Source organism: Brassica napus, chromosome C2 (assembly GCF_020379485.1).
Source record: "Brassica napus cultivar Da-Ae chromosome C2, Da-Ae, whole genome shotgun sequence".
NCBI classification, from domain to species: domain Eukaryota; kingdom Viridiplantae; phylum Streptophyta; class Magnoliopsida; order Brassicales; family Brassicaceae; genus Brassica; species Brassica napus.
In genome coordinates, this window is record NC_063445.1 from 45080687 (window position 1) to 45346976 (window position 266290).

Below are 266290 nucleotides of genomic sequence, written 5' to 3' on the forward strand. Positions count from 1 at the left end.
CAACGGAATTTTTTTTTTTATGAAAAATATATAAAATAATTCATTAATAAAAAATAATTTCATACTAAACAAATAAAATGTTAGAGTCAATAAATTAACATCAAAGAAGTTTTATAATATTTTTTTTATGAAATAAGTATATATCACATAGTTAATCAAATGAATTACAGAAATTTTATTAAAAATTCATACCAAAAGAGATTAAAAGAATAAAAAACTAAATTAAATAATATCTTATATAAAGTTTAAATTTAATATAAATAGAAATAATATAACTATATTGTTTTCAAATACACTAAAATTAAAATGTTAAGACACTACTTATCAAAATTTATGATAGTTATACCACCAATATTAAAATAAATAATTAAACAAACAATAACATTCAAAACTAAACATATGTTAACAACAAAACAAACCACAAAACAAAATAAAACAAAACAAAACACCATTAAAGATGAGAAGACACAAGAAGAAAGCAAAGAAGGGCATGTATGATGTTTATCATTAGAAACATATGAAATCACATATTCATATACATAAGCCCATAGAGAAAAAAAAAATCTAAAAATTGCATATGAAATATAATTCAAACGTAAACAACTCAAAACATAAAAATCAGAAAGAGACAAGAAGAAGAAACATGTGCATCTGAGATATGGTTGAGAGTCAAAGAGAAAGACATTAAGGTAGGAGTGGAAGATACTATTGATAAAAAAAAATTGTTTTTATTTTCAGAATTATTAGAATAAAAAAAAATTAAAATGTCTCCTTCGTCTTGAAACGTTTCCAAGATGTTTCCGGTCTCTGACCAAACTCCTCTCCGTTAAGTCATGCCGTCACGGGTTCACCTTATAAACTCAGTTTTTTCCTTGAAACCAATACACTTGAGCTTATGAGTAAAAGCCCAAAGATCTAAGTTGTACCAAGACCAAGACGGGGACAGAAAACTGGGACGGGAGCGGGGACAGGAGCGGGAACAGGAAATGTCAAACTTAAAATTTGTAGATATGGGTACGCCATAGAAGCGGCTATATATAATGTAAGAATACATATACATCAAAATATTAGAATCTCTCACATATGATTCAACAGTTTTATAAACAGGTAGAAAACAACATGATAAGCTAAACATCTACTACTTATACCACTGATATTAAAATAAACAATTAACCAAACAATAATATTCAAAACTAAACATACATTAACAACAAAACAAACCACAAAACAAAACACCATTAAAGATGGGAAGACACAAGAAGAAAGCAGAGAAAATGCATATATGTTATTTATCATCAGAAACACATGAAATCACATATTCGTATACAGAAACACATAGAGAGAAAAAAAATCTGAAAGTTGTATATGAAATATAATTGAAATGAAACAACTGAAAACATAAAAACTAGAAAGAGACAAGAAGAAGAAACATGCGCATGTGAGATATGGTTGAGAATCGAAGAGAAAGACATTAAGGTATGAGTGGAAGATACTATTGATAAATACCTTTTTTTATTTTCAAAATTATTAGAATAAAAAAAATTAAAAGCTAACGGATACGTCTCCTTTGTATTGAAACATTTCCGAGACGTCTCCGGTCTCTGACCAAACCCCTCTCCGTTAAGTCATGCCGTCATGGGTTCACCTTACAAACTCATACTTTTCGTTGAAACCAGTACTATTGTGCTTCTGAGCAAAAGCCCTAAGATCTAAGCTGCACCAAGACCAGGACGGAGACCAGAAACTGGGACGAGAGCAGGGACATGAAACGTCAAACTTAAAATTTGTAGATAATGGTACGGCATAGAAACGGCTATATGAAGAAAAAATTATTGCTAACAACATGAAGTATTGGCCATCACATGTTTAACCATGCAAACTAAACTAATGTATACTTAACCACACGAAGTATATGATATACATGACAACATCCCTTAACTTTATGAGGTTATGTAGTTAGCATCATGAGTATAATTTTATTCATCCAAAAACTGATGTGGATGTTAGAGATCGTTTAAATATCTTGTTTCAACAATTAAAATATGACCGACCCGATAATTTAACTAAAATTAGATTTTGACCCACATTTTAAAAGCGTAAGAATATTTTTAACAAAATCTATTTACAAAATCAATATGTTTTAACATTTTTTTATTAGTGTTTTAACATTTTTATTTTATTTTACTTTAAAACTATATAATTGTATTATTTTTATTTATATTAATCTGTTTTGTTATGAACTTTTATTATGTAATTTTTTAACATTTTTATTTTAGTGTTTTAACATTTTTATTTTAGTGTCTTTTAAAAATATATATCTCTATTATTAATCTGTTTTGTTTTTTTATTTAATTATTTTAATCTGTTTTGTTAAGAACTTTTAATAAAAAAATTGTAATTCGTCTGATTAGTTGTGTGATATATACTTCTTTGATAATTTTTAATTATAAAACTTAGTTGCTGTCAATTTATTAACAACATTTTATTTTCTTAAAACTTATTTGATGACAACTTAAACCAAATATAATCTTGTGTATATACTTATAAATTATATACTTTTAAAAATAAAAATAATAAAATAATAAGAATCTAATATGAAAGGTTTACTAAATTTAAATCAATGGAATTTTTTTAATTAAAAATATATATAAAATAATTCATTAACATAATAAATTTATTTCATACTAAACAAATAAAATGTTAGAGTTAATATATTGACATCAAAGAATTTTTATAATAATTATTTATGAATTAAGTATATATCACATAATTAATCAAATGAATTACAGAATTTTTTTTGAAAATTCAAACCAAAAGAGATTAAAAGAATTAAAAAACTAAATTAAATAATATCTTATATAAATTTTAAATTTAATATAAATAGAAATAATATAACTAAATTGTTTTCAAATACACTAAAATTAAAATGTTAAAACACTAATTATCAAAATTTACACTAGTTATACCACCAATATTAAAATAAACAATTAAACAAACGATAATATTCAAAACTAAACATCTGTTAACAACAAAACAAACCACAAAACAATATAAAACAAAACAAAACACCATTAAAGATGAGAAGACACAAGAAGAAAACAGAGAAAAGACATGTATGTTGTTTATCATTAGAAACATATGAAATCACATATTTGTATGCATAAACCTATAGAGAAAAAAAATTCTGAAAGTTGTATATGAAATATAATTCAAACGTAAACAACTGAAAACATAAAAATCAGAAAGAGACAAGAAGAAGAAACATGCGCATGTGAGATATGGTTGAGAGTTAAAGAGAAAGACATTAAGGTAGGAGTGGAAGATACTATTGATAAAAAACACTGTTATTTTCAGAATTATTAGAATAAAAAAAATTAAAACGGCTCCTTTTTCTTGAAACGTTTCTGAGATGTTTTCCGGTCTCTGACCAAACCCTTCTCTGTTAAGTCATGCCGTCACGGGTTCACATTATAAACTTAGACTTTTCCTTGAAACCAGTACTATTGAGCTTATGAGTAAAAGCTCTAAGATCTAAGCTGCACAAAGACCAAGATGGGGACAGGAAACTGGGACGGGAGCGGGGACAAGAAACGTCAAACTTAAAATTTGTAGATACGGGTACGACATAGAAACGACTATATATAATGTAAGAATACATATAAATCAAAATATTTGAATCTCTCACATATGATTCAACAGTTTTAAAAACAGTTAGAAAACAACATGATAAGCTAAACATCTACTAGTTATACCACCTATATTAAAATAAACAATTAAACAAACGATAATATTCAAAACTAAACATACATTAACATCAAAACAAAACCACAAAACAAAACACCATTAAAGATGGGAAGACACAAGAAGAAAGCAGAGAAAAAACATATATGTTGTTTATCATCAGAAACACATTAAATCACATATTCGTATACATAAACAAATAGAGAGAAAAAAATCTGAAAGTTGTATATGAAATATAATTCAAACGAAACAACCGAAAATATAAAATTCAGAAAGAGACAAAAAGAAGAAACATGCGCATGTGAGATATGGTTGAGAGTCAAAGAGAAAAACATTAAGGTAGAAATGAAATATACTATTGATATAGAACTTTTTTATTTTCAGAATTATTAGAATAAAAATATTAAATGAAAACAGATACGTCTCCTTTGTCTTGAAATATTTCCGAGACGTCTCCGGTGTCTGACCAAGCCCCTCTCAATTAAGTCATGCCGTCATGGATTCTCCTTACAAACTCAGGCTTTTCGTTGAAACCAGTACTATTGAGCTTCTGACCAAAAGCCCTAAGGTCTAAGCTGCACCAACACCAGGACGGGGACCGGAAACTGGGACGGGAGGGGGGACAGGAGCGGGGACATGAAACGTCAAAGTAAAAATTTGTAGATACGGGTACGGCATTAAAACGGCTATATATATAATGTAAGAATACAGATAAATAAAAATATTAGAATCTCTCACATATGATTCAACAGTTTTAAAAACAGTTTGAAAGCAACATGATAAGCTAAAGATCTACTAGTTATACCACCCATATTAAAATAAATAGTTAAACAAACGATAATATTCAAAACTAAACATACATTAACAACAAAACAAACCACAAAGCAAAACAAAACAAAACATCATTAAAGATGAGAAGACATAAGAAGAAAGTAGAGAAAATGCATATATGTTGTTTATCATCAGAAACACCTGAAATCACATATTCGTATACATAAACACATAAAAAAAACTGAAAGATGTATGAAATTTATTTCAAACGTAAACAACTGAAAACATAAAAATCAGAAAGAGACAAGAAGAAGAAACATGCATATGCGAGATATGGTTGAAAGTCAAAGAGAAAGACATTAAGTTAGGAGTGGAAGATACTATTGAGAATGAAATTTTTTATTTTCAGAATTATTAGAATAAAAAAAAATCAAACGGTTACGTCTCCTTTGCCTTGAAACGTTTCCGAGACGTCTCCGGTCTCTGACCAAACCCCTATCCGTTAAGTCATGCCGTCACGGGTTCACCTTATAAACTTAGACTTTTCGTTGAGACCAATACTATTGAGCTTCTGAGCAAAAGCCCTAAGATCTAAGCTGCACCAAGACCAGGATGGAGACCAGAAAGTGGGACGGGAGCGAGGACGTGAAACCTCAAACTTAAAATTTGTAGATACGGGTATGGCATAGAAACGACTATATATAATGTAAGAAAACATATAAATCAAAATATTATAATCTCTCACACATGATTCAACAGTTTTAAAAACAGTTAGAAATCAACATGATAAGCTAAACATCTACTAGTTATACCACCAATATTAAAATAAACAATTAAACAAACGATAATATTCAAAACTAAACATACATTAACAACAAAACAAATCACAAAATAAAGCATCATTAAAGATGAGAAGACACAAGCTAAAAGCAGAGAAAATGTATGTATGTTGTTTATCATCAGAAATACATGAAATCACATATTAGTATACAAAAACACATAGAGAAGGAAAAAATCTGAAAGTTGTATATGAAATATCATTCAAACGTAAACAACTGAAAACATAAAAATCAGAAAGAGACAAGAAGAAGAAATATACGTATGTGAGATATGGTTGAGAGTCAAAGAGAAATACATTAAGGTAAGAGTGGAAGATACTATTGATAAAGATATTATTTATTTTCAGAATTATTAGAATAGAAAAATTAAAAGCAAGCGGATACCTCTCCTTTGTCTTGAAACGTTTCCAAGACATCTCCGGTCTCTGACCAAACCCCTCTCCCTTAAGTCATGCCGTCACGGGTTCACCTTACAAACTCAGACTTTTCGTTGATACCAATACTATTGAACTTCTAAGCAAAAGCCCTAAGATCTAAGCTGCACAAAAACCAGGACGGGGATCGGAAAATGGAACGGGAGCGGAGACAGGAAACTTCAAAATTAAAATTTGTAGATACAGGTACATTGTAGAAACGGCTATATATAATGTAATAATACATATAAATCAAAATATTAGAATATCTCACATATGAGAGGCTGAGTTATTTTATAGCTGAGTTATTTTATAAAGATACGGCTGAATTAAACAAACACATTATGACTGGGTTATAGTACTTAATATACAAAAAATATGAATTTGACATGTTTACATTCAGGAACCGAAATTATCAGATTCAAAATACAGACAAGACATCACTTTCAGAAACCAAAATTGTCAGGACCAAACTCTTCAAACATGTGGACGAGATCACGCCAGACTCTTGTTAACATCCACGGAGGCTTGTCGCCTCCGATTGCCCAAGTTCTCTTCAAATAGCACATCTGGCAACGAAATAGCGTTCTGGCCACAAGATTAAAATGTGTCCAAACTGTCGAATTATGCCTTCGATCCCATGTGTTTTTGCGCTACAACAAAAAAAAATTACAAAACCGTTGAGAACACAACAGAAAAATAACTCAGCAACGCTATGCTGTCATTTTAAGAGGACAAACTGTTCTTACAGCGAGTTGAAGAAACCAGCGTTCCTTAAAATGATCGAGAATTGCGCGGTATGTCGACCAATCATGAACCCAGCCTTCTGCACGAATCGACGGGATGACGAGAGAGAGATCACTTAAAAATTTGAACCAGATAGTACTGGTTGTGTAAAGTAATTCACCCGGACCAGGGTATAGAAGAGGGAGGTTTTCACAATTTGCAGAGCTTAGTATCGCATTGACACTGTTCTCTATCATCGTCGAATAACCAGAAACAATCGTCATAACTTTTGATGGGGATAGAGAGTTTTTGTTTAGGTTTTTTTTAGAGAGAGAAAGGTGTAAGAGAGGAGACAATATATAGAGAGGTACATAACATCAAACGTCTCGAGTTAAAATTTCCCAAGAAGCAGTTATCTTTTTTCCGCCAAACGTCAGGATGAAGTTACACTTTACGGCTGAGTTACAGACCAAATTTACGGCTGACTGAGTAAATGGGGTTTAGGGTTTAGGGTTGCTTTTTTAGGGTTTAGGTTTGCTTTTTTGGGTTTTTAAGTTTGGGATTTGGATTTATGGTGCAAGAATAGTTATAAAAACACAAATTCATGATAAATAATACAATAATAGTTTATGAGTTTTGAATTATGCTCACACCTTATATGTATCAGTTAAGTTTATGAGTAATTGTAAGACGAACATATACCTAAAGATCATGATTGATTCTAAACTCGTAGATTCAATAAAGAAGACACATTCAGTTGATTATATATTCACTTCAGATATATAATTGGAGTTTCAATTTAACATTTTAAAGTATAAACATTTATTTTTCTTATTATAGGGTATGTTTGAGGTATGGCTGAGTTATAATATCGTAACGGCTGACTAATACTAATCGATACGGCTGAGTTATATAAACATGTTACGATTATAGGGTATATTTGGGGTAAGGCTGAGTTACGTATATACGACACAACAGGGATATAAAAACAATAAGACTGAGTCAAATACTTAATAACAACATAAGTCAAGTACAAAATAACAACATAAGTTCATCATAAAACAACAACAACATAAGTCAAGTACTTCATAACAACACATGTTCATTTAGCCATCATTTGGTCTGTCACAACATTTCCTCCTTCAGCGAGGATATCTGCTGCCATCTTCATCTATAAACCTTGAATATTTTGATCGTTTATCCCATCAAACGTAACACCAAGCGCTAGACTTTCTTCTGCTGCATCAGCTTCAGCCTCATTCTGTGTCTTAACTTTCTTCTGCTTCTTAGTGGGTGGCTCAGCTTCTGACGAAACTCCACCCTTCATTCTCTTCTTCTCATTCCCCTTCCCCTTTGTATTCCGCTGCACTTCCCACAAACCTTTCACAAATCTACCTGAATGTATGTCTGTTATCAACCTAACGAGTTGTGGGTCGTCATCTTCACCCGACCAAATAGGAAACATCTCTTCAATTGAGTCCTTCAAAACCATTCTCCTCACACGCACCTGCAACACCAGGTTATAACAAAACTCAGCCTCCAAACTAACACAAAACTCAACCATCAACTAAAATAATTCAGCCGTGATTTAACACATAACTCAGTCATCAACTAAAATAACTCAGCCGTAATTTAACACATAACTCAGCCATTAAGTAACTCTGAACTCAGCCATCAAATAAATTAAGTCAGCGTTAAACCTTACCACGCCATGCTTTTCTATTTCGGCAGACAGCAATTTATCAAAGCTTGCACGTGTACGCTTTCCACCCCATCGCAAAAGCGGAACGTCTTCGTTATTGATCACTCTCCCAAAACTCTCACCGAAGCATGTGACGGATTCATAAGCCCAAATCAATAACGCGTCCTTCATGCCGCTTATTGTGTATGAACCTCCATCTGGAGCCAACGTTTTAATAGAGTCAACTAGAACTTCGTATGCAGTCCGACCCCATGGATACGACCTCATGGCTTCTTCGTCGAATACCCTTATTGCACTTTGAAAGGGTATCCTTGAATTGTGATGCAAACAATAGATTCCCATGGCTTGAAGAAGTAGCAGCCCCAACCACTTGCGCTTTTCAAAACTCCAAAGCGGACAGAATGCTAATGCTGCCTTCAGTTCATCTAACTTTGGTCCCATCCCAAGCGGCACCTTCAACTCCCCCCAAAACTCGTTGTATTGACCAGGATCAAATTTTTCTGTTGGCAATGGACCTGTGTTTAGCCCAGTGATCTCACCAAACTCGAGCAAGCTAAACCTGATAGCCTCATCAGCCACGAGACACCATATCTCCTTCTTTATAACTCGCAGCTGTCTACACAGTAGATAGTGCACGGTCCTACCAGACCACATGCTTTCGCGTTCAGCTAGCCTAGCAACTACTCCAATGGGAGAGTTCACCAGCTCTTCCCACACATCAAGTCCTATTGTTTCTCTAACGTGGGGGAAATGCTCTGAATGGAAATTGTGATTAATAACTTTACCATCTAGGTTTGAAGACCCTTCAGGGTAAAGTCTTGGTGGGTAATCCCATGATTTAACTTCATCAGCAGCATCCATCTGATCATATAACCCAACAATAAAATCAGCCACAACAAAACAGTAACTCAGCCGCATCATAAGAGTAACACATTCATAACATAACATTAGGTTATTCACGACACAAATATAACTCAGCCATAACATAACCATAACTCAGCCGCAGCAAAACCCTAACTCAGACGCAACGAAACATCCAACAAAACAAAATCACAGCCGCAACACAACCCTATCTCAGTCGCAACAAAATATAAATCAGATGAAATATAATACATAACTAACCCACAAACTCAACAAAATACAATATATAACGTCGCGATATCCTACCGGAAAAGACGAACTCAGAGATAAGAATGCAGCAAAGACGGCGGCGAAGACGATTTCGTACAAACGAGTTCAGAATTTTGATTTCGGGCACGATGATAACAGAGAAAACAAAGTACAACGACAGAGAGCTATTTCGACGAAGAGGAAGTTAACACAGACAATGTCGATGACGGAGAGTGGGAGTATCCTCGTGGTTCCTTCTTCGACGGTTCTTCTTCGAGACGACAAAATGATGTTCTTAGTTAGTTTTTTTTTTTAAACTTCGATTTAGTTATGTTGGAGAAGAGACGGTTTGGTTTCTATTGTGGTGGTGATGTGTAATTTTAATTACTGATGTGGATTATATGTTTAAAAGTAATTTCAATTAAAAAAACTAACCAAAGGCCTTTAGAATCATTTACTATGGGTGTCCAAACATTCTAGTCATTTTAAAAAATGTTTAACACTCTAGTAATAAACCAACTTTTGTTATACATTCTAGTCATTTTCTCTAAAAATTTATTTATTATTCAGAGTGCTACCAACTTTGTTCTATAAATATTCAGCACTTCATGACCATTCAACACTCTACCAACCTTCTAATATCTCAATCACTCTCTTAATCATTCACAAATCACTTTTGAAGTTTTCACAGCATCATTTCTTTCTTTCGAAAGTCGAAATTCCTATCTTAATTTGAAGTCTTTGGAGGATTTTTGGTTAATTGTTTCCGTCATAAAACAGTCTCTTCTCTTTTTTTTTGTTCAGACAATGTTCTTGTCACACATAGAATGCAATTGACTTGATTTGCAATCTTTTCTTAACAACAAAACGTGCGTCGAGAAAAGTTTTTATTTCTGGATTTTCCAAATACCAACCGTTGTAACTTCGCCATCGTGTCTTAAAACATAATCTGAATTCTAAATACTCTTCTTGTGGGTCAAGATTTCGCAGTTTCTTGTGTATGAAGTCACTTAATGTCAGAGATATTGCAAATGGGAAGTTCATGTTTACCCCCAGGCTTCCGGTTTCATCCTACGGATGAAGAACTCATCGACTATTACCTAAAAAGAAAAGTTGAAGGTCTTGAGATCGAGCTTGAAGTCATTCCCGTTATTGATCTTTATAAATTTGATCATTGGGAGTTACCAGGTATTAATTGCCTTCAATTCAACATTATTCTCAACCTTTTTATTACTTTTCGAATTTTTAAACAAAAAAATGATATTTTGTAACTTTTAGACAAGTCTTTTCTTCCGAACCGGGGCATGGAATGGTTCTTCTTCTGTTCAAGGGACAAAAAATATCCTAATGGTTTTCGTACAAACCGAGGAACAAAGGCCGGTTATTGGAAAGCAACCGGAAAAGACCGGAAAATTACTAGTCGTTCATCTTCTACAGTCGGCTATAGAAAAACCCTAGTTTTCTACAAAGGTCGTGCCCCGTTAGGCGATAGAACCACTTGGCTCATGCATGAATATCGACTACGCGATGATGAGAGTTCATCACAAGGTTCACAAACTTACAAGGTAAGAACTTTACATATTCATCAAATTCTATAATGCTTTATTTGTTTCTAAGTGTGATAAATTACAGGGAGCTTATGTGTTATGCCGTGTGGCTAAGAAGAATGAGATCAAGACTAATTCGAAAATCCGAAGAAACCTAAGTGAACAAACACTTGGATCAGGAGAAATTTCTGGATATTCTAGTCGAGTGACTTCACCTAGTCGGGATGGAACGATGCCGTTTCACTCATTTGTCAATCCGGTTTCTACTGAAATAGACTCTTCCAACATTTGGATTTCACCTGATTTCATTCTTGATTCTTCAAAAGTATGTATTATACAATTCTAGTTTGACCAATAACTAAACCGGAACAAGGTATTGTTTATCTAATACTGGTTTGATTATGTTCTTGTAGGACTATCCTCAAATTCAAAATTTTGCATCTGAGTACTTTCAAGACTTTGATTTTCCGGTTATCGGTCAAGAAGTAAATTTTCCAGCGAGTATATTGCATACCGATGTAGATCAGAACATGGATGAATCTATGCAAACTGGTTATTGGACAAATTGTGGATACAATCAAATCAGTTTATTCGGTTACTCAGAGCTCTCCTAATCGGAGTCTCGTTTGAAGTCTCTTCTAAGACTAAACGGCTTTTATTGTTCGAGTCATCCCACTTGTAGCATTGGTCTATAGGATTTGTTTTATTAATGTACTAGGGTAGGCCCGCGCCTACGGGCGGGTAAATAAATGAACAAATAATATAAATTTATTTAAAATGTTTAACTTATTCTTAACTAAAATTAAAATTAATTTTCAGGTTTTTTTAAAACAATTTATCGATTTATTTGACAATTTATTTTAAAACTGTAAACTGTAAACTTTTTAATTATTTAGTTTATCTGTAGTAATAGTTAGAATTAGTTTTAAAAATTACTCGATGAGTTTACCAAAGTTATAAGTAATAAGTAGTGCGAAGTTTGATCCATTCTAACTGCATATATATTTAAGTTAGATAGACTACATAAAAATTTGATAGTGATCATTACTATTTGAAATTATACATTTTTTTTAGTCTTAAATACATTACTATTGTGTTTGAAAATAAAAATATCAGGTAATCTAAGAAACTCATGACTAGAATTTCTTTATAAATAAATGGTACTTGGCAATTAACATAGTATAATTTATGTGCATACTCAACGTAACAATATATCAGATAATGTAATTACCTTTTAGTTAGATGATACCTTCCATAGCATGACTTGCAGAGACGCCGATGTTTCCTCAGTTGATCTCAGTTCAAGTCTTTCAACATCGGATTCAATCGTGTGAAAAAGTTTTTGTGATATTATGATTGTGAGCAATGAAATTTTGAATTCATGGATGCAATCTAAGCCATTTATAATTGCAGATTCACTGTCTCGAAAAAAGGAGGATACAATGAATGTGAAAACGTGAAAGGAATGGAGACATGGAATTAATGACGGTGTTGCATCTGGATGTGTCTTAAATCTCCGTGCTCCGGTAAAAGTCCAGCATTCGTTGGGTTGGATTTTGAGGTACGGTAAATCTTATAGGATTAGAAAGATTTATTTTTTCTAGATAATTATGTATTTCTAAAAGGATAAAGAAATCGGATTTTGGAGCTGCTATAGATACAGATCTAAGGGTTGTAAAGTTATTCATTCACATAATAATAAAAAAAATCCTAAACGGATATTTGCCTTAATATGTTTTTGCTCTCTTTTGCTTTCTTCGAGCTGATTCGCGTTTGTTCACAACAGACGGTGAATCAATGCTACTTGTAATGGCTCCAGGGTGAAGAATAACTAACGAAACGACATAACATATAGCTTACTCACAAAGACTTGGCTCTACGCCCTCTCCGAGCCTTCATTGATGGCAAACATAATCAGAATTTGCAGGAGAGGATAAAACGTAGAATGTATTGCAGCTTCTCGTAGCGAAGGTGAAAGTAATTTTGTGGGCCAAAATTTTGTTGGGTTTCAGCATAAATCATGATATCAAAAGAATCCATACTTTATCCATTTGTGAGATCCCGTTAAACCAAACGAAAGAAATTAAAGTTCTACCAGAACATGATATGTGACACTTTTTCCTTTCACTGTTATGTCAGTCTGAGAAGTGAGTAAATATGTCTTTTATATAGTAAGATATATAACAACAACTTATATAATTTCAACGAAAAGAGTAATTGAAGTTTTCATACTGATTTTTGCTACATCTTTCCCGGAAAAGTACGCAGTTGCCCTCTATTTCTTTTTTGTTCAAAGATTTGTAAGAAATTCTTGTTGTTCAAAGATATTGGTAAGGAATAGTACTTTTATCGGTATATATAAAAAACAAATTCATAACCAATAATTTAAAATAGACTGATTTAACAAATAATCATTATAGTATATGTTTGACAAAAAAAAAAGTAAAAAAGTGTAGCCTGTTTTTGGGCTTCTCTCTTGAATTTGATGGTGACGATTTTTTTTTTTTTACAAAATTGGTCTTACATTTTGAAATAGGCTTTTTTGTTACATGGGCCTGTTGTTTAGGTTTTTTGTATGTTTGAAGTTTGAACTGTAGATTTTCTTACAGCCGTTTAACGTGTTGTGAGAGCAATTTCTGTCTTGTCTCTCGTCCCCACCACCTAAGCAAATGTCACCGCCACAGTCTCTTTGGATGGGAAGGAGAGGTTCTCAGGGTCTCTCGCTTATGTCTACGTCTTCTTCCAATTTCTATGTTCTCTCCGTCTCGTAATGTTTTATGTTTCTGTCTCTATCAAAGATCTCTGGAGTTTCGGTGTGTTATCGGAGTCCATCTTGCCATAGGAGTCGGAGATATAACTCGGGTCTTTAGATCTGGTGTCTGGTCTATAGATATGTAGATCGTGCCAAATATGGCGGTAGTCTTCTTTGGATTAATCCACCGACGGTTTCCAACATCTGGTGTAAGTGGCCTTCTTGGACCCAAGTTCTTGTTGTGGTAACAGCTCTGATTTGGTTGTGCGGTGGCTTGCTTCCTGTTAGCTTCTTTAAGCAGTTTCATTTATTCTTGCTACATACACAACTATTTTAGATAGAATAGTCAAACTTGAAATAATTTATAACTGATGTAAAGTTGTTTTATATTTGTTATATAAAATCAATCTAATATTTTTAAGTTTTTCTTTATTTGTTATAATTAATTTATATATAAATATTTTATAACAGTTTAAAAGGCAAAGGTTGATAAAAATTACACTTATTCTTTTCTTCTCTATATCACAAAACTGCTTTTGGAAGATAATGGTTTCTTCTCTCTTGATTTAATTGCATAATTTATTGTCAGTTTGTGTAGAGAATTTTCATATTGTTTTGACTGTGGAGATTTTGACATGGCAAACCAAAATTCAGAATTAAAATGCTACAAAAATTCTAAAAGCTTCATATACAAATGATGAGTCTTGTTCAATACGTTTAGCTGACTAATCTAAACAAATATCCCAAGTCAAGCTTTTAGGCTGCAAACATTTTATTATGTACTTCAAGTGAAACGCGACCACATGTGTGGTGGTCTGAACACGACAACTGAACATCCCTCTGGGTGAGACCAACCATCGAACAAAAGATTTAACGTTGGAAAATGTGGCTTGTGCTTGATGATATCAAACAGAGTAATGCCAAAAGCATTTTGATGTTAATATCGGTCAATTTCACAGGCATGAGCATATAAAAAAACTCCAAATTAACATTCCCGAGATTGCCAATTGAAAACCCGTGTGTTCATTTTTACTATAATTCACAACATCTCCGGAGGACTTCGAGACAGCGGATGTGATAGAAAAGTTCATGATCTCAGTGTCTTTTCAAGCCTCTCAAACACTGGTCTAAAACACATGAGATTTTTTTCATGAAGGAGGGTGTCACATGAATTGTTACTGACAGAGAGCAAAGATGGAGAGGCCGAGCTAAAAGTCTCATTAGATCAAGGTAGCCACCATTGGTTGCCACGTGAAACCCCATGTTTCCTTGGTTATTCGACCATATGGAGCAACTACCTGCATTATCGCCAACGATCCAAATGATGTTTCTCTTTACTCATGGTATTTAGAAAAATCAGTTATAAATAGTTAGTCGGAGATAGTTACATGAGCTTTCCCTTTTCCTGCGACCGCGTGATGGTTTGTGGAACCATATCTGTCCCTGAAAGCTTATACATCTTCAACAGAGTAATCACTCAGAAGTTATTGAGACTTACCATGTTGTCTCCTCTAAAAGCACAGGGAACAGCTCTATTCTTCATCTCCCTTATGTTAGCTGCCAAATCCTCTCTGCTCTAATGATCAAAACCAAAATTTTGGATATCCCAAAAGTTCATGAGGGCTAACTGCCTTCTGTTCCAAGTCCCGATTTATCTCAATTGTTGATAGTGTTAGGAACTTCAGGGTCATCTTCATAGGAAATCATCAGATTAGAAAAAGTTAACCATGTCTGAATATATCTTTACTTGACTATAAGAAACTTGTGATACACGTAAGCATCACAGTGAAAGAAGAAAAACATTTCAGACAAGTCTTGTAACACTTGCTCAGATATTAGGAAACACTTTCTTGTTCAAGGCTGAATCTTCATTATAACTCATTAAACAAAGGACGCTGCAAATAACTTTTCTAGGTAGACTTTTTCAGCAACGACCAACGATAAAGTAAACAAAGTAAAATAACTTGACGTTGAGAATGAACCATAAAACACAATGCGTTCCCGGATTATATCAGCATAATAAAAATCTTGCAGGTTGGATGTTAACCATAAACGTCGCATAGCATCATCACCTACTTCCTGCAATGTACAAATCACTGTGGTGTTAATGGATTATCACAAAAACCGACCATTTTCACTATAAAATACACTTTTGTCTAAACACTATCATAAGACAACTGCAGATTCTCCACAAGATCATGAAGTAGTCTAAGAAGCTATATGAGTGATCTAAATGAATAAAGCACTTAATTTTAAAAATAAAGAGAACACAATATAGGCTAATCTACTTTGTCTCGGACAACAATCTTAGATGCAGAAAAAGCATCATGTCTAATTGTAAATCTAGATTCCCAGAAGGAAAGTAGATTCTTTTAAGGATTATCGACTGAATCTTGCCTTGGTCATTAGGCCTTTGGAGACGAAACGATTGACGGAAGAGGAGATAGCTGTGGTGGCTCGAGAGAGTGCATTCCCATCAGCGTCCATGAGCCAAACGTCAAGGCCGTTGGTGGACAAGCACCCACTACTCCGATGCACTCTATCTCGGCCATTTTCTTCACCTATCCGCCAGCGACAGCAAGTTCTGGAAACTCCAAATGAAAGAGATAAGCTTTGCTTTCGTAATCTGGGTTTAGTCTCGGTCTCCGAATCCTCTGTTGACGTCACTATTTCTTCTGATGTGGAATTTGTGAAGAAGATGCTTCATCTTCGGCACCGTTCCTCAACGACAAACTGATATTTCTCTCTCAAATCTCTAGTTATATCTCCAGTTCGTCAAGGTGAAATCAACCAAGAAGAAAAGGTTAAGCATGAAGGAAGTGACGTGGAGAAACCAAATGTTTTTATTGATCATTCAACTTTTTTCAGTTAATGATATGTCAGTTCCTCAGACATTTTAAAATCTGATGTGTCATATGCCCTGTGTTATTATTGAGTTGATTTTAGTTTCACTAGGACTATGTTTTATTGTTCGGTTATATTTGTAACGTTCTCTGATTTCTTCTATAATGATTTACTGGACCACACTAAATAAAGAACCTTTTTCTTAACGTCACTAACCTTTAAAACAAACTTTTATGAAAAAAAAAAAAAAACAAACTTTATGGAAGTGGTAAGTTGATAACAACGATTCTGCATAAAATAATCTTTTATAAAAATAAATGATGGGACCATATACCTATATGCGTTATAAAAGGAACTGGAATTTTATTGTATCGCGGGAATTTAAATAAGGGCAAAATTTATACCCGTAGATTTTATAACACTGATAGAAAGTGTTTATTATAGAGAGAAGAGAAGAGTGAATGATAATTTATAAACGATCGAATCGATCGTTTATATAGAAGTAGAATTTACTGTGCAAATAGTGCAGTGGGCCCCACATCTTTTATATTTTTCAACGTTTTCGGCTGGCTGTTGGCTTTCTTAGCTGTCTTTCATAACACTCCCCCTTGGGGACCGGTGTCACTATCCACTCTCGCTTAACGTCTTTGTTGCCTCGTTAAAAACCTTTCCAGGAAAACCCAATGGGAAAAACCATAGTAAGGTAAAAAGAGTACAACCCCGTAAGCTCCCCCTCGAATAAGCAGTCATATATCCTTCTGATGGCGCATTCCAATGTTATGGATGTGTTTTCTGAATACCGAGGTAGGGAGTGATTTTGTGAAGAGGTCGGCTGCATTGTCGCATGATCGAACATATCTTACTTCAATCTCTTTATTCTTCTCGAGCTCTTGAGTGTATGAGAAGAACTTCGGAGGTATATGTTTGGTTCTATCGCTTTTGATATATCCTTCCTTCGTTTGAGCAACACATGCCGCGTTATCTTCATATAGAATAGTTGGCTCCGTATTTTCGTTAATCCCACTGCTTGAACAGATGTGTCGGCTTATTGATCTTAGCCATACACATTCTCTACTTGCTTCATGGAGTGCAATGATCTCAGCGTGATTTGAAGAAGTAGCAACAAGTGTCTGCTTCTGAGAACGCCAAGATATGGCGGTGCCTCCAATTGTAAAAACATATCCTGTCTGGGATCGAGCTTTGTGTGGATCTGACAAATAACCTGCATCTGCAAAACCAATCATTTGACCTTTTGAACTTTTAGGATAAAACAAGCCTAAATCAGTTGTTCCTTGAAGGTAACGAAAGACATGTTTAATTCCATTCCAATGTCTTCGCGTAGGAGACGAACTGAATCTCGCTAAAAGATTAACGGCAAAAGATATGTCAGGTCGAGTACAATTTGCAAGATACATAAGAGCTCCAATTGCACTTAAGTATGGAGTTTCAGGACCAAGTATTTCTTCATTTTCCTCAGATGGTCGAAACGGATCATTTTCAACATTAAGTGATCTAACGACCATCGGGGTGCTAAGAGGAGTTGCTTTATCCATGTTAAAGCGTTTCAATACTCGTTTGGTATATGTAGACTGGTGTACAAATATACCCTTTCGAGAATGCTCAATTTGTAATCCTAGACAATATTTTGTCTGGCCGAGATCTTTCATCTCAAATTCTCCTTTCAGATAGTTTGATGCCTTTTGGATTTCGTTTTGAGTTCCAATAATATTAAGATCATCAACGTACACCGCGATTATCACAAATCCGGATGTTGTTTTCTTTATGAAAACACAAGGGCATATAGGATCATTCGTGTATCCTTCTTTTGTTAAGTGTTCGCTGAGACGATTATACCACATTCGTCCAGATTGTTTTAACCCATATAATGATCTTTGCAATTTTATTGCACATAACTCTTTAGGTTTGGAACTTAACGTTTCTGGCATTTTAAATCCATCTGGGATTCTCATATAGATATCAGTATCTAATGATCCATATAAATATGCCGTAACGACATCCATGAGACGCATTTCTAAATTTTCATTGGCCGCTAGGCTCATCAGGAATCTAAATGTGATTGCGTCCATGACAGGAGAATAAGTTTCCTCATAATCAATTCCTGGCCTTTGAGAGAAACCTTGGGCTACGAGACGAGCTTTGTATCTTGTAATCTCGTTTTTCTCATTTCTTTTTCGGACAAACACCCATTTGTACCCAACTGGTTTTACATCTTTGGGTGTGAGCACAATAGGTCCGAATACATTTCGTTTGTTAAGCGAATCTAATTCGACTTGAATTGCATCTTTCCATTTTATCCAGTCATGTCTCTTTTGACATTCATATACAGACTTTGGTTCTGGATCTTCGTTTTCTTCATTTATTTCCTTTGCTAAAAGGTATGAGAAAACGTCATCAATATCATCCATCTCATTTCGTTTCCATATCTTTCCATTATGGATGTAATTGATAGAAATCTCATGATTTCCTTCAGATTCAAGATGCTTTATATTGTCATTAGATTCACAATTTTCTTCGTCCAAAATATTTTCTGTTATTTTGGGAGTATCATGCTTTTCACATTCCTTACGTTTTCTAGGAAGTTTATCCTTTGAACCAATAGGTCTACCGCGCTTTAAACGTGTTCCTGATTCACGTGTATCAACTGCCGTTCCACCATTTTGTGGTATTTCAATACGAGCAGGAGTATTTGCAGCGGGTATATGTGATTTAGTTACCATTTTGGTATCAGCAAATGCATCAGGTAGCTGATTTGCTATATTTTGTAAATGCATGATACGTCGAACTTCTAGTTCTGACTGTTTCGTAGGAGGATCAAGGTGTAATAACGATGGTACACTCCATTTGATCTCTTTTCCTACTTGTTTATTGTCTCCCCCTAGAGTTGGGAATTCTTTCTCATTGAAATGACAATCGGCAAATCGTGCCGTAAACACATCACCAGTTTGTGGTTCTAGGTATCTTATTATTGATGGAGAATCATAGCCAATATATATTCCCAACCGTCTTTGCGGTCCCATCTTTGTACGTTGTGGTGGTGCTATTGGAATATAAACCGCACAACCAAAGATTTTTAGATGAGAGATATTTGGTTCTTTTCCAAATGCTAACTGTAATGGGGAATATCTATGGTATGCACTTGGTCTTATCCGAATTAGTGCTTCTGCATGCAAAATAGCATGTCCCCATACAGAGGTTGGGAGTTTTGATCTCATGATCAATGGCCTTGCAATTAGTTGCAGCCGTTTAATTAATGATTCTGCCAAACCATTTTGTGTATGAACATGAGCAACAGAATGCTCTACTTCAATCCCTGATACCATACAATAATCATTAAAAGCTTGGGATGTGAATTCACCAGCGTTATCTAATCTAACTCTTTTAATTGGATAATCTGAGAACTGTGCTCTTAATTTGATTATCTGAGTTAGAAATCTCGCAAATGCCATATTTCGAGATGATAACAAACAAACATGTGACCATCTACTCGATGCATCGATTAATACCATAAAGTAGTAGAATGGTCCACACGGTGGATGTATTGGTCCACAAATATCACCTTGGATTCTTTCCAAAAACTTTGGTGATTCTTTGTCAACTTTGGTTGGTGATGGTCTTATGATTAATTTCCCAAGAGCACACGCATCACATGTCATTTTATTACTTTGGTATATATCTTGGGTTTTTATTGAATGACCATGTGAGCTTTCAATGATTTTTCGCATCATTGTAGTGCCTGGATGACCAAGGCGATCATGCCATAATGTAACATCTTCTGGATTTCTTTTTATCACAAGATGTGATTCTATAGCATCAATATAAGTGTGATGCAATCCAGAAGGAAGTTCTGGAAATTTTTCCAGTACAAGGCCTTTGCCTGATTTTTCAGAAGTTATATACAAATACTTCTTTCCATTCTCAGTTGCAGACTGAGTGTTATACCCTTGACGGTATATATCTTTGAAACTCAACAAATTTCTCTTAGAATTTGGAGAATATAAGGCATTATCTATGGAAAACTTTGTTCCATTAGGCAACATAAAGTTCGCCTTGCCAATTCCTTCGATCAGGTCTGTAGGACCTGATATTGTGTTTATAGTCATTTTTACTGACTTTAAAGTAGAGAAATATCTCTTATCCTTCAGTATAGTGTGCGTTGTGCCACTATCTGGTATGCAAACTTCTCTACCAATTTGCTTAGTTGTTGTTCCATTTGCTTTCTTATCCATTTCTGTAACACACAGTTAATATCAATAAAGAAAATAAACTTTCATAAGTAAACATATTATGCATCAATAACAAGTACACAATAATTATACATTAGATATTTTGAAATACAACATTATTCTGAAAGTGAAATACATAATATTTTATGGCATCACTAGGCATTATTAAGCTTGATCAGTACAAGCACTTCAATTATTTTGATGAGTGGCCTCGTCGAAATCTCCCATAAAGTCAGAGGATTCGAGGTATGTCGATGTTGTACCCACAAGGTGTTCATTGAGATTTACTTCCTTTGCCTTGCCTTTAATAGATTCTTGGTACAATTGGCATAGATGCCGAGGAGTTCGACATACTTGAGACCAGTGTCCCTTCGATCCACATCTGTAACAGACGTTCTCATTTTTATGAGTAGGGTTTTCTTGGGTTTCTTTTCCTTTTACCCGATCAGATCGATTCCATGTGTTGGATCCCCTTCCTCTTGGGTTGTTACTCCTTTCATGGTTGCGGTTAAATCGATAACCACGACCACGACCAAAACCACGATTGTGACCACGGCCACGACCACGCCCACGATAGGAATAATTTCCTTTTTCCGGATTTTTTATATCCGTTGCATTTACCTCAGGAAATGCTTTGGTTCCCGTGGGTCGGGCATTGTGGTTTTTAATGAGGAGTTCATTATTTCTCTCCGCTATTATAAGCGCCACAGCGAGTTCAGAGAACCTCGTATACCCACAATTTCTATATTGTTCTTGTAGAACATAATGATTTTTGTGGAACGTTTGGTAAGTTTTCTCGAGCATTTCTGCTTCCGAGACAGGCTTACCGTAATAATCTAATTGCGCCGCTACTCTCAATATAGCGGAATTGTACGTTTCCACTTTTTCAAAATCTTGAAATCGTAGATTTTTCCACTCATCGAGTGCATGGGGGAGAGTAATTTTCTTTTGGTATCAAACCTCTCCTTCAGAGCTTTCCAAAGATCTAAGGGATCTTTGGTTCTCGCATAATCATGCGTAAGATTTTCATCTAGATGCCTTCTCAGAAATATCACGGCCTTAGCCTTTTCATGAGAGGTTGATATATTGCCTTCTCTTATTGTTTCGAGTATTTTCTCGGAATCTAGATGAAGCTCCATGTTTGTGACCCATGCCGTGTAGTTTGTGCCAGTTACTTCCAATGCCGGAAACTGAAGTTTCTCGATTTTTGCCATTTGAATTTCTAAAGCACATAAATAAAAATTATTAGAATATTATTGATATTAAAAGGAACCGTTTACATTAATCATGCAAGCAATTACAAGGAGAAGCGATGTAAAGAAAATTAAACCGATATTCATCTTAAATTCACTCGGAGTAAATTCTCCAACGAATAAACCATAAATAGAAACACAAATAAAAATGGCACATAAAAACAAAAGTGCGCGAATCATCTTTCTTGAAATGAAAAATCGGAGGAGAGCGATTTGAATATATTTGAGAGAAGATGAAATGTTTTGGATGAGAAAATGGAGTGAAAATGAGTTGTATTTATAGATGAAAATTACTGTTCATGACCGTTGGAGAAAGGGGAAATTTTGAAAAAATTTCTTTGTGACCGTTGGGGTTAAATCGAGTACACTAAAAATCAGTCTGAAAATATCGTATTAAATGGTCAATCAAATCTATAAAATTTCATAAAAGAAAAAATTATGGCAATGAAATATTTATGTTATGACAACAAATCATGCGACGGCTCAGCCGATCAATGCAGAGTAAAAAATAAATTATACGGCGGCTCGGCCGACCAATTAATAATAAACAGAATATAAGGCGGCTCGGCCGACCAATAAATAATAAACAGAATATAAGGCGGCTCGGCCGACCAATAAATAATAAAGAGAATATAAGGCGGCTCGGCCGACCAATAAATAAATTAAATTGCTAGTAAATAATATAGGCGGTATTCCGGCCATTATAACATGATATAAATAATAGTAGAGGCGGTATACCGACCATTATAACAGTGTATAAATGATACAAATAAATTTTACCGAATCGCAGAGTGATCGTGCTGATAACGTGTTATAAAAGGAACTGGAATTTTATTGTATCGCGGGAATTTAAATAAGGGCAAAATTTATACCCGTAGATTTTATAACACGGATAGAAAGTGTTTATTATAGAGAGAAGAGAAGAGTGAATGATAATTTATAAACGATCGAATCGATCGTTTATATAGAAGTAGAATTTACTGTGCAAATAGTACAGTGGGCCCCACATCTTTTATATTTTTCAACGTTTTAGGCTGGCTACTGGCTTTCTTAGCTGTTTTTCGTAACAATATGGAAATTAATTTAGCTACGTAATGTGATTTTAAAATTTGCAAATGTGTTTTATCAAAATAAATGACCAGCAACTTGGTCGAATAGCTCAGTGGTAGGGCAATTGACTGCAGATCAATAGGCCACCGGTTCGCACCCGATTGGGCCCTATTATTTTTTACTCTTCTCAGTTCTTTTGTTAAGACCTGAGTTACGACTTGCCATAAATAACAAAAGAAAAAGGCAAACATGTCTTTTTTTGTATAAGTAAAGCCTCAGAAATTACAAACTCGTGTTACAAAATTCCGAGAAAAATAAGAAAGACGAAATCAATATCCCATTCATTATTCATCACAAAAAGAGAATCGAATCACATAGAAAATTGTACAAACCAAGCCGAACTATACCGGTCGGTTCAATCTCCAACCACTAGATCCACCGGTTTCTCAATTCGCACTTCCACATCCGTCCGATCAACAATCTTATCATACTCCTTGAAGCAGGAGATGCTTCCCAGCTCCTCCACCTCATCAATCACAGTACCAAGCCTTGCCACCATCTCCACAAGAAGAGACGCAAAGGCAGCAAACGGTAACGCCTCCGAAAACTCCAAACTTTTCATAACCGCGGCTTTACTCAACTGTTTTCTAAATCTCCTCTTCTCTCCAACCGGTCCCGGTTTATTCACCGACTTCCGGTGTGACGCCTGGCCCATAAAACTAGAGAGCGAAACAGTGCTGTTAAACCGAGCTTGTGATACGGTGACGTTTTGTGGCGTTGTCTGACTCAAAACATTGCCGTCGACGTTATTACTGTCGTTGTAATATGAAACATTGCGGTTTAGGTGTTTGTTGGTGATGTCACTGTGAAGGTTAGACCCCAAGAAGAGCTTAGGTTGTGACTTTATTGCTGCGTTGAGATCTTTTAACGCTACTTCTAGATTGTCGGAGAGAATCTCCGGCGAGCAGTGACGTTTGTTTAGAATGCTTTCAGAGAGTTCCGACAAAACTTTGCAGATTTCTCCGGCTAGTCTAACACAAGGATCTTTGAAGAGAGTACGAATAGACCTAGGAGTCTTTAAAATAAACATAAAGTATGGTTATATAAGACTATACGTTATGTAATTTTTATGTTGAAATAGAACGTTAAGTTTAATTTTACCTGAATCTCGGTTTGTAAGCATCCGTGAAGAGCAACAACAGTGTGACCAAACTTGCGAAGAACAGATCCAATTTTGATGTATTGTTGAGATGGAAATTTATTACAACGCAGTGTATGTCTCGGCTCCCAACTTGCATACATCGCCTAAATATATGTGTGTATATGTACACATGTCAATATGTTCATTATTCGCCAGCAAAATGTTTTAGAGTTTAAACACTTTTTAGTAACCGTTTATTACATATCAAAGCGTATACTAATCCCAAAGTATGAGAGAACTCAGAACTGTAACCCCTTAACTTATAGGTGAATCATTCAACTACTAGATCATCATCACAATTTTTTGTTATAAAACATATACATTAGTAGTAATAAATAAATATTTCAAAATTAGTATAGTAAAAATAATAATTAAAGAGTAAGAGAATATTTCAAAACTTGAGAACCTTTCCTATAGTTTTCAAAATGCTTTTATATTTTCATTTAGTTATTTTAATTTATTTTTAACTTATTTTAATACGTAGTGTAGTATATTCGGTATTCTTTTTTTTTGACGCTTAATCTCATTCATTCCAATATAGAGTTCATGACCAAAATGGTCGTACATAGATGCATAAACCAAGTACTGCAAACATACACCAGTACAAAGAAGGGAAAAAAACAGTAGCTATCGATGCCAGTAGGCACCAAAGTAAAAAACCTGATACCAGTAGGCACCAAAGTAATAAACCTTGAACCGTCAAGGTATAAAAACCAGCTGAAATGAGACTACCAGGGTATTAGTCTACCTTTTTCGTTCTTTCCTATCAACTAGTGGACTATGGAATTCTGCAAAGTCTTGTTAAAGAGCTCCCAATTTATTGAAGCTACGAGACCTAAGAACTCCTCAAAAGGGTAATGCTTGCAAGAGGTAAAGACTCGAGAACAAACCAATCATGGCAACTCAAACTTTAAAGTAAATGACTGGAGCCAAAATAAAACGACAAGAGTATTCGATATTCTGTATGTACGTTTTTTTGTAACGGTTAAGAGTTTAAAACCTAAAGAGAAGACTTGAACTCCAACCTCTCAAATTAAAAGGCGAATTATTCAACTACTAGAGCTTTAGACAATGGTCTCTAAGAAGGTTCTATCTCATGGTTCTATCTAATTACATGCTCAAAACTAAATCAAAAAGAGGAAAAATAGATAGATATGGTTCTAAAAATGGAACTTTTGAAACCAACTCTAAGTTAATACGTGTCACTTTTTCTGATTGGTTAGTATTTTTTTTTTAATTACACCCAATTTTTTTCTCTCTCATTTCACGGAAAAAAAATTGTTTGGCTCTCTCTCTCTCTCTTTTCTTGAATCTTGGTGGATTCGAAAAAAAATTGAGCTCAGTACTCAATCTGAGCCCTTTCGGTTGAACCCAAAATTGCAGAGAACCCCGCCTGTGTTTAAACCCTCCGACGAGCTCTCCGGCAGCCATGTACGGCGGAGGTGAGTTTCTTCTTCCAACCGCAAATTCACCGGAGCTCTGGTTTCTCCGACGAGAAGAAATGTCATCCTCTTCCCCTCTGGTCGCTCTCTAACGAGCAGGTGAACGGATCGGTTTCCGGATTGGGTTCTGTTTAGCTCGGCTGGATTGGGTGAAGATCAGAGTCAACCCACTGCTCCTAGGTTCGATTCCCCCCCCCCCCCTCTCCCTCCTTTATTGATTGAGTGATTGATGATATGTGGATTGTGGTTCTAAGCAGGAAATCTAATGTAGCAGCGGCTTTTCTGAAGGCGGGAATTAGACCGACCTCTCCGCTGCATAACAAATTCTCTGGGATGACCTTAGAGTCTTCTTCAACGGAAAGGAACGATGATGGGAGGTATTCGGAGTACCATCCTTTGCCTCTGCCGCTGGGATCTCCTATGAGCCCCTTTGTTGTGCTTCTGTGTTCTCCTTCGAGCCCTTCTTCGGGTGTGCAAGGGTCTTCGGTTGTGGGAGGGTCGGAGAAGGAGATTTCCAAGTGGAAGAAAGGGAGGTTTATTGGGAGTGGCACCTTTGGGAAATTTTATCAAGGCTTTAACAGGTGATCATCAAATTGGAATTTTGATTAGTTGCCTTAGTTTTTAGATGACAAGAAATGGATATGTTCTGGTAGATAGGGCATTTGATGCAAGGTTTCTCTTTAGGCTATGAATATTGATATATGTGTCAATTGCTCTCTTAAACCAGTAACCAGAGTTGCTTTGTGTGATGATGAGTTTGGCTGTATCCAAGGGTTTATTAAGTAATATGATGTTGGAAGTTTGTTTGTTTTTGATGGTTAGATCAAGATTGAAGGTTAATTTCACCTGCTATCTAGCTTACTTGATCAAAATTGATGGTTAATTTCACCCTTCACCATCTAGATTAAGGCAATAGAAAGCACAAGTTTCTATAATGCTAGCTCCGTTTACAAATACTAGGTTATATCACTTTGTCTCTGAGCTGTTTGCTACAATCATATAACTTTTTTTATGCGGTTCTTATGGTGAGGAAGGAATAATTTGTGCTATTAAAGAGGTCAAGGTCATTTCTGACGATAAAAACTCAAAGGAATGTCTGAAGCAACTAAATCAGGTTTGTTTTATATCACACCTTATCTTTTGTATATGTCTCAACACTCTTAATATTGGTCACACCTGTAACACTTTGTATATGTCTCAACACTCTTAATATTGGTCACACCTGTAGCCAGTTTATATGTCTAAGGGCGAGCTTTGACGAAGATAGGAAGCCATTATGGAAGCTAAATTGAGATTGCTGGTTGTCTGATTACAACCAATATAATATGTTGAAATTGGTTGTTAGATGTTAACTAGGTTAGCTTGGTCAGTCTACATAAAATTTACTTAAGTGATCAATGCTTATGCTTGGTAGAGTCTAGTATCTTGGTAGTTAGCTTTAATTAAGGTTGTCTAATCAAATGTACCAACCTAATGTGACCAATGCTTGGTTGTTTTTAGATTAGGTAAGACTTTATTGCTAACACCACACACTTGAAACACTTAAACACACTCACACTTGTTATAAATGAAAGCAACATGCTCACACTTTAAACACTCAACACACTTAAACACAACTCGTCATTCTTCATCTCTTTGTTTTTTCCATTGCTCATTCATTTTCTATCTCTTTCTTTATCTTTTGCTATGTCCTTTACCATTCTTCTGTTTTTCTCCTTTTCTTATTTTTCTGAAAAACTACTTCACTCTCTCCTTCTCCTTTCTCCACCAAAAAGTATGAATGGATTCTTCAAATCCATTTATTCAGTCTTCAGGTTTTCTGGATCTGTTAAGTAGCCAACAGTGTGATCCCGTCTCACAAAGCAGAGCACTTGGATCTTCAGAAGTTCCTCTTTTTAGTTTCCAGTGGACTAATGTTCCAACTCAAGCTGAAAAGACAGCTGAAGACAGAAGAGGCATAAGGAATTGATCATAGAAAGAAGATGTGGTGCTCATAAGTGCTTGGCTTAACACAAACAAAGATCCGGTCACAAGGAATGAGCAAAAGGATGGCTCCTTTTGGAAAATAGTTGAAGCTTACTTCAATGCAAGTCATCATCTTGTTGGTATGCCAAATAGAGAGGTTGGCAAAACTGTAAGCAAAGGTGGTCCAAGATCAGTGACCAAGTCTCCAAGTTTGTTGGCTCGTTACATGCTGCAACAAATCAGCAGTCAAGTGGGCAGAATGACAATGATGTAATGAAGCTTGCTAATGAAATATATCACCATGATTACAGTGCCAAGTTCACACTTGAGCATTGTTGGAGGGAGCTAAAAATGAACAGAAATGGCTGGCAACTTTTGGGACAGATAACAGCAAGTCAAAAAGAAGGAAGGGTGAAGATGGTTCTCAAGCTTCTGTCAAGTCATAAAGCCATGGAGATCAAGAAGAGACTCGCCCTGAAGGTGTGAAGAAGGCAAAGGCAAGGTTGAAGGCTCAAAGGGGTGCCAAAGAGATGGAAGCAATCAGCAGCAAGCCTGTGGAGAAGTTGCAAGAGATGTTTGAGATAAGGAAGCATGATCATGAATTGAAGAAGCAGGACTTTGAAATGAAGGAGAAGCTTAATAAGCAACATATGTTGAAGACTTTCCGTGAAAAAAAAGAGCCTCTTAGTGAGATTGAACTGGCTTTGAAGAACAAACTAATAAGTGATATGTTGTCATAAGCATCTATAATGTCTATAGAGGCAGTATGCTTCTGCTTATGTATTTGTTTATGGAGTCAGTTTGTTTATGTTTTTCAGGTCAGTTTGTTGTTGTTTGTTGAGTCAGTTTGCTTGTCTATGTTTTAATTGTGTCTTATGTTTTAAAAGTCGGATGAATGATGTATTTTCACTATCTATGAATTTGTTTTAGTAATGGTTTAAAACTGAATCATGAGAAGCTTTGGTTTAGTTCATAAGTTTGATTTTCTTTTCTTGGAAATTATTAAATGTTGTGTTGTATGGATAGGAGTTGTTTGTTCCTTTGCATTCCTCAAATTTATGCTTTTTTTTACAGGTTGTAAGAGATTTGATTGAGGGTTTTGTCTACCATGTGTTTGCAGGTCCTGAAAAGCATTTTTTAACAAGTTGATGACACTTGAGCTCGTATGTTCTGTTTTTTTGTGAATCTGATGGTGTATACTCAAGAAGAATCTAGTTAAGCTAATGGAGAAAGGATGTAATTGACATGGGAATTGTATTCATGCTACTTTAGCTTTGTATTCAGTTGCCTTCAGAATTGTATTCCATTTGATTTGGCACCACAAATTGTAATTTTTTTTAGTTCCATATTCTAGCATATTGGTTTTCATTATGTACCACCAATTTCTATTGTAAACACGTCAACATTTGTCTATATATTTCACATTGTATAGCACAAAGTTTATTACAAAACTGAGAATTCTCTCTATATCATCATCTTCTATTCTTTACTAAGAATTCTTTCTATATCATCTTCTTCTTCTATTCTTTACTAAGGAAAATGACATCTTCTTCCCGTGATATTTTCGAGGAAACGGTCGAAGAAACGTTCGAATCAACATTGTATGAAAGTATGGAAACAAACTTTCAATGAAGAATTCGAAAATCTTTCCGTTAATCGTTGATATCTTGCACATTTGCATTGTTTTAACTATTCATTCTTGCATGTTTTGATCATTTAGATTATGGATTATGCATTTTAGTTTCTTTTTTGCATTGCATAAGTCTTTATCAGGTGTTGGAGTGTCTTTTGGAGCTCTTGGAGGTACTTGGAAGCATTTGGGATCAAAAAGAGAGTGGAAAGTGTTGTTTGAGCGAGTAGAGCACCGGAGCGGGCAATGGGAGCGACCTACGACACCCGCTCCAGACTAAACGAAGGCAGTGCGGGGAGACGCAGCAGGGTTCGGCACCCACTCCGAACAATGCATCTTGGTTGACGAACTTTGAAGCTGGAGCGGGCAGTGGGAGCGACCTCAGTAACCCGCACGCCAAATGAAGTTGACACTTAGAGCGACGTCCCACAGCGGGGTGAGGCACCTGCTCCGAACTCAACTTCTCGCCGACAACTTTCGAGAAGTAGAGCGACCAAGACGGAGCGAGGTCCGCAGCCCACGCACGAAACGAAGAAACAAAGCAGGCAGCTGGAGCGACCCTCCATTGCGGGGTAACCAACCCGCTGCAATCCAGAGCGACCATCCGGAGCGGGATGACGAACCCGCTCGGCATTCCTTGGTGTCACGTACGACATCCAGAGCGACCTCATGGAGCGGGGTCTGGAAGCCGCTGCGAGATAGAGCGACCTGCTGGAGCGACTTGAGCAACCCTCTCGCCTTTTACCACTTACTCGAGTTTTTATGTTTTGTTGGGCTTTCTCAGACTTATTTTTGAGGCCCACTAGGTTTTTAGGAGTCCTATAAATACTCTCTAAACCTAAAATTAGGACTTATCTTGTTTTCAATCTAATCAAAAGCCACTTTTGGGTGAAAGATCTAATCTTGATCATAATTTCTTACCTTTGCTTGATTATCTTGCTCTCTAATCATGTTTAACCTTGAATCATCCATGGTTTTGGGGTTATTCATGTCTATTAGTGAGTAGACTAATATCGGATTCATGGGCTAGGGTGATTAAGGGTGATTATAGAAGATCTAGGGTGTTTAGTGCTAGATCAACTTGTTTCCTTGCTTATTGAGGGTTCTCAATGCTATTTTAGTCTTGATCATACTAAAATAGATCTCTAGGCATTTCCTGCCCACAAGGTGTATGATGAAATGCCTTAAAGAACTCTTCGATGCTTTTAGCTTGCTCTACCAAAGAGATTAGTTGCTAAAGGAGTTAAGATTGCTATTAGACTTGTTCTCCATGTTTGCTTTAGTAACATTCAACCTAAGAAATTTGATGCTTGAGTTGCTTTAGCAAAAGAACATTCATCTAGAGATAGAGCTTGTTTAGCTTAGTATCTAGGCATAAGGAAAGTGTTTGATTGATAGCTTGCCACCCTTAGATTGGATCTACATCACCCAAGATCAAATGCCTATCCCCATGAGTCCTCTTGCTTCATACTGAGAAAGAAAGATCATTACTTTATTGCATTAGCTTATTAGTTCTTAGTTCATACAATCTTTAAAACCGGATTGCACTTAGCTTAAGCATGAACTTGCATTCCCTTTGCTTTAGAATCACCTAGGATTAGTTCGACAATCTTTTATACTACAACATTTGACTAGGAGCTTTGAAAACTCCTAACATCAATCGTCAACAAGCAACCATCTATTTCGACGTCGGTTTAGAATGAACAAGCCTTGTTTATGCGTATTGTTACTCGACTCGCCAATGAAGTTCCATTCTTTCAATGAAGAAGAGATGCTACCAGAAGGTTCGGTCTCTCTGGACTACAGAAGGCCACAGCATCAATTCGTATGATGGCATATGGTTGTTTGGCTGATGCAGTTGACGAATACCTCCGTCTTGGTGAAAGTACTTCAATTTCATGCTTAGAAAAATTTGTTGAAGGAATCATATATTTGTTCGGAGATGAGTATCTCAGAAGACCGACACCACAAGATCTTCAACGACTACTCGATATTGGAGAGATGCGCGGTTTTCCCGGGATGATAGGAAGCATCGACTGTATGCATTGGGAGTGGAAGAATTACCCAACTGCTTGGAAAGGACAATATACACGTGGATCTGGAAAACCTACAATTGTGTTAGAGGAAGTAGCTTCACACGATCTTTGGATATGACACACGTTTTTTGGACCTCTAGGTACCTCAAACGATATCAATGTTCTTGATAAGTCACCTGTTTTTGATGATACATTAGAAGGTCAAGCTCCAAAAGTGAATTTCTTTGTCAACGGACACGAGTATCATTTGACTTACTATCTCACCGATGGTATTTATCTGAACTGGTCAACTTTAATCCAATCTATTTCACTTCCACAAACTCCGAAGCGTCCTTATTTGCTACACTACAAGAATCTGTCTGTAAAGATGTCGAGCGTGCTTTTGGAGTTTTGAAAGCTCGATTTGTCATTGTTAAAAAACTCAGCTCTTATTTGGGATAAGCCAAAAATCAGAAAGATTATGAGAGCATGTATCATATTGCACAATATGATAATGGAAGACGAACGAGATGGGTACACTCAACTGGTCAACTTTATCCGAACTGGTCAACTTTAATCCAATCTATTTCGCTTCCACAAACTCCGAAGCGTCCTTATTTGCTACACTACAAGAATCTGCCTGTAAAAATGTCGAGCGTGCTTTTGGAGTATTGCAAGCTCGATTTGTCATTGTTAAAAAACCCAGCTCTTATTTGGGATAAGCCAAAAATCGGAAAGATTATGAGAGCATGTATCATATTGCACAATATGATAATAGAAGACGAACGAGATGGATACACTCAATTTGATGTATCAGAATTCGCACAAGTATAATCAAACAGAAGTTCACATGTGGATTTCATGTATTCTAAAGATATGCCTTCAAATACTGGCAATTTGATGGCAATTCGAACTCGACTTCATGATCGCAACATACATGAACAATTGAAACATGATTTGGTTGAGCATATATAGCGTAAATTTGGTACAAGACAAAATGACTATTAATCGTTTAGTTTTGTTTACCATTTCTCAATCTATGTTATATGTTTTTATGTCAAGTTAATTTAAATTTTATGTAATTCAATAATTTTAAGTTTTTTTATCATAAAGTGTGATGCAAGTAATCTATTATTACAAGTTTTCAAATTTTTAAAATTTAGAACCTTTAATTGGTTCTATCATTGGAGGGGTTAAAACTAAATAAATATCTAAAATTTTTAATTTGATTATTTTTAATTAAAAAATTGATTTAGAACTCTGAAACCATATCTATTGCTATGGAGATTATTTAATAAGTTAGTGCGTTAGATTCCAATTGCGACAAGACTTCAATTCCCCATTTTAGTATGTATTTTTTGTCTTTTTAATATATGTGTAATCTTTTAGATTTTCTGTAAATAAATTATAATGTTAAGAAATAAATGTTAAGCGATGTCAATCAAGAATTTAGTCGGATTTCTAATAAAGATTTTACTTTAAGATGACTTACTAGTGCTTCATCAGAAGATTTAGAATCCAAAACAGTCTTATATCCTTTGTAGATTACGTCATCATCATCAGATTCTGAAACTGAATCTTCTTTGTCTTTCTCCTTCTCCTCGAAATACTTCTTTATACAGGCTATGTATAGGATAAAAATCACAAATATGTATAACTGATTAGGTTGCATATTTAGTTTATTTTTATTTTTATGTAAGAGATATGTACCTTCAATAGAGCGTGAGAGGCCTTGGAACTTAGTAACGGTTGACATGTGAAGGTCATCGCCAGACCATATTGGAAAAACCAAAAGGCTCATGAAAAGGCAAATGCCAATACCCATAGCAATGGTTAATAATCTCTGGTGTGCGATTTTAATCACAGTATCGATTCTGTAACTCGATACTGTGATAAGATTAAACGTCAAAAGAAATACCAGCATTCCGTAATCGTAGTTTTTCTTTACGTATGGAACAAATCTCATGTACGTTATCGTTGACCCTGTTACACATAGGAATATAAAATTTGATTATATATATAAATATATATATATAAATATATATATATATATATCTTTAAATTATGGTATTTTAATGCATTGTCAAAAGTTACATAAGATGTCGGCCATCTAAGTAACGTCTACCATATTCTAAATTTTCATTCCATTTTATTTAATCATGGAACTTTAGAATATTTGCCACATAATCGCTTCCGATATTTTAAAATCAGCTTTTAGATGTATTAAAAAATATCTTCTTCCACAAAGAAATTGGACTCAGGGTTGCTACCCCTAAACCACCACCTTTGGTTAGAATTTTATTCCAACGTTTTTAGGAAATTTAACATATCACAAGCTAACTACATATGTTTTATATATGTATAATGGTTTAACAAAATATAAATGTATGACCAGAGGAAGTGTATAACAGAATACGTACCGATGATGAATACAGCAGCGCCAATGAAGATACCTCCTAAAATTTTACCGGAATTAACAGCAACAAACTCAATAAGATATGCCAGAGATCCTGCTATTAGTGTCCCTAATCCTCTATTTAATCCCTTGCGTAATGTCGCGCCTGCAATTATATATAGCTAGCTAATATTACAAGTTACCATGGCCAGATATTTTGCAGTATGTAAACAACTATAAATTGAATTACCTAACATCAATTAAAAAATCCGCCATATTTCATTGGTGCCTCTCCAAACCCGCTCAACTAATCGATTGAGGAAAAAAAATCAATCAGAAAATGTTTTTTTTTCTGTTCTTCCTTTAATCATAAAACGTGCTACAATTTGAATCATAACTAAATTGTAGATATAACAGATCCTATTGAAACACAAGTCAGTAAGATTTTTTAACAGAAAAAGATAATTAAATAGAAAACTGTATAAAATACTTTGTGATATTTCTCAATTCTCACAATTTTTGTGCTTGGTAGTTATAAATGTATATTATACCAATTCAGCACGAGGTTACCAATCAAACTCAAGAAATTTGTAGCACTCAAACTTTGTTTTTAGAGAAATATGGAGATAAGATCACAAACAAACAAAATGTAAATAATTGATGATATAATTACCGGCAGAGAACTCGAGAACGACGACGACAGTCATGACTGCCCAAATTGCATTTTTGCCGATACCTTTGAAGAAAGGTTCCATGAGATATAACAAGGACACAAGTGTTAATGAAACTCCTACTTTCAAAGCATGTTTCAGTCTCCTCGTATCTTCTTTTCCGACATTCCATAGACTCTTTAGAATATTCTTCATCTTTTTGGGATGCTCTATCTTCTTCCTCGTCCTTCTAGAACCTTCATCTTCCATAGTAATTTCCATGCTTTTGTTCCACATTTCTTTTCTTTGATCGTCTATAGTTTGTTGTTAACTGAAAGATATACAATCTTTTTATATACCCTCGTGAAAACTATTTCAATGCGAAGCTTTTGGTTGTACTCTAGTTGCATCTCTATGTATGTTAAATAGTAGGTGAAGTAGGAGAGAGTCATCCCATTACTTTTTTTTTTTATTTAGATGATAATTAATGTCTATTTTTCAAAATATCGGTATAGTTTTCACAAAAATACGTAGACCATTTCCTTATATACACATAAGCAGGAAATTGAAATACACTACCTAGCTATGCACATTTTAAATTATGGAATTTGTCTACTATACTACAAAAAATGAATGAAACAATATCTTCTTTCCTCGTCCATATATCATTTATTTAAATTTCTTATTCCATTCATTCAATTCATTTTTACTGTTTACACCCTTATTTTTATATCGTCCATAGATTTTCATATGTGTCTCATTTTTTTGTATCTTAGAAGGAATCTGTATATTGATATATATATATATATTTCTACACAGATTTGTAAAGAATTTGAGCTAAATCCAAAACGTTTGAACCAAGAGCTCTTGGTCTAGTGATAATGGAACTCCAGCTGGAGTGTCCGCTCTGGGTTCGAGTCGCCTTGCCCACCTTTCTGCCTATAATCGTGCGTGTTCGGATGAAAGGCTTCGTGGGGATTAGTCTGGGTTTACCGTTTGAGATTCTCCACGGATATAAAAAAAAAAAAACAAAATCCAAAACCTTCGTGTAATTTTTTTTTTGGTGTGAAAACCTTCGTGTTATAATAGTAGGAGTATAAAAAATTTATACTTAACAAAATTACTATACTGTTTTAATCAATTTATAGATGTAAAAAAGATCGCAGTACATCAATATACCTTATTATGAAAACTAATTTGATCCTAATAAGATCTGGACGGTGCCTTCATTAGTCAAGTTCTCAATTTCTTTTTGGATGGAATCGGTGTTTAATTGATGACTAAGCAGTCGACAAGGAAAGTAATTTTAGGGACGTCAATTTGTCGCAAAATGTATCGACAATAGTGATGCTTTCATTTCTCTACCACGTAGATCAGTCTGAGAACAGTATTCAACATGTGATTTTTAATCCATCTTGTTGTAAAATCATAACATTTTATATAAAAATTGCCATTAAGATATTGATCAAATTCTATGTTTGCACGTTTTCCTATACAAAATGATTAAAAATATATTTAGAAAAGTCAAATATTTTATTTTTTTAATAATGTTTATGCAGAAACAACTTCTAAGTATAATATTTTGATATTCAATTAATCTACAAAGGCACAAAAGACAAAAAAAAAAATCTATAACCACCAAAACTAATCTCTTATGGGACAAATGAGTGTAAGTTATGATTATACCCTTAATGAAAGCTCAACATCAACCATTGGATCTGATTCTTCACGTTATAATCTGAGCCGTCCGATCTTTAAAGATGAAATATTTACAATAATGTCATTAATGAAACTTGTCTCTCAGCCGCTGGATCTTATGAGCCTGTTTTAATCTTAGCCATCAGATTTTGTCTGGGTCCCACTGAAATTTTAATCACTCTTCTTCTTCTCCATTTCTTCTTCAACCATACCCAACCACGAAAATTCATTTCCTTCACCAACCAAACCTCTATTCTTCAACTCTTCACCCACAAACCTTTACCTCTGTTTCTTAGGGTATTTTTACAGGTTATGACACCGTGAAACATCCCATTTGCGTTGTCCTTGGTTCTGAAATCTATTGGTAAGTGTAAACTCTCTTCCTCTCTCTTTTTTGTCTTTCTCTCTTATATTTTTATTGTTATTTGTTTCGGTTAAGTCATATAAAATACATGTTACCTATTAGTCAGATTATAAGGTTGGTTGATAGAATTTTGTTAGAGTATGAAACATAAAATTGCAAAAGAAATCGTTTTTGTGTATGGTACAACCGGTACAACTTGTAACACAAAATTTTTTAACAACTAGTTTCACTGGTACAACTGATGTAGTATTACTAACATTTTTATAGAAAATGTATCATTAGTAAATCTGGTACAACTAAGTGTAACACATTGAATAGGTGGTATTGATACACCTAATATAACTTGTAATAGTCATGTGCAAAATGAACGTCCGATAACTAGTATTACTTGTATAACTTATAACTAGTTTGATATGTAAACCCGTCAAAGTGATAATATAACAGATATTTTTTACAACCGTAAAACTCATATAACTTGTACAACTACTCAATAATATTGTTGTTTTTTACTCATTTCAGGAAGTATGGATAGCAATGGATCTGTGGTGATACACTTTGAACATGGTGTAGACCGACATATTTCTACTTTGGTGATGAAAGGAAGATATGAGGAGATTACTTATTCCCACTTGGTTGATAGAATAGGCAAAAAACTGAAGATTGATGTAGATGCCACCAAGCTTCAACTGAGTTACTTTCCGCTGGTCTTGAATAATAAAAATTCTTGTTATATCTTGAATGATGAAGATGTTTTAGGATATTTGATGATGGTAGATAAGAAGAACCGACGTTGTGTCTTGCATGTGGAACTTGCCAAAATCGTCTCAGAAAATCAGAGCAACGAGATGTTTTCTATGAATGAGGAAAATCTGAGTGATGCCAGAGCTAATGATGGCATAGTTGAAGTTGGAGAGTTGGAAATTGTTCCTCATATTCAGGAGGATGAGTTTGAGCATGAGAAAATCAGTGAAGAGGGTGATGAAATGGATGATAGGGAGGAGTTGCCGGCTGTTACAGCAGTTGAACCTCCTGTTGTCAATTCAGAATGGGATGATGGCATTGATATTAGTCTTCATCAAGAATTTGCGACTAGAGAAGAAGTGAGGGATTTAGTGGACAAAGGTGTGCATTCCAATTGTTTTGAGGTTGATATACAGAAGTCGAATCCTCGGGTTTACATATTGAAATGTCGTGGGGCTGGATGCATAAGGTATTTACGAGCTGCAAGGCTGAAGAACTCTGATTTTTTCTCTATCAGAACGTATTGAAAGATTCATACGTGCTCTCGTGGAGATGCAAGTGTCATGAAGAAGAAGAAAAGAGGCACGCCAAGCTTGGTCGCATCAGTGGTGCACTCTGATTATCCCGGCAAATACAAGACTCCGGATCCAAAGACTCTCATAGATTTGGTGCAGAACAAGCTGGGTGTTAAGGTTTCATATTCTACGGCTTTGAGAGGGAAAAATAAAGCTTTGAGTGATTTACGTGGTAACCCGGAGGAGAGTTTTGCTAGGCTGCCATCTTACTTGTACATGTTACAAAGGATGAATCCTGATACCATTACACGATTAGAAGTGGATGAGAAGAACCAGTTTAAGTATATGTTCTTTGCGCTCGGAGCTTGCATCGAAGGGTTCAAGGCGATGAGGCAAGTGATAATAATGGATGGAACTCACCTGAAGGGTGTGTACAAAGGAGTGCTTCTCATTGCCACTGCTCAAGATCCAGATCATCATCATTATCCCCTTGCTTTTGCAGTAGTAGATGGTGAGAAAAATGCAAGCTGGGAGTGGTTTTTAACTATATTAAAAACTTTGATACCAAATGATCCTCAGCTTGTATTTTGTACTGATAGAAACCAAAGCATCATCAAGAAAGTACACGAGGTATACCCATTGGCGATCCATGGATATTGCAATTATCACTTGTCTAATAATGTCAGCGGAGCTTGCAGCAATGTTAACAAGAAAGGGGTTGCCAAAAAATTTAGCAGTATTGCTGGTATTTACAGTGAGGTGGAGTTCATCAAATGCTACAACGATTTCAGGAAAATGTATCCTCAAGCGGCCGAGTATCTAGATGACAGTGTTCATGAGACAAAATGGGCAAGATGTAAATTTCCGGGAGAAAGGTACAACATAGACACAACCAACACTGTTGAATCTATCAATGGTGTTTTGAAGGAACCAAGGAAATATGCGTTGTTGCCAATGCTTGATGTGATCGTGGAAAAGATAACAGAATGGTTCAACAAATACCGTCTATTATCTCTACGCGTACCAGAGAGGCAGATACTAATCCCACATGTGCATGGGATATTGCATCACATATATCCTTCGGCTAAAAAGCTGAAGGTGACCGAGCTAAATACATTTGAAGGTCACTACAATGTGCTTGGCGAGGATGATCATGGTTATTTGGTTGATCTGAGCAACAAAACATGCTATTGTAGGTGTTTTGATATTGATCGGTATCCTTGTGTGCATGCACTTGCTGCCATCATGGCGCGTGGAGAAATGGCTGAACATTATTGTTCTAGGTATTACTGGATGGAGCAGTGGACTTTGGCATATTACAGGACAATATATCCAGTGCCTCATCATTCAACATGGGAAAGTTCTGAAATTCCTGAGGAAATCCGATATCAGGTTGTCCTCCCTCCGTATGTGGAGAAAAAAAAAAGGAAGACTACAAGTTACTAGATTCCCATCTGCCGGAGAATATCGGAGGAAGAGAAAGAAGAAGTTTCCACCATTGATTGGTGAAAACGAAGAAAGTGGCAGTGATGGCACTGACAGTGATAGCAGTGGTAGTGACAGCAGTGACAGCAGTGGAAATGAGAACGAATGAGGTGACAACGAAGGAAGTGGTAACGAAAAAAATGATGAATGAGTCTCATTTGTGTTGTAGAATTTATTTGTGTGCTGTGGAACTTATTTGTGTTGTAGAATTTATTTATGTGTTGTGAAACTTTATTTATGCATTATGTTGTTTCAATCAGGTAATACAGGTGCAACAAGGTAAAACTTGATAAAATATAACACTCATATATTTGTGTTGTCTTACTGGTACAACTCGTAAAACTCAAATAGGTTCGACTGGTAAATCTAGGACAACTATGTCTAATTTACTAAAATAGGATCTACTAGTATAACTAGTACAACTGTGCAGGTTGTAAAATTTAAATATTCTTTTGGGTGTTCCCTATTAAAAAACCAATCAAATAGTCTAATTTTTAAGTGTTTGGAAAGGTGTCTTTGTGTTTTGTATTGTGTTCTTTTTTTTTTTTTTAGATTTCTAACTCCATCACAAAAATTTGTTTGATCTACCTTATACTTTTAAGGTTTGTTAACTTGTTTGTCCACTTATTTTTTTCAAAACATACATGACAAGTATTTTCACAATAGTGATGATTTCATTGTATCCGGGCAAGCATATGTAAACATACAACAGTGGTACAACTAAGGTAATTGTATTTTTTATATGGTACAACTAATATTTTTTGATTTCACTGCCAAAGTATAACTATGTACAAACTGGTACAACTAATAAACTAGTACAACTATGTGAAACTACAACATTTTAAATGTGTATCACGTTTTAAATGTTCAACACATTTTAAATTTGCAACACGTTATTTTGAACTATGTAAAACTAATGTTATTACGTAGTTGTACTAGTTGTACCATTCTTAAATGTTATTGGATTGTCATACTTGTATTAGTGATTCCATAATACCTGTTTTAGCATAATACAACGGTCCTAATACAACAGAAACAGGAACAGAAACATATATCATAAGTTTTAACACAACATCCACATAAGTCATAAGTTTTAACACAAAAGAAACATAAGTCATAAGTTTTAGCATCAAAAGAAACATAAGTCATAAGTTTTAGTTGGAACATAAGTTTTAGTTCTTAAAAGCTATTCCAAAAAGCTATTAGTTTTTCTGATACGGAGACCTGAGCGGACGAGAAGGTTTATGGGTCCTCTTTGGCCTGGTCTCCTCCTCATCACCAACTTTTTCCTTATCACTAGCTGCCTTTTCAGCAGCAGCTAACTCATCACCAGCCTTCTCTGCAGCAGCCTTATCATCAACCTCTTTCTCGAGTTTCTCCGCAGCTTCTGCCATCACTTGAAGAGTAGATGGCGAGTCCTCCACATCTGTCTTGCCTTCCTCAGTTTCACCCTCCTTCTCAGCCTCTGTCTCGCCCTCCTTCTGACCTACTTCATCCTCATTGCCAGCGACCTCATAAGCCTCTTTCGCAGCCTCTTCCTCACCCTCAGCATCTACAACAAAACAAATTACAACAAAACCACCACACAGCAAAATTTATATCACTGAACCAAATCTAAACCGATAGCACATGAAAAAAAAAGCCAACAACAAATACCTTCAGGTGTTGTCCCAGCCTCTTTCGCGCCATCCTTCTCAGCCTCTTTCGCGCCATCCTTCTCAGCCTCTTCTTCGACCTGTTTCTCACCGTCCTTCTCAGCCACTGCCTCACCATCCTCATTGCCATTGCCCATATTATCTACAACATAATAAAAATGAATACCCCATCAAAACAATTCCAATGCAAATTTGACATCAAAACAAAACTAATTTTAAAATCAATTATCTCTTCCTTTGCCTCCTGAAGCCTCACATGTTTCATATTCACCAAATTGGAATGACCAATTTTCTCTTTGAATCCTGTCTTGTTCCAACTCCTTTACTCGTGCTGCCAAGAGACGAATTGTTTCGTCCCTCAATGCAAATCCGTCATCCATTCTCTTGTTCAATCTCAATTCCAACTCTTTTACACTCTCACGGCCTGCCTCGCCCCCTGCCTCGGGTTCCTCACATACCCTTTCTTCCTCCTGTCCTTCGAATATACCATGAGGCTCAGATTGTTGCTGTGTGGTAGGCCGGGTTCTCACATCCATCTCGAATAGATCCTCCCAAAATATTTTTCCTTCCGGTTCTATAAGGATCCGGTTCCAACCGTCAACGGCTATGTCTGCCTTATCTGAATCATCTTGCAGCTCCACGTCTTCCACACTCCCTTCATCCATGATTTCATACAAGAGGTCTAGTTCATCTCCCTGTGGTTTCAGCGTACTTGAAATCACCTGAAATATGACCAACAACATATCACACTTAAAATTAACTATGAATTTGAAGATAAAGATAGAACAATACTTAAAAATTAAAATCTTTTACCTTTGTGTTTCCAAGCGCCTTATAAATCTCTTCTAATACAAATCCTGTTGTCCCAGTCCTCTTGTACTTCCATTTGCACATTCTTGGGCAATCTGGGAGACAGTTTGGATCAGGATCTCTGAAACTTTCCCTAAGGACAGGAATACATTCAAAAGCCAATATCTGCACATCATTTCACACAATCATATTAGTTATATAATAATTAATTAGTTATATAATAACTAATATGCTTATGGAAAACATAATTCATATACCTCCAAAGGGATGACAAACCCAGGAAATGTCCACTGCATATTATTCTCTGGGAGCCCTTTAGCGAAATGATCCCTCAAGTGGAAAATCTCCTTCATGCAATCATCAAATGTGTAACGGCCCCATGGAAACTTGTTGCAAAAATCCAGATCATCTACTGCCTGGAGAATGAAAGGCTCAATGAAGTATGCATTTCTTGTCCTTCCTCTTATTACTCTGGTCAAAAAATAAAGAACCGCCATCTTCAGACGCTCATCACTACCATCATCAGCTTCCATCTTCTCAAGCTTCTCTAAGACATCCGCTTCTGTCACTCTCAGACCCTGTTTCTTCCTATTCTTCTCCTTAGTCTTCTTCTGCAAGTGCTTAAAATGCTTTGTTGCAAACTTCATCTTCCCTTTTCTCGGATAGTTTTCAGGGTATGATCCGCAGTATAAACCAGAGAGGAGGGCATGTTCCCTGATAGAGTATCTAATTGGAACACCGTTTACCCCAAACCAAGCTTGCCGCTCCTTTCCTGTATGCATACAACGAAGTAGCAACATCCACAATCCCTGAACCTTTCTTTTCTCGCAACAATCCATGTGGAATAAATGCTTGAACTGAGGGTGATTCTCAAACCAACTCTTCTCTGACTCCTTAAAGTCTTTAATCGTCTCCAGAAAATCGTGTTGGTGGCACCTTGAGGAGAGCTTGCAAGCCGTCCAATAATCACTCGGCTTGAAGAAAAAACCAACAGGTCTCATTGGTTCTACGGCCATATTCTCCTCCCCAGCCTGAAGACACAAATAAGAACACTAAATACACTGAATAAATATCCGAGTTACACAACACAAAATCACTTAGTTGTACCAGTTAAATTAGTTGTACTAAAAATAATATTACTAGTTGTACTAGTAAACCTAGTTATACGACATTTGTTAAACCAGTTATACATCAATAAAACCATATACTTAAACAATACTCAGTTTAATTAGTTAACCTAGTTATATTGTTAATAGTTGTATCACTTACCAGTTCCTCATTTTTCACTCTTTTAGTTATACTAATTATACGATACTCAGTTGTATAAGTTAAACTAGTTATACTTTTCATAGTTATACCAGTTATAAATTCCAGTGAATATGTTTTACAACATATTATTACCAGTTGAACTAGTTTCATTCTTTTATTTGTTAGTTCAACTCTATGATAAATATTTCTAAAATCATTTCAAGTTGACTTGTTTACCGTTCTTGGCGCGTCATTGTCAATGGTAGCAGATCCAATGGCGGCCTCAGGTGGGTTTGAATCACTGTTGTTAGATCCAATCTGCTCACGGTTCCTATGTGTTAGTTCAATATTATCATAAAAATTCCAAAACTATTTTAAATTGATTTGTTTACCGTTCTTTGCGCTTCATTGTTAATGGCAGCCTCTGGTGAGTGTGACTCTCTGTTGGGATCCTCTCTGTTGTTAGAAGTTATTGGAGCTTGCAGTGGATTCTCCGCCTCACTGGGTGTTTGAGTAGGTGCTTTTTGTGGCTCAATCGGAAATGATGGGCTTGGCGTACCCTCTCTATCATTCTGAGAAAGCAATTCCGCTGATGGTGCCGGGGAATGATCGGGATCGGAATGTTGTTCTGGTGAAGATGCGGTCCGACGCCGCTTGGTTGGATTGGATGAAGACTCCAACGAAGACGAGTCTTGCTTCCTCTTCTTTTCTGCGGTTTCAGTCTTCTTCTTTGCTGCATCTCTTTTTTTTTCACGGCTTCTCTCCTCCTCTTCACCGCCGCAGCTTTCTTCTTCTCCGCCGCAGACCTGTTCTTCTTCTTCTTCTCCGGCGCACCTTCCTTGTTTGTTTTTCCGGCGAAGCGAGTCTTAGGAGCCATAGTTTTTCAATGAGTGACACGAAACAGAGAAATAGATGAGATTCAAGGGACCAACTTCAAGATGATTGTTACAGAGTTTGATTAGTGAGGGGAGATTGAGGGAGATAGTGATTTGAGATTGTCGATTGTGTTTGGATTTGTGTTTCTTGGTTACGTCGAAGAAAAAAAAATTAGGGATTTAGGGGAAAACAGATGGGTCGGGTCAGGTTATTAGTAATTGGGTGGGTAGAGTGATTGGGTTTGTAAATATGTTGAAATTTTAGGTTTTTTGGTATTTTCAGCTGAATTTCTATTTATTATTAATTCATTAAAGAATTAGAAATAGAAGTGTCCTATTCCAGATTTTTGTGTGTCCATTTGGTCCATCTCAGCATTTGATTCAATCATCTGAGTATTCTGCTATTCTATTGTTATTGGTGAAGTTCATAATAGTTGAAGCGAAGTTTCATTAAAATAATAAATTAGGGGTGTATTTAGTTTATAATGTGAATGAATTTTATTTTTAATAAGTTGTTAGATGCTTTTAGATAAAATGAGAATTTATTATGATTTTTGTGAAACCTTTTTAAAATCTACGTAAAATTATGAGATTTGGATTTTTTTTTTTTTGTATCTAAAAACTCTTACTTAAACATTCTAAAAATGACTACTAGTTCATCAAACTACAAATTCAATGACACATGATTTTAAGAGATTTTTTTTAATTCATATTTGACTAACAGTAAATTTATCACTTTAATACATATAATCTCAACTGTTGATAATACACCCTTACAAGATTTACCTTTAAAGTATAAAATACTTGTAAATCTTGTAACTATATCACAGAACCAGTTGTCCACTATAAGTAAATTTTGAAACAATCTAGTGTTGGAATCATTGATTCACTTAACAAAAGGGGGACCATGTAACATGCTATATAATTTGTCGTTCCAAAATGAAATTATGTAAGATGGGCAAATGTGAAGCAGCAACTTGCTACAAATATCTAAGAAACCACCAAAAGGTCACATCTTTTTCATTAGTTGGATCAAAAGCTTATAGATTTCTGATATTTTATTCTCGCTACAATGCTGCGTTATTATATACGTGAATTCTTTTAATATGAAGTATTTATAAGCGTTGAGGAAATACCTTAAATTGGCACACAAAGCATTTGAGTGGACCAAAAGATGTCTAGTTGAGTAAGCCCTTTCTCAAAAAAAAAAATGTCTAGTTGTTTAAGTTTTGCAAATTCTGATAGTTTTAATTCTAATTTTACCAAAAATATTACTTTCAATTTATTTTTAATGGATGATGATTTTCATAAATTCTTTAAATTTGTGATGAAAAAACTAAACTAGCTCTCTGAAATCATTTATAAATGTTTAATCATTAATAAAGTTTATAAACTCAATCACACCCCGTAAAACTAAACTTTTAACAATAATCACTAAATCATAAATCTAAAGGTTAAAATATTTTTGAAAAATGGTTGTCAACTTATGGTATTTAAAGCAATTTGTTTTAACACTAACAAAGTCCAATAGCCATGACTTACCAAAAACAGGAATTTCACAAGGCAAAAAAAACTGCAAAAAGTTTTTATTATTTTCGCTTCCTGTTACAATTCCGAAAATAATCAACTAATCAAATTACATTCGCGACTGGTTCGATCTTGATGAATTTCTTCTTAATTAAAAAATAAGACAAATACAATATAATTTTTTGTCATCAACATAAACAAACTCAATATAAACATACAAATACAATAAATAAAAGAGAGAAAAATGTGAAAAATTAGAAAGAGATAATTTTTTTTGTGAGAAAACCTCAAAATAGAAATGTGAAGTTGCTTTGGCATATTCATTTGAGTTATTCTTAATGTTAAAATTTAGTTACAACATAAATTCATATTACTTTTATATACATGAGAGACTGTGATAGTGTATTTATGGATGATGATGGTCTCCACCTAAATAGTACACTCCTAAAATGAAAAGAGTCTTTAAGATAATCAGTTCGAAGTTGAGGTGGACACATATTAGATATTAAAAATTCTTAATGCATTGGTGATTCGATTTGTTTTGTCTCGATCAATAATTTTAAATTTTGATTTTCCATTATTAATATATTTATTATTGTATTAAGAAACTAGTCTTGCAAATATATATAAAAAATTAAAATGACATTTTTAATAATTTATTTTTATTTAAGCTTTAAAAGTCAAGTAGAATCTCTGACTTGTCTAGACAATCTAAGCACAAATCTTTCTTAATTTCATTTTATATAGAAAGAAAAGTAAGAAATCCAATTAATTTTTGTAAGAGAACAATAGTAAAACAGAAATATTTCTTTCAATTGAAAGGTTACGGGACTAGAATCCATAGGCATCGGATTGAGATATGAAATGAAGGATGAGTCTCAGCCTTTAGAAGAATTCTAAACACGCTACTTGCCCTAAATAAGAACCTTCACATTCTAATCAAACGTAAGATGCTAATTATACCAATAACTTCCAAAAAAGAAGGGTTTTTATTTAGGGTTTGATGGTAGAAATTGTGGCTTTTTTTTAAGAATATGTGCAGTAAATTTTTCTACTATAGCTGTAGATTTTTATTACTGTAGATATATATTAATAACTTTCAAAACACTAAATATATTATTTTCATCTTGTAGTGGTTCTGCGGGTGTTATTGGTTAATGATGTAGATGCCGCACCCACATCATTCTTGTACCTACTAGGTGTTTCGCCCGCCCGCATATGCGGGCATATTTTTATTATTTATTAGTTTATATTTTATTAGTTTAAAACCAACATTATAAATTATTATTAAAAACATTCACATATCAAAAAATATTTTGGAACATATCTTTATACAAATGTTTTTGCTTGATTATTTTTTTAATTATAAAATATTTTATATCTCAATTTTTAAAACTTAAATTACATATAATTATTTTCAGATAATAACACAGTATATCTAAAAATTATCTTACTTTCAAAATATATTTTTGATAATTTTTATATTAAATTATAATTAATTATCTAATATATCAGTAAGTTTAATATTATTAATATAAAATTCGTTTTTAATTATATAATAAACTATATACAAATTTATTAAGGATAATATCGATATTAGCCAGTTTAACTTTTAAAGTGAAAGCTCTGTTGCGAAAAATTACTTCGCAAATAATAGTATAGATAACACTAATTTGACATGAATAATTTGTAAACAATAAAAATCTAGTTCTAAATATGTATATATATGCTACTGTGGTAAAAAATGAGAGGTAAAGAAAACTAAACCTAACTCTAATTTTTTTATCAACGTTTACAACTTGCTTCCTGAGTATTTATATCAAATATTACAATTTCTCTATATACTAATAAATTATAAATTATAATAATAAAGTTTATTTTTTTATTTATTAATACGTTTTTAATATATGTATATAATATAATCTACATCTAATATAAACCAATCATGCCTTCAAAAAAAAAAAGCTTTTACAGCCAAAATTCTACAACACTTAGATATATAAATACATCAAAAAATTTAAATCAATAATCTTACCGCAAAAATATAAGCTACAACATTTACCAATCACATATTTTTAATATATTATCATTGTTTTATGTTATATATGACATATTTTATAAAAAAAAATCGCCATAACACGACCAAAAATCTAATATAAACACATGGCAAGTATGTGTGAACTAGAAGAAGTTTTAAAACTTGATTTTATAGTATGTAATGCAATAAATGCTCGATATAAGGTTTTGATTGGTTGATCATTAACATTAGCATTATGCTACGCATTATCCAATCAACAATTATTATAAAAGCATTTATTAAATGCTAATGATCTACAATTGCTCTTTAACCAAGGCTCTCATATTAAGCTTTTAGAAGAGCATTTTCATTTATAATTTATAAAATTAAGAAAAATATATAATTAATTCGTTTATTTTATTTAATAATATCATAAAATTATTTTTATATCTAAAAAATAAAATTTTAATTTCTAAAATTAATTTACAATAAAATTGTTTTTTTAAAGAAATAGTATTTCACATTTAAAATATAATTTAATTTATATAATTTAATTCATTTTAAATGTGAAATATTATTTTTTAAAATAGATATTTTAATTATAAATTTATTTTAATTATAAATTTATTTTAAAATAATATTTTTGATATAAACATAATTTTTAAATTATTAAATAAAAGAAATTAATTATATATCTTTTTTATTTTATATGTTAATATATTTAATATATATATCTGTATATATTAGAAATATATTCATTAAAAATAAATATATTATATATTATATACTAATTTTTATAATAATTTTAAATAGCATACTCATACTGTTATATCAATCCTCATATTAAACGGTTTAGCAAAAACATACAGCTTCTGCAACATACTACTTCTGCAACATACTACTTCTATAGTATATTGATACTGCTTTATCATCTACTATGCCATTCAAGGCCTAAGAACTATAGAATGTTTTATTTCGTTTAGAAGCCTTATGTAGTATGTACTGCACTTGTTGGATACAATTATTGATGACCAATTCCGATCAACTAATCAGAAGTTCAATTCACTATATAATAATTGAGAAACATTACAACTTTTTTTTGTAGCCATGTGTCATCACTAGGATGATTTTCAGAATCATTAGAGAAATAGTTTGGTTAATCTAATTATATAATAAACTTTTTATTAAATTAACTATAAATTCATTATAAATGTTATTTATTATTTCTTTAAATAAAAAGTATGAAATTACCTAATGTGGTAAAAATATATATGGCAATTAATGATTTTGAATAATAAAAATTTGATCAAAATTAATATATCTTCTATCATATTTGTTTAATTTTAAACTATTAAAATAAATTTAAAAACCGCAATAACCTATAATAAAATTTTAGATTTTTCTGTATATATTATATTTTGAATTTTTTAAAACAACTATAAATTACTAAACTGTTAAAAGTCTCACATTCAAATTTTGTGATCTATGGTTTAAAATTTTTATTATGACAAAATACAAATGATTACAAAATCATATAAGGAAAAAGTATAATTAATTAATTATTAAGATTAATATACATATATATCGTTTAAATTAACCTATAAACCATATAAAATACATAAATATATAACTTATTTTTTTTTTAATTATAAATTACTAAAACTATTAATCCCACAATGAATATCAGTAATTTAATTTTTTTTCTATAAAAGATACAATTGATCAAAAAAACATATGAGTAGAAAGTTTTATTTAATATACATTAATATTAAAAATATACTATCATCTAAATTTAATTACATATCCTATCAAATAAAAAAAAATTATTGTTTGGATTAATAAAAGGGAAAATTTGGATAAATGCACTTCAATAAGAATATAATATGAAAAATACACCCTTGTTTAAGATTTTTGAAAAATACACTTATTTATATATAAATTTACCAAATTGCTCAATCTTAATAGTTATCAATTCCAATTAAACAATTTTAAAAAAAATTATTTTTTAAAAAAATCGTTAGAGATAGGCAATTAATTGTGAATCCACTGTTCAGAATTTCTTCCAACTCTTTCATATACACATGAAAGTAATCTTTCGATAACACTTCAATACCAGCAACACCATATGTTTTCTGTGACTTTAAACTGTTGGTATGTGTTTGTTCTTCCTCTGCCTTTCTTTTTCCATTACTTCCTTTTTGAATCTTGTACTCCATCTCTATATAAACAACATAAATTAAAAAATTTGTAAGATACACGAATCAAATCATTGGCTCAAACAGATTTATTGGATTTTCATGACACGTGAAAAAAGAAGAACAAACCGATGAATAATAATCAGTGCAATTCTTTTTCATATTCAAAATATAAAAAAAAAACATATCCGAATACATCATATTAGCTAGAACTTACTTGGCTTCAGTAGAGAAGATGAAAATTTTGTAGAGACAAACGTGACTTGCTTTTCTTTTTTAACAACATGACTTGTTTATGTAAGTTGAAGAAAATAAAATAAAGGGAAATTTGTATAAACATCATGATAAAGTCAAAACAAGTCATAATTCACATGTTTATCTTTGTTATTGTAAAATTTAAATGGTAAAATAACATATTTATCTCATCACACATATTTATCTAATTTTAATAATATTATTTTATTAATTTCTATTTATATATTAATTTCGAATTATATCTTGGGTAAAAAGGTCAATTCATAATTGAGGAAATGTATTTTTCAAAAGTTAAAATAGAAAATGCAATTATCAAATTTCAAATCCTAAATAGGGTATTTTGCAAATTATCCCTTAATAAAATTAATTTATATATTTGCACCAATTTAATTATATATGTAATAGTTACTTAGTTTTAGTTATTCAATATATATTTATTATTTCATAATATGTAAAAACATATAATACATAAAATAATTTATATATATAATATTTATTTCGTGCGGATCTTAACCTAGTTATATTTGTTTCTCAACTAGTTATATTTGTTTCTCAAACTTCTTATCAACTCCTCTAACATAACCATCATTCCCGAGTATATAACTCACAAAATGAGAATATAAACAACTAAGAACATAATCTTTTAGCTAAATAAGAGGTCCTGTATACAACTTGTCGTGCTACACACCTCCAACAATTGCTCACACGTTTTCACACAATTCACTTGTCTATTTTCAAAAACAAAATTCACAGTTACAAAACATTTCAAGTTCTCAAGTATCAACAACCAGAATCTAATCGATTTTATATCGAGATTGAATTGCTAAATGAAAACCAGATTCTAACCTTTCTTTGATTCAATCACACACTAATCAGTAAATATTTATCCTTGGTGTTCACTGTTCAATGCATTAATGGCTGAAGTTTCCCATCAGAAGATATCACTAAACCTCTCACTTTTGCAGCTTTTGTTTTGCATTTTCTGGGCAAAGTCTTACAGTTATCATCTTCCAAGAACTCATCTGCAACATCTCCATCTTCATCAATCCTTAGCCGCATTGAGTACCATCGTAGTCCCTAATGGTAAAACTAAGTCGAGTCAATAACTATGCTGGGATGTTAGCTTATTGCCATCAACAAAAACTTGATTAAAAAAAAAACATATCAACGCGTTTGGACAATTGAATAGTCTTGGGGATGAATCAACCCCACTAGCTTCTTAAAGACTGGAATATAGTATTTCCCCAACAACAGAACCAATTAAGATTCCTAAACTCTATAGTAGCCTCATGACTCATGATAAATACCAAACCATAAAGACATGAGATCCATCATCATTTCTAAATTACTGGTTTTGTAGCAGAGTGAAACAAAAACTTCTTGCTTTAACCGCAACTAATCAAGCTAAAACATATGTCGTGTCCTGTCATAAACTTTCACTGCCACTCTTTAATTTGATATATAAAGATGAATAAACAGAGAATTTAAGATAGCAGTGAACTAAATATAATGAAGAAGACACCAAACTCAATAAAATCTTTTTAAGCGGAAACCGTGCAGAATGTAAAGCCGATCACAAGAAGAATATAAACTACTGTTTGTGAAACAAGAATCTACCACAGCCAAATCTGAGCCATACTACTAAAGAAAAACAAAGCAAGGACTGCGTAGAACAAAGATCCTATAATGTTAGGCTTAGAACAAAGATTCTATGGTCAACTGTTCATCAATGCTAAACTAACATAGCATGATCGGAACCAAACAAAAGGATTAACGATCCTGCAACAAGACAAGCACAAAACTGTAGTATCAAAAAACCAGCAAACCTCAAATTCTCATTAATTTCTTCAGTCCCTAGACTTCTACACAGTTAAAATCATAGACAAACCTGAACTCCACCGTCAGAAGCAGCACAAGGCTGAAGAATAGGAGCAGCATTAGACCGTTCAACGGCGACTTGAACCGGTACTCCAAAACCTCTCCTTGGAAGTCCGGTATCGCGGAACCTCGGCTGATTACCCTCCCGGCGTTTATCTCCGTCCTCAGAGACTGATCCAGTGTTATCCCCTCCACCATCTTCATCTCTCGCAGCTCCGTGCCCACCATCGTTGTGCCCGAACCCGAAAATCCCCGTTAACTTCTTTAAGAAACCCATCAGGTCGAAACCCAGAAGAGAAAAAATCAAACTTTGATTTCAAACTCTCACTGAATCAGAAAAAAGTTGGGGATACGATCGAAATTAGGGTTTCGAATATCCCTTCCCTTCCCTTCCCTTCTTCCACGATTGATTCTACTTTCTCTGCGATCGTGTCTTAATCAAATCAAACCCTAGAAATCACTGGTTTTAATATCCTGCAACAAATATAATTAAAAGAAATGAAAACTTTGGGATCAAAGAGGATCGAGTAAGATCGCTTTAAAATATAATATTGTTTTCCCTTATTTTAATACAATTTTTATATTTATTAGATATTGTATAACTAATTATACTTTACAGTTATATGATTAACTAAATTAAATTTATTTTATATATATCTAATAGTACTAATTTTAATATTTATTTTTATACCTTAAATAATTTATATTGTGAAAAAGACAAATCTCATAAATACTATTTTTAGTTTTTATCATAAAATAGTTTATAAAATCTCTAAAATACTATCTATTGACCAATAAAAAATTAAATTATCCTACATCCTCAATCCTAACTCTAATCTCATCCACTAAGTTCTAAACTCTAAATTTTTTTATCATTAACCCCAAATTTAAATTAAAAAAATATTTTAAATTTTATTTTTGCTGATCCCTTTTTATATGCCATTTTAATTAAAAAATATTTAGTGCTATTTAAGATTATTTTTATAAAAAAATATATTACTTAATTTAACTTCAATATATATAATAAATAATATCAGCAATATTTTGTCCTTTCTTCAAATGTAAAAAAAAAAACTATACACTTTCGATCATTACTTATCAGTCTTGAGAGCATTTGGATTTGGACAAAGTTTCAAGTTCTTTTTGCAAAATAAAAGTTCCAACAAATATTTTCATCCGAAATTTCCTAAATTATTTTTTTAAATAAAATTTATTTTAATATAATATTTAAATTAGTTAACTACTTTTTAACAAACGAAACTTACAATAGTATGTAATAATATTTTTAGGTCATTTATATAAAAATATAATAAGAATTAAAATTTGAAAAACGTTTTTAATAAGTTAATTATATGAAAAACGTTTTATAAATTTACAGAAAAAACCTTAAATATTTAAAGAGTTGAAAACATTTTAAAAAATTGAAAAATAATTTTTTACAATTTTTTAAAAAAACATTTCAAATTTGTATCCTAAATCGTTTAACATTCCTCTAGAATTTTCAGTATTTTGTCGACTATTTCAAATGAAAAATTGTCCGTCGAAAATTTCTTTAATATTTTTGATGAAATATTGATGAATAGCAAATATTATATTTCTCAGAATTTATTAGAAATCAACTAATATTTTTCCGTTGAAAATTCGGTATATGAATCTGTCAAGCTGGACGTGAGTGAGGAATATAGTGGTATCAGTTTTCATAAATTGGACTGGACAAGACTAATATTTGAGCCTCAGAAAATGGAACGAAAAATGCTTTTTAAACACTTCTCATTAGGTTTCCTAGAGGCTTTCCTTCTCAGTTGTTAAATATTTAGTATCTTTTCGAACTCAATCTTTCTATTTTCACAGATCACTTGTGTCATGTTTGGCTTCTAACTGGAACTTCTCGGCATTATATGTTCATTCTTCCTCTGTATACCTCTGTTCCAGCGAGCAACCTTGACAAGTTCATGACTTATTCAGAGATCTTAGGTTACTATATCCTTTGTTCAATAATATAACAACAATAGCTCTAAAACATCCGATACACTTTCCAAGCAGCTGCTCATGCGATTTGGTGGGAAAGAAATAGACGCAAACATGGTGAAAAGGAGCTTCCGTATACACTCTTGCTCAAAACCATTGACAAAAATGTCAAGAACAGACTTTCTACTTCTAGGAGACAAGGAGATCGTAAGATGGATGCAGGGCTTGGTGTATGGTTTGGCTCAAGAGGATGACTTTTAAGATAAAAGCATAGTCAAATTCTTTACATTTCAATCAAAACGTTACATTTTATGTACTACAGTTTTGGATAAATAAAATTTAACATTTATTCAAAAAAAAAAAATCATCAATGCATAGCATATATGCAACTATATGAATACGCATGATGATGTGATCATCACCATTTTTCTGATGTTCCACTCTCTTGGCATATTAAAACGTTTATGATTCTACTTTTTGTATGTATCTTGCTTTATGGGATCAATCGCACAAGATAAGCTGTGTTGTTGCACATCCGAACTTCTCTGTGTCCTGCTTTCACTTTAGTTCAAATGATAGTATTTGTCCCTGGCTTCTTTGCCAACATATCTTAATCCAGTATTCATCAGTGAAAACTGAGAGGCTATAATAAATTTGTGCCACATGCTCTCCTTGTCTACTGTAGTGATACCATCTTTCCATAACATGTTGAATCTATAGTGTCTGTATTTTTATTTTTCTTTTAATAATTAAATAATTATTTTTTAAAATGCACAACGTCATTGTTTTTACTAGTAGTACTGATCATTTTTTTACGTGATGAATAAATAATGAGATTGAAGGTTTTTTCGTGATACAAATGTTACTTAAATTATTTAGTAAATACACATTCTTTGATTCAAGATTTTTGCATGTTGACCTGTATATGAAAAATTGATGAGAAAATCAATATTAAAAGGTCTATTTTTTTTGTTTTTCTAAATAATTGTAGAAGAGATCTCATTTTTGATATTTTATGTATGATATAGAAAGCTAATAGTTGACTAAATCTGACGTGTATATATAAAAAGCTACTGTTGCCCAAGTTCAGATAAATTGACAATTTGAGTGATAATCCTTAAAAGTGAATATATTATGATTTTTAAAAAAAGTAAATCGAGCTTTTAATATGGAATATAATCTTTTTATTAAAACGGAAATATTTTTTTTTATCATAAGTTCATAACACACAAGAAAACAGGAAACAATGACATATAAGAAAAGATAATATATACCCCTTACGTCAGATATATATATATATATATCTCTACATCTATCTTATTAAAACTCAAGTACAAAATTGGAGTGTTTGGAGACTTGAATAGGACTATTAAAAAAATTTGGAGTGTTTGGAAACATGAATTGTAGTCTTTTAAAAAAATAATTTTGTTTGGAAACAAGGATAGTAGTATTAAGAAAAAAAATAATGAGCTTATGTTATTAAGAAAAAATAAAAGTCCATCATATTATAAGAAACTATCTATCTGGCCCAGATTTAAAATATACGAAAATAGGTCAATCTAATTGCCTAAAACTTTTTCTTTTCTAAACTAACCATAAAACAAAATTTAAAATTTATACATATATTTCAAATCAAAATAATAATTTAAATTTGATTTATATCAAAAATTGATTAAAAAATAATACATATATTCAAAAATTGATTTTTACTAAACTATTTTTCAATAACCATTATAAAAAAATGTTGTCAATATATATAATAAAAATACAATACAAAGCCCAATTTGAAATACCAACTCAAATTATGGTTTTTATATTTCATATTAAGTTTTAATAAGATAGATATATGTAATTATTTATATGATGGTACGTATAAAATACTATTAATTATATGATTACTTATATGATGGTACGTATAAAATACGATTAATTATATGATGACAGTATACGATATATAATAATAAATAGGGATGGGATTTCGGGCACCATTACGGGTTTGGTTCTAATCGGTTTGTGTTTAGGGTTTTCAGGGTCAAAGATTTAAGCCCTATTAGGATGTTTCTAAATTTTGGTTTGAGTTTGATACGGATCTTTGCGGGTTTGATTCGCGTTTGGATAACCCATTTAAATTATTTTTAAAGATTTAAATCATTATCTATTTTAAATTTCTCAAAATCTATAAATAAAAAAATATATTACCTATAAATTTGAATAACATATGTCAGAATACCTAAGCTTAACATATCAATTGGCTTGATTTAAAATTTTGGATACGAAATCAATAATTATTTTAAGTATTTTTGGTGATTTGAGTATACTTTAACTATTGCAGATATTTACTTTTGACTATATATATATATATTCAAGTATTTAAACCAATTTAAAAGTATCATTCTTAATGTTTTATATACGTTAAATCTAAAAATAATTAATATATATATAAGTATATAAATCTATTTTTAGATAAATTCGGGTACCCGAATACTTCGGTTCGGATCAGATTTGGTTTTCTAAATAAAAAAATTTCGAATAATTTAAATATTTAATCAATTTATGTTCGGGTTTGGTACTATATTTTCAGATCGGTATCGATTTTGTTCCTTGGATTCATTTTGTAAAACCCTAATAATTACATGAAAAACAAATATCAACATATTTTTCAAAATATACACCCGCGCGCCTGCTAACATTAAAGTTGAAGTTGAAGTACACATTGGGATTGTTTGGCAATATGAATATTAGCTAAAAAAATAGTACTATTTAGAAACATGGATAGCACTAAGTTAGAAAAAAAAATGGGCTTATACTACTAAAAAAATTGGAAGTCCATTATATTAAAAAGTAATGGGTCTATGTTACTTGATATATATATTTAAATCAAAATAATAATTTAAAATTAATTTATATAAAAAATTCATTCAAAAAAAAAAATATATATATATATATATTCAAAATTTGATTTTTACTAACATATTTTCCAATAACTATTATAAAAATGTTTTCAATATATATAATAAAAATACAATACAAAGTTCAACTTCAAACACAACCTTAAATTATGGTTTTTATATTTCACATTAAATTTTAAAATATAATATATGTGATTATTTATATGATTGTACGTATAAAATATTATTAATTATAAGAAAACTTATTTGATGGTACGTATAAAATACAATTAATTATATGATAACACATATTTTATAACCTATGATGACACATATAGGATATATAATAGTGATTAGGGGTGGGCGTTCGGGTTCGTTCTCGGGTATTTTTGGGATTTCGTATTCAGTTCAGATCTTTGAGGATTTGGTTCGGATTTGGATAACCAATTTAAATAAGTTTGGTTTAAATATTTGGATAGATAATTAATAATTATTTAAGTATTTTTTGAGTTTTTAGTATTTTTTTAACTATTTAAGATATTTACATTTAACTATTTGTAAATATTTTCAAGCATTTATGTGAACTTAAAAGTATCATATATATTCTGGATGTTTTTATACATATTAAATCTAAAAATAATTAATATATATAAGTATATAAATCTATTTTGGATACCCAAAATATTTCGGTTCGGATCGGATTAGGTTCCAGTTCTTCAAATACCAAAATTTTGAATAATTCGGATATTTAATCAATTATGGTTCAGATTTAGTACTACTTATTCGGATTGTGATCGGTTTGATTCTTCGAATTCGAGTTTTTTGCTCAACTCTAAATAGTGACATAAAAAGAAAATAGCATTATATTTTTTTTAAAAATACACCCGCACGAGCGTGCGGGTCAAAATCTAGTTCTACATTATAATAGGGCAGTTGCATCACTCCTGATACGACACGTCAGCGATATGTGAGTCTTACTTTTAAAATATGTGAAAAAATGGTCAAGTCTGTGACTCGAACCCGAGTTATTAAGATCTAAACAACAACATTTATAACATTGAGCTAAAGAATTCTTTGTACATTGATGACTGAAACAAATATATATTTATGAAGGTCGGAAACCTTTGCTTTTTCGATTTTCTCTGTGGAACCCACACTTATTTATTTTATCTAATGATTTAATAAATACTTTATAACTCACGTTTTGAAATGAGATTCGTTAAAAAAAAATCCCAATAAACCTCTTTGGTCTGTAAGCGTTCTCTTCAATGAAAGTTTAGGGCTTTCAATTTTTAATCATCGGTTCATGACTCATCTAAGAAACACAGATTGGCTCTTTGAGTTTCATGAATCAGTTTTTTTTCTTTAGTCTCTACATCCCCCCATCTTTAATAAATTCATCATCGGTTCTTTTATTTTGCCTGATAAATCATGATTGTGTGATTTTAATTTTCTTTGGTCATCCTTAGCTTGCCTTTGATCTAACCAAGAAGAAGAAGAAGACATTTGTCGTTCAGGATGTCATCAAGGACTCAACTGAGTCACACGGGAGACATACTATCCGTTGCCTGATTGTTCAAGAAGAGTTTATGTGATGTGAAACATATTTGTTTCTTTTCATCAGTTGTTTTGTTTAACTTTTTTTCCTGCAAATAATAATGGCTTTGACAGTTCATTCACGGAGCCAAGAAGTAAAAGAAGAAGAAGCCAGTGAGTGTTTGACATTTTCTGTCTTCCTGACTTTTTTTTCCATTCATTAAACTTGGATTTTGAAGATTATGTGCCTCACATTCTTTTTATTTTGATGGTTGTTAGGTTGAATGATGATCATTGAATACAGAAAATGTCGATGCTCCTGAAGATTTAGAGGGTACTTTATATTTCTTTCTCTGATAATTCTAGCGACATAAATTTGAACCTTACAGAGGGTATATTGCAGAGCATCCTAATGATGAGGAAGAGGTGGAGGGAATTGATCTGCACCAGGAACGTTACCCGTGGGAGGAAAGTGACATGGATTACTTATACGACGAGGTAAACATATCATTAGATGGTTTGCGGTCCATCTTTGAGAGCCGTCGATTGTAAGTGTCTATCGTTTTGAAGTTGTACGACACTAAGATGTAAAGAATTACTAATCACGATTACCTTACTAGCAGAGTTCTTTTGCACAACTATTGTCAATCGAATTAACACTGGAAATTGATGGTGCTATATTTCATGTTCCTAATGCTAACGCAAGCTCCAATGTTGATTCTCAGCTTTAACATGCCAAAATCACAATGCAGTGGGTGTTGTAAGGTAATTCAGTAGGCACAAATGTTCAGTTGAAAAAAATTATAAACTGTATTTATGCATCAAACTTATCATCCGTAACATAATAATATGCTTTTTCTGTGCTAGGAACCGTTTGTAAATAAATGTCTCGGATGTATATGACTGCTTAGTTTGTTGCTTTTGACAGTGAAATCACTAAGCTTGCAATGTGCCAGGACAGCAAAAGCATCTCAGCTGATGGTTAGCTTTACAATTTCGTTGGTTTCTTTTTCCTATTATGTTAGATGGATTATTTTAGCTAACAAATATCGCAACAGAGCGCTGGCAATAACTCTAATAGATTTATATATACATTTAGAATTGGAAGTTTGGTGAGAACAGGAACAAGTACTTCTGTCACACTATTGGATAGTTATACGCCATTTCAAGAGAATTGATTTCTTATATTTCCCATAATCAGTAAGATTTTAACTGTTTTGTCTACTTTGCATTCATACCTCATTCTCCATCTAACTTCTCGGTGCTACTATATAATGATCAAGTCACTTTCTGCACAAATAAGCAAGTGGAGATGTTACGTTGGGTGCTTGGTTTATTGGGCTTGGCTATACAAAGTCTGTTATGACTCTAAAACTTTTACCTCATTTAACATTGATTCTGTTTCTTGGGAGAATTACATATTGTGAATGAAAGGCACAAGCAGGGAACATATGTGTAGCTGCGTTCGACTCGACATGTAGCAGTATCTGCAGATCCGCTGATCCCATTGTGGAGGTTAACATGCAATGTGTTGACCTGGAAATCATTATTTGGAAGCTACATTTCGAGGCATTTCCTCAACATATAAATAGACCATAGACAGAGTTTGATATTTATAATACTCAGTGATCATAGAGTATGCAAAAAACAGTCCTTTTGCATATTCTATATGGAACCAAGAGATATGTCCTTTGTTTGATGATTGTATTATGATAGATACTAACATAGGAGATGACTAGAGAAAGAGAAATGAGTATGAAACTCTTATATGAGTAGCTTTTGTAAACACATTTGGGTTTATTAACAGTTGTGACAAACAATTATGTTTATAGTAAAGGAAACCCGCCGCAGCGTCAATAACAAATGCACCTGTTTTTTTGTTGTTTAGGATTAAAATAGCTTATGAGTTTTCTAAATTAATATAATTGATTTGACTAAAGCTATCTTGGATGAAAAAAAGAAGGATTGCAAGTTTAATAACTTCTACTTTATACTTTAATTTCAACTAAATTATAATCAGTCTTTTATTCATATCATCTTAGTTATAATCGTAAGAATTTATTAGAATAAATAAACAGTTTCAACAATATTTAATATGTGATTTAATAAACAAAAGAACATGTAGGATTTTTAGGATTTAAAGAGTTTGGAGACAATAATTAATGAATATGAAAAGAATACGAAGCAGATGATGAAAAATGATTCGAACAAATTAGTGGCAACACAGAGCTAACCGAGATAAAAATATCAATCAATAAAGAATGAAAGAAGAATGAGCAGGGTTAAGTTATTACACAAGCCAAAACTAAGACAAATCAAACGACAAAACGTGAAAACAAATGTAAACAAGACAAGAGGAGATGGTGAAGATAAAATGCATTGAAAAACTGAATGCTAGATTAGTAAGCAAGAGACAAAAAAAGATTAAAATGCAAAAACCATGCGCCTTGGCGCGGGTAACGATGCCTAGTATATATAACAGCCTCGTGAATCACAAAGTTAATATCATATTCATCTCTTCTTATCTCTCACAAAGAAAACAAAAGCATGAAGTTCTTCGTTTCAGTTGTAATGTTCTTTCTCCTCTTAAACTGTTTCACAGCCGCGCAAACCTTGATTCGAGATTCTTGCAAAACAGCTGCAGCAAAAGACCCTAATCTCAAATATGATCTTTGCGTCCAATCATTTGAACAAGATCCGCAAAGCAAAAGTGCAACTAGTCTATCAGGATTGGTCTTAGCGTCAACGAATAACGCTGCGTCCAAAACAATTAACGTGAAAGGGATAGTTGAGACTATTCTCAAGAGCAAAAAATATGCACCGGGTACTGAATCCACGATACGCACTTGCGTAAAGCTTTATGACGATGCTAATGATTCTTTAAAAGAAGCTTTGACGAACGTTAAATCCGGTGATTACAGAAGTGCTAATGTGCATCTGAGTGCTGCTTTGGATGAACCGGGCACTTGTGAAGATGGTTTCAAAGAGAAGCACGTGAAATCTCCCGTTACAAACGAGAACAATGTTTTGTTTCAGAAGATTTTGATTCCTTTAGCTTTTACAAATATGTTTTGATGAAATTACCATAAGTTTTTTTGTATTATGTAATATGGATTTTTCGTTTACCTAATAATAAATTTAAGAGCAAAGGAACATTTTTTCATTGGAAATTTTTGCTACTATTTGAATTTTTTATTTTTTAAAAAGTAAAAATAATATCTGCAAAAAAAAAATTTTAATACTCCACTGTCTTAGCGGAAAAAATCAACACAGTATGTTATTATAATTATATAGCTATGATTTAGGAATAGTAAACGTTATTTTATTGAAATGCTTAAATTATGCTATTGTTATGATTAAGAGGTCAGTAATCATCAATGCATAGCATATATACTATATGAATACGCATGATGATGTGATCATCACCATTTTGTTTTTATGTTCCACTCTCTCGGCAAATGGAAACATTTATGATTCTACTTTTTGTAAGTTACACAAGGTAAACTATATTGTTGCACATCCGAACTTCTCTGTGTTCTACTTTCACTTAAGATCAAATGATAGTAGTATATGTCCCGGGCTTCTTTACCAACATATCTCAATCCAGTATTCATCAATGAAAGCTGAGAGGCTGATACCATCTTTCATAACATGTTGAATCTATCAAAATTGTTCACTTTGGGACATTTTCTGATTGTACCGTATGGACTTGCTCTGCCTTTAGGGAGTAATGATGTTGAACTACAGGAGATTGACACTGAGCATAGGACTCTGTCAAGTTGGACGTGACCTGAGGAATATAGTGGTTTGAGTTTTCATAATCTGGACTAGACAAGACTAATAGCTGAGCCCTCAAGAACACTTCTCATGAGGTTCCTCAGTTGTTATTTTATCTGTGTATTTTTTTAATAAATTCATCTTCCTATCTTCATGGATTACTTCTGTCATGTTTTGTTTCTAACCGGAACTTATCTGCATTAGATGTTCATTCTTCCTCTGTATACCTCTGTTCCAATGAGCAAACTCAACAAATTCATGACTTATCCAAAGACCTTAAGGTTAACTATTATAGCCTTTGTTCAATAGTATAACTACAATAGCTTCGCACACATTTTATAGGTTTGAATACCAATCCCATTTAGTTTTAAGTGTGTAATTGGACATTTATTCTGAAAGTCTTTTACATGCGATTTCCAGGGAGGAATATGAGTGTGTTAGGCTTATGGTTAACTATATAATGAGTTGAAGAATAGTGTGAACTTCTTCTCATTTTGAACTATGTCAAGTGGAGTGATACGTGGACACCAAGTAAGTCATTCGATAACAAACACCAAAACAAAGACACAGTCACACATAATTGTCCAAACTTAAAACACAAAAGACTTATTAGTAGCCAACTAAAAGTTCTCCCAAAATAAAACAAGACAACACATGTGAAATGAAGTAGAGAGATGAAACCGTGTGAACTACTACTCCCTGTTGGTGTTACTGCTACCAGGAGGTGTGATACGGACCGTGAGAACACCAAACTCAGCATCCCAAGCGATGTCGTGGCTCAAAAGGGGAACTCCAGGAGCACAAACGCTAGAACGGGTGATGGCTCCCATGAAGATACGGCAACTATCATCGTGCTCATAGACCTCCTTGTTCTCACCATAGAACTTGACTTCATTCTCATTAGGATGCACCAATATATCATCACTACAAACACCTGGCAAGTCGAATGAAACGCAAAAACCTCCTCCATCACCTCTTCGTCTCCTACTGGTTCAAAGCTTACAACCTTTCACCACAAATGGATTGGGCTCAGCCGCTTTAAACATCTTAAACAAAGGTTCATATGTATTGTAACTTCCAGATTTACCTATAAACAAACTATATAAGCATTTAATGGATAATGCAAAAAAAAAGGTGTGATCTTTATTTGAGTGGCTTCGAACCTGTGTTGGGTAGGGAGAAAGTGCGTACACTTGTTGTCATGGTCTTTGATTTTGACCCTTGACACAATCATCCTCAACACTCCATCTTTCATCTTCGCATCCACCCCGGTTATCTCGCAGCAGTCACACCCTAAACCGGCTGTCCCGGAGTACTCGCGAACGTCGTCGTCAACCTTATCGCCGTCGCCGCCGAGAGTTTCTTCACCGGAGAAAAATACAACCTTTTGTCTCACGGAGTCGACTCTGTGGCGGACACCGTCGTCGGGAACACCGGGCAAGTCGGCACGGACGTAAAGGTTGTCGTTTTCGAGGATCTTGATCTCCATGAAACCCTTTGGACCGTATCTCTGGTACAGGTTGTTGGTAGCGTGTATCCTCCCTGTGTTGGGTTATAACATAAACAGAAAACTCATAAAGGAGAAACCTTTATTGTGTTTTGCACCAAAGTAAAGTAAGGGAGAGTAATGGAAGAGAAAGATAGAGAGACCTGGGATGAATGGAACACTCTCGACATGTCAAGTAATCTTGCCTCAGCCATCTCCTCCTCTCTCTCTCTCGTTCGTCTGGGTCTTGGCTTGCGCTTATGTCGCTTACCTTTGTGTAAATGTTTTTTCAACCGAGTAAAAAAAGAAGCTCTTTATCTATGGTAAAACACTCATGAGCTGTCATTTTTTTCTACTCTCCCTCTCTCTCTCTCTCTCTTTAGTTTCACATAACGACAAAGAGGGGAGGTGATAAATCGAACCAATGTCACTAAAACAATCAAAGATGTAACGGAACAGAATCGAATTAAAATAGGCCCATTTATAAATTACCGGCCCATTATAATAGTCGAACACTTCCGTATTCTCACCTGTTCGTCGTCCTCATTTCTGATTCCTTCCGTAAGCGAGATCTCGTCGAATTCATCTCAAATCTCCGGAGACCAGCTCTTCTCTTCGATCCGTGCAAAAGAATCACTCGGATCGAAGATGCCGGTGGCAGCTTCGGCCATCTACTTTCTGAATCTCCGTGGCGATGTACTCATCAATCGCACTTACCGAGACGACGTCGGGTAAGCGAGCTTCTCTTTTGGAATTCTGATGGATTCGAGCTGTTCTCTGAATCTGATTTGATCATTAGAGGAAACATGGTGGATGCATTTAGAACGCATATAATGCAAACCAAGGAGCTAGGGAACTGTCCTGTGCGTCAGATTGGTGGCTGCTCCTTCGTCTACATGCGAATCAGCAATGTCTACATTGTGATTGTTGTCAGTAGCAACGCTAATGTAGCTTGTGGATTCAAATTCGTTGTTGAGGTAACACTTTGATTCTAGTCCAAGCTGAAGAGGTTAAAAGATTGATTTTTTTTTTTTTACAAATCTGACTGCTTTTAGGCTGTTGCTTTGTTCAAATCGTACTTTGGTGGAGCTTTTGATGAAGACGCTATTAGGAATAACTTTGTTCTCATTTATGAGTTGTTGGACGGTAAGTAAGCATGATAGTGTGCTTTCTTTAACTAGTAACTACTGTTATGTTTCGAGGAAATTTAATCATAACCATTTTGTATGGAATTTGCAGAGATTATGGATTTTGGCTATCCACAGAATCTCTCTCCTGAAATTTTGAAGCTTTATATTACTCAGGAAGGTGTACGCTCACCATTTTCATCCAAGGTAAAGGCATATCTATGCATATGTGCTTGCCAGTGAAGCAGTATTTTCTGCAGACCGAGATTATGTTGCTTTTTTTTTTTTACTTCATAAGTTTTAAATTAGTAAGCCTCTTGTCTTTACAGCCCAAGGACAAACCTGTTCCAAATGCAACGTTACAAGTTACCGGTGCTGTTGGTTGGAGGAGAGAGGGCCTTTCTTATAAAAAGAATGAGGTAAGAATTGATTTTATTTTTTGACTCTGTATGTCAGTTGTTAGGTTCTGCGAGAGTGCTGATATTATGCATTCTCACTGATGCAGGTGTTTCTGGATATTGTGGAAAGTGTAAACCTTCTGATGTCCTCTAAAGGTAAATACTTTCATTTTTGAAGGTTTATTTCTTCCTGATTCTCTTCTGTATGACTGTTTTTTTTTTTTGGCAACTGTTAGGTAATGTTCTTCGTTGTGATGTGACGGGGAAAGTTTTAATGAAATGTTTCCTTTCGGGAATGCCTGATTTGAAGTTGGGGTTGAATGATAAGCTTGGTCTTGAGAAGGAATCTGAAATGAAATCTCGTCCAGCTAAGAGGTAAGTTTTGTTAAAGCAGTGACTCACACTAGCTACACCGATTTTTCTTTCTCCTCACCTGGCTCACTCTTGTTGTGCAGTGGTAAAACCATTGAGCTTGATGATGTCACATTTCACCAGTGTGTGAACCTGACTAGATTCAACTCCGAGAAGACCGTTAGCTTTGTACCCCCGGATGGTGAATTTGAACTGATGAAGTAAGAAGTACTGGAATTTTCACTATTGCCTATTGTTCGAATGTCAAACAAAGTGTATTGACTTGATGATATCTCAGGTATCGAATAACAGAGGGTGTGAATCTGCCTTTCCGCGTATTACCAACAATCAAAGAACTTGGTCGTACACGCATGGAAGTAAATGTCAAGGTAAGTAGCTTTACTTCAAAAACATCAAGTAGACAAACCCAGCTTGATATTTGCTTTCTTACAATCTTCTCTCGTGTTTTGTATTTTCAGGTCAAAAGTGTGTTTGGCGCTAAAATGTTTGCCCTCGGAGTCGTAGTTAAAATTCCAGTGCCAAAACAAACAGCAAAGACTAACTTCCAAGTGACAACTGGTCGCGCTAAGTACAATCCATCAATCGATTGCTTGGTTTGGAAGTCAGTTTTCTATACTCTCTTAAGAACAATCCCTTAACTCGATTGGTTGGTGTTTTATCAATAGTTTGCCTTCTCTCTTCACTATTCAGGATAAGAAAATTTCCAGGACAAACTGAGTCCACACTAAGTGCGGAGATTGAGTTGATCTCAACGATGGGAGAAAAGAAATCTTGGACAAGGCCACCAATCCAGATGGAGTTTCAGGTCAATCTTCTTCTCTTGTTGGCACTGTTAAATAGAACCAGATTGCTTAATATGATTGTCAGTTAACCGTCTCAGCTTCGTTTTAATTTCAGGTGCCAATGTTCACAGCATCTGGTTTGCGAGTTCGTTTCCTCAAGGTACGTTTTAATTTCTATGCCTTTTGAAGACCAAGAATGTGATGCCTAAGTATATGAATCATTATGATCTTTATGTTATTTGTATTTGCTTCTGGTCTAAAAATGATCACTACAATGGTTAGCTCGTAAACTTCACTCTTTCCGTGGATTTGACCAGTAACTGGATTGCTTTGTAGGTGTGGGAGAAGAGCGGTTACAACACGGTTGAGTGGGTTAGATACATAACCAAAGCGGGATCGTATGAGATCAGATGCTGAACTTAAGATCACAGTTCAGGTTCAATGACATCAGTCTTAAGGCTCATGGCTTCTAGCTTTTGTTCCTTATGCAGAACAAGAAACAAAAAGTTGAATATATTTTATATTTCGTTTGTTTGTTTTTTTTTTTTCGTTAAGAGATATTCTTGTGTTAATATGATTTCTTATGTCTTGGTATTGGATTTGTTTTCATTTATTTGTTTGTGGGTTATCTTCGAGTTATAGTTTTGATTAATTTGGTGTCATCGAACGCTAGTCTTTGCGAAACAGTTGGATTTTTATTTTTATCATTATTTTAGACGACGATAGATGGTCGTTTTACGTACTTTTAACCATATAAGAGTATATTTAATTATCATAAAAATTGTTAACCAATTTTCAAACATACTAAGTAGTATATCAAACTTGTATAAAATGTCCTTCGCGTTTTTCTTATGTACAGTTTTATATAAATTTTTAATTCGTAATATAAAGGCTGACCGGTTTCTTTCTCAACACGCAGTGCGAGTAAAAAGATAAGGTACTTTAGAGTACCTCAAATCTTAAAGAAGGCTTCTTGTTCATCATCATCATCATCAACTGCTGTCGGCTCTCATCGAACTCTGGCCTCGTGAATCGTGATAACACTCACAAGAAGCTCAGACCACGAGACTATAGAGACGACCGCAGCACTATAACTATTATCAAATTTATAGTCTCGTAGCTGTTGTGGACATTTGTTTTGATTTACACATTTATTTGTGTTACAACTTATAATCATTTTTAAAAATAGGTAACGATTGATACTAATTATTAAATTAGGTAATTCAAATCTCTGACAAGAGCCATTTTCTATTCGAATAAATAATTAATGTCATTTTTCTATAGCTATTATGTTTACAACATAATGGATTTCGCTACTTATGCATTTACTTTTAGTTTCGATTATTTATTCAGAAATTCTAAATTAATGTTATAAATAAAAAAGAGAAGAGAGGAATTGGTGTGTCTTATTCCATGAATAATGAACTCCTTATATAGTGATACAATATGAGGGTTTAGCTTGGAGACCAAGTACATGTAAATCTTGGTAAGCAAGACTTTCTATAATCGACATCACAATATTCCTAACACTTCCCCTTGATGTCCATTATACCAAAGTACTTTCAAAACGCCGTAGATGTTGCCTCGTTAAAAACCTCACCAGAAAAACCCAATGGAAAAAATCAGGGTTAAGAGAAAAAGAATGCAACGCGTAATGACTTCCCCTCATGTGCACATATGTCTAGATCTTCGAAACGACGTAGTCCGATTAGATGAACTAACTTCTTGAAAGTAGCAGTGGTTAGCGCCTTGGTGAATAAGTCAACAGAATGTCACTTGAACGAACTTGTAGGATACGTACATTGCCATTCTTCTGTAGTGCATGAGTCTTGATATGACTCATGTTGAGTTTTGCTAAGACTCATGTTGATTTTTGCTAAGACTCATGATCTCAAAGGATACATGATGATGATAGACTTTCAGTTTTGAAATGATAACATTCTCTTTGAGTGTCTATCATTTGTGTGTTCTATGTTGCCTCGTTAAAACCTTGTCATGGAAAAATCCAGTAAGATAAAAAACCATAATAAGGAAAAAGAGTACAACCACACATATTTTCATACTTTTTCCCGTGGAAGCAATATCTTCAGGATATGCATTCTAATCAAATAAATCTCTTTTGAAATTGAGATCATAATAAACTCTTTCCATTAGAGTATTCAATATCTATGGACTTCTGATCCTCAATTCTCATTTGATATAGATAATAATTTCTTAGTCTATTTGGGCTTCAAGCCAAATTTCTTACATATATTCTTCTAGACATTCGCTTCGTACATAAGAGTTATTCATTCATAACTATAAAGGTTACTATTATGACTTTCTTTCTTGTCATATGAAATTATATCTTTCAGTTATGAAAGAGATTAGTAACTTTCTCAAATAACACTCTTAAGTATGGTACTTCAGGACCAAACATATATGAACATCTTAAATGAAATCCTTTAAGGATCTTTATGATAACATCTCAGTTTTAGATCTCCAGTTTAGAATACATAAAGACAATATGGTATTGTCAATAGTTTTCTTCCAAAATACAATTTTTCTATAACTCTTCAGGAGTTTTGATTATATTCAAATCAATAATTCTATTGATCTATAAGCTCTAAATAAATACAAATATGTATTGATTAACTTCAAATATTTCATATATCTCATAAAACATATTTCGATCGAATAGCTAGAGTTCCCGGGAACATGATTTTGATATCAACAATCCTTTAGGGATTATCAGTTTCCAGTGGGTTGTATAATTCAAGTTCTTCTTTTATTGCCAGACTAATAAGGAACATGAAAGTAGTTGCATCTTCTACATGAGACTATGTCTCTTCACAATCAATTCCATATTGATCTTTATTTGGTGCAACGACTCAATTCTATCCCACTTGTTTTACACCTTCTAGTGTATGGACTACTGGTCCAAATACCTCTCTCTTTTAGAAGAGTTTTTATCTATGTCTATTGCTTCTTTTTGATTTGGCCAATCATCTCTTTGCGTACACTTTTCAATAGAATTTATTTCATGTTCCTATTTCTCATTCATCATATCAAATGCTACTTTATAGGCATAAATATCATCGACGTCGATTGCTTATCGGTTCCATTTTGTTTCATACATGACATAACTTATTGAGATCTCTTCATTGTTTCAGGTACCTGCATTTCTTTCAGTCATGTTTAATGTCTCTTCTAGAGATCATTCAAAACTATATTGCCTCGTTTTGACCATTATCAATATACGCTCCTTTTCATTTACGAGAATTTTTATCGTTGGAACCAATATATCTACCACATTGCAGGCGTGACTAGCAGTTTGATATTGTTCTTGTAGAACATTTATTCTTACTGGAGCATTTACAGCTGGTATATGTGACTTGATCACTCTATCTATATGGGTCAGAAAATGTGTCTATCAACTACTTTACTAAGCTCTACAACTGAATTATCTTTTGGACTTCTATTTCACATTCTTTTTAGTCTGAGGATCATTGATAATTAATTTCAACTTATTTTATTTTCCAGCTGTTTATTTTTCTCCCCTTTATGTTGGAAATACTAATTCACTTTTAGCATTCATATCGAGCCTTACTTATATCCTTCAGGGATGGCTCTAGATTCTTAAGTATCAATGAAGATTTATATCCAACATATAATTTCAACCTCATTTGAAAATCCATCTTAATTAAAGCTCTATGGTGGAGCAATTGGAATGTATATCACACATCCAACATTCTTCGATGGAAAATGGTTGGTTTCTGACCCGATACCAATGACGGGGAGAACCAGTGATTACTTGTTGGCTTGATGCGAATTAGTGTTGCTCAAAATGTTTAACACTTATCCCAGTGATTTTTTCTATAGTCGTCAAAGACTTTAAGAAGTGGATTCACCAATATTATAAAGATGCATAGTGGGTGATCAGTCCACTACCATCTCCTTTATTCATGCCAATAACTTCATTTGGCTGGTGAAAACCGTATTACCATTTTATCTTATGAGCAAGCAACATATGTGAAATCATTCGCAAGAATCTTGTTGTTCTTCAATGAATATTCACCTAAATCTTTATGTATCTTTTCACATCATTACTGAACCAAAATGGTCTAACTGGTTCATGCCAAATATTTTATAAACTTCTGGTTTATTATATATTTATTTCCATTACACTAATCTTTGTATAGTACAATATATAAGAGGATCCAAGCACTTTCACAACTATACTTTTATTGTCTAGAAATATTTCTGATTTGAAATGAATTTAACATTTCTTTCGCTTAGTGTCTCAACATAAGTGTCTCAAAATCCCACATATTTACTTTGAGAATGATTCATCAATTTTAGTTTTAGTGCAAACATAATCTTCTGGATATTAAACTTATCATAAAATGTGAGATTTTTTAACTCTTCCCCTCGAGATGATATTACTATAGGTTTATCAATCTCGAATGAATCTCATTTTTGAATCAATAACATACTCTACATGGGTCATGTATTCTTTCTTAAATCCTTTTAACTTTTGAGACTTATAAGAGTACGATGCAATAAGGATTTTAAATTGCATTCTTATGTGCAATAATATTATGTACTCTTCTGGAGCATTATATATATATATTCTCTTCTTGAACATTCTATAAGGTTTTATTACCTTGTATTGTACTCACAATAATTTTGTTTCATCTTTGGATGATTGAATCATATCTCTTCTTTATTATCATCTTTATTTTCTCAACTTCAAGTGAGAGAATGAGTTCTAAATAGAAACTCTTGGGTCTTTCTTTATTACTATCTTTATTTTTCAACTTCCAGTGAGAGAATGAGTTCTAAATAGAAACTCTTGGGTATTTCTTTATTACCATCTTTAATTCTCAACTTCAAGTGGGAGTATGAGTTCTAAAAAGAAACTCTTTAGATCTTGACTTTGACCATAACCATATATATATATATCCACATTCACGTCTACAACAACTTTTATTTTCACTTTCTTTACCAATATTATTTGTGTGGGGTTTTTTTTTTCAACCAAGTGTCTGCTGGACAACTTTTCACTATATATGCATCATTAAAATTTTCTTCGAGAAAAATTATTTTTAAACTTAACATCCAACATAGTTGGTTACAGACTTCAAGTCTTATAATCTTTACAAGCAAAATACATAATGAGCTTTAGGTAATCACTTCAGGTGATAATACATTTCTTTAGATTATTCTTCAAGACTTATGGATCTTTTAAGGTCAAGCTTTAAATTTAAAACCCTCATATATATAATGGTACTAAAACATAATGATAAAATTAATTCAAACTATATAAAGATATGTATTATAATATGACCTTGTTATTAGAAGAAATATATAAGATTTCTGTAGTAATTATTATATGGACTAGATCTTTATTTTCATGCTATTTAACAAGGTTCTTACCCAATCAATCAATTTACTAGAAAAATCTTATATCACATGTATGAATTTTCATGTAAATTATTATCCTGAAAAATAAAATACTTATCTAGGTAAGAAAAATTGCAACTGAGATAAGAATTCTAATTGCTCATGTTTCTTGGTTGGATATAATCTCACATGATCTCTTCTCTTTTAATGAGAATAAATAATCCTGAAATATTCAAAATTTGCTCATATGAATATGGCCATATTTTAGTGAACATCAATAATAACATTACCAATATCACTATTAGCAATATATAAACAGTTCAAAAACGATTATATACCAAACATGTATCTCTATAGTCAAACAACTAGGTCATCTCGACAGTTTGAAATTAACGAATAATACATCATATAACAATTAGATCTTGTACTCACATCTGACTCGAATAACCATAATTTAAACTAATGATTTCTCACGGCTATCAATCATATATATAATATGGTATAATATATTTTAATATAATCTGCAAATCATGGTAAATAAATCAGATCGCTAATACTACTTGCATATTACACAATCGCAAAATCAGTAATACAGTCAAACCAATGTAAAACCAACCAAACAAACCAACAAACGTCATCTATTAACAGACGGACAACCATTAATCATGTTCATATATTATCTTGTATAGTATAGTTGATTGTTTTCTATATAAACCAATTGGTGATGTAATCACCTATCGTTCTAGTAATCATTTTTTTTATTTTACCAAATAATGAGACTAACCATTACGGTGTAAACTGATCTACAAAAAGACAAACATGACAATGACACTTTGCTATCAGTGGTGAACCAAACAAACGAACGATTTTTCTTTAACCAAAATTAAAGCTATAAAACAGTAATAGATAAATATACTGAACAAAAGGATCAAATCAACCAGAATAATTGATATCATGACAACACATCAAAAATCCTCAAATCACTTGTTAATTGATTGCATAACAAACGATTTTATAAAGTAATACATCAGTCATTCAATTATAAAGCATTAAGCATGAGGTTACTTATCTCTCGATAGCATGGCTTGGTGATTGAGAATATTTTACGAAGGAAACACCATCGGCTCAACGGCTACGATAACAGGGTTGGTTTTGTTTAAGTAACTAGGGTTTTGGGTTTTGTTCAACGGCTAGGGTTTCGGGCTGATAACGTATTATAAATAAAAAAGAGAAGAGAGGAATTGGTGTGTCTTATTCCATGAATAATGAACTCCTTATATAGTGATACAATATGAGGGTTTAGCTTGGAGACCAAGTACATGTAAATTTTGGTAAGCAAGACTTTCTATAATCGACATCACAATATTCCTAACAATTAAGAGTTTTTATCTGAAACCAAAATACTAAGAAGTATCCCCCTATACATTAAAAGAGAAGTCATTTTAGTGATTTTTGCTGACGTGGCAATCACATAAATCTTCTCAGGAAAATTCTTATAATTCTATTGGTTGAATTTTTTGAATTTTTCTTTTTCTTTTTTTATTCACTCGCCTCCGCGGAGTGGAAAACGCCGTCGTATCTCATGAAGTTTCTTCTTCTTCTTTTTTTCAATCGCGTATCAATTGAAGGGGGATATGGTTTGAAACCGATGAAGACAATCTGACCAGATGAGTTTGCTTCTCGACACTCTGAAGACTCAATCAGATCCATCGCGTCAAGAAGCGACGACCAGATGAGTTTCCTTCTCTCCACCATCGATCAGATCGACGAGGTGAAGTTTGTCTATACTCTCGGAATATACATATTTTTTGGTTTCTCTGATTGGATTCGACTTTTAAGCTATGAGGCGAAGATTTTTTGGTTTCTCTGATTGGATTCGACTTTTAAGCTATGATACAAAGATTTTTTGGTTTCTCTGATTGGATTCGACATATGTTAAGCTATAAACTACGATCTGCTTATTAACATTTATAATCTTTGTATCTAATTGATTGATTAACCTTCAGAGATTGAAAGGTTGAAGAAGCTACATACATAATCGTTAAACAACTTCGTTGACCATGTATTATTAACTTCTTGAAGTTTTTCTACCTATCTGTTTCTTGCTGTTGAGGTATTGATTCTCTTAAACAATAACATGAAGCTTGAGCATCGAACTAATTGCCACGTCCAGAGAAGTATTTCGCGGACTGTCTACTGATGGAACAAGAAGAGACAACTGACATTTACAACAAACTTGGATTCGACTTCAGTCTCTGAAGAAGGACTGTAAGATTATCTTCTCCTTAATAACTCAACAAGCATTTAGACAGTCCTCTCTTGAGATTTTCAAGTTTGGTTTTCGGTTTCATTAGAACGATTTAGAGCTTCACATTACGTATTTAGTCAGTCTGTTGCATCGCTAATTGCATGACACTTTATATTCTTTGCACTGGTTATAAATAGCCAGGCGCTTGAAGATTCTGTATGTAGCTTCGGTACCGACATTTTCACTAGCTGAGTTGAAGCTGAGAATGAGGTAATATTTGGGTCCTATCTTCTTAATTAGCTTTAATTATCTTAGGAGAGCAAAAATGTCTTTAGCCTATTTAGAAAAGCCCAAATATATTGTTGATTTAGTTAAGCCCATATATATATTCGCGTGGGGGATAATAATTAGATATTTAGTTTAGACTTGTGCAAGATTGTTAACTAATATAAATATTAATAACTTTCCTTATTATTCAAACCAATTTCTTGCGCCGGTTGATATCATATTTATTACATTACTTGCACAAGTTAAAATCATAGCATATGCAAATCACTTTTTGACAATACACATTTAATATCTTTCTTTAAACGATTTCATTCTTTATTAGGGGTCATTAATATGATAAATAAATCGCCTTTATATATATAGGAGACACCCGAATGCTTAAAATACAAACATTCAGCTCTTACAAGAACAATGGCAATGGTGCGAGCATCCAAAAACATTGTTTCTTATGTTAGAGAATTAAAACCCCGTAAAGATACGTCGCGTATTGAAGTTAGGATTGTTCGCTTGTGGAGAAACTATAACAAAGAATCAGGAAACACCATTGAAATGGTTTTTGTTGATAAAGAAGTAAGTATAAATCACACAAAATGCATTTTTTTGGAAGCATCGTTTATGATTCATTTCGAGATATATACTTATTCTACGTTTATAAAACTCTTATAATTTTTGTGACCAGGGGACAAGAATTCATGCTTCAGTTGGTGAACAACTCATCAAAAAATTCGATGACAAGCTACGCGAGGGAGATGCGATTGTCGTCCAGTTGTTCAAAGTGTACGATGCTATTGGTGAATACCGTACAACGCCACATCCGTACAAAATTGGCTTCTTTCAAACAACATTTGTTGGTAAAGCTGATGATTTTCCAAGTGCAGTTCTCAAAAAGTATTTCGCGGACTTCTCTGATATTCTTGGTGGAAATCTTGATCATAGTTGTTTGGTTGGTGAGTTAGTTTCTTACACAGTTAAAGAGTCTTTCACTTTTGTTATACTTGTTCCTTATTTGACGCTTGTTTTTGTTATGTAGATGTGGTTGGCCAAATAGTTAACTTCGGGTCTCTGGAAAACAAAATAATAAAAGGAAAAGATAACATGAGGCTCTTGATTGAGTTGCGTGACCCAAAGTAAGACTAAGTTTTTAATCGTAATAATAATTTTGCTAGCTAAACATCTATAATCTGTATTTAACTTAAGTTTATATTATACAGTAATGTGAAGATGATGTGTACTCTGTGGGGTTGTTATGCTAAACAAGTATACAATTACAGTAGGAGTAACATGTCCACCATGATTATTTGTGTTATCAGATTCTCTTCTGTTAAAGAGTGGAAAGGTATATAATATTGTTTCAATTTGTGGAAAACTATTACTCGCATAACATATTAATAAGATCAAAATACTTTGTAGGTGCTTACTCCATATCTAGCGGGTATAATTCAATCCATATTTTGCTCAACCCAACACTTGAATTTATTTAGGAGTTCAAAGCAAGGTACGTCTCCTGCGTCTTACGTTCCAGACCTATTGAGGACTTCAATACATCTAGATTTTTATTTTAATTTTTGAATGTCATTTTTAACTGAAACATTTTTAAATTATGTGTGATTATTTGATTTGGCAGTCTCCCTGATGATTCACTTGCTCTTACAAAGAACGATAGTAGCCAATGGTCTGTTGGTACTGCTACATCTATTTGTGCCAGGTTTTTTGTTCTTAATGAGAGGCTAACCATAAGAGAGATCATTGATAGTACTCTGGTATATGGACTACACCCTTCACTTTTTTAATTTTTTATACATGAGTATACTCCATGTGTTATCAATGCTTTTAACATATTGTCATTGACGAATAGGTTGGCACTTTTGTCACTCTGGAGTCTATTGAAACAATTGATACTGAACGTGGCTGGCAATGTTTAAGTTGCAAATACCACAACAAAAAAGTGATGCCTACAACCAATGTTGATGACAATGATTGATGACAATGACCGGCCCTTGTTCTTCTGCAATACATGTGATAAAGAACACAGTGATGTCATTTCCAGGTATTGTGCGGGTTAGATATACACACATTTTAGTTAGGTAGTTCGTCATGGAAATATTCTGTGATGTTTATTTATTTTTGTTTTCAGGTTCAAATTAATTGCTCATGTTAAGGACGACAGCGGTGAGGCTAATTTTCTTTTGTTTGATGCTAATACTCAACAAATTGTGCGTCATTCTGCCGCTGAACTCTATGACGAGGTACTTTTAGTAATTCCTATTTACATTAATTAACACCATAAATTCTTTTATTGCGTTATCTCTATGTAATTGTAGAATGAAGATGAAGACTTCTTACCAGAAGCAGTTAGCGATCTCTTTGGTAAGAGAGTCCTTTTTGAGATTTCAGTTGATGTTGATAACATCAAAAGAAAGAGCTCTCAGTATGTTGTTCGATTGGCTACTGATGACCGTGAAATGGTTGAGGAATTTGCTGATTTGCCTCCTAAACCGGTATTACACTGCTTATAATTGCGAATAATTTGATTGTTACATTAGCATAATATTGATTCGATTAAATCTGTCTCTTGCAGGTCCTAATGTTGGAGTCCGCAGATGATATTTCCTCTGGTTCTGGTGGTTTTACAGCAACTCCTTTGTCCAAAAGAAAAAGCGAATAAGATGAAGACAGTTGCCTTGAGGATCAACACTCTGTTAACGAGAAACTCTCTCAAAAGAAACTCAAGGGCGAGTGATCTGTCCCTTTTTTAAAAAACTGTCATTTCTATTGTTATGGCTGTGTTTTTGCATCATTTTTTTTAATTTGGTCTAAGTACCTTTGTCTTTGGTTTTGTTTAAGATTTGGTCTAAGTACCTTTATTTTTTGCTTTTGTTTGGATTAAAACTTTTAAAAGTTCCAATCTAAACCAGATCCCAATTTCTTTGGTTGGCTCTGACATTTTAAGATTGTATTTATGCCAATCGGCAACGTTTAGGAATCATTACATTCGTAAAATGATTATCGAACCGATACCCCTTTGTTAGGCTTTTATTGGCATAAATACAATCTCAGCCCATTTGAAATACCGAATAACAAAAAAAATGTAACCAAAGTTTTACTAATCTTAAAATGATTATCGAACCGATCCCCCTTATTAGGCTTTTATTGGTAGTAATACAATCTCAGCCCATTTGTAATACCCAACTAAAACAAATTATGCCCAAATATTATTTAAGCCCATATATTTGTCTATTATTATTATTTTGACTTTGCAGCTGATTTTCTCCTTAATAACTAATACTATTTAGACGATTCTTTGTAATAGCAAGGATTAGACTATTATACGTAATAACTACTACTTTTTAGAATTTTTTTGATTATTTAAGCAAACATTAATCTTAAAAAGGTTATGCAATTAGATCATAGATATAAAAACAAACACGCAAACTATGGGCTCTTTGTACCGGAAGTGAAAATCGTAAATTATTTAAAACATGTTTTACATGCAACATAAATCGATTTTGGAGGGGAACTATATAAAAACACACACACAAAATATGATTATGTCGGTAAATAAAACTATTAATTGCAAAGGTAAATACAATTAACATATTTTTAATTTATGTATTTCGATAAGTAATGTGAAAAGACACGACTCATCGAAAGTCCGCGATGACATTATAAAGACAGCACTGAAGAATTGTGACCAAAACCTTTCATCTCTCTTCTTCTCCAATTGAGTCTCTCCAACTTTCGGTAAGTTAATTTTCTTTCTCCTTAGTTTTTCCTTTTCAATATGTTGCATGTAGATCCATCCGTTTTCTGTATATTTTGTTACCAATTGAATCAAGATTTTTTAGGTTTTGTATCCGTCATGCATCTTTTTGTTCAAAAACCAGTCCATGATCTTGGTACGCTTATAATAACTTAGATTCAATGAACTAATCACTTTTAGTTCAATTTTTTAGATTGTTATGTGTAAAAATCAATGAGAATTTAGGAGATCTTATGTGTACAAATGCTTATTATTGATCATTCTAAAAATTATTTCCGCTTAGATAATATAAATTTTATAACCAATACTGTTTATAATAACAGTAAGACCAAGATCTCGCGATGGCATTCAACAAGGACCTTAAACGCAAGTCTCCGATGACTGATGATTACGGTACTTCTCTAGAAGAGGCATTCAAAAATAATATGGAGGGGACGACTGCGCATTACCAAGCCATTCTCTTTATGTACAAGCAATTACATGATGCGGTCATCAAAAAACATGCTCAAGAACTTGAAGTCGCTCGCATACAAGGTAAACTAGAACTCTTTCACGAACTCTTCAACATGTCTGCAATGAGCGAAGAGAAAGAGAAGCTAGAGTCGGAACTTGTGCTTGCAGAGGCCAAGGCGTCTGATGTGAAGGTTCCTTACATCGATTGGTACAAGTTGAATGAGCCACAAATGTTTGATTAACCTTGTCAATTTCTTGTTTACTTCAAGTTTAAAACGTTTAATGTTTTTTGATATTATGGTTATGTCTTTCGGAACATATTTTCTGGTTTTTAAAACCAGTTTTCCTTTAAATTTGGTCTGTTATTAAACTAAACTAATTTTGTTATATTATATTATGCCTTTTTATTAGCCTATCTCATTTTTTTTCTTATTGTTATAGCTTATAATTGGCTTTCATGTTTTGGTTACACATTCGTTTGATTTAGTTGCTTTAGTTACAAAATATCTATTTCTGTATATAAGACTTTGGTAGTGGAAGTAGGTTATACGTATAGTGGTGGGATAAGTGGTTTGATAGATTTGGCTAAATCACATTCTTCAAGGTGGCGTCATTATGTGATAGACAATATCGAATCAAGTTTGGATTTTTGAGATCTTACAATATTAGAGGAAACTGATTTACTACATTCAATTTTTGAAATGGCCTGACTAAATAATTATTACGAAGAGTTTGTGTCTATAATTTAACAAAACGTCTTTTCGTATCGGATTGGTTAAGTTAAATATTCTATCGAGGTATAGAAATGATGATCTTTCTTGAAATCTTTATAACTTAATTTATTGACATGAGTGAAAGATTATAAATATATAACCACATAAATATCTAATAAATCGGCATGATATATCTAATAAATTTTTCTACTATTCGAAAAGGAAGGCAATATTTTAAATTCCTGTTACGATGCAATCCATATAGTAGTTCAAAATCTATTACTTTCTGTTTGTTTTCGGACAATATCTATATATAAGGAAATATATATATGTTGGAAACCTTTATAGTTTCAAACATATAAAGGTTTTATAAATATTGTATTCGAATCTAATTGGATGACCATTTATAGGGCAATTGGAAAGGCATTTTTCTAGAACACATCTTTCTATATAAACTGTAGGAGGTTGCCTATCTTGTCAAACCTAATATCAGTCTTCTTCGCCGACATTGTCTCTACAATTCTCTCCTAATCTCAAACAGAAATCCTTTGTAAGCTTTCATTTTCTTTTTTTCTTAGCAACACATGTATATCATTACTCAGTTATTTGATTATCGAATCACGGTTTCTTAATTCAATATTTCGTTATATAATCTGGGTATTGAACAATACATGTCGATCATATTTCTAGGGATATATATATAAGATCTCTATAGTATCATGTATTGTTTAATTTTGAGGATCTAACTAAATAGATATATTTCACTGTTAGTCGCTTTGTCTCTATGTTTGATCTGAATTATCAATAGTATAATTATTTTTCTAATTGTGTTGCTTATATAATCGTTGTATATGTTAATCAATATTTTTTTTGTTCACATGCAAGACAAGATCTCGCGATGGCATTCAACAGAGATCTAAAGCTCAAAAAACCGATCGTTGATGATTACGGTTATTCTCTCGAAGAGGCTTTCAACAATGGAAAGAATGCGACTAGGGAGCGCTACCGAGCCATGCTCTTGATGTACCAGAACCAATTGGAAGCCATCACAGCCAAGCATGATGAAGAGCATGAAGTCTATCGCGTGCGAGGTAATTTAGAGTTACTCAAGGAACTCTTCAAGAAAGACGCAAGGAGGAAGGAGAAGAATAAACTAAAGACTGAACTTGTGCTCGCAAAGGAGAAGATGGATGGGGTCAAGATTCCTTACGTTGATTGGTTCAAGATGGGTGAGCCACAAGTGTTTGACTGACGTCTTTGTTTTAACAATCTCTCCAAGTTTGAAATGTTTTAGTTTTTGTGTTGTTTCGGCTACCAATATCGGAATTTATCTTCTGGTTTTGTAAACCAGTTTTCAAATATGTTATTTTCAATAGTTTCAACTTATTGTATTCAATTGATGAACTGCTTTTATATTTGCATGGATCATTGCAATATATGATATTTTGATTGTTGAACAATGCGTTTCAATGATTTATAAACAGTCCTTGCTGATCTTGTGTGTTCAGTCAGTGTAGTTTCGATGTACTTAAAGAGTATTTTGTGATATTAATTAGCACTTATTTGTGGTGTTAGTGAAAAAAAGTTATGATTTTGTTCATCATTTGGCCTTCACTTAGCTAATATATCACAAAAACCTTTTAAATATAAAAGCAGTTCACTGACTTAAAAAACCTTTTAAATACATCAAAGTTTTTGAATGAAAATACAAAATTATATTTAGATTTTCGTAATTAGAAAATGAAACATACTAAATATTACTTTAAAGATACTATTTACCGAGCACGTTTTACAGATATTGGGTTTAATTGATTTTTACGCAGGCCCATATGTAAAATTCCCCTATATTCAACCGAAAGTTTTCAAATGTTTCCTTCATGCTAATTTTGTTAAATACTTGGGTTTTGGTTTAGGGTTTACGGTTTCGGTTTTAAGTCTAAGATTTGGGTTTATTGTATATGATTTGGAATTAGGGTTTAGGATTTAGACCAGTATATATACACATTTGGATTTAAAATTAACGGTTTCGGTTTAGGGTATAGAATTTGGATTCAAAGTATACGGTTTGGATTTACGGTATAGGACTTGGGTTTAGGGTATAGGGTTTGGATTTAAGGTTTAGAGTTAAGGATCTAGGGATATATATTTTGGATTTAAAGTATACGGTTTGGATTTAGGGTATAGGACTTCAGTTTTGGGTAAAGGGTTTCATCAGTTAGAATTTTGAAATATTTGAATTTCTTTATTTCCATCATTATTTTGTGAAATAAGCTGCCATGAACATAAGAAATGCAAATTAACTATTTCGTATCACCGAGATAGCACAAACATCAAATGTGCAAAACCGATAATAAAAATACCATTGATTTATACATGTAATTATACAATATGACATTGAGTCATGATATATATACACCCAAAACCAACTATTATCCAAATGAAACCGAACTTTTGTTAAGAAATATTACATTCTTAAAATCATAATCCAACCGATCCCCCTTATTAGGCTTTTATATGCATTAATACAATCACAGCCCATTTAAGTTATCTATCTGAAAACATAGTTATGCCCAAATATAAAGAAGACGGCCTTCAAAACTCGAAACCCTAAATTGATCTTATTGTTTAGTAGCACTCTATAAATCTGCCACCAAAAATTACAAGCCTACCGTCCTAAAATTCTTGGCTTAAAATGAAGCCGGACAAATATAGTTGGTCAATTCCTACCCAGGTATTAGCGAATTCGAGAACCAAATATTTTTGCAATACCAATTTGTTCATCATAAAGGACTATTTTTTGTGATCCTATAGGAATTATGCACATTTGATCATGATAAAACTTCATTGTCTTCCTATGGCTATGTAAGTTTTTTTATCTTATAAAATATTTAGTTTCTATTATACGTTTGGAGTACTTACAAGTCATAAACTGTCGTACAATATGTGACAGATTTACGAAAAAGTTGACAATCATATAGAGAATAAAGTCAATCAGAGGCATCAATATCACAATATGATGAGCTTTACACACGGAGATCAACATTCAGCCAATATCCACGATGACCAAGATAAATCCAAGTTTATGGATTGGATGGAGACTAACAAACAAATACCTCAAGGAGTTTGTAATAGTTCCTTGAACTTGTTGTGCTTAGTGAGCATTTCGAAAGGTTCGGCAGCAAAATATGACAAGGAAATGTTTCTGAAATAGTTGGTGGGATCGGAGTTGGAGTGGTCGTCGTTTGAATTAGAGGAATCACCGATGTAGTTGGTGTCATAATTGTTCACCGATTTTTCTTCTCCCATCTTCACTTAAGTGTCTGGATTTCGCTTGATAATTTTTTGGTGTTTTGAGTTTTTTTACTCTCAGTCGATGCTGAGAATGCGGATACGTAATGTTGGATGTTGTAGGACGATAGTTATAATGATGGTTGTGGGAAAACGAGGTGATTGTACATGATGAAAATGCTGTGTAAGTGCTACAAGTATGTGCTAAAAAGGACAAGGGACGACACATGCATTGTAAAAAGGTTGTGGTTCACCGGTGTTGTCACTTACTCAGAAAAGTTGATCGTTGCTTTTTTTGCATGCTTATTGATATTACCAATCGAAGTGACAATTTGACATATTGAAACTGGATTCTTATGCTTTCTTAATAAAAAATTATAAAAGTAAAACATTAACTTGACCAACTTTTATTTCCTTATTATTATGTATTTGAATAGGATAGTTTCTCAAACAATCAACCACTTAAATTAATGGTAATAATATATCCGATATTTTTTAGTTTAGGAAATGCATTAAAGCATTTGAATAAGTTCATCCGAGATTTCTTTCTTCATAAAAGATAATAAAAATTAGAAATTTACTTGACCACTACTCATGTCCTTATTCATACGAATAAGAATATTTTGTTGCTCAAACAAGAATAAAAAAATCCAATTTATTTAAGTGGTTGGATTTTCTGATTTGACGCTAGGTTTTTCATATGCTCTTATAAATAAAACTAAGCATTACTCGACATTCTATAGATCATATTGAGTACAAAGAGGTTACAATCTCTACTCTCTATCTTCTCTATTATTATGTTGTTACTATGTTATACAAATCGATCATGAAGTTTGATATAGGTCTTTGTCAAAACACAGTATTGTTGAAGCAATGTTAACCATGAAGAGAACAATTTCTGAAATTATTAAAGCAAAAACGGTAAATATTTTGGCAGTTTTCATTTACCCAAGCGTTATTTTTTGTTTTAACTAATTCAAATAGGATTTTACTACAAATTTATTGTCATTTAAATGCTTCAAAATAGGCTGGAAATTATATGGTTGTTGCTAAAATTGAGGCCATTGATTTGAACAAACCATGGTACTACACTGCCTGCAATTTTTGCAAAAGAAAAATGGCCAGACAAGGAGATGGTTTTGAGGGAAACGTTCAACATCTTCAACATAACCCTATATACAACTGCAAAACATGCAACAAGGATTTTGAACATGCTATTCACTGGTATGACTGTTTATAAAGATTAATCTTGCTACCTTTGTAATACATCAGTATTATATGTTCATATACTAATTAAAATAGTGGGTTTTTTTAGTTACTACTTGGTTGTACGTGTCTCTGATGACTCAAAGGGAGAAGCCAAGTTTTTGCTTTTCAACAATATTGCGGAGATGCTCATTAGGAGACCTGCGTTTGAGTTAGTCCAAGAGGCTGCTCAGGTATTTCCTTCATTTTTAATTTAGGAAGAATTAAGAAAAAATCATTTCTATATATTCTTTGAAAGATGTATATTTGTTTTACAGGAAATTCCACATTTTCTACCTCAATCTCTAACTGATTTGATTGGGAGAAAACTTCTATTTAAGATCACTATCGGAACTTATGGTCAACAAGAACAGAATTCAGCATATGTTGTTGATTTAGTGATTGACGATGCAGACATAATTCAACACTTTGATCCACATGTAATATTTAAAATAGTGATAACTCAAAATTAATTTTACCCAGTATAAGTTCTAACGAATTTTGTTTTTGTGCAGCCGTATTTTGTGAATTTTAATGATTATGAGTCGGAAGAGGACTGATGCTAATCCAAAATTAAGGAACAAAGTTGAAGTCCAATATGCCCGTGAAAGTGCAAGAGTTTAAGAATAAATTTGTTTTTGTCTTCTTCAAATTTCATAATGTTTTCCGTTGTCTCTCTTTTAGGTTTTATAGTTATGAGAATGAATTATGAGGTGTTATTTGGTTCGTTATATAGAACAACTCCTTTAATCTATTTTTTTGTCCACATTATAGCAAAATTATTGTTTAAAACTTTAAATGTTTAAACTTATCACTAGAAGATAGTATAGAATTATATATCTAAATTGCTAAAATAAGGTTATTATATATACGCTAAAGTTCCAAAAAATCATAATTAATAAAGGAACAATGTAAAAGAAGGTAATATTGAATTATATTGTCATAAAGTGTTTTCCAATAAATATCATATTCACTTGCGCAAGGAATAGATACATGGTAAGAATTTGATAAGGAAACTTTATTTGGCAACAAAGGATTATACGTATATTTTGAAAATGATATAACATAATGGTCATGGATCGATCTCTATTATATTTTTCTGAAGAGGTCGGCTTCTGAACTCTATATCTTCGACTTTCTTTCAAATTATATAAGTTTATTCAAGCCTTTATTCTAATTGCATATGATTCAATCTATACGTAGTGTTTTGGTCTTACTGAAAACACAAGCATTCGATTTTGAGTGGGAAGCATGAAGAGAAGTAATCCAGTGTCTACAGACACGGGGAATAAACCACAGAAGAAAAAAAAACAGTGTATGTTCTACTGAAAATAAATAAAAACCTTTATAAATTATGAATTTTCGTACTACTGAATACAAAGAATGATACATAATCGTTCTAATGAAATCAAGGCAAGTGATAGTTGGTTAATTTTTCACAGACTTATTATGTTGACGCAGGTACCAATGACAAAGAGAATACTCCAATGGGGAATATAACACTAAACTCATCTATCAAAAACGTTTCACCTCTGCCCAGTATAAATCTTTTTAGGACGCCCTTTCAGAATGTTACGAATCAAGTATTATGACCCATTATTCCACGACCATCAGAGTCTAATCCGTCAAAAATTGTTGAAAATACATCGACACATACTATCCCATTAAGTTGTGTTTTTCAAAGTTTTAAAGATGGACTAACACATCAAGCTAGAGCTGCGCGAAAGGAAATACTGAATAACAAAAGAACAATAGGGCTTACTACCTCAAATAGAGGTTAGTCTCCTAACGCTTTCATTTTCCCCACGTTTATTCTTATTAATCTATTGAGAAAAAAACATTTCTGAAAAATTCATTTTCATTACATTCCACGGTACCAGGATTTTCAAGCCAACCAAGGCATCAGTTGTACCACCTCCAGGTATAAGTTTCTTTTCAAAGCAAGAGTTACAAGGCTTTTTAAAGAATTACTGGAAGAACCCTTTGTGAAAATTAGCTTACTTATTTCTCTGTTCATTGTACTTATGTCTGTAGGTCCCTATAATTCAACGCAAAGTTCACCTACTCTTGCAAAATTGAGTGGTTCTGGAATCAACATGCACCCATCGAGTAATAGCATTGTTTACTAATTACAGCATATTATATAAGTAGCGCTTATATAGTATGATCGTATACAAATAGTAAAGAAAATAGTAATTAATTTATAGGTCAGCACAAGTTTCGTATAACAAAAAAAATGTCATCCGTTTAGGTACAATTGGTAATCAAGAAACTATATCCCGGAGTACCAGCATTTCCTTGAGGAAACGAAAGACACTTGGATCACCTCCATCGGTGAATTCAAAGACAAGACAAAAGGAAGGTAACAACGGGTTTTAAATAATGTTTTTCGTTTGAGGTGTTCTATGCTACTATTTCAAAAGTGCGACTAAACTTAAACAAATTTTAACAGCAAGACAAGGTCCCAACATGACACGACAAACAAATCCGACTCTTCCAGCAGTGTGTATAGCAGATGCACCTCCTAAAGGTAATTTTTTAGATATTTTTAATCGTACTAATATGATGTCTACTGAAAGGTAAAAATTAATATTATACCTATTTCATGAATTTATTTGCGCTAGACCTTTGTTTATATGTGTAAATTAATCTTTTTCAGCTACTCAAAGTCCATTACAACAAACCAAAACTAATGAATTCATTCCTCCACCAAGGTTCATCGTCGAGGACCATCCTGAAGGTAAAATGTCTATTCCATCTATACATAGACAATAAATTATATTCATGGATCATATATTTTGACTTTGTAGTACACTTTTTCACGCAGCTTACAATAATCGATATGAAATGGAAAGTGAGTCTGAAAATGAAAATGAAGATGAGGAGAATCAGACTTACACTACCTATCCAGCTGGAGAGTCTTTGATTAACCCATCACCACAACATATCCCACAACAAACTAATAATACAGTTACTTCGCCTATTATCATCGGGATACAAAAAAACGGTGATGACCTGAAAATTACTACAATGTTTCTTACAAAAAAATAACCACATATTAGTTTGTTTTTTTTTTAATGAAGATATTTTCTTACACAGGTTACTACGACGACGGAGATCCAGGTTGGAATTGTACGTTTTGTCAAGCATATATGTGGTATGGTGAAAGAATTGGAAAACGCCGGCGTAGTTCCAATCCTGTCTTCACAATGTGTTGTAAACGTGGTAAAGTTGTACTTCCTTGGCTCGCGAATCCTCAAATGGAGTTAATGACTTTGTTATGCAAAGGAGACGAGTTAAGCAAACATTATCGAGAGTTCATACGAGCTTACAATATAATGTTCTCTTTCACATCTCTTGGGGGAAAGATAGATCATTCTATTAACAATGGTCGTGGACCATTTGTTTTCCAAATGTCCGGTGAGAACTATCATCGCAGTGGTGATATAGTTCCCGAGCCTGGACAAGCTCCGAAATTTTCCCAGCTCTATATCATTGATACTTTAAATGAGATCAAAAATAGACTTGATGCTTATGCCGGGTAATTTTCTTCATTATATGAACTTACTATGATTATATTGTACAGACTGTAGTATGGTCGACGTTTTGTTAACTTATATTAAAAATTAAAAAAAACTTTGCAGGTCTGACAGAGCTGCTGCTAAGAAACTAAGAGAACCACTTGTTCTTCTTCTGAAGAATATGTTAGATCAGTGTAACCCTCATGTCAAGGCTTTTAGGTCTGCAAGAGAAAGATTCGACGTGGAAGGATCAACAGGTTATAGGATGAGATTGATTGAAAGTCGACAATCTGATGGACGGACCCATAATCTGCCGACTGCAAATGAAGTGGCTGCTTTGATACCTGGAGATTTTGTTTTAAATATGGAGACACGAGATATTGTTCTAGAGAGTACAAGTGGAAAGTTGCAAAGGATAAGTGAATTACATCCGGCGTATTTGCCTCTGCAATATCCACTATTGTTTCCATTTGGAGAGGATGGCTTTCGATTAAATATTCCTATTGGTTTTGAAGACAGCACTGCGAGAAAACGCAAGAATGTAACTATGCGTGAGTACTTTGCATTTCGGATTTTAGAGAGGAGGTGGGAAGCACCTACAATTACAAGATCAGGCAGATTGTTTCATCAGTTCCTTGTGGACGCTTACACAATGATAGAATCAAGTAGACTGCGTTACTTATGGATGAATCAGAAAAAGCTTCGGTCAAGTAGTTACGCTGCAATCCAGAAAGCAGCTACAAGAGCTGGAGCTAAGATGGCTGAGCAAGGGACCCGAATTTTCATTCCAGCAACTTTCAACGGGGGAAAAAGGTATATGAAGCAGCACTACTATGATGCCATGGCTCTGTGCAAATACCATGGATTTCCCGATATTTTCATCACTTTTACGTGCAATCCAAAATGGCCTGAAGTTAAAAGGAATCTGCAAAAATATAACCTGACCACCGAAGACAGAGCAGAAATATTGTATAGAGTTTTCAAGATGAAACTCGATAATCTTATCGGCGAGTTGACTAAAAAGAACGGCTCCTTATTTGGGCATGTTGCTGCAGGTAAATCTCCTTTACATGTTGCTTATATTAATTGTTTAAGCAAAACAACTAATTTAGATAGTATTTTGTTTGTAAAAGTTTTCTAAATATTTTATTTTTTATTTTGTTAGTAATGTACACGATTGAGTTTCAGAAAAGAGGAATGCCACACGCTCATATTCTTGTCTTCATGGAAAAAGGATAAAAATTTCCAACAGCCGATGATATAGATAAGATTATTTCCGCTGAAATACCAGACAAGACAGTAGATCCAGACCTGTATGTAATCGTTGGGGATTGTATGATGCATGGTCCTTGCGGTGCAGCAAAGAAGGATAATGTATGTATGGTTAACGGTAAATGTTCTAAGATGTTTCCGAAACCTCTCAACATCAGGACATCGATTGACGCAAATGGATTTCCAGTTTACATGCGTCGGATTGATGGTAGGTTCATTGAGAAAAATGGAATCAGATTAGACAATGAATTTGTTGTACCATACAACAGAGACCTCATGCTTCGTTATCGCGCGCATATGAATGTCGAGTGGTGCGTCCAAACACGAGCTGTTAAGTATCTTTTCAAATATATCCATAAGGGACCTGATTATGCCTCAGCTGCAATGGATAAAGAAGATGAAGATGGCGTCATTGACGAAATCAAAACATATTACGACTGCAGGTATTATTATATTTAAACCAATTCGTGTTAGTATCTACAAATTACTAAATTCTATAAATTTACAACAATATATTAAAAATTCAGTAGAAACTCTATAAGCAATTCATCAATCATAGAAGATCAATAAATTAATACTAATTAGAATATTGAACTTTATACATTAACTTCATTTCTCCAATCCAAGTTTGGGCAAATGTAAAATATCAGATAATACGAAAAAAATAATAAGATAATAAAGGAAAGTCGTCAAGTTAGTTAAATATATGGTCACACTGAAGTTCTAAGTCAATAATATCATATACTATCTTCGTTGGACGTTATAATATACAAATTTTTCCACAATTTTTACTATATGTGGACCGTATATATCATATTTATTATCATTTATAATTTATTAATAATAGATATAAAACAAAATTTGTATTCTACGCTATGTCTTTGCAAAGGAAACGAAAATACATCAATAATCTATTACTATTAGTACAAATATATATGTATAAGCTTTAAAAAATATATAATATTATAAATGAAATTTATATAACTCATTTGTTTACAATAAAATAAATACATTATTAACAAATAGAGTTTATCTGTCTTTTACATTTTAAGGTCTACGTTCATCTTTACTAATTTATGTTTTCGTATTTCTTAATTAGATATATTACTGCATGCGAGTCGTCGTGACGGATTCTTGCTTTTCCTACACATTTTCGTACTACTTCTGTAGAGAAACTTGGCTTTCATATTTCGGATCAGGAACTGGTATTTTTTTTATAAAAACGAACCTATTGAGAGTATTCTCAACAAAAAGACTGTCAACCAATCCATGTTTTTGGCCTGGTTCATAGCAAACAGAAAATACGCAGAGGCAAGAGAGTTGACATATGCCAAATTTCCAACAATTTTTTTTTGGAAATCAGGTACGAGAGAATGGGTACCACGGAAACGAGGCTTTGCGATAGGGAGGATTGCGCATATTCAGCCATCAGGTGATGAGCTATATTTCTTAAGAGTATTGCTAAATTGGGTAAGAGGGCCGACATCATACGAGGATATAAGAACAGTTGATGGTGTTTTATATCCTACATACGAAGATGCTTGCTATGCGTTGGGATTGATGGATGATGACAAAGAATTCATAGAAGCTATCAAAGATGCCAGTGATTGTAGTTCTGCCACGTATGCCATGAAGCTTTTTGCGAGAATGTTGGTTTCCAAATCTTTTTCTCAGCCTCATGTTGTGTGGGAAGCTACTTGGGAGTATCTTACCGACGATATTCTTTACAAGAAGCGGCGAGAAAATGGACAACCTGGTGAGTTTTGTCTAGTTAAATTTTTTTATTGTAAGAATGTCTATGTTAATTTCATAAAATTATCAAACTTGCAGATATGAACTTGACCATAGAGAAGATCAAAAATATTGCTCTTACTGAGATCGAAAATCATTTGCTCAGCAATGGTTGTAGCCTCAAGAAATGGCCCCACATGCCAAAGCCAGAAGATTTTGGCTCTTACAACGGCAATCGCCTTATAGATGATGATCTTAAATATGTTGTGGAAGATCAGCTAAAGGAAAATGAAAGACTTATGGCGATGATAACAGATGAGCAAAGAGGGGTATACGAACAGATTCTGGATGCAGTTTTAAATGATAGCGGTGGAGTGTTCTTTCTTTATGGTTATGGAGGCACAGGAAAAACCTTCGTATACAGAGCACTCTCATCAGCGATCCGATCTAGAGGTATGATTGTTCTAAATACCGCATCAAGTGGAATTGCAGCATTGTTGTTGGAAGGAGGTAGAACCGCACATTCCAGATTTGGTATTCCGATAGATGCAGACGAATTCAGTACTTGCAAGAAAATGGAGCCAGGATCAGATCGTGCAGAATTAGTTAAAGCGGCAAAGTTAATTGTCTGGGATGAGGTGCCTATGATGAGCAGACACTGTTTCGAGACGTTGGATCGCACAATGCGTGATATTATAAGATCTTCTGAAAACAAACCTTTTGGGGGTAAAGTTATTGTTTTTGGTGGAGATTTCAGACAGATTTTACCGGTTATACCTGGAGGTGGTAGAGCAGAGACTGTTTTGGCGGTTCTGAATTCGTCATATCTTTGGGAGCACTGCAAAGTTTTGAAGCTAACAAAAAACATGAGATTGCTGGCTGGTCTTACTGATGATGCAGCAAAAGAGCTTCAATCCTTCTCAAACTGGATTTTGGATATTGGAGATGGAAAAATAAATTTGCCTAACGACGGTCAAGTTGAGATTGACATCCCTTCTGATTTGCTGATACAAAATAGTGGAGAACATCCTATTGAGACTATGGCAAAAGAGGTTTATGGACAAGATTTTCAAACCTCGACAGATAAGGATTTGTATAGACATCGAGCCATTCTTACTCCCACAAATGATGAAGTGGATAAAATAAATGATTTCATGCTTATGCAGTTGCCAGGTAACATGTTTTATCATTTATTCTTATGTTCAACTAACTTTTTACATATCACTAAACAAAAGGATTTACATATGCTTTCAGGAGAAGAGAAGGTTTACCTTAGCTCTGACAGTATTATCCCATCCGATGTTGACATAGACGAAAATGTAGTATATCCTGCAGAGTTTTTGAACAGTGTTAAAGTGGCTGGACTGCCTAGACATTGTTTGAAGCTCAAGGTTGGTGCTCCTATCATGTGTCTTCGTAACATGGATGTTGCAGATGGCTTATGTAATGGTACTAGGCTAATTGTTACTCAGTTACTGCCCCATGTGATAGAAGGTAGAATTATAACCGGAAACAAAATTGCTGGACATCCGGTTTGGATCCCTAGAATGTTTGTCACACCACCTGACACAAAGTTTCCCTTCAGAATGCGTCGAAGACGGTTTCCAGTTACTTTGGCTTTCGCGATGACCATCAACAAAAGTCAAGGTCCAACACTGGAAAGTGTTGGGTTGTTTCTGCCTAGTCCAGTGTTCTCTCATGGTCAGCTCTACGTTGCACTTTCAAGAGTTAAGTCAAGATCTGGATTAAAAATTCTAATAACTGGTAAAGAAGGGAAAACGCAAACAAAAACATTGAATGTTGTCTACAAACAAGTTTTTCAGAATATTCCGTAGTCACGGTACGTAATTTTAATCTACTTTCTTTTCAAATACAAAATTTTAAGTATATAAACTGTTACAACTATTTATTTTTTGTATTTCCCAGATGGGTAGTGATGAGTTAGGAGACCGATTGTATTCAGGAGCATCCCGTTTTCTGACTACTTCGTGTCATGACGGTATGTCAATTTAATATTATTTCATGTTAATTTTTATTTAGAAACTTATAAATCTGTCAAATAATGTTAACCCGTCAAATTGCTTACAAAATTTATTTAATTTTTTTCAGGTTTCTAATTGATTTTGCTTTATTTTTCTGACAATTGTACTTCATAATTTATATTGTTTATGGATAATATTTTGATTTTTATTTTTATTATATTTTCTTTTATACATTGCATAGTTTTAGAAGTATCAGATTTACTGAAATTTTTTTTTCAGGTTTCTAATTGATTTTGCTTTATTTTTCGACAATTGTACTTCATAATTTATATTGTTTATGGATAATATTTTTATTTTGATTTTTATTATATTTTCTTTTAATATGTCTACATAAATGTTTTTTTAATATTAATGGAAAAATAATATTATTCACCAACATTAAAGAATTACGACACATATACAATACATTTCTAATTAATGATAATATAAAATCTGATACTTCTAAAATTATACACTATTTATTCCATATTTTGAATGAAAGTTTTTTCGTAAACACACAAATTATTTTGGGACGTTGCAATTATACATACACACAATATCTACCTCTTCATACTGAAGTTACTTTGTTCCCTTTCGTCCATCTCAAATATTGAGTATCAGCTTTTTTCCATGGTTGATGAATTCTCCCAAAGACGGTGATATTATATTATAAAATCCGTTACTTGTAAAACTATATAAGATTTAGTCCATATTTTGAATTTTTTTATGCCCGCACATGCGGTTACCTAGTCGCACGTTAAATGCATGGTTAGTAAACAACTATTTAGAGCCTAGTAACACTCTCAATTATCGGATTGGATGGGTCCACGTGTCTATAGAGAAAACAATGTGAAAGCATGAGAGAAACAAAATTTTGAACGTTATAAATTATTAGTTATTTCCTAAACATAAATAAATTATTTATGAAGTAATTTTTAAGTTTATTTATGTATCATAATCACATCGATTTGAAAGAAAAAATAATAACATGATTTCGATCATTTCTAAAATATTTTGCTGTTTTTTTAAAAAAATACGAGAACTATATGAGATCTATATATATAAAGTACATTTTTCTCTCTTCTTATGGCATGTGGAAGGAGAGTTTGTTGACATGTGTCCACTTTTTTGTTTTTTTACATTTTAGATCATTCTTTTTTAGATTATTGCAATTTGGTTCACTATTTTCTAATTATACACTATCTAATCCTTCTCACACTAACCATCATCATTTGAAGTTTGATAATCTATTTTAATCTATTTTATTGTTCAAAAAATTCCAAAACGAATAAAGAAATAAGTAAAAAAATATAAATGTATTTTAAATATTTAATTTATTCACAGCTAAAAATAACATAAACTTTCGCGATTGTATTATTTTTTATTATTTTCTACTATTTCATTTACAACTATATATTTATCTTAATATTAACCAAACTAAAGTATAACATAATCTAAACATAAAACCTCACAGAGAAAAAAATGTCAAAGTAATACTAACTCAATAAAGGTCCAGAACTCAAAGGCGATCAAGAACGAAAACTAACTTAGCCCACTTTATCATAGAGTGTCTTGGCCAGAACAATCAAAAGTCAGTAAAATGTAAAAAGATAATCTTGAGATAAAACAATCTCTCAAACACAAATGAGCGTGATCAAGGACCAATGCAAAGAATCAAGAAAGCAGGTTGGAGGAAGAATAATCAACAGAAGGCCAAAATCACCACGAAGCAGGAAGAGACATACATAACGAACGATAAGCACAACCACCAGCTAAGAGGTAAGAAGCACCTCACAAACTAAACAAGCACAAACAAGACGCCTATGCCGGTGAAGAACCACAAATCTCGGGATAGAAGGGACCAAAGCTCCAAGAGACTAATACCGCACACTTATACTAAGGGGAGCAAAGGAAGAAGAGAACAACATGAGTGAGGGAGAACGAAAGCCAACCCCGAGAAACATGAGCCCAGACTTGAGACCAGAAACAATCTTCCAAATCTACAGAGCATACTCGGAGGAGAACATTATCCAAACCTGGAGTGGAAAACCTGGCGAAAGAGAGAGTCACAGAGACGCAAGCAACGATGAAAGCTGCAACGAGATGAGGGAACATAAATGGAAGGGTAGACAAAACAAAATCACCGTGGAGCCGTCCTCGAGCTATAGAAGTCAAATCATCAAAAACCATATCTTAAAAACCAAGACGACAAGGGAGTATCAACGGTAAGCTAACGACGAGTAAAACAACTTTAAAGACGACTAAACTCTGACCCAACCCAAAGAGATGCAGTTCATAACATCAGCTAAAATCTAAGGAAGAAGAGGAAAATCTTATATTGAATGGAGCAGCCTAAAACAACGCTAGAAACAACCGCACAACTGGGAACTTCTAAACCCGATTTACAACAAATACCAGAAATCTCAAGGTGAAGAAGGCGATAAAGAACAATAGCATGAGGTGAGTCTTTTTCGGTGATGATGAGAAACACCGCATACCAGAAAAGTAAACAAAATACATAGATGTTGAAGGCTCAATATCAAAATATGGGAAAAAGACAAAAACATCTTGAAAGTTATAATGTTCAAAAATATGAAAAAAATAAAAAATAATTTTGATGCTGAAACCGTTAATCTTAGAATCAACAAATGCATAAATGCAAATTTAAGTTATTGAAATTCAATATATTTTTACATTAGATGCTCGTTTCACTACTATAATGAAAAAAATGCATTATTGAAAAAACAAAGACAAAATATATTAACATATCACTATTACTACTAAATAACACAATAAAAACTTCTTAACAAATAAAAGTGATCATCTAATTACATTATCCAAAAAATTATACTTTTAACAACAATAAAACAATATTCCGCGCGAACACCCCTCTAACATGTTATATAACCAAGGCCGGATCAAGACACAAGTGGTTGAAACATTTGTCCAAGTCTCCAAAAATTTTAGAGATTTTTTTATATGGCATAAGCTCCCAAATTATGAAAATAAAAATTCTTGTAAAAGTTTTTAAACAAATGTTTCAAGTCCCATAAGATCCGGCCGTAGTTCTAATGGATTCTTTTAAATATAAAGTAAAATAGATAAATGATATTTCTTATAAAAGAGAAAAAAAAAAAGATAATCTCCATTATTATTTCAGAACCATTTTACATTTGTATTCTCTTTTGGATTCTTTATGTTTTCGTTAATTCCGAAATCTTTATTTATTTTTTTTCCATATCTATCAAAATCCGTGATCCTCACGTTTCCATGCTACAAAACCACTTAAAAGCCGTACCTTTCCCACCACTCATGGACAAAAATGGTTCATGGATTAATGAAAACCTCCACGAAGCTACTAAACATCTGCATCGATTCCCTCTGCAAATCTCGAAACTTGCAGAAAGCAGAATCATTACTCATAGACGGAATCAGAGTAGGTGTCTTCCCCAACGTCATCACTTACAACACCTTAATCAACGGCTACTCTCGTTTCGTCGGCATCGACGAAGCTTACGCCGTAACACATCGTATGAGAGAAGCCGGAATCAAACCAGACGTCTCTACATACAATTCCCTCATCTCTGGAGCTGCGAAACAGCTATTGCTAACTCGCGCCCACCAACTGTTCGACGAAATGCTTCGCTCAGGTTTATCTCCAGATATGCGGAGTTACAACACTTTCATGTCTCTCTACTTCAAGCTAGGGAGACACGGAGACGCGTTTCGGATTCTGAACGAGGATGTTCACCTCGCTGGGCTGTCTCCACGTGTTGACACTTACAACATTCTTCTCGACGCGCTTTGCAAGAGTGGGCATATAGATAATGCTGTTGAGCTCTTTAAGTACATAAAGAACCGGGTTAAACCTGAGCTCATGACTTATAACATTCTCATCAACGGGCTTTGTAAATCAAGAAGAGTTAGCTCCGCGAATTGGATGCTGAGGGAGCTCGAGAGAGCAGGGTACGCTCCGAATGCTGTTACATACACAACAATGCTAAAAATGTATTTTAAGAGCAAGATGGTTGAGAAAGGGCTTAAGCTTTTCTTGAAAATGAAGAACGAAGGGTATACCTTTGACGGGTACGCGAGCTGTGCAGTTGTTAGTGCTTTGATTAAGACAGGGAGAGCAGAGGAGGCATATCAATGTATGCATGAGCTGGTGAGAAGCGGTAGACGAAGTGGGGACATTGTTTCTTACAACACATTGTTGAATCTTTATTTTAAAGATGGGAACTTAGATGCAGTGGATGATCTGTTGGAAGAGATTGAGCGGAAAGGATTGAAGCCTGATGACTACACGCACACGATTATCGTCAATGGTTTGTTGAGTATAGGACATACTGGAGGAGCTGAGAAGCATTTGGCCTGTTTGGGAGAGATGGGGATGCAGCCTAGTGTCGTCACTTGTAACTGTTTGATCGATGGGTTGTGCAAAGCAGGTCATGTAGACCGTGCCATGAGGTTGTTTGCCTCGATGGAGATTAGAGATGAGTATACTTATACTTCTGTTGTGCATAATCTATGCAAAGATGGGCGGCTTGTATGCGCTTCGAAGCTGCTATTGTTGTGTTACAATAAAGGAATGAAGATTCCGTCATCGGCTAGACGAGCTGTGTTGTCGGGTTTGCGGATGACGGTATCTTACCAGGCAGCGAGGAAGACGCATCACAAATTTAAAGCGGCTATAAAGAGCAATGCAATAGCGGATCCTTAAGACACTGAAAGGTACTATAGAGATTAGAGGAAAGTTCTTGATCTATTTATACTAGATTCTAGTTGAGATTTGAGAAGTCACTCTTGGAGCTAGAGAGTCTTCTTTCGTCTGCATCAATGGAGTCCTATCTTCAGACATCTCAAGTTATAGTGTAAACGTCTGATTAATTAGTCTTTTCATATCAACATGTGGTGAAAAGTATGTAAAGATTCTTGTGTCGTCCTTACGTAAAGATTCTTGTTTTTTCTCTCTTGTAAATATAACTATTGGGTGGATTTTGGCTGGAGAGATGTATTAGCTTAGGATTGGTTTGATTGAAAGAGATAGCTTCTGTACAAGATTCTAGCTATGAACAGTTCATAAACTCTATGTAGGTTCAGCAACATATATATATATATATATAATGACTTTTGAGATCAGTTGACTTCTGAGAAACAATCTCTTATAGCTTATTTTGGTGGAATATATTCCCCAGTATTTAGTTCCACAGATCAGAAATCTTCACTTTTAAATTCTGATAGATGTCAAGTAATCTGTTCAAAAACTTAGACGATGCACATTAGATATGTGACACCAGCTCTATTTAGGAAGCGGGTGTTAATGGTCGAAGGACTTCTAAAGACTTCCACGTCCAAGAAGATTGCTTGCTCTCGTCCAATGTCCAGAAATTTCCACCTTTGATTTTGTAAGGCTTAACCTATTCCACCCAAAGAGGTTTACTATTCACATATATCAGCCAGATTAACCGGAGAAAAAGAGTTTTGTCCCACATTAAATCGAGGCTGTAGCCAAGACTAGTCTTGAGATGTCTATGGTTCATCTTGGTTCAGTTCTGCACTAAAGAAATTGATAAACAATTATATAATATGTATTTTAAAAATTCATGTACCCATTTAGTTCTCGGTTCGATTTCAATTTTTAGGTTCTAGAAATATATGATCTACTCGGTTATTTATGAAATTCAGTTCAATTTTTTTTTTTTGTAAACTGTTCAGTTCAATTTGGTTTTGTTTTTTTTCTTTCAGTTTGATACGATTTAGTTCGCGGTTCCGGATAAATGTGACTATACCTATACACTATCTTATACAAAATTCATTTATTTAATTTTAAGAATAAATCTGCGCTTGGAGCGGTTTAAAATCTAATATCTAGATTATAGTCTATGTACTTAGGGTATAAATGGTGACCAAGGAACGGAGAGGAATTATCTATTCCTTAATGTTCCTGAAAAAAATCACCATTCACAAGGAATAGTTTTTCCTTCTCATTTCCTACCATTCTTTTTTTTAGAGAAATAAAGAACAAAATTGTTCCTTCTTAAATTTGAGAAGGAACAACTATTTCCTTTCATTCCTGCAATTTTATTCCTCTACGTTCCTTTCCTATTTGTTCTTCTTATTTCCAGAATGGTCACCAGTCGAATCCTTAGACTGTGTACAATATATTTTGTATTCAGTTTCTTTATAAACTTTTAACATTATGTATCATCTTTTATACTTTTTCATCTAATAGCTAACACACATTCAATTTTATCTACAATAATTTTAATAAAATTCAACATTTTACTCTTCTATTTTTATTGCATAATTTTTTTTTTACAAATATTTTTAATTGCATATTAATGAAAATGATTGATTATAAAAATACTTTATGTCTAAATCAAATAGAATAAACATCTATTTACAAAATATAAATAATAAATTTTAAAACTGAAGTTAAAATTATTTTTATTATAAAGTAATTTAATCTTGAATAATTATATTTACTAATATTTTAAATCAATTTTTAAGATTTAAGTAACTAATATAAACATGAAATTACTCAATGGAAACTAACATACTTGTGGGGTTAGCTTTTTGTCGTTTTATAGTTTGCCATATGGTGTTATTGGTTCCGATTTTTTTATTCAGCTGATTAAACAAAAAAAGTTGACAATAGATTAAACAAATTTAATTGTTCAAAAAAAGATTAACAAATTTAACTGTGTTTTTCTTTGATAACTACGGTTTATCCAATACATCCATTGTAAATGGTTTGATAAGAGATTACGTAATCTGTGTGTTTGCCTTTTCATCAATGCGCGTTTTTACAGTTTATAACAATGAATTAATCGTGTAATGTAACACCAAAAAATAGATATTGCTTACGCATTGTCGTGAAGTATAAAATGTACTTTTCCAAATTCAAGCAAGTGCAGATGTCCACTCAAGCATGCATCCATAAAAGAATACTAAATATAGTCATATAGATGTTGTTGTTTTTTTTCTGTTAGTAAAGAAAGTCAATTTTCAGCAATTGCATTGCATTCAGAAACAGATATGATATTTGCTTATTTGGAGATTTTTATTGTTATTAGCAAATTAGGAACTGGCTTTATATATTTCTTGTTACGTTTTTATTATACTTCTAAGTTTATTATTTTATGTTAAAATGGTGTGTTAATTTAATATCACTAACAACTTTTATCAAACATCTTATACAAACTGTAAGGAAAAGTTAATTCATTATTGTAAAGACACTCAAGAATGAAGATCATCAGTTTTGCACCAAATTCTGGCAAAAGATCTATCATTTTCTAAAAGCACAAACATGATCAGAAGGGTGAGCAGGACTTAATGACCTGTAGATATGTTTTCAAGGGAAAAGTTGTTATTTAAAATAACTTATTTCATAATTTTGCTTAAATCACTAAAAGGAAAGATCATATGTTACTCACCTTAAATATAAGTAAGATAAGAATATTAAATAAGATTTGTCATCAACTTATATTCTTATATATGGCTTCACTGAAATCATATATAAGATTTTTAATTTTTTGAAAATATATACTAATTCTGATGATTATATTCAAACATGTAATAAATATGTTTTGATTTCTTTCTCTTGTGAGAAAAGATAAAGTCAGAATAGCTGATGTAAGTAAATAATTCCACCTTCTTTTTCTTCTTTTCAAATAGTTACGTTATCCCATTGATATACAATACATTTCACCTCCGAGTTATTATCATCCTCTAAAACTAACAAAAACATTGTACATAACACTATTCACCTCTCTCTTGCTCTTGAGCCGTTGTGCTATTTATTTGAACTCTCTCACTCTAAGTTATTACGTTCATCCTGTATCTGTTTCTCAAACCAAACAAACAAAAAAACATGCCTTTGAGAAACAATATAATCGGTTGCATAAACTTCATCGCCGTCCTCCTCTCAATTCCGGTCATCGGTGCCGGGATCTGGCTCACCACCGGAACTGTAAACTCCTGCGTCATGCTTCTTCAGTGGCCAGTAATAATACTCGGAATCTTTATACTTCTTGTGGGTCTTGCTGGTCTCATAGGAGGGTTCTGGAGGATCACTTGGCTCCTCGTTGTTTACTTAATTGCCATGCTTGCTCTCGTCGTACTTTTAGGTGTTCTTGTCGGATTTATTTACATGGTTACCCTCAGAGGCTCTGGTCGTCCACAACCAAGCAGAGCTATCTTGAGTATAGTCTTGAAGATTTTTCTGGTTTCTTACGTCGACGAGTTCAGAGATCTTATAAATGGGAAAGGATCCGTGCTTGTTTGAGTACTACTAGTATTTGTCCTGACTTAAACCAGAGGTTCAGTTTGGCTCAAGATTTCTTCAATGCTTATCTTAGTCCCATTCAAGTAAGTGTATTTTAGAGACTTCCATTGAACATGCTCTTACATGCTTGTCCTAACAAAAACTAGAAAAAGACAATTTACTAAAAAAATAATTAGAAAATATTAAAGAAATTTGGAAGTTTTTATCTATTTATACAAAACTCTTAAAATATTTCAAAACTAATAATTCATTTATTTATTATGTTCAGGACCGGCTAATAAGTCACCCGAACAACTTTTTCCCACATTTTAATTTTATTTAAATCTAACCCGTTTGTTTATTTTTCAGTCTGGTTGCTGCAAGCCCCCAACAAAATGTGGCTACACGTTCGTGAACGCTACATACTGGATAAGTCCTATATCATTGCATGTAGATATGGATTGTCTACAGTGGAGCAATGATCAAAACACTTTGTGCTACAGTTGTAATTCCTGCAAAGCTGGTTTGCTCGCAAATCTCAAGATAGATTGGTTAGAAGCAGATATTTTTCTCCTTGTGGCGCTTATCGGGTTGATAATCGTTTATATAATTGGTTGCTGTGTGTTACGAAACTCGAGAACTGAGGATATATTCAGAAAGTATAAGCAGGGTTATACATGATACGGATGGGAAGTTAAGTTGCAAAACCATTATGTTCCTAATTTAGTGTCTTTACGTTTTGACCCATGTAGTCTTTTTTAATTTTATATATATATATGCACTACCAGAACATTTTGTGTAACTGGAAGAATCTTTTGTAAACATCTTTGGTTTGGGTTTGCAAAACTTCGCATTTGTTAATTAATATGATTATATTTGACATAATAATAAAAAATGGGAATGTGAGAGCGTAAACCTCTCAGCCTTTTATGCTGTGTCTTGTTTACTCCTTGTCTAGCCTCATTTGCATCATCACATTGAGATATCATATATATAACACTTACTAATTAGATGACTACGAACCTAAGGCCCTCCTTTGGAGTAAGACCAATGTTAAAACCATTTATGTTGTGTCTTGTATTGAGCTACTATCTCTTTTGAGGATGTCTAATATATAACAATTAACCTTGATATGTAACACAACCTTCTTCGTCATTGCGATCTAACCTCATTGCAGTGGAGATCGTTGAGGGATACCCTTTCTTGGTCTTTTTCTCAAAGAAGTAGAAGTAGAAGTAGGAAGTTGTGGTGTTGATGCGTTTACACTCTGTGGCTTTGGAATGTCATCATCCTCTACTCCTGAAATGTTGCTCGAATTCTCTGATTCCATTACTGTATGCTCCCGTCCCTTCTCAAAGCTTCTAGAAGTTCCTGCTACCTATTAATAAATGCCACAATAAAGAAGACCCAAATCAAAAGTCTCACACTTTTCTCTGTAAATTAACAAGAAATCACGAAAACAGAGGATTTCAACTCAAAGATTAGTCCTTTTTATCACAAAAAGAAAAAAAGAACAAGAATGATGATTGGGTAATGTTGTACCTTGCAGCCAAGAGAGCAAAAGCAAAAGCAATCGTCAACAAGGCCACGAGAACAGACATCGCAGGCATTAGTAACTCTAACTCCTCTAACGCGCTCAAGCTGAGGCCTTTCATTCAAAAACACAACCTTTGCGCTGTTGTTCACATAAGTCTGAACGCTCAAGATATCTAAATGCATCTGAATCTCGTTGACCCTTATAACATGGTGATACGACAATCTCCTTATCTGCATGCGCAAATCAAGAACAGTAACATTCAAAATCAGAATTGCGCCAAATGCTATCTATCTATGTATGAGAACTTCTGGATCCTCCTTGAAACGCAACGCACCTGGATGGTACGATGATCCTTGTGGTGTTCAAGACAGAGAGAGCAAAGCGAGCCATTGGTGCAGTCCAAACAATACATGTTGCATTCGTTTTTAGGTGAGTGTCCATGAAAGTTGCATAGAACAAAGAAGTTTTCTTTCAGTAATGGTTTCAGCCATGGAGGCCACTGGTTCTCTTCTTCCTCTGGTCCACCACCTCCCTGAGAGAAAAAAACCATTAACAAGATCACTCGTTAGTCTAACAGAAACACCATTGCTTCCACGTATCAAAACAGAGCATTGAATGTTGACGTTCTTTTATACACAAAACAGAGCATTTTCAGTAGAAACTGGAATTTGAAAATCTGAAAGAATTTTTGGAAAGACCAAAACTTTTCTTGTTGCCAGTAGAAATTTCAATTCAATAGTAAGAACCCAAATCTTAGAATCGATAATGGATTCAGTAGAATTCGAAGAGGAAAACAGAGTCAAGAATGTAATGATATTGAACGTACAATGATTCTTCTGCTCTTAGGCTTGATTTCTTGATTTGGGTTCCTGTTGTCTTCAATCGCCATTTTTGGAATTTGGAATGCGGTAAAGGATCTGGCTTTTCAGAATCAATCCCAGAACTTTTGTAGAAATAGGTTAAAAGGAATGTAGAGAGAGAATGTGAGAAAGGACAAGGGTTTAAGAAAGCGAGAGAGTAGAGAGAGATGGGGGGTCCTTTGCAGAGTGGGTTTAGAGAGAAGAAGCCAAGAGAAAAGAGGAGTCCTTCGAACTTCTCTAATCCTCCCAATGTTGAATAACCGAACCTAAAATTGCGTTATTAAAATAAAAACCGAACCTATTTACCAACCTTAAGTCCGAGGCTAAGATACGTTGGTTCAACCTTCTCATTGGCCTTTTCTTGGAATTTTCATTTGATTATTAAACTATCTCTCTGTAGTTTGTTGGTTTGGTCAAAGTTTCTTGATCTTATTATTTAATGTTTTTCCTCCAAAAATAAAAATGAATCTAGTCTAATTTTATTCCTTTTTAGATTTTCCAAAAAATAATATATATATAATAATGTATTTGTTATATAGTCATCACATTTATTGGTTGTTAGAGTATAATGCTATTTTAAAGTTATGATTTTTTTAAAACAGAAAGAATACCGTTGAGATGAGCTTTTTCTCTTCTTATCCTCTCTACCTCGAAACACCGTTACAGCAAACTGAGCTTCAGCTCGGGCGTCCGATGAGCGTGAGCGCGACGGCCGGCGCCGGAGGCGTCACGTTTTCTTTATTTCCTTTCGTATGTTGTTGTTCTTCGTTTTCCTTCTTCGTTTCGACGAATCTGGGTTGGGTTTCTAACCAGTGAGCCTCTTGTGCACAAGGATGTCTTTACCGGGAACGGTGCTGCTACCTCTGGCTTCGCGGTGAGGTTATGGAAGTGGAGAATCGCGGAGCAGTTGGCTTTTTGAGTGGGAGGCTATCAATTTTCAATCTTTGATTGTTTCCGGTCTTTTTCCGTCGCTATTGAGAAGCTTCGGGATGGTTCTTCGGTTCGACTGGGAGGTGAATCTGGCGCAGCGCACGAAGGGGTGAACGGTCGATCTAAGAATTTAGGGTTCTTCGAGACATGTTCATGGATCGAACAAGAGTTTCTTTCGATAGCTTCTTGAGACCAACTTCCTGTTTTGATGAATATAATCGAATCTAAACAAGATATAAAGCAAAACTCTTTCTATTAAATCAAACGTATCTAAAACAAGACGACTAGAGTCGTTTATATAGCTACTCCCTTCGACAAACCCTAAAGGAATAGGAAACTTAAGACTAAAGCAATAAGGAAATAAAGCATCATTATCGTTTAAAAGAAATAAAACGTAAAACCAAAACCCTTAACGTCATAAGATTCGAATGCGTTGAGACTGTTATGTCGGCGCCATAACTAAGGATGCCGCTGCATCAGGATTTCTGCTTTTCACGGCCGGATAATCTTTCTTCAGTAGGGTGTTGGATCTTCGGTCCTGTTTCGGCGTCGAAGCGGACCTGTCTCTTCTTCCCGATGGTTAGGTGAGCTCTTATGGTCCTGTCTGAACCCCGGAGGCGTTAGGTGAATTCGAGCGTGCAGGAGGGTTGGTGCTTGCCTCTGTTCCGTTTCGTGTGGGTGTCGCCTGTTGTTATACCCGCTTTCCGGCGGGTCCCAGTGGTCGTCTATGGCCGGCGGAGACTGCTTGCCTCGCTACCTCACTTCGAGCTTCTCATTATGGCAGCCTTTCAGTTTCAACCGAGTTTTAAGACGGCGGCTTTAACTTGGTTTCGAGTCTCTCGATTATTCTTGTCACAATTCTCAACCTTTTGACATGGGTTTGAGGTTCTTACATGCTCAGTCATTGACTTCCGGTTCTCGGGAGGTCTCAAATGTGGAGGCAGTTCTCGAGGGTCATTTATTGCCTTCATGTCAAACATTTGGTCTTTTTCACATCCCGGTGCCGTAAGCTTCACTTGATCCTTTGCGGTAGTGTGTTGACTGTATGTGCAGGTTTGGAGACATACTGATATGGTTGTGGCAATAAAATCAACTCGCTTTCTGCATTGTCCGTGGCGGAATAGTGGTGTGTACAGCTTGGTCTCGTGTTGCTCTTCTCGGTAAGGGTTTCTTGAAACCATCACTTCTATTGCCTGTCTAGATCTTCATCGACATAGAGGGTTATAAGCCATGAGGAGTTCATCAGAAGCTAGCTACGCCAACGGCGACTCGGGAATTTCCGGCATCCGAGGTAACGAGGAGAACCTCACATTCTCGGGATCATCGCCAATGGTTGAGAACATTGTCTGATTCTTAAGGATGTTTAGAGCTGATTAGTGGAACATGTCAGGTTTAGTGGGTGGACGAAACTAAGGTTTAATAGGCTGAATTGGGAAATTTTGTTCAAATCGTACTTGTAACCGGATCTGAATTCCCGATTCTCGGGTTGAATAAAAATTTCAATTTAAAAAAAAAGGTATTGCTCCATTATTGTACTTTGATTTAAATCTAACTGTTTGTTTATTTTTCGGTGGGGTTGCTACAAACCCCCCAACAAAATGTGGTTACATGTGAACGCTACTTACTGGATAAGTCCCATAGCTTTGTGTGTAGATATGGATTGTTCTACAGTGGAGCAATGTCAAAACACTTTGTGCTACAGTTGTGATTCCTGCAAAGCAGGTTTGCTTACAAATCTCAAGCTATATTGGTTAAAAACTGTTATTTTTCTTCTTTGTGGCGCATATCAGGTTGATAATCGTTTATATAATCACTTGCTGCACATTACGAAACGCGAAAACAGAGAATATTTTTAAAGTATAAGCAAGGTTACATGATGGAATGGGAAGGAAAGCGACAAAACTGAGGAGAATATTCTAAAATTATTTGTTCTTTTTTTTTGACCAAAAAACTATTTCTTCTTTAAAAAGTTATTAGGCTGCAGTAGAGGCTCTAATGAAGGGTTCTAAGAAAAAAAAGCAAAAAAAAAAATCAAAAATGAAATGAAAGAAGAAAATCGATGTTTAATACTCCCTCTGTTCCTGAAAGTAAGATTTTCTAAAGTATGCACGCTTATTAAGAATTTAATAAATGTTTATAATTTAATTTATTTTTTACTTTCTTATACACTTTCCAATAACTTTCCACCAATAAAATTTAATCAATTCAAATATTCTCAATTAATGTTTCTCAAAAGTATAAAAAAATACCTTAACAATATAGAAAATCTATCTTTGTGGAACAAGAAAAAAATCTAAAACATCTTACTTTCGGGAACGGAGGTAGTATAACACTTCAGGCTGGGTGTCGAAGGTGCGGGATCGAGTGGCTCGTCTTCTCCAAGCGGTCGCTTCGTCAGGTTCGAGATGAATGGTGGGAGCTTTGAACCGAGCGCGAGCGAGCTGGAGAACGTGGATGTCAAGTTCCGGATGGAAGGTGGGAACTTTGAACCGAGAGCATCAGGTCGAGCGAGCATGAGACCATGGATCCAGAGTTTCGCTTCTTCGTGAGAACAAGATCCATCTTTTGCATATTTGTGCAACAGGTCCCTGAGATTTGTGATTTTCGGTTTGACCCCGAAACTTTCAAATAGACATATTAACCCTCTATTTTTAAGAACTTACCATTGGACCTTCTTATATTACAATAGGCTCTGAACTTTATAAATTTCAAAATTTACAATTAAAATAGTAATTAGAACCCATCAAAGATTCTTACCAATGGACATGGTCTTAGGTTCTTGTATTATGGTTTCCTTACGTTTTCGCCTTTATATTTTTATATGCACCACCAAGACTTTGCTTTGCAACTGAAAGAATATTTTGTTTAAAAAAAAAATTGTTCTTTTTTGGTAAATGTTTTTTAAATCTACTTTTTGTTTCATTTAGTTTGGATTTGCAGAACTTTGCTTCTATCTAATTAATATTAACTTACAAAAATATATTAAGAGAAAATTACATAGAAAAACTCTAATTTATCTATTAATTACTAGAATAACTCTCTCATTTATACACGCTATAATGATGAATAAAGACCAGAAAGTCATCATAATTAATAGTTTTTTCGTGCTCATGCATATATTCACAAAATAAAAATCATAATAATTGATTAATATTTTTCTTTCAATTGTTTATAAGTTTCAAATCATTTGATAATTTATGTATAAAATTGTAGATTGTTTTAAATATTTCTATTAAATGTTGAATTTATTAAACCATAATTGGATTACATCAATCCGTTGAATTGTACCGTAATGTTTTAGTTCCAAACAAGGTAAGACATTATTTAAATTTGTTAGTTGCATATATTTAAGTTATCTTAGATCTGTAAATATATTATTTAAATTATGTATAATTTGGTATATGTTGTTTTGTGAGATAGAGAGGAAAAAAATACTAATGTTGCTCAATTTAGAGTTATATTAAGAAACATTTCGATACATGCATTTTACGAAAAATATAAATCATATTAATATTTCATTATTATTTATTTTTAAAATTTGAGTTATTTTGCAGTTTATATGTATAAAATAAATAAAATATTGTTATAAATAATAATATGTTGCATTTAAGTTAGACTTTTGATTTTAGATACAAGAATTTAGACTGGTCTACTTACTCATTTTGTGAATATCTTCATTGAACCACAATTTTATTTATTGTAGTTAGGTTAAATCAAAACAGTTTTGTTTTGTTGTATTTAACTTGGTTCTTCAACTAAGATGTGTAAATAGATTTTGTTAAACTATGATATATATTATTTTTTAAAAATATAAAAACTAAAATGATGTTGGTTTATAGTTGCATAAAAAATAAAATGAACTAAATTAATAATCTTTTAAAACCTCATGCGCATATATCATTTAACAGATGGAAAAAATCATGATAATTGGTAAAATTTTATTTCCATTTTTATTTGGCAATTTTTTTTAATAATGATTTTTAACAAAAATCATTTTATGCATACAACTAAATAAAATATCTTAACTAATGTTGTTTAAATAATTTTGTATTTTTTATTTGATAAAAATAATTTCATCGCAATACTTTATTTTCTTTTAAGATTGATTATGTTGTTTAAGAGTACTTGTAAAAGGAAAATAAAATTTAAGATATCAAGAAGAAGTTTTGTGAACTTTCCTTTTATTAAATTTATTTTTTATATTAATATCGCATTTTTAATTTTTAAAATTATTTCCTTTTTATTATATATGTGATTTAGAAAAGGGGAATTGCCACTAATACCACTTTCCTAATACCACTTTTCAACTTTACACTTTTCAATTTTACCATTAAAATTTTAATGGCTAAAGTACCATTATACCCTTATTTAATCAAACATAAGAATATGCCTTCTCCACCAAGAATTTTCAAATTCAAATTCCCCAAATTGATCGACGGTTCCGGCGAGAGAGGTTCGATCCGGCGAGAGATTCGACGATTCCGGAAGAGATTCGACGGTTCCGGCGAGAGATTCGACGATTCCGGCGTGAGATTCGACGATTCCGGCGTGAGATTAGACGATTCCGGCGTGAGATTAGACGATTCCGGCGTGAGATACGACGATTCCGGCGTGAGATTCGACGATTCCGGCGTGAGATTCGACGATTCTGGCGAGAGATTCGATGACTTCGGCGATTTCCCCGGCGAGATTTGATTATTCAAATGACGTTGACGTCCGACAAGATTTGGCGAAGACTACAAACTCAAACGAATTGAACAATCTCTCTTCACGAACGCGTAACAAAGGTCAGAGGATAATAGATAGTGATTTTCGTATCTTTTCTGTAATTTTTGCTTGGTTTCTCAAAATCGATTGGTTTCTGGGAAAGAGACGAAGTTTTTCTCATGAAGTTTTCAAATCTCAGATTTATAAAACCTTATAAATTTTTATCTATGGGGAACATAGTGTTATGTATTTTTCTTTTTGATATATCTTGTTGATCATTCCTTCTCTAATCCCCATGTTCTTATAATCAGGTTATGATGATCGAAATATGTTATATATGTGGAGAATGGAAACTAATAAATGGAATTCACTCGGATTTCATAGTGGATGATCAATGAGGATCTTCTATTAGTATGATTCATGAAGATATCAGCTACAATGATTTGATTGTGGCTGTTTTAGAAGATTTTGGAATTGATGGCAACAGAGACAGTGTAAATCTTAGCTATGTCTCACCTTCAAAATTAAACTTTGGTACAAAAGAGCTTCCTCCAACATTTATTAGGAATGATCGTCAAGTAACATCTTATCTGAACAAACTTAAAGAGAATGGAGACCTTCATCTATGTGTAACCATTAAGGTAACTGCATGAAACTCTTTTGCTAACTTGTTTGTTTATTAGAATTATCAGTTATTTTATAAGGTAGTTTGTAGTACTAATGATTTACTCATTGCTTGAGGAAGTATGCCATAGCAGTATCTATTACAACTTTTACATTTATAAGACTTTATAATAATAATTGTGCATTTTGGAGGATCATTACCACATATACTTTAACTATTAGCTTTTATGTTTTTTTTAATGTTTCAGAGAAGAACTCAATTATCATCAATGATTGTGTCAAATATGATCCATTCACGGGGTGAAGCTTTAATTAATCATGATTTGCCTATTGCTGGAAATAGTAATCCGCTTGAGTTATTTATTACAACTCTTATATTTATAAGGCCTTATAAAAACATTATAAATGATTCTATATTTATCTTTATCTTTTTATGTTTCAGAGGAAAACACAAATATCACCAATGATTGTGTCAAATATGGTTCAGACACAGGATGAAGTGTTAATTACTAATGATTTGCCTATTGCTGGTAGTAGAAATTTCTATCAGGTATTTATGTCACCTTTAAAGTTTATAAGAACCTTATAAAATACAAGGTACAAGATTTATTACCAGCTTTATGTTTTTATGTTTCAGAGAGGAACACAAAAATCACCATTGATTATGTCAAACATGATGCAGACACAAGATGAAATTTCAAGTACTCATGATTCGCCTATTGCTGGAAGTAGTAATGTATTTGAGGTACTTTTTAAAACTCTTACCTTAACATTCATAATTATAAGGTTCTATAAATTGTTTTAGAAATTAGGCTTTATGGAGTTCTATAATAATATCGTTACTTTTGGCAGTATTGGCTCTTATTGAGCTATTATTGGTTGTGACGTACTTATTAAAACTTTGTAAATAAGTTTTTATTTTATAATGTCTTATAAAGGTAATATATACATGTTTATTTTTCTAGAGAGGAACAAAAACACACCCGGAGACTGAATGGAACATCATTCAGAGAGTTGACGAAGTCTCTGGTATACAACATACTCGTATTAGAGACAATCCTATTTCTCCTTCAAGTGGTCTTGTTAGCAATAAGGTACATATAACTTCAATTGCTGCTGCAAAGGCTGGAAACAAGCATGAAAATGATTATGTCGATGAGTTTTTCTCCAATGAAAGGTGTGTTCTCTCAGTCATTGTCGTAATACATTACCACGTTTATAAATGTTTATATAATTGATCGAATTTATAAGGTTTTATAAACATTGTTCTACAACACTTCTTTTTCATTTTCTTTCTTGGTTGTACTTTTATCTAATTCTCTTAATTTTCTTATTAGGTTTAAACTAGCATGTTCAGAGAGTGTATATCATGTTGGCGATAAAGCATATTGGGATATTCCTCCCCATGTAGCTTCGTTTTTCTGTCGCCCTCCATCTACACGCTTTCCTAGTGGCAGGAGGAAAAAAAGAGGATTCCAAGTTCGTGGGAGTATGGAAAATATCGGCCCGTATCCAAACCATCACCCAAGTCTTAGAAATGTAGCAGATGTGGACAGAAAGGTCACAACAAAGGTAGTTGTGTAGTGCATATTTGATAACAGAGTAATATAAAAACTTGTGTGCAACTGATTATTTTTATATGATGTTATAAGAGAGAATTGGAATCTCATAGCTTTTGGGAAACTTTTTATTATTACATTTATCATTTTATAGTGCTTTACAAAGTTTACAGGTGTAATAGAAATTATGTTACTTATTACGAAATGTGTGGTTACATTAACCACCCTTTATAAAACATTAGGATTCAGATTAATTGCAGAAATTATATGTTCTTTTGATATCTTAGCTTACCTGCATGAACATAAATAAAATACGTTTCCTTATCAAAGGATTAAGGTACAAACCAAAAGATATTTTCCTCATCATGGAGGATTAGGGCACAAGCCAAAAGATGTTTCTCATTGAAGACATCAGCAAAAGATAACACTAAAACTTAAAAAGTTTCATTGATATTAGTTAAAAGCAATAAAAAACTGAAAGATCTTCATTTCTTCAAATTTCAAATGCTTCTAATCGGCTTTTTTCAGATCTTCCCATACACGTCCTATCGCATCAGCAGCTGAATCTTCTTGTTTCTTTTGTCTTTTTGATTTGGAGGTGTCAACGTTAGGTTCCTTTATAAGCATAACAATTAAGAAAATCAGAAATGATAATTGGATATAGTCAATGAAATTTGAAAGAACATTTTATAAACCATTATACACAGAGAGATATTTACCTTAGTTACTCTTCCACGTTTCTTTGTAAACTTCACGTGCTTTTTAGATGCATCTTCATTCACTTCTCCATCCTTCAATTTTAATGACACAATAAGTGAAGTTACATAGAGTATATTAAATATTTAAAAAGTTAATCAGTTTATAAATACTTATAAATCAGCTTACTTCATTGGTTTTTGGATTTTCACTTTCTTTAGCATCGACTTCTGCATCATCTTTTACTTGTTGTTGTACTTCACGTGGGGGTGTTACACCTTTCTTCATTCCCTAATATTACAAGACAAAAAAACAACTTATCAATTTCGAATTTAATAATGGCTTTGGTAAATCAGAAATGATAATCAGAAAAAACATTTTATAAACCATTATCCGAAGAGAGATATTTACCTTAGTGCCTCTTCCACGTTTCTTTGTACCCTTCACGGGATTTTTAGATGCATCCTCATTTACTTCTCCATCCTTCAGTTTTGATGACACAATAAGAAAAGTTACGGAGTGTATTAAACCTTTAAAAAGTCAATCAGTTTATAAAGATTCATAAATATGTTTACTTCATTGGTTTCTGGATTTTCAATTTCTTTAGCACCGGCGTCCACTTCTGCATCATCTTCTACTTGTTGTTGTACTTCACGTGGGGGTGTTGCACCTTTTTTCATTTTCTAATATTACAAGACAAAAAAATAACTTAGCAATTTCGAATTTAATAACAGCCTTTGTAAATCAGAAATGATAATCAGAAAGAACATTTTATAAACCATTATACATAGAGAGATATTTACCTTAGTTCCTCTTTAACGTTTCTTTGTACCCTTCACGGGCTTTTTAGATGCATCCTCATTTACCTCTCCATCCTTCAGTTTTGATGACACAATAAGAAAAGTTACAGAGCATATTAAGTCAATCAGTTTATAAAGATTTATAAATTAGCTTACTTCATTGGTTTCTGGATTTTCAATTTCTTTAGCACCGACGTCCACTTCTGCATCATCCTCTACTTGTTGTTGTACTTCACGTGGGGGTGTTACACCTTTCTTCATTCCCTAAGATTACAAGACAAAAAAAATAACTTAGCAATTTCGAATTTAATAACAGCCTTTGTAAATCAGAAATGATAATCAGAAATAACATTTTATAAACCATTATAAACAGAGAGATATTTACCTTAGTCCCCCTTCCACGTTTCTTTGTACCCTTCACGAGCTTTTTAGATGCATCCTCATTTACTTCTCCATCCTTCAGTTTTGATGACACAATAAAAAAAGTTATGGAGTGTATTAAACATTTAAAAAGTCAATCAGTTTATAAAGATTTATAAATCATCTTACTTCACTGGTTTCTGGATTTTCAATTAATTTCTTTAGCACCGACGTCCACTTCTGCATCATCTTCTACTTGTTGTTTTATTTCACGTGGGGGTGTTGCACCTTTTTCATTCCCTAATATTACAAGACAAAAATATAACTTAGCAATTTCGAATTTAATAACAGCCTTTGTAAATCAGAAATGATAATTATAAAGAACATTTTATAAACCATTATACACAGAGAGATATTTACCTTAGTTCCTCTTCCACGTTTCTTTGTACCCTTCACGGGATTTTTAGATGCATCATCATTTACTTCTCCATCCTTCAGTTTTGATTACACAATAAGAAAAGTTACAGAGCATATTAAGTCAATCAGTTTATAAAGATTTATAAATCAGCTTACTTCATTGGTTTCTGGATTTTCAATTTCTTTAGCACCGACGTCCACTTCTGCATCATCCTCTACTTGTTGTTGTACTTCACGTGGGGGTGTTACACCTTTCTTCATTCCCTAATATTACAAGACAAAAAATAACTTAGCAATTTCGAATTTAATAACAGCCTTTGTAAATCAGAAATGATGATCAGAAAGAACATTTTATAAACCATTATACACAGAGAGATATTCACCTTAGTTCCTCTTCCACGTTTCTTTGTACCCTTCACGGACTTTTTAGATGCATCCTCATTTACTTCTCCATCCTTCAATTTTGATGACACAATAAAAAAAGTTACAGAGTATATTAAACATTTAAAAAGTCAATCAGTTTATAAAGACTTATAAATCAGCTTACTTCATTGGTTTTTGGATTTTCACTTTCTTTAGCACCGACGCCCACATCTGCATTGACTTCTGTGTCATCCTCTTGTTGTTGTTCCTCTTCCTCTTGTGTGTGTCCCTATTTCAATAAAAGGATTACATATTTATAATGATTTATAAATTTAAAACGATTGTTCAGTTTATTAAGATTTATAAATCAGCTTACTTCATTGGTTTCTGAATTTTCACTCTCTTTATCACCGTCGTCCACATCGACTTCTTGTTCCTCTTCTTCTTGTGGCTGTTCCTATTTTAAAAAAAAAAGATTACATATTTTTTAATGATTTATAATTCTAAAACGGTTATTCAATTTATAAAGGGTTATAAATAAGCTTACATCATTGACTTTTGATGTGTCCCTTTCTTTATCCCCGTGTTCGACTTCTGTATCATCTTCTTCTAGATGGTCTACTTCACGTGGAGGTCTTACGCCATTCTTCTTTCCCTAATATTACAAGACAAAAAAATAGCTTAGAAATTTCGAATTTTATAATAGTCTTATAAAATATAAAAAACACAATAACCTTAGCGATTTTCTGTCTTTTGGCATCTATATAATTTTGTAAAACTTCTGTTTCATCAAGTTCATAATCGGCATTCTGTCCATTTACCTGGAAAATTATATGTGAGCACACACGCATTGTATTAAGAATATGGAGACGTTATAGATAACAAACATTGGTTTTTGTGGCGGCTTCAGTTTCTTTTGACTTCTCAGTTTCCTGTTACAAGTTAGAAGCATATGAATCTTTCTTTTCATTTACAACACGAAACAAATATAGAAAATAGTTTACCTTCACTGTTTCTCCACGAATGTTCAAAAGAACTTCAAGGTACTACACTTTTTCTTCAAGAGACACTACCTTCTTAGTGAGGAATTCAATATTTTCTTGATAAGTTGCATCAATCCCAGGAACATAATTATTTTCGTCCACTTCAGCTTCAGCAACGGCAATGTCGACACTTACATTGAGCCAATATTGTCTTTTCAAACGATATCCTCTTTTGACAAGATCAACAACTCTTCCAAATTCACAGTCAACATCTTCAACCAAGTCGCTATGCAATTCGGGATCTCCAAGGATACATTTGACATCAACCTGACAAGTGTTTACATATGATCAAACAATCGATAAAAGAAGAATGCAAAGACTAAAACAGTTTTATAAAACTTTATAAACGGTTACCTTCTCCATTTGGTCGAATCTGTTAACCTCCTCAATAGAAAGCGATTTCGTTTCTTTCCAATGCAAGCACAAGGGAAATTGAAATTCATCATGCCTAATACCAAAGAACGTGCCTAGTTGATTCACAGAAGATAACGCTCATAGCTGAATTGGATATATAAAGCCACAAATCGCATATTGATCTTTCTCCGTCAACTTTTTATAGGTAAAGCTCTCCACTTATTTCCGTAAATAATCAAAGGCCAAATTCCCCCAGGGATACTTGCAAAACTCTATGAAATTTCTAGCTCTAAGCAGACGTTCTTCTGGTATACTTGTCACCGGATTGCTTGCCATTAATATCCCTTCCACAAGGATTGTAGCTCCCAATCTTAATCTCTGATCAGCAGTAAGCTCTGTACTCTTTTCCACAAGTAGTTTAAGCAAGGTGTTTAGAGTTTGATTCTTGTTCATCCATGAATCTTTCTTCTTTTTTTTTGTTGCTGAAGTCTCCACTTCCTCTTCATCTTTATCAACAACACAAGGCAGACCCGTTGCCAAGTGGAATTCTCTTAGAGAAAACCTCATTAGTTGTTCTCCAAAAGAAAACCACAAACCCTTCTTGCCTATATCAATTCTCCTTACGAGTAAGTGATGAATCAAATGCCTTGAAAACGCCATATGCTTCTGCCTCCTTCCCATCTTAATTACCGGAGCCAAGAATGAATCTTCAAGCTTCTTGAATTCTTTTCCCAAAACGTTTTCAACTTTACCAACCAACTTCAGATTGGAGCGCTTGTTAATTCTTTTCAATACGACTCCTTCGATACCAGTTTCGGAGATTCTTTTTGGCAAAGCAATCGTATCATTAGATTTACTCATCGTTTCACGTGAAACAATTCAAAATGGTAATGTCAAAGATATGTTTTATAATGACTTATAAAAGTTTTGTTTATCAACACTTGTAAATCATAATAGATCAATCTAAAATTGATTAACCACATCAAAAACGAAAGAACTAGCAATGAAATATATCGCAAATGACAAAAAAAACCCTAATCTACTCTATTCCAAGTTACGACATACTAAACCTAAAGGCCATAACCTCTAACAAAATTAGTCAAATATAACACTAATATCAATCACACATCTATTATAGACAGAGCGAGAAGAAGAATCGCCAAGAAGAACCAATAACATTACCGGAGTTAAGAGAAATCGATGGTAATTGAAAACCACCAGTGAAAAGTAGGTTTTTATAAACAAAGAAATGGAGAACGGTGGAATATAAAAACAGATGAAAAGATGCGGTTGTAGATTTGTATCGGAACAGACGCGAACGAAAGAAGACGATGAAAGGTCCCGTCATTTTACCCTTAATTTTGACGGTTTTATTTTTAAGGCCCAATTTTGATTATCAATGTTTAAGGCTCAGTTATATATATGGTTTAATGCTTAGAAAACAATACTATGGTTTTGTAAACTATTATAGATTTACAAGCTCTTGTAAAGTATTTATACGCTCTTATAAATTATTTATTGGGCTTTATAAATTATCATATATAGATTCATAAGTCTTTATAAATTAATTATTGGAAAAATTTGTAAATCATTTTATACACATTTATAAATATTTTTAAATTATTTATAGGCATTTATATATTACCTTATAACTTATTTCATAAACCTTCATAAATCATTATAAAATAATTGTCAAATTTTTAATATAGATTTAGAAGCTCTTGTAAACTATTTATATGCTCTTATAAATTATTTACTCAACTTTATAAATTATAATATATAGATTCGTAAGTCTTCATAAATTATTTATAGGCTTTTATAAATCCTAATTTACATTTTACCTTGTGGTATCTCTTGAGGGTCTATGATCGGAGTAGCTACATCATCCATCATATCATCTGATTCTTGAGGTAATGGTAACTTCACTCCCTACACATTATTCATTAGTAAAAACATATACTTTAACGATAAGAAAAAGAAGCCTATGACAACACACAAGGGGGTGATAGTTTAAAACTTACATCTACGGGTTCATGGTTTTGTGTTTCAGTCTCAGTGGCTTCTAAAAAAGAAGTGTTACGGTGGCTCTCTCGAGAGGATTTGATTTCGGTGGCAACATCATTCACCTTATCATCTTCATCGGATTCTAAAACAAGTGTGTTACTAGGGCTCTCTTAAGCTGGTCTGATTGGTGTGGCAGCATTATTTTCAAATTCTCTCCGAAAAAATGATGTAGGAAGATTTTAAATTACACCAAAAATGAATACAACTTATGTGTGAGAAAATACCTCATGTGCTTTGATCCAACTACCACCACCTAGCCACTCCATTGACAGCCTAATCTCAGTATAATTAAAAATCGCATCCTCTTTTGTGGCAGCGAAATACACTTTGTACTTGTTTTCAAGGAGAATTTCCGTCACTCGACCTTTGCGCCACCCATGTGTAACAACCACTTCAACATAGTCGTTCAGACTGTACTCTGCACAAAGATCTCGAGGAGGAGATGGCCTGATTTTGCAAATATCAACTATTAAATGTTTTCCTTCCGCTAAATCACTCGAATTTTGTGAGATTGTACATCTTTTGATCAGAAATTTTCTTCTGTCATCTCCTTGTGATCGAATCTCTGTAATTACTAATGCTCGGATCCAAATTTTTTCCTTTTCACGGGTCATTTCCACCAACTTTCCTGTTCTAAACATGTGTTGACTAAATACCATCAATTCAAAAACAATCATACATAAGCTAAAGCCCTCAACAATTCAAAATTTTAGAACTTAAAACATTAAAAGAAAACAATACCTTGTTTTTTATTTTGACCCATTCGGAGCCGATCCAATCAGCTTGAGGTCTCAGTTGGCTTCTGATGAATCTCATTATGTCTGGTGGATCATCAAAGTAAACCAAAAAACTACCATTTGGCCTTTCAACTACGATAAGACCAGTCCACCAACCATTATTAAAATAAGCATCCACCACCGACCCTTCCTTGAATACGACACCCTCATTCAGCCATTCTGGCGGGACCGGCCGAATAAAACTTCATTCAATAGTTTCCGTGCAAGGATTTACACCGTCTTCATTGAACAAATTTTTGTAACAAACCCGAAGCTTTTTTCCTTTTACTCTCGTCGGATTTTGCTCGAGGATAGCTCTAAACCAAGAACCTTTGAACCCATCTTCTTGAAGAGATACTTCTACTTCACAATCTTTGGCAATAGACAAAAGTTTTCCTTTTTTATTCAAATTATTCTTCACTGGTTACTCCTGAAAAGGAATTAGAAATGCAGAGTACAAAAAAAAAATCAAGAAAAGAAAGAAAGAAAGTGAATAAAGATTAAATGAACGAAACTGAAACAAATTGAGATTTTAGATAAATCAATTAGGTTCCATACAAAAATTCAATTCGATTTTGGAGTGTATATACAAAAACAAATAGAAATTTCAATTTGATCCAAATTGAATATAAAAAGTCAAAAGAGAATACATAGAATGTTCTTGAATTAACTTTTGCTAAAATCGATTCAAGTTGAATTTGAACTGAAACTGAAACATATTGAGATTTTAAGTCAATCAATTAGGTTTCAAACAAAAATTCAATTCAATTTAGATTGTTGATTCAAAATTGAAGATGAAACTCAATTACCTTTGCCACGATAATGATTCAAAATGGGGAAGATCGTTGTGTTGATTCTTCTTCTTGGAATTTACGGACATAGAAAAGGATGAAGAAAGGATAGAAAACAAGAAAGCAAAACAAACATGTCGTAGTGGAGAGGATGAAGATGTGGCGTGAGAAGAGTTAAATTTACTGTTTTGCCATCCTTTTGGTAAATGATAAAAAACAGATAAATTGTTGAGGTCCTGGGTCGAACCCGTATTCCGTCTAAACTGAAATTTATAGTAACCTCAACTTACCACTAGACCATATCACATACTCGTTACGGTTAGCACGTTTTCTAGTATTGGTGTTTACATATCATTATTTTGGTATATAAATATTGTAAACTGATTTATAAGCCTTTATAAATTAATTTGTATAAATTTATAAGTCTTTATAACTTTTAAATACGTCTTTATATATTCTAAACTCGATTGATTTTACAAGAGGTAAAAAACCAGTTTTATTTTTTTATCTTATATAAATTTATATGCCGTTGTAAATTATTTTATACAGATTTATAAATCATTTTGGTTGTTTATACGACTTTATAAACCTTAATTCTTTTTTGTTTTATGAACTGATGAGCTCTTGAAAAACGATTTATAAGCCTTTCTATATTAGTTATAGACCTTTATAAATTAATTTTCACAGATTTATAAATCTTTATAACTTTTAAATACTCCTTTATATATCTTAAACTCATTTGATTTTACAAGAGGTAAAAAACGAGTTTTAATAAGGTCTTATAAAGCTACTAAGATATAAATTTTGTAAAAAACCATTTTGTTTTGATTTTACAAGAGGTAAAAAACATGTTTTAATAAGGTCTTATAAAGCTACTAAGATATAAATTTTGTAACTTTTAAATACTCCTTTATATATCTTAAACTCATTTGGTTTTATAAACCATTGTAATAAACCATTTAACTTTCTAAATTAAAGCAAAGCCATAAATCGAAGTCATAAACTCTTAGTATTCATAATACTCAGAATTCTACAAACAAAGATTACCAAACACGCATAAAACAGATACTTTTTCACACATAACTATAAGCAAGTGATATAGTTTTTGTTCATTCTCACATTAGTACTCATTGTAATTTCGAGAAGATATCAACCGCCAACTTTTCTCGGATGATTGCAATTTTTTCTTCACTCAGCTTTGTCAAGTCCACTATACGCATTGCATGGCACTCTATCAGCTTCAATGCATAAACTCTACTTTCTTCTATTTTAAGAACCTGAAACAAAAATGTTTTAGTAATATATTAAGCTTAAGAACATAGCAGATAAATTATAATGTAAGTTATTTGATCTATGATACAAATCTAACATGAAGATTTAATAGCAGTTATAAAGATGTTACATGTGGGAAACCTTCAGATACATTTTTTATCGAGAACTTGCTTGTATCCATGCTGACATCTTTGAAGAAGTTGCGAATCATGAATGGGAAAGCCATTGCATATGCATTAACGTAAGGGACCAAACTCGCATCTGTGAACTTCATTGCTGCACAATTGAATGCTGTGATACTTCTCTTCTCCAAGTTGACTACAACTCCAAGCCAATACTTCTCAGCTACTGCAATAACCGAATAGAGGAAGTTGATATTCTTCTCTATGTTGTACTTGTCAAAGCCTGTTCCAAATTGGAAACCTTTCTTGTCATCTAAAAACTCACCATAAAGCTCATTTATTTCTTCAAGAAACTTCACTCCAACAACTAAGGCAGTTTTATTCAGAAACAAATCTGGATTGTTTATCTGTCTCAGTTTCAGCAATTCAAAACCTGCTTCAATATGCTGAGACAAAAATAATAAATACTCAGAAAAGCGATCATATAGTAAGAAGATTAATATAAATTTATAAGGGATTATAAAGAATTTTTGTTCACATATATTCTAACCATTTTTGAAAAAAAAATTCCCGGAGTTTCAATATCCGAAAACCACTTTGCGGTTACTATCTCTTGATTGATTCTCAGTTTCCTACATTGGACACTCATACTTTTTATGTAGGTATCTATTTTCACTTCATGAAATATATAGTTTCTAATAAAACAAAACTTACTTTTTTTTGTTTGACATTTTCCATTCTCTCATCTTTTCTTTTCTTGTTTTATCAACTGGCTCAAAGGGATGAAGAATCGGATGTTTCTTCCTTGCTCCTGTAAACGGTGGTTGTGTATGAATGGATGGTATTTGACCTCTTTCACTTCTTCTTATTGGAACATTATCTGTATCAGCTTTAAACTTCTTTTGAAGTGGAGGCTCAACATCTTCGTTTACCTACAGACAAAAAAAAATAGTTTTTACAAAGGGTTATTATGTCTATAAAATAAATCAATACTTATAAAGTTTAGAAAACAAACCTGGCTGTCTTGTTGTACCAATATCTTTTTAATTTTCTTTAGAGGTTGGAAAACAGGAATCTCACAAACATCTCTCATAAGAACCTGATTCATGCAAATTGTTTTTATAAAATTGTTTAAGAGACCTTATCGATCATGAAATAGTTTATAAAGCTTTATAAAATACCTCATTTTTACCCTTTCCACTATGACTTTCTTGGGAAAGGAGATCAAACTTAGGAGACGTAAATGTTGGAGTAGGCGATGAAACCTTCAAACAAAAAAATTGAAAATTAGATGTTTATGCTATATACATTAAACATTTACAAGGCCTTATAAAATATATTAATTTTGTACCCTTGTATCAAAGTTTGGAGTATTGAATGTTGGAGTAGGCGACGTAACCTACAAAAGAAATACAAAATTCAATTTGCCAAGCACTAAATCAAAAAATTTATAAACCTTTATATCCTATTTTAGATTCATACATGCGACGTTTGTTTCAAGCAACTTTCTGATTCAAGTTTTTATGTGTCTTCGTCTTGAGTGATTTTTTGTAAAGTAAACCAGAGATCCTCTCCTTGCATCAATACTCTTCGCAGCATTAGAAAATGGAGCAACTCTTCTGAAAATTTAACCCTATTCCTTTTAACCACCTTCTATCAACGAGAACTCTGCTTGTCCTAATATATCTTCTACCTTCTCGACATAATCAATCTTTGAGTGATGGATTATCGCTTTGGGATTATCTGGTGTTTCTACAGCTTCATAAACCCTCCCAGGCAATCTCAAGGTTGTGCAAAACTCGTTGCTATCCAACTGCAATACAAGACAACACTTCTTGAGTTCACGCATCTTATAATTACTTGAAACCCACATTTATAAAGGCTTATAATTTTTCAAAAAAACTCAATGTTCACTATCGATACTCTTTCTCTTAGATCTAACTAGGAACATGACAATCCTCAACCAATCATCTTCTATTTTCTTATAACAGAAATAACAAATTCAAAAAATGACTTGAAACAAACAAAAAGATACCCAAATTTAGGAACTTACTTGTAGAGAATCGTGAAGATAAGAATCATGAAGAGGAGAATCGTGAAGAGGAGAATCGTGAAGAGGAGAATCGTTAGGAGAAGACGACATTTTTTTAGATGAAATTTTGAATCGTGTAGTGTGATTGTTATTCGTCGTCACCAGATGCTCTTTCCAGAGAGACGTCGTGACTAGTGAGAGAGAAGACCTTTTCTCGTCGTCTTCGTGAGAGTGGCCGCCGTGAGTGTCGCCGTTGTTAGAATCGTCATCGTCCTAAAACTTAGTTTATAAAGAGTTATAAATTTTCAAAAACTTAATGATCACTATCGGAAATATTTCTCTTAGATCCGACTATTAATAGATAACTCTTTCTCTTAGATTGAAACAACAAAATCTGAGAAAATTACTTACAATTTGTGATCCTTGCTCGATCTCGCCGTCGTCACTCGATCTCGTCTGCTTCGTGCATGAGAGAGGATACACTCGATCTCGCCGTTGTCGCTCGATCTCGCGCTGTCGTCACTCGATCTCGTCGCCGTCGTCGCTCGATCTCGTCGCCGTCGTCGATCGATCTCGTCGCCGTCGTCGATCGATCTCGTCGCCGTCGTCGATCGATCTCGTCGCCGTCGTCGCTCAATCTCGTCGCCGTCGTCGATCGATCTCGTCGAGAGTGAGAGATATGAAATTAGGTTAGAATTGTGAGAGAGTTATTTTTGTCTTTTGCTTATTAATGATTTAGGTATTTCTGAAAATGTCCTCCTTCTAAGTGTATATTTGAATAGTAGTACTAAACAAAGTGTAAAAGTAAAATTTCCCCTTTAGAAAATTAAAAAAGGAAAATATTTTTTTGATATCAAAAATATTTTTTGTGAACTTTCTTTTTAGTAAAATCTCTTTTATGCGTTATAATAACATTTTATTTTTAATTATTTCCTTTTTATTAAATATGAGATTTCAAAATACAAAAAAAATATTAAATTCAAAATTTAATTAAATTTTATAAAACAAAATGTAAAATAAACAAAATAAATAAAAAAAGGGAAATCAAATAACATCTTAGTACATTGATATTATAATTATATTGTTTATTTAATAATTATATTAATTAAACATGTGACTAATTAATTTATTTTTAATTATTTAATTTATTAAGTAAATTATCAACTTTGTCGCATAAAAATAGATAATTTCAATAACAATAATTAAAATCATTTATTTCATTAAAGGTATCAATGTAATAAATTATGTGAGAGTTAACGTGAATGCGACATATAAAATTTTGACTTCCGAAATAATATTATAGAACTCACATACTGCAGTTATAATTAAATTAAATAAAAATTAATAATCCGAAAAATAAAACAAAATTGTCCCGTTCTAAAACACAAAGATGTTGTGAAACTAGAGAATATAATATATATTTCTGTATATTATTAATAAATAAGTGTTCCCTTTATATAGGGGTTACAAGAGAGATAAAAAAAAATACAATAATAGGAAAGATTACAAATTATAAACATAAACAAATTAGGAAATATGCAAGTTGTAGCCGCCTCTCTCTCCTCTCCAAGTCTCGCGGCCGCCTCTCTCTCTCTAGGGTTGGGCCGTCTCTCTCTCTAAGTGTTTAGGACGGTTATGGACCGGACCGGTTATGGACATCCACCAATTGATTTATAACACTCCTCCTTGGATGTCATAACCATACAGAGATTGTAATACGCTTAATGTTGTCTCATTAAAACCTTATCAGGAAAACCCAGCAGGACAAAACCATGATGAAGGAAAAAGAGTACAACACGTACTACTCCCCCTAATGTGAACCTCAGTGGAGGTCCTTCAGCCTACGCATCCCAATCTGATCCGTGAGCTTCCTGAACGTGCAGGTAGGAAGTGCCTTGGTGAATATGTCAGCTGAATTGTCACTGGATCGTACTTGGACGACCAGGACCTCACCGGCTTTCTAAAGCTCGTGAGTAAAGAAGAACTTAGGCAATATGTGCTTCGTCCTATCACCTTTTATGTAACCGTCCTTGAGCTGAGCAATGCACGCAGCATTGTCCTCATACATCACGGTTGGCTTTTTGCACTCGGCCATCCCGCAATTAGCTCGGACGTGTTGGGTTATCGATCTCAACCAAACACACTCGCGGCTGGCCTCATGTATGGCCAAGATTTCCGAGTGATTAGATGAAGTGGCCACGATGGTTTGTTTCATGGAACGCCATGATATGGTCGTACCTCCATGTGTAAAGACATATCCTGTCTGAGATCGAGCTTTATGTAGATCTGATAAATAACTAGCATCAGGAAAGCCAACTAAACCATTTTTGTTATGGTTAGTATAATATAAACCCACGTCTTTCGTTCCTTGCAGGTAACGAAGAACATGTTTGATCTCATTCCGATGCCTCTGGGTCGGACAGGAGCTAAACCTAGATAGTAGGTTCACGGCAAAGCTTATATCAGGCCGTGTGTGAGTTGCCAAGTACATTAAAGCTCCTATGGCACTGAGATATGGCATTTCGGGACCTAGGTCATCTTCATCGTCCACCTTGGGACGGAATGGGTCAGTGTCCATGCCGAGAGACTCACGACCATAGGACTGGTCAGAGAATGGCAATCGGCCATGTTGAACCTCTTGAGTACCTTTTCAGTGTATGCCATCTGATGCACAAGGATCCCATCATTTATGTACTCAAGTTGTAATCCCAAACAGAATTTTGTTTTCCCAATATCTTTCATCTCGAATTCTTTCTTAAGGTATTCAACCGTTTGGGAAATTGTATCCAGAGGTTCCTAGGATATTCAGATCATATATTTCGTTGATTATCAATATTGTTCTCGAGAACTTGCTGTACATTCAGCTCAATACCCTCTAGTACTTTCATTATCCAGTGGACCATATAAATATACAGTCACTACATCAGTTTGCTGCAAGTCTAATTTTCTCTCTTATATAGCCAGACTTATGAGAAATCTTAAAAGTAGTTGCATCCACCACAAGGGAGTATATTTCCTCATAATCTATTACTGATCTTTGTGAGAATCCTTGTGCAGCATTAGCTTTATATCTCACGATGTTTATTCCTCACAAGACCCATTTATATCCACTGGTTTAAACATTATGGAGTTTTAATCATATGGCCAAATACGCCTTTCTTCTTTAAACTATTTAACCCCACGTTTCCATTCAATCTGTTCTACGAGTGCACACTCTTATATTGACGTGGGTTCATGATCCTCGCTTATATTCATAAATTCAAGTGCTACCTTGTATCATCTTATGTCGACATTCCTTACTGTGTTCTATTATGTTCCAGACATGATATAATCGATTGAGATTCATTCTTATCAGGACCTTTTATACTTTGCAGCTTGGCGTCCCAAGCTACATTGTTTGGTAAATGTACCTTAGAGCCGGCCGGCCTTATCTCTATGTCTGGGATGGTTTCCTTGACCTCGGATTTGTTTTATCATTTTATGCACCTTTCTCTTTTGTTTCCGAGGATTCTTATCTTTGGAACTCATTGGTCTATCTTGTATAGACTCTGTAGCAACTTGACTGTGTCTCTCTTGGACATCAATTTAGTTGGTGCTTTACAAACTGGTTTATATATGACTTAGTCATTCTTTTTCGGGTCAGCAAATGTGTCTTGCATTTGATTAGCTAGCTTTGTAAATGTATAATCTTTGGACGTCTATTTCACATTCTTTAGTCTGAGGATTTTGCCAAGACAATGATGGTCGATGTCATTATGTTTCTCTTACCAGCTTATTATTTTCTCCCCCTAATGTTGGATAGTCGGATCCATTAAACTTTGCAATCCGTGTTCTTGGCCACTAAATAGATCACCCATATTTGGCTCAAGGTACTTCATTATTTGTGGGAGATTCATATCCAACACATATCCCCATCCTCATTCTCTTCTAAGGATCCATCTTAGACGGCACATATATTTGTGGTGGCTTATTCAAATATCTCAAGATGTTATATGTTTAGCTCATGACCCGTAGTAAATTTGAGATGAGAATATTTATGCTCACTAATGGTCTGATGCTTATTAGTTAAGATGCATGTAAATTCGTGTGTCCCCAAGCCTTGGACTGAGAATTTGGACCTATGGGTAATGGCCAATACAGATTTATAAAAGGATTCAGCCAAGCTATATATAGTATGGAAGTGCTTTGGGACATCATGGCCTAATGAGTTTCCCTTGTGTTCATGCTACACACGTGAGATTCTATGGGATAACTCTTTGTGTCCTTTCCAATATCAATTTCGCATCATGTTTTGGACCAGGATGGCCAATCCGGTCATACCATAAAGTGTATAATTTCGTGGGTAAACCATTCTGGTTACCATGACTATTGCCTCTATCATACTAATCTTGGCATAGTCTAGATCAATAGAGAATGCAGGTATAGTTTTTTTTTTTTTTAGACAATCTGAAGTTTCATAATCCATAAGATCGTCCTTCTCATGATTGAAGTCATTTTCATCATCTTGGTAAGTCATATGGGCTTCAGGATTCATCCCTTTCAGACTCTCTCGATAGAGGTCAACAAGATGCTTGGGAGTCCTACAAGTCTTAGCCCAATGATTGCTCATTCAACATCTATGGCACACATATTTCTCTGATTTAGTCGAGTGTTGGGGTTTGAAAGAAGATCCATGGCCACGACCATGGCCTCGTCCAAATGAGCCACGTTCCCGTCCATGGTCTCGACCATTTCCTCGCTCGCGGCCAAAGTATCTTCGACCGCGGCCACGTCCGTTCGATTTGTCTCGACTACGGCCATGCTGGTCGTTTCCTTGGACGTGATTGGGCTCTTTATTGTCCTCTGTAGCGTGTGCATCAGTTATTGTCCTCTGTAGCGTGTGCATCAGGTAGTGGAGCTGATCCAAGCGGTCTCATCTGACTGTTTCTCATTAGTAATTCATTGTTCTGCTCAGCGAGCAAGAGACAAGAAATAAGATTAGCATAGGTTTTGAAACCTTTCTCTCGATACTGTTGTTGTAACAGCACATTGCTTGCATGGAAAGTGGAAAAGGTTTTCTCAAGCGTATCCTGTTCCGTAATACTTTCACCACACAGTTTCATTTTAGAAACAATCTTAAACAGTGCAGAGTTATATTCATCCACCGACTTATAGTCTTGGATCCTCAGATTCATCCAATCAAACCGAGCTTTTGGTAAGATCACCGTTCTCTGGTGATCATATCTCGATTTCAATTCAGTCCAAAGATCTAGTGGATTCTCAATGGTTAGATATTGGTCCTTGAGACTCTCAGCTAGATGATGACGAATGATCAAGATGGCTCTATAACGATCCTTTTCATTGGCATTATTGTTTTTGGTGATACATTCACCGAGACCCTTGGATTTCAAGATGTTCTTAGCATCGAGCGCCCATTGAAGGTAATTATCTCCAGATAGATTTAGGGCAGTGAAATCAAGGTTGTTGATTTTCGACATCTGAAGTTATAGATTAATATTTTTAGATCTTTTAGGAATAGTTTTTAATGTTTAAACGATTAGGGTTTTGTGTTCAAACAATCAAACAAGCCTTCACAGCCAAGATCTATGCCTCATGGCCAATGAGCAAGCCGCACGGCCATGGATGCAAACTAGTTCGTTTTTATGCATTTAGTGTGTCGTGTAATTGCAATCCTAACATGGTTTGTTTCTATCAGTTCATGATGCAATCAAAACAAGCAAACCTATCGGCCAAGCAAAGATCAAGCCACCATTCCTAGAATAAGTTCTAAGTGTAATTACAATCAATCAATGTGATTAAGTTATGGTATGAATGCAACAAGGCCACACGGCCACGAGTATGATCAAGTCTAGAACAGTTTAACCTAATATGTAGTTTCAGATTTCGATTTTAAAATAATCTAAACTAGGTCATTAGTTTAAACAAGCTAAACAATTAGATTCGAGTTTGAACAATCCTAACAATAGTTCTAGGTGATCAAATCAACCAATCAATGTTCAATTTCAAACAATCAAAGTTGATTTTCAGAATTAGGGTTTTAGTGTTTCGATTTTATTAACAAGCAACTTCAATTTCAGGATGATCAAATTCAATCTCAATCAATCAATCAATCAGTTTTAATTAATCAATAGCTTTCGAATTAGGGTTTAGGGATTTCAAAATTTTGATCTTAGTTCAAAGGGATTTGATTTGAGATTCAAAACCTTTAAGGTTCTGATTTTAATTGATCAATGGATCAATCTCGATTTTTAGGGTTTGGGGATCGAACTTATAGAGTTTCGATTTACTCGCTTAGGGATTGATCTATTATCCTATGGCTTTCATCTTAGAGATTATATTTTAGGGTTTCATTCTTTACAATCAACCAAATTCGATTCTTTATGTTCTTAGAATTCGAAATACCTTTAGTTTAGTTGTTTGTAGAAACCGGACCACCAAGAATGAACCTCGAGCTTAGACACGATCGGGACGCGAGCTGGCTGGGACGCGAGCTGCTTCTATCGGATCGCGAGCGGCTCTGATGCGAACGAGAGTTGTTGCTGTCAGATCGCGAGCTGTCCTTGATGTAGGATGGAGCTGAGTTCGTCTAGGATCAGGAACGCCTTGGGGCTGGAGCTGATCAGGTGGACACGAGAGTCGCGAACGGATTAGGGTTCGTCGGTATCGTCGGGTTCGGATTAGGGTTCCAAAGCAAATCGGCGCGCACTGTATCTGTGCGTGAGGGCGCGTCGGTGGTCAGATCGACAAACGGTTTGCACTGACTGATTTGTCTTGGCCAGGGCTTCGATTTGATATCTTGATCGTTTTCTGGGTCCTCACGGTTTGGGAGAACGGCCTCTTCGAAGTTCCGAGGCAGATTCCTTTTCATTTAGGGTTTTAGGGTTTTAGCGATTTGGTTTTAGGCTCAGGGTGTTAGAGGTTATCGTGCTGATAACGTGTTGTGAAACTAGAGAATAGAATCTATGTTTCTGTATATTATTAATGAATAAGTGTTCCCTTTATATAGGGGTTACAAGAGAGATAAATGGAAATACAATAATATGAAAGATTACAAATCATAAACATAAACGAATTAGGAAATAGGCAAGTTGTAGCCGCCTCTCTCTCCTCTCCAAGTCTCGCGGTCGCCTCTCTCTCTCCAAGGTTGGGCCGTCTCTCTCTAAATATATGAGCCGTTTATGGATTGGACCAGTTATGGACATCCACCAATTGATTTATAAGAAAAGAAAAAAAATTTTCTTCCAAAATCAAATTTAAGTGTTTATCATGCTGACGACACAAACGATTGCCAACAATTTGGTTAAATGATTTATAATATGTGTGAAAGTCTTGACAAATAATAAAATAATATATATTAGTTTATCACATCGCAAGACACCAAAAATCTAATTTTTCAAACAAAAATTATTTAAAAGCTTTGTACACGTGTATTAAATTTAACATATTTGTAAAAAAAATCAGAAACATAAAATTTTTATGCATGTTATAAAGGAAAATAAATAGATATTTCCTTGAACTCAACGCATCTTAGGCATGGACTTGAGGTTTGGAGCTAGGTTCGGTTTAATAACAAACGCAATCTTAGGCTTGGAATCTATGTTGGTTTAGTCGAAACTGAGGATAAGAACGACTCTTTCTCTCTGCTCTTCTCAACTTCTTCTCTGCAAGAAACTCATCTCTCTCGCTTTCTTAAACCCCTTTTCAATATTTCTCACATTCTCTCTCTACAACTCTTTAACCTATTTCTACAAAAGTTCTGGGGCTGACTCTGAAAAGCCACGTCGCTTAACTTACTGCATTCTCAAAAATGGCGATCGAAAATCACGAGAACCCAAATCAAGAGATCAAGCCTAAGAGCAGAAGAAGCATGGTACGTTCAAGATCATGACATTCTTGACTCTGTTTTCCATTGTTCACTCTGTTTTTCAATGTCTACTCGCAATGCATTATCGATTCTAAGATTTGGGTTCTTACTATTGATCACTGAAGTTTCTACGGGAAAAAAAGTTTTGGTCTTTCCCTGATTTCTTTTCATATTGTCAAATTTTTCAAATTTCAGTTTCTGCTGAAAATGCTCTGTTTTGTGTATAAATAACGTGAAGGAGCCAGTCAAGAGTCTCTTTAACTCCATAAAGGAGAAGACTTCGATATGTGGAAGCAATGGTGTTTCTGTTAGATAAACGAGTGATCTTGTTTATCTCAGGGTGTAGGTGGACCAGAGGAAGAAGAGAATCAATGGCCTCCATGGCTGAAACCATTACTGAAAGAAGAACACTTCTTTGTTCAATGCGACTCTCATGGAGACTCACCTAAAAACAAATGCAACATGTATTGTTTGGACTGCACTAATGGCTCCTTTTGCCCTCTCTGTCTTGAACATCATAAGGATCATCGTACCATCCAGGTTCGTTGCGTTTCAAGGAGGATCCAGAAGTTCTCATGCATATATAGATAGCATTTGGCGAAATTCTGATATTAAATGTTACTGTTCTTGATTTGCGCATGCAGATAAGGAGATTGTCGTATCACCATGTTATAAGGGTCAACGAGATTCAGATGCATTTAGACATCTTGAGCGTTCAGCCGTATGTGATCGACAGCGCAAAGGCTGTGTTTTTGAATGAAAGGCCTCAGCATGGGCGTCTAAAGCGCGTTAAAGGAGTTAGAGTTACTACCTGCGATGTCTGTTCTCGTGGCCTTGTTGACGATTGCTTTTGCTTCTGCTCTCTTGGCTGCAAGGTACATTACCAATCATTCTTGTTCTGTTTTTTTTTTTGTGATAAAAAGAACGAAACTTTGGTGTTAGCTGGGTTAAAATAGCTAATTTATGAGTTGAATTCCTCTGTTTTTGTGATTTCTTGTTTATTTACAGAGAAAAGTGTGAGACTTTTGATTTGGGTCTTCTTTATTGTGGCACCTATTAATAGGTAGCAGGAACTTCTAGAAGCTTTGAGAAGGGACGGGAGCATACAGTAATGGAAGCAGAGAATTCGAGCAACATTTCAGCAGTAGAGGATGACATTCCAAAGCCACAGAGTGTAAACGCATCAACACCACAACTTCCTACTTCTACTTCTACTTCTACTTCTTTGAGAAAAAGACCAAGAAAGGGTATCCCTCAACGATCTCCACTGCAATGAGGTTAGATCGCAATGACGAAGAAGGTTGTGTTACATATCAAGGTTAATTGTTATATATTAGACATCCTCAAAAGAGTTGGTAAATAGCTCAATACACAATGTAAAAGGTTTTAACTTTGTTTGATAACTAGTAAGTGTAAATATATGATATCTTCTTGTATATAATGAGGATAGACAGGTAAAAGTCAGAATTAAGACAAGATACTGAGGTTTTTTACGTAGTTGGATTTTTCACAAAGTCCTTGTGTGAAAATTTGGCTTTGGTGAATTATATTGAAAAATATCAGGATAGCAATAAAAAAAGTTTTTGTCACAAATATAGATTTTAAGGATCAAAATGACCAAAATATTTCATTAAAGAGATAAATATACACTTATATCCATAGGGTTAACTAATCAGTTAAAGGACGGAGATTTGGGATTGAAATTTAAAATTTTATAAAATAAAAAATAAATGTTAAAATTTTGAAAATAAAAATTTTAAAAATAGTTTCAGAAAGTATTTTTGATTTACAAAAAAAAAAATTGACAAAAAAAAAGTTTCAAAAAATAAATTTAAAAAAAATAAATAAGTTTATAAAAAAATTTGAATTTGAAAACATATAATCTAAAACTATAAAAAAATTATTTTTTTTATTTTTTTTATTTTTATTTTATTTTTTTATATATCTAGGGTATTAAAGTCTTTTTACCTATTAAATGAAACATTTTGGTCATTTTCCTCTTTGTGGTCTATTTTTGTGATCAAAATTTGAAAATTGTCTATTTAGGAGAATTGCCAAATTATATAACAATGACATATACCTTTTACATTCTTTTTTTAATGTATTATAGAAATCCGAAGTTATGTTATGGATATTTCACATTTGTATATAAAGAATATTTTCATGGGCAGTTTTCTAAAATATCCATTTTTTAAGCTTTTGTCACAAAAATAGCTTTTAAAAAAAAGAAAATGACCAAAATAGCATTTTTTTGTTTTGAAAATTTTAATATTTATTTTTAAAAATTTGAAACTCTATCCCCAAAACCCACTCCTTAACTTTAAACTCTAAGTCAAGATTAGCTAACCCTAGGGTAAAAATATATTTTTACTCTTTAATAAAACTTATTTTAGTCATTTTCTTCGTTGATAGCTAAATTTGTGACAAAAACTTAAAAATGGCTATCCAAGGGAATTTCTCTATTTCCATCCTAGATTACTTAAACTCTTGTATAAATCTTTGTAAAGTCTTGGACAATACCAAACATATATACAAACCTTTCACGAATTCTCTTAACAATTTAATAAACCAATTTTTTAGACAGTCTAAAGAACAACTAACCAGCGCATTCTTCTCGTTGGCATACCTTGGATAACGCTGTGGCCACATCCATCACAAATATGCCGAGTCCTTTCTATTGTTGCAAAAAGAACTTTCACCTTGTGATAGATGTGATCAAATGTGAAAGCGGGTTTCATGTAAATGATGGAATATGTAATCAATGTGGATAGTAATACAACTTTTGTTGCATGTGTAGAACCATTTTGTTGAATCAAGTTGTTTCTCACATATGTCACACCAATGTTTTATATCCACGTTTTCCTAGCAGCAAAGGAAGAAATGATGCTCATCGTGTTTGCAGCATACCTGATTAGAAAGAAAATGTAGCACATCAATAACAAATTGAATATGCATGTAGCACACTGTAGGTGGGATCCCTGACAATGATTCTTGTAACCTTTGCAGATGTTCCCTTTGAATCGGAGGTTCCAATATGAAAAACAATATAAGGGATTAAATGACTTTATGGGTGAAATAATCAGAAAAAAGAAATATAGAAAACATCTAGTAGATTTTGTAGGAACTTTACTTTATTACAATACGGACAACTAATATTTGAAATAATAATAAAAACATAAATCAAAATTACTACTAAAATAAACTGATAAAGATGCAGAGATGAATTTCATCTCTTTTTTTTAATATTTAAACACTCCATAGTAAAGTATGACGGTTTTATAACGCTCAGATTTGCAAGATACAATCGCAAGATATAATTGCACATCTACATTCCACGTTACTCATAACAGAAGCTAAAGAACTTTTTCTTTAGTTGTACTCCTATGACAACAAAAAATAAAAAAATATAGAAAATTAAAAAAAAAAGATTATAGAGATTATTGTTTCTTGCTTATGTTTTTTAAATGAGAGAATAGATTATAGTCAAAGATATTGTGGAGTCTTATTTCTCAATTTAATTTGACATTGAGAAAAGGAGTTACAAAATTTCTCATCACTTTTTGAACTGAATAAAAAATCTTATTCTTTGACTTTGAATTAATATTGATCAGATATTTAAACATAACCCAAAATAAAAAATAAAGATTATTGGACCGATGTCCATATACCCGAATCCACACTCAAAACTGAACCTAAGCCAGAGTCCATATTAGCTCGGCTTGGCGCGCGCATAGTTTAGTTTGGGTTCAGTCTTTCTACAATTGTCCCAAGGTTTCTACTTTTTCGGGCAACTCAACAATTCGTCATTTCCATTTTGTGCATGTCAAACAACAAACATAGACCAAGCATTTCTCATTCAAACAAACTCTAATTTATCATAAAGTTGCCCGATAAAGTTGCCTGAAAAAATATCGGCGCATTATGTCTTAAAACTGAGTTCCAGCAGATATATATTTATTTTGAGCAACCCTTTTATGTGCGCTTGTACATGATGCCACTGAACTTTTGAACACAATTCAACTAACTTATGTCATCATGGTCGTTTAGCGGAGAGAGATCTTGAACAAGTTTGTGATTATGCAAAACATGATCTAGGTTAATAAGGAAGATTAACACATCCCTTGTGGAGAGAAAATAACATTGTATACAAAGTAGACATCACACGCTTAAGTGATGCACTGCACATACACCTACAAAGTGGCATTGACTGTATACATCTGCAGCATTTTGTAATTCACGCGTCAAGTGATTTTCATGACAAAAATGTTTGATAAAATCAGATCATACCTTGGCGCAACACTTTCACTATCATCTCGTTTTTCGAACTCCCCTTCAAGTTCCCTCATTCAACACTCGTGGAAAATTCGTTTTAACCAGAAAACTTGAATCTGGCGAAAAAATTCAATTTTATGTTTTAGCAGAAAAACTCAATTTTCATTTTTGATGGGAAAACTTGTTTTGTCGGAAAAAAAAAACATTTTGCTGTTTTTTGGGAAAAAAATTGGTTTCATATAATCGTAATTTTTAAATATTTATTTAAATATTATTGGTGTGAAACAAAATCAATGAGTTAAAAACTCAATCTACAAAGCTCATGAGCTAATTATGTTTAACCATATTTGAGCTTTGTCTCAAAAGGAAGGGTTATGACTAAAAAATTTGATACATGGTTTGGGCTAACCCTGTTAGGTTGCCTCATTTTAGTTTTTGGGTGCTTTCAAGTTCCATTTCTTTATACTACTACATTTTGTATATGGTCGATCTCACATTTGGAGTTGTGATGAATATAAGAAACAAAGAGAAATGTTAGAGGAGACTCCAACAACAATGTCGTAAGAGTTTTCAAAAGAGTGTTCATCCAAAGTACAGATGCAAATCAATCTTATGTACTCAATTCTTTGAGTTTATAAACTCTTATAAATCTTATTTGATTTATAAACCCTTATAAAAAGTTATGAGATAATTATGTTTCTTCTTGTCACAATTTAACCAATTGTAGTTTGATAGAGGCTTGCCTAAGCAATCTCCTAAGACAGAATTTCGCCCCTACAATGGTGTGTGTAGTTACGTAGGCATCTATCTTGAGGATACAACTATCAATCTCCGTACAACACACCCTTACCGAAACCCTAGCAAACTTTACTTTAAGTTTTCCTTCAGAAACTTGTTATGGGAAAGAAGAAGATTAAATCCACTTGATTCTCAGAAATCTTATATCTTCTTCTCTTTCTTTCTCCTATTGCACTTGATCACTTTATATAATGACTCAAGTGGTGCCTTTAATCAACGCATACGTTAACTCAAGCGATGCCTTTTAATCAACACATATGTTGACTCATAACCGATACGTTTTGTCTGAAATGTTGCTTCCTTTAATTAATTAAAGTCCAACAATACCCCCACAATTTCTATTCAAACTCAACAATACCCCACATTTGAATAGAAAATAAATTCAAATATTTCTGAGAAAGTAGAATCAATATGCATCAAAAAATGTGTCTTTTGGAATTGAACATTTCCTAGTAACAACTTATCGGATTTACTTTGTGGGTAATGAACTACAGTCTTGAATTAACCACATTTTATAGTAAACCAAGACAATAAGTGAAACACATATCTTATCAGCTAATTTCTAGTTTATACGGTTGTGTTCATTTTGGTCCTGAACATATCCTGACTTTGTGAGAGCTCTAGAGAATTTAGCCATATCAATTCTCATAGGTGCGACCCGACACCACTCCCATATAGGTAACGTTAGTTAAAGATAGTCCACTCTATCTCTATTCTACAAAAGATACTAACATTTTTAAGAATAAATTATTAATCTCCAATATAGGTACCGTTAGTTAATATTTCATAGGAATGAGAAATGTGTAAAACGTCTTGAGTCTTCCCCAACTAGTTTGGCTATTGAACCTAGACCATGTAATCTCCAATGTTGCTAGGTTAGGTTTCCATCAAGTGATGACTCATTATGTTGGCTTGAGACTCATTCCCATCGAAATGAAAACAACTTTCTTTTTAGATAGGCTTTTGGTCAAAGTATCAACCAAGTTATCCTTTGATCTAATGTAATCCAATGCTATCACCCCATTGGAAAGCAATTTTCATGCATGTCCACGTCTATACGTCTTGACTTGCCATTGTAATTATTTTTTCTTTTACCAATAATGAGAATGAGTAAGTGAATAACGTACCATCTGACTCTTGTTTAACTCTAATTTCAAGAATTATAACAGCCAATCTCATATCTTTCATGAACAATGACTCATTAGAATTTCTTCCACTGGTTTCACCACAGAAACAGTGTCACTTATCGTAAAGTTTAAGAATTTTCCCACAATGAATGTCTTAACGCTTGCAACTTCAGACTTGTATTTCTTCTCTAATGATCCCTACAACTATTTTGAAGTTTGGAATATATGACAAACATCGTAGAGAGAATTGTCCAAAGTGTTAAGAATATATATTTATTGCACAAAAAATCGTTGTGCGTCCATGCCTCTGAAGCTTTAACGATTTCATCAGGAATATTACCTTCTACAGGTAACTCTGGTCCTTCAGAAGTCAAGCACTGTGCCAGATTCAGTGTCGAGATAAAACAACATCTTTTGTTGCCAGCTTTTGAAATCCACTCCTCGGAAAACAAAAGGTTTCTCTATATGACATTTCACAATTGCAGTAGATTGATCCATCTTGCTTTCTTTGAAAAGAACAAAGGAAATTTCTATCTTAGATTGTTATTTAAAGCACATATGCAATCAATCTTACATACTCCATACGTTTGAGTTTATAAACTCTTATAAATCTTACTTGATTTATAAACCCTTATAAAAAGTTACGAGATGATTATGTTTCTTCTTCACAACTTAACCATTTGTGGTTTGATAGAGGCTTGCCTAAGCAATCTCCTAAGACAGAATTGCTACCCTACAATGGTGTGTGTAGTTACGTAGGCGTCTATCTTGAGGATACAACTATCGATCTCCGAAACCCTAGCAAACTTTACTTTGAATTTTCCTTCAGAAACTTGTTATGAAAAAAAAGAAGATTAAATCCAATTGATTTTCAGCAATTTTCTCTCTTCTCTCCTTCTTCTCTTTCTTTCTCGTATTGCACTTGATCACTTTATATAATGACTCAAGTGGTGCATTTAATCAATGCATACATTAACCCAAGCGATGCCTTTTAATCAACACATATGTTGACTCATAACCATCACGTTTTGTCTGAAATGTTGCTTTCTTTAATTAATTAAAGTCAAACAAAGAGGAGAAGAGTCTTCAAAAGCAAGATCATCAATAGAGAAGAGGAGTCTTCAAAAATAATATATTTGGTGTACGTTGGGATCGAGCTGAGAATAGGGATCATCAGTTCCTTTTGGAATCATGCTGAGAAATGACTTTGGTTGTGCTCAAAGTGTCATCGGAAGATTATATTAGCTACGGTTATCGATCATAGTATTTAGCATTAAGATTTTTTTAGTTTTAATTCTAATGTGTGTTCTTTAAAAAATATTCTTGTTGGATTTTACAGAATTTGTATCAGTCTCATTTTTGTTAATAAACATTTAAATTTTATCAAAAAAGAAACAAAGAAAAACAAATGTTAAAGAATTGATTAAACAACAATTACAAGAATCAGTGATCTCCATTACTTGTAATATAGTTCTTCGTTTAATATTAAGTTTCGTTGTAGACTTTAAAGATATGTTTTATTATAAATGTCGTTTTATATTTTCAATGCATATGTTTAATAGTTTTTCCACGTTTATCCATATTTTTATTTCATTAATTAACAAAAATAAAATAAACAATGTATTAATTAGGAGTACTAAAAAATTTAATACTATTTTTAATGTGTTAAGAAACATTAAACAACATATAAAATGAAACTGATGAAATATTATTATTTTCCCTTAAATGAGATCAAGATGAATGTCCACATTCAATAATTGCAATGAATGAATGCTCAAACGGTCAAACCTTAGAGCATGTTTATCAGTGTGTCTTAGGGGGGTTGTTTAGCTAAATAGGCAATTAAAACAAAAGGAAAAAAGACAATTAAGCAAAGCACGTCTCCTAATTTGGGTCTTGAAGGCACGTTGCTTAGGGGGTACATGGCACAATCAGATTGGGTGGAGGAGCGGTCCGTCTCATTTCTTCTTTCTTTCTCTCTTTTTGTTTTTCGTTTATCTTCTCTCGGTGGCGAAACCGTGAATCCTCGACACCTCGACGACTCCTCGACGAAACGGCGAGGCCTCTTTCGGTGGCTCTCGGCGAGGAAGGAAAACAACGCACTGTCTATCGGTGGCTCCCCTCCAACAAGGAAAACGGCGACATATCTCTCTCTATCGGTGTCTCTTTGAGGCGTCATCTCTCTCTATCGGTGGCTGATTGCGGCGAAGATAAACGGCGACTGTTGCGGCTTTGGCGAATCGATAGGTTGTATATCTCATTCTGCATGTTTTGATTCTGATTTATTAGATTAATTTGATCTGTTTTGATTGATTTGATTAATTTGATCTAATTTGATCTGTTTTGATTGATTTGATTAATTTGATCTGGTTTGATTTATTTGATCTGTTGTGATTTCTTTATTCATCGTGGGTTTTTGTGGGAGAATATTGATCAAAATCGTTTCTTTTGGTTTTTCGATCAGGGAAGTTTCTGTGGCAGAGGATTACGAAGCTGGTGGAGGTTTGGTTGATCATGAAGATAATGATGGTTGCGTTGCTACTCATGGAAGGTCTAAAGGTTAACTTTTAAACCATTTTAATCTGCAAAATTATCTTAAAATATAAATCTTTGTAATGGTTTTGATATGCTTCTGTCTTTTGTCTTGAGGTTGTTTGATGAAGATGGTCTTAAGGTTGTTTGATCATAGTGAGACAAAGGCCTACGATCGTTGACACAGGTAAACCCCTCTCTTTGCTCTGCGCAATTAGATAAAGCATTGAATCAGGTTGAAATGAATTAACGTGTGGTCAGTGTTTGGTTTGATAATAAATTGATGTTTAAGTGGTTAGATAGAAAGGAGATTATGGTTGGCTTAGGTAATAAATACTTTTGTATGGTTAGATAGAAATGAATGGATTACATTTATGAATGTGTTGGATAAATGTCTAATCGGGCTTCTCTTCAATGCGTTGAAGCTTCTCTTCCATCTATTAAACTCTGTCCATCTCCTCTGTGTTGAATACATTTCTCACCGATGGTCTTTCCTTCCCACTTTCTCATCTCTGTTATTTTCTTTTCTCTTCCTTGAGCTTGCTTCCGAAATGGATTCTTATCCATCTTCCCATTCCTCAAAATTTGTTGACTTACTTAATAGCCAACAAAACATTTCATTTGGTAACTAAGAAGAGAGTGTCTCACTATCTTCATCACAAGCTGTTGGAACCGAAGATGGTGGAGAGACTGGTACACAGCGTAGAGAAAGGCGGAAATGGGCGACTGCGGATGATATTCTGCTGATTAGCTCGTGGCTTAACACAAGAAAAGATCCAGTGATTAGCAACGAGCAAAGATCAGGCACTTTCTGGTCAAGGGTAGCAACTTATTTTGCGGCAAGTCGTCAAGATGGTGTCTGCGAGAGAGAGAGGCTATGCATTGCAAGCAACGTTGGCACAAGATCAATGATCTTGTGTGCAAGTTCTGTGGAGCCTACGAAGCTGCAAGCAGGGAGAAGACCAGCGGTCAAAACGAGAATGATGTGCTCAAACTAGCACATCAAATATTCTACACCAACCATAAGAAGAAATTCCTCTTGGAACATGCTTGGAAAGAGCTTAGGAACGACCAGAAGTGGTGTGAGGCATTGTCTGCTAAAAACGAAGGAAGTTCTAAAAAAAGAAAGTGTGAAGACGGTAAAGATTCTTCAAGCTCTCAAGCAAATGACATGAAGCGGCCACCGGGTGTAAAGGCGTCAAAGGCCCGTGGTAAGTAGACAATGGGTGAGGAGAAATAGTTGAAGGAGTTTGAGACGATGTGGTCTATAAGACAATAAGAACTCGGCATGAAAGAACGCTTGTCTAAGATGAGACTACTCGACAGTCTGATTGCCCAAAAATAACCTCTCGTTGAGTATGAAGAGCCCTCAATAAGAAGCTGATCAATGAGCTGTTGTTGTCTTAGTTTAAGTTCCTTTGTTGTGTTCTCTTGAAGTTTAATGTTCTGTTCTCTTGAAGTTTCATGTTTATGTGGTTCTTGTTTATGATAAAAATGTATCGGATAAGTGCTTGTTAATGGTAAAAATTTGTTTTTAAAATGTGCTTGTTTATAGTTTCTTGTTCTCTGTTAAATGTGCTTGTTTATGGTTTCTGTTCTCTTATAAATGTTCTTCTTCATCTTGCAGGCTGCTTATATCTTTGGAGCAAAGAAGACAGAGGTCACGGGTTGTAAAAGCTAGAAGACAGAGGTCACGGGTTGTTGTTGTTTGTTGTCATTGTAAAGGCTAGAAGACAAAGTTATAAGTCACGGGGATGAGAGTGTGTAAAGTACACGGGTTGTTGTTGTTTGTTTGCTTGTTTCAATTTTGCATCATACACACGATTATAAATTGGTTTGTAACCAAGAATCTCAAACAATTATATCTCTTCTTTCTATCTTTAAGAAATCTAAACTCTCAAACTCTCAAACTTTCTATCTTCTTTCATTTTATATCGTAACCAAAACTCTCAAACTCTCAAACTTTCATTTTATATCGTAACCAAGAATCTCAAACAAATCAATCTGTTCTTTCTTCTCCTAACCAAAACAAAAACAATTTTCTATCTTGTAACCAAAACTCCACAACTCTCAAACTAAAACAATCATCTCATGGCATCTTCATCTGAAAACCCTTTCGAGGATTTTTTTGATGAAACTTTCGATCAATATTTTGATCAACGTTTCGATCAAGCATTTGAAAATTTGTGCAATACTCATGATCATCAAGAAGACCAAAGGAGAACAAGAAAAAAAACAGGAATTTATTGAAAGAAACCGTGAAGAAAGCAATCTTCGGTTATGGAATGATTATTTCAGTGACGCTCCTACATATCCTGAAATCTATTCCACCGACGATTTAGAATGAACAAGCCATTGTTCATGTGTATTGTTGATCGCCTCTCCAATGAAGTTCAATTCTTTCGTCAAAAGCAATACTTACCGGAAGACTTGGTCTCTCTATACTTCAAAAGTGTACAGCAGCTATTCGTGTGTTGGCATATGGTTTTGCGCTTGATGCGATCGACGAATACCTCCGGTTCGGTGCAACCACTGCTCGGTTATGTGTGGAAAATTTCGTGGAAGCAATAATAAATTTGTTCGGCGATGAGTACCTAAGAAGACCAACACCGGCTGATCTTCAGCGTCTACTTCATATTGGAGAGCTTCGTGGATTTCCCGAGATGATAGGAAGCATCGATTGTATGCATTGGGAGTGGAAGAATTGTCCGATCGCTTGGAAAGGCCAATATTCTCGTGGTTCGGGAAAACCCACAATTGTTTTAGAGGCGGTTGTTTCATATGATCTCTGGATATGACATGCGTTTTTGTGACCTCCAGGCACCTTAAATGATATTAATGTTCTTGACCGCTCACCTGTTTTTGATGACATAATAAATGGTCGAGCCCCGCAAGTGAATTTATCGGTCAACGGAACAGAGTACCATTTGACTTACTATCTCACCGATGGTGTTTATCCATTATGGACAACTTTTATCCAATCTATTCCAATTCCCCAAGGGCCGAAAGCAGTTTTAATTGCGGAACGTAAAGAAGCTGTCCGAAAAGATGTCGAGCTTGCTTTCGGAGTTTTGCAAGCTCGATTTGCCATTGTCAAAAATCCCGCCCTTTCTTGGGATAAATTCAAGATTGGAAAGATTATGAAAGCATGTATCATACTCCATAATATGATAGTAGATGACGAAAGAGATGAATACACTCAATAATATATATCTCAGATTTCCAACAAGGAGAAGGGAGCGGAAGTTCACATGTCGATCCCACCTATTCTACAGATATCCCAACTAATATCACCAATCAGATTGGTGTTCGAACAAGAATTCGTGATAGACAAGCGTATCAGCAACTGAAAAGTGATTTGGTTGAACATATATGGCGTAAATTTGGAAGTGATCAAGACAACAACTGAGCTTCGATGCCTCTTTGAAATTGTTATCGCTTATTTTACTAATATTTATTTTTACGTTTTCATGTTTCTATTTTAAAAGCTATGTTTAAAATGTTATGTTTGACTTTGTTTTATTTAATAAATAAATTTAATCATTGTTTAATATTTTATGTTTACGAAAATTTTAATATTTTTAAATTGTTATGAACCTTAATTAAGAAACCACCAATAAATCACTATAATTAAGTGTCTCTTAACAAAGTTTCTTATCTTAATTTTAACTAGAGCTGGACCAGCCCGATCGGGTGGGTGTTTTTCTTGTTTACGTAATGTAACTAAATATTTTTTACACCATTACATAATCTATAAAAAAATTATAGTAAAATGGTGACAAAAATGCATCACATAATACATATATTGCTGTTACATAATTCCACTAATAGTAAAAGTAAAATAATTAATATAGCTGTAAATGTAAATATCACGCGAATATTTTTTTTTAATTAATCGATATCATTTTTATTTACCCGATATCGAATTGGCTAGTGGTAAAGAAAATGCTAGTAGCCTTTCATTGGTCGGGTTTGATACGCGTTGGAATGAATTATTTACAACATTTGGGTTTCCAGTAAAAAAAACAACTTTTAAATTTTTTAGGAATATACTTTTGTTTTCTATAAATAATATAATATATATTTATTTTTCACGTATTTTGTATTTTTTATTATGACATTACGCATAATAATTAAAATATATATTTTTAGTTTGTTTTTAGTTTATGTGTGTGTTTTCCATAAACTAACATATATATGCGAAAATAATATTTGAGATGTTTTGATAGGTTTTTGGTCATAAATGATAACTATATTTAAATTTTCAACCCGTTATATAAGTAGTCTTAATTTTTAATTTCTCAGCCCGATATATAAATATTCGTCATGCATTTTTAGTAAAATATTTGTATTATACTTATTAAAATGAGTAATTTGTTAGAATGAATAATTGCATTTCTTGTATTTATATTATTATCAAATTAATTTTATTTTAACTTATTGACTTTAACATTTTATTATATGTAGGATTTTTATATTATTTGAACTTGTTTTTCTTTTTTTTAGAACATTTTTATCTTGTCTAAATTTTTTTCTTTACATACAAAACTTGAAGAATATTCTTTTGAAACTTTCCCTATTACAATTTTCTAATAAGAAAAATCTTAGGTGTTTTTAATTTTTTTTAATAATAATACTTAAATGTACATGTTATTAACAAATCTAATATTTCAAATCCTTACTAAAGAAAAATAATTTAAGGTAAAATTCAATTGAACGTATGTAATATCATACATAATTTAAAAATAATTTTCTAATATTATTTTAGTTATATATATCTAAAACAATATCGTCAATTAAATAGATTAGTCAAATTGGTTATTTGAAAATTTTAATTAGGTACAAATTTAGAATTATCAAGTAAAATTGATCTTTTTATATATGTTCTCATTATTAAGTTGTTATTCCTAAATACAACATATCCTTTAATTTTTTTAAATATTGTTAACTGATTTCATTAACAATAAAATTTTGAAAAATGTGATAAACATTATTTAATAGAGGATAATACCCACGAGTTTATGGAAAGAGGTGTTCTACTTTACATATTAAAGTTTATAGTATTAATGTGCATTAAGTGTAATATTTATCATGAATTTGTTGTGGAATAGATTTAGGAAAAAATTAATTTATATTTAATTTTATTAATTATTTCATTGGCATTGTATTGTCATTAAGTTGTAAGTTTTAGGGTTATTTCTTATTTGTACTTCTATTTTAATAAAGTAGATAATAAAAAAGTCATTAAAAACCAGTTAAGAGACATTTAAGGGTTTTACCAATAAACATGCTCTTAGATACAAGAAATCTATATTAACATTTCAAGATCTACAATCACAACTCGTAATGAAAAACCATTGTTCTACTAACAGGTAATATAAATTAAAGAAAGACTAAAAGGGGGCAAATGTAAAACAAAGGAATCCAAATCTGCGCAAAAGACTTTGAACATGTTAAGGAAAAAGCTTTTGTTTGCAAATCCTTCCTTTAAGTACTTGATTTAGACAGTCTAAAGAACATGAAGCAAGCTTATACCTGCGCCAATAGACTTTGTAGTACACATGAGCCGGGCAACGCTGCTCACATCCATCACAAATAGGCCGAGTGCTGCTAGTGTTTCCAAGAACTCTCACCATTAGACCATTGTAACCGAATGTGAAACCAGGCTTCATACGGACAAAGAACCCAAACATGCAATCGAGGTGTATAGTGACACAACATGTGTTGCATGTGTAGAACCATTTAGTTGAATCTAGTTCTTTCTCACGAATCTCACACCAATACTTGGCATCCACGGTTTCTCCATAGCAAAGAGTGAGAGGATGCTCATCGTGTTTGTAGCGTACCTCGCTAGGATATGTAGCGCATTGATAACACAAATCGAAGTCGCATGTGGTACAATGCAGATGAGATGGCCAACCACCTTTCTTACAAGCGTTGCATCTGACCTTGTTGCGGCGGAGCTCACATATGGGCAAACATAAGGGATGTTTGTTGTATGAATCCGACAAACACACCATTTTCGGTTCAAACATGAAGAATTTAAAAAATAGATTTCCTAAATTCTTGAGGTTAAAGAGAAATCAACATAGAAATCAAATGGAAAATGAACATCAAAAAGAGTTTATTGATCAAAGATTGTATTACATGTATGATAACAAGTGTAAACTAAATCTAAGAATTCATAAACTCTTTGTGAGAAGTGTTCTAGGTATTCCATGGAGAAGAGGAGATCTTTTCTCATAAGGAGGAGCTCCTTATTTATAGAAAAATATGTCTAGGGTTTTCTAGCCAAATGGGCCTAGTACATTGTCTAATGGGCCTTGAGGGAGGATGTAAATCCACCCCCAACAGTAAGTCCCCCCAAGTTCGTTGAGAGAGATGGAATCGATCTCTGCGAAGTTTGCGAATAGGGTTTATTAGACAATGAACTAGACACATTCATGCCTATGACGGTTTAGGCGAGTTTATTTCGAACTTGTGTCTACTAAGAAGCGAGTTTGCTTTAAACTCGTGCTTAGAGAAAGACGAGTTTACTTGACTCATGCTAAGACAGAGGCGAGTTTACTGAGAGCTCGTGCCTAGTGGAAGGAGAGCTTCTGTAAACTCATGCCTAGCCAAAGACGAGTTTTTGTAAACTCGTGTCTAACAATAAGCGAGTCTAATGCAAATTCGTGCCTAATAAAAAGCAAATTCAATTTAAACTCGTGCCCAAAATACAAGTTTACCGAACTATTGCCGACTCGAAGTCTCGTGTTGAGATCGTGAGTGCCGAGCAAGTTGTTGGCTTGTATGTTCGTCAGGCTGTGATGACGTTTGAGAAACTTTCTGTTTGTTGTTAAGAGAAACATGGCGTGTCCAGGATCAGAGTGACCGGCAAGGGCATCGTCTCGTAGAGCAGCGTCTCGTAGAGCAGCGTCTCTGGCAAGAGTGGCGGTTAACACGAGCAGCAACGCTCTGTCTTACAGAAAACATGATGATGATCAGATTAAGATTCACCAAAAGAAATAATCAAGTTTTGTGTAATCAATAAGCAAGTGGCAAAACTTGTTTTACTCAAAGCTTCACAAGTTGCATATAGTAGTAATTTATTTACAACTAAACAGTTTGCACAGGTTGCAAGCAATGAAGCAATCAAGGTTATAGAGCACTTATCTTTGATTGATGAGTGGTCAGTGGTCACGGGGTGAGAAGCTTGTGCCACTTATGGCCAATTTGTCTCGAGAGCTTGAGTGAAGAAGCAAGGTGTTGACGTCGCTGAATTTTTCCTTGAAGAAAAAAGAGCTTGATGTGAACTCGTTGGTGAGCATGAGACAACTTGCCGAACTCAAACGAACTTGCGGAGTTAAGTGGGACCACATAAGAGCAGTTCGCTCTGTGATTGGCATGTTGCCGTGATCGTTGACTTCGATCTTCAACGTATACGCATATTCTGGAGCTATGTAGCCGTAAGATCCAGCGATTGCAGACATACATTCACAAGTACCCGAGTCTTGTAAGAACTTGGCGAGACCAAAGTCAGCGACATGAGCTTCGAAGTTTGAATCGAGAAGGATGTTGTTTGACTTAACATCTCTATGAACAATCAGCGGAGAACAATCATGATGGAGATAACAGAGTCCCTTCGAAGCCTCAAGAGCGATCTTGTAACGCGTATCCCAATGCAAGTGTCCTCCTTTCTTACCGTGCAACACCTCACCGAGACTACCGTTAGGCATGTACTCATACACAAGCAGATTCGTCTCGTGGTTAGAGCAGAAACCGAGCAGCCTCACGATGTGTCTGTGTCTTATCCTCCCCAAGGTCTGAATCTCCGCGTTGAAGCCGTGATCGTGGGAAGACCCGCGGGACATCGCAGCGAGTCTTTTCACCGCGACTTGATCACCGTTAGGCATGGCGCCTTTGTAGACGATCCCAGCTTGATGATGTCTTGACGGTTATCCCATAGAGAATCTCGTCTGTGTATTCAAGAACAAGAAGAAGCTGACCGTCGTTGTGATTGCCATGTGAGAGCTCGTTTGGTGGTGATGTTTCTTCGTGGCATCTCTCCATGAGATTAGTTCACTTCAGTTCTCGTCACAGGTGATGTCGAGATGCATTCATACCACAAACTTGGTCTCAGGTTGAAGTGGTTGCAGGTAGTGCCGTGATGAAACCAAAGTAGCAAGCTTTACGAGACTCATCTTCTCCCTATCGTGGCCGGTGAGCTTCTTCGCCTCAAGTGTGGAATCCGTAACATGAGGTTTGCGAGGAGTAACAAACCGAGTAAAGACTTGATCTTGGTCGCAGAAACAAACTGCGCAGGTGATGTTAGAAGCTCTCTGAGTCAATTCGTCGAACAAGACGCGTGCTTGATTCCAAATCGAGAACTCTCACGGCGTCTCTCTTCATCTCCTTCAACATGTTCAGAAAAGCTCCTGAGGAATCTCAGAGCTGTTGATCTGTCTATCAATGGCGTCCAAGCGGTTTTGTTGGTGAGAGGAGAGGGGAGATTGTATGAAGCCGAGATCAAGCATGGGCTGAGTTCGGGGAGTGATTAGATTCGAGACGTGGCGGTGGAGACTGAAGCTGGCCCGACAAACTCGAATCGAGGTCAAACTCGTGAATGGAATAGATGTCCCCAACTAGAGGATGTCGAGGTCTTCTCTTTTATCGGATGATGAACTCGCGTGGAGGAGAAAGCTTCATCTTTTTTTTTTTTTTTCCAAGTCTAGTTTTTTCCAAGTTTGATATGCTATGAAGATTGTTCTCTTTGGCCCCCTCCTTCTAGCGCCAACTGTTTGAACCGAAAATGGTGTGTTTGTCGGATTCATACAATGAAGAATTTAAAAAATAGATTTCCTAAATTCTTGAGGTTAAAGAGAAATCAACATAGAAATCAAATGGAAAATGAACATCAAAAAGAGTTTATTGATCAAAGATTGTATTACATGTATGATAACAAGTGTAAACTAAATCTAAGAATTCATAAACTCTTTGTGAGAAGTGTTCTAGGTATTCCATGGAGAAGAGTAGATCTTTTCTCATAAGGAGGAGCTCCTTATTTATAGAAAAATATGTCTAGGGTTTTCTAGCCAAATGGGCCTAGTACATTGTCTAATGGGCCTTGAGTGAGGATGTAAATCCACCCCCAACATTTGTGACTTTTATGGGTGAAATAATCAGAAAGAGAAATACATCGAACATCTATTCGATATGCACCGCTAAACATACAAACGCAATCTTTTTCTATGCACTTGTACCAGAAACCACTGAACTTTCGAAGACAAACTGAACATATCACGTCATCATAAATTTCTTGAGACGTGTCTAAGATAAGCGAATGTTTATGCAAAGCATGGTCCAATTTTCGAGGAAGGTTGGCACATACCTCGTGGAGAGAAAAATCACATTGCATACAATTGTAGAAGTCACGTGAGTCAATAGGAAGAACACACGCCTGACATGTCTTGTCCGCATGATCTTTGTACTTCTCTAGATGATGTTCATGACAAAAATGTTCTATCAAACCAACACCGATCTTCTTGAATGGTGCAACGTTTTCACTATCGTCTGGTTCTTCAGGCTCCCATTCAACTTCTTTCTCGTTCCACACTTCTAAATGAGTCGCACATTTCGAGTGAGCTACATAAGAACAACCTTCATGGTTGCATGAATACTGAGCATACTTGTTTTCAACAGTCTTGTGGCATATCCGGCATATGACCAAATTGCATGGGAGAGGAAAGGAGTATAAGAAAGACGATGCTGATGACGTGTGATCTTAATGACTCGTGGTAAATTGATACAAGATTCATGGACAATGTAACTGCATTGAAAACAAACGTAGCTTGGATCCGATTGATTGATCAACCCACAAGCATCACATGGGACTAATAGGGGACGTGGAAAAAGAGAGAGAGAATGGTGATGGCTTTTAGGATCTGAGATAGTAAGAGAGGGGAAGTTTGAGGAGCAAGAAATATCCAGACAAAAGCTACAAATGGGACAACGATAGTAAAAGCTGGTGATGTTTGAACCACACCAAGAGCATTTATCAGTTTGGGTTTTATTATTTTTATCTATGAAAACGAGAGGATGTTGAAGATGATACGGGTGTATGAGCTTCTTTGGTTGCATGTAACAGTTCATGTGAAACTCCACATCACAGGTGGTGCAGCAGAAATAAAAATCATCTCTCCACGTAAACAATTTTCTGCAACACACAAAACAAACAGACTTAGGTTGGTCTTCAATGGTTCGAGAAGAGAGGGTGTGAGGGTTAGTCGGATGAGAGAGACGACATATAGGGCTTAGATTTTTTTTAGCATCCATTTCTTGGCAGCTTTGGTTATGATTAATGTGTTATGAGGCTCTCAAGTCACATTCCTGCATTAGTCAAAAAAAAAAAAAAAGTCACATTCCTGCATGAAGTTGATAAATATAAGAAGCAACTAATTAATGTTCTATTTTAGCAACAAAAAGAAAACTAATTAATGTTCTAAATTATACAGTGGCTTGGCTGTATCCAGCTCCACTATGATCTGTATGGTTGTATCGAGATTTTTTTTTATCAGGTTGTATCGAGATTATACAATAAATAATCGAACAATCAAAGTCAAAACCGTACACAAGAAATCTAAATAGTCATTCGAGTTACATTGTTTTTTGAAAAAAAAAAAAAAATCCACTCAAAAATCATTCGAATTACATTGTTTCGAGTTACATTGTTATAAAGTAAAATATGACTTTACCGACAATTTAACACTAAAAAATTCACTGTTTTTGTAAAGACCTTAGGGGCCAATTGTCATGCTCCCGGGTTCGACGCCAGGCGGAGAGGAACTGCCCATCCTGTCATCAAATGCGGTACTGGGTGTTGGGCCTTGTCCTCAGCCCAGGTTTAAGCCTTTCCGGGTGAAGTGGACCGCTGTCTAACCGGGCCCAGGGAATGATCCACGTAAGTGGGGAACCCTGAATTATCAAAAAAAAAAAATCCACTGTTTTCGAAATAAATAACGTTGTGTTAAGTTTTGAGCTTAACAGTAAAAATACGAGTTGACAAAAAAATTAAGTTTTGAGCTTAACAGTAAAAATAAGAGTTGACAAAAAAAAACAGTAAAAATACGAAATAAAATTGTTTAAACCATCAAAAAATCGTTTCAAGATGAATGATAAACCACGGGGTGGACGTTCGAGTATCCATTTGAATTCGGTTCAGATCTATTTGGGTTTCGGGTTTTTGGAGTTAAAGATTTTAACCACATTTGGGTATTTCTAAATTGCGGTTCGGGTTCGGTTCGGATCTTTGCAGGTTCGGTTCGGGTTCGGATAACCCATTTAAATGATTTTTAAAATTTTAAAATTCAATATATACTTTAAGTTTCTCAAATATATTAATAAAATATCACATATAAATTTGAATAACATATGTTAAAATACCTAAACTTAACATATAAATTGGTTTGGTTTCAATATTTTGATAGAGAATCAATAGATATTTCAAGTATTTTTGGTGTTTTGAGTATATTTTAGCTATTTTAGACATTTATTTTTCACTATTTGTATATATTTTCAAATATTTTAGACAATTGAAAAGTATCTTATATATTTTGGATGTTTTTATTATACATTAAATCTAAAAATAATTAATATATTTAGGTATATAAATCTATTTCAGATATATTCGGGTACCCGAAATACTTCGGTTCAGGTCGGGTTCGGATTCAGTTATTTAAATATCAAAATTTTGAACCCGTTAGAATATTTAATCAATTTCGATTCGAATTCAGTACTACTTTTTCGGATCGGATCGGTTCAGTTCTTCGGATTCAGTTTTTTTGCCGAAGCCTTATATAAACCCATAAATAAATAAAGTTGCAAGTTCTACAAATTGCATGTGAGAACAATACGACAGCTTTCAGATCTGACAACAGCTATCACGATGATTATTAATCATATAGAGAGTAATAATTATAAAAATGTTTACCCTTGTTTATTTTAGCCGGCCTCGATCTGACAATGAATATAATAGAAAAATAAATCATACGATAATCTCTTTAGACTCTAGAGATTAAGGCACATAATCTTTGTGACAAAAAAAAAAAGCCCCATAATCTAATAATTTCAACATATCCATGTATTATTAAAAGAGAAGCAATTTTTAAGATTAACCTTACATTGGTAAATTAATAACAATTTTGTCATTTTGGCTGATGTGGCAAGCTCACAGCCTTCCTCAATCATCTTAATTGTTAGACCTTTAAGTACTAGAGGATTTACAATAATTGCCATTGGTACTTTATATTACATATTTTGTTACTACATTATAACATAAGCCAATTAATAGTTGGTAATCGTTTCTTAGAAAAGCTTGATTGCAAAACAAGGTGCTCATGTCGTAGCCATCAACTTTTCACAAACCTTTAACATTTTTCAGAGAACAGAAAAATAGAACTTTTTCTCTTTATTATTTTCTGAAAAAAAAAAATAAATCATTATACGTTTCTTCTGGCTCTAAGAACTAATGTGGATGTCTTGCCACGGATTGATGTTGTTCGTTGCTGTCTTCCTCATCCTGCTTTAGTCACCAAGTTCTCTGATTAGTTCTCCTAGTCAGAGGTGTGCTATTGAAAAAGGCATTCTCTTTAGGCACCCGATTAATATGAACTTTTTAGGGTCCCAAATTTTAAAATAGTATTTAATCTAGTGGTTTAAACTTATTTTTTTAAAAAACCCTTTCCACTTAGTAGACTAACTAACCTTCTGAATTCATGTATTTTTTTCCTATATGACATAATATAGCATAAACTTATTTTTTTACATTGTTAAACTTGTGTATTTGGTGAAAATGATATATCATATTGCAAAATTGTTTTCATTATAGTTGTAAATAAGTTTATTTTTAAAATTTATCTTAGGGCCTTAAAACTCTTCTCACGGCACTGCTCCCAGTTATGTCATCAACCCTTCCAAAGTCAAGACAAGTTTCTTCAAAACCCAGGTTTGATTTTCCTCAATCCTCAAGTAAATCTAGAAACTTTGAGCTTCATCAACTTATAAATCGGAGAAAGTGCGTGTTTTATATGTAGGAATTTTGGTATAACATTCAGGGCATCATAGAAATTTAATCTTTTTTATATTCAGGGCATTTTCTACGTCTTTGCAGTGCTTGAATAATACTGAGCACAAAGTTTACGAAAGACACTGTTTTGAAGCCTTCAACGAAAATGAACTTTCCTAACATATCACATCTTCAACACAAAAATGGCAAGAACAAATCAAGAACAAGAAGACTCTGGAACGCCTCAGGACGATCAGAAACTCGAGATTCAAAAAGCTTAACCTTACATTGGTAAAAGAGAAGCAATTTTTAAGATTAACCTTACATTGGTAAATTAATAACAATTTTGCCATTTTGGCTGATGTGGCAAGCTCACAGCCTTCCTCAATCATCTTAATTGTTAGACCTTTAAGTACTAGAGGATTTTCAATAATTGCCATTGGTACTTTATATTACATATTTTGTTAATACATTATAACATAAGCCAATTAATAGTTGGTAATCGTTTCTTAGAAAAGCTTGATTGCAAAACAAGGTGCTCATGTCGTAGCCATCAATTTTTCACGAACCTTTAACATTTTTCAGAGAACAGAAAAATAGAACTTTTCCTCTTTATTATTTTCTGAAAAAAAAAAGTAAATCATTATACGTTTCTTCTGGCTCTAAGAACTAATGTGGATGTCTTGCCACGGATTGATGTTGTTCGTTGCTGTCTTCCTCATCCTGCTTTAGTCACCAAGTTCTCTGATTAGTTCTCCCAGTCAGAGGCGTGCTATTGAAAAAGGCAATCTCTTTAGGCACCCGATTAATATGAACTTTTTAGGGTCCCAAAATTTAAAATAGTATTTAATCTAGTGGTTTAAACTTATTTTTTTTTAAAACCCTTTCCACTTAGTAGACTAACTAACCTTCTGAATTCATGTATTTTTTTCCTATATGACATAATATAGCATAAACTTATTTTTTTACATTGTTAAACTTGTGTATTTGGTGAAAATGATATATCATATTGCAAAATTGTTTTCATTATAGTTGTAAATAAGTTTATTTTTAAAATTTATCTTAGGGCCTTAAAACTCTTCTCACGGCACTGCTCCCAGTTATGTCATCAACCCTTCCAAAGTCAAGACAAGTTTCTTCAAAACCCAGGTTTGATTTTCCTCAATCCTCAAGTAAATCTAGAAACTTTGAGCTTCCTCAACTTATAAATCGGAGAAAGTGCGTGTTTTATATGTAGGAATTTTGGTATAACATTCAGGGCATCATAGAAATTTAATCTTTTTTATATTCAGGGCATTTTCTACGTCTTTGCAGTGCTTGAATAATACTGAGCACAAAGTTTACGAAAGACACTGTTTTGAAGCCTTCAACGAAAATGAACTTTCCTAACATATCACATCTTCAACACAAAAATGGCAAGAACAAATCAAGAACAAGAAGACTCTGGAACGCCTCAGGACGATCAGAAACTCGAGATTCAAAAAGCTTAACCTTACATTGGTAAAAGAGAAGCAATTTTTAAGATTAACCTTACATTGGTAAATTAATAACAATTTTGCCACTTAGGCTGATGTGGCAAGCTCACAGCCTTCCTCAATCATCTTAATTGTTAGACCTTTAAGTACTAGAGGATTTACAATAATTGCCATTGGTACTTTATATTACATATTTTGTTACTACATTATAACATAAGCCAATTAATAGTTGGTAATCGTTTCTTAGAAAAGCTTGATTGCAAAACAAGGTGCTCATGTCGTAGCCATCAACTTTTCACGAACCTTTAACATTTTTCAGAGAACAGAAAAATAGAACTTTTCCTCTTTATTATTTTCTGAAAAAAAAAAAGTAAATCATTATACGTTTCTTCTGGCTCTAAGAACTAATGTGGATGTCTTTACACGGATTGATGTTGTTCGTTGCTGTCTTCCTCATCCTGCTTTAGTCACCAAGTTCTTTGATTAGTTCTCCCAGTCAGAGGCGTGCTATTGAAAAAGGCATTCTCTTTAGGCACCCGATTAATATGAACTTTTTAGGGTCCCAAAATTTAAAGTAGTATTTAATCTAGTGGTTTAAACTTATTTTTTTTTTAAACCCTTTCCACTTAGTAGACTAACTAACCTTCTGAATTCATGTATTTTTTTCCTATATGACATAATATAGCATAAACTTATTTTTTTACATTGTTAAACTTGTGTATTTGGTGAAAATGATATATCATATTGCAAAATTGTTTTCATTATAGTTGTAAATAAGTTTATTTTTAAAATTTATCTTAGGGCCTTAAAACTCTTCTCACGGGACTGCTCCCAATTATGTCATCAACCCTTCCAAAGTCAAGACAAGTTTCTTCAAAACCCAGGTTTGATTTTCCTCAATCCTCAAGTAAATCTAGAAACTTAGAGCTTCATCAGCTTATAAATCGGAGAAAGTGTGTGTTTTATATGTAGGAATTTTGGTATAACATTCAGGGCATCATAGAAATTTAATCTTTTTTTTATTCAGGGCATTCTCTACGTCTTTGCAGTGCTTGAATAATACTGAGCACAAAGTTTACGAAAGACACTGTTTTGAAGCCTTCAACGAAAATGAACTTTCCTAACATATCACATCTTCAACACAAAAATGGCAAGAACAAATCAAGAACAAGAAGACTCTGGAACGCCTCAGGACGATCAGAAACTCGAGATTCACAAAGCTTTCCCCGATTTTTGTATACGCACATGAATCTGTCCATCTTTATGTGTCACTTCAGATTCTTCCAAACTGTAACATATTTGTGTACAGAGAGCCATTTCGAGACACTGAAAAGCTTTGTCCATCTTCTGCTGTGTACCTTACCAAACACAACATTCTTCTCTGACATGAACCCGTCAAGCGCACTCTGCAAATCAGATTGCGGTTCTTCCAAGCCAAGAAACTGAGAGCAGTTCCAGAGATTGAAGACGTCATATAAACCTTGTGGAGTAACTTCCATGACACAAAATCATAACCCTCCAAGCTTGCCAAACTCAAACCGGAGTAATCAATCCCAACACTGCGTTGAGAAGACAGGACATTGAGAAAAAGCCTCATCATGGAAAGACTTTTTTTTTGTTCAAAAAGACTCATCATCATACGAGATTACTTCAGTAAGGCGACTCAATGCAGCAATTACTATCTCAAAGCCTTGAGCCTAAATAAGTAAAAAAAAATCAAAACTTACGAAAACCTCAACAGTATTCAAGTGAAATCTGTAAAGAGAGACAAAGAGAGGGGATCTCTGTACCTTTTCAGTGTCGGATAACTTCTCAGCATGAATATACTGAAAGTCCACGAGCGGAACTGCACTTGAGCTACGACATTGAAGACCACAGCAGTTTCCTTCTGAAATCCATGAGGTTGGTACACATGTCTATTATTAAGAACACACGATCGAGCATGGTCCAAAGTGAATTCCCACTTCCTTTCTCTAATTCTCTCAATCTTTATTTCTTTCGCTACAGTCAATTTGAATTTGGTGTAAGCATTACCTCTTTCCCTGCAATCATAAACACTTCAAAATGTAAACAATATGTATTATGCTATTTATTTTGTCACATTTTCTATTCTATATGCTAATGTAGAATGGAAATAGATCTTATTGGCATTTCAGATTTGGATTTAGTTTATGGAAGATTGGGGTTGACATTCGATTAGGGTTTATATTTCTATGTAGGGCTTAGAGATAAATGGCAAGGGTTTAGTTTATGAAAGATTGAAGTTGACATTGAGTTAGGGTATATACTTCCATGTAGGGTTTAGTAAATTAAGATTGAGATGGGATTAGGGTTATATTTTCGTGTAGGGTTTAGTGATTACCTTCTTCCCTGTAATCATAGATACCTCAAAATTTGAACAAAATATATGTAATGTGCTATATCGTTTGTTACATTTTCTATTATATATGATCATATAGAATGGAAATGCATGTTACTTACATTTCGAAATTTGGATTTAGTTTATGAAAGATTGAGGTTGATATTGGATTAATGTTTATATTTCCATGTAGGGTTTGTGATTAGTGGCTAGGGGTTAGTTTATGAAAGATTGGAGTTGACATTGGATTAGGATTTATATTCCCGCATAGGGTTTAGTGAATAGTTGATAGGGTTTAATTTATGTATGATTGTGGTTGACATTTAGTTAGGGTATATGGAAGATTGGGGTTGACATTCGATTAGGGTTTATATTTCTATGTAGGGCTTAGAGATAAGTGGCTACGGTTTAGTTTATGAAAGATTAGGGTTGACAATGAGTTAGGGTATATACTTCCATGTAGGGTTTAGTAAATTAAGATTGAGATGAGATTAGAGTTATATTTCCGTGTAGGGTTTAGTGAATAGTTGATAGGGTTTAATTTATGTAAGATTGTGGTTGACATTTAGTTAGGGTATACGGAAGATTGGTTCTATTATCAATTATTTTGTTCTATTATCAATTGCTCTGATACCAGTTTTATTTATTTTCTTTTTGTTGATTTGTTTACAAAGTTCTCAATTTATTTTGACTTTATTTATTTGCTGGATTAAAAACAAACTTATGATGACAAGGTTGTGATTAATACTTACTTTTATTGATCTTGATGTTACAATCTTTGGTTACAAAGTTACTGATAGAACTTAGAATTTTACAAAATTTATAGAGAGAAGGGAGAGCGATTTTTAGAGTGAGAAAGAGCTTGGCGAAAATTGCTCCTCCTTCGTTCTTCCTCATGGGTTCCTTTTATAGGCGAAGGTTGTGTATTGATTGGTTGCCACATGTCATCTTCTGATTGTGCCGACACTCTGCTTGTTACGTGTCGTCTTTTGATTGTGCCGACACTTTGTTGCTACGTGTCAAGTCTTGGTTGACTGATGGGGTCAGGTGGGTCCCCTGCTTATCTCATGTGGGTCCCTTGATGGTGATGTCTTGGATGTTTATACAGATATACTCTGTATAATTATTTTGCACCTGTTACAAATATAGAAAGTTGAAAAGAAAATAATTTACAGAGTCTACTATGATATTTTTTAGAACAAAATTCAAAATTTAGGCTATGGACATATTACTAGATTTTTTTTTTTTTTTTGATCATTCTTCGAAGGGGTCTTGTGCTAGAGGTCCGCCGAACGGGTCGTTGGTATCGTTGTTAGTGTCCTCTTCTTCGGAGCTTGAGCCCATCAATTGATCGATGAGTTGTGCCAGTTTTTCTTTCTTTGATTGCGTAGATCTTTTTTGGCTTGAAGAAGATGTAGTTGAAGTAGCAGGACTTGATTTCTTCTAAGAAGGTTGTTGTATCTGACTTGGTAAGAGTAGGGGAACTGTTTTTGAAACCGATTGGACAACTTGTTTTGCTTGCTTGATGGTGTCAAAGTATTTCTGGATATTTAAATAGCTACATCGGTCTTGATTATATTTTTCCCACCATTTTACCCTAAATTCTCTGACAAGAGAATAGGGCATATCTTGAAGATGTAGGGCTAGTTGGAAGTGCCATGAGCATATCCAGGGAATGCCCATATCGATGTGAAAGAAAATCTTGTTTAAGGGTCCGATTGGTTGATCTGGAATATGCTTCTTGTAAACCTCGAAAGAGGTCTTGAGTAAGTTGGTTGGGTAAATTGCGTCTGATGGTCCAAACCAGTACCACCATTCTGCAAACCACCCGGGTATTGCTTTTGAACAATTTTGGTCAAAGCTGAAGAACCAGGAGTGGTCGTAGGGTCTGATGAAGAATGCCCTGAAAAAGGCATTTTGATAGTCGGTATAGGTATATCCTTGAATATGAAAACCTGGGGTAACAAAGGGTTTTGTTGTGTGATGGTGGATAAACCCTAGGTCTTTGGATTGGTGAATGTTGAGGATTTTACATGTTGAGTAGGCAATGGTATTTTTGTCTTTTTGGTCTGGGTAATGGGTTACTTCGATAGATCTAGAGTCTACTAGGATAAACTCATAGAAGGTGTGGTTTTTGGTTATATTATCGGTTGGATAAGGACAGTCTGGGTAAAAGGTTCTGTTTACAAAGGCTTTTAGTTGAGGTAAGGTTATTGGTTTGGTGAATTGAGTAGTCATCAGGTGCTGTTTTTGGGGTTTGACATAATAGGTCGATTTGGTAGGGGTTTCGGGCTCTTTGGTTGTTGGGACAGTCGCTTTTGAGGTAGATCCTTCTGTGGCTGATTTTGTATAAGATAGCGGTGGATATTCCGCTAATGCTGAATATGGATTTGGTGTAAGTGTTTGCCCTTGCAAATGTGGTTGATTCTTGACATAATCTGATGTCGTCATCGGATTTTTGTTTTTTTGTTCAGCCATCTTGATTAGTTTTTCCCTGCAAGTATTCTCTTGTTAAGAAATCAGGTAAAGAGTTGTTTTCTACTTTGATATATTGTATATCAAAGTCAAAGGCGGATAATATAGCTTGCCATCTTGCGAAGATTTGTTTGGATACGAGATTCTTTACATCTTTTTGTAATATTTCTTTTGCCAATTTGCAATCGACTCTTAGTAAGAATTTTTTATTAATTAAATCGTCTTGGAATTTAGATATACAGTTGACTATGGCGAGGACTTATTTTTTAACAGTTGAATAATGTTTTTGAGGTCCTAACCAGATTCCTGAATGGAATCGGATTATTGACTTTGTTTTAGCTGCAGGTAATTTTAGCTTGAGTATTCCTCCATATCCTATTTCTGATGCGTCAGTTTCGACGATCATATCTGCCTCAGGATTTGGAAGTGCCAAACAAGGAAGAGTTTTGACTTTTTCTTTTACTTGTTTACGAGTAAAGTATGTTGATTAGTCCAAGGTTTTGGATTCTTTTGAAGTCTTTGAAATAAAGGTTGAATAGATTTTCTTAGATCTGGTAGGAAGTCTGAAACATAGTTTAGACATCCTAAAAATCTTTGTAATTGAGTTTTTTCCCTTAATTCGTCAGAGAATTTATTTGCAAATTCAATGGATCTTGCTATTGGTGTAATAGTTCCTTGGTATATAGTATGTCCTAGAAATTTTATTTTTGTTTGGAATAATGACATTTTCTTAGCAGATACTACTAATCCATGTTTTTTTATTATATTGAGAAACGTGTTGATATGGCTTATGTGTTGGTCTATTGATGTTGAATATACTAGAACATCATCTATATATACTATTGTGAATTTAGAATAATCATTGAATATGTTATTCATTATATTTTGGAATTCACTTGGTGCATTTTTAAGACCAAATGGCATTACGTTCCATTCGTAATGACCAAAGGGTACAGTGAATGTTGTTTTATACTTATCTTTTTCTGAAATTTGGATTTGCCAAAATCCACTTTTCATATCGAATTTTGAATAGATTTTTGCATTATATAGTCTTTTTAATAAATCTCTTTTATTGGGTATTGGATATCTGATCCATTGTAGTACACCGTTTAGCGGTTTATAATTGATTACTAATCGTGGTACTTCACGTTCTATTTCTGCTTGGTTGTTTACATAAAAGGCTGCGCAACTCCAAGGGGATTTGGAAGGCGTTATCAATTTTTTATCTAATAATTCTTTTATTTCCTTTTTACAGGTTTCTAATAAATCTTTATTCATCTGGATAGGTCTCGCTTTTGTTGGTATATTTCTTTCGTTGAATTCTTTTATATATGGTAGTTCTACCATGTGTTGTTTTCTTTGCCAAAAGGCATTTGGTAGCTCAAAGCATACTTGTTTTATCAAGTTGTTTTTTATTTCTTTTATTTTACTTATTGTGTATGCATTTTGAGTTGTTCCTCTATTTTTTTGTATGTTATTTCTTCTTGTAAGTATTGAATATGATTTTGTTTATCTTTGATTAAATTGATCATTTTTCCTATTGTATTTTTTTGTAGGTTCAATATTTCTTTTGTTTTCATAGGTGATAAAAATTCGAACGTTAATTTGGTTCCCATTATTTTCGTTGTTACTCCTATCTCATTTACTTTAAATGGATATATTTGCGTAAAAAATGGAGTTCCAAGAATTAACTCTTGTGATACGTTTTTAACCATTATGAATTGATTTTTAAAACAATAGCCTTGATTACATATTTTAGCGCTTGGTAATTTATATTGAACTTTTAAGTTGGTGCCGTTAGCTCCACTTAGACGTTCAGTTGTTTTTTCATAATATTTAGTTGGTATAATTCCTTCTCGGATGCAGTTATAGTCTGCTCCTGTGTCCATTAAAGCTATTACATTTATTTTGAAGTTGTTATTGATATGTAAAGTTATTTTTGTATACCATTTTTGGTAATTTATTTTCTTGATCATTTGTATATATTCTGTGTCATCTTCGTTTGGTTCGCTTATTACTATTCCCTTTAGTTTGTCTAAAGATGTATTTTGATTACTTGTGGATGGTTCAATATTAGTGTCGTTTGGTTTATTGTAATTATTTTCTATTATTGCCAGTCTTGCATCCATATGAAATTGACTTAGTTCTTGTCGGTTAACTATTATTTGTAATTCTTTTATTTGACTTTTTATTTTTTTAACCTCGGTTTGTAATTCTCCTGTTGTTACTTGTCTAAACAAACTTTGGGTTGAATATTTTTCGAATATTTTGTTTAAAGTATAAGTATCTGGGGTTAGTAATTCACTTTCTCTACAAATTATTTCTTTCAGTTTTATTAAATAATCTCTTTTGATATCAGGGTTGTCAATTTTATCGATTATTTCTAATAAGAATTGTTTATCGTTGTCCTTTGTAATGACATTAATTAACTTGCAGTTGCATAAGTTGTCAGATAACTCTGGTGGTTCTTCTGAAGAATTGCTTATGTTGTCTATCTCATTTTCTGAGGTTTCGTTACTTGATTCGTTGGACGATTCTGATTCTGATATTAATAATTTCATTAATTTTTCTTGAATATCAGGTTGATCCTGAAATATTTCGTTGATTTTTCTTTTCATTTTGCATTCTGAGGACTTGTGTCCTGGCCTTTTACAATTCCAACATAAAATTTTTCGTTTATCGTTTGGTTTATAAGATTTTTTATTTTTCGAATAATATTGATCATTAGGTTTTTTATTGAATTTATTTTGATTATTATATTTTTTATAATATCTTCTATATTTTCCTTGATTATTTTTATATTTAATCCTTTTAATTCTTGATGGGGGATTGAGTTGATTATATCCATATTGTTCACAAAATGATCTCATATTACTTTTAAATTGGAATTTTTCATTTCTCCTTTTATCTTTGTGTTCTTGACATATTGTTAATCCTTCTTTTTTGATAAATGCGAATGATTGTCCATAAGTTATTGAATTCCAGGGGAGTGGCTGTCCTCCTGAGTATTCTTTTAATTTATTTGTTACTCTTTCTGCGAAATATGTTGGTAATCCTGCTATAAATCTTTCTTTCCAAAAGGCTTGAGTACAGTCATTTCTTTGAAATATGTTTGTTACAAATACATCTTTATACCATTTGAAATCTCCCAATGTCGGACATCTCAAATTAGTTAAGATTATTTTTTTACTTTCTAATTCTTCTTTTGGATTTTCTATAAAGTGCATAGTTATAGTATGAATTAATACTTCTACCGCGTTTTGTGTTTCTACTTGTTCTAAATTTCCTTCAGGATTTTCTATTGTTCTTGTTTCAGTATGATTGATAATTGATTCTCGGGTAACGCTGTCTAGTGAGTTATCCCACCAGTATCTCAGTGCTCCGTTGAATCCTACTACTAATAGGACACATGATTGCTTATCATCATTTCCCTTTGCTTTATAGGCCATAGCGGTAATTCTCATTTCTTGTAATAAATTCATTATTTCGTATTCTGATCTTCCATCAATATTCCATTCATATATCCCGACTCCGGAATACATATTTGCGGAGTATTTATGGTGTTCTTCGAATAATAGGTCTGGTGGAGTATGTCTCTTATAATATGGTTTTGTTGATTTATTATTTTTTATTCGATTGATTACAAGTTCGTCTTCGGTTATTATAGTTGAAGTTGACTCGTTGTCTCCTTCATCTATAATATTTATATTCTTGCCCCTGTCTAATTTGTCTAGTCTAGCTGCGATTGTCGTTAAAATAGGATTGTCTGGTAATTTTACTTGCATGCCCATTGGTTTAAATATTGGTGGAGTTATGGATGAAAAGGGATGTTGATCTTGTTTATTGGTCTCGTTATTATTTATTGTTATATCTATTTCATTTATTTGTATAGATATTGTGTGTAATATCTGGCTTTGATAATTGTTTTGCTGATATGTAGATTTTATATCTTGCATATGAACTGGATCTTTATCATCTTTATTTGCTCCGGTCTTAAACGGGGTTGCAATAACTTGTCTATTTGCAGTGTTTATTTTCAAATCCTTTAGAGGTGAATGGATTGATCTTATTTTGTTTCCATCCGTTTGTTCCCAAACTTGGCTTAGTGTTGAATTTACATTAATTGATTTGAATGGATAATTTAATTTATTTGTGTTTGCATAATCTTCAAACCATTTAAAAAATGGAATGTCCGTTTCTTTAGATTTCATAAAATTGTACCAATTTTCTCGATATAATATAGTTTCTTCCTTAGGAAAGGTATTAAAATATCATTTCCTTTTTTCCTCATTTTGTTTTGAATAAAAGTCTTCTTTTATGTATTGTTTATTTATTTCGTATGGTTTGGTTATAACGTTTATTGATTTAAAGTCTGATAAAGTTGGTGAAGTTGGATACATATCTTGATGAGGCTCGGCTATTGGAGCTTTGAATTTAATTGGTTCTTCTTGCCTAACATTTTGATTTACGCTTTCTGTTTCTGAGTTTGTACTGGATTGACCAGTGCGATATTCAGAAAATGAAGCTCTCGAGTGGTATGGACTTATTCTGGGTGGTAACGGATCTCTATAAGATCTGAATTGTAACAATATTTTTCCGTCTCTTTGTTCAATTATTTTTGATATATTTTTATGTTCAATGTTTCTGGGAGGTTGCGTAATTTCAATTTTCCATTGATCTGGTATAGTTATTTTATCCCAGTTCAGTTGTTTAGGTGTGTATGTAGCCGTTGGAGTGTCTTTGCTATGAACGGCCAAAATTGTTGTTTCACCTTTATTGTCTTGTAGTAAACATCTTGGGTTGAATTCTGAAATTGATTGTTTAAAATATACTCTATAGAGTAATAAATATCCATGTCTTTCGTTTTGAAATTTAATTTCAGGTAAATGAACATTTAAGGTCAGAGTGTTGAGTATAGTTGGGTCGTGTAGACTAACTTGAAAATTAGGAGCGCAATTAAAATATACGGCTCCATTGCATAGATTTGATTGGACTGCTCCAAGGAGTGAATCTTCGAATTTTAATAAAATCTTGTCTCTTAATAACATAAGGATGGGTGAATCAATTCATGTTCTTAATAATGGTTTTATAGCTACTTGAATTAATCCGAAATGAATGTAGTTGAATCCTTTTTGTTTATATTTCTCCAAAGCTAATGAGGATAATAATTTGATTTCTTCAAACTCGTTTTGTAAAGACAAAGTTTGTTCATGTTCTTTTATTGAATATAAGCCGTTTTGAAATCAAACGTTCCTATTTGATATATATTCTCAGGGTTAATATGCGGTAATTGATTCTTTGATATTTCTTGATTAAAGGTCGTTGTCTTAGTCATTATTTCTCTGGAATTAATAGTTGAATAAGACGCTGAGGTCGACGCGGTTCTTGGTTTAAAGAATTTTCTAATCGAAGATGCCATGATTTGAATCCGATTTTAAACTCATAAAATTTTACTAACCGTGTAATTCGACTCAACTGCTGGCTTGCCAACGGTCTTACTGCCTTCTTTGGACTTGCTGCCAGGAACACCTACAGTGACAGAGTTTTACTTAGACGGTGAGGTCGTTTTAACGGGTTTAAAATAGATTAAAGTCAGATATCCTGATGGTCAAATTCTTTAGACCATTTTGCATCGTTTTAGCATCTGATACCAGTTTTATTTACTTTCTTTTTGTTGATTTGTTTACAAAGTTCTCAATTTATTTTGATTTTATTTATTTGCTGGATTAAAAACAAACTTATGATGACAAGGTTGTGATTAATACTTACTTTTATTGATCTTGATGTTACAATCTTTGGTTACAAAGTTGCTGATAGAACTTAGAATTTTACAAAATTTCTAGAGAGAAGGGAGAGCGATTTTTAGAGTGAGAAAGAGCTTGGCGAAAATTGCTCCTCCTTCATTCTTCCTCATGGGTTCTTTTTATAGGCGAAGGTTGCGTATTGATTGGTTGCCACGTGTCGTCTTCTGATTGTGCTGACACTATGCTTGTTACGTGTCGTCTTCTGATTGTGCCGACACTTTGTTGCTATGTGTCAAGTCTTGGTTGACTGATGGGGTCAGGTGGGTCCCATGCTTGTCTCATGTGGGTCCCTTGATGGTGATGTCTTGGATGTTTATACATATATACTCTGTATAATTATTTTGCACTTGTTACAAATATATAAAGTTGAAAAGAAAATAATTTACAGAGTCTACTAGGATATTTTTTAGAACAAAATTCAAAATTTAGGCTATGGACATATTAATAGATTTTTTTTTTTTTAATCATTCTTCGAATCAATAGATATTTCAAGTATTTTTGGTGTTTTGAGTATATTTTAACTATTTTAGACATTTACTTTTCACTATTTGTATATATTTTCAAATATTTTAGACAATTTAAAAGTATCTTATATATTTTGGATGTTTTTATTATACATTAAATCTAAAAATAATTAATATATTTAGGTATATAAATCTTTTTCGGATATATTCGGGTACTCGAAATACTTCGGTTCAGGTCGGGTTCGGATTCAGTTCTTTAAATAACAAAATTTTGAACCCGTTCGAATATTTAATCAATTTCGATTCGAATTCAGTACTACTTTTTCGGATCGGATCGGTTCGGTTCTTCGGATTCAGTTTTTTTGCCCAAGCCTTATATAAACCCATAAATAAATAAAAGTTGCAAGTTCTACATATTGCATGTGAGAACAATACGACAGCTTTCAGATCTGACAACAGCTATCACGATGATTATTAATCATATAGAGAGTAATAATTATAAAAATGCTTACCCTTGTTTATTTTAGCCGGCCTCGATCTGACAATGAATATAATAGAAAAATAAATCATACGATAATCTCTTTAGACTTTAGAGATTAAGGCCCATAATCTTTGTGACAAAAAAAAGAGGCCCATAATCTAATAATTTCAACATATCCATGTCCTTGTATTATTAAAAGAGAAGCAATTTTTAAGATTAACCTTACATTGGTAAATTAATAACAATTTTGCCATTTTGGCTGATGTGGCAAGCTCACAGCTTTCCTCAATCATCTTAATTGTTAGACCTTTAAGTACTAGAGGATTTACAATAATTGCTATTGGTACTTTATATTACATATTTTGTTAATACATTATAACATAAGCCAATTAATAGTTGGTAATCGTTTCTTAGAAAAGCTTGATTGCAAAACAATGTGCTCATGTCGTAGTCATCAACTTTTCACGAACCTTTAACATTTTTCAGAGAACAGAAAAATAGAACTTTTCCTCTTCATTATTTTCTGAAAAAAAAGGTAAATCATTATACGTTTCTTCTGGCTCTAAGAACTAATGTGGATGTCTTGCCGCGGATTGATGTTGTTCGTTGCTGTCTTCCTCATCCTGCTTTAGTCGCCAAGTTCTCTGATTAGTTCTCCCAGTCAGAGGCGTGCTATTGAAAAAGGCATTTTCTTTAGGCACCCGATTGATATGAACTTTTTAGGGTCCCAAAATTTAAAGTAGTATTTAATCTAGTAGTTTAAACTTTTTTTTTTTAACCCTTTCCACTTAGTAGACTAACTAACCTTCTGAATTCATGTATTTTTTTCCAATATGACATAATATAGCATAAACTTATTTTTTTACATTGTTAAACTTGTGTATTTGGTGAAAATGATATATCATATTGCAAAATTGTTTTCATTATAGTTGTAAATAAGTTTATTTTTAAAATTTATCTTAGGGCCTTAAAACTCTTCTCACGGCACTGCTCCCAGTTATGTCATCAACCCTTCCAAAGTCAAGACAAGTTTCTTCAAAACCCAGGTTTGATTTTCCTCAATCCTCAAGTAAATCTAGAAACTTTGAGCTTCATCAACTTATAAATCGGAGAAAGTGCGTGTTTTATATGTAGGAATTTTGGTATAACATTCAGGGCATCATAGAAATTTAATCTTTTTTTATATTCAGGGCATTCTCTACGTCTTTGCAGTGTGAATAATACTGAGCACAAAGTTTACGAAAGACACTGTTTTGAAGCCTTCAACGAAAATGAACTTTCCTAACATATCACATCTTCAACACAAAAATGGCAAGAACAAATCAAGAACAAGAAGACTCTGGAACGCCTCAGGACGATCAGAAACTCGAGATTCACAAAGCTTAACCTTACATTGGTAAAAGAGAAGCAATTTTTAAGATTAACCTTACATTGGTAAATTAATAACAATTTTGCCATTTTGGCTGATGTGGCAAGCTCACAGCCTTCCTCAATCATCCTAATTGTTAGACCTTTAAGTACTAGAGGATTTACAATAATTGCCATTGATACTTTATATTACATATTTTGTTAATACATTATAACATAAGCCAATTAATAGTTGGTAATCGTTTCTTAGAAAAGCTTGATTGCAAAACAAGGTGCTCATGTCGTAGCCATCAACTTTTCACGAACCTTTAACATTTTTCAGAGAACAGAAAAATAGAACTTTTCCTCTTTATTATTTTCTGAAAAAAAAAGTAAATCATTATACGTTTCTTCTGGCTCTAAGAACTAATGTGGATGTCTTGCCGCGGATTGATGTTGTTCGTTGTTGTCTTCCTCATCCTGCTTTAGTCACCAAGTTCTCTGATTAGTTCTCCCAGTCAGAGGCGTGCTATTGAAAAAGGCATTCTCTTTAGGCACCCGATTAATATGAACTTTTTAGGGTCCCAAAATTTAAAATAGTATTTAATCTAGTGGTTTAAACTTATTTTTTTTTAAAACCCTTTCCACTTAGTAGACTAACTAACCTTCTGAATTCATGTATTTTTTTCCTATATGACATAATATAGCATAAACTTATTTTTTTACATTGTTAAACTTGTGTATTTGGTGAAAATGAAATATCATATTGCAAAATTGTTTTCATTATAGTTGTAAATAAGTTTATTTTAAAAAATTTATCTTAGGGCCTTAAAACTCTTCTCACGGCACTGCTCCCAGTTATGTCATCAACCCTTCCAAAGTCAAGACAAGTTTCTTCAAAACCCAGGTTTGATTTTCCTCAATCCTTAAGTAAATCTAGAAACTTTGAGCTTCATCATCTTATAAATCGGAGAAAGTGTGTGTTTTATATGTAGGAATTTTGGTATAACATTCAGGGCATCATAGAAATTTAATCTTTTTTATATTCAGGGCATTCTCTACGTCTTTGCAGTGCTTGAATAATACTGAGCACAAAGTTTACGAAAGACATTGTTTTGAAGCCTTCAACGAAAATGAACTTTCCTAACATATCACATCTTCAACACAAAAATGGCAAGAACAAATCAAGAACAAGAAGACTCTGGAACGCCTCAGGACGATCAGAAACTCGAGATTCACAAAGCTTTCCCCGATTTTTGTATACGCACATGAATCTGTCCATCTTTATGTGTCACTTCAGATTCTTCCAAACTGTAACATATTTGTGTACAGAGAGCCATTTCGAGACACTGAAAAGCTTTGTCCATCTTCTGCTGTGTACCTTACCAAACACAACATTCTTCTCTGACATGAACCCGTCAAGCGCACTCTGCAAATCAGATTGCGGTTCTTCCAAGCCAAGAAACTGAGAGCAGTTCCAGAGATTGAAGACGTCATATAAACCTTGTGGAGTAACTTCCATGACACAAAATCATAACCCTCCAAGCTGGCCAAACTCAAACCGGAGTAATCAATCCCAACACTGCGTTGAGAAGACAGGACATTGAGAAAAAGCCTCATCATGGAAAGACTTTTTTTTTTGTTCAAAAAGACTCATCATCATACGAGATTACTTCAGTAAGGCGACTCAATGCAGCAATTACTATCTCAAAGGCTTGAGCCTAAATAAGTAAAAAAAAAAATCAAAACTTACGAAAACCTCAACAGTATTCAAGTGAAATCTGTAAAGAGAGACAGAGAGAGGGGATCTCTGTACCTTTTCAGTGTCGGATAACTTCTCAGCATGAATATACTGAAAGTCCACGAGCGGAACTGCACTTGAGCTACGACATTGAAGACCACAGCAGTTTCCTTCTGAAATCCATGAGGTTGGTACACATGTCTATTATTAAGAACACACGATCGAGCATGGTCCAAAGTGAATTCCCACATCCTTGAAGACATACCCATACCAAGAATCTACCATAAAATTAAATATCCTTAGGGATTTACCTTAAAACTGTGTGAATGAATTACAAATAATCTTTACTGGTCAAACAAACGATTCACGTCCATAAAAGTTAAGATTATTTTATATATGGAAGCTTCATTGCAAAACAAAAGAAGCATGCAGAGAAGCCTTAGTCACATTACCACATATCGTTTATAGGAAGGACTCTGCTATTGCCTCTCTAACATTGACAAATTCAAATTGATCCACTATTCACACCCAGAGAGAAAGAATTGGGTGTTTTATAGTTGGGCATTCAAGTTGGGTGTTGCTTTATACGTCTTTTGACAAAAATAAAAAGAGATAAAATTTGACCATTCCAGAACGGGTACCTATTCGGGTTCAGATCAAATTTATTTGGACTTCGGGGGGTTTCGGGTGTTCACGGTTAAAGATTTCAGTCACATTCAATTATTTATAAATTTTGGTTCAGGTTCAGTTTGGATCTTTGCGAGTTCGGTTCGGATTCGGATAATCAGTTTAAATTATTTTTTTAATTTTAAATTTCATATATACTTTAAACTTCTCAAAATCTAAAAATAAAACAATATATTACATATAAATTTAATGTATGTCAATAAAAATTGGTTCAAGTTGAATATTTAGGTAGATAATCAATAGATATTTGATATTTCAAGTAATGGTGGTGTTTTGAATATTGTTTATCTATTTTAGACATTTATGTTTGACTCTTTATATATAGTTTCAAACATTTTGGAGAACTTCAAACTATCTTATATATTTTGGATATTATTTTCTATATTAAATCTAAAAATAATTAATACTTTAAGTTTATAAATCTGATCGGATATATTCAGAATATCCAAAATATTTTGGTTCGGGTCGGATTCGGTTTTGGTTCTCTAGATACCAAAATTTTAAACATATTCGGATTTTTAACCGATTTCGGTTTGGATTTGGGGTTTTTACCTAGCTTTATGTCAAATCAAATAATAGTGAGTGAGAGAGAGGAGAAAAGCTTGAAAGGTTTTGAGGTGTCTCAAGACTCTAAGACCATAGCTTTTGTGAGTAACGAAGGTTATATCTTAATTGTGTCCACAAAAACGGAAGAGCTGACGAGAACCTTGAAGATGAATGGTTCAGTCAGGTCCTTAGCATTCATGATGTGAAGCAGCTGTTGAGCTCAGGAGGCGATGGGCAAGTCTATATTTGGGATCTGAGAACAAGGAAGTGCTTATACAAGACTTAGATGAAGGCAACACATGCCGCACTTTGCTTTGCAGTTCATTTAACGGAGCAGATTGTTTGATTTTTTGAATATAGAGGGATGTGGAAATCATGAATTAAAATGTATAGTAAATTTAATTATTTTTCTAATACTCTTACCTAGTTTTATATCTACTCTATTAAAATAGCAGTGTGACCCATTGATAAAAGTATGGTCCAAGTATTATTTTTTTTATCTTTATCATTATTTAGAATATTATTTATTATGCTTTATGCCATTAGACCTATATTTAAATTACCAATTGAAAAGATCTAAAAAAATGTAAAACAAAAAGTATAAAAAGGCGGTTCAGAATCTAGTTATATTTTAAAATAAATAGTGTTAGCCATTAATCTCCGGGTAACAGCATATTTGGATGGAGATCACGTGCCACATTTTGGACCAGTCTATAAGAGTGCGGACCGATATACTAATTTTTTGTAGTTAGGTTTAGTATCATGACAACTTTTTAAGTTTTCCAGCTTAGAACTAATTATTGACGGTAACTAGATTGACTCAAATCCTTTATACATTAGTCACGTCTCATCAAAATGTCTCATGTTAAAGTTTACATTTTCATATACTCTTAAGAGTTTAAGGTCCATAACCTAATAATCTTTACATAATCCCAATAAATATCTAATGCTTAAATTACCAATTGAAAAGACCTAAAAAAATGTAAAACAAAAAATATAAAAAGGCGGGTCAGAATCTAGTTATATTTTAAAATAAATAGTGTTAGCCATTAATCTCCGCGTAACAGCATATTTGGATGGAGATCACGTGCCACATTTTGGACCAGTCTATAAGAGTGCGGACCGATATACTAATTTTTTGTAGTTAGGTTTAGTATCATGACAACTTTTTAAGTTTTCCAGCTTAGAACTAATTATTGACGGTAACTAGATTGACTCAAATCCTTTATACATTAGTCACGTCTCATCAAAATGTCTCATGTTAAAGTTTACATTTTCATATACTCTTAAGAGTTTAAGGTCCATAACCTAATAATCTTTACATAATCCCAATAAATATCTAATGCTTAAATTACCAATTGAAAAAACCTAAAAAAATGTAAAACAAAAAATATAAAAAGGCGGGTCAGAATCTAGTTATATTTTAAAATAAATAGTGTTAGCCATTAATCTCCGCGTAACAGCATATTTGGATGGAGATCACGTGCCACATTTTGGACCAGTCTATAAGAGTGCGGACCGATATACTAATTTTTTGTAGTTAGGTTTAGTATCATGACAACTTTTTAAGTTTTCCAGATTAGAACTAATTATTGACGGTAACTAGATCGACTCAAATCCTTTATACATTAGTCACGTCTCATCAAAATGTCTCATGTTAAAGTTTACATTTTCATATACTCTTAAGAGTTTAAGGTCCATAACCTAATAATCTTTACATAATCCCAATAAATATCTAATGCCGTGCGAAGAGTTTTAGGGATCTAAGGCAAATTTTAAAAATAAACTTATTTACAACTATAATGAAAACAATTTTGCAATATGATATATCACTTTCACCAAATACACAAGTTTAACACTGTAAAAAAATTAGTTTATGCTATATTATGTCATATAGGAAAAAAATACATGAATTCAGAAGGTTAGTTAGTCTACTATGTGGAAAGGGTTTTTCTAAAAAATAAGTTTAAACCACTAGATTAGAAACTATTTTAAATTTTGGGACCCTAAAAAGTTCATATTAAGCGGGGGCCTAATGCGAATGCCTTTTTCAATACACTGTAGACATGCCTCTGTAAATATCTATATGAAAAGTTTATATATTTATATTTTATAATTTTTAAAAAGGTTGAAGAGTATTTCGAATTTCTCCTGGATACTTCATATTCTTATAAGAAATTTTTTGTATCCGATGATAAAGCTAAACGAAAAATATCATATAACTTTGAGTTGAAATTCTTTTTAAAACCATTTTCAATAGTACTTTATTTTAAAAGAAAACATCAAAAAACTGAAAAAGGAACATTTTCCAATAGCATATCATTTTGAGAGAAAATGAATTTATAAATAGTATTTCTTCAAATTCAAGAGAACATTATTCATTTTAGTGATCTTTTTTATTTACAAATTGATCCTCAATTTTTTTTTATGATTTTGTTTTATATCTAAAGGATTTAAAGTTTTTGTTATTATTAACTGCATGCGATTTTTTCTGTTACTATTTGAAACCTTAATATGACTTCCAAACAGCCAATATAACAAAGATCTGTAAAATAAAATAGTACGCAAACTAAATGAATATCAATTGAATGAAGCTTGTATTTTCAAGTTTAATGAAATTATATGGCTGCAGATGTTTTCGTGATGCAGTCTTATATATGAAAATTCCTGGTTTACGGAACTTGTTATCAAACTCAAACCAGCCGGTTAAGAAAACCAGCGGCTGCCGGCGAAAGGTATTACCAGCGCGTAAGACCACCCACAATGGGAGTGTCGAAATTTGATTTCAACTGTGAATACCTTGTAATAAGATTGTTAAAATGTTATAATTTATCTAGGTGGATTCAACAAGGTTTGTAAGAGCAACCTCGTTAGTGAACTTATGGGGGTTCACACAGATTCCAAAACAAAAAAAATATTAAAATAATGAATAGTGAAGAATTTGTCTCTCTCCACCTCTTCCCAGTGAACCTGTGTCTGGCGGGTTCATCACTGTAGCGCGGGTCCCACGGCACTGATCCGATTAACTAATTTTTTTTTTTTAAACAAAAATCAAACAGGAAAAAAAATAATAAAAAAATACTTTGTTAACCTTTTTCTTGGGGTTCACTAATGGGGGTGCTCTAAGTTTTATGCGGAATTTGTTTTTGTGGGCCAATGAAGCCACGTGGCAGAAATTAGTTGGGTTACTTGTTTGCTTTTTTAAAAAAAAATCTGAATTTAAATGATGTGTTTTCATTGGTCACGCAAATTTTCTTTTATTTTTATCTCACCCAATAGTTTGGACTTATTTATTACTTCTTCCGTTTCTAAATAAGTGTCGCTTTTACATTTTTCACACAGGTTGAGAAAGTGACGTAAATATATGTAAGTTGTTATTAATTATATCTCTTTGACCAATAATATTTGAGATAAATAAAATTATTTATAAAATCAATGCAATTTTTAATTAATTTTCAGCTGAAATTAAGTATAATTTGCATTTGAATTGTAAAGTGACACTTTTTTGTAACAAGAAAAATGGCTAAAATGACACTTATTATGAAACAGATAGAATATATAATAAAACTTTTTCAAAAAAAAAAAATTATATCAAAATTCGTATTTTTTTATGATCTATAAATAGAAACTACTCTAATTTTATTTGGAGACATAAAAAACGTCATTTTCATTATAATCAACTATTTTAGTGTCTTAAACCTTGTTTTTGTTAAATAGATACTAATAATAATCCTTTTAACTTTTAAGTTAATTACAACTAAATTATATAAATGAAGACAAATTATTAAAAGTTAAGTTATAAATTAAAATTTAGGTATATAAATAAAATAAAAATTATAAAAGTTATGTTATTTTAGATTTTAAGTTAATTACAATCAAAATATGAATATGGAGTTATTATATTGTAAAAAATAAATATAAATTAAAAATAGTGGGATAGGGTGTTGAACTTTTTAAAACAAACTATTGTAAATGTTAAAAATAAAAGTGGGTGTTGAATAAATTAGGTAGAAGATAAAGAAGATATGTGAAATGTTAAAAAAGAAAAAAATATGTTGAAAATGAAATGGAAGTTAAAACCATTGTACATGGTTTAAAATGCCAATGCTAGATCATTTTAAGCGGTGCAATTCAACCAAAACTTGATGTATCATTATTTTAAAATAGTGTTCGAAAGTATGTCACTCATTCCATCAAATAGAATATAGACCTATTGTTTACGGTTTATTCTGAATATTTTTTTTAAACAAAACTAAGTAAACTGTATTTTCCTTAAAATCTAATTTGAATTATTCCATAGTTTAGGAAACCCTTAAAGTAGCTAAGTTACATCAATATTCTAACACCCTCATCACCCCCGCATGTCATTGTCAAGTTTAAAGAGAGGATGAGTAAGCTTTGTTTTTACATTATAAATAGAAGTGTGTACGTGAAAATAATGCAAGCAAGAGTGAGATCAGAAACAAGTCACAATTATCTTTATTGTCTATGGCTCCGAATGGTAACTGTAGATTGAATGGTACGAAATAAGTTGTTCAACTGCGGTTCGTTTCTTACGGTTATAAAAACGTATAGATATATAATATATGTAGAGATTTTTGTTACTGTTATTACGGGGTTGTCTGACACACACACACAAAACCTCTCTCCCGCTCATCTCTCTTTGTTTCCATCGATCAACATATTATAAATAATAGATATAAAATCAGTTTCCTCAGTTATTCACAACTGTTTCTAAATTATGTAAAAGGGGCGGCGTTTTATATGTTAGGCCTAGGGATAGGCAAATGTTTAGCTCTGTTCTTGATCACATTGAAACTTTTGCATCTTCTACAATTCAATGGTCACTGCACTTCCAAAAATGATGTAGCTCCAAATTGAAGATCTCTCTAGTGTAATTGATTGATTGTTTTCGATAATTGTTATTATGTTTAGCTCTGATCTTGATGTCCCATGAAGAAACAAAATGAAGATATAACCAAAAAGAAAGCTGGAAATAAAAGATGATTTGTGGAGGCAAAAAGGTATACAAATTTACATGCCTTGAAACATTTTGTTTTCATCATTAAACGTTGTATTTCCTAATAATTGAATATTTTTAATGATTTTGCAACTGGAAAAAAAAACATTAATCTTTATATAGAATTTTGGTTGGAGCTTTACAAAATTTGATGAAAGTGATATACACAAGAAAACCCCAAACAAAACTAAAGAAAAACTCTTCATATCAAATAAAGAAAGATGAACAGAGTAGCTTTTATCCCAAACTTCAATTTGATGGCCGTTCAGAGAGATTCCTGTGAAGATTCGATCTTCTGATGTTAGAGATATTCTTCTTTTTGACCTCAACACCTATAGCTGCAGCAAGCATTCGAGAGCGAGACGAAGGGATGTTCCTGAGATATTGAATAGCATGTTCTTTCTCCTTAACATCTGCTACAGAAGCAGCAGCAACGGTGCTTCTAATCGGCTTTGTTTCATGAGTTTCTTCCTTCTTCTTATTTTGCAAATGCTCTCGTTGAATCTGAAATGATCCTGCTTACAGAAATGCACACACACTCAGACTCATGATCTTTCAATATTTCTCCTATCTTACTTAGTATCTCTTTTCCACATATTTTACTTGAGAGTAAAGCTAACAAAACACATAGTAGACCTATAGTACCTTGTCGTTTTGAAAAAGAGTTTGGTTTTTGAATCTTGTGCTTAGGCAGATAAGCTTCTTCACCAATGGTAGCTCTCTCAGCAGCTGTACATCGAATCACACAAAACACAGCATAAGAGCTACGTCTCAACTGCAATTTACCTATCCTCCACAGATGGAATTACTAAACACACAAAATAGTAAAAGATGGCACCTTTTCGTTTTGGAGATGGGTCTTTTTCTTGAGTCTTGATCTCAGGCACAGAAGCGTCAATGGTAGTAGCTCTGTTGCCAGCTGGATACAAAGTAGCCTCTTTTTGGTGAAAGGTCTCAGCAGACGGTTTCCCAGATTCATCAGCCTTTGGTGGTGACTTAAAGGCGAAAGATACGTCATAACTGATAGGCTCTGCCGAATAAAACACTTCATCTTGTGGCTCATCACAACGGTAATCTGAGTAACTTCCACTCGGGATAGATACTCCAACCGAGCCATTACAAGCTTTGTTGGCATTACACTCTTCTCTGCAGGTGGTCTCAAGCACAGACGTGGGAGAGAAACTTATCAGAGTAGCTTCATATAATGTCTTCAGCTCTTCAAAAGCACTAGAGAACCAAGGAGTTCCTTCTCTTGCATAAAACAACATATAAGCATTCTTTGATAGAACACATTCTTCGCTGATTCTCCTGACCTGCCAAAGGTAAAAGTTGCATTCATTGAAACCCCTCTAGAGAAATCTACAAAGAACTAAATCAAATGAAATCACTGATCATCTTATATTACCTTTGCGTCATCAAAATGGTGCCATGTCCCAGGAGCTGACCTCACATACGATGAGTAGTGACCAAAATGTACTCCACTCCCTTGATGCTCCACCATGGCATAGAGATAGTATTTTGTTGAAACCTGAATAAACAAAACAAGAACACAATCAGATGTTACGACGAAGACATGATAATCTCAGGGTGTCAGTTAAGTTTCACTTACTTGAGGATTTTCGTTACTGCTCATGTAAGGAAGCATATCCAACTCCAAAGGGAACTTGACATCTTTAAAAATCTTCTCCATATAGACTCCATCATTCTTAAACCTCTTCAAATGGAACGTAGCAACAAGAGGCAGCTTATCGAAGTTAAGTTGCTTCTCCTTTGAGACTTTCTCTTTACAATCATCGCACGTAAGCTGGTCCTCGAGTTTTTCAACGCACGTAAAAGACTCTAGAGCGCTCAAAAGATCTTCCACATCGTCTATTTCAAGACTCCATCCAACAGACGGTTCAAAAGTCTCTGAAATGGAGTTGCAGTTGCAGCAACGAAGCTGAAAACGAAAAGAAAAATACATATAAATGAAACTCTGCTTTCAACAGTAGAGATAATCAGTATGTTAATGAGTTAAACTTTGGTTACCTTACTAACGAGACGCCCACCAAAGACATTGTCAACAATGTTAACACCTTGAGAAGAGACAACAGTTCCAGGAGTATTTCTACTAGTAAGATCCAAAGAACATCTCTCTAACTTATCCAAAAACGACTGCAGAAACTCATGAGCGTCTTCTTGGTTGTTTATCTGGAAGTCAGACGAGAAATCTATAGTGGTTTCAGGATTAAAACCGTTCGTTCATATAAAGAAACCTCAAAACACAAAGCTATATGCAAATTTAGAGTGGGGAAAGTTACAATTAAGGTTATCACGAAACCGATGGATCTGTAGATCATATCCTGAAGACCTCAGAGCAAGCTCGATATGATCCCTGAGAGACTTCAGAACACAGAAATTCTCATTGCCACCTGAAAACAAAAACCCAAATGAGCAATCAAGACACTTAACTAAAACCAGATAATAAAACACAAACGTCTTACAGTTGCAAGGATCTTGATACTTGTAAGAACGAAGAGCGTCGAGAAGAGGCACAGTATGAGTGAAGCACTGCAACACAGAAGCTATGAAACAAGTGTTGCCTGAGTTATACAATCCAGCACCCTGAAAGAAAACAATCGAATTGATTTAACCGTTTTGGGATTGAAACTAAAATTAGATTATAAGGAAGGGATACATACAACACCAGTGGGTTCGTTCTTCAGATACGACCATGAGAAGGGCTCTGCAGGTTCCATCTTGTGATCATCGTCGTCGTCGCTAAGATACTCAAAACTAGGCATGTAACTCCCTGGTGAGCGAGAGTTGTCGTCAGGCGGAATCTGAGAAGCTCTGTACTCGTTATCGGCTGAAGAAGGCGTGAATATGGTTTTGTTAGAGGGAGAAGATGAAGTTTCATCTGGGTTTTGGATCTGGCGAATTGGTGAGGAGAGCGCGAGGGAGTGAGTAACGAGGGCTCGAATCGGAGCGGTGGGGGAAGACTCGTCGTCTAGGGTTTTGACTGGGTTTTCGATTTTAGGAGACGGCGGTGGATCACTCGACGCCATTAGCAACAAACCCAGATCGAATTTTCTGAGGAAAGCGAGGGAAATGGAGGAGAAGAAGTAGAAGAGGAAGCTAGGGTTTAGTTTTGGGGGAAATCGTCTACCTCGAGATCGATTCGAAGGTAATTGAAGGAGAAATTTTTGAAATTGGCTCCAAAAATTGGTGAAAGTTTCGAAATTTAGGAGGAATATTCCGAAAAGGGGGAGGATTTGGGAAAGGATTTGGAGGGAAGAAGGTGGGATTGAGTCCATAATAAAAATGCTTTGAATTTGGAGGGAAATTTATGCCGCCATTTTTTTCAGGGATTATTTTTACTGTAAACTCGAATTAATATACTTTTGATTTGTTTAGTTTCTACGTATGATTTATATATTTTCCTGAGTCAAGCATGCTTGGTTCGCATTGAAGACTCTTTTGGCCTTTTCGGGGAAGGTCAACCTTTATTTTCCCTTTTTACAAAATACTACTATTATTTATCATTGGTAAATCCTCATTTCTAAAATATTACAACCTTAACTTTTTGAACTATGACATATATCATTAATACTATATTTTAAAAGGTCTATAATCATAAATACAGAAATATATTTTTTTTCTTCCTTAAATAAAATATACATAATCTATATTAATAAAAGAGAACAAAATATCTTCTCATTGTGCCAACTTATCACCTGTGAAACTAGAAATTGACACATAAGCGTTCGTTTCGTTAGTGTGTTTTCATCCGCTACTGCCTATTGGATACGATACTATTTGATCATGGGCTATAATTCTAAATGCAAATAAAAAATTGAATCGATTTAGAATAAAAAAAAATTATGATTGAATTTGAAGAAGTCAGTGCAATCTAATACCTAAGTAATAACCAAACCGACTAAATATTATATATTCACAATGAGATGTCTAATTGAAAAATATAATATTATTAATATATCTATATAGAAATGATTAAATAAGGTAAAATTGAAAATAAAGTATTAATAGCTATTATAATATATTTTATAAATATTCATACTCGTGCACGGAAGATTCACCTAGTTAAAAGTATATATATATATAATAATACTGTTTAAACAAAATTATATACCATATAAAAATAAATATTTTGGTTCTTAAATTTTCATTTAAAAATTTTGAAAACTTAATATTTTTTAAAAAAATAATTTGCACTGAATTTTTAAATAAACTTATAAATTACAAATGACCATAAAATCATATGAGTATGAAGTCTTATTTAATATATAACCATATTAAAAGTACTATATATGTATGTTAACATCACTTAAATTTAACTATATACCATAGAAAATATATGATTGTTTTTATTTATTTATCATTAAAAATTGTAAATAAAAAAGTAATTATTTTGATTTTTTGTCAATTTAATTATATATTTAATAGTTACAATTTATTATTTTTATAAACAACGTATGCATTAAGATATTTTTGGCAGAATATATTAATAGCAACAAAATCATTATGTATCGCTTAATTAGGTAATGTATAATGTACGACTTTATTAATCAATTTTAGCCACGAAATCAGTTTGTATAGCATCTATAATTTCCTAAATTACTGGTAGATATAAATAGTTTCCTAAATTGTAGGTAAATATTAGCATTAACAATTGAAAGTAAAAATATTATATTAAATGATAATGGCACGCGTATCTTATATATTAAAACAGAAGTCACAACTTTGATTCATATGTGATTTTTTTTTAAAATGGACCTAATGGACATATTCCTAGAAAATCATGTTACATTTAATTTCTAATCTTATTATTTAAATTTTGGGCTTACCAGAAATTTTTATTGGGCTATCAATAATCGGATTTAAACAATAAATGATGATCCATTGGATTTATAGATACTGTTGTAATACTATATTTTTATATGTTAATTATTTAAATATTTGTCGATGTTAAATTTTAAAATTATGAACATTTTTTAAAATAAAAATAATAATATTATCTAACAATGATTAATTTTTACTACATTAAACTAATGAAAACAAATTTAAACTATATATTTATTTTAAAAATTAAAAAAAAAACTAAATGTTTAATTATTTACTCGATAATATAAATCTGTGAAGCGGAAAGTTTAATTTTTTTAAACTTTCTAAATTTGTAAAATGTTACAATATTTTTGAATATGACAATAAAACAATATTTTACTAATCTTTATATATATAGTTATGATTTTAATGAAATAATAATCCGAAAATATATATGTAGAAGAAGATACAAATACATGTGAAAGTTTGAAACAATTTATTCAATGAAAAAAATATACCATAAACTTATTATGTTTTAAAAATTGATAGACACATATATATTATAATATATACCAATTTAGAATTGAAAACAAAATGTTTATATAAAAATAAATGAAAACAAAAAACCGCGCGGATGCGCGGATCGAGATCTAGTAAATACTTTTAAAAATCAAGGGAACCTCAAAAAAAAGTTTTGTGTTTTAATAGTATATTCATATACTTTTTGTTAAGTAAAAGTTTATTATTTGATTAAATTTCAAATCCCAGTTACAAATTTTGAAATGATATCTTCTATAAAAGTTATATTTGTTATAAAAGATTCATTTTGAATCTAATAATATTTAAAAATTAATTTTGAATATATATATTATAATTTCCCTAAACTTGTTTGTTTAAATTTATAAATTATAATTTAATAAAAGTTTATAAATTAACGCAACGACCAAAGGCGTAAACTTTCTCAAAACTACAATTTAAGTTGTTAATTAACGTGTGAGTGAGATGATGTAAGCATGCCCGGCCCTGGTCTAAAGCTAATAAAGCATGGGCTTTAGGCGCCAGAGTTTATATATATTTTATGGGCGCCAAAATACAACCAAGTCTCTTTAGTATAATGGTTTTTTAACTTTTCCTTTGGCCCTTCAAGTGGGATGTTCGAACACTGCTTTCACCCCCTTCCCTTATAGTTTTCCTTCTCATACAAGGAAATGAGATGTCATCGCTTTCTAAAAAATACGATTGCTTTCTAAAATAACCTTGGTTTCCTTTTATTGATGTACAAAATAAATAATAAACAAAAAAAACTTTATTATTTATTGTTTTCTCCTGCATTTGATCCATGTAACTGTGCAAGTCTTAACTTATCTATTTTTCATCATTACATAATCTTTAGGAATTTCTGGAATCTTAAACAAAGATAAAACTATTATAATTTAGATTATGCACTCTCTGGAATTCTTTAAAAATAAAAATCTAAAATTAAGATTAATGCTAACCGGCCGATTTGACTAAATTATCATTGTTTTTCATTTAGAGAAAATATAAAGATAGTTGAAATATTATTTATGGTACGTGATAAAAAGTTGTCTACATTTGACTATAAACATCAACTGATAAAACAATTATCTCAACTTTTTATTTGTTCAGTTGCTGTTTTTCTGAAGTGAAACTTATAAAATGTCAAGTCTACATTTAACTGTGTTATCAACAGAACTCTAACTTTATAAAATATTCGAATATTTAAAGTTGACGAACAATTTTGTAAGAAAAAAAATGAAAAACTGATATCATATAACCTTATTGTTTAAAAAAAATTGAAATTCTAATATGTTTTGTATTATTCTGATTAAATATTTTAAAATTCAACAAAAAAATTAAATATATGTAAAGGGCATTATTTTTCAAATTTGCTTTAGGCGCCGGTTAGAGCCGGACCGGCACTCGATGTAAGTATGTTAAATTTACGTTATCGAAAATTCAAATTTACAAATATACATTCTTGGCCAAATTTAGATTAGTCTTTTGTTAGTCTTTACTAAAATAAAAACTACGTACTAACCAAATAAAACTAACTCTCTCTTTCATATTCCACATCTCTCTTTCTCTCATTTTTGGTCTCCGTTGACGTAAGGAGATCAAGAAAAGCCATGAGTCTAAATTGTCTATCATGCCAAGCTCTTCCACGAACCGATTCAAACAAAGAATTTGATCTCTCTGGTCCCGGACCATCAACGGTCAAAAGTAACCCCGTCTTAGGTAAAAGTAAAACTTATTGTGCTGATCAGGTTGGTGGGAGAAATTGGTCAGGTAATTTGAATGCTAGGATCTCTGAGAAAATTGGAAGATCAGGATCGTCTTTAGCGCAGAGAATGAAGAAGGTGAAAAAGACTCCTCATATTAGGCTGAGTGGTACGGTTGGTTCTAACTCTGGCAATGGATTGCTTAGAACCGAACAGCCAACGCTTGTGAGAAGTAGTGGAATGAGAAGGAATTGGAGTTTTGAGAATTTGAGAGATCAAGGGTTGATAGAAGAGAAGAGCAAGGCTAACATATGATCATCAATGATTTATTATGATTCTGAGATTTTATGGAAGATAAATGAAACTGGTTATATGTAGTTTTGAATCCAGATTCATGGTTATATAAATCATGATAGAATATGTGAGATATAAAATAGTATTATTTTGATGAAAATCATGTGTGTTTGTTTATTATTTATGTTCTCTTTCAATATTATATTATTCTGTTGTAATATATTTTTGAATAAAAAATCGTTTTCCATTTTACTGCGTGTGTGTGTGTTTAATCTATTTCATATGATCACGATGCGTATGTATGCTACCGATTGTGTTAGATACTATGTCACAGTCCAGATATAAATCTGCATGTTCCACATTATTGACAAAAAATATACTTCATAATTGACATATATGAACAAACATAAAAATCTTTGCCGTTACGAAACAATTCATAAATCTCTATTTGCCTTACGTATAACATTTATTACAACTAATTCATGTGTGCTATTAATATTGTATTTTTATATAATAATAATAAATTTCATCGTCAAATAATAATAATAATAAATTTATTGTTATAAATCATTAAGTGGGTGACCCATAACCAATGACCAAGACAAGACCCAAGCCGTGGCCAATAGAGGAGAGAGAGGCGGTCGTCCGAGGAGAGAGAGGCGGTCGGCTTTAGACCGTCTTAGACTTATGACGTTTTCCTTTTCTCCGTTTTAGATATTTTTCTATTTCATGTTCTATTAGGTTTTGGATAATTTCATTTTTCCTATACTTTGTAATCCTTATATAAGGAACCTCTATTGTTCATTAATAATACACAGACAATTCCCCCATTCTTTTACAACACGTTATCAGCACGATCGTCTCTAGATCCCTGAGACAAAATCGAAACCTCTCAACCCTAAAAGCCAAAACCGGCGACCACACCTAAAACCCTAGACACGTTCTTAGTTCATCCAAAAACTCAGAAGATCCCTCTTGAATCCTTGACGTTCTCAGATCACGTTCCAGCTCAGAAGAACCCGTCCAGCTCGCATCCACACCCGAGACGCGATCGCACTCGACACAACCCGCGTCCGAGAGACTCGCACCCGAGACAGCCCGCGATCGTCCTCAGCTCGCGTCTGCTCCCATCCGCGGCCCGATTGCATCCGTTCGTTCTCTCTCTCTCTATCTAAAGGTGGTCTGGTTCTAAACCCCTACAAAGCAAAGGTATAACTTAATCTAAGAACCTAGATTGATCAGAAACCCTAATCCATTATTATGGAAACTTTGATCTTGATCAAAACCCTAAAACCTACAAGATTAAAATCGACAATCTCTTAAACTAGAAATATTGAAATCGATTCCTTAGAACTTAAATTGATTGTTCCTGATTTGATTTTGAGAAACCCTAAGTTTTGGAATCGAAGCCCTAAACCCTAAAGGACTCAATTCGATTTTAATTGATTGAATTGTTTGTTGATTTGAGGTTTTAGGATTGTTAGATTGATTGAAGTAATTTGATATAGAACTTGAATCCTAAAGGCCTTGAAACCTTAATTAAAACCGGCAGCCTTGGTTTTAAAGATGAAATCCTAAATTCATAAATCAAATTGCTAAGGTTGTTTGCATTACATATAAATCTGAATTGAATTGCATTCATACTGTTTAATGAAATCGACCAGCATGTAAAAACATATGAATTTGAATCTGATTGCATTAAAAATTCATATGGCCGTGTGGCCTTAATCCCTCTAGCACATGTAGAATCATACATTAGGATTGTTCGCACCATGGTCAAATAGATTTACAAGTCCGATCCTATTGCTTGACTACATGGCCGTGCGGCTTGATTGTTCGCACCATGGTCGATTAGATTGATTGTTTTCCATAGATGCGTAAGACAAGTTTGTGGCCGAGCTTGTTAATATACCATGCGGCCACATGATCACATTGTGAACCTAAATTGAAATGATGATGTGATTCAGATGTCAAAAATCTCAAATAGAGACTATGCAGCCCTTAATCTCTCCGGAGATAACTACTTGCAGTGGGCGCTAGATACAAAGATCAACTTAAGGTCAAAAGGACTTGGTGATACAATCATCAAGGGCAACAATGAGACCGATAAGAATCGGTATAGGGCTATAAGTATTATACGCCATCACCTCATTGAAGGTCTAAAAGATCAGTACATTACGATGGAAAATCCATTAGAGCTTTGGGATGCTTTACAGCATAGATATGATCACCAGAAAACGGTGTTACTCCCAAAGGCTAGAAATGACTGGAAGAATCTAAGATTCATGGATTATAAGTCAGTGAATGAGTACAATTCGGTCTTGTTTAAGACGGTATCGATGCTGAGACTTTGTGGTGAAGTAGTAACCGAAGAAGAGTTACTTGAGAAAACATTCTCTACGTTTCATTCCTCAAAATCCTGCAGCAGCAGTACCGAATGAAAGGCTTCGCCACATACACTGATCTGATCTCGTGCCTGCTACTGGCCGAGGCAAATAATGAGCTCCTGATGAAGAACAGTGAAGCTAGGCCTGTTGGAACAGCCCCATTACCAGAGGCAAATAAAGTTGAAAAGAAAAATCCCAACGAGTGCAATTACATCCAGAATGATAAGAGATCACACGGCAAAGGCCGAGGTGGATACAGAAACCGTGACAATTACTCGAACGGCCGAGGTAGATACTTAGCCGGCCGGAAAGGAAACCACAATAACCGTGGTCGTGGTTCCATTCCCGACCGTGGCCGAGGCGGTTATGGCCGAGGTCGAGGTGGTATATCCAAACCGTCTTACTCGACCAAATCCGTTTGTCACAGATGTGGGATGAGCAACCATTGGACCAAGAATTGTAGAACTCCTAAGCACTTATGTGAGCTCTACCAAGAAAGTATTAAGGACAAGAACCCGGAGGCTCATATGGTTCATGATTCCGGATATGAGGCTGATAAAGAATCCGATGTTGCAAATGACGACCTGATGGACTTTGAGACTTCTGATTGTCTCAAAGACTAAAATTTTCGATACGACTTGTTTTATTGCTTTATGTTTGTTTTATGATTGCTTTGGTGTTTTTAATTTCGGTGTTCTGCAACTTTAAATAAATGAAAGTTTTGAAGTCTCTGAGAAATGAAATCTTATTTATAGAAATGAATGATGAGATGAGCATACTCGTTGTGGATAGTGGCACAAGTCATACAATACTTAGAGATAAAAGATATTTTTTAAATCTCACAATGCAAAGTGCAAACGTACACACCATTGCAGGTGTAGCCGGCCTGATTGAAGGTCACGGCCAGGCTTATGTATTGATGCCTAAGGGCACTCATCTAGAGATCAAAAATGCCTTGTATTCTCCAAGCTCTAAAAGGAGCCTATTGAGTTTCAAAGACATAAGATTGAACAGTTTCCATCTTAAAACATGGGAAGAAGGAAATAAAGAATTCCTTAACATAATTTCGATCACCAAAGGCTATAAAAGGATCCTAGAAACCTTACCTGCAATGTCTACTGCCTATACTATGCAAAGGTCAGTATGATCGAGGCTAATGCCTGCGACAATTTCACTTTATGGCATAACCGGCTTGGCCATCCCGGTACTAACATGATGCGAAAGTTGATGATAAACTCACAAGGGCACACGTTCAAAGGAGTTGTCCTATACAATCTCACATGTGCAGCATGTGCACAAGGGAAACTCATAACCAGGCCGTCACCAGCCAAAGTTAATAAAGAGATCATAAATTTTCTGGAAAGGATTCAGGGAGACATATGCGGACCAATACACCCACCTAGTGGGACGTTTCAGTATTTCATGGTCCTGATTGATGCATCGACCAGATGGTCGCATGTCTGTCTACTGTCCACTCGGAACTTGGCATTTGCACGCCTGCTTGCTCATATAATAAGACTGAGAGCACACTTTCCAGACTTCCCTTTAAAACTATACGTCTAGACAATGCTGGTGAGTTTACGTCCCAGACGTTTAATGACTATTGTATGTCCATGGGGGTAAGTGTAGAACACTCCGTGGCACATGTACATACACAGAACAGCTTGGCCGAATCATTCATTAAACATATCCAGCTGATAGCCAGACCATTGCTCATGCGGTCACAGCTCCCGGTATCAGCGTGGGGACATGCCGTACTACATGCAGCAGAACTGATTCGCATCAGGCCATCTAGTGAGCATAGATATTCGCCATCCCAGTTACTCACGGGTCATGAGCCAGACGTGTCCCACATCAAAACATTTGGATGTGCCGTCTACGTTCCAATTGCTCAACCACAGAGAACTAAAATGGGACCACAAAGGAGGATGGGAATATACGTAGGATATGACTCCCCAAGTATTATAAAGTATCTTGAGCCAACAACCGGTGATTTGTTTAAGGCCAGATACGCAGACACACAGTTTGATGAGTCCACATATCTGACCTTAGGGGGAGATAACGGCCGGTTTAGCAAATAAATCGAATGGTCTCGACCATCAATATCTTGGCAAGATCCTCGGACTAAAGAATGTGATATGGAAGTCCAAAAGATTATACATCTTCAAAAGCTAGCTAATCAACTGCCATATTCATTTGCTGACCCAAATCGAGTGACAAAATCGTATATCCCGGCTTGTAATGCACCAATACGAATAAATGTCCAGAAGGGACAAGGTCAAGTGGCTACAGAGTCTAAACAATGTATCAAACGTGGTAGACCTATTGGTTCCAAAGATAAACAGCCTCAGAAGTCCAAGAGAGGTGCGGATCCGAGAGCATCAAGGAAACCGTCCAGAACATTCATGAACCGGCTGAGCTGACCCAGACGGTCGAGCCAAGTGAGCCGGTCATGCCAAATGATCCGACCGTTCCAAATGATGGGGTTCGGGACGCCGAACTTCATGGGACACAAGGGCCGGACAATCAAGAGATCTCTATAAACTATATGATGTCTGGAACAAAATGGAACAGAAATGATATCGACGTCGATGATATATTTGCTTATAAGGTAGCACTTGAGATCATGGAAAAAGATGAGGATCTAGAACCCACGTCCATATATGAATGCATGCAAAGATCAGATTGGATCAAATGGAAAGAAGCTATAAACGTGGAGTTAGAATCATTAAAGAAAAAAGACGTTTTTGGCCCTATAACCGTGACACCTAGAGATGTCAAACCAGTGGGATACAAATGGGTCTTTGTGAGAAAGAGAAATGAGAAAGGAGAAGTAGTGAGATACAAAGCACGGCTTGTAGCACAAGGATTCTCACAAAGACCAGGAATAGATTATGAGGAAACTTATTCCCCTGTGGTGGACGCAACTACATTACGATACTTGATCAGTCTGGCCGTGAAAGAAAAGCTTGATCTGCGCCTAATGGATGTAGTAACTGCGTATCTGTACGGTCCACTGGATAATGAAATTCATATGAGAGTTCCAGAGGGTATTGAGCTCAAAGATAAGAAAGGTTCTCGAGAACAGCATTGCATTAAGCTGAATAAAGCCTTGTACGGTTTGAAACAATCAGGTCGAATGTGGTACAACAAATTATCAGAGTACCTAATGAAAGAAGGTTATAAGAACGATCCAATAAGTCCATGTATTTTTATAAAGAGATTTGACAGCAAGGGCTTCGTGATTATGTCTGTCTATGTGGACGACCTGAATGTGATTGGAACCCCTGGAGAGATTTCCCAAACGGTCGAATGTCTAAAGAAAGAATTTGAAATGAAAGACTTAGGAAAAACTAAGTTTTGTTTGGGACTGCAATTTGAGTATGTGAAAAATGGAATCCTTGTGCATCAAAAGACATATACATAAAAGATACTCAAGCAGTTCAATATGGACAAGGCCCATTCCTTGTCGAGTCCTATGGTCGTGAGGTCCTTAGACGTTGAAAAGGACCCATTCGAACCGAAGAAGCCGGACGAGGAAATGCTCGGGCCGGAAATGTCTTACCTAAGTGCTATTGGAGCCTTAATGTATTTGGCTAGTCATACTAGACCAGACATTAGTTTTGCCGTGAGTTTACTGTCTAGATTCAGTTCATTTCCAACACTTAGGCACTGGAAGGGAATAAAACATCTGTTCAAATATCTACAAGGAACAACCGACCTCGGATTGTTCTATACCGATCGGCCAAGAGAAAACATGGCCGGATATGCAGATGCTGGGTACTTATCTGACCCACACAATGCTAGATCTCAGACAGGTTATGTGTTTGTACACGGTGGGGCTGCAGTAAGATGGCGGTCCACAAAAAAAACCTTAGTGGCAACATCATCTAATCATGCCGAGATCATAGCCATGTATGAAGCAAGCCGAGAGCTTGTATGGTTGAGGAACATGACCGGCCATATCCTAAGGGAAAGTGGCCTGGCCGTGGGAAAGGAAAAGGAAGAACCAACGATCATCTATGAGGACAATGCAGCTTGTATAGCTCAACTCAAAGATGGATACGTTAAGGGAGATAGAACGAAACACATCTTGCCTAAGTTCTTCTTCACCCACGATCTGCAGAAAGCTAAAGAAGTTGAAGTGGTTCAGGTTCGGTCCAGTGACAATTCGACCGATCTGTTCACCAAGTCTCTGCCGACCTCAACGTTCAAGAAGCTGGTTCATCAGATAGGAATGCGCCAGTTGAAGGATCTTCAGTGATGCCTTCATCAGGGGGAGTGTCATGTGTTGTACTCTTTTTCCTGTCAACGGTTTCCATTTTTTTCCCACCTTGGGTTTTTGGTTTTCCTAGAGAGGTTTTAATGAGGCAACGTCGTGCATGATACAAACTCATATGGTTATGGCATCCAAGGGGGAGTGTTATAAATCATGAAGTGGATGGCCCATAACCAATGACCAAGACAAGGCCCAAGCCGTGGTCAACGAAGGAGAGAGAGGCGGTCGTCCGAGGAGAGAGAGGCGGTCGGCTTTAGACCGTTTTAGACTTAGGACGTTTTCATTTTCTCTGTTTTAGATCTTTTACTATTTCATGTTATATTAGGTTTTGGATAATTTCCTTTTTTCTATACTTTGTAATCCTTATATAAGGAACCTCTATTGTTCATTAATAATACACAGACAATTCCCCATTCTTTTACAACATTATGAATTATTAACTGATTGTATAATAATTGTGACAATTTTATTTTGAATATTCCCGACCATGTTTACAATCCATACTCTACAACTATTTGTGTTCTCTTTCTAGCTTTCGCATCTCTCTAGCTCTTTTCAAATCCCAAGTGTGTTTCCTCCGCCATCGTGTGCTCTCGCTGGTAGGCAGAGCCTCTCTTCCCTCTATCTTTTGTTTTCTTCTGTTTGCTCCTCTGCTTCTCGAGTTATGTGGGTCGATATATCTTAGTTATGAATCTCTACGACAAAATCTTTGCTCATATCTGCTGCTGGTGGTTCTTGAAGTCAGTTGAAGTCTCTATATCTGGAAGGAGGGTGAAGTTTATAGGCCGGGTATTTACAGTGGACGGCGTTTAGGAGCTTGCAGGCTTCAATCGGTGATTTTCCTTTCCCTCTGGTCAGCTTGTAAGCGGTGAAGGCGCGTGTGTCGGTTTTGGAAGTTGATCTTCTAGATATTTCAGTTTTGGGCTTCATAGTGGATGGATCTGTCCTTTCCGCCCTCGTCTTCTCCGACTTCCTCCGTGGAGTTTCCGATGAGTATGCGGCTTTTGAGCTCATCTTAATCGTCTCTTGTGGCTCTTTGACCAGCGGGGTTTCAAATCGTCTGGAGGTTGAAGCAACATCTTTTGGTTCTCGATGGGTGCACGTTTCCGGAATGCTGGTGGGGTCGTCTGGTCAACGTCTCACTCTCTCCCGGTTGGCGGGGCGTTTGGAGTGGACTCTGCGCAGCTGCGGCACCGATCCACTCTGGTCGTTTCCGGTAGGGGTCTATCTTGTTTGCTTTTTCTGATGCTCTTGCTGAAGTTGCTGAGTAGACTTTTGCCAGGTTCCGATTTCTTGCTTAATTCTAAGGACGTGACCATCAAGGCTCCGGTGGAGTCATGGTTAATCTATGGCGAAAGGCTGTTGTGACACCCGTCACCTCCTATATGGAGGACAGCGTGTCACCCCCGACGCGTCATCATACAACAATGTGACACCCGTCTCCCTGACACTAAGGACGACGGGCCACCAATAATATCCCGTAATATAAAAGCCCATAAACCCGACAACTCTCACCCATGCCCAAATAAAATCCGAAAGAAAAGTCCAGTAGCACCAAGTCCGTCCAAATATCACATACTTGTTTGTCTCACCTGAAAAAGGGAAGAGTGAGGGGTGAGCGACAGGGGAATCGCTCAGTGAGGTATGGGATGCCACCCCGAAGTCCATGGACCCGGACATAGCACTCCGAATAAATATAATTTAATTATAATGCATGTCAAACACAGTACCTAAAGTACCCAAACAACAAACAATGGTCCTAGCGAGGTGCACACTCGCCGCCCACTAACAGGCCAAAACACTACCGAAAAGGTGCTCGGTTCATACACACACCGAAAAAGTGCTCGGTAACACACACCCGTAGACGATTTATCGACACTTCCAGTCTACGGCTCAACCGGTCGACTAAAGTTGGCCGTGACCTCCATACAATCCGGCATACAGCAGTCCGACTCTGTATCCGTCTCCAAACAAAAACAATCCTAGCTAAGAATTTGTGAAACAATCAATGTTGAATCCTCTAACCCCCTAGTTCCGGTTTATGCAAAGAACCTAAAACTAAATAAGCAATGACAGACTCGATTTCACACAGACGGAACACATTAGAAATAAATTATACTTATTCGAGGTCCTAAGCCGAATAAGAGGAGTTCGGGAATAGACCCTCACCTTAGCAATAGAAAAGTGTTGTCTATGAACTCCAGCTGCTCAAATAGACTCCATATCTGAAATCAGATCGAAATTCTGAGTCAGAACGCCTTTCGAACGGTCGAAAACGGAACTGGTCAAGGTTTTCGAAAAAGTCAACCCGCTGGTCAAAGTCAACCCGGTCAAGCTTTGACCAGAAATCGATTTGACTAAACCGACCGGTTTACCCTAACCGAACCAAAAATCAATTTAAACCGGCTAACCGATCGGTTAACCGAGTCAACCGAGTTGACTCACTGAGTTGACTCGGCCGAGTTGACCGAGTCGCCGGTGAGTCACCGGTGTCGGTCACCGGCGGCGACGGCGGAGCTGCGGCGGCGGCTTACCGGAAAGTTGGCCGGCGGCGACGGCGGAGCTGCGGCGGCGGACGGTGGTCCGGCGGCGGAGCTGCGGTGGCGACGATTTCCGGCGGCGGCGCGTGCGTTTCACGCGCGCGCAAAGGGCGGTTTTCTGGAGGCGCGTACGGCTTCGTCCGGGCTCCGTTTGAGGCGTGCTTGGTGTCTACGGCTTCGTCTCGACGAGAGGAACACGATGATGGGCTTGGATGCACGAGATTCGCAACGGTTAAGAAGTTATGGTCGATTTACTAAAATGGCCGAAACTAAACTCAAAAATATGGTGGTTTCCGGTTACCTTTGGTTGCGGATGATGGTGGTGGCGAGCTCAACGGTCTGGCGTGTGGTGGCTCCGGCGACGAGCTCAGGTGAGCTTTCTCCCTTCTTCTTCTTCTTCTCTCTCTCTTCTCTCTCTCTCTCTCTCTCTCTCTCTCTCTCTCTCTCTTTCTCTTTCTTAATTTTAAAGAAGATGGAGGTGGTGGGGAAGAAGGTGGAGATGGTGGAGAAGAAGTTGGAAGTGGTGGGGTTGGAGAAAGAAGTGGAGATGGTGGGAGTGGTGGGTCATTACAATTCTCCCCCACTTATAAGGAATTCGTCCCCGTATTCATGTCATAAGCTGACGTGCCCAATGTCATCATAGCAAAACCTCGAATACTAATCTTCGCTCGACCTTTCAGGTCTCCTCCTGGGTCTTATCTCCCTCCCAATGAACTCGGACAAACACAGTCGATATTCCCCGAACTGTCTTCTCATGATGATCCAAAATCTCCAATAGATGATAAGGTTCATAAAATCTTTATGAACTCACTTGATGTCTACTGCAAAATAGTTATAGCACCTTCTCAACTTTTGCAATGCTGTCATATGAACCAAGTACTAGAAGGCTGATATACTGCTGATAAAGTAACTGCAAGCAATTAATCCAATCCACTCCAGCGAAGGATACAATTCCATGTGTCTCGGTTTAAGCTCATTTATCTTCTGAGTCTTAGGTCCCTCCTGAAATGTCCTTATTTTCAGGTATATTAGGTGCTCATATGTAGCTCTAAATCCTTACGGTGCTTAGCTGCATAAATGCTCTGACGTCATGGGCTTCCGAAAGCCAATCCTTGAGCATGTCCTCTGCTCTACCGTCTCTTAAACCATTAATAGTTCTAACTCATATTACTACCCCACTTTGGTCCAACAAAGTGGTATACTATAGGGTCTACCATAAATAACCCTCGTATAGTAATTTTTTTTTTTTTTTTTTTTAATACTCAAAAGATAGTTGTCGATGTAGGCAAACTCTGGTAAAGGTAGATGCTTTCCGAAATTCCATCCCACGCAATCTCTGAACATATCATTTAAGTTCTCAGTAGTCCTCTCTAACTGACAATATGTCAACGGGTGATAAGATGTACTCATATGATCTTTGTCCCAAGTGCCTTCCGAAAGGCTCTCTGAAATGTAGATGTGAACTTCGATTCCCAATCCGATACAATGTTGACATCCATGAAACTTCCCAAACTCAATAATGTAGGTTTGCTCCAATTGATTAGCCCTGATTATCTTCTTAATTACTGAGGAAATGGGCTGACTTGGTAAGTCTATCCATGACTACCCATGTGGCATCCTTTCCACATATGGTGATTTAAAATCCAATAACAATGTCCATAATCACCATGCCTCATTTCTACTCCGGGAAAAGCAAGCTCAAAAATAACATAATAGATAACTGATCCTCTGTCATTGCCATATAACACGTCTGGCACCGCGACGTAATGTAGTTACAAACATCTTCATACTACACCAATTATAGTTAACTCTTCATATCTTTGTACCCTTTGGTCTTCCCGATGGGTAGAGAAACACGAGTGATATGTTTGTTGTAAGATTCCTTTTCTTAACAACTTATCGTCCAACACACAAACTCGGTTTCAGTACAAGTATATCCTGCTCAAAGCTGTATGATATCCAATACTCCCAATCTCGATCTGTTCAACCAATCCAGAATGCTAACTTGTGCTTGTGTATCCTCCATAGCAAAACTGCCTGCTCCAAAGTCCCAAGGACATCTGTCTCTCCATTGATAGTAATGGCACCCAACCTGAGACTAGCAAATCTCCAACTCATGAACCTTCTTGGTTCCTGAGATACAGCTCATACGCCTATCCAAGGCATTTATCACCTGGTTGTCCTTACCAGATAATATGCGATATCCAGACTATAGCCTGCTACAAACTCAATCCAACTGCACTGTCCAAGTACAAGTTTTTAATAAATGAAGATAAATTTCACATTCTAATAATCTCAGAGAATCTGAACTTCCTTCCCGTACAATTACGATCTCCAAAACGATAACGCAAATACCACTACAGAATCTCTGGTGTCATGCATATGAATGACTTAATCCTCATACCTTAATTTAAATCCAATCCAGTATCTGACACATCACAGTAAGCCTCAGCCTCAGTAGAACCCAAAACTGGTGTCTTCATTAGTTGTGCTTCAATTCAGTGAAAATCCTCGAACAAAAATCTATCCAACCACACTTAACGTCTTTACATGTAGACCGCGTCTTTAACATTACTATACCGGTGAAACCCTTGATGAACTTCCAGTAGTACCCTATTAACCCAAAAAGAACGGCAGATCTTTGTAGCGCTCTTAGGTTTCGACCTTCCCGAAACGGTATTAATCTTCTTTGAATCCATCAAAATTCTGCTTCCAAAACCATGTTATCCAAAAATACAACATTCCTCTGCCAGAAGCTACACTTCCTCAACTTAGCGAACAACTGATGCTCTCCAGGCTTATCCAATGCAATCCGCAAAGTGCTCACAAATCTCCTTTCTACTCCAAAATAAATCAGGATGTCATCGATGAATACAATCGCACACCTATCCAAATGTTCACGAAAACGTCATTCATATCTTCATGAATGCAACGATGCCTTTGTCGAGCCAAATGGTATCACTGCGTCCCATAATATCCATAATGTATACAAAAATTCACATTCAGTAGATACTCTTCAAATATAGTAATCTGATGGTGTTCTGATGCCATGTCAACCTTCAAGAACTATAAACTTCCTATAAATAATCCAATAATTCATCAACGCGCGGAAGCAATACTTATCTTTAATGGTCACTTTGTTCAGACCTTTGCAGTCGATACAAAATTGAAACTCCCACCTTTCTTGTTTACAACAACAATGATGATATTCCCCACGGTAAAGTACCCGGTCTGATAAAACCCTTGTCTGATGAATCTTCAACATGCTCTTTCAGCTTTTTCATCTCTGTTGATGCTAATCGGTATAAAACTTGTGAAACTTGTGTTGTTTGCTCCAAACAAATCGCAAGAGTTTCTCATGTGTCATGTGGTGACCGTTCCAAAGGTCACAAATATATCCTCATACTCTGCAATAACCGGAAGATCCTGCAGCTCATGTTGGCCATCAGCCTTAACCATCGAGATGGTAGTCAAAAATCTCTATGTCCTTGTATCCCATAACTCCTCAGTATGTAGCATGCATGCACTAACAACTTCCATCTGCTCCAGCAATTGGAACTCTTGCCCTCAGGCAATCCAACACTACTTGATGCAGTGACAGTCAATCCATCCCAAGGATAACATCGTAAAAACGTAGCTCCATCTCTGATCAATATCCGAACAAATCGGCCCTCCAAGCATAACTGGTACACTGCGATGGATATAAATAGCTCCCAATGTCCTATGTCAGTTGTCCAAACTGACACATCTCTGAAACGATCAACACTGCCAAAATTGGTAAACATACCAAAGTGTAACTCCAACACCCACACAACGCAAGCTGCTGCACCCCAATTCAAAAGCGATCTCCACGAGTTCACAAAAAAAATATATCTCCAAAATAGTCAATATACTCGTACACACAACAACACATGCCAACCAATGGCTCATACCACACACCACATAATCTCCAGTAACAAAACTCGTGGAACGATTGCTTGAAGTGGGCTGGTGGCAGAAATGTCACATATCCACTCCTGGATAGCCTCGAAATCATGACCGAAGAAACTGATAACTCCCGAGAAAACTGACGAACTTGGACTTCACGCAACTGCTGAACATCTGTCGAGAACCTTGATAGTCGAAGGACGAATGACGATGATTTTACTCATCGTCATAGAAAGAGACATTTGAGTTAGTAATTACAGGACAGAATGGTGCTAAAAGAATTTCAAAATGTATAAATAAATATATAGTTTTTTTTTTTTTTTTTTTTAAGTTGAAAACCGATGAAAACCGAATCCCCTGACCGCCATCCCGGACGGAACCGGGATGGAACCCGCTCTGATACCAAATTGTGACACCCGTCACCTCCTATATGGAGGACAGCGTGTCACCCCCGACGCGTCATCATACAACAATGTGACACCCGTCTCCCTGACACTAAGGACGACGGGCCACCAATAATATCCCGTAATATAAAAGCCCATAAACCCGACAACTCTCACCCATGCCCAAATAAAATCCGAAAGAAAAGTCCAGTAGCACCAAGTCCGTCCAAATATCACATACTTGTTTGTCTCACCTGAAAAAGGGAAGAGTGAGGGGTGAGCGACAAGGGAATCGCTCAGTGAGGTATGGGATGCCACCCCGAAGTCCATGGACCCGGACATAGCACTCCGAATAAATATAATTTAATTATAATGCATGTCAAACACAGTACCTAAAGTACCCAAACAACAAACAATGGTCCTAGCGAGGTGCACACTCGCCGCCCACTAACAGGCCAAAACACTACCGAAAAGGTGCTCGGTTCATACACACACCGAAAAAGTGCTCGGTAACACACGCCCGTAGACGATTTATCGACACTTCCAGTCTACGGCTCAACCGGTCGACTAAAGTTGGCCGTGACCTCCATACAATCCGGCATACAGCAGTCCGACTCTGTATCCGTCTCCAAACAAAAACAATCCTAGCTAAGAATTTACATTAAGTGAAACAATCAATGTTGAATCCTCTAACCCCCTAGTTCCGGTTTATGCAAAGAACCTAAAACTAAACAAGCAATGACAGACTCGATTTCACACAGACGGAACACATTAGAAATAAATTATACTTATTCGAGGTCCTAAGCCGAATAAGAGGAGTTCGGGAATAGACCCTCACCTTAGCAATAGAAAAGTGTTGTCTATGAACTCCAGCTGCTCAAATAGACTCCATATCTGAAATCAGATCGAAATTCTGAGTCAGAACGCCTTTCGAACGGTCGAAAACGGAACTGGTCAAGGTTTTCGAAAAAGTCAACCCGCTGGTCAAAGTCAACCCGGTCAAGCTTTGACCAGAAATCGATTTGACTAAACCGACCGGTTTACCCTAACCGAACCAAAAATCAATTTAAACCGGCTAACCGATCGGTTAACCGAGTCAACCGAGTTGACTCACTGAGTTGACTCGGCCGAGTTGACCGAGTCGCCGGTGAGTCACCGGTGTCGGTCACCGGCGGCGACGGCGGAGCTGCGGCGGCGGCTTACCGGAAAGTTGGCCGGCGGCGACGGCGGAGCTGCGGCGGCGACGATTTCCGGCGGCGGCGCGTGCGTTTCACGCGCGCGCGAAGGGCGGTTTTCTGGAGGCGCGTACGGCTTCGTCCGGGCTTCGTTTGAGGCGTGCTTGGTGTCTACGGCTTCGTCTCGACGAGAGGAACACGATGATGGGCTTGGATGCACGAGATTCGCAACGGTTAAGAAGTTATGGTCGATTTACTAAAACGGCCGAAACTAAACTCAAAAATATGGCGGTTTCCGGTTACCTTTGGTTGCGGATGATGGTGGTGGCGAGCTCAACGGTCTGGCGTGTGGTGGCTCCGGCGACGAGCTCAGGTGAGCTTTCTCCCTTCTTCTTCTTCTTCTCTCTCTCTTTCTCTCTCTCTCTCTCTTTCTCTTTCTTAATTTTAAAGAAGATGGAGGTGGTGGGGAAGAAGGTGTACATGGTGGAGAAGAAGTTGGAAGTGGTGGGGTTGGAGAAAGAAGTGGAGATGGTGGGAGTGGTGGGTCATTACAGCTGTATTACGAGCTACTGCATGGGTGGTCGTGACGGTTTTGTAAACCATGGGCTCGGGATCAGTTTGCAAATGATTTTGACATGTGCCTTGTAATCTTCTTTCTCTCCCGAATAAATGTTCGGTTCGTTGAGGCGGGTTCTTTACCTCGGGCGTGGCTGGCTGTTCGTGTTGGTGGATGCTAACGTCATCTTATGCAAGCTATTCTTAGTCGGGCAAGATCTTTAAGAGTTGACCATCACAGAGGCCAAAATTACCAAGTTTTCTCTCTATATTTAATTTTGGCCCTTCTTTTTGCATCGAGCAGCTGTGCGGTTTAGTTGAGGCCTCTGTTTATCGACTATTGTGTTGTTGCGTTTGTCCCTGCTTTGACTAAATTCGATTTGATGTTTAGTTTTTTTTCTGCTTCTTATTCTCATTGTATTTCTGTCAAAATTTTGAAAATTGCTAATAATATTTTTACATGTTTACCAAAAAAAATATTGATGATAAATTATGAATAGATATATAGACGACTGCTATTATCTTAACATTAGCCCTTGACTTGTATATACTTGGATCAACTTGCTGGTTAGTGAATAAGAAACTTGTTTTAAACTATGTATTTTTTTCCAACACAATTAAACTACGACTATTCAAATTTCTAAAAGAAATATGTAAAGGGATGAGAGCAAGAGAGTCAACAAAATCAAACTTTCCTTCGTTTTATCTTTAAAGCATCTTCTTGTTTTGTTCTTCTCCTCCTCCTCTTCTTTTTTCCAAGTCTTAATTACTCTGGTCAACATCAGAAAACGTGTAAGCTCGTTCTCTTTCTCGTTAAAAGAGTTTAAAACCGTTTGATTTTAGCTTGCTTTGTGGTGTCTTGGCTGATTTCTTCCAAAGAATACTTTGCATCTGTTTTTGTTTGTTTGTTTCAGGCTTAGTGATGGATGACCAGAGAAATAGTGATAATCATCATCATCATCTAGGTGTGAATAAGATTGGGAAAAACATCCGTAAAGATCCATCAAACCAGCAAAATCAACAACAGAATCCTCAAGCTTTGTTTTATAACATTAACAAAACCGATTTTAGATCCATTGTTCAACAGTTAACCGGACTCGGTTCAGCTTCTTCAGTAAATCCTCCACAGTCAACAAACCCACCAAAACCTCCAAATTCAAGGTTGGTTAAAGTTAGACCGGCTCCTTTGACTCAAGTCAACCACCATCCACCTCCACATCCGGTTCAATCAGATCCAATAGCCGCTGAAACGGTTGAGCGTAATAACCAATTATCGGTTAACCCGGCCGAATCTCCTATCTCTGCTTATATGCGTTACCTAATCGAATCAAGCCCTGTTGGAAACCGACCTCAGCTACAAAACCAAAATCCGGCTCAGCCATCACCCGGTTTGTTTCCTTCACATCAACCCGGTCCAAGTCCAATGTTATTCCAGTCTCCAGCGTCACAGTTTGTTTTGTCGCCGCCGCCTAGATCACCGTTTCCGATATTATCACCCAATTTCTTTACGTTTTCACCGCGGTTTATAGCCGGCGGTAACGAATCGCTACCTCCGCCGTCACCGGGCTTTTTCTTCCCTTTGCTCAGTCCATTATGGAAAAATCAATAGCTTTATAGTTAGTGTATTGATAATCTTTTAGTTAATGGATAAAACAGTGCAACTTGTAAGCATAATGTAACATGTTATATGAAGACAATTGCTCATTTCCTTTTATGTATTAGCGTTTAATCGGCCTTATTATTGTCCCTAAATGTTTCTGTATTTAAATTGTGATTGTTGATGAACTTCTAGTTCTGAACCAAAGGGGAGACAAATGTGTTTAGTAGAATCATGAATTTATGTTACGAATCCCCTGTATATTAATTAAGAAACATTCGAAAAGATGTAACCTCAATTTTGTATTAATTAAAATAGACCCCAATGCATAGGTGGCACTCAATTAGGTAGTCAATTACATTCAATTGAAAAATAAGTAGGTCCACAATCGATTTTTATATGTTGTTAGATACATAAGTTTGTCAAACTATATGATATAATGATATGATATGTTATTTTCTTTTCTTAAATAAAACTTACGGAATTACCATAAATGACTAATATATATATGACAATTAATGATTTTAATAATAAAGATTTGATAACAATTTATATCTCCTCCATCATTTTTTGTTTAATTTTATATTATTAAAATAAATTAAACAATCAAATTAGCTATAAAAGTAAAATTTAGATTTTTTCGTATATGTTATATTTTGAATTTTTAAAAACGACAATAAATGACTAAAACTATTAAAATTATCATGTTAAAAATTAATGATCAATGGTTTGACATTTTTATTATAAGAAGATACACATGATTTTAAAACCATATGAGTAAAAAATATCATTTAATAATAAAATAAATATATATATATATATATATATAGATTAAACACTATATACCATAAGATTACATAAATATTTTAATATTAAAACTTTCAATGAATTTTCAAGAACATTTATAAATTATAAACTTATTAAAGATTTCAGATTGAAAATTTTGTTATCGATGATTTAAATATTTTGTTATAAAATGATATGAATGATCATAGAACCGTATGATTATAAATTATTATTTAATAAATAACTATATAAAATATACTATTCTTAGAAAAATAGGTTGGTCCATCTTAATTTATATTACACTTTTTATTAAACTAACTATCGAATCGATAAATAATGTACCAAAAAATGTTTTGCACTTTCCTTATATAAAAGCTACGAAATTACATAATATGATTAACATATATGTGAAAATTAATTATTATGAATAATAAATATTTGATAACAATTTTTGTATCTTAGTTCTTTTTTAAAATTTTATATTATTAAAAGATATTAAAAATCACATTAAATATATAATAAAAAACATTTATATTTTTTTTATATGTTATATTTTGAATTTTTCAAAACGTCTATAAATTATTAGAAATTTGAAGATCCCCACTCTTAAAATTTTGTGATCAATAGATTATTTTTTTTTGTCATAATAAGTTACAAATGATCATAAAATTGTATTAATATGAACTTTTATTTAATATTATAAGAAGATACACATGATTTTAAAACCATATGAGTAAAAAATATCATTTAATAATAAAACATATATATATATATAGATTAAACTATATACCATAAGATTACATAAATATTTTAATATTAAAACTTTCAATGAATTTTCAAAAACATTTATAAATTATAAACTTATTAAAGATTTCACATTGAAAATTTTGTTATCGATGATTTAAATATTCAGTTATAAAACGATATGAATGATCATAGAACTGTATGATTATAAATTCTCATTTAATAAATGACTATATAAAATATACTATTCTTAAAAAATAGGTTGGTCCATCTTAACTTACATTATATTTTTTATTAAACTAACTATCGAATATTCGAATTGATAAATAATCTACCAAATTTTGTTTTTGCACTTTCCTTAATTAGAAGCTACGAAATTACCTAATATGATTAACGTATATATGAAAATTAATTATTATGAATAATAAATATTTAATAACAATTTTGGTATCTTAGTTCTTTTTTTAAATTTTATATTATTAAAAGATATTAAAAAATCACATTAAATATATAATAAAAACATTTATATTTTTTTCTTATATGTTATATTTTGAATTTTTCAAAACGTCTATATATTATTAGAAATTTGAAAGATTCTCACTCTGAAAATTTTGTGATCAATAGATTATTTTTTTTGTTATAATAAGTTACAAATGATCATAAAATATAACACATATGAATTTTTATTTAATAAATATTCAAACTAAATAATATATATATATATATATATATATATACTAATGATTTAAAGCAACAAGATTGACTGATCAATTTAGTTGTGCAGTTGAAATCTTTCAAAAGTATGTGAAAGATTAAAGTCAAAGTAAATATGGATTTAGAATAGTAGTTATATTTTACTAACCAAAATACCGAAAAAAACCGAACCGAACCGAAACCAATCCGATATCTGGATTGAACACCCATAATCCAAATGAAGCCAAACTATTGTTTTATTCTCCAAAATATAATAAAAATAATGACTTAATTCCGCGCAAGGCGCGGATCTTATCCTAGTTTTATTATTAAATATCAAAAACTTATATTAAACAAAACTAATAAAATAAAACATACTATTGAAGATAATTAATTATCGATGGATTTTCAAACTGTTAAATCATTAAAGTCGTGGTTGCTAGAAAATTATGTCTTTTAATAGGTTCACCATCATTAAAGTCCGGACCTTTGATTTTCATTTTTTCAGTTTTCATTATTATTGTCCAATCACATAAAATTCAATTTTCACTTTCTGACTTTCTTCAATTAACCAAGTTGGCAACTTGCAGTGCCTGCTAGATTTGTCCTTATATTCTCTAAGATCGTCTCCAATGATACAAAAAAATTTACTGGAATTTTTTCAAAACTAACTCATATTTTCAAACCAAACTCAAAACCTATTTCTTGTCATTACTATTCATCAATGAATTTTCTTATATTATCCCTATATTTTTGAATTATTTACAAAATTATCATTATTTTTTTTTTAATTTCGAAATTCACAAAAAACCAAATACACCCACACCATTTCTTCTTATTTACAATAACACCATTATAATCAATTTTTTCAACCATCATGAATCACCATTTTTGAGCTCTTAAAGCTCTAGAATTTAATTTTCAACCATTTTTTTCTCATTCTAAACCAACAAATCTTCTTTTCTTCTCATTTCCTCTATATTTACATCTAAAAACTCTCATAACTTTCATAAAAACAAATTTGATATTTTTGAGTTTCTTCATTAGTGAATCATTAAAGGCGGTTCTTTTTGTTCATATTTGGAGTTTGGACGGTTGAGAAGGTTGGAAACGAACTTTACATCAGAAAAAGATAACTATTTACATGGTTTTCATCATTTTTCAGATCTGTGTCGAGATATTAGACTGTTTTGTATGTCTAAGCCTATATGCAGATGTACGATGCAATCTACTTGTCAACGCACATGTCAATTTTGCATTTGACCAAACGAATTTTTTTTGTACCGCAGACTTCCCCAGCAGTCGTCGTCTTTATCTTCAACAACAAAAACAAAAATTTAGGTAGACTTACTAAGACGTCTACGTAAAAGAGGTTAGTTTTGCATTTGACCAAACTTTTGACTTTTTATTGTAGACTTCAACGGAAGTCTATGAAGTGTAGACTGCCTGAGAAGTTTGCAAAAGGTCAGTTTTGCATTTGATAAAAACTTTGACTTTGTTGAATAGGTTACTTTTGCGTTTGACTAAAAAGTTTAAAAATTAATTGAAATTTTATTAAATTGTAGACTTCATATGCAATATTCTTATCTTAGAAAAAAGGTAGACTACATGTGAAGTCTACTATTTTATTTTGGTCAAATGCAAAACTAACCCGTTGAATTTGACAGTAGACTTCAAACGAAGTCTAAAAATATGTAGATGTTCGTTTCCATTTACTCGTAGAAAGTCAAACATGGTCAGTTGCAAAACTAACCTCTTTAAAAAAAAATTCAAAAATATTGACTGCATATGAAATCTACTTCCGGAAGTCAAATCATGGGTGAATTTTGGTCAATTGAAAAAACTAACCATTTTGAAGTGTAGACTGAAATGAAAGTCTACATGTATAAAATCACAACTTTTTTTCAAATATAGAAAGTAACCTGTAAAATTTTCATTGCAAAAACTAACCCAAAGAGTAGACCTATTTGATAGTCTAAATTTGTAAACTGAAAAGAACGTCTACATCTTCGTTGATTGAATATGGAATATACATAGAAAAATATATTAAAAGTGAATTTTTTTATTATTCGTTAAGTTTTTTCAAGATTTTTTTGTTTGACAGTGTGTATTAGTTAATCCTAACGGGTTCGAGTGATTTTGAAAAGAAAATCTGTTATAATTATGAAAGTATAATACTTTTTGATTTGACTATGTTGTTAGGTAATAATTGTAGACATATTTGTAAGTCTACCTTTCAAGTTTTATGAAACATGAAATATTTCTCCGCTAATTATGTAAACTGTATTTTTCCGGAAATAGCTCTATTATACGGAGAATGGGTGGTGAAAGACTCTTTGTGAGAGTTTGTGGTCAATAATCGGAAAGGAGAAAGAATGTTCCTTGTGCATGATGGCTGTACACATGGTGAACTTCTTGAAATGGCACAAGAAGATTATGATCTGGACAAGAAAATCGAGAAGATGGTGCTAACATATTCCTTACCAGACGTCATTTTACAACAAATGATTACGAATAGGCGAATACTCCTCTTATGCCTGTCACGAATGATCGACAAGTGCATAACTTGATCGAGTTATCTAAGACACACTTTGTACGTCTTTGTGTATCAAACCAGCGCCAAGTACACTAGAAATTTCTGGATTGACTATATGTTAGATAATAAGTGTAGACGTCTTTGTAAATCTACAAATGTAGACTGTAGTTGAAGTCTACATCGTAAATTCTATTAAAGTGCATTTGTGTATTATTCATCATATTTTATTCACTATGTAATTATTTTACAGTGTATGTTAGTAAAATTTTAATGGTCTTGGATGAATTTCAAAAGTTAATGTGTTATAATTATACACATGAAACTTATTGCAAAAATTTGTGATTTGTTTTACTCTTGAAACTTCTTAGGAATTTTGTATAGATTTTGTTCTTCTCACATGTGTGTTAGTTATTATTTTAGCTTAAGGTGGTTTTACTTATTTGGTTGATTAGATCTTGTGAAAAATTGATATCTACCAAAAAAATTAATAATATCATACAAGTGAAACACGACTAAAAATGAATACAATGTTTATAGATTATGCATTAAACAATTATTTAAAAATTAATATTTTATTATGAGAAACTATTATAGAGAAATATATTAAAAAGTATTCTTGAGTGTGTTTGATTTTTAATAATCTTGATGCCTCAAATAAAATCTTGGAAAAGAGTACCTGCAAAATAAGATAAATTTATGAGAAAAACATAAGATAAAAATTAAATCATATTTTAGTAGAACTTTTATTAAGTCTACGTAAATTTATTGTTTAGTAGACTTTAGTTGAAGTCTACACTAACGGAAAATTTTCATATATAAAAGTGTACATTTAGAAGATTTGAAAATACTTTGTTCTCGAAAATATTTCAAAATAGTTTTTTTATCAACCTTGTAACAAAGCAAAAACATAAAGTATGAATCTATAAATTTAGTTCAATATAAACACAAAAATATCTTATAATGAATATAAGTAAAACTTACATTTTTTGGAAGATGATTTGAAAATTCTGAAAGAGAATACCTGCAAAATAAAATTAAATTATGAAAAATAAGATAAAAATTAAAATCATATTTGAGTAAACTTCTAATGAAATATTCTTAAACGTCGAGGCTAGTAGACTTCAAGTGAAGTCTACCAGCCCTAACTTTTAAGTAGACTTCATTTGAAGTCTACTCTATCAAAAAGAAACTAGATCTGAAAATATATACATTGAAAATATGAAATAAGTTTAAATTCTAAAAACTTTTAAAAATATAATTTAATAGACAAAATATTAACAAATTAAAGACATAAAGTTTGAATATGTAACTTTATTTAAATAAAAATACTAGAACACGTATTTAAAATCTATAGATGTAAACCTTACATTTTGGGAGGAGAAGAGAACAACAATTGAAGAAAATACCTGCAAAATAAGATAAAATTATTAAAAAAACATAGAAAATAAAATTAAAGTCATATTTTTGTAGACTGCTTAAACTTTGTGGGTTTAGTAAACTTCATATGAAGTCTACTAGGAGTCGCTTGTGACATAGGGTCACTTCAAGTTTTTAATTGGCCAAGTGGGTCGCTGCAAGTTTTTATTGTCGAAACGGGCCGCTAGGGGGGAGAGAAATAAATCGGTGACGGATTTGGCCTTTTGACCCATAAACTTATAGATTCTGACTCGACAACTTGTGAAATGTGGAAGCAAAAATGACCCAAAGAGTTAAACTCTAAAACTTGTTTACACGTGCGTGACCTACCTCAATCTTTACTCTGTTTTTTTTTTGTTTATGAGCAAACATCAATCTTTACTCATCACCATGAATTGAGATAATTTGTCTCTTTTTATTACAGAGACAAAGCTGAAATCTGACTCTGCTGGGTGGAATTAGACTCGCAAACTCCATTCTTGACCCGACAATCTCTGCATTTTGCAAAGTAAGAGTCTTGAGTCCCAGTTGATTTAAAACTCGAATATTGTGAAGAAATCTCACCAAATCGATTGTATAGAAATCCCAGTCCCAATACAGCAGACTCATCTCCAAACCGGAACTTGACGGAGCTCATGCTGGACCGGAGCTTGAACGAACCAGAGCTTTACCAAACTAGAGCTTTACCGAAGAACCGGAGCTTTACTGAGCTTATGCCGGTATACGAGAGCGACAACAATCGGACCACGATCTCCTGTAAGCCTACTACACAAAGCTCCACTCGTCGTCTTGTTCTCCAGCCAGTGCACCGGAAATTGAAGTCGTCGTCATCTCCAAGCTTGGATCCAATCTGGAACCAGTTTAATCCTTATTGCAATTTAAGTCCCTTGGATGTTGATTTATCACAATTTGGCTCAATAACTTTCAGATTTGCAACCCTTATTATGTTAATTTGTTTTTATAAAAACAATTGAAGTCTTCGTCGTCGTTTCTTATGTCGACTTCAATCATGCTCCTTTACAACCCTTATTATATGCAAATATATGTGCATAAATAATATAAACACTTAAATGCAAAACAATGTGAAAAATAAATATTTTAAATAAAACAAAGCTGTTAAAACTAATAAACAAATAATAAAAGAGACGATTTATTATTTAAGAATAATCATCTTAAACATTATTTTATTATATATATAAATATTATAAATTTACATAAAAGGAATGATTTATTGTTATTATTTAAAGAAATCTAAATGGATTCTTAAAGTTACATTTTATATTCTAATATTATTAATTTACATAGTTTTTTTTTGAAACTCTGTTTACATAGTATATTGTTCGTATTTTCTATTAATATAAATAAACACTTATTTTATACATATTATTTTTATATATACGGACGTCGAAATCGTAAACTCTAAATCTAAACCATAATCACTATAATTCAAATCTTAAATCCTAAACATAAACTTTGAAATTCTAAAATCACTAAACTCTAACCCTAGATATTATATTCAAAACCAAAAACTAAACCTTATACCTTAACGTAAATCCCATACCTTGGATAATATACTCAAAACCATAAAACCATACACTAAACCCTCAACCATGATCTTTAAAAAAACTTGAAATCCTTAACCATAAACCATATATTCAAGATCATAAACTCAAAACCTAAAGTAATTTAAAGTAAGTCTTAAATCCTAAACTTAAGACTGTAAACCTTAAACTCAAAACTTTATACCCTAAATCAAAAGAATAATAAAAACAATATGAAAAAATAAATAAAACAATAATAGCTAGGACCCTTTAAATAAAAACCCTATACTTATATCATGAGCTTTATGTCTTATAATAAAAAATCAAGCAATATAACCTAAACTTTACATCATCAATTCCAGTGTACACTAGAGCCTCTACTTGTGTGCATCTGAGCGTACATCTTACATCCTAATGCATATCAGAGTGTACACTGGTGTCCACAGGAGCGTACACTTAGTGTACACCAACGTATATCTAGTGTACACCAGAGCGTACACTAGAGTGTCTGATGAATTTTTGGTTTTCTTAAAAAATAAATAATTATAAAGTATCTTTAAAACAAAGATAATAAACAAAAACTTAAAAATTAAGATAAAGGTTGGATATATATTTGTATATGGAACCATTATTCTAACATTGATATTACATTCTTTTGTTATCAGTTTCACTTTATATGAACCTACAAAATATGTTATTGACAATGGTTTTGACAAATTAGTTTGAATTTTATTTAGGAACATTTCCTTATTTATTTATTATATTAAAGTAAAGGAAAAGCTAAGGTAAAACGTAACATACATCAAAGAGAGTACACTGAGAAGCGTACACCGGAAGTATACACCGAAAGTGTACACCGGAGGTGTACATGCGAGTGACATATCGGAGAGTACATTGGCATACACAGGAGTGCGACAACGTGCATCCTCCTCGCCGTCCTCAGCTCTTGTGGTCGTACCTCATATCGAAGTGTACACCGGAAGTGTACAACTTAGGTGTAGATGCGAGTTATGCATATCGGAGCTTACACTGGTGTAGACACTCAGCTCTCGTCGGAGCTTACATTGAAGTACATATTTGGTCTTTATTGAAGTACATATTTGGTCTTTATTGAAGATATTGAAGTACATATATATCCAATAAAGATATTGAAGTACATATTTGGTCTTTATTTGTTTTGCTTCTTTTCATTTTGGCCCTAGAATCTTATAGTGTACACATTTCTTTAGATTTTTGATCCAAGCCCTTAAAATGTGTCATCTAACCCATATTAATGAACATATATGTACAATAAAGATATTTAAATGCATCCAAATAGATTAAAATGAATCAAGTGCAATATTAAATATAGCATCTCATTTAGTTCATTTTTAATCACTTTAGATTGCATTTATGTGTCCACATTGTATATATTTGTTCAATTATGTGCATTAGGGTATGGAGTGCACAATTGAAATGTTTGGGGTCAATTTGAAAGGATACACTACCAATCTGAAACCTTTAGGGCCACAGCAAAAGAAGACAAGAATTCAGGGACCAAGGTTGCAGTTTTGGAATATTCGCTTGGGTTAAGGCTTCGAATGTTACGAACCCACCCGCCCCGCACCGCAGTTAACACCGGAAGTGTACACTGGTGTACACAGGAGCCCGACATTGGTGTACACTTCTAGAAGTGTACATCTAGAAGTGTACACCGGAAGTGTACATCTAGAAGTGTACACCGGAAGTGTACACTGATGCATATCGGAGCGTACATTGGTGTACACAGGAGCGCGACATTGTGCGTCTTTCTCGCCGTCCTCAGCTCTCGTCGCCGTGCCTCATATCGGAAGGTCAATAACAACAATGGCCAAGTTTCTCATAATTGCATATTTGGTCTTTATTTGTTTTGCTTCTTTTCATTTTGGCCCTAGAATCTTATAGTGTACACATTTCTTTAGATTTTTGATCCAAACCCTTAAAATGTGTCATCTAACCCATATTAATGAACATATATGTACAATAAAGATATTTAAAATGCATCCAAAAAAATTAAATTGAATCAAATGCAATATTAAATATAAGTCATATATTCAACCTTATAACATATAATTTATAGACAATAAACACTATATACTATCTCATAAATCCTAAGCTAAATATTAAATTGTGTAAACATAAATATAACTTTTCTTTTAATTGCAACAGAAAAATTCTTATAAAAAATATAAACTGTGTTTTTTGTAAAACTCATTGTTTTTGTGTGTACCCTAAATTTTGCTTTCGCATACCGTTTTCAACTCTTTGAACCATAGATGTACATCCTAGCGTACACACCGGGGTGTACACTACACACCGGGGTGTACACTCTAGCATACACTACACACCGGAGTGTACACCTTACCGTACACTGGGTTGTACACCCTAGCGTACATCGTAATGTATACCGGAGTATACACCGTAAATTATACTGGGGTGTACACCGTAGAGTATACTGGGAGTGTATACCGTAGTGTATACCGAGGTGTATACCGTATTGCATATCGGAGGTGTACACCGGTGTGTATATCGGGTGTATACCGTTGTGTTTACCTAGCGTACACTACACACCGGGGTGTACATCCTAGCATACACTACACACCGGAGTGTACACCTTAGCGTACACCAGGGTGTACACCCTAGCGTACACCGTAATGTATACCGGAGTGTACACCATAAATTATACTGGGGTGTACACCGTAGAGTATACTGGGAGTGTACACCGTAGTGTATACCGTATTGCATATTGGAGGTGTACACCGGTGTGTATATCGGGTGTATACCGTTGTGTTTACCTAGGGTATGCAATAACAAATTTGTTTTTTAATTTACCTATATAATATAATTTTCCATATTTAATTCTTATAGCACTTGTATTTTTATATAATACAAAATTTAATTATAGAATTTATTAAAAAAATAGTATACAATTTTTTTTTCTTGTTTCATAATAAAATTTTAGTTAACATTGTGTTATAACAATTATATTATTGATTACAAAAGTAATAAATATGTTATTTTATACAAATGTTTATAATTTTTGATAATATTTTAATTTTGTAATACTTAAAAATAAAATTCAAATTTATAGTTGGTTTATTATTAATGTAAATAATCAAATATGTCATATTAACTAATTCTTTAATTGGTCTTATGTGGTAGATAAAAATTAAGTTTTTGAATTAATAGATTAGATAACTGTTTATGTGTAATTAATCATATTTAGCATCTCATTTAGTTCATTTTTAATCACTTAAGATTGCATTTAGGTGTCCACATTGTATATATTTGTTCAATTATATGCATTAGGGTATGGAGTGCACAATTGAAATGTTTGGTGTCAATTTGAAAGGATACACTACCAATCTGAAACCTTTAGGGCCACAGCGAAAGAATACAAGAATTCAGGGACCAAGGTTGCAGTTTTGGAATATTCGCTTGGGTTAAGGTTCGAGTGAACCTTTCTGCAAATTTAATAGTTTTTGGGTCAATGAGTAAATAGCCAAAAAAGCAAGGACCAGATGTGCAAAATGGCCAAAAGTGGCCATTGTTGTCTCCGAGCTTCAAACTGGACGACTCCGCGGCGAGCTTCGAACTGGAAGCTCGGAAGAGGGCCGCGGCGGCGAGAGCTTTGAACTGGACGACTCCGGAGCTTCAAGACGCTCTATCGATGGGATTGCTACGAGGATTGGAGCTTGATGAGACAGTGATTTCGTGGAGAAAGGAAGGTCACAACGAGGAGATGGAGACCTGAGGCCATGGAAGAAACTTGGTCGTGGTGAACCTCCGAAATGATGCAAGCTTCGTCTCTACCGAGTTATTAAACGGTTGATGAATCCAGTGGAGAAAATTGGAGAAGAGAGAAAGAAATAATAATAGGGAAAAAGACTTTCTCACGTGCGAAAACAATTCAAGGGAGACAATGGCAAATTGGTGAATATGTTATTTGGACAGAGTGTATTACGTATTTTCTAAGAGACTTGTATAAGGTCAAATAGTACCGCGACCCATTTTGCAAATAAAAACTTTGCCTGGCTCAAACCCCAAATTAAACACTCGAAAGTGACCCACTTTGCCAATAAATTCAGTTTACTGGCTTTAGTTTATAAGCACACTTCTTTAGAAGTCTACACTGTCTCATAATTTTCAGATCTGAAAAAATATATACTTTTTGAAATGTGAAAATAATTTTAAATCTGAAAATACTTTACAATATAGAATTTATAAGATAAAATAGTAGCATGTTAATGCACAGAGCTTGATCTATAAATTTATTTGAATATAAACACATAAATACATATTTAAAATTTATTAATCTAAATCTTATTTTTTTAGAGGAGAAGATGAAATTCATGAGTGATAATACCTACAAAAAAGATAATATTGTGAGAAATAAATAACATAAAAATACACGTTTAAAATCTATAGATCTAAACTTACTTTTTTTAAAGGAGAAGATGAAAATCATGAATCATAATACCTAAAATGACAAGATAATATTGTGAGAAAGACTTGAGAAAATTTTAGAGAGAAATAAGAGAAATGAGAGAGTTTTAGAGAGAATGGAGAATTTTAGAGAGAAGAGAGAGAGTTTTAGAGAGAAGTGAGAGAGTTAAAAAAAACTTGTGCAACTACTTTAGAGAGAGAGTGTATAAATTTTATTTATATATGGAGACAAAAATGTAACTAGATTAAAATTTACGATACTTACAGTAGATTTTACTGTAACATTGTAGACCTTTTTTGAAAGTCTATTATAATAATTTTAGTATTGTTGTTTATTCTTTATTATTTTAATAATTTTAATACATGATTTACTAAAAAATTTTTTTAATAGTTATAGTATATGATTTCAGTTTTTTACTCTTAAGGAACTCAACTAATTAGTTTAAATATAATGATTTTTGTAAAAAAAAGTTGACAAATGTAGACTGAAAAAGACGCCACAAGCTAAATAGACTTTACTGTAGGTCTACGAAACCCTAAACCACAAATCTCAAACCCTAAATGTTTTGCTTTATAATAAAAAGTCTTAATTATTGTATCAAATATCATATACAAAATATAAACTACTAGACATTAATATAAAAATTTAAGTCAATAAAAAATAAAATCTAAATCTAAATCTAACCCTAAGAAGTCTACCACTAGAATACATGACATGTTATAACCTTTTGTTTCTAAACCATATTGTCTAACACATGGTTATCAAATTCGAGTATATTCTTTAAAAAATTTCAGTTATATAAAATTTTAATTTATTTACTTCATATTGATCATTATATTGATGATTAATTAACAATATCACAATAATTATTTTTATACATTTTTAAAATTTAAATTATTAGATCAAATTGCGATGTAGACTTCTTTCTATTACGTGTAGACTTACTAAGGACATAATTGTAAAATACATTTCTGTTTTTTTGTTCGGTCATAAGGGTTACATAGTATTTTTACTACCCCTTTAGGTTGGTTTTGCGTTTGACTGAAAGTGGGGTATCTTTTTAGGTTTGACATGAATATTTTGGTTGGTTTTAGCAATTCTCCCAAAATTTACTCTATATTTCACACTAAAATAGAGTATCTATTATAGAGTTAGATTTATTACAATGGTTCACTCTATAATAGAGTGAAATATAGAGTAATGTTATTTTTTCACTCCAAATATAGAGTAAAAAAACAACATTACTCTATATTTCAATCTATTATAGAGTAACTCTATTATATAGTGAAATATATAGTAATTTTTTTGTGTTCTATTGGAGATGCCCTAACGGAAGTAACTTAAGAAGCATCTCAGATTCTCACTTTTGCTTCCAGTTATCTATAGCACCTCTGCTAGAAGTATTCATAATGGAGTTATCGACCTAAATTAAAGTGTATGTAGAGTAATATTTAAACATGGATATCTCAAAATCATGAAGAACTTAATTCAAAATTTCTCAATGAGATTTTAACACTTAATTTTGAGATACCCAACATAATATTTATATTACATAAATGTTTGAGAATTCTTTATGAAATACCCTCAATAAGACTGCTCTTAGATTACACATTTACACTACGTTAATAAAAACACATTCCTTTCAGTTTAAAATGAGAAAGTTTTTCTTTGGCTGGTCACGAAAATATGAGAAACTTAATCACATAATCCGACTCCAACTTTGTAATATCACCTATCGGTGAATGAGTTTATTTTAACTTTCAAATTCAAAGCCTTTCGCCTTGACTTTAAAAGCTTAATTAAAATAAATAATGTACCCAAATTTAAATAAAATTATACAAAGCTTAAATACATAAATTATGAATACAAATATTATTTTTATTAAAAAAATTGTAAATAAAAATAATATTCCGTTTTGAAAGTGTGAATCAAAATCTAGTACACTTTATATTTAAAGAATCCACTGACCAAGTTCTAATGAATATACGCATAAGAATATTTTTAAAAGTGGTGCAACATAGAGTTATACATATATATACAGCCACATTTTTTATATTTTGGTGTAGTTGTTTATAGTACATCCTAAAAGGTATAGTACATATTGCTGGAGTTTTGATAAATAAGCATATATATACCTTCACGAATCAGTTTATATAAATCAGTTTATTGATATAGTACATTTTCTAACGACTAATTTAGCACTAGGAATTACAAATCTATATAAACTAGCATAGATTTGTAATTCCTAATGCTAAATTAGTCGTTAGAAAAACTGCATTAGGGAAGGTGCAATATTAGATAATCATGTTTGCTAAATATGTTAAGCAAAAGCTGATTAGTCCTAAGTTTGATGGATAAAGTAGCACAGATTTGTTAAGAAGGAAAACTTAGATTTAAACGAAATATGAAATACTGCATAGTCCAAGCAACAAAAGAAATCAACTTAGCAACCCAATAAGTTAAATCGACACCATTTCTTGGGAGATTTTGTCTTTTTGTTTGGTTTGCAAGTTTCATTAGCAACCTTCTTCTTATTCTTCTTCTCCAGTAATGGTTTCTCAGTATTTATCTCTGCCTCTTCCTCTTCCTCTTCCTCTTCTTCAATCTTCTCTTCTGCTTCCTACATATTATAATAAAATATGTTTAATCAGCAAAAAAATATAGTTCTTAACTGATAGCAATTCACCACAATAGGAAAGAAAAGTGACAGGTCCAATCTGTTAAATTCCTAAAAACGAAAATATACAAGACAATCAATATAGTTAGTGACGGTATAAGATAGCATATATTGTATAGTCGTTGATGATCCTGTTACCATATGATTGTTGTTTTTTTCCCTGTAATATGCTATTCAGAAGTAAGCTACTTTATACATATGTAAAATCAATGAACATAGAATAATCATAAATTTATATACATGAGTATCATGCGGAGGTTGTAAGGGGATATGAAAAGGATTAACGTTGCTAGTGAAAATGGGTAATGTCTTTGTCAAATCTCTCTTAATCCTTTGGTTTGATGTTTCACCGGACCCTCCAGTTGAAGTGGAAGACGCACTGCCCGATTCCAACTCCAAACATATCTTTTTAACATTATAGAAAAACCATTAAACGTACATTGTACAGAAACCTTAATACATTAGTCTCATTTGAAAATAACTTTGGTCTAAACCATACCTGAAAAAGTCTGGTCTCCAAAGCTGCGATTCGATCTAATAAGGATCCTTTGAAATATGCTTCTCTAACCGCAGTGCCTCTATCGATTAATCCGCGTGTGGTAGATGTGTTTTCGTCTTTCCATTTAGAAAGGTTTTGTTGTCTTTCTAGATTCTTTATCTACATTCATGAAACAAAACATAATGTAGTCGAATCAATATAATGAAAAGTATATTCATTACGACGTAATCAATCTTTTATAAGGTAAGAGAACGATTTACAACGAAATCTAAATGCTCAAGCCTAGAGAGCATAGGCAAAGAAGAGAGTGAATGTCTTTGTTGCTCCATCGTCTCCATTAGACTTGTAATTTTTTTTTTCTTCTCGAATTATGATATGCTATTTTGGTATTTATAGTCAAAAAATTATATAATTAACAAAAAAATATATGAAGAATAAGGATAATTCTGTTAAGTTCCCTCCTTTTTTGCTGTTGACACCCTACTGAGCGAGCACTAGTCATACGCTAGTTTGTTATCGGCCACGTGACGTGACATATTTACAATGGGCCTATCTGTTATGGCCCAGCCCATATTCAAATAAACCGTTATTAAGCTGTCTGGCTTGGTGTACTTGGGTTTTTTACCGAATGAATATCATACCGAAAATATTGAATCCCGAGTAACATGGTGACTGGAAAACAATTTCAATTTTTTTTTTTGGAAAAAGGCTGAATTAATTGTATATAAAAATTAATATAAAATTTAGGCTCAGAAACATTACTTTTAGAAGTTGGAGTTCAATTTTTTTTGTTATTTATTCTTAAAAAAACTAGTTTTAGGATATACTATTATTTACCATTTGAAGCTTCTTATTTATATTTTATGATAATTTGTTAAATAAAATTTACGTTGTTTTTAAAATTTATATAAACTTCAGACTATTTTCAAATTGAGTTTAATTTTATTTAGTTTTTTCTTTTCTTTAAATGACTATTATATTACTCAAGTTGGGTTTAATTTTATTTAGTTAAGCAAAGTATTTTGGTTTGGGTCATTTTAGTTCAACAAACTTAGTTCGGTACAATTTAATATAGGATTTTTGGTTTGTTCAGTTAAATATTTTGGCCCGGCTCACTTTTGATCTAAATATGTTGTGAACGAAGAGGGGAACTTGTGTTATTATTACTGTCGACCAGAAGATCCATATATATACAAGGTATTAGACCGTCATAAGGTCATGTTTATCCTAACAAGATAAGGATAAGGATAAACACTATGTTACAGATATACATGGAATATATACTGGTTATCTTTATCATGTCCCGGATTGGGCCTGCAGTACGGGCTGGTCCATGGTCGATCATCATTTGGTTTATAACACTCCCCCTGGATCGACACATCCGGTACAGGTTCGTTGCATGCTTAATGTTGCCTCATTAAAACCTCTCCTGAAAAACCCCTAAACCAATATGGCAAAATGGGAAACCAAGGACAGGAAAAGAGTACAACACATGAACTCCCCCAGATGAATGCATCACTGTAGTAGACGCATTCCCATCTGGTATCCGAGTCTTCTTGAACGTTGAAGTTTCGTATGACTTGGTGAAGATGATCTGCTAGATTCTCCTTGAATGAACTTGTAAGTCTTGGACGTTGGTATGTCTTTTGGAACTCCATTAAGATGTGGTCAGGATGTACATCTTTGCTGCTGATCACTCCATGTCTTGGTTGAACTGATGGTGCTTCAAACGGTGCTCGGATGGACTTTATAATCTGCAATAAAACTTTACTTGCAGGTCCTTTTTCATGTCCCACGGATTCTCTTTGGTTATATGGCTTTCCCAAAATGTGGACATTCAATATATATTGAGTCATAGACCCAGAACACATACGAACAACTTTACTTCATATCTTTCGTTCATTCGGACTTATAGCTCTTCGTATGTGCCAATGGCTTTATCCATTGTAACCAATCATTCTTTATTTTCTTTTGTCGATCCATGTTGAGCTATAGACCTTGTCTATATTCGTTCATAATCATGAGTATCTAAGGTCATACCATCAATAATTATTTGCTGCAATGAAACTCATCACACAATGAATTCGCAGTCATACACTCATGTCCTTTGTACATGGTTATCGATCTTTTCTTGCTTTAGCAATGCTTATAATCATTAAGCCACGACCAGACATCCTTCTGGTCACTATCCTGGTTTATGGTTCTCACTTAGGCGTGCTGACTTAATCATACACACACACACACGGCTATGATTTTTCTACAGACTTTCCATATGTAAAACATAGCCTGTTTAATCAATCGATAACTTGTATCATTGAACCTTTGAACCATTAAACCTTTTTCTCTCAGTTGGTCTTTATTATGATCACAAGGAATTATAATATTTTCTGTATGGACTGACTGCACTAAGTAAATACTTAGTCTTTCATATTACTTACAGCTGCTGTATATTACAATCCATAAACAACTTAGGAACAAAGCTTGTTCTATGAGAATTTCTTTCTCATATTTCTATGGTACGTTGATACCTTTATCCAGTGATCCATTTGCTGCTTACTACACCATTATTTCTTTAGTAAATATCCAGACAAAATCAAACTTGATTTTCTGTAGTAGCATCCACCATATAGAAGCATATCTCTTTATAAATTGTTCCTTGGTCCTTGTGAGTATCCTTGTGTAATCAAGCTATACTTGAACGTTACTTAGAAGGAACATGGACACACTATACCATGTGGTCATGTCCTTTAATCTCACGGAATTTCTTATCTCACAAGATCCATTTACTGGTTTCTTTTTTAGATGGCTTTTCTGTATGTACATGGTTACTACGCCCATCTGTCTTATAATTACTTTGAATTCTTTGAACACCCTACGTCCCTGTATAGGTTTTATGAGTACTCTACGTGGGTTCATGATCCTCAGGTTATATCCTTCAAATCCCAAGTACTGCAATCTTTTATGAGCTCTTATGTATGTAAATACATCTTTGGTGTTAACACTCTTTATCTTTAGTTTCATACTGTTCCAGACATGATCTAATTAGATTTTGAGATCTTATTATCCAAGACCTTTATACCTTGCAGTTTGGCGTCCCAAACTACATGGTCTGGTACCTTAGATGTGTGGTTGCGCAACCTTATTTCTCTGTCTGAACTGGTTTCTCTTATGAACTCGGATTTGTACGATTCTGAGCACCTTTCATTACTTTCCGAGGTTCCTTATTATTTGGAACTTATTTGTCTATCTCTAATAGACATTGTAGCAACTTGATTGTGTCTCTTAGACATCAAATTCGTGGTGCTTAAGCTGGTATGACATAGTCATTTTTTTCTTTTCGGGTCAGTGTGTCTGGCATATATTTCTGCTAGCTTTTATATCTTTTGATCATATTCTTTTAGAACGTCTAGATCATAATCTTTGGTCTGAGGATCTTGCCAAGACAACTATGGTTGATACCATTATATTTCTCTTTTACTCTTTACTCTTTATCAGCCTGATAACTTTCTCCTTTCAAAGTTGGATAATCAGATTACTATCTTTTGTAATCTGTGTTCTTGGCCACTTGATTAAATCATCCATGTTTGGCACAAGATACATTATAGTTTCGTGGAGGAAGTCTTATTTATCTAATATATATTCTCAATCCTCATCTGAGGTTCCATCTTAAATGGCACACATATATGTGGTGGAATATTCGTATTTTCTTAAGATGGTTTGTGTATATGTCTGGTTTATGACCCTTAATCATTCAGAGGTGGGAATGTCTATGCTTACATGTATGGCCTGATGTAAATCAATATTTATATACATAATGTCCTTAAGCTTTAGGCTGGACGTGGGTGATGTACCATTAGTGAGAGCTTTAAAGCTTTCCAGCCGTGTATATTATGGTTGTAAACCATGGAATCCGAATTTATGATATGATCATGGACTGTGGGTTTTAGTCCTCTCTCCCCCTCATGAACATACTCATAATTTCGTAGTGCTTAGGACAGTGGAGCCTTAATTATTTTAGTGATTTTCCCTTTTGTGTACTTATAACACATTGTGAGATTTTATGGGATCACTTTTGTGCCTTAATTAATTTTTCATCATGTTTTGGATCAAGATGGCTAATCTGGTCATGCCATAAATGTTTATTTTGTGGTGAACCATACTGGTTACCATGGCTTTATGCCTCTTTCATACTGATCCTTAGCATAGAATAAATCAGTAGAAAATATGGGTATAGGCATTCATAATGCTTTTAGGCGATTTTTCAAAAATCTGAAAGGAATCGTATTTTCTTTGCTCACTGGTTCATTGTAGAAAACATTGAATTTTTTTTTATAACTCAATGGGTCTGAATAATGTCGAGTCTTTTGCCATTGCCAGTACCAATTAATTGATTTCAAGTGATTGTAGGAAGGTAAAGTTGAACCTATACAATCAAGATGAAGTTAAATCTATGCGAGAAATCAATCTATCAGTGAACTGACTCATTAGTCTACACCCAACAATTGATTTTATGTGATTGCAGGAAGGTAAAGTTAAACCTATACAATCAAGGTAAAGTTAAACCATGCATGAAATCAACTATCAGTGGACTGATTATCCTTTTATTAAGGTTTTATTTGTTATTTAATCAAGAATCATCAAGCAAGACCAAGAAAGATAATATATAAAAACAAAATCGTGAATCATCAAGTAGGTCAAAAGCAAATCACAAAATCATAGACTTAAAATAAAATTATCATGTCGAGATCTTTCTTTTAGTCAATGTATAAGCCGGCCTCACAATCTATATTACTCCACACGGCTTTCTTGGATTCATCCTGATCCAATGCCTCAGGATATCTCATCTCACTGTTTTGTTCCTCAATGCATCTTTTCTGAAGTTTCTCAAATCTGTCAATGGTATCTTTAATTTTCTGCTTTCTTTGCTCAGTTGCCAATAGGTATGACAATAGGTCATTATAGGTTGTGAAACCTTTAGCTGTATATGATAGCAACCGATCCTTTGGATTGAATGTGGAATATGTTTTATACAGTAGATCATTATCTGTAACCACTTCATCACATAGTTCAAGACTATGGGCGATTTTCATTAGAGCAGAATCGTATTCTTCCACGGATTTAAAATCCTGGAACCTGAGTATCTTCCAATCATTCATGGCCTTTCGCCATAATTCCATTGAGTATATGGATTTTAGTTTTATCCAAAGATCATAAGGATCCTCAATACTTTCGTACTTATTTCTCAGTTCCTCAGTGAGATGATAGCACATAATTGTTATGGCTCTATGCTTTTCACTTTCAACTTCATCATTTCTTTCAATGATACATTTCCCGAGTCCTCTAGACTTCAGGGCAATTGAAGTGTTCATTTTCCATTCTGGATAATTATCTCCAGAGATATCTAGGGCAGCATAATCCGAAGGCTCAAATCTCGACATCTGAAATCATTAATAAATTCATGATTTAGAATTCTTGCAACCAATTCAAATAATTAGTGCATATGATTTCATAAGTCTATCTATAATACTTTAGGCTACACGGCTCATGTTTTGTGATGCTTAGGCCTTACGGCTTTAATCTCAATCAAGGGCACAAGGCCGCATGTATGAACCAATGCATTATGCCTCACGGCCATTCAGTATGATTGATAACAAAAACACAATGCCACACGATCCATATCAATCAAATAATCTAGCAACCTAACTCTCATTCAATATGTAAATTCTTTAAATCAATCTTTCAGGTTTTAAGTAATGAGAGATTTAAGGTTTCAAGGCCTTTATGAATATCAATCAAGATTAAGGGTTTCAAGGCCTTAAGGATTTCGAATCTTGAGATTAGATCTATTAATCAATTTATCAATCCTAACATCTCAGATCATCAATCATCAAACAATGACATTTTAAAACCGATTTAAACTTTTAGGGTTTCAGTTTGAGTGATTTAGATTCGAATTTAAAAAATCTTATCAATAGCTCTAGGTGATCAAACAATCAAAGTTTAAATCAAACAATTTAAAACTGATTTTCCAAAATTAGGGGTTTTAGGAGATTTCGAAAAACTTTGATCTTTGATCAAGGGGATTTGATTTGAGATTCAAAATAATTAAGACTTTGATTTTAATTGATCAATGGATCAATCTCGAATTATGGTTTAGGGGATCAGACTTATTCGAGCTCCGATTTACTCTTTAGGGTTTGATCTATTTTCCCTATGGCTTTCATCTTTAGAGTTCTGATTTTAGGGTTTCAATCTTTACAAAACAACCATATTCAATTCATGTTCTCAGAATTAGGATTACCTTTGTTTTGCAGATTGTAGAAACCGGACCACCAAGATGAACCTCGAACGGACGCGAGCTGGCTGCTTTGGGATCGCGAGCTGAGAGGATGCGATCGGGTTAGGTTTGTTAGGTCGCGATCGCCTTGGTTGTCTCTCGCGAACGGGTTGAGGCTGATCGTCGGATCGAGCTGAGGCAGTGACGGGAACGCGAGACGGAATTGAGTTCAAGGGTTCGTCTGAGCTGAGATTGGGATGAAGCTGAGACGGTAATGCTTGCTGGAACGGAATCAAGAACGAATTAGGGTTCTTCGGGATTAGGGTTCCAAAAGACCAAGGCGACGCCGTCTATTGTTTCTGCGAGTGTGGGCGCGTCTGAGATCGGATTGACAAACGGTTTTCGCTGATAGATTCGTCTTGTCCAGAGCTTCAATTTGATATATGACTCGTCGTCTGGTTCCTCGGGGTTTGAGAGATAGATTGATTTTAAGTTACGCCTAGATTAGGGTTTATGTGTGACGGATTTTAGGTTAGGTTTTGTCTCAGGGTTTTGGAGTCTATCGTGCTGATAACGTGTTGTGAATGAAGAGGGGAACTTGTGTTATTATTACTGTCGACCAGAAGGTCTATATATATAAGGTATTAGACCGTCATAAGATCATGTTTATCCTAACAAGATAAGGATAAGGATAAACATTATTTTACAGACATACATGGAATATATACTAGATAAACACATTGTCTCTGGTTGTCTTTATCATGTCCCGGATTGGGCCTGCATTACGGGCTGGTCCATGGTCGATCATCATTTGGTTTATAACAAAATATATATTATTATTTTTTTGTTCGATTACAATCGTTTCAGTATTTGAATCTAATAGAATTACAACTGAGGTAAAACCAATGTTCAATAGTTAGGTGGTAATTGATTAGGCGGGCACTTATCTTTTCGAATGCCTATACCGATTTTTAAAACGTTTCACTTTGGTTCAATTTGCCGCCTAATACCGATTTTTAGAACACATAAAACTGATGACATTTTGGCTCGGTTTGGCTAAATTGGTCACTCAATTTTTGTTTGTTTAATATGTAAAATAATCATTCTCAATAACCACTTTCGAGTTTCAGAAGTAAATTGTATAAATTGTAAAGAGACTGGAACATCCACAAATTGGACAGACCAACAGTTAAAAACCAAACCGAACCGGTTTATCCCAAGCTTGACCTAGTCATCTCATAAGCCAAGAAACAAGCAGCATTAGCAGGAACACTCCTAGCCATAGCTGGACCAAACCCTTTATACAAACCTTTCACTCCTTCAGCTTTCAGAATCTTCCTAAAAGCATCCATCGAACCCTTGTACTTAGGGTTCTTATAATCATCAACCTGAAGAACACTCTTCACCACATCGGTCGGGTACACAAATCCCCAAAAGGACGCACCAGCAACTCCACCAGCCATGATCAGTGACCCTTGTCCTAAGCTTGAAGTGTCAGAACCACCGGCTAAGAACCGCTTGAAAGCTTCGTAGGCTGCAAACATTGTCGCGTTTCCGGGGACTTCACGAGCAAATGTCGGAAACAAACCTTTGAATAGACCTCTTGCTCCACCTTCCGATCGTAGCACGTGACGGGCCACGTCCATAGGTCCACCGTATTTCACAGCTGCAACCACTGAGCCTGTGGTAGAGGCTCCAGCACCTTGTGCTTGCAACCTAATAGCAAGACAAAAATTAAAACACACACAAACACAAAGAGACATCTTTTAGTTATGTTATAAAAGAACCGAACCTGCATTTGATCAACTCGGTAGGACAAGCAAGGAACGAGACAGCGAAACCAGCTCCTGCACCGCACACAAACTGTTGACTAATGGTCAACGGCACTCCAGGTTCAGACCTAAGCAGCCCTTCCATCTGACCTCTCACGGTGAACAGAACCGCGTTGAAGGCAGCAACGGTTGCAAGAGGAGCTCCCATACCTTTGTACAAACCTTTAGGTCCTTCAGAAGCAACGGTCTGCTTAACCGCATCGATTGCTCCCGTGTACCTCGGTGGTTGTCCCGGTGATGGAGCAGGCTGGCTCTGGAGTTTGACCTTGATTGTATCAAATGGGTGGCCTACGATTAGCTGAGCCGCTCCTCCAACAGTCCCTGAAGCTAAATCTTTCGCCGCATCCGCCATCTCCAAGAAACAAAAAAGAATCAAACTCAGAATCTAAAAAAGATGTAAACTTTCTCTGAGAAAGTTTGGATCTTTTGAATCCTTATCTAACTCTAATGCAATAAAGAAGACAATGAGTGAGATCAGATGGCTTACCAGAGATTGATTAGAGAGAAGCCAATCGGTAACGAATGGATCTCAGAGGAGCTGCTCCAGTGGAATATAGACAAAAGCAAGATGCGAGTTGACGGGAGAGATTCTGAGACACAAACAAGTGATGAGATAAAATCCAAAAATGGAATTTCAAGTGGACATAAAAGTTCTAATCAACTCAAACTGCTTTCTACGCCACAAAGCATGACGCTTTTTTGCAGGCGCACAAGTTTTTTCTTTATATATATAACCATTTAATTTTTTTTAAGTGGTTGGTGAAAAGTGAAGATGAGGGTTTTGGTCTTTCGAATCTCAATAAACGTGTCAAATTAGCTGGCGAGAAGTTCGATCTGTCTAATTAAAAGAACCGGGTTTTGGTTACGTCTGATTCGGTTTGACTTCGATATATATAAAACGACAGAGATTAGTCTTGAACCATTGTTTGTGAATACACAACCAAATCAGGCTACTTTGAGGCTGTCATAAATCAAGACCTTGAAGCGCCAAGCACTCACCATCGTGAGGATCTTGATTGGATTAAGCATGTGTGGTCGATTAAAAATTCTACCAAAGATTCAGTTATGTGGAAAATACTGCAGGACGCTCTACCGTTAGGAGCAGCGTTAGGAACGCAGAGGTATTCGCTCCCAGTCTGTCTTTTGCTCGCGTTGTCCGGAGGCAGATACATCAAACTCACTTCTTTTTCCACTGTCGCTATACCAAAAGAGTCTGGAGCCTAATGCCTCTGAAAGTTGACTTTACTCCCTCAGCAGATACCATTTTTGAACAAGCCCTTCCAGCCCTGTCTAGCTTGATATGTCTCCCTCCTACAGGAGTCACTGCTGCCATCTTCCCTTGGATCCTATGGTGTATTTGGCTACCTAGCTAGGAATGCTTTGATCTTTAAGTATATTGATCTCTGTCCAACTGACATTGTTTGTAAGGCTATAAGGTTGGCAAAGGAATAGCTAGAAGCTCAAACCACAGAAGACACCAATTTCCCAGAACCCATCTCACCCTCACCAGCGATGCAGCTTGGCGGAGTCAAGATAAAGCGGTGGTATGTGTTATAGGTCAAGGATCTTCCGCTGAACCTTTTGTTGCTTCTCCCCTCATGGCTGAGGGAGAGGCTCTTCTACAAGCCCGGTCTCTCCACTTCACCAAAATCTGCATTCGGTCAGACAATCAAGTGCCATCAACGCACTACTCTCGAAGAAAAATCCAGTGGAAATCTATGGAATCAACTTGTATATCGAGAATCTATCTTCTTTTGTTTTTCTTATATTCATGAACTCCATAGCTGGTGCTCTTGCTAAATCGGCTCTTTGTAACACTTACTCTTTGCATGCTTAAGGCTTCCATGAAATCAGTTGGTCAACCGTTGTTTGTAAATAAATTTAAGTATCTGAATACATATTTAGGTTCGGTTTGACTATTTTAGTATTGTGTATTTTTGAGATATAAATCGTTAAAAAGATTTATAAAATATAATTTTCATGGGTTCTGGTTTTGATAATTACTTTCAACTCATGGTCTAATAACCAGTCTCCCTCTCCAATTGTTAAAAAACTGAACCGCCTGCTTGTTAACTAATTCTGGGTTTCGCATTTGCCTAGTAGCGCTGTCCATTTCATGCCCCCATGAATTCACTGCTCAATTTTTTTGTTTGTTTCTGGTTAGGGTACTTTATTTGTAAAGATAAAATAAAACTAACAAGATAACCCTTAGATTGTTAAGTTCGTCTGTCAAACAATCTACTTGATTATTTTTGTGTACCATTCTTACTTACTAAAGATAAATAATCTACATGTGTATTTGTATTTACAATTAAGAAACATTTAGCCTAATACCGATGAATACAATACTAGATTTTGACTCGCGCTATTAATTTTTATTCAAATAATTCAAATAATTATTTACTGAAAATTAAATTTTTATACATATGTGTTTTTCTATACTTTTTTAAAAAGTATATGTAATTAAATTAAAATTTCTATAAATATAATTTTGTGAGAATAAGATAATTAATTTATATACCCACTCCATATAATTTTATTATACTTTAAAGGTTTAAGCTATAATATGAATGTATTTTTAACTTTTTATATTGGTCAAAATTTGTTTAACTATAATATAAATTAACTATATGTAATTCAACATGTCTCATTTTTGATAAATATTTACATGTTTATAAGATAATCCAGAAAAAATTGTAATTGCAAAACTTTTTTTTGTCATCGTAATTGTAAAACATAACCTATAGTTCAATATACCATATAATCAAATAATATTAATACCAACCAAATTTACTATTATATTTTTATCAAATTCAAATATATTTAATTATATTATAATATTATAATTTGAATATTATATTAAAATATAATATTATTTATTAGTTTAAATATATTACTTAAATATCTTATTTTAATAAGTTGAAGAAGTTTTTAAAATTCATGAATATATGTTATTCTGTATATAATTATTTTGAATTGTTAAATTTATTAAATATTTAATAAATGGATTAATTAATTTTATGCTTATTAATTGGTCTACCAATTTAACTATGAATATGAATTATGTATATAAAATGTTATCGAAATTTTATTTCTTATTCTATATCAAAAATGAATTAATGTTTTATAATATTAATTACGAATTTTATTATTTAAAAGTAAATATCAAAAAGAAATATACAGATTTAAATAAAAAATATTAAAAGATATCATTAAATGTAATCTTAGAAAAATATACTTAAGAATATCTTTTAGATATCTTATTTTAAAACTATTGAAATAATATATTATATTAGAGTATATATTTAATAGTAACTAAGTTAATCCTATGAGAAATAATATGAAGTTAACAATTGTAGTGGTCCAACTATAACTTTTTTGTAAGTATATTTTTTATTGATTCTGTTTCAATAGTATAGATTAGAAAATTACTTATGAGTTGATATAAAGACAAATTAATATATGTTTTGTTGTTTATACTTCTTAAATTGTCCATACTTTCATCATCATTTCTAATCTCTTTCTTCAGTAATGATTCTTTCTAAATTTAAACCAATTTTATGGGAAATCATATCTTCGACAGAAACTCGCCGCATCCGTCAATCTCTAGAGATTGTGGATTTCTCAGCAGCCGCAAAAAACGTTTCCAACACCAATCCTCCACCAACTTTCTCATCTTCATCATTTTATCTCTGCCACCATCTTTCAATTTATAAATTTCTATATAAGATTTTCATAATTGAAAACTAGTGGATGAATTAGGGATTGTGATTGAAAATCAGTAGATGGATTATGGTTTTCGTTTTCATTTTTGAATCACAATTCACCTTCAATTTACATATTTAAAATCAATTTATGATTTTAGTGGGATTATATATTTACATAAAATTTTCAAAAAAATAATATTATCTTATTATTTTATTGATTTGTGTCATATTTTGAACCAATCCAGTTCAGAAGCGAAAAATTATTAATTTAACATGTTTATTGATTGATCGAGTATTGATTTATTGAGTTTCTACTTTATTTTTGTTTTAAAATGCTATTGAATAACAAACACATATTTGCATTAGAGCTAGAGATATCGACGTAATATTTCTTTTTTCAGTTTTTGGTTTTTAGATTTTGGTTTTAGTTTTTATATTTTGGTTTTGTTTTTTAAGTTTTTGTTTTGGTTTTTAGTTTTTGGTTTTGGTTTCTAGCTTTTGGTTTTGGTTTCTAGTTTTGCAGTATTTTTAGTGTTGTTTAGAAGATGACTGATACATTCTTTAAATAACATATATAGAAGTTACAAATAAAGTATATCAAATATGGTGATTGTTATTTAAAAATAAAAAATACATTAACATGTTTAAAAATTACTTTATTTTAAGTATTATACTAGAACAAAATCAAAAATATCTATAAATTATACAAAATTAAAAATATTAAAATTTTGAAACTATTTGTATATTTTCTTATATCAATTATTTTTATTTTTTTTAATCTTGAATTGCTAAATTACTATAATATTTTTAATTAATAAACATTTCCTATTTTTATAATTTTAGTTATTTTTAATGTGTCTAATAATTGTTATAATTATTCAATAATTTTATTTATAGAAATAGATAACTAATTCTTTACAATTAATTATAATATATATAAATATCTAAATTATTTTACAGATATGAAATACAAATAATTATTTTACATTATTATTTAAATAATATTTTATGTACAAAAAGAAACAAATTCGTTTTTCCTTTAAAAACCCACAAAAGTTGGTTTTGGTTTTTCTTCATAAAAATTTGTTTAAACTTGATTGGCAAATCAAATGGTTTTTCCAAAAACAAAAATTAAAAACTAAAACTTGATTGGAGGAAAAATGGTTTTTTGAGAAAACAAAAACCAAAAACAAAAACTAGAAACAATCACCTAATTATATTAAGCAACTGGTAGTTGTGGTAATAGTGCGGTGAAGCAGAGAAGTCAGAAGCGGGCAGCAGTTGATGCAATAAAAGCGAAAACTAACGCAAAAAGCCTCAAAGAAGTAGAGGTTTATATTAAAGAGTTCAACGTTCTCATGTGTATTCTAGGAGTAAGGTTAATGGATTCAATATTTCAACTTGTCCGTGAACAATAAATAATACAACAGCTCCAGAGAAAGGTGGATTTTACATTTGGTTTGAAATTGTAATGGTAAATGAAAATTGCCTGGCTGTCTTTAGGCCATATGGTTCCTCCTCATTAGATCATGCCTTTTTTGGATTTCTCTTTTCAGACGAGTAAGCATCATGTTTTCTTAGACTTTACACAATTCAATACTGTTAAAAAAAAAGGTTAGGATGTTCAATTTTAGCAAAAGCTATAAACAATAATAATACTAATATAAACCATGGTACGAATTCCAAATCTTGTTTATATTTCTTTCTGTCAAACTCCTGTAGTTAAATATTTAATCTATTAAAACTGAAGTACAAATTGAAATTAACCATCACTTCACCTTTAAGTACAATCAAAATTTAATGGCTTGATAAAAGAATTTGACACATTTGATCGTAAGCCATTACTAACCTGTATATGGAATTCTAAATATGTGAATATTCCCTTTATTATAGCACAATCCTCGTCGTACGCTTTTTTAAATTATGTTAATCATTTTTTTTGTAGCATCTTAACCATTTAATCTATTTTTATGTTAATAGGCTCATTCTAGTTTCTATACTCTATTACATTAGCCCATTTATTTACTTATAAAGCACCTTACCCATTTGATCTATTTTTATGTCAATAGGCTTTATTCTAACTATTTTTCATTGTAAAAATATATACAAACAAACAATTAGTGCAATTGACTATTTTAAACAACAAACTAGAGTTTTGACCCACACATTCGTGCAGCCATTTTACATTTTATAAATATATAAATTTAATATTATCATAGAAGTTTTAAATATATGATTTACATTTAGTGTTATATTGGGTAACTCTATAATCTTATGGTTTAAATTTCTTATTCTTAAATGATTTGTTTTTGTCATATAGTGATTTGTTTTTGACATTTCATAATTAAATATATATAATCTTCTTTAATATAGACTTTTAATTCTTACAATTTGCATACAATATTTTAAAACTTATTTAGTTATACAGTAGATGGATATTTGTTTATGATATATATTTTCATGTTTTATTTAAAAATAATATTTTAACATCTATAACTTTACTACTTCACAATTTTATAAGTAAATACATTGTTACGTTTAAATAATATAACTCTATTATTTTAATAAATTATCATATTATTTTATTAAATTTTATCAATTTATGATATCTTTTGGATGTTATGACTTTAGGTTTTCTGATTGTTTATTATTAAATTACGATTTCAAAATATTATATTATTCATGATTTTTACAACATAATTTGTTTTTTGTGTTACATTAAAAAAATTATATGTTATCATCTATGATTTTATATTTTATGAAATTTGGAATATTATCATTTTCAGTTTCTAATATTTATTTTTAAAACTGTATACTTAGTCAAAAGAAATTTACAAAATTACACATTATTTTCTAATTTGGAAGATTATATGATTTTTGAGTTTTTTGTCACTAAATTAATTCAGTATTTTTAAAAAAAATATATTTTATTTTTGGTAATATTTTTTATATTTTTCTCAATGTATTTGGTTATAATTAAAATTAATTTTTCATTAATATTTCTAATTAATCATTAAAAATTCAAAATTTTCTAGTAGCAAACTTTTTAGAATAATACATAAACTAAAGATTAGTTATATACTATTTTGTATATAATTATTTTATATAATATATTGATGTGAGTTTCAAAATAAATAAGATGATAATATATAGTTGTAGATAGAAAAGTTTAACATATGTTAATATTTTTAGTTTTTTTTGTATAAAATATTACATAGTTTACGAATTTTCACCTGTTTTTTTACGATGAGTAATAGTTTTTTTAAATGAATATTTTTTTTTTTAAATCTGTCAATCCAATTTAATATAATTTTCATATTTAATTTATAGATCACATCTATTTTAATAAAGTATATACTATAATTAGAAAATTTATAAAACAGCATAGAGTTTTAATTTTATTTTGTTTTGTATTATGGATAAAATTTAATTATTATTAATTTATAATAAGATTACATTACTAAATATGAAACTATAATGCATTATTTTATTAAAAAATTAAAACTTTTGTAGAATTTTGTTAGATTTTTTTTTCAACAGATTCTGTTATGACTAATAATTAAATTCAAATCTAATGAAAATTGATTTACTTTTATATTTTATTGATTATTAAGATTTAATGTATATAACCAAATATGTCATATTAAGTAGTCAATTAAATGGTCATACAATGACTTGTTAACAGTAGATAAAATATAAGACTCTAAATTAATAGATTAGATAGACTAATTTATCAAATTTATAAAATAGTATAGAGTTTTATTTTCTTTTGTTTTATGATAAAATTTAATTAGTATTACTTTATAATAAGATTACAATACTAATTATGAAACTATAATGCAGTATTTTATAAAAAAAAAGAGTAAACCTTTTGGTAGGATTTTATTAGATTTTTTTTCAACAGATTTTGTTATAATTAAAAATAAAATTCAAATTTCTAATTAAAATTGATGTATTATTATATCTTTATTGGTTATTAAGATTTAATGTAAATAATAAAATATGTATATTAAGCAGTCAATTAAATTGTTCTACATTAACTTAACAATAGTAGATAAAATATAGGATTCTAAATTAATAGATTAGATTATTTGGTCCTTTAAGTTGAATAAAAAATGGCAAAACCAAAAAAATGTTTTTCTTTTCTCGGGGGAAAAAGGTTATAAAAGCAGAGCCTAAATCAACTTATCACAAGTACAAACACACATCTTTCTATCTTCTCATTCTTCTTCTCCTCAGATCTCAAACTCTTACATTTCGTTTCACTTTTCAAACGACAAAAGACCAATAGCATGGGTCATGAATGGTACTCTTTTCTTTCTTACTCTTAATTTCAGATGGTTTCACCACTTAATTATTATTCGTACAAAACTACACCAAGTAAAACGTTTGTAGCTAGTACATATTATTCTGTTTTATATACTATGAACGTCTTGGAAAACATAGCTGTTTCAGATTCGCTAGTTAATACAACTATTTCCAATGTTCGACTAACTACAAAGTCCATAATTAAACAACATTTTTAGCGCATTGATCATGAATAGTTGATGTGAGTTCGGATACATGCAAAATATATTGCATTCTTTTTTATATGTGGTTAATAGAGAATTTACGAATACGTAGTATCGATGCATCCAAGAAGTTCAAATTTAGTGACGATGTCAAAAGTGGAGTGACTGAGATTGTTCTTGTTCGCCATGGAGAAACCACTTGGAATGCTGCCGGAAGAATCCAGGTATCTATACCACCATAAAAAAGCGCAATATCACATGTACATAAACATAAATATATAGATATTTTACATAAAATTTGCCAAATGCAGGGACAAATGGAGTCAGATCTTAACGAAATTGGACAAAAGCAGGCTGTTGCAGTTAAGATCAGTTCATTTCAAGTCTTTATCCTTCGAAATATATTGTATTATATACATGATTTATTTATTTATTGACACATGCATGATCATTTCTCTTTTTGTTCAAATAATCATTAGATCGCTGATAGATTGGGGAAAGAAGAGAGATCCGTAGCTGTGTATTCATCAGACCTCAAGCGAGCCAAGGAAACTGCTCTGATGATAGCAGAAACATGTTTTTGTTCAGAGGTTGTAAAATAATAATGTTAGAAAATTCTATTCAAAAGTATTTTACATATTTGTTTTTAGAAAACACCAAAAAACATTTTTCAGTGTAAGGATTACAAAGTTTTATGAATTGTGATTATATGGTATAATTAAAATATGGTTATACAGGTGATTGAAATACCTGACTTAAAGGAGAGGCATGTGGGTAGTCTTCAAGGACTGTACTGGAAAGAAGGAGCAGAGAAAGAACCTGAAGCTTACTCTGCTTTCTTTTCTTCTCAAAATCATCTCGAGATTCCTGTAAGCTTCATTCATTTTGCTTAACTATATCTTATACTTAATGTGTGGTCATGTTTCTCATGCATGTCTATTATACAAATCAATAGGGAGGAGGAGAGAGCTTTGACCAACTCTGTGAGAGATCCATGAATGCGCTTGAGCAAATTGCCAAGAAGCACAAAGGTACGTTCATCTATCTACACATTAAAATCCGATAAAAGATAACATAATTGATCATGTTGTGATGCTAAAATCAGAACTTAAATTGAAAATAACTATTGTTTATTGTATGTGCATGTGCGGAACTGAAGGAGAGAGAGTGATAGTGGTGACTCATGGAGGAGTGTTGAGGGCAATTTATTTGATGATCACGAAAGCTTCATCCGCCGGAAAACTCCTTAATGCTTCGGTGAATGTTGTTCACTACCGTGAGGAGAAATGGATCATTGATTCGTGGAGCGATGTTTCTCATCTCTCTTCCGTTGGATTTCTCCAACGTGGTTTTGATGGAGACTCCAAGCCCTAGAAAACTATCCTCTTCCCTATTGTTTCTGACAATCGAGAAAGGTCTTCTATCCATTTTATAATGTACTTCTTTGATGTTTTCTGATTGTTTTTTTTTCCTTTGCTAAGATGTATTTCCGATTATGAGATCGATGTCTTTCTATAAAAGTTTAGTAATTATCTTGTACTTTCCAATAATCGATTGATAAAGATCTTTAAATTCCTCAACTTTTAGATAAATAGTCCTTACACACCTTGTTATAGTAGAGATCTCTACTTATTTCATAAACTAACTTTAACTATTATCACTTTTCCATGTCTCAACTTTATATCCCCTATATATTAAAAGAAGAGCATTGTAGTTAATGTTTTCACACCAAGTTGGACACATGTCAATTGGAGAGACACTCTCCCAAATATATTTCCTTATTCACCCTTTTTGAGCTGATTTCGTAAAGAGTTTTCGTAAAGATTTTGCACGTGATCTTTTCACGTAACGTTGTTCTTGTAGATTTTTTATTACTTCCGACTGAAGATGTAGAGATCATCTGTGTCGGCTTTCCGCAGAAGAAGAAGAGTAACAATGTTAAGAACCGAGATTCAATATGTTACAAGAAGAAGAAGTCCCAAGAAGAGATAAGAAAAGAGAAGTCGGGGAGAAACACTAACCCGAAAGTACAAACTTCTTCAATACTCTTTAATCCCTCAATATCCTAATCTTTCTCTCTGGATCGCTCAAGGAGTTCTCTGTTACTCGCAAGAACAGAACGAAGATAGAATGCCCTTTTTCAAAAAAAATAAATAACAGAACCGAGAAGATGATCACGATCTGATCTTGCGAAGGCAAGTAAAGCTAATGATGACGAACGTAAAGGCAAGAGCAAGATGCAAAAGATGAACCAACTACATGTATCTATAGCTTTTTCAGGTATCTTTTGCTATGCTTCGGAGTTCTAATGCTTCGGAGTTCTCACGTAACCAACTAATGCTTCGGAGTTCTCACGTAAAGCTAATGCTTCGGAGTTCTCACGTAACGTTGTTCTTGAATGTGTCAAACCATGAGCATGGTTGAACTATAAATATGTTACAAGAAGAAGAAGTCCCAAGAAGAGATAAGAAAAGAGAAGTCCGAGAGAAACACTAACCCGAAAGTACAAACCTCTTCTATACTCTCGAATCTCTCAATCTCCTAATCTTTCTATCTGAATCACTCAAGGAGTTCTCTGTTACTCGCAAGAACAGAACAGAGAAGATGATGACGTCTCTTTATCCTAACGTTGTTCTTGAACGTGACTTCTTCTTCTCACATAACGTTGTTCTTCAATGTGTCAAACTATGAGCATGCTTGAACTATAAAGAGTATATAAGAAGTTTGTACTTTCGGGGTAGTGATAAGATTTGAGAGTATAGAGAGTCCCAAGAAGAGATAAGAAAAGAGAAGATGATGACGTCCCAAGAAGAGATAAGGAGTTCTCTGTTACTCGCATGAACAGAACGAAGAAGATGATGACATCTCTTCTTTTTCTCTTATAAGGGATTTGTGACACTATAATGTATTCAACGTACCAAAGGATATAAAAAGTAGTAAACATTGGAATATTAGTAATTAGTCAGGACTAGAAGAGTCTTTTTTTTTTCTTGTGTTGTGCAGTTTCTTGTATGACTAATGGCTATGAGAGACACGTAGAAAAAAAAAAGAAGTTATATTCATACGTGACTGTTAGTAGTTCTGAGTGGGAACTTCTGATTTTAGGTTTACCGAACCGAACCGGTCGGTTCCGAATTAGAAAGTCTATTGAAATCAACGAAGATAACCAATTCGTATAATTAATGCTGGCCAAAGCAAAAAATATATGATAATCAATGAAGATAACCAGTTTATGGCAATATCATTAAATTGTATTGTGCTGGCCAAGGCAAAAATATATGATAATCAATTCATTTTTAACGGGGGAACTAAGTTACAAGCCTTAGGGTTTTATTCTTATACTAGATTAAGATCCGCGACTTGCGCGGGATAAACATTATATATATAAATTATTTTATGTATTATATGTTCTTACATATTATGAAATAATAAATATATATTGAATAATTAAAAATCAGTAACTATTACATATATAATTAAATTGGTGCGAACGTATAAATCAATTTTATTAATCCAAAATTTTTTTAAAAAAATTTGATAGGATATGTAATTAAATTTAAATGATATTAACATACAAAGTATATTTTTTTAATATTAATGTCTATTAAATGATGCTTTCTACTCATATGTTTTTTTGATCACATGTATCTTTAATAGCAAAAACTTTAAATTACTGATAACAAAATTTTCATTGTGGGATTAATAATTTTAGTAATTTATAATTTTAAAAAAATTATCAATGTTAGTTCAAAACTTTTATCAAAAAAAATTATTCAAAGTAAATGTTGAAATTAAAATATTTATTTATTCAATATGGTTTATAGTTTAATTTAGAATGATATATACACATATATATTTTAAATATTAATGATTAATTAAATTAGACTTTTATTTATATGATTTTGTAATCATTTGTATTTTGTCATAACAAAAATTTTAAACCATGGATCGCAAAATTTGAATGTGAGACTTTTAACAGTTTTAGTAATTTATAGTCGTTTTTAAAAATTCAAAATATGACATATACAGAAAAATCTAAATATTTATAATATGGTTATTGTGATTTTTTGTAAATTATTTTTATAATTTAAAATTAAACAAATTTGATAGAAGATATATTATTTTTTATCAGATCTTTATTATTCAAAATCATTAATTGTCATATATACTTTAACCACATTAGGCAATTCTATAATCTTTATTTAAGGAAATAATAAATGTAATTAATAATGAATTTATGGTTAGTTTAATAAAAAACTTATTATATAATTAGATGGACCAACATATTTTTCTAATAATTCTAAGAATCATCCTATTGATGACACATGACTACAAAAAGAAGTTGTAATGTTTCACAAATAATATACAGGGGATAAGACACACGTCCCCAACCATTCTTACTCATCTCGATCACGCAAAACCTAACTACTCTTCCCTCATTCTTCTACAATGAGGATTTACATTTATTCTATTTACATTTATATTTTTGTTTTGGCTTTCAACATCTTGCTTAAGAACTATTATGATATGTTTTATAATTATGCATCTTAGTAAAAATGAGCTTTTTAGTTATAAGAGAGTTTTTCTATTGTTTAAATATGCTTTTGCCATTCTTGGGGAAAGGTACACACATACATTTTCGAAGTTTTCCTCCATTGTTTTCCTCTTTTTCCTGACAGGGAATGATTATAAAAAAGGTAATGTTGTACATCGAGCCCCTTAAACTTAATCTTGGGCTTCCTTCCCTTTTAAACATAATTAAATTAGGCTACATGTATTACAAGATTGAGCCTCCTTCCCTTTGTTTTTTATTATATTATACTTTTAGGCCTTCAAAAATCTCAAAGTTTTTCTATACAATAAAACAAAATTAATTTAACAAAAAAAACTACATAATAGTAAAATAAAAACGAGAAAATACTTTACGTCATTTTGTATCATATCCATGTCCCCTAGACATTATTTGTGAAGTGGTTTTACACATGTCATCTTCATAATCACTCTCACCAAAAAAATGTGACATGACACACTAAAATTGATGACATGACTTATGGTTAAAAGTGACATGGACAACTACATTTAATGTTAATTTCAATTTTTGGTAACTTTTGATAATATGGTAATAAAACATAAATCATCATTAAAATAAATCTATTCAAATATGTCATTAAATAATATGACAAGGGAAATATAAAAGATTTTAAAATTTCTAAATAGTATTTAAATATATTTTTATAATCATTAAAATTTTATTATTAAAAAATATTTTCAAAATGTTATGCAATCTTTTTTAAAAAAAATTAAATTTTTAATCGTAATATCATTTGTTTATTTTTGATATCTACAATTTTTAGGAATTAATTTTAATTTTTAATTTTGATAATTATAAAATAATATATCAATTTTACTGTTTTAAAGTAATTTAATTTATATTAACCAAAATAAATAAATGAAAATCTATGTAAATTACAGTTTTAAATATAACTTGAATATAATTTAAAATAAATCAAATTATTTATTTTAATTCAATGTTTAACTAAATTAGTATTTAATAATTTTATTAAAGTATTATTTTAATATAATAAAATCTAAAATATTAACAAATTTTTATTTTTAAATATAATTCAAAATTTTATCACTGCACATGGTGCAGGAAAACACATAGTTTAATACGTTTGCAACACGTTCTAATAAATAAAGGACAAAAATTGCAAATACATACTCTATTTTTGATTCCAAACATTAAATCACCGAGTAGATTCACTACGCGCAGGGCACGGATTATCACCTAGTAGTAGACTTATTTTACAAGCAAAGCGACAACCTGATCCATAAAAATGACATTTAATGACTGCTAGACTTTGACCAGCGCACCCGCGTGAATGTTATTTTAGTTTGTAACATAATATTTATTAGGTAATAACTCGTGCCTTGCATGAAATGTGATTATTAGTTTCATTATTTATTAATAAGGAGACATTAATCTGTTTAATCTGAATATCAGTTCGGTTTTAGGTTGTTTTTGGTTTTTAATCTCCTAAAATATAACTATCATTTTAAATAAATATTTATTTGGTTTGTTCGGTTAAAATGTTTGATGTTTTTGGTTTTTTTTCATGTGATAATAAAAAATTACTATTATTTGTGTTGTTTTCATGTTATAAATCTTAGATAGTCGTGATGTCGAACCAATGGTTTCATATTACAGTTTCTAAATGGATAATAGTTAAAAAAAAAAAAATTATTAAGACAAATCATTTTACTACAATTTGGCCGATAGTGAAAGAAGCATTAAGAAAAAGAATATTTTAACTTCCAAAAAATTAGATATTTCAGTTGTGAGTTGTGGTAAATACTTAGTTATAAGGTACTCACGTCAATGTACACATGTACGTATATGTAAAAGTATATAAAGATGATTGATAAATATATAAAGATATTGTTAATTAATATTAATTGATATTTTTTTCAAAATAATACATGAAAAATAAAATTCTTAAAATGAAATTATTTAAAAACAAAAATATTGTAAAATTTATATAAACTATAATATATAACTTATATATAATTCTTTAAATATATGTATATATATATATGCATATAACAAATCAAATTGGATATTCGTTCCTATCAATATTGATATTTGTGATTTATTTTTTTACGGATATTGCATTTTAGTATTTGATTTGCTTCGTAGAATAACAGATATCCAGATTTTTCGGTTCGAATAAAAACGAATAACGAATCGAATCAAAATTTATGAATAATTTATCCAGCTCTATTCGTAAGCAGTAAAAATAACATAAAGAAGAATCAAGGATGTGAGTTTTATATTAAAAAAAACGTAAAGTACATAGTGTGAACATATTTATGTAGAGTTTGGCTCAGAAGCTCTATACATGTAACATGTGTCTATTTTAGTGTGAACGCATTTATTACAATGCTTTTAAACATGACATGTGTCCAACTTAGTGTAAACGCATTTATTACAATGTTTTTCCTTTAATATATAAGTGATAGTTGTTTTCTATTAGTATATATTGTATATGTTTGACTTTGTTCTTAAGTAATATATATATTGTATTGTTGTTTGATATTTAGATAAGTGATATAGATCTTGTTGTTTGATCTATACATTTTGACCATGTTTTTTAAATATTTATAAGTTATGTCGGTTGCTTATTTGGTTTTGGATATTGACGTAATAAAATAAATATATTAAATAACTTCTATATTAGATAAATATTTTTTTAATTACAATTATATGAAACTTATTTAATCTATTAAGATTTTTTTGATTTATATAAATTATTTTATTTTTATTACTTTATATATATATTTTAATTTTTGTAATAAATCTTATTTTAAAAAAGGAATACTGTAATATAATTAGTTTACATAAACTGATGTTCCATTTTAATATTAAAACAAAATATATTATTTTTTTGTTGAAGATTTGTATATATAATGACAATATTGTATAAATCAATAGGTTAAAAATCAATAGTTTTATATAATATATATAACTTATACATTATATAAAAATTATTGATTTTTATAACAGAAAATAAAACATCCATACGTGGGCGCAAATAAAACTCTATATCTATTCTACTCAAATCGGTTAATAAATATTTTTTTACGTAAACGGTTAAACATGAGCATTCAAGTACACGTTCGGATAATTATTGTTTTTTTGGGTTTCAAAATTAAACTTTGTTTGAGTATTATAAATTTCCGGACGAGATCCAAGTCGAATTTTTGTTTCTGGTAGGTTCGTTAGAACGTAAAAATATATAAATAATATATATCATTGTTTAAAATATCACTAAACAATTTATAAAAACATAAAAACTAATTCCGTGCGGTACCACGCGGGTCAATCTCTAGTTACATGTAACTATGTAAGGTAGAACAATCAAATACACCGGACGTCTATTTATCAAAACATCATTAAAATGTGTATGTCTACTTTTTGTAATTCGATTCGAGAAAAGGAATAGCAAAGCTCCCTACACTTCGATTATTTCCGTATGACAGAACGTAAAACGCAAATCACGTGTCGGACTTAGTGGGCTTGGGTTATTCACATTATGGGGCCTCTATAGCCCAGCACTACCGTCGGAAACTGTCACTGTTTCTCCTCACATCGTCTTCTTCCATGTCGCATCCCATCTACAGCTAAGCTCCCTAGATCAGATCCCTCTTCCCGGATCTCTATTTCTTGTTAATTCATGGACATACTTTTCGCTCAGATCCAAGCCGATCTCCGTTCCAATGACGCCCTCCGGCAATCATCCGCCCTCCTTCAAGCTCTCCAACAATCCGCCGCCGGACGAGACATATCGGTGATCGCCAAGTCCGCGGTGGAGGAGATCGTGGCCTCTCCCGCATCAGCCGTTTGCAAGAAGCTAGCCTTCGATCTCATCAGATCCACCCGCCTCACTCCGGATCTCTGGGACACGGTTTGCTCCGGCGTGAAAACCGATCTCCATTTCCCTGATCCCGACGTCACCGCCGCCGCCGTCTCGATCCTCGCCGCTCTCCCCTCCTTCTCACTCCCTAAACTCATCTCCGATTGCAGCGCCGAGATCGCTTCCTGCTTCGATTCGCCGTCGGACAACCTCCGTTTCTCGATCACCGAGACGCTCGGATGCATCCTCGCGAGAGACGATCTCGTTACTCTGTGCGAGAACAATGTGAGTCTTCTTGACAAGGTCTCCACCTGGTGGGGGCGGATCGGGCAGAATATGATTGACAAATCCGACGCCGTTTCGAAAGTTGCGTTTGAGTCTGTTGGGAGATTGTTTCAGGAGTTTGATTCCAAGCGGATGAGCCGCCTCGCTGGCGATAAGCTCGTGGATAGTGAGAATTCGCTCGCGATTAGATCAAAGTGGGTGTCTTCGATGGTTGACATTGTGTGGAAGAAGAGAAGCGCGTTGATGGCGAGGTCTTTGGTTCTTCCTGTTGAGACTTTTCGTTCCACTGTTTTCCCTCTTGTCTTTGCGGTTAAAGCTGTTGCTTCCGGTAGCGTGGAAGTGATCAGACAGCTTTCCAAGGCTAATACCTCTGGTGCTAATGCGGCGGTTGTGGTTGATTCCAACGCTGAGAAGTTGGTTGGGGTGTCGGATTTGGTCACTCATTTGGCTCCCTTCTTGGCTTCCTCATTGGACCCAGCTTTGATTTTTGAAGTTGGGATTAACATGTTGTACTTAGCAGATGTTGCTGGAGGTAAGCCGGAGTGGGCTTCACAGTCCATTATTGCTATTTTAACTCTCTGGGATCGTCAAGAGTTTTCTTCTGCTAGAGAGAGTATTGTCAGGGCGGTTGTCACCAACCTGCACTTGCTTGATCTCCACATGCAGGTCTCTTTGTTTAGAAGATTACTGCTTATGGTGAGGAACTTGAGAGCAGAATCAGACAGGATGCACGCACTGGCCTGTATCTGTCGTACAGCTCTATGTGTTCACCTTTTCGCCAGAGAAAGTGCCAGAAGAGGTCAGAAGCCCCTACCTGGGACAGATATTATTTCACTGTTTGAGGATGCAAGGATAAAAGATGATCTCAATAGTGTTACCAGTAAAAGCCTGTTTCGGGAAGAGCTAGTGGCAATGCTTGTGGAAAGTTGCTTCCAGTTATCTCTGCCTCTGCCTGAACAAAAGTTCTCCGGTATGGAGAGCAGAGTGATTGGGGCACTTGCTTATGGCACTGGTTATGGTGCTTTGAACTGGACAGAACCAGCTCTTGAGGTTGTGGAAGTTTGCAGGCCGTGTGTCAAATGGGATTGTGATGGCAGGACGTACGCAATAGATTGTTATCTGAAATTGCTTGTTAGGCTCTGCCATATCTACGATACCCGAGGAGGAGTAAAGAGGCTTAAAGACGGTGCTTCGCAGGATCAAATGTTAAATGAGACGCGTTTACAGAACTTACAACGTGAGCTTGTCAAGGATCTCCAAGAGGTAAGCTTAGAGTTAGAAGTTGAACTTGGCAACTTTCATCTATCTATATATGTAAATTCTGATTTCAATTTGGCAGGTAAACACCCCAAGAATCCTTGGGCGTCTTATATGGACAATCGCAGAACATATTGATCTAGAAGGTCTGGATCCACTTTTGGCTGATGACCCTGATGATCCTTTAAATATTATCATAGCAAATATGCATAAGGTTCTCTTCAACTTGGATGCTGCTGCAACTACATCAAATAGGCTACAAGATGTTCAGGCTGTCTTATTATGCGCCCAGAGGATGGGCTCACGTCATGCAAGAGCTGGCCAATTAATAACCAAAGAGCTTGAAGAGTATAGGAACCATGCTGCTGCAGATACAGTTAGCAAACATCAAACCCGTTTAATTTTGCAGAGGATCAAATATGTTTCAAATCTTCCTGAAAGAAAGTGAGCTTTTTCTCCTTGGCTTGTTATCCTTTTATTGTGTGATTTTGACTGGATTGAATCCCACGCAACCTATTGTTTTCCAGGTGGGCTGGAGTTAGTGAGACTAGAGGAGATTACCCTTTCAGCCACCATAAACTTACCGTCCAGTTTTATGAACCATCAGCTGCTCAAGACAGAAAATTAGAAGGGTTAATTCACAAGGCCATTCTAGAGCTTTGGAGGCCAAAGCCCAGTGAATTAACTCTCTTCCTTGCAAAAGGGGCCAACTCGACTTCTATCAAGGTTCCTCCCACAGCATATCCTTTGACTGGTAGCAGTGATCCTTGCTACGTAGAAGCTTACCATTTAGCAGATACAAATGATGGAAGGGTCACGTTGCACTTGAAGGTTGGTATATATTCGATATATCCTTTGCATATTACCTGAGTTCAAATCAGTTGGTAAAGTTTCTCTCTTATATTGTGTGTTCAGATAATTAATTTGACAGAGCTTGAGCTGAATCGCGTGGATATACGGGTTGGATTATCCGGTGCCCTATATTTCATGGATGGTTCTCCTCAAGCAGTGCGGCAGTTGCGTAATCTTGTCTCACAGGTTGCATTTTAGACTTGAATGTCTATATAAAAGTTGATCAGTTTCACATCTGTTAGCTGAATTATAATCCACTCTGTGCTTTACTATTGTTGTAGGATCCTGTACATTGCAGTGTCACTGTCGGTGTCTCCCAGTTTGAAAGATGTGGTTTCTGGGTGCAAGTCCTCTACTACCCATTCCGTGGCGCTAGGGGAGATTATGACGGTGACTACTTAGAAGAGGATCCACAGATGATGAAGCAGAAGAGAGGCTCAAGATCAGAACTGGGAGAGCCGGTGATCTTAAGATGTCAGCCTTACAAGATCCCATTGACTGAGCTTCTTCTCCCGCACAAAATCTCACCAGTGGAGTTCTTTCGTTTGTGGCCTAGTTTGCCAGCTGTTGCAGAGTACACTGGCACGTATACGTATGAAGGAAGCGGCTTCATGGCGACAGCTGCACAACAGTATGGTGCTTCACCATTCCTAAGCGGACTCAATTCATTATCATCCAAGCCATTCCACAGAGTCTGTTCCCACATTATACGTACAGTTGCGGGATTCCAGGTGAAGTAGTTTTTTCAGTGCCTAAGACTTTCTTGGTCTGAGAAACCTTTTAACTTGTTGTTGGTTATTACAGCTTTGTTACGCAGCAAAGACGTGGCATGGAGGTTTTGTTGGGATGATGATATTTGGGGCTAGTGAAGTGAGCAGGAACGTGGATCTGGGTGACGAGACGACCACCATGATGTGCAAGTTCGTGGTGAGAGCCTCAGAAGCGTCAATCACAAAGCAAATAGAGTCAGATGTGCAGGGATGGTGCGATGATCTAACGGACGGGGGAGTTGAGTATATGCCAGAGGATGAAGTGAAAGCAACAGCAGCTGAGAAACTGAAAATCTCAATGGAGAGAATAGCTTTGTTGAAGGCAGCTCAGCCGAAGAAGACTCCAAAGACCGAGGAAGAAAACGAAAGCGAAGACGAAGACGAAGATGACGATGAAGAAGATGAAGAAAAAGAGAAGGAAAAAGAGAAAGAAGAGGAGAAGAAGAAGGAGAAGGAAAAGGAAAAAGGAACACTATCTAAGCTGACAGCAGAAGAAACAGAGCACATGGCGCTTCAGGCAGCAGTGCTCCAAGAGTGGCACATGTTGTGCAAAGATAGAAAGTTAACTAAAAACAACTAATATTTGTATTCATTCTTGTGTGTGTGTGTAAGGTGTCTTTTTTTATTAAACATGGATATGTTTTTGTTTAAGGAAGAAGGGGTTTTGTTTCATGTCTGCTATTTTGTTTGACATCCAGAAACAGGGCCATGTCTATTGTTGGCACTTGACAAACAAAAAAACCTTACAAGCTTGCATTATGATCTTTTCTTACAGATATTAAGACGAATGTTCATCTGCGAAGCTATTCTTCTACGCAGTTACTTGAGGAGTCCTCTTCTTTCTTTACCTCTTCTCCACCATTTTCTGCATGCGTTGCCTTCTTGTGGGTACGGATGCGGATACTCACAAATTTTCAGGATACATCACCATCAACTAATATTACGAAATGATTCTAATTCTTTCATAAGGCGATACAAAAGATTTTGTGCAGAAAATCAAAATAAAAGTTTTGAAAAACTCCGAAGATTTAGTGTCAATTTGGACAAAACTGATGGTCACGAAGCAAAATTTAAGTTCAATAGTCCTAGATAAAAACTAGAGAGACTGATGATTCCCTTATTTTTTTTTTCTTCTTTTTGAATTAAAATGATAGGACCAAAAACGCAAAACTGATTCCCATTCGGTCCAGAGACACATGGTTAATTCAAATAAAAAAATGGACATAGTATATTAGCCGGGGCAACTTCTACCGTATTTAGAAATGCTGTTGTATAACCAAAAACATACGGGCATCCTAGCTAGAAGTACCCACGTGACATTTCTTTCAAGCAAGATCGCAGCTTTCGGACTTGTTGTTGTCCAATATCAGTTAGGGGTTAATCCGCGATGTTTTGAGAATTAAATAGGTCAAATTAAAATTAAGCAATTTGTAATTGAGAAAATGACCAAAATAGCATTTAATGTTTTATCAAAAGAGATAAATATACACTTATACTCTCACTGATAAATTAATTTAAACATTAGGGTTTAGAGTTAAGGAGTGGGGTTTAGGATTTAGGGTTTGGGGTTTAGAGTTTAGGGGTGAGGTTTAGGGTTTAGGGTTTAGAGTTAAGGGGTGAGATTTAGGATTTAGGGTTTAGGGTTTAGAGTTTAGGGGTGAGGTTTAGGGTTTAGGGTTTAGAGTTAGGGGGGGGTTAGAGTTTAAGGTTTAAGATTTAGGGTTTAGGGTTTAGAGTTGGGGAGTGGAGTTTTGGGATAAGATTTCAAATTTTGAAAAATAAAAAAATTTAAATTTTTCAAAAAATAAAATGCTATTTTGGTCATTTTAGTTTTTGAGGGCTATTTTTGTGACATAAACTTAGAAAGATGCTATTTTGGAGATTTGTCGTTTGTAATTTCTTGGGTTGCCTTCTTTACACCCCCAGACTACTTAAACCCACACCAAACCCCCCTAAACTTTTAGTCTCATTAAGAAACCCCATAAACTAATATGCTTCACTAGTTTTCTCCCTAAGGTATTTTTTCTGAATTAATTCCACATCACGTATGATTTCGACGTGATTGCGTTTAGAATCATAAAACGCGATCAGACAAATAACATTGACCCTAAAACTACCCGATAATCTCCCCACCCAACCGTATGACCCGACTTAAGTTAAAAGACCCGAATATGAAACTCTCGACATAATTTCGCCCTCAATTGCTCTCAAACTAGGGTTCATACTTCATCTCTATGAAAAGAAGCTTAAGGAAGCTTCATAGAGATTGTTTTTTAGTTTAAGATTTAAATCTTTCTTACAACGTAAAAGAGAGCAACGATCTACAATATTCTTTTTCTTTTTTTTTATGAACACGATCTAAGGTATTCTATGTAAGTTTTCTTATATGTTTTTTGCTTTGAATTATTTGTGGTTTGGTGGATGTTTCAGTTCCCTTTTGTTCCAGGACCTATGTCTAAAGCTATATATTACCGAAGAACTTTAGTTACAAGCTCCAAGAAATTTTTATTCAATGCAAATAAACCCGGGATGGTCTTGCAAGCTAAATTTAGAGCGTTACAAACCACGTCAAGAAAAATTCTTCTTCTTTTGTGGCTTTTACTATTGAATTTTGAGATTGCACATTATTCTGTCCCTAGTTCTATAATCTCAATCGGCTGTGTTCTGTGTGTTAGAAAATTTTGTTGCTTACTTATTTCCCATAAAACAAGAGAAAAGAGACAAAGGGATCATCTTGTTCTCGTTTGTTAGGAGCCACTTTGTTGTAGTGACATAGTTTGTTTTATAAACGTAAACATTTGTAAACTTGATTATGTTAAACGTAAGCCATCACAGTCATCACAATAACTTGAAGATTATTAGTCTATGTTTGTCTGAGAACAATAAGAGTGTCAATTGTCAAACAACATGTTCACATGTCATCCTCTGGATTCATCGTAGACAACGTCTAATATAATTTTTCGTATAAAAGAAAATATTCAAAGTCAACACAAGGAAAAATGGTTTACTAAAAATTCTCAGAAAACATCATTTATAGGATCACAAAGTTATTAAAATAACCATAAGACACAAAACTAAACAAGAATTATTAAAACTCCCAAAAGTCATCATTCATAGATTTAGTTTGTTATAAGAACATTCATAAGTCACCATCCTTCCTTAGTTTATGCGTGCCTCATTCTCCATCTTTAATAAATAGAACCTTCACCTAGTAGCTCTGTCTTTATCCAATTCGATACATGTGCTTTACGAGAGTGGAGTAAGGTTGTTTAAGGTGTACGTGTAAGGTAGGGTTTGTTAGCGTAGGTTTTTTCTATTAACGTGTCGGGTCTTTTTGTGTGGATCATGGATCAAAAAAAAATTATTGGATCGGATAAAGGGTAATCGTTATTTTTAAACGCTTTTTTTTTAATTTCTAAACCCATGTACTCTTATATAAGAAAAAATGTGTAATTAACTTGAAATTGTTGTGAACAATAGGGAAAATCGTGTGTGTTTATTACTTAATCAAAGTGTTCCCTTATATAGGGATTACAAGGAATAGATAAATGGAAAGAGTACAAATCCTTATCCTAAAGGAAATAGGAAATCTACATAAAGATAAACATGAAGAGAAAATGAAAACATCCTATACTATAGACGGTCTAATCTTTAGCCGCCTCTCTCTCCTTCTTGGACGCGGTCTTGGACTTGGGCCTGGACGCGGTCCGTTCTTCCTTGATATGATTACTAGCAATCCACATTGTTCATAACACTCCCCCTTGGATGCTATAACCATATGGGCTCGTATCATGCACGATGTTGCCTCGTTAAAACCTCTCTAGGAAAACCAAAAACCCAAGGTGGGAAAAATGGAAACCATAGACAGGAAAAAGAATACAACGCATGACACTCCCCCTGATGAAGGCATCACTGAAGATCCTTCAGCCGGCGCATCCCTATCTGATGAAGCAGCTTCCTGAACGTTGAGGTAGGCAGAGACTTGGTGAAGAGGTCGGCTGAGTTGTCACTGGATCGAACTTGAACTACTTGAACCTCCTTTGCCTTCTGCAAGTCGTGGGTGAAGAAGAACTTGGGCAGGATGTGCTTTGTCCTGTCTCCCTTGATGTATCCTTCCTTGAGCTGAGCAATGCACGCTGCATTGTCCTCGTAGATGATCATTGGCTCCTCCTTCTCTTGTACCACGGCCAGACCACTCTCTCTTAAGACATGGCCGGTTATGTTCCTCAACCAAACAAGCTCACGGCTTGCTTCGTACATGGATATGATCTCGGCGTGATTAGATGATGTGGCCACTAAGGATTGTTTCGTTGAACGCCAACATATTGCGGCTCCACTATGTGTAAACACATATCCTGTTTGGGATCTAGCCTGGTGTGGGTCAGATAAGTACCCAGCATCTGCATAGCCGACCATGTTCTCTTTTGGCCGGTTGGTGTAGAACAAACCGAGATCCTTTGTTCCTTGCAGATACCTGAACAGATGTTTCACTCCGTTCCAGTGCCTTAAAGTCGGACATGAACCAAATCTAGATAGTAAGCTCACGGCCAAGCTTATGTCCGGTCTAGTATGACTAGCCAAGTACATTAAAGCCCCAATGGCACTTAGGTAAGGCACCTCCGATCCGAGTGCTTCCTCGTTCGGTTTCTTAGGTCCGTATGGATCCTTCTCAATGTCTAAGGACCTTACGACCATAGGACACGACAAGGGGTGAGCCTGGTCCATATTAAATTGCTGGAGTATCTTTTCTGTATAAGTTTCTTGGTTCACAAGGATGCCATTCTCTTTATACTCAAACTGTAATCTCAAACAGAACTTAGTTTTCCCTAAGTCTTTCATCTCGAATTCTTTCTTTAGACATTCAACGGTTTGAGAAATTTCTCCAGAGGTTCCTATTATATTCAGGTCGTCCACATAAACTGACATTATAACATAGCCCTTGCTGTCGAATTTCTTTATGAATATACATGGACTTATTGGATCATTCTTATAACCTTCTTTCATTAGGTACTCGGATAATCTGTTGTACCACATTCGACCTGATTGCTTTAAACCATATAAGGCTTTATTCAACTTAATGCAATTTTGTTCTCGAGAACCTTTCTTATCTTTGAGCTCAATACCCTCTGGAACTCTCATATGAATTTCATTATCCAGTGGTCCGTATAAGTATGCAGTTACTACATCCATTAGGCGTAAATCAATGTTTTCTTTCACGGCCAGACTGATTAGATATCTTAATGTAGTTGCATCCACCACAGGGGAGTAAGTCTCCTCATAGTCTATTCTTGGTCTTTGTGAGAATCCTTGTGCTACAAGCCGTGCTTTGTATCTCACTACTTCTTCTTTCTCGTTTCTCTTCCTTACAAAGACCCATTTGTATCCCACTGATTTGACATCTCTTGGTGTCAAGATTATAGGGCCAAAAACGCCTCTCTTTCTCAATGATTCTAACTCCACGTTTATAGCTTCTTTCCATTTGATCCAATCTGATCTTAGCATGCATTCTTGTATGGACGTGGGTTCTAGATCCTCATCTTTATCCATGATCTCAAGTGCTACCTTGTATGCAAATAAATCATCAACGTTGATATTTTTTCTGTTCCATTGTTTTCCAGACATTACATGGTCTATAGAGATCTCTTGGTTGTCCGGCTCTTGTGTCCCGTGAAGCCCAGTGTCCCGGACCTCACTTTGAGGAACAGCCGGATCATTGGGTGTGGTCGGTACGCTTGGCTCGACCATCCTGGTCGGCTCGACCGATCCATCTATGTCCTGGACAGTTTCCTTGATGCTCTCGGATCCAGCACCTTTCTTGGATTTCCGAGGCTGTTTGTCTTTGGAACCAATTGGTCTACCACGTTTTAAACGTTGCTTAGACTCTGTAGCCACTTGACATTGTCCATCTTGGACGTCTAATATTATAGGTGCATTACAAGCCGGGATGTGTGATATTGTTATTCTATTTGGGTCAGCAAATGTATCTGGCAGTCTATTAGCTAGCTCTTGAAGATGTATAATCTTTTGGACTTCTAAATCACAATCTTTAGTCCGAGGATCTTGCCAAGATGTTGATGGTCTAAACCATTCCAAACCTTTTGTTATCAACCGGCTGTTATCTCCCCCTAAGGACGGATATGTGGACTCATCAAACTGTGAGTCTTCGTATCTGGCCTTAAACAAATCACCGGTTGTTGGCTCAAGATACTTTATAATGCTTGGGGAATCATATCCTACGTATATTCCCATCCTCCTTTGTGGTCCCATCTTAGTTCTCTGTGGTGGAGAAATTGGAACGTAGACGGCACATCCGAATGTCTTGATGTGGGACACGTCTGGCTCATGACCCGTAAGTAGTTGGGATGGTGAATATCTATGCTCACTAGATGGCCTGATGCGAATCAGTTCCGTTGCATGTAAAACCGCATGTCCCCATGCTGATACCGGAAGTTGAGACTTCATAAGCAATGGTCGGGCTATCAGCTGGATACGTTTAATGAAGGATTCGGCTAAGCCGTTCTGTGTATGGACATGTGCCACAAAGTGTTCTACTCTTACCCCCATGGATATACATTATTCATTAAACGCTTGGGACGTGAACTCACCAGCATTGTCTAGACGTATAGTCTTAAGAGGGAAGTCTGGAAAGTGTGCTCTCAGTCTTATCATCTGAGTAAGCAGTCGTGCAAAGGCTAGGTTACGAGTGGATAGCAGACACACATGCGGCCATCTGGTCGATGCATCAATGAGGACCATGAAGTATCTAAACGTCCCACAAGGTGGCTGTATTGGTCCACATATGTCTCCTTGAATCCTTTCCAGAAAGTTTAAGGTTTCTTTATTAACCTTGGCTGGTGATGGCCTAGTTATGAGTTTCCCTTGTGCACATGCTGCACATGTGAGATTGCGTGGGATCACTCCTTTAAACGTGTGCCCCTGTGAATTCATCATCAATTTTCGCATCATTCCTGTTCCGGGATGGCCAAGCCGGTTATGCCATAAAGTGAATAGCTCGGAGGCATTTGCCTCGATCATACTGATCCTTACATAGTATAGACCAGTAGACATTGCGGGCATAGTCTCTAGGATCCTTTTATTGCCTTTGGTGATCGAGGTTATGTTAAGGAATTCTTTGTTTCCTTCTTCCCATGTTTCAAGGTGGAAACCATTCAATCTTATATCCTTGAAACTCAATAAGCTTCTTTTAGAGCTTGGGGAATACAAGGCGGTCTTGATCTCTATGTGAGTGCCCTTGGGCATCAACACATAGGCTTGGCCGTGACCTTCAATCAGGCTAGCCTCACCCGCAATGGTATGTACCTTTGCACTTTGCATTGTGAGATTCATGAAGTACCTTTTGTCTCTAAGTATTGTATGACTTGTGCCACTATCCACCACAAGTATACTCATCTCATCATTCATTCTATAAATAAAATTTTCTAAACTTTAGAGACTTCATAAGATCTTTAAAACTCTTATTATTATTATAAATGTCATTACATAAAATAAAAACACCAAATCAAAGACATAAAGCAATAAGACAATGTGATTCGAAAAACTAGTACTTGAGACAATCAGATGTCTCAAAATCCATTAGGTCATCTTTGTTATCTTTGTCGGATTCATTGTCAGCATCATATCCATATCCTTTGTCATCATGACCGTTTTCTTGGATCATGTTTGCCTCCGGGTTCTTGTTCTTGAGGCTCTCTTGGTAGAGGTCGCACAAGTGTTTCGGAGTTCTACAATTCTTGGCCCAATGGTTGTCCATCCCGCATCTGTGGCATACTGACTTGGACGTGTAAGATGGTTTAGATATGCCACCTCGTCCACGGCCGTAACTGCCTCGACCCCGGCCGTAATTGGAACCACGACCACGGTTATTGTGGTTTCCTTTTCGGCCGGTTGAGTAGTTGTCTCGACCGTTCTGATTATCACGCCTATGCCTCTTGTATCCACCACGGCCATTGCCGTATGGTTTCCTGTTGTCGTGGGCGTAGTAGGTCTCTTTGGGATCTTTCTTTTCAACCTCATGGGCTTCGGGTAATGGTGCTGTCCCGGCCGGTCTGGCTCCACTATTCTTCATTAGGAGCTCATTGTTTGCCTCAGCCAAGAGTAGACACGAGATCAGATCAGTATATGTGGCAAAACCTTTTGTTCTATATTGCTCTTGCAACACAAAATTCGACTGATTGAAAGTCGTATAGGTCTTTTCAAGCATCATCATATCGGATACTTCTTCACCACAAAGCCTTAGTATTGGAACTATCTTGAACAAGGCTGAATTGTACTCATCCACCGACTTATAGTCTAAGAATCTTAGGTGCATCCAGTCGTGCCTTGCCTTTGGAAGCAACACCATCTTTTGGTGATCATATCTATGCTTTAAAGTATTCCAAAGATCTAGTGGATTTTCAATTGTCATGTACTGATCTTTAAGACCTTCAATGAGATGATGGCACATAAAGCTTATGGCTTTGTATCTATTCTTTTCATTGTCATTGTTGTCCTCGGTGATAGTATCACCGAGTCCCTTGGACTTTAGACTGATCCTTGTATCTAGCGCCCACTGCAAGTAATTGTCTCCGGAGAGATTAAGGGCTGCGTAGTATCTGTTTGCTATTTTCGACATCTGAATCACATTATCATATAAATTTTAGGTTCATAATGTGATCACGTGGCCGCAGGATAATAAGAAAGCTCGGCCACAACACGTCTTACGCATTTATGATATTCAAAACAATACTAATCGACCATGGTGCTATCAATCATGAGCCACACGGCTATATAGGTTTACTAATGCAAACAACCTAAATTCGTGTGATCTATATGCTGGTCGATCTTGTTACAATCAGTTATGAATGCAATACCATGTTCGGATTCATGTAAAGCAATCAAACTTATTCTTACTTTTCTTATAATACCTAGGGTTTTCAATCTTTTAAATTCTATCAACCTTATGTTTAAGGTTTCAAGGCCTTAAGTATTTGTATACTTAGTTAGATTATTTCAACCAATCTAACAATCCTAAACCTCAAATCAAGCAAGAAATCAAACAAGCAAGATCAATCTTAAAATCAGATTCTAGCTTCTTTAGGGTTTAGGGTTTTCGATTCCTTTTTTAGGGTTTGTCATGTTTCAGATTTAATCAATCAACATACAATCATATTCTAGTTGGAATCGTATTCTTTCTAGTTTTAAGACTTGTCGATTTTAATCTTGTGGTTTCTTTTAGGGTTTCATCGAGAATATAGTTTCCATAATGATGGATTAGGGTTTATGTTCTTTATCTAGGTTCTCAGATTATGTTTATACCTTTGTTTCGTAGAGGTATAGAACTGGACCACCTTTAGTGAGAGAGAGAATCGATCGGATGCTTGGTGCCTCCTATCGGGTCGCGGATGGAACGATCGCGGGCTGGAGGCGTCTCGGCTGCGAGCTGCGCGGAGATCGGGTCATCTCGGGTCGATCGCTTCTTTGGGTTTGATCGCGAGCTGAACGGTTCTTCTGAGCTGGAACGTGATATGAGAACGTCTAGGTTTCAAGAGGAATCAATTGAGTTCTTGATTGTACTAAGAACGAGATTAGGGTTTAGCTTTGAGTCGCCGGTTATAGGCTTTTTAGGTTTCGATTTTGGGTCTCAGGGATTTAGAGGCTATCGTGCTGATAACGTGTTGTGAACAATAGGGGAAATCGTGTGTGTTTATTACTTAATCAAAGTGTTCCCTTATATAGGGATTACAAGGAATAGATAAATGGAAAGAATATAAATCCTTATCCTAAAGGAAATAGGAAATCTATTTAAAGATAAACATGAAGAGAAAAGGAAAACATCCTATACTATAGACGCTCTAATCTTTAGCCGCCTCTCTCTCCTTCTTGGACGCGGTCTTGGACTTGGGCCTGGACGCGGTCCGTTCTTCCTTGATATGGTTATTAGCAATCCACATTGTTGATAACAGAAATAAATAGTTTAGGTGGATATTTGATGAATCATTTAATTTTGTGGGGTTAGGAGAAGAGCTTAAAAGTCTAGGGGGATTGGCCGTGGGTTTAAGTAGTTTGGGGGGGGGGGGGGGGGGGGGGCGTAGAGAAGTCAACCCTAATTTCTTTCATAAACTCCCAAACTGTTTACGGTTTCCCTCTCTAAGGCTGAAGAATCTCAAAAGGACTAATCTCAGACACAATCTCAGGGATCTTCTCTACTCTCTTCCGGCAATGTGGCTGAAGCCGGCGAAAGCTCTGGCCTTTCGAGTCTCTTCTCCGATAACAACCCTTTCCGGGGAAAGAAAAAATGCTGAGAAACCAACGAGAACAAACCTAATGTCGATAACGACGAAGAGGTAGAAACAGTTCCGCTCGTAAAGGCAAAGGGTGTTGAGAAAGAGACGAACTTGGAGTTTGTGGAAAGTGGGTTGGAGTCAAAGAGGAAGAAAGACGAGATTGAGAACGAGCACGAGACGCAGAAGTAGGGAAGCGTGGAGATGGAGGAGGAGAAGAAGGTTGGTGAGAAGAGGAAGAGAGCTGATGAAGAAGTAGCAGATACGTTGGTGGTTTCAAAGGAAGGGTTTGATGACGAGAGTAAGCTTCTTACAACTGTTTTCGTTGGGAACTTGCCGTTGAAGGCTAAGAAGAAGGTTATCTTTGAAGGAGTTTAGTAAGTTCGGTGAGGTTGAGTCCGTGAGGACACGCTCTGTGCCCATTGTTGATGTGAGTTTCAGAAATTTCTTAAACTAATTAAGGTTAGAGTTTGTGTGTGTTTAAGCAGCTTTTGGTTTTGATTTGATTTAGTCGAAGAGGAGGAGGAAATGAGCTATAACGTTGAAGCAATTCAATGATAAAAGCTTCAAGGTCTGTGCTTTAAAAGTTAAAACCCTTTCATTCTAGTCTTTGTAGTTTATGCGAAGGAGAATTCTGATGTCAAAATGTTCACAAAAGTGCAGTGTTAATGCTTATGTTGTGTTCGAAACAGAGGAAGCTGCTGAAGCGTCTCTGGCACATAACATGTCTCTGGTAATATAACAGTTTTCTCCCTTGTTTTCTCTGTGATGGAGTCTCTAAAGGTGTTATGTGTATTCAGATTGATGGGAATCATATCCGTGTTGATAGAGCATGTCCGTCTCGTAAGAAGCTGAAAGGTCAGGATGACCATTTGTACGATTCGAAGAGGACTGTCTTTTGGGTAATCTCCCTTTCGACGTAAAGGTTAGTCTAACCTGGTTATCTTGAAGGTCAGTAGTACTAATCTCAGGGCTCTCTTGTTCCATTGTGATTAACATAATTTCATATTCTTATGAGGAGGATGAGGAGGAGGTGTATCAGTTGTTTACTGGTAAGAGTAATCTGGAGAACAATGTGGAAGCTGTTCGTGTTATCAGAGATCCTCATTTGAACATTGGGAAAGGCATCTTGTTTTAAACAAAGGTACTTGAGTAAAAACTTTTGGGTCTCCCAAGGTTTAGAGATAACTAATTTGATCCGATTTATCCTTTTATTCGCTTTACGAAGCTGCAAATCTGGTACTCAAGAAAGGATATTTGAATCTTAGAGACAGAGATCTAGGTATCGTATCTCTCTGAGTCAAAGCTGATGCAACACCATCAAAGAGAAAAGAGACAAAGTCGTCATACCAGTTGCGACAGAGAAGGCTAATCTTTCGTATCAAGGTGTAAGTAAGAGCTTCAAAATCCGCTGATGACAAGAAGAAGCCTTATCAGAAAAGTCCTGCACAATCTAAGATGAGACCTAGAAGTAGCAGCAGCAGCAGCAGCAGCAATGAAGGCAACAAAGCTGGTAGTAGTAGTAATAATAGTGCTGTGAAGCAGAGAAGTCAGAAGCGACCAAGCTGTTGCTGCAAGGAAATTGAAAGCAAACACGAAAGGCTCATGGTGGTACGGGATTTGCAGGGAGTAAGCGTAAACAAGAAAGCAGAACACCTGATAGCTTCTCCAAGAAGAAGAAACCAAAACGGGGTTAGGTGGTTCTGTTTCAAACCAACCTTTTTCTTTGTTCTTAGCTTTGATACTTTTCGTTTTTGTATGTTTTATGTCAACATGATACACTTCAGTGTAGTTTGCAACACTTGTGTTACTCGCAAGTTTAAAGAAAAGCTATATTCATAGATATCTTTTTAACATGCTTATTTTACACACAGAGAAATTGGCAAGTGTTTATGTGATCAAACTTGACTTGTTAAGCACAGATTTATAATAAAGAGTTAAAGGTTCTTATAGGATTTTAAGTGGTTATTACTCTGAATCAGACACAATCTTCAAAAGCTGCCGCCGAAAATCGTCTGCCAACAAACAAAAAAAATACAAAATGTTTGAGATATCAGGAAATGAACAACGAGAGAAACAGAGGGGAAAGGTGTTTAATTACTCGGCGAATCAATACCCTGTGGCCTCCTTCCCTCCAGCATTCCTGAACACAATTAATAGACCAAACCAGCAGATTGTTTGAGAATATGAAAATATGTCAACAGAGTCAAAGTAAGAGTAAGCTTATCGAACTGAAGCAAAGTGTGTCACAAAGACATGTAGTAGTTTTAACTGGGGCCGCGGCACCAGATACCATATTCAGAAACAATCCAGTGATGAATCATGAATGTTATATAACATAAGCTTACACTGGAAAAGAATTAAGAGAGAGAATAGAAGTTCATAGCAAAAGCTTACCGCATTCGTTTTCCTGTCTCCTTTTTTTTTTCTTTGTCAACTCCTGTCTCCTTATTCCAAGTTTTTTTTTTTGCACGAAATCTGCAGAAAACAAAAATCGTTCCAGTAATAGAAATTATGAAAGAGCCTTGAAGGAGAAAAAAAAATCTGGAGACATATAAGAGAACTATGTTGAGTTCTTACCCGCATACGTTTACTGCTTGGCTCTGTCACTTCATCTTCGCCTCCAGATATTTTACCGTGTCCAGCCTCATTAAGCGTATTGCCTTCATCGGTTTGGAAAACATGTGGAAGAGTGTTTGGATAACCAAGTCGGTTGTCTGCTGATGAACAGAGTCGTATACCCCATTCTTTTACTTTGTACTCACAGTAGGCAAAAATCAAGCTGCAAATCTACATGGGTGTAGTTCATTTCAGCTTTGGATACTACACTCCAGTATTAACAGACAACTACCCTTCACTGATTTCTTCATCGAATAAATCTGCTCGGGTTTCTGGAAGTATTGTGCCTGACCAAAGGAATCAAAGCTGTTCCAAAATCTGCCTGAATCTGAGGAATGGGTTTGAGAGAGAGCTGGGAAGTAGAGGGACGGTTAAATAGGAGGAGGAGGAGGTTACAGTAGTACGGTGAGTGAAATATGAAGGCACTTCTTCTCCTGACAAACATAGTCGACAACCCAGATGTGTATTCTGTCAAAACAGAGCTTCTTGATCCAAGTTTAAGCAGTTGGTGAAATTGGCAAAGGTGGTGTATCCACCGGAAAAACTCCAGCTACCTCCAGTCATTACCTTGCAGTCTGAAAAGTCAACTAGACAAGGATCTCCAAGTTTAGAAATGTTTAGGCTTACAGATTTTAACTTGTTTAGTGAATTTCTCAATCCAACACGGAACCTCTTCAATGGCTGTTTCGTTTAGATAAAGGTATTTAATGTTGGTTGAGATATCAGGAAAAGTTCTCAACCTTGAGCATCCACTGAGATTTAGTTTCCAGAGAGATTTGAGGTTGATTCCAGTGGGAATTGTCTCCAGATTTAAGCAGTTCTCAATTTCCAATTTCTCCAGCTGACGGAGATTTTGAAATGAAGAAGGAAGTTCCACCAAGCTTGGGATATCCGATAGATACAACTGCCTCATAGATGGAGCCATTATCCCCTTGAGGAAAATAAGCGGCTGAACCAAATACAAAAATCATGTGTCCAAATCATCTTCAGTAAACAATCCTTATATTAGTGGATTCTTTTTTTTTTTTTTTGCGATTGATCTAAATTGTCTTTATTTATTTATTTGAAGTGTCTAGAAATCAAATCTAAATACAAAACTACAAAACGATAGTTAATGTCTTACCACAATGATAAACTACTACAAAGTGAAAGAATAAATATCCTCACTACCATAGAAAAACACTAATATCTTGATAAACCACGTGTATAAAATTCGACCGACCTAGCAACGACAACTGTGTGCTTATTTATAAAAGAGGTTACCGAGATTAGGTGTGGTTAATATATTAGTATTTCTTTTTTAGTTTTAGGAAACAAAGAGGTTGGAGAAAGCGTAAAGTTTGGAACTACATACATATACCTGCACTTTTTCCCATAGTTTCTTACTCTTTAGGTTTTTCATGCTAAGATAACTGAGTTTCTCGAAACGCAAATTCTCCTGATGCAAATCTGAAGGAAATTCTTCGATGGCTGTTTCGCTTAGACAGAGATGTACGATGTTGGTTGAGATTTGAGGAACAGTCCTCAACCGTGAGCAACCATCGAGATGTAGCTTTTCGAGAGATTTGAGGCTAATGCCAATTGGAATAGTCTCCACATTTCGACAATACTTCATGTTTAATTTTCTCAGTTTGTTGGGATGTGGAATAGAGGAAGGAAGCTTCACCAAACTATAGCAATCCACAAGTTTAAGTGTCTCCAGATTGGTGGCCTTTGAAAGATCTGGCATTTGTATCAGGTCGTGAGAATAGCTCAAATCCATCTCCTTGAGATATGGAAGCGCATGTACTCAACAAAACAAAAAGGACAAAAACATAGCTCAGTAGAACATGGTTTGTTATCCAAAAAAATAAAATAAAGATTATAATCTCACTGCTGATAACATAACTGTTCTAACAATTGTGAGAAGGAACAGATGCGGAAACAGATGAATAAAAACGATGTAACAACGACACAGAGATTTAACGTGGTTCACCAACTTGGCTACGTCCACGGGCAAAGAGAGATCTTATTATTGGAGGCGATATTGAGTTTACAGAGTGCAAGTTTAGAGTTACTTCGAATACAAGATATATATAGTAACATCTCGCATCTAAAACCCTAGACTAAACGGACTCATGGGCTTAAGCCCACGATCAGATGTAACATCCATAATAACTTGATGCAACGCTCTTGATGCAACCGAGTCGGTATGATGTACATGATGTAACATCCATCGCCTAGATGTAACATCCAGATTCAAGGCATATCAACAATTCTCCACCTTGACTTGGATCCTCTCAATAACAGATGTACCAGATGCACCTTCAAGTGCCAAATGTACCAGATGCGCTTCTCTGCGCTAGATGTACCATCGCTCTCTTTGCCTCAGATGTCCCTTCGGACCAGATGTGCTGCTTAGACGAACCAGACGCCATTTAACGGCCAGATGCTCAACTAGAGCCAGACGTTCGTTATCAGCCAGATGCCCCAACGGGCCAGACGTCCTTGCGGACCAGATGTCCTTGCGGACCAGATGCCCCTTCGGGCCATATGCCCCTTAGGGCCATACTAACAGTTTGAGATGTTTAGCAAGTCTAAGCAATGCTTAAACTTGCTGTGAGGAACCGGCTTTGTGAACATGTCAGCAGGATTATCTGCAGTTCCTACTTTCTTCACTTCAATTCGCTTCTCATCTCTCAAGAAGTGATACCTCACATCAATATGCTTCGTTCTCTCATGATGAACCTGATCCTTGGCTAAGCATATAACACTCAAACTGTCACAATACACAGTAGCCTAATCTTGATGCAAACCGAGATCATTAACCAATCCTCTAAGCCATATTACTTCCTTCGCAGCTTCTGTTAGCGCCATATACTCTGCCTCAGTAGTAGACAATGTCACTGTAGACTGTAAAGTCGCCTTCCAGCTAACCACAGAGCCGCCCAAGGTGAACACATAACCGGTCATAGATCTTCTGCTGTCCACATCTCCAGCATAATCAGAATCAGAAAAGCCTGTTACCAATCGCGGATTGTCGCATCCATAGATGAGACCAACATCAGATGTACCCTTCAGATACCGGAAAATCCGCTTCACAGCTGCCCAATGCTCCTTCCCAGGTTGTCCCATAAACCTGCTAACCACACTGACTGAATGTGCCAGATCTGGTCTTGTGCAGACCATTGCATACATCAAGCTTCCTACAGCGCTAGCATAAGGAACTCGAGACATATACTCTATCTCTTCTTCAGACTGAACCTCATACATGGTAAGATGAAGATTTGATGCACACGGAGTACTAATAGGTTTACATGAAGACATTTCGAACCTTGTCAACACCTTATTAATGTAGGTCTTCTGTGACAAGAACAACTTCTTCTTCTCCCTATCTCTAAAGATCTCCATCCCTAGAATCTTCTTTGCTGCACCCAAATCCTTCATCACAAATTCAGAACTCAGAAGCTCCTTCAGCTTCTTGATGTCACACATCTTCTCTGCAGCTATCAGCATGTCATCCACATAGAGCACCAAATAGATGAATGTGTCATCTTTCAATTTTCTCATGTAGACACAACAATCATAAGGACTTTTGATGTAGCCCAACTTGATCATATAGCTGTCGAATCTCTTGTACCATTGTCTGGGAGACTGCTTAAGTCCATAAAGGGACTTCCGAAGCTTACACACATAGTCTTCTTTTCCAGGAACTCGGAAACCATCCGGCTGAGTCATGTATATCTCCTCCTCAAGCTCTCCATGAAGAAACGCAGTCTTCACATCGAGTTGCTCAAGCTCCAAGTCCTGATGTGCTACCAGCGCTAGCAACACTCTGATGGAAGTATGTCTGACCACTGGTGAAAATATCTCATTGTAGTCTACTCCCTCTCTCTGACTAAAACCTCTTGCAACAACCCGAGATTTATACTTAACTCCTTCTGTCGGCGATGCTCCATCCTTAATCTTGTAGATCCACTTGCATGTAACAACTCTTCTCCCTGGTGGTAATGTGACCAAATCCCATGTATGATTCGTCTCATGAGACTCCATTTCGTCTCCCATTGCTGCATGCCATTTCTCATACTCGGGACAAGAAACAACTTCCATGTAAGTGGATGGTTCATACGTATCCACTTCCTCTGCAACCTGAAGTGCATAACCCACCATATCATCAAAACGATATCTTTCTGGTGGCCTGACATCAACCCTTCTTGGTCGATCCTTCGCGATGGTACGCTTCGTAGCATCAAGCGGTTGAGTCTCCGTAGACTCCAACTGAACTTCTTCTACACGCTCCTCTTGATTTTCTGTGTGTTCATGCACATTGATCACGTCATGATCATCTCGCAGCTCCACCTGTTTACCAGTGCTACCTTTCTCTGCTTCAGAACTGGACCATGAGCTTCTAACCATAGATGCTTCATCGAAAACAACATTCCTGCTTAGAATCACTCGGTTTTTTGATGGAGACCAGACCCTGTATCCCTTGACTCCATCGCCGTAGCCCATAAAAACTCCCTTCCTTGCTCTCGGCTCTAGTTTACCTTCACTTACATGATAGTAAACAGTGCAACCGAACACTCTTAGAAGTGAATAATCAGCAGATCTACCTGACCACACTTCAGAAGGTATCCTGCACTCGATGCATGTGTGGGGACCGAGATTTATCAAGTAACAAGCCGTGTTGACTGCTTCAGCCCAAAACCGCTTCTCCAGACCAGCATTCGAGAGCATGCACCTTGCTCTCTCTAGCAATGTCTGGTTCATTCGTTCTGCTACACCATTTTGTTGTGGTGTTTCTCTGACTGTAAGATGCCTTGCAATCCCCGCATCCTTACAAAAATGATTGAACTCTGCTAAGCAGAATTCCAGACCGTTATCAGTACGAAGTCGCTTCACCTTCTTCTCTGTTTGATTCTCCACCAATATTTTCCACTCCTTGAAGCTACTGAACGCTTCACTTTTGTGCTTCATAAAAATTATCCAAGTCTTCCTCGAATAATCATCAATCATAGACACAAAATATCTGTGACCTTTCAGTGACTCTACTCTGGATGGACCCCAACAGTCTGAATAGATGTAATCGAGTGTGCCTTTTGTTCTATGAATTGCCTTGCGAAAGCTCTTTCGATGCAGCTTCCCAAATACGCAGTGCTCACAGAACTCTAGACTCTTGGTCTTGTGACCACAGAGAAGACCTTGCTTCGACAGAAGTTGCATCCCACGTTCACCCATATGTCCAAGCCTCATATGCCACAACTTAGTCATATCTTCCTCTGAGATCTCTGGTGATGCAACATATGCTGAACCTGTAACGGTAGTACCCTTCAGCAAATATAGAGTAACTTTCATGAAACCCTTCAGAACCACATCAGAACCCTTGCAGACATTCAGAACTCCATCACCACCCGAATATTTGAACCCTCTACTGTCCAGAAGACTCATGGATATCAAATTCTTCGTCATTGATGGAACATGCCTAACCTCGTTCAATGTGCAGAATCTACCATCATGTGTCCTGAGCTTGATTGAGCCGATCCCAGCAATCTTGCAGAAAAAATCATTTGCCATCTTAATCTTGCCGTCAAGTACCTCTGTGTACTTCGAAAACCACTCTCTCCTTGGTGTCATATGGTAGGATGCTCCTGTATCCAGAACCCACACATCAGAAGAGTGTGTGTGTCCGTGCACAACAAGAGCGATGTCACTATCAGACTTGGCTTCATCCTCAGCTACTGCAGCAGATCCAGACTGTTGCTCCTTCTTCTTCTTGGGACAGTCTGACTTCCAATGTCCCTTCTCTTTGCAATAGTTGCAAGTATCAGTTGGCTTAGGACCTCTTGGAAACGATTTTCTGTCTTTCGACTTCCTTTTGTTCCCATGTCCCTTCACACCACCGACAAACAATCCCGAAGCTTGATTGTCTGTCCCTGAGCTGGATGCCCTATGGCGTAATTCCCGACTGTGAAGCGCCGACCTAACTTCTTCCAGTCTCACTGTATCTTTGCCAACAATGAACGATTGCACGAAGTTCTCGAAAGAGTTCGGCAAAGATACCAACAGGATTAGAGCAGCGTCTTCATCCTCCACCTTAACATCGATGTTACGCAGCTCCAGTAATATCGAATTTAACTTGTCAAGATGGTCGCGAAGCTCAATACCTTCTTGCATACGCAAGGCAAAGAGGCGTTACTTCAGAAGTAGCTTGTTCGTTAGAGATTTTGTCATGTACAAGCTCTCCAACTTCTGCCACAAACTAGCAACAGTTTTCTCATCCGACACTTCGATGATGATCTCGTCTGCTAGACACAACAAAATTGTTGAGAACGCCTTCTCTTCTAGAGTCTCCAAATCAGCTGCTTCAGATTTCTTCTCTGACAATGGTCCCCAAATGCCTTGTTGCTTCAACAACGCCTGCATCTTAATCTGCCAAAGACTGAAGCTATTTCTCCCATCAAACTTGTCGATCTTCGCTCTTATTCCAGACATCTTCTCACTAGATCACAACCCGAAGCTCTGATACCAGTTTGTTGTAACAATTGTGAGAAGGAACAGATGCGGAAACAGATGAATAAAAGCGATGTAACAACGACACAGAGATTTAACGTGGTTCACCAACTTGGCTACGTCCACGGGCAAAGAGAGATCTTATTATTGGAGGCGATATTGAGTTTACAGAGTGCAAGTTTAGAGTTACTTCGAATACAAGATATATATAGTAACATCTCGCATCTAAAACCCTAGACTAAACGGACTCATGGGCTTAAGCCCACGATCAGATGTAACATCCATAATAACTTGATGCAACGCTCTTGATGCAACCGAGTCGGTATGATGTACATGATGTAACATCCATCGACTAGATGTAACATCCAGATTCAAGGCATATCAACAATAACAATCATTCTTAAAACTTACCACAACTCCTTCCCACAGCTTCTTGAGCTTGCTATTCTGCATTTTAAGCTCGACGAGGTTTTCAGGACGAAACTTAGAAGGCAGACATCTCATTGGATAATCTCTCCATCTCAATAATTTCAGTTTAGAATAATCGAAACTTTTGGGTATACGCAATTTCATTGTACCCGATCCATAAGACCGTAAAACTTCTAGGAAACGGAGATTACGCATCCGTTTGAAGGCATTCTCATGTACATGCAACTCCTCAATCATAGAAATATCCAATGATATACTTAACACCTTTTCAGTACCCTGAAAATTATGTAATATCAATAAGAAACATAACAATTTTTTTTAATAAATGTTACTCCTTTCTTTTTGTGCCTGAAAGTAGGATTTTCTAGATTTATTTTTTGTACCAAAATGATAGATTTTCTAAAATTTTAAAGTACTTTTAGTAGTTAATGTTGAAAAGTTGTATACTTTTAAGAATCATTAATTGACAATATTTAAATTGGTTGAATACTATTGGTTGATATTTATTGGAAAATGTATAGTAAAATAAATAATAAATTCAATTGTAAAAAATTAATTATTTTCTTAATATGCGTGAATACTGTAGAAAATCTTTCTTTCATGAACAGAGAGAGAGAGTATTACTTAATACTTATTACTACTTTTGCTTATAAAATGGCAAAGTTCAAAATCTTAGATATCGAGTAATGAGCTAAAGGAGCACAAATATATGAGAACACTTACAATGCCTTTACTGAGTACATCAAAGATATCTTGTGAATCCTCCAGAAATTCCCTGTTTTCAGGCTTCTCCAGGCGAACAACTTTTTTACCCATCTTCTTTAGCAAACCGTGCATTTCCACCCGACCCTCTCTTACATGAATGAGGGACTTATCAGCTAGATTTTCCAGCCCAACATTAACACTCAAGCCACTATCTGCGAGCAACAACTTCATGTATGCGACTTTTCCACCATTGAAATAGCATGCAATATAGCGAAATATTGTCTTATCTTCTTCGCTAGTTAATCCATCATAGCTGATTCTTGATATTTTTTCAATTTCCCCATTTTTACCGGTCTGAAGCATTGACAACGAATCCATCCAGTACTCATTGTCCCTCCCCCGTAGAGATGAACCCAAAACAGTAAGACCTAAAGGACTAACCACAAGTCCTGTAATTTCATATACAAGCTCCTCAACTCCTTCAGGTGGAGACTTTTCGCTAAAAGCAGATCGACATAATATTTCTCGAGCGAGGTCTTCAGATGGGAGACAGACCTCGTAAATGTGTTCAATCCCATGGGCCCTTAAAAAATGCTTATCATTTGTAACCACAATGATTCTGCTCCCACTTCCAAACCATTGAGTTTGACCAACCAAGGAATCTAGCACTACTTGATCGTTGAGATCATCAATGAAAACAAGAACTTTATGGTGCTTCAGCCTCCCTGCTAATTCACCTAATTGACTTATCTCTATGTCTTTTTTCCCTAGAATTTTCGATAGGAATTTCGATTGTAAATGCAACTTCATGTTGTAGTCGTATGGGTTGGCTTGACTGTAAATGTCCATACTCTTAGATAAAAAAGCCATGTCAATGAAAATTCTGCCTTGAAAGTGTCGAGAAAGTCGGTTGAACAGAACTCTTGCAATGGTAGTCTTGCCAATACCTGAAAAACCCCATAAACCAACCATCCTTACTTCCTCTAAGTCCAACCGCAACAACACACTCAGGTTTGCGATATGATCTTCAATACCGACAAAGTTCTCAGAATCCTCTGATGGAGTTAGAAGTAGTTTATCCGAAACATCACTGACAATTTCTTCAATCATTTTTGCTTCGTTATCCCTAACAACAAGAAGATAATTTCACAATCTAGCAATGAGAAATGTAATTTCACACACATGTAACAACCTTTATTCAAGAATGAAGGGTTCATAAAAACCGTACCAGTTAACAGAATGACACCCGAGGGTATTGGCTACATCGGTCAAAGCTCTCCTCCATTGAATTATCACTTCCTCTGTTTTATTCTTGCATGTTTCTTCAAAGATATTACCAAAGTCACCGGTTTGTTTCCTCACATGGGAAGGATCAAATTCTATAATGGACCACTTGGATCTGAAAAATCTATTTTGGACCCTTATAATTTGAATTTCTTTTAGAATTAAATTTAACAAGAAAAGTCAGCAAAATATCCATAAAATCTAAAAACTTTAACTTATTTACCGGCCCAACCAACTAAATCCGAACCCAACCTCAATACCCAAAACCCGGCCCATATTCATTTAACTTTAAATATTTAAAATTAATTTTTATTAGTTGTACCAGTTGTACTAGTTGTACATTTATACCAGTTGTACTAATCGTACATTTGAACTAGTTATACAATTTAATAAATTACTAGATTTTGATCCACCCTTAAAAAGCACGGTTTTTTTTTTTTTCATTTATTGATCGAAAACTGGTTTATAAACTACCATTATTTTTTATTTGTACCATAACAATTGAGTTTTTAAGTTTTTATCATTTGTTTTTTTTTCTCTTCAAAATATGGTATTTGTTCGAAATATGATAGTTGTTCTATAATAATATTTGAGTTTTAAGAATTTTTTTCATATCGGACCTAGATTTGTGGTTAAACCTATAGACCCGATACATTATACATAATCCGGTTCAGATTTAATGAAAAAATCGTAATTTAAAAATTCGATAGAACAAGGTAAAAATCCAAAAACTAACTATTAACTCGCAATCTGATACCATTGATCCGATCAAAACACAAAATATCTGATAGTATTTTCTTAAAAAAAATTGATTAAATTACTCATATGTTTTTTTTAACATTACATAAATTTGTGATTCTTTAGAATATTATGAAATTTTATTTAGTTATCCAAATAAAAAAAATGATAATATAAAAAAGCTTATTTATATGACAATATTATTTTAGTTTTGTTATTAATAACCTATTATAAGTTTGTATTTTTATTTTAGATTTAAAAATTGATTTGAAAGTTTCCAGGTCGCCAGCAGGCGGCTCAGAGGAAAAAGAAGGGATCATTAGGATAAATCCATAAATACTTTGGAAGTTTCTTTAAAAATCTCAGTCACCAGAGCGGCTGATCCAATTGAGAGAGGCTGCTTTAGATAAAAAAAAATCTCCAAATTTCACTCTTCTCTGCATGCATTTCTCCAAGAGGCATCCAACCAACTCTGGATTTTAACAATAGAAATATACTTTCACCGAGAAAACAAAAGATGATGCATAAGTCTTCACTAGTAGAAAAAGAATATATAAACATAGAACCAATAAGAAATATTGGTCTAATCTCTCCTGCATGCATGTGTCAAATATATAAATATTATATTTTCAATAATATTTGATTTGGAATTGATATGTTTACTAGTTATACTAGTTGTACGGTTTTTATAAAAAAAATCATCTTCATCTATTTGGTCTCGAGGCCAAAAATCTAGATGCGGAGCCAAATTCAACCATTTCTTTAAAAACGCGAGTCACCGGAAAGAAGAAAAAGATTGGGTTTGATGTATGATTTATGTATTTTTGTTTTGCAAATAATTGTTTTAATCGTGATGTATTAATACAATTCTTATAAACAATTGTAAAATTTTAGTTTGTTTGTCAAGATAATAAAATATATTAGAAACAAACGAAATTTCAACAAATAATAAAAATATTCAGTAAAAATATTAATTAAGAATTATTTAACAAAATAAATCATTTTAATCACATAATTTTCTTTAAATTAAATTTAATTAGTAAATGATATAAATCAGTAGTTGTAAATGATACGTATTTTTGAATAACTTCTTAAAATTGAGACTAATTTTTTGTAAAATGAACTGATGCAAATAATTTATATTTTTACATCAATTATTAAATGAATTGTTGTAAATTATGTGCATCACCACTTTCATAGTCACTTTTTAAGTGATGTAAAATTTTTTACATTATTTATAAATAATGCAAATATTAAAAATAAATGATGCAAACAATTTTTTTTTGTATTGTGGTGATATTTGGTTTTTGTTTACAGCGTATTAATGATGTTGTAGAAGATGATTATGCATAACCAGTGAAAATGTTGGTCTAATCAAATAAGAGAAACCTTAAAAATATAAGGTTTATTATATAAACTTATAGGGTGGTGTAATAATTTCAAAAATAAAAAAATATGTATTCTAAAACCTTAATAAGAATAGGAATATATCACAAAATGGCCTTGTAACATTTACATTAACTTAAACCAACAATTTTCAAAAGTTATATTATATTTTTTCAAAATAATGTGGTTAATCAAGTAAATAAATAGTTAAAGTATAAGATAGATTATGTAAACTTATGAGATGGTATAATAATTGTCAAAAAAATTACGTAAAAATATTTAGGTTAAACTGTGTTTTTTTCAAAATATTACGATATTAGTGTTCAACCACGATATTTAAAACATGATACATGTTTAAAAAGTGATACACAATACAAAATGAAATAACATAGTATTATTAGTATTTGAGTTGTACTAGATCGTACATAGTTTTACTAGGTTATGAGTTGTACCAGTTTGTACATAGTTGTACTTTGGCAGTGAAATCGAAAAAACTAGTTGTACCACATAAAATTTAAACTTATCTCGGTTATACTACTTCTTTATGTGTACATGCCTTTACCCCACTAAAGTCAAATCATTAATTTGGTTAAAATGAATTTGGTGTATGTTTTTCAAAAATATAGTGGACAAACAAGTTAACAAACCTTAAAAGTATAAGGCATATAATGGTTATTTACTTGTTTAGCCACATTATTTCTGGAAAACACACACATTGAGCGTCTTTATACAAAATATATGATAAATAACATTTGTAACATGGTATGGATACATAAATAAGTGGTACAACTAATAAAATTATATTTTGTGTATTGTACAACTAATTTTTTTTTTTAATTTCGTAGTCCAAGTACAACTACGTTCAAGTCGGTACAACTCAAAAACTGGTACAATTAAATGAACATATTAACACGTAGTTGTACCAGTTTTTGAGTTGTACCGGCTTGAACATAGTTGTACTTGGACTACAAAATTGAAAAAAAAATAGTTGTACCATACATAAAATATAATTTTATTAGTTGTACCACTTATTTATGTGTCCATACTATGTTTATTATATCATTGTTTTCTCATATGGAATACCAAATTTGTTTTACCAATTTCTGAATGTCAAAGTTGCACCAGTTGTACCAGTAATACTCATCTAATATATAATAAAAATGATATCAATTGTTTATATATCTAGTTTTAGGGGTTTTACCAGTACTTTCACATCATAACTTTGTAAAAATATGTTTGATGTTTGTAAAGATAAATCAAATATATTCATAAAAGTTATAGTTACATATGTTAAGTAAATGATAATCATTAAATTCTTTTGTTTTTGTGTCTTTAGCATAAATGCAGTCACGTAAACATTGGGAGTGTCGTGCCAATAAAGAAAATATTGTGTTCTTTGTTTAATCATCAGAAGTGAAAGTAAGAAAACAAAAAAAAAAGTCGAGATTTTATTAAGTAACAAGCCGGACGTATTGACT

General features: G+C 34.1%; 25 protein-coding genes, 3 long non-coding RNA genes and 6 pseudogenes across 30 annotated transcripts; 19 read left to right on the plus strand and 15 right to left on the minus strand.

Moving 5' to 3' along the window:
* Positions 1–7661: 7661 nt before the first annotated feature.
* On the minus strand, positions 7662–9053 carry LOC106378441. The gene is made up of 2 exons (XM_013818567.2): positions 8196–9053; positions 7662–7997 (listed from the first exon to the last, which is right to left on the minus strand). Exons 1-2 carry the CDS (start codon positions 9051–9053, stop codon positions 7662–7664), a joined length of 1194 nt encoding a protein of 397 aa, XP_013674021.2.
* Positions 9054–10315: 1262 nt separating this feature from the next.
* Positions 10316–10900, plus strand: LOC106378440 (annotated as a pseudogene).
* A 2722-nt stretch (positions 10901–13622) lies between these two features.
* Positions 13623–15676, minus strand: LOC125581837. Its single transcript, XR_007319584.1, has 2 exons — positions 14990–15676; positions 13623–14899 (listed from the first exon to the last, which is right to left on the minus strand). It is a non-coding gene; the product is annotated as an uncharacterized LOC125581837 (long non-coding RNA).
* A 7556-nt stretch (positions 15677–23232) lies between these two features.
* LOC106436409 (aluminum-activated malate transporter 13-like) lies at positions 23233–34703 on the minus strand. Of its 2 annotated transcripts, XM_048747902.1 has the most exons (7): positions 34314–34553; positions 33891–33947; positions 33666–33806; positions 32956–33228; positions 32738–32868; positions 24154–24297; positions 23233–24067 (listed from the first exon to the last, which is right to left on the minus strand). In XM_048747902.1, exons 2-7 carry the CDS (start codon positions 33895–33897, stop codon positions 23408–23410), a joined length of 1356 nt encoding a protein of 451 aa, XP_048603859.1. In that variant the 5' UTR covers positions 33898–33947; positions 34314–34553; the 3' UTR covers positions 23233–23407. The 2 variants fall into 2 exon arrangements, with proteins under 2 accessions (XP_048603859.1, XP_048603858.1); XM_048747901.1 differs by lacking the exon at positions 33891–33947 and having other exon boundaries at positions 34314–34703.
* Positions 34704–36876: 2173 nt separating this feature from the next.
* Positions 36877–39202, plus strand: LOC106436306. The gene is made up of 3 exons (XM_048749141.1): positions 36877–37562; positions 37653–38891; positions 39001–39202. The coding sequence occupies exons 1-3, from the start codon at positions 36877–36879 to the stop codon at positions 39200–39202; spliced, it is 2127 nt and encodes a 708-aa protein (XP_048605098.1).
* Positions 39203–40143: 941 nt separating this feature from the next.
* Positions 40144–43934, minus strand: LOC106407770 (uncharacterized protein At3g43530-like). Its single transcript, XM_048747900.1, has 7 exons — positions 43199–43934; positions 43044–43124; positions 41816–42589; positions 41562–41723; positions 41005–41470; positions 40750–40890; positions 40144–40645 (listed from the first exon to the last, which is right to left on the minus strand). The coding sequence occupies exons 3-7, from the start codon at positions 42572–42574 to the stop codon at positions 40296–40298; spliced, it is 1878 nt and encodes a 625-aa protein (XP_048603857.1). The 5' UTR covers positions 42575–42589; positions 43044–43124; positions 43199–43934; the 3' UTR covers positions 40144–40295.
* Positions 43935–50295: 6361 nt separating this feature from the next.
* On the minus strand, positions 50296–52083 carry LOC106436402. Its single transcript, XM_013877369.3, has 2 exons — positions 51564–52083; positions 50296–50752 (listed from the first exon to the last, which is right to left on the minus strand). Exons 1-2 carry the CDS (start codon positions 51828–51830, stop codon positions 50579–50581), a joined length of 441 nt encoding a protein of 146 aa, XP_013732823.2. The 5' UTR covers positions 51831–52083; the 3' UTR covers positions 50296–50578.
* Positions 52084–59207: 7124 nt separating this feature from the next.
* On the plus strand, positions 59208–62023 carry LOC106436408 (pectinesterase inhibitor 12-like). The gene has a single exon (XM_048747904.1). It carries the CDS (start codon positions 60493–60495, stop codon positions 61018–61020), a length of 528 nt encoding a protein of 175 aa, XP_048603861.1. The 5' UTR covers positions 59208–60492; the 3' UTR covers positions 61021–62023.
* A 220-nt stretch (positions 62024–62243) lies between these two features.
* On the minus strand, positions 62244–63589 carry LOC106436410 (putative 57 kDa heat shock protein). Its single transcript, XM_013877377.3, has 3 exons — positions 63373–63589; positions 62886–63264; positions 62244–62809 (listed from the first exon to the last, which is right to left on the minus strand). The coding sequence occupies exons 2-3, from the start codon at positions 63209–63211 to the stop codon at positions 62806–62808; spliced, it is 330 nt and encodes a 109-aa protein (XP_013732831.2). The 5' UTR covers positions 63212–63264; positions 63373–63589; the 3' UTR covers positions 62244–62805.
* Positions 63590–63704: 115 nt separating this feature from the next.
* LOC106436413 (AP-2 complex subunit mu) lies at positions 63705–66500 on the plus strand. Its single transcript, XM_048747903.1, has 13 exons — positions 63705–63939; positions 64008–64185; positions 64264–64354; positions 64448–64542; positions 64665–64754; positions 64841–64889; positions 64970–65108; positions 65189–65305; positions 65383–65473; positions 65564–65706; positions 65796–65910; positions 66003–66047; positions 66224–66500. The coding sequence occupies exons 1-13, from the start codon at positions 63857–63859 to the stop codon at positions 66302–66304; spliced, it is 1317 nt and encodes a 438-aa protein (XP_048603860.1). The 5' UTR covers positions 63705–63856; the 3' UTR covers positions 66305–66500.
* A 7096-nt stretch (positions 66501–73596) lies between these two features.
* On the plus strand, positions 73597–76145 carry LOC125581838. Its single transcript, XM_048747905.1, has 2 exons — positions 73597–74378; positions 74488–76145. The coding sequence occupies exons 1-2, from the start codon at positions 74220–74222 to the stop codon at positions 74836–74838; spliced, it is 510 nt and encodes a 169-aa protein (XP_048603862.1). The 5' UTR covers positions 73597–74219; the 3' UTR covers positions 74839–76145.
* On the plus strand, positions 75090–76473 carry LOC125582437. Its single transcript, XM_048749142.1, has 7 exons — positions 75090–75144; positions 75219–75240; positions 75433–75568; positions 75664–75719; positions 75943–76054; positions 76130–76306; positions 76387–76473. Exons 1-7 carry the CDS (start codon positions 75090–75092, stop codon positions 76471–76473), a joined length of 645 nt encoding a protein of 214 aa, XP_048605099.1.
* Positions 76474–85736: 9263 nt separating this feature from the next.
* LOC106423737 lies at positions 85737–89831 on the plus strand. The gene is made up of 9 exons (XM_048749143.1): positions 85737–85797; positions 85927–86007; positions 86095–86274; positions 86367–86808; positions 86912–87843; positions 88041–88503; positions 89424–89492; positions 89536–89682; positions 89735–89831. The coding sequence occupies exons 1-9, from the start codon at positions 85737–85739 to the stop codon at positions 89829–89831; spliced, it is 2472 nt and encodes an 823-aa protein (XP_048605100.1).
* On the plus strand, positions 87929–91524 carry LOC125581839 (ATP-dependent DNA helicase PIF1-like; the record flags this gene model as incomplete). The annotated part of the gene is made up of 3 exons (XM_048747906.1): positions 87929–90964; positions 91046–91110; positions 91177–91524. Coding segments are annotated over exons 1-3 (1485 nt in total), but the record flags the coding sequence as incomplete, so codon positions are not given.
* Positions 91525–93299: 1775 nt separating this feature from the next.
* Positions 93300–96939, plus strand: LOC106436403 (pentatricopeptide repeat-containing protein At5g46680). Its single transcript, XM_013877370.3, has one exon. It carries the CDS (start codon positions 95135–95137, stop codon positions 96530–96532), a length of 1398 nt encoding a protein of 465 aa, XP_013732824.2. The 5' UTR covers positions 93300–95134; the 3' UTR covers positions 96533–96939.
* A 184-nt stretch (positions 96940–97123) lies between these two features.
* Positions 97124–100815, plus strand: LOC106436412 (annotated as a pseudogene).
* Positions 100816–101068: 253 nt separating this feature from the next.
* Positions 101069–102786, minus strand: LOC106436411 (protein RGF1 INDUCIBLE TRANSCRIPTION FACTOR 1). Its single transcript, XM_013877378.3, has 4 exons — positions 102442–102786; positions 101950–102147; positions 101621–101845; positions 101069–101456 (listed from the first exon to the last, which is right to left on the minus strand). The coding sequence occupies exons 1-4, from the start codon at positions 102502–102504 to the stop codon at positions 101247–101249; spliced, it is 696 nt and encodes a 231-aa protein (XP_013732832.2). The 5' UTR covers positions 102505–102786; the 3' UTR covers positions 101069–101246.
* An 8019-nt stretch (positions 102787–110805) lies between these two features.
* On the minus strand, positions 110806–115189 carry LOC106412976 (annotated as a pseudogene).
* Positions 115190–116310: 1121 nt separating this feature from the next.
* LOC125581840 lies at positions 116311–117069 on the minus strand (annotated as a pseudogene).
* Positions 117070–128961: 11892 nt separating this feature from the next.
* BNAC02G32650D (protein RGF1 INDUCIBLE TRANSCRIPTION FACTOR 1) lies at positions 128962–130713 on the plus strand. The gene is made up of 4 exons (XM_013864207.3): positions 128962–129255; positions 129589–129789; positions 129894–130124; positions 130313–130713. Exons 1-4 carry the CDS (start codon positions 129193–129195, stop codon positions 130523–130525), a joined length of 708 nt encoding a protein of 235 aa, XP_013719661.1. The 5' UTR covers positions 128962–129192; the 3' UTR covers positions 130526–130713.
* Positions 130714–132746: 2033 nt separating this feature from the next.
* On the plus strand, positions 132747–141535 carry LOC111203188. Its single transcript, XR_007319585.1, has 4 exons — positions 132747–137693; positions 137911–138005; positions 138096–138165; positions 139606–141535. It is a non-coding gene; the product is annotated as an uncharacterized LOC111203188 (long non-coding RNA).
* Positions 141536–145150: 3615 nt separating this feature from the next.
* On the minus strand, positions 145151–145873 carry LOC106412972 (leucine-rich repeat receptor-like serine/threonine-protein kinase BAM1). The gene has a single exon (XM_013853834.2). The coding sequence runs from the start codon at positions 145871–145873 to the stop codon at positions 145151–145153; it is 723 nt and encodes a 240-aa protein (XP_013709288.1).
* An 18005-nt stretch (positions 145874–163878) lies between these two features.
* On the minus strand, positions 163879–167688 carry LOC125581841 (annotated as a pseudogene).
* A 5825-nt stretch (positions 167689–173513) lies between these two features.
* Positions 173514–178173, minus strand: LOC106381839 (ubiquitin carboxyl-terminal hydrolase 21). The gene is made up of 9 exons (XM_013821777.3): positions 176101–178173; positions 175903–176023; positions 175720–175830; positions 175448–175629; positions 175029–175358; positions 174825–174947; positions 174258–174732; positions 174065–174148; positions 173514–173934 (listed from the first exon to the last, which is right to left on the minus strand). The coding sequence occupies exons 1-9, from the start codon at positions 176713–176715 to the stop codon at positions 173669–173671; spliced, it is 2307 nt and encodes a 768-aa protein (XP_013677231.2). The 5' UTR covers positions 176716–178173; the 3' UTR covers positions 173514–173668.
* Positions 178174–180336: 2163 nt separating this feature from the next.
* Positions 180337–181029, plus strand: BNAC02G32690D. The gene has a single exon (XM_048747908.1). The coding sequence runs from the start codon at positions 180391–180393 to the stop codon at positions 180796–180798; it is 408 nt and encodes a 135-aa protein (XP_048603865.1). The 5' UTR covers positions 180337–180390; the 3' UTR covers positions 180799–181029.
* A 2185-nt stretch (positions 181030–183214) lies between these two features.
* Positions 183215–184959, plus strand: LOC125582438. Its single transcript, XM_048749144.1, has 2 exons — positions 183215–183773; positions 184859–184959. Exons 1-2 carry the CDS (start codon positions 183215–183217, stop codon positions 184957–184959), a joined length of 660 nt encoding a protein of 219 aa, XP_048605101.1.
* A 6582-nt stretch (positions 184960–191541) lies between these two features.
* Positions 191542–196495, minus strand: LOC111203311. The gene is made up of 4 exons (XM_048747907.1): positions 195772–196495; positions 195497–195677; positions 195132–195187; positions 191542–194547 (listed from the first exon to the last, which is right to left on the minus strand). Exons 1-4 carry the CDS (start codon positions 195948–195950, stop codon positions 194544–194546), a joined length of 420 nt encoding a protein of 139 aa, XP_048603864.1. The 5' UTR covers positions 195951–196495; the 3' UTR covers positions 191542–194543.
* Positions 196496–196635: 140 nt separating this feature from the next.
* On the plus strand, positions 196636–197737 carry LOC106381835 (protein HAIKU1). The gene is made up of 2 exons (XM_022696962.2): positions 196636–196813; positions 196938–197737. Exon 2 carries the CDS (start codon positions 196946–196948, stop codon positions 197630–197632), a length of 687 nt encoding a protein of 228 aa, XP_022552683.1. The 5' UTR covers positions 196636–196813; positions 196938–196945; the 3' UTR covers positions 197633–197737.
* Positions 197738–203507: 5770 nt separating this feature from the next.
* Positions 203508–204839, plus strand: LOC125581842. Its single transcript, XR_007319586.1, has 2 exons — positions 203508–204112; positions 204220–204839. It is a non-coding gene; the product is annotated as an uncharacterized LOC125581842 (long non-coding RNA).
* A 6678-nt stretch (positions 204840–211517) lies between these two features.
* BNAC02G32730D lies at positions 211518–213437 on the minus strand. 2 transcript variants are annotated; one of them, XM_022695528.2, is made up of 4 exons: positions 213241–213437; positions 212978–213136; positions 212719–212883; positions 211518–212421 (listed from the first exon to the last, which is right to left on the minus strand). In XM_022695528.2, the coding sequence occupies exons 1-4, from the start codon at positions 213313–213315 to the stop codon at positions 212245–212247; spliced, it is 576 nt and encodes a 191-aa protein (XP_022551249.1). In that variant the 5' UTR covers positions 213316–213437; the 3' UTR covers positions 211518–212244. The 2 variants fall into 2 exon arrangements, with proteins under 2 accessions (XP_022551249.1, XP_013675597.1); XM_013820143.3 differs by having other exon boundaries at positions 211997–212421; positions 213238–213359.
* Positions 213438–220378: 6941 nt separating this feature from the next.
* Positions 220379–221836, minus strand: LOC106381834 (mitochondrial carnitine/acylcarnitine carrier-like protein). The gene is made up of 3 exons (XM_013821773.3): positions 221574–221836; positions 221047–221438; positions 220379–220970 (listed from the first exon to the last, which is right to left on the minus strand). Exons 2-3 carry the CDS (start codon positions 221436–221438, stop codon positions 220466–220468), a joined length of 897 nt encoding a protein of 298 aa, XP_013677227.1. The 5' UTR covers positions 221574–221836; the 3' UTR covers positions 220379–220465.
* A 7095-nt stretch (positions 221837–228931) lies between these two features.
* LOC106379996 (metal-independent phosphoserine phosphatase-like) lies at positions 228932–231144 on the plus strand. Its single transcript, XM_013819833.3, has 7 exons — positions 228932–229099; positions 229417–229528; positions 229616–229666; positions 229784–229894; positions 230042–230173; positions 230260–230335; positions 230464–231144. Exons 1-7 carry the CDS (start codon positions 229086–229088, stop codon positions 230676–230678), a joined length of 711 nt encoding a protein of 236 aa, XP_013675287.1. The 5' UTR covers positions 228932–229085; the 3' UTR covers positions 230679–231144.
* A 6298-nt stretch (positions 231145–237442) lies between these two features.
* LOC106381897 (protein TPLATE) lies at positions 237443–241554 on the plus strand. Its single transcript, XM_013821839.3, has 6 exons — positions 237443–239266; positions 239343–239704; positions 239788–240091; positions 240176–240298; positions 240394–240843; positions 240917–241554. Exons 1-6 carry the CDS (start codon positions 237539–237541, stop codon positions 241460–241462), a joined length of 3513 nt encoding a protein of 1170 aa, XP_013677293.2. The 5' UTR covers positions 237443–237538; the 3' UTR covers positions 241463–241554.
* A 9503-nt stretch (positions 241555–251057) lies between these two features.
* LOC106378507 lies at positions 251058–253009 on the plus strand (annotated as a pseudogene).
* The last annotated feature ends 13281 nt before the right edge of the window (positions 253010–266290 follow it).

Bases quoted from the DNA above. Each gene is read 5' to 3' on its own strand.
- LOC106378441 (XM_013818567.2), bottom strand. From the start codon at position 9,053: ATGGATGCTGCTGATGAAGTTAAATCATGGGATTACCCACCAAGACTT. The intron at 7,998-8,195 runs GTAAGGTTTAAC...CTGGTGTTGCAG, and splicing joins AAATAGAAAAGCATGGCGTG to GTGCGTGTGAGGAGAATGGT.
- LOC106436409 (XM_048747901.1), bottom strand. From the start codon at position 34,587: ATGTGGAACAAAAGCATGGAAATTACTATGGAAGATGAAGGTTCTAGA. The intron at 33,807-34,313 runs GTAATTATATCA...ATATAATTGCAG, and splicing joins CGTTCTCGAGTTCTCTGCCG to GCGCGACATTACGCAAGGGA. The intron at 24,298-32,737 runs GTAAGTCATCTT...ACATATATTTAG, and splicing joins AATCTTCTGATGAAGCACTA to GCGATGTATGCAAGTTGGGA.
- LOC106436306 (XM_048749141.1), top strand. From the start codon at position 36,877: ATGGATAGCAATGGATCTGTGGTGATACACTTTGAACATGGTGTAGAC. The intron at 37,563-37,652 runs GTATTTACGAGC...TGGAGATGCAAG, and splicing joins CGTGGGGCTGGATGCATAAG to TGTCATGAAGAAGAAGAAAA. The intron at 38,892-39,000 runs GTATTACTGGAT...ATCCGATATCAG, and splicing joins GCTGAACATTATTGTTCTAG to GTTGTCCTCCCTCCGTATGT.
- LOC106407770 (XM_048747900.1), bottom strand. From the start codon at position 42,574: ATGGCCGTAGAACCAATGAGACCTGTTGGTTTTTTCTTCAAGCCGAGT. The intron at 41,724-41,815 runs GTATATGAATTA...AATGATGTGCAG, and splicing joins GGTTTGTCATCCCTTTGGAG to ATATTGGCTTTTGAATGTAT. The intron at 41,471-41,561 runs GTAAAAGATTTT...GTCATATTTCAG, and splicing joins AGGCGCTTGGAAACACAAAG to GTGATTTCAAGTACGCTGAA.
- LOC106436402 (XM_013877369.3), bottom strand. From the start codon at position 51,830: ATGGGTTTCTTAAAGAAGTTAACGGGGATTTTCGGGTTCGGGCACAAC. The intron at 50,753-51,563 runs GTTTGTCTATGA...TTTTACCATTAG, and splicing joins CTTCTGACGGTGGAGTTCAG to GGACTACGATGGTACTCAAT.
- LOC106436408 (XM_048747904.1), top strand. From the start codon at position 60,493: ATGAAGTTCTTCGTTTCAGTTGTAATGTTCTTTCTCCTCTTAAACTGT.
- LOC106436410 (XM_013877377.3), bottom strand. From the start codon at position 63,211: ATGGAGATCAAGATCCTCGAAAACGACAACCTTTACGTCCGTGCCGAC.
- LOC106436413 (XM_048747903.1), top strand. From the start codon at position 63,857: ATGCCGGTGGCAGCTTCGGCCATCTACTTTCTGAATCTCCGTGGCGAT. The intron at 65,707-65,795 runs GTCAGTTTTCTA...TTCACTATTCAG, and splicing joins ATCGATTGCTTGGTTTGGAA to GATAAGAAAATTTCCAGGAC. The intron at 66,048-66,223 runs GTACGTTTTAAT...ATTGCTTTGTAG, and splicing joins TGCGAGTTCGTTTCCTCAAG to GTGTGGGAGAAGAGCGGTTA.
- LOC125581838 (XM_048747905.1), top strand. From the start codon at position 74,220: ATGGCAATGGTGCGAGCATCCAAAAACATTGTTTCTTATGTTAGAGAA. The intron at 74,379-74,487 runs GTAAGTATAAAT...TTTTGTGACCAG, and splicing joins TGGTTTTTGTTGATAAAGAA to GGGACAAGAATTCATGCTTC.
- LOC125582437 (XM_048749142.1), top strand. From the start codon at position 75,090: ATGTCCACCATGATTATTTGTGTTATCAGATTCTCTTCTGTTAAAGAG. The intron at 75,145-75,218 runs GTATATAATATT...AATACTTTGTAG, and splicing joins TTCTGTTAAAGAGTGGAAAG to GTGCTTACTCCATATCTAGC. The intron at 75,720-75,942 runs GCAATGTTTAAG...TTTTGTTTTCAG, and splicing joins ATTGATACTGAACGTGGCTG to GTTCAAATTAATTGCTCATG.
- LOC106423737 (XM_048749143.1), top strand. From the start codon at position 85,737: ATGACACGACAAACAAATCCGACTCTTCCAGCAGTGTGTATAGCAGAT. The intron at 89,493-89,535 runs GTGATGAGCTAT...AAATTGGGTAAG, and splicing joins TGCGCATATTCAGCCATCAG to AGGGCCGACATCATACGAGG. The intron at 89,683-89,734 runs GTATGCCATGAA...TCTTTTTCTCAG, and splicing joins AGTGATTGTAGTTCTGCCAC to CCTCATGTTGTGTGGGAAGC.
- LOC106436403 (XM_013877370.3), top strand. From the start codon at position 95,135: ATGGTTCATGGATTAATGAAAACCTCCACGAAGCTACTAAACATCTGC.
- LOC106436411 (XM_013877378.3), bottom strand. From the start codon at position 102,504: ATGGCGATTGAAGACAACAGGAACCCAAATCAAGAAATCAAGCCTAAG. The intron at 102,148-102,441 runs GTACGTTCAATA...TTTTTCTCTCAG, and splicing joins CTAAGAGCAGAAGAATCATT to GGAGGTGGTGGACCAGAGGA. The intron at 101,457-101,620 runs GTACAACATTAC...ATTTATTAATAG, and splicing joins TTTGCTCTCTTGGCTGCAAG to GTAGCAGGAACTTCTAGAAG.
- BNAC02G32650D (XM_013864207.3), top strand. From the start codon at position 129,193: ATGGCGATCGAAAATCACGAGAACCCAAATCAAGAGATCAAGCCTAAG. The intron at 129,790-129,893 runs GTTCGTTGCGTT...TTGCGCATGCAG, and splicing joins AGGATCATCGTACCATCCAG to ATAAGGAGATTGTCGTATCA. The intron at 130,125-130,312 runs GTACATTACCAA...ACCTATTAATAG, and splicing joins TCTGCTCTCTTGGCTGCAAG to GTAGCAGGAACTTCTAGAAG.
- LOC106412972 (XM_013853834.2), bottom strand. From the start codon at position 145,873: ATGCCTAACGGTGATCAAGTCGCGGTGAAAAGACTCGCTGCGATGTCC.
- LOC106381839 (XM_013821777.3), bottom strand. From the start codon at position 176,715: ATGGACTCAATCCCACCTTCTTCCCTCCAAATCCTTTCCCAAATCCTC. The intron at 175,359-175,447 runs GTAACCAAAGTT...TTTCGTTTTCAG, and splicing joins GTGGGCGTCTCGTTAGTAAG to CTTCGTTGCTGCAACTGCAA. The intron at 174,733-174,824 runs GTAATATAAGAT...TACCTTTGGCAG, and splicing joins ACCATTTTGATGACGCAAAG to GTCAGGAGAATCAGCGAAGA.
- BNAC02G32690D (XM_048747908.1), top strand. From the start codon at position 180,391: ATGAGTCTAAATTGTCTATCATGCCAAGCTCTTCCACGAACCGATTCA.
- LOC125582438 (XM_048749144.1), top strand. From the start codon at position 183,215: ATGAAAGGCTTCGCCACATACACTGATCTGATCTCGTGCCTGCTACTG. The intron at 183,774-184,858 runs GTCTCAAAGACT...AAACATATCCAG, and splicing joins GGACTTTGAGACTTCTGATT to CTGATAGCCAGACCATTGCT.
- LOC111203311 (XM_048747907.1), bottom strand. From the start codon at position 195,950: ATGTACACCTTCTTCCCCACCACCTCCATCTTCTTTAAAATTAAGAAA. The intron at 195,678-195,771 runs GTAACCGGAAAC...CGTGCATCCAAG, and splicing joins ACCATCATCCGCAACCAAAG to CCCATCATCGTGTTCCTCTC. The intron at 195,188-195,496 runs GTAAGCCGCCGC...ATCTGATTTCAG, and splicing joins CGCCGCCGGCCAACTTTCCG to ATATGGAGTCTATTTGAGCA.
- LOC106381835 (XM_022696962.2), top strand. From the start codon at position 196,946: ATGGATGACCAGAGAAATAGTGATAATCATCATCATCATCTAGGTGTG.
- BNAC02G32730D (XM_013820143.3), bottom strand. From the start codon at position 213,315: ATGGAGACGATGGAGCAACAAAGACATTCACTCTCTTCTTTGCCTATG. The intron at 212,884-212,977 runs GTATGGTTTAGA...AATGTTAAAAAG, and splicing joins TGGAGACCAGACTTTTTCAG to ATATGTTTGGAGTTGGAATC. The intron at 212,422-212,718 runs GTATATAAATTT...TATAATATGTAG, and splicing joins AACCTCCGCATGATACTCAT to GAAGCAGAAGAGAAGATTGA.
- LOC106381834 (XM_013821773.3), bottom strand. From the start codon at position 221,438: ATGGCGGATGCGGCGAAAGATTTAGCTTCAGGGACTGTTGGAGGAGCG. The intron at 220,971-221,046 runs GTTCGGTTCTTT...TCTTGCTATTAG, and splicing joins ACCGAGTTGATCAAATGCAG to GTTGCAAGCACAAGGTGCTG.
- LOC106379996 (XM_013819833.3), top strand. The intron at 229,529-229,615 runs GTATCTATACCA...TGCCAAATGCAG, and splicing joins ATGCTGCCGGAAGAATCCAG to GGACAAATGGAGTCAGATCT. The intron at 230,174-230,259 runs GTAAGCTTCATT...ACAAATCAATAG, and splicing joins AAAATCATCTCGAGATTCCT to GGAGGAGGAGAGAGCTTTGA.
- LOC106381897 (XM_013821839.3), top strand. From the start codon at position 237,539: ATGGACATACTTTTCGCTCAGATCCAAGCCGATCTCCGTTCCAATGAC. The intron at 239,267-239,342 runs GTAAGCTTAGAG...TCAATTTGGCAG, and splicing joins TTGTCAAGGATCTCCAAGAG to GTAAACACCCCAAGAATCCT. The intron at 240,092-240,175 runs GTTGGTATATAT...TTGTGTGTTCAG, and splicing joins GGGTCACGTTGCACTTGAAG to ATAATTAATTTGACAGAGCT.